Raw genomic sequence first — 236,996 nt, 5'->3', positions numbered from 1 at the left:
TATGAGTCTCAAGGGTGTGCAAGAGCTCCCATGGGCATGAGAGAGTGTAAGGGGTGTGATCAGGGGAGAGCCCAAGGGCAAATCAGGATGTGTGTGCACGTGTGCAAATACTAATGAGTGGTAGTGCTTGAATGCTATGTTTGTGAGTAAAATGCCCACATGTGAGAGTATGAAACACACTAGCATGTGAGTGCAGTGATGTGAGGGTGTGATAATGTTTGAGTGCACGGTCATGTTCTAGGTGGGAGAACACCGGAGTGTGTGGTTGTGTCCAAGCATGTGAGTGGAATTCTGTTTGAGGGTATGTGAGACCACTGAGTGTGTAAGCAGGATGGCATCTGAGCATGTCAGAATGTGTGAGCTGGGCAGTGTCTGAAAGTGTGCATGCAACACTGATTGGGCACACATGAGAGAGAGAATGTGTGTGCACGCGCACATGTGCTAAGCGAGTCACAGTGTGTGTGAGTCTGGGTGTGAACATGAGCCCCTAAGTGTGCTGTGTGAGTGCCCACCTTCCCCATGACACAAGCACACAGATCGTGCACACCTGGTCTCCTCCATGCCCCCTGCCACACCCGCTCCCCATCAGGTCCATGCCAGAGACAAACCAGTTGGGTGACCCCCATACAGAAAGGCCCATTGTTGCAGACGCTTATCAGCTGTGCCTGCCAGGTCCCCTCCACCAGCAGTCCCCTGCTTTCCCATCCCCCTCAAAGCTCCAGGAGGTCTGCAGCTCCAAGGCCACCAGGGGCTCCTGTGGCTGGGCCATCTTGGGGCTGGAGAACCATCTATCCTTTCAGCCCCCTGTTTTACACTAGTGCTGTACAGGGACCTTGTTCCAATCTAACAGGGAAACTGAGGCACGCCACTCCAAGACGGGTGTGACGACCAGAGGTCTTGCACCTGGAGGGGTTTCCCTGTCTCCCCCTGCCATGGTGGGTGAGGCCACCAGAGTTTTCATCTTAGCTCTGTGACCCTGGCAGGTCACTTTGCCACTCGGGGCCTCAGTTTTTCCATCTGTAAAATGGGAATAAGGACTCTTATGAAGTTAAAATGACTTAATAACATGCATTAAGTTTGTACAATGGGATCTGGCATCAAGTAGGGGCTCATTAAGAGTAAAGGCAGTGGGTTTGGGCACTTGACAAATGCCAAGACTGACCTGTTTGCTGCACAACCTTGAGAATGAAGTCTTCTCCTCCCAACCCACAGGGCTGCATGACCTGCACAACCTGTCCTCGTCACCTCCCTGCCTTCACCTCCTATTGCTCACTTTGCTCCAGCGACATGGGGTTGCCTTGATGATTCCTTCCATCCAAGCATGGCCCTGCCCTAGGGCCTTTGCACATGCTGCGTCCTCAGCACTCCAGGCTGGCCCAGGGTTTGTTTACATGGCCGCAGGTTGGGGCCCTCATTATCCATCACCCCACTGACAGTAATAATATCACCACAGTAATAATAACAGCAGTATCAAATACCACCACGGACTTCCCTAGAGTCCAGTGGTTAAGAGTCTGAGCTTCCAATGCAGGGGGCACCTGTTCCATCACCTGGCTGGAGAAGATCCTGCATGCCTCATGGCCAAAAAAAAAAAAAAATCCAATACCACCAACAGTGGCAAGTCCTCAGAATGACTCCAGAGCATTTGCTCCGCCCACGTGGTGTGCATTGTGTCAAAGAATCAGGGTGTGTCTCTAGATCCTTTCCTAGCTGTGCCCTTGACTCAGTTTCTCCAGTTATAAAATGGAGGTTACAATGCCTCCTTCCTGGGCTCAGCACCGGTTCTGGTACACAACAAGGGGTTAATAAGCGTTCTCCGTTACTTACTGTCTGGTGTAGGTCCTGTGTGGGTGCACCGTTGGGGCGAGGGGAGAGGTGGTTCCAAACTTTCTGCTCTTAATCACGCCAGGCCCCCCTCCACCGACACAGGCACATCACACGCAAACGAAATGCAAATAGCACGCAATTAACTGCTCTGGGCAGCGCGCAGGTCAGCCTGTGCGGCCCAAGGCGCGCGCGCGCGCGCGGGGACGCCCAGCACCCCGCGGCCGAGCTGGGACGCTGACTGTCGTCCAGCCCTGCTTTCATCGCTCCGTGTAAATGTTTACACCGGGCCGGCCGCCAGGCCCCGCGCCGGGCGGCCGGCGGAGTAATGTAAACGCGGGCTGGAGGCCGCTCAGTGGCGGTGAGCTTCTCAGACAGGGTGGGGGTGTGGGGGTACGCAGGAGTTATTAAACAGCTACTGTGAGCATGACGCGACTAGGCAACCACAACACTGAGTAATCAGCGCCCCAGCAGGAGAAGCTTAGACATTATGGGGACCCACAGAGTGTCCTTGCACGGGCCTGGGGCTGGGGAGGAGGCGCAATCAGGGAAAGCTTCCTGGTGGAGGCACCGTCTAAGCTAAGACTTAAAGTGGAATGGGAGTGGGCGGCAGTGGAGGAGAGAATGTTCTGGATAGAAGGACTCACTTGTACAAAGGCCTGGAGGTGGGTTGAGGGCAGCTTTGGTCCATTGCTGCCCACTTCTGGGCATCTATTTGTCTGGGGGGGCAGGGAACCTAGGCCCAGAGCAGGGCGCAAAGTCACTTCCAGGGACATTAATATGGCTCAACCCCAGGGCTTCAGCCTCCCAGACTGTATCTATTCTAAGCACCACCTCTCCTCACCACCCTTGTCCCACAGTGCCCCCTGCTGGGGATGTCCTCACCTTCCACTCTTCCCCAGACTCCCTGGATTCCAGCCACTGCAGCCTCCTGGCTGGATTGGCCACCACGGGTCACGCCTCAGGACCTTTGCACCAGCTGTTGCCCCTGCCTGAGATGCCATTCTCTTCTGCCTGGCTAGCTCCTACCTTTGTTCAAGTCTCAACTTTCTTCAATCCTCAGGAAAGCACTCTGGGACGCCCAGATGGGGGTGGTTCCCAGGTTACCCCTGGCACAGTGCCCACCTACTCCTTGGCAGCATTTTCCACAACCTTGTTTAGTGGTTCCTAGATGAATCACTTCTATATTATTATTGGTCATTATGCAGGAGTGGTTCAAATTCAGGGGCCCCACTGTATCCCCACTAGCTGGTCCAGCACCCTGTGCCCATTCGTTTGTTGCCTGACAGACGACGGAGGCCGTGTGGCTGACCATCCCGTGGACGCAGGCTGAGGATGCAGCGCTGGAAGGCGGCGGCCCTGGCCTCGGTGCTCTGCAGCTCTGTGCTCTCCATCTGGATGTGTCGGGAGGGCCTGCTCCTCGGCCACCGCCTCGGACCTGCGCTGGCCCCGTTGCGCCGGCCGCCTCGCACCCTGGACGCCCGCATTGCCCGTCTGGCCCAGTGTAAGCCCTCCCCCGCCCCGTCTTGAGTCAGATACCCCCAACATCGCAGTGACCATAATGATGGAATGTCGTACGCAGTGGAGTGGGGCCACAGAGGCTTATTTTAGATGGGGTGGAGGGAGGGTGCAAATCCCCTCAACGGTCTGGCAGGGGTGTCAGAGGGGATGGATGCTGGGAACTGGGGTCCCTCAGCTCAGCTGTCACAAGGAATTAGGCTCTAGCCCTGAGGGGCCCGGGGGCCAGATGGAGATTAGACCTGGGCATTCAGCCCGGGCGGCCCCTGCAGCACAGCGGGGGGTGGAGGAAGAGGGAGGCTGGACCCGAGGCCCTAGTGACCTGCCGGGAGGGGGGTGATGGGGGAGGCAAAGAGAGACCTAGAAATTGGACGAGTCCTAGAAATGGGAGAAAGACAGACATAGAGGAGCAGAAGATGGGCAAGAACGATGTGGGAAAAGGCCAGGAGGTAGAAAAAGGGAAATGTCAGCCCTGGGGGGTGTGGCTGCATGGTCCAGCTCCCCACTCACCCCTGATGCCTGCCCCCTGCAGGTTCTGTGGGGCTGGAGCGGTGCGTGGGCCCTGACTTTGTGGGTGCGTGTGTCCACACGTGCATCTGCACGGGTGAATGGGGATGAGGTGTAGGCGGGGGAGCGTGCGTGGGCCCCCGTGGGTAGGGGGTGCGTGCACCCCTGTGTGCAAGTCTGCACGCGCCCTGCCGGCCTACACAATCCTTCTTTCTTGTCTTCACAATGGACAAGGGTGGCCTCCGGCGCAAGCTCCACTTCCGCCCCCGCCGCTCCCCCCTTCAGGCTGCTAAGTCCTTCCCAGGACACTGGGTCCCAGAGACCCGGGCTCCCCAAAGCTAGTGCTCCAGGCCCTGGGGGCAAAGGCCCAGTGGTGAATTTCAGGCACCAGGGAGGATCTCAGCCCACTGTCGGGTCCTGCCTGCCCCGCATCCTGTCCCCAGATCCAGCCCTACTGGAGGAAGGACATGGATTTCCATACCCCAGAGTCCGTGTTCTAGATTCTGGGATTAATGCACTGACGGAGGAATCTCAGGCTTGGGCCAGGGAGGTGTGGGCATCATCTCCTTGTATTCCATGTGTATTCCTGTGCACGTGGCCAGGCCAGCTGGAAGGACAGATATACTAGAAGATTATTGTTTATCTGAAATTCACACTGAACCAGGGATCTGTATCTTAACCTGGCAATCCCATGAATTAACTCTAGACACACATCTTTGGGGTGGGCACACTGGTGGAATTGTAGGCATCGTTAGTGAGGTAGGCTCACCCTGATTCTAGAGCAAGCAGTGCTTGCCACCCTACTCCCACCCATCTCCCAGAAGATGCTGTTGGGTGGCCCCCGATTTCTACCCTCCCAGCCGCAGCCAAAGTAGGGACTCCGCAAGTCTCACTGAGCAAACAATGAAAGTAGGGTACAGCAGGGTACAACGGGTGCAACCAAAGTAGGGCTGTCATCTGCCTGAAACCACAAGGCTCAGAGTGGGCAGAGCAAGGCTCAGAACCGGGGCTTGTCTGCTCTTGAGACCCCCTATGGGAACAGACAGCTCCCAGGGTGAGACAGCCCTTCCCCCTTGGGCCTCCCAAGAAGCTATTTCTTTTGACAGCCAGGTGCGCCAGCCTTGGGGGCAGGTGAGAGGTTAAACTCGGGATTTCCTCTCTCATCCACAAGAGTGACTGCCACCTGCTCAGGGGCTGGAAGCCCCCTGTCTGCAGATCCAGTGTCAGTTCAGCGCTGTCTGCCATCCCGCTGTCTACACTTCTCTCCTGGGGCTGAGGAGCACCGGGGCAGGACCAGCCGCTTGGGAAATAAATTTAGGCCGTGGAGCCCTGGGAATCTATGGCTCAGGGCACCTCCAGGCAGTTGTGGGAGAAGAGGGTTGGACTTGCACCAAACTTGGGCACGGGATGGAAGTGGGAAGGCTGTCTGGTTTTCTCTCTCTCTGCCACCTGCCAGTGGTGAGGTCTTGGGCACCTCTTTTCCACTCTAGATGCCCGGTTTCCTCACCTGTAACATGGGGGGAGCCGCTGACAGTAGCTGTCACCCCATGTGGCGGGGCCAACACACAGGTCTCAGTGTCAGCTGCTCGTCTGTGCATTTTGAGAAGCTCACACATCCTGCTTTGGTGCTGTGAAAGGGGAAACTGAGTACTGCTACACGGTGGAACAGGAGGGATAGGGGGAGGGGGAGGCGTTGGTAACAGGCCAGAGGTTCCGAGAAGATGCAGAGGTTTGGGTGGGGATCCCAGAGACCGAGTGAGAGACCCATGACAGCTCAACCAGAGTGGAGGGTTGGGGTGTGGGAAGCAGGCCCCCAACACTGCTCAGAGAGGATGTGCCAGTTTCCTGGAGCAACCAGCATGGGGTGGGGACAGCTGGGGCCCAGGAGGGACAGGGATTTGGTTCACTACACCGCTTGCTGAGCGCCACCCCCCCCCCGTTTTTTTTTTCTCCAGTGAGGTGAGAGCAGCTCAGTGAAAAAGGGAAGAATTTCCAGTGCTGCCCTGCATAGGGATGGGGTCCACAGAGAGTGGTGGAGGGGTGTGCCCACAGGGAGACAGACACCGGGTCGGCTCAGCTCAAGTTGGGGCAGACTGGTATGTGGTACAGGAAATGGTTCTGGGCAGTCCATCTTAGGTGTAGGCTCCAGAGTAGAGTGCTGGTAGCCTTGGGGACCCAGCCTGGGGGCCTGGATATGCAACCCTCCCCTTACACACACGCCGCCCAGAAAGGGTGCATGAGCCGGAATCAGGGAGCAAGATAAGATGTGGTCGGGAGAGGGTGCACTAGCCCTTGAGTCACCACAGGATCCCTTTTCGCAGAGGAACAGCGTAGATGTGGCGCTCCTTCCCATGCATCCACCCACTGACCCCCCCCGGCCCTTCTCCATCCCCTCGCAGACCGTGCGCTGCTGCAGGGCGCCCCGGACGCGGTGGAGCTTCGAGAACTGACGCCCTGGGCCGGCCGGTCCCCTGGTCCGCGCCGTCGGGCGGGGCCCCGGCGGCGGCGCGCGCGTGCGCGGTCGGGGACACGGCCTTGCGGGCTGCGCGAGCTCGAGGTGCGCGTGAGCGAGCTGGGCCTGGGCTACGCATCGGAAGAGACGGTGCTGTTCCGCTACTGCGCAGGCGCGTGCGAGGCGGCCGCGCGCGTCTACGACCTGGGGCTGCGACGCCTGCGTCAGCGGCGGCGAGTGCGGCGAGAGCGGGTCCGCGCTCACCCCTGCTGCCGCCCGACGGCCTACGAGGACGAGGTGTCCTTTCTGGACACGCACAGTCGCTACCACACGGTCCACGAGCTGTCGGCGCGCGAGTGCGCCTGCGTGTGACCCTACCTCAGCCAGCCTGGAGAGACGGCGGCCACGGCCCCCGCCCCGACGGCACCCACGGTCCCGCCTGGCAAGCCCCGCGACAGACTGCCCACGAGCAGAAGATGCCGTCCAGGGCTCAGGACTCTCGCGTTAACAGTACCAAAATAAAGTGTGGAAAATCCAGCCGGGGTTGTGATTCTGCGCTGAAGGCCTACGGGGAGGAGACGCCATCTCCATTGGGAAGAGGGGGACGGGTACCACTTGCACTATGCTGGGAGGATCCCATTTGCTTTGGGCTCGGGGGAAAGAAAGACGGTTTTGTTCAGGCGTGCAGAAAGGAAAGAGGGGCTGAAAGGGGGCATGTCAACAGGGACCTTCCTTCGCATCTCTCTACAGGCTCTCTTGCCCCTTCCAGGTGTGTCCTAGCCTACTCCCCGGCAAGGTGTCTTTCTGGGTAGGAAAGATTGAGCCACAGTGCAGATGGAAAAACTGAGGTCCAAGTGGTCCAAATCTCCCTCACCCAATAGACCTCTTCGGGCCTGGTCAGCTCCCACCAGGGTGAACTCGGAGCCACTATCTCCTTTCACTAGCTAAAAATATCGGCGCTGCCCATCTCCCTGCGGGGATAGGTCTGGGGCAGGCGCCAACCCCATCTAGCCCAAAACCGGCGCCTGCTGGGGCACAGCTGGGTCCCCAGGGACCTACGTCCTGGGCCGTAAAGGCTTTGGCCAGAGCTCGAGGGAGAATTTTCCAGGAGCCCCATGGAGGATGGAAAAAGCGTGATGTGGTGTTTAGATTTGCCCACTGTGTCACCTTGATGCTTGGCACGCCCAGAACGGGCACAGGGTGTTGGGTTCCTAGCAGGCAGAGAGTGGTCTGCTGGTCAGTGGTCTGAGGAGGGTGGGCAAGAGAGTGGCTGCTGCAAGCCCAGGACTGGCTCACGGGAGACCAGATGGAGTGGACTCCTACCCTTCTTCCCCTCAGACTGGGTAGCACGGGAATGTCTCCAAGGCACAACTGCCCCTTGGCCCAGTTTGTCTAAGGGCACAGTCCCTTCTCTTCCATCCTCCCACACTAGACTGGGATTCTCAAAAGAACAGCCCCACCCTCTCCTTTACTGTTGTGTCTCCTAGACTGGCCTCCTCTCTGCTGCGCTAAGGACCACCTTCTAGAACCTACCAAACATGGTGTCCTGCGCAGACCCAATCCCCATCCTGATGCTGGGAGACTCAGGTCAGATGCTCCCCCCAGGGAGGCTCACCTGGCTGGGCAGGAACACTCCCAGCTCCCTGCTTTCCAGTCTTCTATTTTGCTGTTGCGGCAGCTGGACCCCCTGGAGTCAGCTAATAGGCAGGACTTCCAGGGAGGCCCAAGAGCAGCACTTGGAGGCCAGGCCCCAGACCGTGGGTGGTCAGCTTGGAAGGCAGTTTCAGAGCATGCTGGCTGGCTGGGGTCCCCACACACCCCCGCAGTCTTTTGACTCTGAGGTTTGGGATGGTGGATTCTTACAACATTCGGGCTGACTCAGCCTGGCAGCCGTGGCAGAGAGGCCAGAGTTTCCAGAAGCCGAGGAAGCTGAGCCTCAGTTTCCCCATCCTAGAAGGCCCTGAGCCTCAGAGAGGGAAGTTGCTCAGCCCAGGACACACAGCAGGAAAATCAACTTTGGTGCTTGGGCCTGTTGTCCCTGAAGTGCCTTGGGGGTGTGTGCGTGTATGTGTGGCCTCCTGGGACCACAGCCTCCCTGTCTCCCACCTGGATCCAACCACAAGGCGCTGGCCCAGCCCACCAGAGAATTGGAACATAAACAAGTTCTGCCTTCGCAGAACCCAGGGCTGGGGGTTCTCAGCAGTGCACATCACACACACACACACTCACAGGACACAGAGACTGCCACTCACATGGGGCTTAGAACCGTGCACAAACCTCCTTTAGGGGCATGCCCTGCCCCTCCTGTATCCTTGCAGTGGGTATAGACGATTCACTTGTCTCAACCTCGCCCTATGTGACCTCCCAGATAGCCCCACCCCCACTATCACCTGCTCCCGGCCTCGGTCTTCCCACCTTGCTTGAGGGTTTTTCCTACCTCTGAACACTTGGGGCCGGTCCATTCTCACAAGTTCAGGGCCACTCTGGGCGCCGTAGACTTTTGGGCAGGATGTCTGGCTCCCCATCTACTGGATGCTATCAGCCCACCCCATTTGTGACAAGCACAGATGCCGCCAGACCCTGTGAGTGACCCCTGGGAGCAGAGTTGCCCTGAGAGGACAATGCTGGTGTGGAATAAGGGAGGACACGCCAGTTTTCCTCAGAGCATTCCCAAATGGAAAATGGCGTCAGTATTGCCAACCTTGATACCTCAGAGGCAGTTCATCAACAGCAGCAGTAATCACAAACCAGTCCACCAGAGCCATCACCAGAGGGCAGGATGCCAAGGCCAGTTCCCCAGGGGCAGCCATAGCCCCTGGCAACTCACCCCTGCCCCCACCAGGTAAAGTTCCTAGCAAGCGAGCTCCCAGGGAGGAAAGACCCCTGGTGAAGCCCCAGGTAAGGGAGAGCTCCAGCCACCAAGGTCCCCAGATAGTCAGCAGTGCAGGTGCCAGGCTGGCCTGCTCACTGGAACCAAGACGCAATACTGGGCACCGTCTGGTACCTGGGCTCCTGCTGCAGCTTCCAGCAGGCCTTACAGAACATAAGGGCCCAGGAGAAGGACCGAGGCCGCAGTGTCTCCCGCCAGCGGAAGTAGTTCAGGTAGCTGGCGTAGTCCTTGTCCAGTGCTAGCAAGTACTGCGCCAGGTCTCTGGGGCTCTGGAAGTCGTCGACGTGGATGAAGGCTTTGGGTGGCAGGAACTGTTCATAGTTGGCCCGGCTGGGGCCCAGGACCACTGGCACGGCCCATGCCTGCAGGGCATTCTTCCACAGCTTCTCTGTGATGTAGTCGGGGTGCAGGGAGTTCTCAAAAGCCAGGTAGAACTTGTACTGGGACAGCTGCTTGGCCATGAGCGCGTACGGCAGTGGGGTGTGGAAGCGTCCGTACACGTCCACTTGGAGGTGTGGCTTCAGCAGCTTGTAGTAGTGCACCCTGATAGAGTCTTTCTTCCAGTTGGACACCACCCAGGCCACCAGCTTGGTCTTGGCCGAGATGTTGAGCAGCGTCTCCACAGGCTGGCCAGGCCACGGCTCGAGCCAGCCATAGGGCATGAAGATATCTGAGTCACGGCGGTAGGACATGGTGAGGTTGAAGTAGCCATCTAGGTCCTTCAGTTTCAAGCAGTTGCTGGGTGACTCCATGCTGAACCAAACCCAGCGCTGGCCAGGGGGCCGCGGGGAAGGCGGGAGCTGCGTCTGGGGCCGGTTGCTGACCTCCCGGTGGTGCACGAGGACTGCATCTGCCTGAGGGTACTCGCTTCGGTTGATGGTCAGCTGGCAGTCAGCTGCGCCAGGCCACAACTCCGAGCAGCGGGACAGAGCCACTGGCTGGTTGAATGGCCACGTCCACAGCAGGACACGCAGGGGCAGGTGGGCGGAGGACCCCTCAGTGGCCTGGGAAGGGGCCCCCAGTTCAGAGACCCACATGGGCTTGGGCTTGTCTTGAGACACACGCAGATAAGAGAAGAAGCACAGAGCCAGAAGCAGCTGCAGCAACAGCCCCGGAAGACAGTGGTGCCAGGAACACTTCACCTTGGTGCAACCGGGTGGATACATGGTTTGGAGCAGCTGGGAGGAGGGGAGAGCGAACATGGCATCTTTGACAAGAAGGATAATAACACATGCGTAGGGACTTCCACCTCATGCGAAGAGCTGACTCGTTGGAAAAGACCCTGATGCTGGGAGGGATTGGGGGCAGGAGGAGAAGGGGTCGACAGAGGATGAGATGGCTGGATGGCATCACCGACTCGATGGACATGAGTTTGGGTGAACTCTGGGAGTTGGTGATGAACAGGGAGGCCTGGCGTGCTGCGATTCACGGGGCCGCAAAGAGTCGCACATGACTGAGCGACTGAACTGACTGACTAAGGGACTTCCCTGGTGGTCCGGTGGCTAAGATGCTGAGCTCCCAATGCAGGGGTCTGGGGTTTGATCCCTGATCAGGGAAGTAGATCCCACGTACCACAACTAAAGATCCTGGCATGCTGCAATAAAGACTGACAATGCCTTGTGTCACAACTAAGACCTGGTACAGCCAAATAAATAAATAAATATTGAAAAAAAACCAATAACACCCATGCCTAATGGGCACATGTGGGTTATTTCTATTTTACAGATGAGAAAACTGAGGCTAAGGGACTCAGTGAGAAAACAGCAGAGCTGGCCCCAGAGTCCACACTCTCCTACCCACCAGGTCACACAACCTCTTGACCTAGGATAGGTTCCAATGGTTCTCAGGTCCCACCTTGACCGTGACTTTGCCCTTGCCCTTGCCCTTTCTTAGCTTCCCCAGAGTCTTCCCCAGCCTAGGGAGAAGACAGAGCTGGTCACTGGGTGTTCCCCAGGGCCCTGGAGTTGAGGCTTGGAGCCAAGACTCCATCTGGGAGGAGTACAACAGAATTATGGTAGAGGGCTCACCAGGCAGCATACGAATTGGGGGAAAGGACACTCCTGGTGGACAGAACAGCCAATGCCAAGGCCCGAAGGTGCCAGGGAACCTGAACAGTTTGCGGGGAGAGGACAAGAAGAGCTCAGGGAATAAGCACTCAAGACGCCTCCCATCCCTGGTAGTGCTCTAGGGGATCCTGGGGGTCTCTTGGTCCACTCCCTGGTCCTTTCTGTTCCTGCAAGCGGTCACAAAGCCCTCCCAGACTCCAGACCCCAGCCCCGGGAGCGGAAATCTAGGACCTTAGCCCTGTGCCCCTCCACTTCCTGCAGCCATGGAGCCACCCTTTCTACAGATGAGAAAACAGAGGTTCTGAGTATGTCCCTTGCCCCAAAACACAAAGCTGGAGCAGTTGTGATCCAGAATCCGAACTCTCCTCTTTTAATGTAACTGCAAACTCCTCTCCCGAGTTCAGATTGGCTAGTTGTCCGTGACTGTAGTTTCAGTCTGTCTGCCCCCTGATCCCCTCTCTCAGTGCCTATCATCTTACCTGGGTTTCTCTTACTTTGGACGCGGGGTTTCTCTTCACGGCTGCTCCAGCAAAGTGCAGCCACCACTCCTTACCTTGGGCGCGGGGTAGCTCCTGCACCGTCGCAGCTGCGCTCAAATTCTGAAAGAGATGGGAATACCAGATCACCTGACCTGCCTCTTGAGAAACCTGTATGCAGGTCAGGAAACAACAGTTAGAACTGGACACGGAACAACAGACTGGTTCCAAATAGGAAAGAGTACGTCAAGGCTGTATATTGTCACCCTGCTTATTTAACTTCTATGCAAAGTACATCATGAGAAACACTGGGCTGGAAGAAGCCCAAGCTGGAATCAAGACTGCCGGGAGAAATATCAATAACCTCAGATATGCAGATGACACCACCCTTATGGCAGAAAGTGAAGAGGAACTAAAAAGCTTCTTGATGAAAGTGAAAGAGGAGAGTGAAAGAGTTGGCTTAAAGCTCAATATTCAGAAAACAAAGATCATGGCATCCGGTCCTATCACTTCATGGGAAATAGATGGGGAAACAGTGGAAACAGTGTCAGACTTTATTTTTCTGGGCTTCAAAATCACTGCAGATGGTGATTGCAGCCATGAAATTAAAAGACGCTTACTCCTTGGAAGAAAAGTTATGACCAACCTAGAGAGCATATTAAAAAGCAGAGACATTACTTTGCCAACAAAGGTCTGTCTAGCCAAGGCTATGGTTTTTCCAGTGGTCATGTATGGATGTGAAAGTTGGACTATAAAGAAAGCTGAGTGCCGAAGAACTGATGCTTTTGAACTGTGGTGTTGGAGAAGACTCCTGAGAGTCCCTTGGACTGCAAGGAGATCCAACCAGTCCATCCTAAAGGAGATCAGTCCTGGGTGTTCATTGGAAGGACTGATGTTGAAGCTGAAACTCCAATACTTTGCCCACCTGATGCGAAGAGCTGACTCATTGGAAAAGACCCTGATGCTGGGAAAGATTGAGGGCAGGAGGAGAAGGGGACGACAGAGGATGAGATGGTTGGATGGCATCATCAACTCGATGGACATGGGTTTGGGTGCACTCCGGGAGTTGGTGATGGACAGGGAGGCCTGGCGCACTGCGGTTCATGGGTTTGCGAAAGAGTCGGACACGACTGATCGACTGAACTGAGCTGAACTCCCGTGTTGCACATGGAGCTCCAGTCTACAGCCTGGTGCTGTCTACAAGAACGTTCTGCTATCGTGGAAATGTTATTTGTCTGCCCCATAGGGTGCACCCGCTGGCTCTCAAGCCCTTGAAATATAGCAGTTGTGTTGGACAAACTGTTAGCATCAAGCTAAATTAAATTAAGAAAAGCTTCTCTATTCTGTACATTGAAGACAATTTCAAGATAAAAAGTAAAAACACTGGCAGCTCCAGTAGTTTAGACTCTGCGCTTCCACTGCAGGGGGCATGGGTTCAAACCCTGGTCAGGGAACTAGATCCCACATGCCCAAGATGAGGCCAAGAAAACCAAACCCAAACGTCCACCCCCCACCCCCGCAGCAAAACCCCACCAAAACCAGTGTCTGATAGCCAATTCAACAGCTGAAAATCCTGACAGGATGTTTGTGACATCGTGGAGGGGCAAATCTGCTCCCACAGGACATTTTTACAAAGTCTAATTAAAGACCAAGGATCTAGAGTGAAAACTGAGTGTCCGGATTAGGTGTGCTATCGATGTAAGATACACCCCAGTTTCTAAGACTTGGGCTTCCCCAGTGGCTCAGTGGTAAAAATCTGCCTACAGTGCAGGAGACACAGGAGACACAGGTTCGATCCCTGGGTCAGGGAGATCCCCTGGAGGAGGAAATGGCAATGCACTCCAGTATTCTTGCCAGAAAAATCCCACAGCCTGGTGGGCTACAGTCCTTAGAGTTGCAAAAAGTTGGACACAACTGAGTGACTGAGCACACATTCCAAGACTTGGGAAGCAAATGAGACAAAATTATCTCAACCCTTCTGCTGATTTCACATTGGAATAATACTAGTTTGGAACTTCCCTGGTGGTCCAGTGGTTAGTACTCTGCATGCTCACTGCTGAGGGCGAGGGTTCGATCCCTGGTTCAGGGAACTAAGATACCATATGCTGTGCAGTGCAGCCAAAAAAATTAAAGAAGACTCTGATGGCCGGTGGGCTACTTCTCTTGGGCATAGCTGGCATAACCCTCCAAGTGCGGGATGGAGGAGCTGGCAGGTGGCCTCGGGTGATGAAAAGGGAGTGGGATTCAGAATTGTATGTTCATGCCAGAGTTCCTGGAAAGAGACCCAAAAGGCAAAACCTTTGAGGAGGTTCAGGAGGCTGAACTCTGACCACAACCTACTTTGTGCAGCTGGGGTTTGGGGCCACGCACAGAAGGTTAGTGTGTGGAAATGCACTTAAAATGACTATAGTTTTTTTTGTCCTGGGTTTATAGCAGCTCCTCCTAGGAGGCACTGAGGCCCTTGGCAGGGAGGAGGAGCCTGGATCAGGGGATGGGGGTTGGGGAGGTCAGGGCCGAGATTCCACCCAAGTGGAACCTGAGATATTTTTTCCCAGAAAGGAATTGAAGAATGCCATGATGCCGGGACGCCATAAAGATCAGATAAACAGAACAAAATCCACCCCCTTCTCCCTGCAACTCAGGTCCTCTCCCCACGGAATGGGGTGGGAAAGAGGAAGGGCTCTGGGGTGCTCATGGGGGCCAAGAAGCAGTGTGGGTTCTAAGCCAGAGCTTTGCCAGAGAGAGACAGATTGACAGAAACAGAGAGAAACGCAGCACCTCCCAGTTTGGCAAATCAATCAGAACTGCCCACACCTGCTCCACCTCTGGTGCACCTGGCACCCAGAAAGACCCCCGGGAGGGACTTCCCTGGTGGTCCAGTGCCAAGGATAGGAATCTCCCTGCCAGTGCAAGGGGCACAGGTTCAATCAAGATCCCACATGAGGCAACTAAGCCTGGGGTACCACAACTACAGAGCCCGAGCTCTAGAGCCCTCGCGCGGCGACTGCTGAAGCCGTGTGCCTAGAGCCCACGTTCTACAGCAAAACACCACAATGAGAAGCCCGCACACCACATCTGGCGAGGAGACCCTGCTCGCCGCAACTAGAGAAAGTCCATGCACAGCACCGAAGACCCAGCACAGCCAAAACACCAAAAATGTCTGGGAGTCCAGCCTGCAAGCCCTTCCCAGGGCGCATCAGCGCCTCCAGGGAGAGGGGACGTGGTTCCCCAGGAGGCCTTACCTGGAGGGGCAGTGTGCAGGGCAGACAGCAGCCGACCAGGAGGCTTAGGGCCGAGGAACAGTTGGTCACGCTGGGAGGGGATGAGGCGACTCCAGGGAGGAGAAGGAAGTGGACCTACCGGAGCAGCACGAATCAGTCCAGTTCCACCACACCTGAGTCAGATGACACAGGGTATTCTGTCCCATGAGCCAGGCCATAGTTTAATAGCAAAGGTGGGACGTGGCTAATCTCTCCCATATGGCCTGATGAGGAAGGGGTGGGGAACTGGGGACTAGTCACTGCCCTGGTCTCCCGTGTGGCCTCCAGGCTTTCCTGGTTTGGGGCATAGAGTTGACCTATCCATAAAGGGAAAGGGCTGACCTAGACCACTGGCTCTCAAAGTGGTTTCCGTGGTGGGTGGCGGGGCGCCAGGGGTTCCTTGGAGTTGGAGAGGGGCAGGTGAGGAAGATTTCAAGCCTCCTACCCTCCCTTCCCACACATCCCACCTCTTCATTCCGTCTCAGTCAGCAAATGTTTCTTGAGCACCTGCTGTGTCAGGCCCCAGGAATATGGCAGGAAGCAAGTGGGTGAAAGAGATAACCTGTAAGAAAACTTGTAAAAAAAAAATTACAGATTGCAAGGACTTTCTTGGTGGTTCAGTACTTAAGAATCTATGTTGCAATGTAGGGACACAGGTTCAAGCCCTGGTTGGGGAACTAAGATCCCACATGCTGTGGAGCAAATAAACCCTTGTGCCAGACTGCTGAGCCCGTGAGCCACAACTAGAGAGTCTAGGAATCACAACAAAAGGTCCTGCATAATGCAACAAAGCCCCTGTGTGCCCCAACTAAGACCCAACACGGCCAAATAAATAAATACTCTTTAAAAATGTCTATTGGATCAATACTAAAAATAAATAAATTGCAAAAAGGAGGCTGCAGCCTGGTCTGGACTTCTCCCGGATGTGTGAGCTGGGGGTTAAAGCCCCATTAGAATTCTCTAACTAGGGCTTCTGTGGCGGCTCGGTGGTAAAGAATCTGCCTACCAATGCAGGAAACGTGAGTTCCATTCCTGGTCCAGGAAGATCCCACATGCAATGGAGCAAGTAAGTCTGTGCGTCACAACTACTGAGCCTGCGCTCTAGAGCCCGGGAGCCGCAACTACTGAAGCCTATGCACCCTACCGCCCGTGCTCCGCAACAGAAGCCGCTGTGATGAGAAGCCAGCGCGCCGCACCTAGAGAGCAGCCACCGCTTGCCACAGCTAGAGGAAAGCTTGCGCAGCAAGGAAGGCCCGGCACAGTCAAAAACAAACAAAAAAACTTTAAAAAGAATTTTCTAACTAAAAAGCAGTATGAGAGAGCTTCCAGGCAGAGGGACAGCCTGCGCAAAGGCCCTGAGACAGCAAGGAATGGCAGCGTTGGAGGGGATCAATGGAAGCCTTGGCATTCGGGAGCAGGAAGTGAGGTTGGCCACATTGAGCTGCATCTGGCTGTGGTCAGAAATGGATGTTTAACACGGGGTGACAGTGGGGCCTTGAGGAGCTTCCAGTGGTGCTGTCGCCACCGCAGAGACTCCTGTTTCAGATGCTCTTTCAGGCTGTCGTGTTGGGGACAGACTATTGGGAGGGGAGGGAAGCAGGGCAGAGGCAGGGAGGCTGGGAGGGGGAGGCTGTGGCGGGTGGGTGAAAGCACGAGGGACAGCTGCCATGTACTGCCACTCCTCCGTTCACAGATGAGAAATCGTTTCCATGAGGCTGCTTCATGCTGCCTGGACATCCACCATCCAAGTGTCCACTTAGTTCCAGGCTGATGGAGGCTCCAGGAGGCTAGGTATCCACCGGGGCAGGGCATTTGTAATACGGAAGAATAAGTCTTTTTTTTTTTTTTTTTTTTTTGCTGTACCATGTGGTATGTGGGATCTTGGTTCCTACACTAGAGATCAAACCCACATCCCCTGCAGTGGAAATGTGGAGTCTTAACCGCTGGACCATAAAGGAAGCCCTGGGAAGAACAAATCTGACTCTGTATTAAGACATAACCCTCCTAGACTTCAGACAATACTACAAAGCTACAGTAATCAAAATAGCATGGCACTGGCACAGAAATAGACATATGGATCAACGGAACAGAATAGTGAGCCCAGAAATAGGCCCACACACCTATGATCAATCAATCTTCAACAAAAAAGGCAAAAATATACAATGGGAAAAGACAGTCTCTTCAGTAAGTGGTGCTGGGAAAGTTGGACAGTTCAGCAGTTCAGTCGTGTCCGATTCTTTGCAACCCCATGAATCACAGCACGCCAGGCCTCCCTGTCTATCACCAACTCCTAGGTTCACCCAGACTCACAGATCATTGAGTCCGTGATGCCATCCAGCCATCTCATCCTCAGTTGTCCCCTTCTTCTCCTGCCCGCAATCCCTCCCAGCATCAGAGTCTTTTCCAATGAGTCAGCTCTTCTCATGAGGTGGCCAAAGTATTGGAGCTTCAGCTTTAGCATCATTCCTTCCAAAGAAACCCCAGGGTTGATCTCCTTCAGAATGGACTGGTTGGATCTCCTTGCAGTCCAAGGGACCTTCAAGAGTCTTCTCCAACACCACAGTTCAAAAGCATCAATTCTTCAGCGCTCAGCCTTCTTCACAGTCCAACTCTCACATCCATACATGACCACAGGAAAAACCATAGCCTTGACTAGACGGACCTTAGTCGGCAAAGTAGCCGCACGTAAATCAATGAAGTTAGAACATTCCCTAACACCATATACAAAAATAAACTAAAAATGGCTTAAAGACCTAAATATAAGACATGACATCATAAAACTCCTAGAAGAGAGCATAGACAAAACATTCTCTGACATAAGTTGTACCAGTGTTTTCTTAGGTCAGGCTTCCAAGGCAGTAGAAATGAAAAACAAAAATAAACAAATGGGACCTAATGAAACGTACAAGCTTTTGCACAGCAAAGGAAACCATAAACAAAATGAAAAGACAACTTTCAGAACGGGAGAAAATATTTGCGAATGATGCAACTGACATGGACCTAATCTCCAAAATATACAAACAGCTCATACAGCTCAACAACAAAAATACAACCCAATCAAAAAATGGGCAGAAGACCTAAGTAAACATTTCTCCAAAGAAGAAACAGAGATGGTCAATAGGCACATGAAAAGATGCTCAACATCGCTAATCATTAAAGAAATGCAAATCAAAACTACCATGAGGTGCCACCTCACACTGGTCAGAATGTTACCAAAAATGGAAGTCTGTGTGCCCGACGCGCAGTGAGACCCATCACTACTATAACACTGGAGTCTGGAACAGAGAAAGGCTTGTTATAGGGCCATGGAAGGGGATGGCCAGGCCCTAAGAACCCCTAAAGTTACTGAAAGCTTTCGGCAAAGCCCCTTCAAAGCGAAATATGAGGGAGGGGTGTGGTGAGTTGTTGCAAACTTCTTGGGGTCAGATCCTTTGTTCTTGAAGTCAGATCACGGTCAGGTAACGATGTTCCTATAAATCTCTATCAAACGAATGTCATTCTCCGTCCTAACAAAAAGGGGCCAGGTCCCAAGACAACTGACACCTTCCAAAGTCCCCGTCCAGGCTAAGAGGAGGCAGAGCTCAGCTGGTGGCTCCCTCAGGGCTAAGTCCCCAGACCCTGCCCAGCTGTCATCGCTGAGGGAGCCAGGTGCCCAACCCAACTGGCCCTCAGGCTCCTCAGGCCGCCAGACGGGGAGGACAGGTCCCACAGTCTGTGACCCAGGCAGACGGTCACTGCTATTAGCTTGAAGGGACAGGGGATGGAGGAGAGGTTCACTGCTGCCTCAAGGCCTGGGGATGGGCCTTGCTGAGGGCTCCAGATCCCTGCAGGACACAGGCCCCAGCCTGATCCCTGGGACCCCCCAGCTCACCTGCTGGCCCAAGGCTGGGTGAGCTGGAGGGCCTCGGGGAGAAGGCTGGGATCTGGCTCTTACCTCATTCTCCTCCTCAGAACCACCAGCCCACGGCTGTCTGAATCCGCTCACTGTCAATTCTTGATGGTTGGTTGATGGTGGGCAGGGTCCATGAGGCATCAACCAGTGGCTGAGCAGGATCCGTTCTCTGGTACAGGGTACAGAGTAATCACGTAGAGAAATGGCTGTTTTGCATCCAGTAATGGATGTGCTCAGTGGGCTTTGTTACAATTTCCCCCCTTTCCCTTGATACTCCTCAGTCTTGAAGATAACACGGGAGTATGTTTAAACTCGGCAGAGGAACTTGGTTTAAGAGGGACTTAGTTTCAACCTCCAATTCCATTTCATCCTTCCCCATGTCTTTCAGGGAATGGGGTGATGAGCACTCTAGCTACCTCCTTCCAAAATGGGGCACAGTCCTACCCTGGTTTGGGGAATGGCTACCAAGTTGAAAATACCCCTGAGTTCCAAGTCCTGGATCTGACTCTTATGTACAAAGATTTTGTATAAATTCAGGAGAATAAGCCTGAAAACCAGTCTGAACCTGGCAGTCTGGGGGAGGCTTGTTGTGAAGTAGCCCAAGTCATAGAAGTATAGTTTGCCAAATTGCTCGAAGTCATGAGTAACTTGAGAGGAATGGCTTCCTTATATCTGGAGATATACGGAAGAGATAAAACAGAGATAAAAATCAGTACTATTCCAGACAGAATCTATAAACATTATAACCATATATATCAGTTTAATCAGTAACCAATCCTTTTGTTACCCTTATCAAAACGATAAGGTTCCAGCACACTGGCAAGAACAACACGTCAGAAAGGCCCTATAAAAGATGGTATTTGGTAATGGAGGGCTGTCCCTTTTTGCTCTAAGAGTCATAGCTTGCCCCTGAGTTACTTACTCTTTTTCCCTTGATCTTCCTGCTGCCAAGGGATTGTCTCAGTAGAGCTGTGTTATTTCAGGGGGCAAAGAAAGCAATACTGAATTCAGCCTTTCATTATGCTTTTATGAAAACCAAATTTTTCCAAAGCCAGTACTTCATGTCTACAGTAGTAACATTTACCCATACAGTAAATCCTCAAAGGCTTATCACTCCTTTGACAATACTTCCCATGTAATTCAACATACCAAATAAAACTCATTAAGTACTCCTCCTTGAGATGCCTTATGGGCCCCCTAATGAACCTCAAAGTTAGCTAGAGGTCAAAAGAAATTTAATTAAAATTTGATATTTTGGAAGTTTGTCAAGAAGTTTCAAAACATTTGGTCAAATAAGATAATTGATCACTGTAAGACAATACAAAGAGTACATAAATTATGACACAAAGTCTGGTACTCAGTAAATACTTAATAAATGGATGCATGCATGCTAAGTCACTTTAGTCATGTCCGAGTCTTTGTGACCCTATGGGCTGTAGCCTGCCAGCTTCCTCTGTCCGTGGGATTCTCCAGGCAAGAATAACATAATCTCAGTTGACCATGCATAAAACTCCTTTTTAACTCAAAACATATATCCTACTTTCCTACTTAATACTGAAATTTTTTCCTTTAATTAATTTTAGTAACTTCAATCACATATTTATATTAGAATCCTCAACTCTTAAACACCTTAATTTTTAGTGAGAACCAACAGGTAATTATAAACTGTTATACCAGCATTTTCTGACTAGAAACTTATGCTATAGTTTTCCTCTCCTAAGAAGGCAAAGGTTGGTAAACTTAGATTTGCCCAGCAACCAATGACCCAGATAGTCAATGAATTCTTGCCATTTAAACTTGGTTCAGTTTCAAGTTGCCAAAATCTGGAGAGGCTATTTTAGACAGACTTATCATTTCATCATATCAAGTTGTTGATATTTTCTTTGCTGACTAATTTGTAACAGATATAAAGTCTTATATGATCTCTAACAAACCTAGGTACAACGAAGTGTTATACTTAACAAACCAACAAGCTTAAGCTAACTTCAGTGAAGTGAAGTGAAGTCGCTCAGTCGTGTCCGACTCTTTGCTAACTTCAGTAGCAGGTATCAATTCAGTACTGAATATTTCTCAGATCACGAGTGCTTGAAATACATTTTGGCCAATTTTCTAAATATTATTAAGTATTTAAGCGCGGGCGGCTGCGACAGGCGCACGAAGCGCGGGCGAGAGGAGCTACCCCACGTCCGAGGTCAGGGGCAGCGGCCTAGAGTGCCAGGCTGGGACGGCGCAGGAACAGCCGAGAGGAGCTACCCTGCGTCCGAGGCCGGGGCAGCGGCCCAGAGAAACTACCCCGCGTCTGAGGCCAGGGGCAGTGGCTGAGAGGAGCTACCCCACGTCCGAAGTCAGGGGCAGCGGCCGAGAGTGCCAGGCTGCGATGGCGCAGAAACGGCCGAGAGGAGCCACCCCGCGTCCGAGGTCAGGGGCGGCTGGGAGGAACAACCCCACGTCCAGTGAAGGGCGGCAGTGAGGAGATACCCTTCGTCCAAGGTAGGTTGCAGCGGCTGCACTTTGCTGGAGCAGCTGTGAAGAGATACCCCACGTCCAAGGTAAGAGAAACCCAAGTAAGATGCTAGGTGTTGCAAGAGGGCATCAGAGGGCAGACACACTGAAACCATACTCACAGAAAACTAGTCTATCTAATCACACTAGGACTACAGTTCAGTTCAGTTGCTGAGTCATGTCTGACTCTTTGCGACCCCATGAATCGCAGCACGCCAGGCCTCCCTGTCCATCACCAACTCCCGGAGTTCACCCAGACTCACGTCCATCGAGTCAGTGATGCCATCCAGCCATCTCATCCTCGGTCGTCCCCTTCTTCTCCTGCCCCCAATCCCTCCCAGCATCAGAGTCTTTTCCAATAAGTCAGCTCTTCACATGAGGTGGCCAAAGTACTGGAGCTTCAGCTTTAGCATCATTCCTTCCAAAGAAATCCCAGGGCTGATCTCCTCAGACAGCCATTTTGCTTTTTTGCATTTCTTTTCCATGCGGATGGTCTTGATCCCTGTCTCCTGTACAATGTCACGAACTTCTCCATCTATTAGTACTTGGATGCAGTCTCAAAAACGACAGAATGATCTCTGTTCGTTTCCAAGGCAAACCATTCAATATCACAGTAATCCAAGTCTATGCCCCAGCCAGTAACGCTGAAGAAGCTGAAGTTGAACAGTTCTATGAAGACATACAAGACCTTTTAGAACTAACACCAAAAAAAGATGTCCTTTTCATTATAGGGGACTGGAATGCAAAAGTAGGAAGTCAAGAAACACCTGGAGTAACAGGCAAATTTGTCCTTGGAATGCGGAATGAAGCAGGGCAAAGACTAATAGAGTTTTGCCAAGAAAATGCACTGGTCATAGCAAACACCCTCTTCCAACAACACAAGAGAAGACTCTACACATGGACATCACCAGATGATCAACACCGAAATCAGATTGATTATATTCTTTGCAGCCAGAGATGGAGAAACTCTATACAGTCAACAAAAACAAGACCAGGAGCTGACTGTGGCTCAGATCATGAACTCCTTATTGCCAAATTCAGACTTAAATTGAAGAAAGTAGGGAAAACCGCTAGACCATTCAGGTATGACCTAAATCAAATCCCTTATGATTATACACTGGAAGTGAGAAATAGATTTAAGGGCCTAGATCTGATAGATAGAGTGCCTGATGAACTATGGAATGAGGTTCGTGACACTGTACAGGAGACAGGGATCTCCAGGCAAGAATACTGGAGTGGGTTGCCATTTCCTTCTCCAGGGGATCTTCCCGACCCAGGGATCGAACCCAGGTCTCCCACATTGCAGGCAGACGCTTTAACCTCTGCGCCACCAGGGAAGCCCAGATCTGATAGATAGAGTGCCTGATGAACTATGGATGGAGGTTCATGACATTGTACAGGAGACAGGGATCAAGACCATCCCCATGGAAAAGAAATGCAAAAAAGCAAAATGGCTGTCTGGGGAGGCCTTACAAATAGCTGTGAAAAGAAGAGAGGTGAAAAGCAAAGGAGAAAAGGAAAGATATAAGCATTTGAATGCAGAGTTCCAAAGAATAGCAAGAAGAGATAAGAAAGCCTTCTTCAGCGATCAATGTAAAGAAATAGAGGAAAAGAACAGAATGGGAAAGACTAGGGATCTCTTCAAGAAAATTAGAGATACCAAGGGAACATTTCATGCAAGGATGGGCTCGATAAACGACAGAAATGGTATGGACCTAACAGAAGCAGAAGATATTAAGAAGAGGTGGCAAGAATACACAGAAGAACTGTACAAAAAAGATCTTCACGACTCAGATAATCACGATGGTGTGATCACTCATCTAGAGCCAGACATCCTGGAATGTGAAGTCAAGTGGGCCTTAGAAAGCATCACTACGAACAAAGCTAGTGGAGGTGATGGAATTCCAGTGGAGCTATTTCAAATCCTGAAAGATGATGCTGTGAAAGTGCTGCACTCAATATAGAAGCAAATTTGGAAAACTCAGCAGTGGCCACAGGACTGGAAAAGGTCAGTTTTCATTCCAATCCCAAAGAAAGGCAATGCCAAAGAATGCTCAAACTACTGCACCATTGCACTCATCTCACATGCTAGTAAAGTAATGCTCAAAATTCTCCAAGCCAGGCTTCAGCAATATGTGAACCGTGAACTTCCTGATGTTCAAGCTGGTTTTAGAAAAGTCAGAGGAACCAGAGATCAAATTGCCAACATCCGCTGGATCATGGAAAAAGCAAGAGAGTTCCAGAAAAACATCTATGTCTGCTTTATTGACTATGCCAAAGCCTTTGACTGTGTGGATCACAATAAACTGTGGAAAATTCTGAGAGGGATGGGAATACCAGACCACCTGACCTGCCTCTTGAGAAATCTGTATGCAGGTCAGGAAGCAACAGTTAGAACTGGACATGGAACAACAGACTGGTTCCGAATAGGAAAAGGAGTACGTCAAGGCTGTATATTGTCACCCTGCTTATTTAACTTCTATGCAGAGTACATCATGAGAAACGCTGGACTGGAAGAAACACAAGCTGGAATCAAGATTGCCAGGAGAAATATCAATAACCTCAGATATGCAGATGACACCACCCTTATGGCAGAAAGTGAAGAGGAACTAAAAAGCCTCTTGATGAAAGTGAAAGAGGAGAGTGAAAAAGTTGGCTTAAAGCTCACATTCAGAAAACGAAGATCATGGCATCCGGTCCCATCACTTCATGGCACATAGATGGGGAAACAGTGGAAACAGTGTCAGACTTTATTTTTTTGGGCTCCAAAATCACTGCAGATGGTGATTGCAGCCATGAAATTAAAAGACGCTTACTCCTTGGAAGAAAAGTTATGACCAACCTAGAGAGCATATTAAAAAGCAGAGACATTACTTTGCCGACTAAGGTCTGTCTAGTCAAGGCTATGGTTTTTCCTGTGGTCATGTATGGATGCGAGAGTTGGACTGTGAGGAAGACTGAGTGCTGAAGAATTGATGCTTTTGAACTGTGGTGTTGGAGGAGACTCCTGAGGGTCCCTTGGACTGCAAGGAGATCCAACCAGTCCATTCTGAAGGAGATCAGCCCTGGGATTTCTTTGGAAGGAATGATGCTAAAGCTGAAGCTCCAGTACTTTGGCCACCTCATGTGAAGAGTTGACTCATTGGAAAAGACTCTGATGCTGGGAGGGATTGGGGGCAGGAGAAGAAGGGGACACCAGAGGATGAGATGGCTGGATGGCATCACGGACTCGATGGACGTGAGTCTGAGTGAACTCCAGGAGTTGTGATGAACAGGGAGGCCTGGCGTGCTGCGATTCATGGGGTTGCAAAGAGTCGGACTTGACTGAACTGAACTGAACAGGTCCATCACCAGGTGAGTGGATGAAGAAGCTGTATACGGTGGAATACTACTCAGCCATAAAGAGTGTGACGAGGCAGCAACATGCATGCAGCCAGCGATGACCAGACTGTGCGGTATCACTCACAGGTGAAATCTAAAACATGGCACAAGTGAACCTGTCTATGAACTAGAAATAGAATCAAAGACAGAACAGACTGGTGGTTGCTCAGGGGAAGGCGGAGGGAGGAATGGAGTGAGAGGTTGGGGTAGCAGATGTAAGCTTTTATATATAGAATGGAAAAATAATAAGGTCCTACCATATAGCACAGGGAACTACTTTCAGTATTCTATGATAAGCCCAACGGAAAAGAAGTATGTCTCCTTGCCTGGCCCTGCAATAAACCTTTCTCTGCTCCAGTCTCCATTTCGGTATTATTTGGCCTCACTGTGCGTCGAGTGCATGGACTTGCGTTGTAAGAGGAGGCTTATTCCAAGCTGCTCATGGCTCACTCCTGACAGGCAGAATTATCTGGTGACTTATTAAAATATAACTCAAGGAGGTCACTGTGTCCTCGGCCCAAGGCCAAACCTCGATGGGCAAGTCTTCAGCCTTCCCACAGCCACCCTGCCAATATGGACACTGAGACCTAGACAGGGTCACTCAGAATCTCAAGGGCACAGAGGGGTTTCCAGCTACAAAAGCTGATCTGCAAGGAACACTCTTTGCCCCTCACTGCCCTGTTAATCCCTAGTCATCCCATAGAGCTCAGTGCAGACACCTCCTCCAGGGAGCCTCCCCAGATACCTCCCCATCCCCTCAGCTGGATCAGATCCCTTCTCTGGCCCCCACAGCTGTCTGCTTGTCCCACTCAGTTGTGGCCACTCGGTGTCATTTCCTCTGCTGGGCTGACAGCCCCATGAGGACAGAAAAGCTGGGGAGAGTGTGAGAGTGAGAAAGAGAGAGGAAGAAATTGGGCTTTAAATTTCTTAAGGATTTAAAGCTCCAAAGCAGAAACTTCCCTGGTGGTCCAATGACTAAGAATCCACGCTCCCAATGCAGGGGGCCTGGGTTTGATCCCTGGTCAGGGAACTAGATCCCACACGCCACAACTAAGAGTTCGCATACTGCAACTAAGACCCGGCACAGCCAAATTAATAAATAAATAAAAATAAAGATGAAAAAAAGAAGAAGAAAACCCCCACAATCCTCAAAGCAGGGCTCTTATGGAGGGCTGAGGAGAGGTCAAAGTCATTTCCACAATTTGTCATCAAGTTCCGCGGGCTCTGTCTACAAGTGTGTGGATGGGGACCCTGGTCCTGCCTGTTACCCCTGAGGGGCCTGAGGAGCGGGACTGCCTCTCTGGGAGCCTCTGCTTCCCCCCTCTATAACATAGGGCCTGTGCTAGCACTGAGAATGCTCTCTTACTGTCTCTAAAAGGAATGAGCTCCCCGTCAAGGGGTGGATCCAAGCAGGAAGGTTCTGCTGTGGAAAGAGTTGCTGTTCACCATTGCTTTGAGATCCCCCCAGAAGAGCTGATGCGTGCTTTTATCTCCCCCTGGGCCAGGCTGGGAAGGTTCCAGGAGGCCTGTCTGTGACAGGGCCTGATGGGCTGGGCCTGCAACCGGAGGGAGGCCTGGGTGCTCCTCTCCCACCTGCTTCTGGGCTCTGTGCTTCACACCCACTTGTCACTGTGCAGCAAATACGTGGGTGGTGGTGCTGCTCTCTGCAGTGGGTCCCCACACACATCTGGACTCAGGACTCTGAGACCCCCCACATCCCCTGGGAGTTCTAGCCATCTGTCACCAGGCCATGGGTGCGGTGGGGACTGGGGCAGATGAAGCCAGGCTGGAGGCACAGGTGGCAATTTTTCTGTACCCAGCCTGCCTGAGCCTCCTAGAGGCCTGTCGCAGCCTGAACTCGGTCCCACAGGGCAGCAGGAAGCTGGAAGACAGGGCAGGCTTCTGGGGATGGTGCTTCTGGGGTAAGTAACAACAGTCTTCCCAGGTGGCTCAGTGGTAAAGAATCCACCTGCCAAACAGGAGATGCAGGTTCGATCCCTGGTTGGGGAAGATCCCCTGGGTAGGAAATGGCAACCCACTCCAGTGGAGCCTGGTGGGCTGCAGTCCATGGGGTTGCAAAGAATCAGGCACAGCTGAGCACACAGGCACGCAAACTGGCCAGGCAGAGCCCCGACCCTGGCAGAGCCCCAGTCCCCACGGAGCCCTGATCCTGAGCTTCAGAGAAGGGAATGTTGGAGACTGGGGTTCGTGGGAGGCATGCAGGGTTCCTAATCACCGACGCTCTGCCCACCTGCACCCTCCAGCAAGTCTCGTCACTTTGCAGGGCCTGGAGATGAAACCTGTGTGTGTAACTGGAACACAGGTTACCTCTTGCGCATCCAATCCCCCACTGGACCCGCCTAGCAAGTTCCTGCACCGCCCAGATGTCACCCCCTTCCCAGTTTGGCCAAGGGACACACCTGACCCCATCCTCACCCGTTGATCCCCTCCGCTCCCCACCCCGACATCCTCCTTCTCAGAGGCCTCCTTTCATGGTCTCTCCTATCATTTAGTTTTATAGCCTTAAATCCGCCTATTCTGCCTACAGTTTCAGATTTTATAGCCATTTTTGCCTGCTTGGCACAGCTGGGAAGTGGAGCATGGGGTGGGGTGGAGGGGGTTGCAACAGATTTGAACTGAGGTCTCCTTGCCTCTGGATGTGTAGCTGGACTAACCACCAGGCCCTGGGATTCAGACTTTAGGGGGCAGAGAGGAACCTCCTGCCCAAAGCCAGAGAGAACCAATGAAGTATTTCCTGACCCTCTCTGGGGGTGGCTTCCCTGGCTGATGCCAGCCAGGTAGGGCCTCTATGGAAAGGGGTTGGTCCCAGGCCAAGTGTGGGGGACCTTCAGGCTTGGAATGAGCTGGGGCCAGCCAGCGTAGGGGGTCTGCACCCCAGCCCTGCTCTTTGCCTGCATCAGACCCGCAGCGCCTTGGGTGAGTGACAGAGCTGGTAGATCACTGGAAAGTGCAGGTCCCTGAGGCGTTGGGCTGTGAGCCAAAGGGCGGCTGCCAGCTCAGGAAAAGGGCACACCCCCCACGTCTGGGATGGGTGAGAAATGAGCCACATGTGTGATGTGAGGGGCACAGGAAGGTGACGGTGCAAGGATGGTGCTTGGGTGGGAGGAGTGCTGGTGTCTCCTGATGGTGACCCACATGGCCGGCGCTCAAGGCAGGTTCCCATCCTCCTCTGAGCCTCAGAGAAACTTCCAGAAAGAGGGAGAGAGAAGGAGAAACAATGAGGTGTTCAGCTGTCAGTTTAGTTGGAGGCGGTGACCACTCTATACTCCCCAGCCCTGGGAGGCCAGTCCTGCCCCAGCCTGCAAAGAAACCCTGGCCTGGCCCTCCAAGAGCCCCGTCTGCTTCCCAAGACCCTGGCCTACAGCCAGCCCATGGGGAGGGCCGCAGGTGTGTGGTGTGGGTGGCAGGTGAGCGATGGGCCTGGCAAGGCTGGCTCAAGCCTGCGGTCACTGGCGGGCTTGGCAGAGGCCCTCGAGGCCTCTCTCCTGCCATCCACCAGTGGCCCTCTCTCCCATCCTGGGTTCTGGCTCAAGTCAAAGGCATCACAAAGATCCCTGCTGTGCAGACAGGTACACCACCGAGGCTCAGAGAGTGCCTGGAATTCTTCCCTGCTCCCAACTCCATCTCCCTTGGCATTGTCCAGACAGTAGCATTTTCCCCCAGCACCAAGAAATTCTGGAATGTTCAGGAAGTCCTCGTTTAATGTCAGAATCCATCTGTGGCCCCTAAGTGGTGCATCTGGCTGGTACCTGTCTATCTGACTCAGAGTTCTTAAACCTAAGAGCTTTGGAGCTTATCTGGCCAGCAGCTGTGTGGCCTCGGGTGAGTGGCATAGCCTCTCTGGGCTTCAGTTGTGCCATCTGCAAAACGGAGCCCATGCTGAGACCCCCTTCAGGTGGTTGTCCTCTCACACCTTCTCTGCAGGGTGGGATTGTGTGCAGGGGCTGGAAGTCCGCAGGCCTCAGTTTCCCCTCCGATGGTATGTTAACCTGTGAGGCCTCTCCTTGCCTAGCGTTATGGTGTTGGGGCTGCCACCTGGAGAAGGAGTGGGGGAACTCACGGTGACAGAAACCTGTCATCCCTGTGCTGCCTACTCCTGGCCTCTCTTCACCCAGGGGCCCCTGGCACGTTCGGGTCTGCCTGCTCCTGGCACCCCAGCCCTGCCGGGTTCATGGGGCTTAAATTTCAGCCCACAGTGGGTGAGGAAGGGGATTGCCAGACACGCTTCATTTTCCAATTTCTGGAAATAAAAGCTGTGGGGCCACCTATTGTTGAGTGGAAAAAAGCTGGTTGCAAAACCGGGTAAGAAAAAAAAACAATAGTGCCTAGGTGCGTTGCTGCTGCGAGAGACAGAACATTCCAGGGACTCTGCGGGGCCCCAGGGAACAAAGGGCCCTTTCTCTCCCCTTGGAAAGGTCTGGTGGAGCATGTGTGGCAGTTTCAGGGTCGGAAAAGCCAGGGAAGGTATTTTGCAAGAAAGAAAATGGTTCGGAGAAGATCTGTCAGGACAAGGAGACAGAAGAGCGTAGATTTTGTTGTTTTGTTTTCAGAGGATGTTGTCCAATTTTCTAAGACACCTGTCCCTCCACTGGCAAAACTCGGAGCCAAGAATGCTGGCAAGCTGGGCTCCAGGCCCAGCCCTGCAGGGAGCGTATGGAGATGCCACGTGGGGAAGAAGTGCTCAGAATCCGCCCCCCCCCACCCCCTGCCAGCTCCACCCCCATCATCACTGGCAATCTCCAGGGAGCAGCAATTCCCCCCCCCCCCGCCCCCCCGCCACGCAGGCTCTCCAAATGTTCCGGAAGTCCTCATTTAGGGTTAGAATCCACCTGCAGCCACTTGGGTCTCCAGCCCAGCTGCAGCCGCTGGCCCAGTCCCTTGGCCTGAAGGGTGACAATTCTGGAGATGTACCTCAGAACGAGGGGAGAGCCAGGCAGGAGGGTTTCAGGCCACCTCGGGCTCATCCTCCGCTCAAGATCCTCCTGTGGCCCCTGCAATCCCAAAGGCAGAGCGCACAGGTTCTGTGGCGTGGCCCCAGAGGTTGAGCCCCAGGACCTTTGCACGTGCTGTTCCTGCTGCCTGGAACTCCCTCCGTCCTGACACCCTCTGGTTCCCTCAGATATCTCCCTCTCAAATCACTTCCTGCTTTATTCTCTGTACAAAAGACTACCATTTCACAGACCATGTATTAGACTTTCTGGCATGATTAACTGTCTCATGCCTCTCTACCATCAAAATGTCATCTCTGTGAGGGATCTTGGCCTGCTTTGTGCCCTGCTGTGCTCCGAGCAGCCTGAACAGTGCCTGACACATGGGACGGCCTTGATAAACACACCTCGAATGAATGAATGAATGAATGAACAGTATTAAGCGCAGCTGAAAACTCTCCTGTTTCCCGGCTTGTCATCAGTTTTCCCCAAGACTGGGAGCTCCGTGGGGCAGGGTCTGGGGCTCCAGCAGGACTTGGCACTCAGTAAACAGGTGCCGAATAAATTAAGGCGTCTGAGAGTCCACACAGACAGAAGCTTGGAGCGCTACTCGGGGAACTGTAAGCGGAGACTCCGGGCGACGCCAGAGCCTGGGGCAGGAGTGACTATCACCCACCCTTTTCCCTGCCCCCACCTCCGACTGTCCCGGGCCACGGGCTGTCTCCAAGAGGCCTACAGGTGAGGCGGTCCTGACCCAGGGTGGGTGACACCCACTCGGATGGAGCTGGATGGCAGGCACAGGCAGGCAGGCAGGCGAGGAATGCTCTGGCCGACAGGAATGAATAAACAGGCTCCTTGGATGTCAGAGGTTGGGGGGTGGGGGCCGCCTTGAACCTCATGCTTGGCCGAGGATGTTTGGACAAGGCAGGCAGCCAGGAGGTGTCATCAGGGCTAAAATTAGCCTCTGATTCCCGCTCAACCCCTCCCTCCTGGGCCAGGAGGCTGGGACAGGCCATCGCTTCGGTGAGCACTAACTTTGTCCCAGGCCAAGCTCCTCCAAGCCATGAATGCATTTAATCCTTGCAATGACCCGACCCTCAGTACTATTATTAGCCGTGTTATCATTCATCCCCATTTTACAGGTGAGGAAACTGAGGCACTGACAGAACCCTGGGTGATCTTACCACTCATGAGGGATGGGGCTAGGATTTGAACCTGGCTTTCGGGTTAACACAGTCACCATCGGGGCCTTGCTGAAGGCTGTGGGAGACAACAGGGCCCCTATGCAGTGAAGACTTGGGGGCAGTGGGCTGACCACCCGTCCTTTCCTCTCCCCCAGGGATAATTTCAGCATCGAAATTCAAATACATCCACTGCAGTTGGCAGCTAGATGAGGCCTCAGGTGCCCCCATCCAAACCTGGGCCCCGATCCCAGGCCCCAGGTCCAGTGCCTGAGAGGGAGACCCACCTTACAGGGAGGCCCCCAGGGTCCCGTGGGGCTGCGTCCCTCTGATTGGTCAGTGTGGATCTGCATCCAAATATCTGCTCCAAATGCAGGGAGGCCCACTGTGGCCCATTGTCCACCCAGGCAAGATTAGGGGTAGGCCGCTGGAGAGTCGGGCTGAGTCGGGACTTCAGGTGAAAACCATAACTATGTCCCGTGTAGGACATGGCTCATTGCTTAAAGGAAGCTCAAACTTCACTGGCCATCTGCATTTTTATTTGCTTAATCTGACAATTTGAGGCGTACCCCCCCCACCCAGTGCAGGCAGCGAGGAAGACGGTAAGTAAGCCACAGGAGGCGCTGGATGGTCGAGGCAACTCTGGTTCAGTTCCCCCCGGGCTTGAGTTAGGGGGAGGACTGGTCCGGGAGGAGGTGGGGGGCTGGGGCCTCTCTTCCCCACCCCCCTCCCCTCCAGGTCACACCTGCTGGGCCCATTATTCATTATTCATTTTTAATGCAGAGTGGGCAGGGAACGCCAGGGCCTGACGGTCCTGCAGCACTAGGGGGGAGTGGGGGCTGGCCTGGGGCAGGAAGTGTCCAATTGGGGCAGGGGCGGGAAGCCGACTCCCACTGCAAGGGGCCGTTTCCTTTGAGCTGAGACTGGAGACCAGAAGCTGCAATTCTGGATGATTTTATGTTATTCCACCAACCGCCGGGCAGATCCTCCTGCACCCCCAAGTCCCAGATCCAGGAGCTGGGGGTGGCGGGGCGGGGGCCTGCCCTTGCCCTCCCGGTTTCCTCCTGCCCTCTGGCTCCCGAGTGCCTGCTGCGCCCAGCGTGGTGCCTGCAGAGGTCACTGAATCCTCACAGCCAAAGTGAGGCCACTGAGCCATCACTGAGGCCCAAAGAAAGGGCTGATTGGCTACCAGTGGGCAGAGCGGGGACTGGAACCAGGATCTTGTTCCTGCCACAGCCACGCCACTTTCCCTCGTGCCTCTGAGCCATCTTCCTTGCTGTTCATCTGGGCTGGTTCGCTCTCTCCCCTTCTGGAAAGCTCCTACACATGCTTCAGCACCCTATTATCCCTGGACAACCCAGGCCCGGTCAGGTGCCTGCCCCCTGACCCTGTGCACGGGGCAGCCACATTACAGACCTGGTTAGCCCAGGCTGTAACTGCTCACGTGTTTGTCTCCCTCATTGGACTGTGAGCCCTGGGAGGGTAAACTGGGTCTGTCTTGTTCATCACTGCATCACTTAGTGCCCAACACAGGGCCTGGGACACGGCAGGTGGAAATGCTTTGGGGTCTATCACAAGGCCTTGGCTCTACCCCATCTGCTGTGTGACTTTGGGCAAAACAGCTATCCTTCTCTGAGCCTTGGTATCCCCATTTGCAAAATGGGGTACTAGCACCTCCGTCCTAGCCTGAATCATACAAGAGACGTAAGGAACCATGCTTGGCTCCCAACAGGAGACTCAACAAATCTTTATCTCATATTTAAGCTAACTGAAACCACAACAAGTTGCAACTACACACCCACTGAAATGCCCCGGATCCAGAACACAGGCAACATCAAAGGCTAGTGAGGATGTGGAGCAACAAAACTCAGGTTCATTGCTGCTGGGGATGCAAAACGGGCCAGCCGCTCTGGGAGGCGGCTCATTCTCGCAAAACGAAACCTACTCTGACCAGGGCCCAGCATTCACACTCCGTGGAATTCGCCTCAAGGAGTTGGAAACCGATATCCACAGGGAAACTGATGCCCACACAGAAAGCTGCACGTGGATGCTTATGGAAGCTTTGTTCATAATTGCCAGAACTTGGAAGCAACTCAGACATCCTTCAGCAGGCAAAGAGAAACAAAAGTGTGCAACATTCAAGCAATGGGATGCGATTCCATGCTAAAAAGAAATGCGCTACCCGGCCATGATGAGACATGGAGGGGGCTTCAGTGCACGTGACTAAGTGAAAGTAGCTGATCTGAAAAAGGCGACGGACTGTGATCCCAGCTACAGGACACTCTGGAGAAGGCCAAGGTGGAAATGGCAGGCCCTCCCAGATGGCGCTAGTAATAAAGAGCCCACCTGCCAATGCTGGAGACATGAGAGATACAGGGTCGATCCCTGGGTCGGGACGATCCCCTGGAGGAGGGCATGGCAACCCACTCCAGTATTCTTGCCTAGAGACTCTCAAGGACAGAGGAGCCCAGTGGGCCACGGTCTATAGGGTCGCGAAGAGTCAGACACGACTGAAGTGAGCCCGGGGTGGAGCCCCAGTGGAAGGCTGAATGGCCGGAGCGCAGAGGATTTTCAGGGCTGTGAAACCTCTCTGCATGATACTATTGGGTTGGCCAAAAAGTTTGCTCAGGTTTTTCTGTAAGATCTGATAGAAAAACCCAGACAAACTTTTTGGCCAACCCAAAACAACCGTGAATGCTTATCATTTGACATTTGTCCAAACCCATAGAATGGACAACACCAACAGCAAACCCTTGTCCAGTGCGCACCGTTGTGCTGTTTACAATAGTGCACTTCTGTGCTATTTACAATCGCCAAAACACAGAAGCAACCTCAATGTTTGTTGAAAGAGGATGGATAAAGAAGACATAGGATATACATACGCAGTGGAATACTACTCAGCCACAAAAAGGAATGAAGTCATGCCATCCGCAGCAACATGGATGGGGACCCAGAGACTCTCATACTAAGTGAAATAAGTCAGGCAGAGAAAGACAAGCATCATGATACCGCTTGTACATGGGTTCTAAAAGATGATATAAATATACTTCTTTACAAAAGAGAAGTGGATTCACAGACAAGAAAACAAACTTATGATTACCGAAGGGGAATGGGGGAGGGATAAATTAGCAGTTTGGGATTAACAGATACACACTGCTGTATATAAAGAGACGAACAAAGGGTTCTACTGGATAGCACAGGGAACTATACTCTGCTGCTGCTGCTGCTAAGCCGCTTCAGTCGTGTCCGATTCTGTGTGACCCCAGAGACGGCAGCCCACCAGGCTCCATCATCTCTGGGATTCTCCAGGCAAGAACACTGGGGTGGGTTGCCATTTCCTTCTCCAATGCAGGAAAGTGAAAAGTGAAAGTGAAGTCGCTCAGTCGTGTCCGACTCTTAGCGACCCCATGGACTGCAGCCCATCCATGGTATTCTCCAGGCAAGAGTGGGCTGCCATTGCCTTCTCCGGAACTATACTCAGTATCTTGTAATAACGTATAAAGGAAAAGGATATGAAAAATACATACGTGTATGTATAACTAGCGATGAAGAATTGATGCTTTCGAACTGTGGTGTTGAAGAAGACTGTTGGACTCTAGGACTCCCTTGGACTTCAAGGAGATCAAACCAGTCAATCCTAAAGGAAATCAACCCTGAATATTCATTGGAAGGACTGCTGAAGCTGAAGCTCCAATACTTTGGCAAAGAACTGACTCACTTGAAGAGACCCTGATGCTGGGAAAGATTGAAAGCAGGAGAAGGGGTTGACAGAGGATGAGATAGTTGGAGGGCTTCACCTACTCGATGGATATGAGTGTGAGCAAGCTCTGTGAGTTGGTGATGGACAGGGAAGCCTGGCGTGCTACATTCCTTGGGCCCGAAAAGAGTCGGACATGACTGAGCAACTGAACTGAACTGTCACTTTGCTGTACATGTGAAGTTAACACAACAGTGTAAATCAACTGTACTTCAATGAAAAAAGAAAAAAAAATCCTCTCTTTAGAACAGCGGGTGGGGGGTGGGGCGGGGGCGAAGAAGAGGGAACCCTGATGCTGGTTATGGACTTCAGTTTACAATAATGTATCAGTGTTAGTTCATCAGATGTAAGAAATAAAATGCACCAATACAAGATGTTGATAATAGGGGAGGGACTTCCCTGGTCCAGTGGCTCAGACGCTGCCCTCTCAATGCAGGGGCTCATGTTCTATCCCTGATCAGGGAACTAAGATCCCATATTCTGTGTGGCTCAGCCAAGAGACTTTTTTAAAAAAGCAGGTGGCTGGGGGAGGAATTGTGTGTGTGCACTAGGGGAGTAAGGTACTGTGTGAGAACTCTGCGCTTTCTGCTCAATTTTCCTATAAATCTAAAACGGCTCTAAAAATATCAAGTTTATTTATTTATTTTAAAATATTTATTTATTTTATTTGGCTGCACCGGGTCTCAGTCTCGGCCTGTGGGATCGTCAGTTGCAGCGTGTGAGCTCTCAGTTGCACCACGTGAGATCCAGTTCCCTGACCAGGGATGGGGTCTGGACTCCGTACTCTGGGAGCGCAGTCTGAGGACCACTGGACCACCAGGCAAGCCCCGAATATCAAGTTTATCACTGAAAAACAACTTCAGGGACTTACCTGGCAGTCCAGTGGTTAAGACTCTGAGGTTCCACTTCAAGGCATGCAGATTTGATCCTTGGTTGGGGAAGTTCTGCACACCATGGGGTGTGGCCAAAAAAGAAAAAAATTTTTAGGAAGGGTGCCAGTATGTTGACCCACAAGAACAGTGACATTGTTACAGCTTGTTTCCCTTTAATTTACCCTGACTTCTTTTTTTAAATACAATTTTATTTGTTTATTGTTTGTTTTTGGCTGTGCTGGGTCTTTGTTTCCGTGAGGGCTTTTCCCTAGCCGCAGCGCCTGGGGGCTACTCCTTAGGTGTGGCCCCCGAGGCCCTCCTGTTGTGGAGCACGGGCTCCAGATCACGTGGGCTTCAGAAGCTACAGCTCCCGGGTTCTAGAGCACAAGCTCAATTGTCGTCCCTGGGCCGTGTTGCTCTGGGGCATGTGGGATCTTCACAGACCAGGGGGTCAAACTGGTGTCTCCTGCATTGGCAGAGGATTCTTTACCACTGACCACCAGGGAAGCCCCGCTACAGGGTTTATGGATTCACCGTTTAAACCCGCAAAATGCTGGGACCCAGGGCATATGCTTTCATGGGGACGGCCATCCAGCCCCAAGAGGAAATATTATACAGCCGTTAAAAGGCCAGAGAAGGTTCTTTATGGGAAGAAATCTGGGACATATTGTTATGAGGGAATCAGAAGGGCTGCAAAACAGCAGGGATGGATGGTATGCTGCTGTTTCTATGAGGGGAAGGGAAAAGTACACGGATGCGCTTGTTTGGGAGAAGAGCTCTGCTGGAAGGGGAAACGAAACACTGGCTGGCGGCCTCTGGGGATCCTGGGGGGCTGGTGTCTCTCCTGAACACCCCTGGTATAGTTTACATGTGTGGTCTGTTTTGCCTATGAAAAAGAAATAAACTAAAAAATATTTTTAAAAGACTGCTGTGAAAAAAAAGGAGGGGCAAAATAAAAGCGTTTGGATGGGTGTTGTGGGGGGAAATTTTAGGCCACATCACAGGTTTGTTGCAGACCCTACTTTCGGGCTGAAAGCCTCTGGTGCCCCCCAGTGCCTGGCCCCTGTGGGAACTCACACCTTTCCTGTTCGGGGTCAAGGAGTGTTCAGAGTCCTGGGGCCCCCAGGGGTGAGACGTGGGCTGGCCTGGGGCCGGGACTGACAGAGGCCCTCGAGGCTCCGGGAAGACCCTTGGAGGCTTGGCTGGCTTCAAGTGGGGACCCGTGAGTGCCTATGTGGGGCCGGCGGTCCAGCAGGACCTCTCTAGGTGCCAAACCCAAGGAGGGCCAGAGCAGAGGAAGGAAGGGTGACTGGACGCGGGGTGGAGACCCCTGGTCGGGGGGGTTGGTGTGTACCTTTTTCCCATGGCAGTCACTCTCCAGCCGGGGGTGCTAGAATTGGCCAGTGTCTCAGGCACTGAGGACTGCCCTGGGTTCTGAGCCCTGGATGTCGAGCCAGACAAAGTGATGGGTGTTCCAAACTCTGCCCTCCACTTTCAGGCCCCTGAAGTGACAACTAACCCAGCTTCAGGGTCAGGGGCTGGGATTGGCAGGGTTAGGGGTGGGTGATGATGGTGGGCCGGGGCCCCGAGTCCCCCAGCCCCCCAGCATGCGTACTAAGTCACTTCAGTTGTGTCCAACTCTTTGTGACACTATGGACTGTATGTAGCCCACTAGGCTCCTCTGTCCATGGGATTCTCCAGGCAAGAACAGCGGAGTGGATTGCCATGTCCTCCTCCAGGGGAACTTCCTGACCCAGGGATCGAAGCCAGGTCTCCTGAACTGTAGGCAGATTCTTTACTGACTTAGCCACGCCCCCAACAGAACCCAGACAGGGATCCTTGGGTCCCCCTTTCCCAAGATCCCCCACCCTTCAGTCTCCTCCTTGCTCGCTCTACCCTCCCCTTGGTGTGGTGACCCTTAGGGCATGGTGGTAGGTGCCCTTTTCGGGGGGGCTCAGAGGAGACGGGGCCAGAAGTGCCTGCTATGGTGGGTGCAGGATGGGTTCCAAGGTGTCTGCTTTGACAGGCTGGGTCCACCCGGGGCCATGCCTGACTCTGCTCACAGTCCACCCTGACCTGCCACGTGGCTTCCCGGCTGGCATGGGAGGTTGCTTCCCACTTCTTCCAAGCCCACAGCCTTTGCACCCTCTGTTTCCTCTGGCTGGAATGTCCTTCCTTCAGTCACCCCAGGCTGGTCTTTCCCTCCCTGACTGCCCCCACCATGCCCACTGGCTCATGGCCCTGTTTTTTACCGTGTCGCTTAAGTTCTCTCTCTCCAGCATAGTTCTGTGTAAATCACTCTTGTTCATTTACATGTTTGCTCGTTGTATTGTTTTTCTATGCATATATATATATATACATTTTTTTTTTTTTTTACCATTTTACTATTTCTTCCTCCAGATCAGATTTTTAGTTCTAGGAAGGTGGGAGCCTCGTGGGTCTTGTCACCTGATGGGACTCCAAGCCCAAGACTCTGCCCGACACATGTGGGTATTCGGTAAATATGTGTAAGTCTTGCTTTTTTAAAGAATTCTTTTTTTTTAATTTTTGAGGTGGACCATTTTAAATGTCTTTACTGAATTTTTTACAGTATTGCTTCTGTTGTTTTGTGTTCCGGGTTATTGGCCATAAGGCACGTGGGACCTTACTTCCCTGACCAGGGATCGAACCCGCACCTCCTGCATTGGAAGGGGGAGTCCAAACCACTGCACCACCAGGGAAGTCCAACGCTTCCAAGTCTTGACTTTGAGACCCTCATTCACGGATGGTTCCTGGCTGACCCTGCCTCCTCCCCACACCCTGCCGCCACCGTCAACTATGGGGGTGAACTGAGTGGGTCCCCACTCAGAGCAGGGCTGGGCCATGTATTTACAGAGCACTGCTGTGTTCCTAGGCTGGGTGCTGACCTGAGGGTGTAACAACTGGGATATGCCCCACGTTCCACTAAACAATGCGCGCAGTGATGTCAGGGGATTTAGGAGCTGGTAAATGCGACGGACAAAAATAGAAGAGGGCAAAGGGCATGTGGGGTGCTGGGCAGGACGCAGGTTCAGAGGCGTGTCAGGAAGGCTTCAACGAGGAGGTGACGTTTGAATTTGGAACTGGAGGTGGTAACTGGGGAGCTGTAGGGGAGGGGACAGGTCAGGGGAGAGAGGTCTGGGCAGAGGGCATAGGCTGTGCAAAGGCCCTGGGGCAGGACTGTGTGGCTGGGGCAGAGTGAGTGACGGGGAGAGAGGGAGGAACAGAAGGCAAGGGAGGGACCTGGGAGTTTTACCCCCAGGGAGATGGAAGCCCTGGAGGGCTGTGGGCAGAGTGGGGTGGGACCTGACTCAGAGCAGGGTGGAGCCTGACTTGAGTGCAAACAGGGCTGCTGCTGCGGGGAAGACAGACTTGGGGTGCGAGCACAGAGCCGGGGACCAGGATGGGGGTGAATACCCGGGTCCAGGTGGTGCTGATGGGGGCAGCCCTGGGTTGGGGGGAGTGAGGTGTGGGTAGGTCCTGGATGGATTCTGGAGCCGGAAGGGTGTGAAAACGGGTGAGAAGACAGCAGATCAGCCTCCAGGTCCAGTGCAGGGCAGATGGCTGGCCCGTGGGGCCTCCTCAAAAGCCTTATGTGTCCCCCTAGCTCATGTCCAACGCAACTTTTTACAAGAGTTTTGGGGTTATAATTTTGCTTTTAAGATCTCTTGGCCGGGAGCACACATCCCTCCTCCCCCTGGGTTGCTTTTGTTGTCACCATGGCGACCACACGGGAAGTCTTTCAGAGGCACTCTATAATGCTCTTTGCCAATGACAGCTAATAATAATAAAAGAACTAACACTGGGGACTTCCCTGGTGGTCCGGTGGTTAGGATTCCATGCTTCCAATACAGGGGGTGCAGGTTTGATCCCTGGTTGGGGAACTAAGATCCTCCCATGCTGCTCAGTGTGGCCCCCCCGAAAAAGAGAACTAAGTGCCCACTGTGAGCTGGGCCCTGTGACATCACCTCTAGGGGCCTCAGTTTCCTCATCTGTAAACAAGATTATAGTGAAGAGCTCACTCTGGAGCGGGGAGGGGCATGGGTTTCGAGGACTCAACAAACTGACAAAATGAGCTGACAGTAACAATGCCATCCACAACTGTGTCCTGCCGGTGGTGGGAAGTGCTGAAGATTTTCCTCCTTTTGTTTTGGATTGCTCACATTTTCTTGGCCTGCAAACAGCTCAGAGACTTGGCCTGGGCTGGAGGGCTGGGTCAGTCCTTGCAGCCTTGTCCCCAGGGGTCTTCAGTCCTTGGATCTTCCTTGGTCCTCTGCCTGGGACACCCTTCCCCTCGGCGCACATCTGGAAAGCCCCTCATCTCCAGGTCCTCCCTTTGCCTCCTCCAGGAAGCCCTCCTAGTCCCCTCCAATGAGGCCCCTGCTCCTCCTCTGAGTTCCCCCTCTGCTCCAGTCCAGACCACTGGGGGCTGGGGATGGCTTGGTCTAGGTGATTCCAGAAAGGCCCTCCAGTGCCCCACACGGGGGTGCTGCTGGGGCAGTGTGTGGGGATCCAGGTAGAACAGTGGGAGCACAGGGTGCTCTGGTTGGGGGCCATCCCCACGGGGTACCTCCCAGCCTGGTAAATGTTTATGGGAGAAGGGGCCTGTGCCTGGGGCTCCCTGGGGTCCAGTGAGCAGCTGCTCCCTCCTGCCCCATCCTGGGGGCCCTGGAAGGCCTGCTCCAACCCTCATCCCTGCCCGCACAGGGGAAACCGAGGCTAGGAGGCAGGCTGGGGCTGGCTGGCTCTGAATGAATTTTTCCTCCCTTCTGTGGGCCCTTGGACCTGGCACTCGGTTTGGGCTTCAGGAGAGCCAGACTGAGGAAGGCTGTGTGGGGGTGAGGTGGGGCGCCTAGGAGGATCTAGTTCTGGAAGCTACTGTGGTGTGGGGGCCAGGAAGTGACCAGCTGTGGGGCCTTGAGCCGGGGCTTTTGGCAGCCCCGACACCATCACAGACACTACTGATTCTGAGAATCTGTCTACCCTGCTCCCCGATGCTATAAGCAGGACAGATGGGAAGGTGTGGGAGGACGGGCAGGGAGGCAGGGCTGCAGGGCCAGGGACCTGGGGGCACCAGACTGAGCAGGGCAGGCCCTGCCCCCTGCCGGCCACCACAAGGACAGGACAGGCTGGTGCTGGAGTCAGGGACCTGACCCCTACTCAGCGGGCATGGAAGGGGCGTTCCCGTGGGTGGAGCCACTTCCCCTCTTCAGGGAAGAGCTGAAGGAGGCTTGCACTCCTGTCCACTTGCCAGGTGGGGAAACTGAGGACAGAGCAGGAAAGAACCAAGTGCTGGGTCTCGAATGCAGGTCTGGGAGCCCTGAGGCCGGCTGGTCCCACGGCAGGGGTGAGGGGGTATCTCCATTCTCTCTGAGACCCCCAAGTCTGGATCTGGGTACCTAGGCCTGGATGTGACTCCAAGTTGGCGCCTGGTTCCAGGCTGCATGTGGACACTGGTGCCCACTCTTGGGTGGTGTGCTGGGAAGGGGCCATGTCCAAGCAGAGGGGCTCAGCGAGGCAGGTGGGGAGGCCGAGGGGGCAGGGCTGGGAGGGACCTGAGTGGCTGTAAGGGGTGCGGGGGCTGGGGTGTCAGCAAACAGTGGCAGCAAGGGCGGCCCAGCTGACAGCCACGGGGCTCCGTGCTCTGCTTCACACTCGGGTGAATTATTACCTGGGCTGGACACAGCATAAATGCAAGGCTCCAAGTTCGGCTTTCAACCGTATCAGGCTCCGGGAGAGAAGGAAAGGGAAGGAGAGTTGGGGCAGACACTGGGGAGGGCCACTCCTGCCATCCCTGGACCCCTCGGGGTGCTCCTGCAGCGCCCAGACCCCCACCAGGACGCGATCCCGCCCCGCAGGGTGGGCCCTGGAGAGCACTAATTTATGGCCCACTGAGGCGTGCTGGGACACGCAGGGCCTTCCTCTCTGGCTGCCAGGAAGAACTGAGCTGGTTGTGCAGAAAGCCCAGGACTGCGCCAGCATTCTGGGGCCGCCTGCATCACTGGGCCTGACAGGCGGCTGTGTGTGCAAGGCCCTGAGTCCTCACACTGCCGACGAGGGCCCCTGCCCTGCAGGCTCCCGGTGGCCTGTCACCCACCTGTCCCACCTGATGGGGACGGGGCTTGGGGGCCAGGCCGTCTGGGGCTCTCCGCTCCAGTGCCCAAGAATTTGGAAATGGGCCGTGCGTGGGGCCTGGGCGTGTTTTCCACATGCTGTTGGCTTTGGGGGAAGGCCCAGAGAGGGGCTGGCCTCTGAGCTGCAGGGGGGCCACAGGAAGGGCTGTGGGCTGCGGGGCCCAGTCCCCCCCAACCTCCCCAATGTCAGTCCCCAAGGCCATTCATAGAGAACTGGCTGAGGCCCGGCGACCTCTGCCTGACACCTGCTCCCACACTGGGGCCCAGCTGGCGCCATGCCTACCCCTTCGGGCACAGACCCAGACGCCTTATCTCCTGCCGGTTCCTCACTCCCTCCCACGTCCGCCCTGAGCCGCCCTGGCCTGTCCCCCAGCCTCTGTCACCTGGACAGGGCTTCACCCTGGAGAACGACAGAGGAGGAGAGACGCACACAAATATACACAGGATTTATTATTTTACACGAGTTTCAAACCGCCCGAGGTCCTGGGAGGCGGCAACAGGGCTCACACCTTGGGTTCTGCAAACACCTTCCAGCCCTCCAGCTGGCCCATCTTGACCAGTGCAGCCGTCAAGCCCATGTACGCACAGGCAGCAGCTCCGATCCCATAGCTGTGGGCTGCAGGGGTGGAAAGACTGGCATCAGACAGCATGCGGGGAGTGAGGCTCGCCTACGCCCACCCTGAGCACCGCCCGAGGACGGTCCTCCCTCCAAGCTCAGGTGGCCAGGGCTGGACCACATGCTCCTTAGGGACGGAGCCCCGGGGCCTCTGCCTTTGAAGGTGGGTGGCGGGAGTCCAGGCTTCCAGGCGTGGGGGCGTGGGGGACTGAAGGCCGCTGGCAGGTCTCAGTCCTGGCTGAGTCTGCCCTGTGGTCTGTGGAGTGGAGAACACAAGATGCCTGTGGCCTGAGAGGTGCCCTGGGAAGGGGGTTCTGCCTGCTGAGCGCCAGACTCACATACCCGGCTGCAGGCTCAGGGGTGCAGGTCAAAGCCGGACCTCAGCCAAGGTCTCCCAGCAAAGGCCAGGAGGGCGTGGCACCCTCCCTCTCTTCCCGGCTGGAACCTTCCACAGACACTCCAGCCAACGGGCTGGGGTGTTTATCTGCGTGTGGCCTCCATTTCTCCCCTGGCCGACCGCCCCCACCCGCCAGGCTATGGGAGGCGGGAAGAGCGGTGTCTGCTTCCTATTCCAGGCGGCTCTGCTGTACCAGGCTGGCCTGGGGCCCGGCCTCCCACAGAGGAGACATCCTCTTCTTCATGTGGGTGACCTCAGGCCATCTCATCTCCTTGGGGCCTCAGTGGCCCCGTCTGGAAGGTGGGGATGGTGACAGCCGCTTCCCTGTGGGGCCCTGGGTGCCAGCAGCTCCAAGCCAGCCCCGACTGCTCCCCCGACGGGCAGTGACCCTGTGCTCTCTGACAAGACGCGGCAGAGGGAGAGACACACAAGCAAGGCAGGCGGGGGCCCAGATGTACATAGCGGGCTGGGGCAGTGACTTCTGGGGGGAAGGGTGTTCTGGCAGAGGGCACAGCCATGGCAAGGCCTCGAGGTGCTGGAGGAACAGCGAGGAGGCCGTGGAGCTGCAGCAGAGAGAGCAAGGCAGCGAGGGCAGGATAGGGGCAGAGCAAGTCCATGCAGGCCACGCCGAGCCATGGGGGCAGGAGGGTGTAGCGAGGTGGACGTGCAGTAGGCGCCTGAGCAGAGCTAAACCAGCTGGTGGCTGAGACTCAGAGGCACGGGGCCTCTTGCGGGCGCTGCCCCCTCCCCTGCCAGATGTACGTTCTGCACACCCACCCCTGATGGGCAGAGGGAGGAGGGTTGGCAGAGGTCAGGGGCGCGGGGCTCACTCACTGCGCGCTCCCAGGGTCAAGCCTCCGGCACAGCCTCCGATGAGGTAGTTGAGAGGGTCATCGGGCTTCTCGCGGACCTGGGCGCTAATGCAGGAGGTGAGGCCAAATATGGCTCCGATGGCGGCTGTGGGGGCAGGTGGGGCAGGAAGGGCCCCAGTCTGAGTCAGGGGTCCAGACCAGTGCTGGAAGGGCCCCTGAGGAGAAGCCCAGACGTCATGCGGGCTTGCTCACCTGCGGTGAATGTGTACCGTCCCGTCCTCGCCACTCCCTCCAAGAAGGAGGTCGGGGTTTTGAGAGCAACGCTGTAGGCAGAGACAACGAGGCCTGCAGACAGAGAGGGACAGAAAGGCGGCCAGGCAAGTCAGCCCTGGGCCCTGGAGGGGGCAGGCCCCTCCCCAGTCCACAGCGCCGGCTCCTTGCATTTCCATGGCAACCACCAAGGTGGCTTGGGCCAGGGTGGGCCAGGAAGCGGCTGTTACAGGGCTCACCTGGGGTCCCACAGTCGATGAGCTGGGATCTAACCTGGCTCTCCTGCTCCAAGGCCTGGGCTCACACCCCTCCTCATCCAGCCCACCCCACAGGGCACCAGCCCAGAACACGGCCCCCACTGAGGATGAGCCAGGGCCTTCGTGGCCAGACCAGCACCCCAGCCCTACTCCCCACTTCCAGCAAAGCTCTGTCCCTGCTGCAGGGCCCAGGGCTCCTGACGCCTCTTCTCGCCACTCTCAGACCTGACCCTCACCCCGGCTGGCTCAGCCTCACCACTCTGGTAAGCTCTTCCATCTCCACCGTTACCCCAGATGACCTGCCCCTGATGTTGGTTTTTACGTGTGAGGGGCCCTGGTGGGCAGCCAGGCCCAAGGTCCTACCCTGGGGCATGCTGAGCCAATGCTGACCCGCTCCATGTGTCAGCCTCCTCAGCCAGACCCTCTTTGGTGGATGCACAGACCTGGCTGGCTCCCTGTCACCAGAACAGCACAGTACAAGGCTCCCCATCCTCCAGCTGACCCTGCACCACTCCTCTCCAGACAGACTCACAGTGAGGCCCAGCTGCCAGCACAGACCTCCCGGGGCCAAACCGTCCCAGACAAGACAGGGCACCCACTGCCCTCTCCCTCCTCAGGGCCTGATGGGCTGAGTCCCCTCTTGTTGCTTTGTCGGGGGGTTGGGGGGCGGCCCTCAGACAGGCAGAGAGACTCCCTTGATGCCACCCACCTGGCAGAGCAGCCTGGAAGACCAGCCTGGAAGACCAGAGGATCTGAAGGCCAACCACCTTCACCGATGCCCCAGGGACGTGGGCCCCGCCCAGTCTCCAAGTCCCCAGCTTCTGCAGACCCAGCAGCTGGCGTGCTGCGCTCCCCCACCATGACCTTCCCAGCTGAGCAGCAGCCCTCCAGCCCTGCTGAGGTTCAGCTCACAAGAGCTGTGGGGGATCTGTCACAGCGGACAGGGCCAGTAACCTTGGGAGCAACTCCGAGGAGGGCCAAGATGGCCAACTCACTTCCCAGATGGGGAAGCTGAGGCCCAGGGATGAGGGGAGAGGAGCCGCATATACAGAGGGCACCCGTATGCCACGTGCCCACTTGGGGGCTGCCCAGGTCCAGTCCTTCCGCATCCCATGCTGAACCCTAGTGTCCCCGCACTCCTCAGAGGCTGAAGGCTGGGAAGGAGGGAGTGGGCCGGAGTCTGGGGCTCCCCCTGCCTGCACTGCCCCAGCAAGCCCCTTTCCTCAGTTATTCTCTCATACGAGGGCCCAACCTGCACCCCAGCTTGTAAAGAGTCGGTCAGAGCAGCTCCCTACCCTGTCTGGGACCTGGGGATGCATGATCTCTAGATGATTCTCCGAAGAGGAACCAAAGACAAGGTTCAGTGATAGTCCCCAAACCACAGTGAGTCCTGGGGGAGAACCTTATTGATCCTACCTCCACATGCCTGCTTTCCTTATAGCTCAGGTAGTAAAGAATCTGCCTGCAATGCAGGAGATCTGGGTTCAGTCCTTGGGTCAGGAAGATCCCCTGGAGGAGGAAATGGCAATCCACTCCAGTATTCTTGCCTGGAGAATCCCATGGACAGAGGAGCCTGGTGGGCTATGGTCCATGGGGTCACAAAGAGTCAGACACGACTAAATGACTAACACATACATACCACATGCCTGCGACCCTGACCGAGGGACACCCAGTTGCCAGGCCATGCCGGGCATAGAACGCACCCCAGCATCTTATAAGCCCTCAGAAGTCCTTTAACTGGGAAGGGATGACCTGGAAGCCACTGGATTATCCCAGAGTCAACGACTGTCCGTGCCCCGCCCCCAACAATCATTTAGTAGATGACATGCCAGCCAGCTCCCCCAGCCCACTTAACTCCTCAGATGCTACAGCCACCACCACCCACCCCCTCAGCACTCGAGGGTCTCCACTGACTTGGCCCCTTCCACAGGTTCCTGTCACCCCCTCAAAAGACCCCTCCTCAGCCCCTCTGCCAGCTCCTGGCTCCCCATCAGTCTTCTGAAGTGACTTCCAGACACTTCACATGAATGAATGAATGCACAGTCATTCACTCATTCTCACATTCATTCACTCACTGTTACTGTGTACCTTCATTCATTCTTTCATAAAGTCATTCATTCATTCCTAGTTACTACCTTGCCTTCCTTCCCTCGCTCATTCCATCATTCAGTTACTGTGTGCTCTGTGCTGGGTTAGAGCCTGGCCCCCTGCCCTCAAAGGGGCTCACCATCCCACAGAACTCAAGTGTGAATTCTCGCTGTAGAGTGCTGAGGGGAGGCAGGGATGGAAGAAGGGAGGAGGTGTGGGAGGACAGAGGGGCATGCGTAGTTAGGTCCTGAGTGTTGAGTGGAGTTGGCTGGTGAGGCAATTCGGGTGGCAAAATGAGTGTCACAAGCACACAGCAACGCCCTTGAAGACCCACAAGCCCCCTTGCAGCTCCTGGAAATCAGTGACAGGCCCCCAAATCCGAGTCTCTCCATGACCACAAGACATAATGCCTCTGTCAAAAGTTTCCACCTGAAACCTCTCAAACACCCTCCAACAAGCTCCTCCAGACTCCATTCAAGCAGACGCCACAAACACCCAGCACCCAGGAATTTTGACTACCCCAGTGATCAGCTTGTCACAGATACCACAACCTCCCAGGGCCCAGGAACCCTGCTAGCTCCCCCGCCTCTCCCCGCAACGTCTACCTCACACCAGAGGTCCCCATGGCAGGCTCAGACACTCCAACGAAGACCACGTACCCACTCCGCGAGATTCTCAGCCGTCATGGGACCCTCTCGGACCCTATGATCTCTCTGCGCCCTCTGCGTTAGTCCGACAACCCCACAAAGTCTATCTAGTACGAGAGCCCCCGGCGTCCCAAGGCCACCCCACATACCCCGACGACGACTACTGCCACCCCTCGAGGTCCGCAGCCCCTCCAGGACGCCCTCGGGCAGTCCCCGAGGGGATCTGACGGCCTCCCTGCGCCCTATACCCTGGGGACCCGGCCGGTGCTCACCAGCGGCACCACCGATACTGGTGGCGGCATAGGTCTTGCGGTGGCACTCGGTGCCTTCGGGGATGTCCCAGTACTGGTGAAGAAGCGTCTTAGCCATGACAGCACAGCCCTAGTCCTGCACTTTACCACCCAGCGGCTCCTGCGGCCAAGGACGGACGCCGCTGACTCTCGCGAGACTTCCTGGGCGGCGCGCGCAGCCTCTCGCGGGGGCGGGACAGCAACAAGTGAGCAACTTTATTGAGGGCCTCCTACGTGAACACGGGTTGCGCTCAAGTCCTGGAGTTGGGATGGGAGTAAAGGAAGAGCACGTGCACCACTGGCCGATTTCTGAAGGGGGAAACTGACCAGGATCAGTGAAGGCAGTTGTCGTTATTTTAGGTCAGAAGATCCTGGGTCAAGAATAGTGTGACCCCGAGAGGTAGGACCTAACTAGGGGCGGTACTATCAAAGGTACTAAGCCTATCCACATGCAGAGAGGAGACCGCGGAACCAGACTGTACTGGAGCGAGACGTCATTATGGGGCGGGAACACGTAGGGATGTGGCCACTCCCAGTGCCAGTATCTGTGGGGAGGGTGGTCACGCCCGATGGCCAGTTTTAAACCTAGTTAACGGCGTGCTACTATTGGGGGGCGTGGTCAGGCACAGAATTACTGTTCAGTAGCTAACTTGTGTCCGACTTTTTGCCACCCCATGGACTGTAGCAAGCCAGGCTACCCTGTCCTCCACTATCTCCCGGAGTTTGTTCAGATTCATGTCCTCTGTCGCCCCCTTCTTCTCCTGCCCTCTATCTTTCCCAGCATCAGGGTCTTTTCCAATGAGTCGGTTCTTCGCATCAGGTAGCCAAATATTGGAGCTTCAGCTTCGGCGTCAGTCCTTCCAATGACTCAGGCTCAGGGGCTTAACGAGAAAGTGTCCACTCCCAGTGCTTGGATTCTTATCAGGACGGGGTCTGTGCCTGGTTTGTAGTCCAACCCCTGGGCGGGATGAAGAATGACCATCCACTGGGTGTGGGTCCAGAATCCCAAACATAACCTGAAGGGGACTGGACCAATCAAGAGCTGTACAATTGCCTAAGGGGCGTGAACGGCCAATGAGAGAAGCGTAACGGGTTCCAGGGGCGTGGTCAGACTTGTGGGGCCCGACCAACTTGACGCGTTAGATTCTGAGGAGGGCGGGGCCTGCCTCGAGAGAATGACCAATCCTGTTGCCAGAGCCTGAGCTGGCCACCGGAGGACAAGGCCAACCTGGTTTGTTAAGACCTTGGCCAATCTTGGAGTTAGTCGGGGCTCAGGGGAGGAGTTTCCAGTTGCCGGAACCAGTGAGGGCGTTCGGGTTTGAGTACTAGACCCAGCCCTGGAGGGCGGAGCCTAGCGGTGAACCCGGCCAATCACGCCGAAGTCTTGAACGGACCCTCGGAGGTGTGGCCCTCAGGGGGCGTGTCCAGGGCCGGTTCCGGGCCGCCCGTGGGCGTGGCCAGGCCTGGTACTCTGCAGGGGCCATGTCAGCGCCGCCGCCCCTGCAAATCCGCGAGGCTAACGCACACCTGGCTGCCGTTCACCGGCGCGCGGCGGAACTGGAGGCGCGGCTGGAGGCAGCCGAGTGCACGGTGCGCGCCCAGGCCGAGCGCCTGGCGCGCCACGACCAGCAACTGAGTGCTGCTTTAGACGAGCTGGGACGCGCCAAAGACCGGTGAATCTTGGGACCCGGCAGGTGGACTTCTCGGAGGAGTTGGGCAGAGGCAGATCCGAGATAGGAAGGGAATACTGGTAGGGGAGACGTGGGCATTCACGTGGAGCTGGACTACTGGTGGGACTGGAAAAACAAACACAAAAATACTTGAATCGTCACTAGATAAAAGTTGAGAGATGTCACTTGGGTGTGGCTATCTAACTTAACAGGGTCCATTTTACCACTAGGCAAAACTGGCTGGTCCTGAGTGGTACAGGGACCACCAGCAGCCTGATGTAGGTATTGGAGCCATGGCAGGTTCTTGGGAGGATTGGGATTATATCGGCAGTTTTGAAGAGTCTTTCTAGCTGAGGATTCAGAGGGATGAGACAAGCGCCCAGGGAAGTAAGTGTTTCTGAGAACCCGGTGGGAAAAAATTCAGAGCTGGTTGGACTTGTTACTCTATCTTTACTGAGCAACCTACCATGCGCCAGGCCCTGTGCTGGTCATTAGGGCACATCAGTAAGACCTGTACAGCCCTGCCCTCAAGCACACTGTTGGGCAGTTACAACACAGGGTGACTGGGATGTGTGTGTATGATGGCTGGGGAGGGAAGTGGCAACCCACTCCAGTATTCAACCTGCTCACAGTATTCTTGTGTATGATGGAGGGCAACACGGCTCTAGGAGGGCCCGGAGGGAAGGCTTCTTGGAGGAGGGGGCATCTAAGCTGAACAGCAAATAGGAAGAGATGGAGGGGACAAGGGAACTGATAGGGGGTGAATGAGGGAGTGTGTTAGTCTGCTGAGGTTGCCATTATAGAATACCACAGACTGGTGTCTTAATATCAAATGAGTCCTCACAGTTCTGGAGGCTGGGAAGTTCAAAATCAAGGCAATGATTCAGTTCTGGTGAGTGTCCTCTTCCGGGCTTGCCAACAGTCATCTTCTCACTTTGTCCTCACAAAGCACACACACACACACACACACACACAGAGCAAGCTCTGGTATCTCTTCTTAAAAGGAAACCCTTCATTACATCATGTAAACTTTCCTTACCTCTCAAGGCCCCCTTCTCCAAATACTATCACTGCGTAGGGATTCAATCTATGAATCTGGGCATGGAGGTTGGGAGCAGGGGGAAGAGAACCTCTGGTGGCCGGGTACCATAATGGTTCCGTCTTGCCTTCCTGCCAGTGAGATTGCCGCCCTCCAGGAGCAGCTGCTGACCTCCGAGGCTGCTGTTCAGAGTCTGCAGGCTGCCGTGCGCCAGAGGGACAAGCTCATCGGGCAGTTGCAGCCCCGGGCTGAGCTGCTGCAGGATCTCTGCCGCCGCCGGCCGCCCCTGGCTGGGCTGCTGGCCACCCTGGCGGAGGCCGAGCGCCTGGGGCCCCTGCCGGCCAGTGACTCACTCCCTGGTAGGCCCAGCTCACCCCTTGCCAACAGTACTGGGGAGGACGAGGACAGCGACCAGCTCGAGCCTGCAGTGTTTGGGACCACTGTGTGAGTCCCAGAGAGCAGGTTCCGGAATGGAGAAAGAGGACTCCAGTGGGGACTTCTACTGCCTGGGTATCCTCAGGGTTAACATATTCCAGAGAGGACCCCTTGGAAGAGCCATAATCCTCAGCGTCAGAACCTGTTAAAAAGGCATAGGTTTCATATGGGTGGCCTGCAGGCCAAATGCAGATGAAATCAGCCAGGTTTTCTTTCTTTTTTTCTTTTAAAAAGCAAAACTTTGAATCAATCACCCTTGTTGGAGTACTGGTTGTGCTAACACACGAATCTGGATTTCTGGCTTCGGGCTGGGCTGTACCTGCCTGGATCTGAGTCCAGGACACCCTCTTTAGCAAGGGCAAGTTTCCATTCACCACCTTATCTCTCAAGGCCAGATGTCTGGCCCTTGAAACATCTGAGTTAGAGACCTCTCTTTTTCTGGTGGAGGTGGATGGCATCAAGTGCCATGTGATTTGAGTCTCTCCCTCTTTTCTCCCTCTTTTCCTGCTCCGGTTTTTGTTCCTCCAGAAGTACTCTTCATCCTAAAGCCTTATTCTTCATCTCAGTCCAGAATTGTGAACCTCAAGCCTCAGGCCATTTTGCGTTGGTTATACTTAGATATTTTTTCCCCTAATTCTAGCCTCCTCTCAACCCAGGAAGGAGTGTGCAGGTGGGATGTGCCGAGATGCTGGCAACCAGGCTTCACAGCCCAGGCAAACTCAGGCATCCCGTAACCTTCTCTTCATAGCATCCTGCCTTGGGGTCTTTACACTGGCTGTTTCCTCTGCCTAGAATGCTCTTCCCCCAGATGCCACATGCCTGGCTCCTGCTCACTCAGGTCTTTGCTCAAACGTCACCTCTTCTGAGAGGGCTTCCATGACTGTCTTATCAGAAGTCATTGTTCCCCATTCCACCCCCGCTCATTGCCCCATTTTACTTCCTTTATGTAACTTTTTACCATTGGAGGGAAGCTCCATGAGGGCAGGTTTTTGTTTTCTGTCTCCCGTGCCTGGCACACCCTGGGACCCAGCACATCTGATGAGGCCCCCAGCAGCTTTCCTTTCGTAGCACCAGCTGGCTCCTTTTTCTAATCCTCTGAGAATCTATTTTTTCACTCCTTATTTGTATGCTGCCGTTGTTGGCCAGAGACATTTGAGGCACTTTGCTTTTTTTATCAGAACAGGAAGCAATGTCCCTTTCTCTGCCCAGCCCAAGTGCCTGGCCTGGGACTATGGCAGCCGTTTCCTGCCTCCTGACTCAGGGAATCCCCACCCCAGGAACCACTGCGGGGCACAGCCCCTTTCAGCCCAGAAAGCTCAGCATCTGTCCTCCGCCCTGCAGAGGGTGCCACCTGGCATCACACAGTGACCCCCTCAGTGTGTAACAATGGCCCAGTTTTCTCCTCTGGACGAATAAGGGGGGTGCTGTTTGTACAAGGGGAAGGCAGGCTAGGGCCTGTCTACGCTCAAGAATAAACCAAATGACTTCATGGCACCACTGGTCCCTCCTCCTTTCTTCCTACTTCCTCCCCTTCCTGCTGGAGAGGTGGCTGTTGTGCTGCTCCTGGGTCCAGGGTGGGGCCCCACTGGGTGGGAGCTTGTGCCAAGCACTCCACATATACAGCTCTGTCTCTTAAGCCACCTATGCACACAGGCATTGCCCCATTTTATAGCTATGCAAAGTGAGGCTCAGAGAAGTAAAGTGAAAGGGCCTCTGGGTTTGGAGGGCCCTTGCCACTTCCAATTTTTTTTAAGTAAAGTTAATTAAAATAAAACACAACCATGTATTTGGCTGTGTCAGCTTAGTTGTGGCACATGGGTTCTTTGTGGTGACACAGAAGCTTAGTTGCCCCATAGCATGTGGGATCTTAGTTCCCCAACTAGGGACTGAACCTGTGTCCCCTGCACTGGAAGGCAGACTCTTAACCACTGGACCAACCAGGGAAGTCCCCCCAATTTTTTATTGTTGAGATTCTGATTCTCTCAGAGATGCAGAGATGCCCAAACAGAGCTACAATAATTGTGATTACGTTTTACATTTCTTTATAGAAAACCCCCTGACGTTTATAATCCTCACAAAAGCACACGATGGAGCTGTTTCTTTGTGCCTACACAGAGAATGTTGGACTGCATGCAGCAAGTCACGAGAACTTCTGCAGCAGAATGTCACCGCAGTTTCTCCTAACAGTTGATGGTGTTGCATCCGCTGTGGCATGAATCACAGTGACAGGTTGCTTGTGATCCACAGCTTGGCTTCAATTGGGAGCAGCAACTTCGGACAATACCATTGTGCTGGGTGCAACTCCCAAGCTTTGAAAAGCCTCTGATGATCTCTGGGTCTCTGTGGGTGGGCAGGGGTTCCCCAAACAGGGGCCTGTATTTTAAGTCCTGTAAAATCCATTATCATCTTCGATCTTAGCCTGCTGATATGAGGCTCAGTCGGCCAGATGTCCAGTCTGATGGCAGGCCTTCTCTGCCGGTGGTCTTGGTTCCTCTTGGATTATGGAAGTCAGGGGGCCAGGGGTCCTTCTCTGGCCAGATAAACGGCTTGTCATGAGCAAGCCCACCAAGCGATGTCTGAGAACCGGAAACCAACCCCCAAAAGACCCATGTTGACAAAAGTACCACAACTGGCCATAATTAACTACTGAGAATTGCTTCGTCCAACTCAACATTAATGTTTACACGACTGGCTGCGTCTCAGCTCAGCCAGCGCTCGTCTGAGCAGCTCCTGTTGGATGTGGGCCTAGGCCATCTCGAGTCTTTAAACTTGAATTCCTCAGCAGCTTCAGCTGCAGCCCTGTGGAAAGGGGCTGGGGGCTGGTGAAGCCCAGAGAGGGGAGGGGTCGCACAGGAATTGGGCCTGGCCTCCCCTCATCTGGGACACTGGTCCCTGGCAGGGCTGGGACTGCAGCACCCCTCCCGCACTCCCCCCACCCTCCTCCTAGCCTGGGTCTGGCTCTCTCCCAGAGCTGGGAGAGAGCAGGCGGACGGTGGTCGGGCAGTGCTGACAGCAACAGCACCGGCCTGCCCTCCTTGGCCTTCTCCACGCCCCGCAGGGCTGTGCTTGTGGCCACAGGGCCCTGGCATAGGGAGAGTTACAGTGGGGCCCCTCCTGGTCTCCAGGGCCCTGTCCCCTAGCAACAGCCCTGCCTGGCAGGACGCACTGCCAGCGCTGGGCACAACGGGCAGGAGGCAGGCAGAGCGGCCACCCGGACTCCAGGACAGATCAAGGCGGCCAGTCCGTAGCCTGGTGGCTGAGCAGGAGCCCCTCCTCCCAGATCTCTAGCCCGTCCAGCCACCCAGAGAGCCCGGATCCAGCATGGATGCTGTGGAGACCACCATGGAGAAGCTCCGAGCCCAGTGCCTGTCCCGAGGGGCCTTGGGCATCCAGGGTGTGGCCAGGTGAGCTTTCCTCTCACATCTTCCCTACCCCCAGTCTCACGGATCTTTTCGAACCCCATACCCCTGCCCCCCAGATTTTTTCGCCGCCTGGACCGGGATGGGAGCCGCTCCCTGGATGTGGGGGAGCTCCAGCGGGGCTTGGCTGAGCTGGGGCTGGTGCTGGACGCAGCTGAGATGGAGGGCGTGTGCAGGCGCTGGGACCGTGATGGCAGCGGGACATTGGACCTGGAGGAGTTCCTGCGAGCACTGCGGGTGAGCTGGGGGGTGCAGCAGTGTCCCTTCCTCCCATTGGGGTGCTGTGGAGGCCAAGGGGAGCCTCTGTGCTTCCTACCCCCCGGTCACCACCACACCCTCCCCAGCCCCCCATGTCCCAGGCCCGGGAGGCAGTAGTTGCAGCTGCGTTCGCCAAGCTGGACCGCAGTGGTGATGGCGTGGTGACTGTGGATGATCTCCGGGGGGTATACAGCGGCCGCACTCACCCAAAGGTGCGAAGCGGGGAGTGGACTGAAGAGCAGGTGCTCCGCCACTTCCTGGACAACTTCGACTCCTCCGAGAAGGACGGGCAGGTGGGTGCCTGCATACCCTGGTCCCTTGTCCACACCTCCGGAACCCCCCCAACCGCCTGTCTGCCCCCAGGTCACGCTGGCTGAATTCCAGGACTACTACAGTGGTGTGAGCGCCTCCATGGATACGGATGAGGAGTTTGTGGCCATGATGACCAGCGCCTGGCGGCTGTGAGCCACGCACCCTCATGCAGCTGGCACGCTGGAGCCAGGACCCCTCTCATCTGGGCTTGGAGCTGAGCAGCCCTGGGGTGGGGGTGGGGAGGAGTGTGGCAGGTCCGAGGCCACAGAACCGGCTGGACCAGGTCTCCGGGTGTACTGCTTGGCCACCAGTTCCCCTAATGGGTCACTGGCTCAGGACCCCAGGAAGAAAGGCCCCTTGCCCACATCGTGCTAACCCCAAACCTCCTCCCATCCCTGCTCAGTGAACCCTTCCTGCCAGCACCCCTACCCCTCCCTGTGGGTCCCTGGGAAGCCAGGCCGCACCTGGTGGGGAAGCGGACGGCTCTTGTGTGAAGCCAGCCGCTGCAAGTCTCGGAAGGCAGCCATTCTGGGTCACCCGCCCAGGTCTGCAGTGTGGGGCAGAGGCCACCACCCTGCGGGCAGGCCAGGCTGCTTCCTGGTCAGGTTGTCCAGCTTCCTGAGGCCCCTGGGGCATGCAGGAGGCCAGCGTTTTAGTTAAAAGTTTTAATGTAGTTCCCAAATACATTTCATATGACAATCTTACATAAATGTTCCAAAACACGTGGGCATTATCTGGTTTTTACTTGTCACTAGTTGACTAAGGCTTAAAGCAGAGAAGTGTGACCGGATCTGCTGGGGGGGCCTTTGGTGATGTCCCATGGCTCAGGCACGGCTGCAGGGCCACCCCGGGGTGCGGGTGGCGTGGCTCAGACGGCCCCCTCCTCACCGTCAGGGTGGGCGGGAGGTTTCCTGTGAACCCCTGGAGCCTCCTCTGCGAGCCCCGATGTGGGGGAGGCAGCGCCCAGTTGCTCTTGGCCACACTCCGGAGTGGGCAAGCAGAGGGCGCGCTCCTGTGTGTGCTGAGAGCACGGGTTCTGCCTGCTGTCTGAAACCGCTCTGCTTGCTGGCCCCTCCTCGAAGGCCCCACCAGGGTCGCCCTCTCAGAGGCCCCCAGCCCTCGACAGTCCTGGGGGGCAGAGACGTCCAGGGCCTGGTGAGGGAAGAGTGGCCAAGAGCAGGAAGCAGGCTGGCACCTGGGTGCCCAAGGCTGGGTGACCCATGTCACGGGCACAGACAGGAGGATGGAGCCCCCCGACCCCACATCCAGTGACCCTTTTCTAGACAAGCTCTCCAGGCCCAGGGCCCAATCTGTCCACACCCCACGACTTGGCCTGGAGGAATCCCAGGTGGGGAACCCATGGGGCTGGCTCTCGAGCAGTCCTGAGTGCCCCCACCATGGGGGCTGGGGTCACAGGGGGAACCAGGGTGCAGCCCACAACGCAGCCACGCCTGCTCCACACACAGAAGTGCCTCGCTCAACCTAGGAAACCAACACAAAGCCTTGGGGGGGAGAAAAGATCTAAAAATAAAACCCCCAAGTCAGAACGTGGGGGCGGGAGGTAAAGATGGTGGTAACAGACGGTCCAGCAGGCCCAGTGTTACACTGTGAGACGGCCTGGCGGCCTGGGCAGGCGGCAGGGGAAGCCGGCGACACAGGGAGGTCGGGGTGAAGAAACGAGGTGTCCCAGTCCCAGTGAGAAGCCGTGACAAGTCTTAATGTGCCATTTCAATTCAAGGTGGGGAGGGAAGAAATGTTCTTTTTCGTTTCGCTCATCAATATGATGAGGTTCGTGTCCCAAACCACATTCAGGCAGTTCCCGAGTCTGCTTCTGAACGGGACGTGCGGATCCAGACTGTGGCCAACCCAGCGGGGAGTGTGGTTCCCGAGCCCCGTGCCTCGATGCTGCCGGGGGAGGGGCGGGTGGGCAGACAGACGGACAAAGCAGCAGGCTCGCGGCGGCTGGCTCCTGGCGCTATGTGCTCCCAGCCGTCTGCCCATCGCCTTCATCGCCGGCGCCTGTGGGAAGCAGTGGCCTTGCTGTCAAGTCCCTGCCTGGGACACAGCCCCAGCCCGGGCCGCCCTGGGACATCCGACTCACCGCCTGTGGGGGCCCCCGACGGGGTCAGCACATCGTCGTCATCACTGTCATCCTCGTTGGATGGGGCGGTCCCAGGCTCAGGGGCTGGTGCCTTGGCCTCCTGCTCCTGCTCCACGCGGCTACGCAGGGCCAGGATGCGGTGGTGCAGGGCCGCATACAGCTGGCCTGTGTCCTTGGAGCTGGCCTGGGGGCAGAGGGGAGGGCCAGGTGACTAGGCCTTTCGGGGAGACCCCTCCTCAGTCAATGAAGCCCCCAGGCCAGGACTCAGAGTGGGGTGCCTGACCTCCCTCCTCAACAAACCCTGGGGCAGCAAACAGAAGCTCCTGCGGGTGCAGGTCTTGCCCTCCCGACCCTGGAGGCCTCCCGCTCTCCCTGGCCAGGCCCCCGTGCAGGGCGCCCAGTGCTGGACGTGGAGCTGCCCGCTTGTGCCTGGCAGCCGCCTGGCCTCTACCAGGGCTGCTCACCGAGATCAGGAAGACCTTCACGCCCTGGTCCTCAGTGTCCATGGCCGTGATGCGGATGCTCTTCTCGCTAGCCTTGTCCATCTGCATTTGGGCCCACAGCTTGGTGTTGAGGATCAGTCGCAGGCTGCCCTGGGTCCGCATCACTGCAACCAGTGAGGATGTCAGTCCTGCCCGCCCCTGCCCCCTACCCCAGGAAAACAGACACACCTGCAGGAAAGTCAACATCCCAGGGAGAAATCCCACGACAGCCTCCCACCCGCCCGTCTGCCGAGCAGCAGCCCTGGCACCCCTGCCACTGAGGTGAGTGCAGTGGGTGGAAGTGGTGCCTGGACGGGCTTCCTAGGAAAGGGGCTAGTTAGGGGGCAGTAGGGGGCATGCTGCATGAGGGTGGGCTGCACACTGGGGACATGCCACATGAAGCTGACACCCCCTGACCGTCGTCACCCACAAGCCAAGGTCCAGCTCCCGCCCCATGAGGAGGAGCTGAACACTAGGAGGAAATGCTGGGGCTGACTGCTGCTCAGCGCATCCCTCAGGAGACGGCTGAGGGCAGCACGCGGTGAAGAGAACCTGGGACAGACCCTTCCCTCGGAAATGCAGGTGAGACCTGAGTTCCACCCACAGCCAGCCCGAGGCCAATGTCATCCTGCTTGACCTGTCCCGGCCTACCCTCCTGTCTATGCCCCAACCTTGAAAACCTGGAGCAGGTTAGATGTGGTCACCCCAACCCAGGTGCCCCCACCCCACCCCCCAAGGTGGGTTCTGAAGGAAGGTCTGTCTGTGCCAAGGGTCAAAGGCTGTGTGGGGTGAAAGGACGGCATGGCCAGAAAGGACCTCAATGAGGAGGGGAGGGCATGGCTACAAGGAAGCTGACCACAGCCTGATGACCAGGGGATAAGCCATGACCTGGGGTCTTGAAATCCTGTGGCCTCTCTGCCCCCTGCTTGCACGTTTCCATTAGAAAAATTGGAAAAGAAACAAAGGGATGTCTACGGGCAGGGGTGCAAAGACCTGTGCCCGAACAGGAGGGCCATTTCCATCTCTGTTCCAGTTCTGAGCCCAAGCACATAAAACACCATTGAAAGGACACACTGTGAGCTACACCTGGGCCAGGGATCAACATTTCTGTAAAAGTCGGATGACAACTTTTAATTTGGGAGGATAACTTACAAAAAAAAAAAAAGATGAGTACACATGTCTCACACATATGCAAACACACTCACATACATACTTTGTGTAACAATCATACTTTCAGGAATAAAATTCATGTAAAAAATAGTACCGGAAACATTATTTATGAGTCAAGAAAAATTAGGAACCCAAACGTCCATCAAAAGGGAAATGGCTAAAATACATTCAGTCGGTGGAATATTAATGTGGAAGTTTTTCAAGAACTTTTTAAGTCATGTTTTAAGGCAAATGGAACAACAGAGGAACATGCTCACTAAAGAGAGTGAGGGTAGGAGGGTGAGACAGAATCGCCCCACTTCCTTAAAAAAGGGCCACAGAGCAGGAATGATCTACCCAAACGTTCTCAGCAGGGATTTCCCTTTTTCATAAAGAGATTTTAGCTGATGTTTGATTTCTTTGTTTTCCCACCATAAAACAACTGGCACTTTTATTATCGAAAAATAAGTTCAAAAACTGCTGAATCCTTTTATCTATTTTCAGAGTCAGAAAGAGAGTCAGAGAAGGACTGGCAGTGGGAGCCTCTGGGCTGGGTGGGATGGGTCCCTCAGGTTGAGGGCTGGCCATGGACACACGTCGGGGGCCCGAATCCCCCAGGCCCCTCACGGGAACCCAGCCACAGCTCACCTAGTCGGGACTGCAACGTCCCGTCGTCAGTTGACGCCATGTCGTTGAGTCTGAGCAGCCCCCGGCCTCTCTCCACCCACGACTGCGAGGTCTTGTCAAAGACAAACAGCTTACATTGGATCTGCAACACAAGATGAACGTGCATGAACCACCAGGTTCAACAAACTATGGCCCAGGGGACACATCTGGCCCTTTGCCACTTTTCTGTCCTGCTTTCAAGCTAAAATGGATTTTACATTTTCAGAAGAGTATTAAAAAAAATCACTATGGAAATGCAAATCAAAACCACAATGTGGGGGACCTCTCTGGTGGTCCTATGGTTAAGAATCTGTCTTCCAGTACAGGGGACACAAGTTCACCCCTGCTCGGGGAACTAAGATCCTACATGTTATAGGGCAGCTAAGACCTGACAATAACCAAGTAAATAAAAAGATAAAAAATCCACAATGTGATACCACTTCACACTCACTAGGATGGCTGTAACCAAAGGACAGATGGAAACAGGTGCTGGAGGATGTGGGGAAAGCAGAACCCTCACACCTCGCCGATGGAAATGGAAACTGGTGCAGCCGCTGTGGAAAACTGTCCTTTAAAGCGTTAAACACGGACTTATTACACAGCCCAGAAATCCCACTTGTAAGTATCTACCCAAGAAGAGTGAAGCAGGTGTGCACTGAGAAACCTGTACACGAGTGTTCATGCTGCTGCTGCTGCTAAGTCACTTCAGTTGTGTCCGACTCTGCGACCCCATAGATGGCAGGCCATCAGGCTCCCCCATCCCTGGGATTCTCGAGGCAAGAACACTGGAGTGGGTTGCCATTTCCTTCTCCAATGCATAAAAGTGAAAGTGAAGTCGCTCAGTCGTGTCCGACTCTTAGCGACCCATGGACTACAGCCTACCAGGCTCCTCCACCCATGGGATTTTCCAGGCAGGAGTACTGGAGTGGGGTGCCATTGCCTTCTCCGCGAATGTTCATGGGGTATCATTAATTCCCCCAAAGTGGAAACAAAGCAGGTGTCCACCAACAGGAGATGGGATGAGCAAATGTGGTCCATCTGTACAGTGGACAGTCACTCAGTCATGAGGAACGAGGCTCTGACACATGCTCCAACAGGGGCGAACCCTGAGAACATGCTGCTCAGTGAGAGAGACCAGACCCCAGAGACAACACAGCATGAGTCTGCTGACATGAAATGCCCAGAACAGGCACATCCAGAGAGAGAGAGGATTCGTGGTCGCCAGGGGCTGGCGGAGAGGGGGATGGAAAAGTCACTGCTGAAGGGCATAAGGCTTCTTTTTGGGGGCAAAAATGTTCTAAAGCAGTGATGACATTTGTACAACTTTCTGAATGTGCTAAAAATCACTGAACTGTACACTTTAAGAAAGGTGAATTTCATAGCATGTGCACTGTATCTCAACAAAGCTGTTTTATGTTTAAAAAAGTGCAACAGAGACCATAAGTGACCCTTTACAGAAAGAAGTCCGTAGATCTTTGTAAGTCAACATCTCTTGATAGTAAAATGAATCTGTGAGTAGGGATAAGCAGTACCACGGAAAACTCCCCAAAGCCACATGTACATGGTTTACAGACACACATTCGGGTACGTGTGGAAGGATGAAAGGCAGATGGAGCCCTACCGCCCTGACCTGCCTCCCCAGAAAGGGAGGACCGTGGGGACGTGGCAGGAGGGCCGTGAAGTCTGGGCTAAGAGGAGGACACAGCACACTGGGACAAGACAGTCACAGCTGCTAAGCGGGCGGCAGGAAGAAGTGTCTGTTTCAGGTCTGTAATTTGTCTTGAGACAGACCGTGCGGCACAAGCAAGTGGGCACTCACCTGCAGCACGTTGCTCTCGGCCTCCTCCCCGGTGATGACCTCCACCTTCTCTAGCAGGCACTTCCGCGCCGTCGCCTTGGTGTAGGCGGCTGCTGACTCAGCCAGGGACTCTGCAAAGTGATTAGCTCAATGCCACTGACTATTGACTTGGCTGGGGGGACGGTGTACCGCATGGGACACCCCAAGGGGGCCAGTGCCTCTGGGAGCCACACCTTGGCCCACAGGGGACCCTGCTAACGCACCCTGTGACTCTGCCAGGAGCGGCCAGCACAGCTCCGGTTCCCACTCTCCTGGCTCCGGGGAGAACAGAAGATAGCGAGACCTCTGAGGGTGCTGAAGAGTATCCCCTCAGCCACCTCGGTCGGGGACAGACACTTCACCCCATTCTGGGTCACCAGGCAGTGCCTGGGCCTGGCTGTCCTGAGCTGGCCAAGCCCCCTTCTGCTAACTGGATGCCTGCACTCATGGCTGCAGTTCACAGTGTCCCTGGCCACTCTCCTGGGACAGGACCAAGGCCTACCTTTCTCAGGGGTGGCCTCCTGGGACGAGGACTCGGATCCGGACTCTGCTGCTGTGTTTTCTCTGTTGGCATCTGAGCTGAGTTCATTTAACTTGGGTGGGCTCTGTGGGGAGTGAAGGTATACAGAAGAAGGTGGGTATGTGGGGAGGTGGTCCCAGTGGGCTGACCGCTGCGGACAGGAGGCCCCTCCGCTGGGAGGTGGCTCTTGGCACGTTCTCTTCTGGGCAGAGGGTTTCTCTCAGCCAGCTTCCCTCTTGGGAGCCTGGGGAACTGCCCAGCCCCAGCCCCTCTCCACTCAGCGCTCGCTGAGCATCCTCGGACGACACCCTAGACATAGGCCTGCCCTGGATGTTGTATGTGAACTGCCTCTGGAACCTCTCTGGCATCACCAGGAGGCAGGGGCCACTAACTGACCACAGGCCACCTGGTCACCTTGGTCTGTGAGGCAATTCTTTGACTACTTCATTGTAATCGAAAAAGAACACTACTGATACTCAAGAAAAGCAGCAGGGAGTTCCTCAGCATAATCAACACAGAGACCAAGGTGCCCGGAGTCAGGTGAGCCCCCACCAGCACCTGAGCCACCCTCACAAATGGATACAACAAGGGTGGGAATGTGTGGTTGGGGGAATAAAAGGAAAAAATAAGGAAGCAGGTAACAATTCTAGAAGCCCATCCTGGGCCAGAAGACGACCCGAGGTATGTGTTATGGGTGCAGGGGACACTGTGGGGGCCTGTCAGAGGGTGCCACCCCCACCACCCACTCTGTGCTGTGGCCTCACAGTCGGGGTGGGGCCACCCTCCCCTGGCGTCAGAGGTGGCTCGTGGTGGTCCCAGCAGCACAGAGCTGAGGGCTCTGGCCGCCAGGTGCCCCACTTGCCCTGAGATGAGCAATGACAGGAAGTGCAACCCAGGCTCCTGCAGAGCCTCCCTGGGCCGCCAGGTCTGTCCCTCCTGGCCCTGCATGCTGTTTAGGCTGAGTCTGAGTTGGGTCTTCTTTCTCTTACTCGGCAAAAGAAAGCACTCTAATGTCACAGCAGGCACACCCCATGTGCCCCTGTGACCTGCAGGTGGCTCTGAAAGTCTCTGGGCCCCAAGGATCATCTCCACGGGGTCACTCACCAGCACGCGCTCACTCATGTTCTGGCCAAACACGAATTTGCTGCTGGCGGCATCGGCACTGTTGGTTGCATTCTCTAAGCTGCAGAGGAGATGCACTCTGAGTGAGTGTGGGGCGTCAGGGACACAAGGCCAGTGGTGTGCACGCCCGCACACACAATACGCACGGCTGGAGCAGAAAGCAGCTGAGGCTCTGCAAGGCCAAGTGGGTCGGTCTGCCTCGCCAGGGACAGGACCCCACAGGCTCTGGGTTGGGCCCCACTGGGAGGCAAACAGGAACCCTTGGATCCAGTTGCCTGGCACCAACTGCTTAGTCACTGTGAGATACACCGGACGCCCATCTCCCCAGCCCCTGGAGGAGGGCACCATCACAGAGAGGCTGAGTGCAGGGGCCATCTGCCCACTCCCCGAAAACATGCCCCTGAGACGTGGTGCAGCTCTCTGGGCCCCTCCCCCGGCCCCACACCAAGGAGGTGACACCTCCTACCAGGCTGCGGGTGGGTGACAAAGGACGGCCCTCAGGGAGCGCTCAGCAAATGGCCACTGCCACGGCCGTCAAACTTCATCCAGGTTAAGACATCATAGGCTGCACGCGCCTCCCAATGTGGGAAACACTGAGGTGGATAAAACATGTCTTAAAACAACTGATGTGCTCCACTAACTGGGGGTCAAGCTGCCAAACAGCAGGTCACTGATCCCGCCAGGCCTCTTGGAGGCTGGCGTCTGCATGGTGCCTGCCCTGCTGGCCCAACTCCCAGGCAGGGTGTGCCTTCCTCCCCAGACACCCCAGCAGCCAGGCTGTGGGTGAATGCCCCTGCCAGCAGCGCCAACAGGGAGCCCGGATCCAGCACCTGGTGACAGAGGCCACTTCCAGGATGGGCTGGACAACCCCACGGGACTGCAGTCCTGCCTCAGCTGTCCATTGCAGTGCCCCCCACCCCCCGACCAAGTAGGGAAGGAGGGCTGGAAGTGACTGGAGTTTGGCTGCCTGGGCCCCCCACCCCCCACCCTGCCTGGGCTGGTCCAGGGACAGTGGGTGACTGTGGGTCCCCCTGAGGCAGAGGCTTCCCCGAGCAAGGCTAGGCCCCAGCCCGAGGCGCACACCTGGAGCTGATATACTGAAGGAAGTAGTTGGTCGCAGCTGGCGTCTCTGAACTGGGGTGTCCGGCGTTCTCCATGTCTGCCACTTCAGTGTTCTCATTGATCAACTGGGAAATGAGGGAAAACACTGTTCAGGGGAAGGCATGTTCAGGGCCTCAGCAGCTCAGCCCATCTGCACAGGCCCTGTGCTGACACACAGCTCCATCTACATGCATGCGTTCTGGGGGTTACAGTTAAGATGTAAAAACAGTCCATGCTAGGAAGCCTTTTCTCCTCCGTTTAAAAAAACACTCGGGCTGGCAACCTGTTAGCATTTTCCACCAATGCTTCTGCACCAAGAGATTACAGATCATGTACAAATTTCATATTTTAAAGGGTTCATCATAAACAGAAGCGTCATTTCTCGAGGCTTCTTTTATGCCAACTGTCGTGCTGCCCTGGTTAAACACATTCTCCAATGCAATTCTCCTGGGAACACTGTGAGGTGGGTGTTAGCGACTGTGTTCTGAGAGGAAGCAGAGGCTCAGAGGGGTTAAAAAACCACACCTTCAAGTCATTCTCCATGCAGAAGCCAGGATGTGGCCCTGAGACCCAGCGGCCTCCATGAGACGCTGCCCCACCCCAATCTCAAGGCAGCATGGAAGACTCGACCTGAAGGCCCAGGTCTCTCTTTTCCTCCTTCCTGCTCCGGAAAGGGAGCGGCTGCCAAGGGACTCGTTATTTTGCCGAAAGCTGTGCAACATCAACATCTACTTCTGTGTCTCTGGGGGCATCCGTGCTTCTGTTGGACAGCAGGCACCAAAGAAGGAAGCAGCTAGTGCAGCTGGACACCTTCCCTGCACCCCAGACTCTCGCCTCCTCACTTCAGGGCTCCCCACTCTCCACATCACTGATCCCGCACCTAGTTGGGTCCCTGAGTGGGGAGGGGGCATCCTGGGCACTGCAGTGTGTTGGTTAGTGGCTCTGGCCTCCACCTACTCAGCATCAGTGCACCTACCCTCCAGTTGTGACAATGACTGCTGTCCCCAGACCCAGCCTCCAGAAGCTCCTGCCTGATGAGCTGATGCACACGGTGCAGAGGACCTTCTGCATCCAGGGCTGGGACAGGTCTCCCAGAGGGCCAGAGAGCGGGGTCCCCAAATGAGAGCCCCTGCCATGGCCACAAGCTCCCTACCCCCGACTCAAAGCTCCCAGAGCAGACCAACACAGCTGGGGGCAGCCAGGAAGGGCAGAGCCTGCTGCCTTCTGGGGAGAGAACAAAGCATCTCCCAGCTGTCCTACCTGAAAACAAATGGCAGCAGCTTTCACTGGGGGTGAAGCCCCCAGGGTCAGCACTCGCGGGAATGCTTCCTGTGGTCACCACTGGCAGGGAAAGGCATCCAGAGGGCGGGGCTGGGGAACACCCTCAGTGCCCAGGACACGCCTCCCGGAAGTAAGAAGGATCCAGTCTAAACACTGCCAGTGCTGAGAACTCTTCAGTAAGGATAAGAGTCTCTGGAGACGCTGAAAGCATCAGACACTAACATCTGCTCGTTCCTTTGCCGTAAAAACATTAGCTGTCAGGGCTCAGTCACCTCCCTGACCTTGTTCCTGGAGCATGAGGGGGCTGGCCGCTGGGAGCCCTGCCGAGCTCCACAATTTGGGGTGGGGGTGATGCGCGGCCAGCAGCGCAGCAGGGTACCATCCTGGACACGGCCCCGCTCCCCATCTCTGGGAAAGTGAAGCTGAGGGAGGCATAGGCAGGTTGCTTCACTAGTCCCCAGCTCACCGGGCTCTCCAACCACCTACCTTCACTCTGTCCCTCAAGTTCTGCCCAAACACGAATGCCTGCTGGGTCCCCTGCTCTTTCTTCTCACAGTTCTCCTCCTCGGAAGCATTGCTAGACTCGTTTCTCTGGGACTTCTCCTGGTTAAAACAAGCAAACAGGATAGCTGAGAAGCAGGAACACCCCACCCCTAGGAAGCGAGACGAGCTGTCTCACGTCCCTACATCTACTCAGCATGAATCCTGTGGTGCAGGCCCTTGGGTGGGGGGTGCTGGGGAGACCACCTAGGATGGGGCAAGCTCTGGGCAGTGCCCTTGTCACTGGGGATGCTGGTGAAGGATGGTGGGGAGTAGGATGGGTGGGCTGGGGTCACTTCTGGGTCTTCCTCAAGCTCACCGCCCTGGAGACCCCGGCCACCAGTTTCTGAGAAGCTGTAGGCTGTGGGGCTCAGGGACGTATGAAGACTGAATTGCACATGTTCATTTTCCCCATTTGAGCCTCAACATCCGGTGGGGGTGGGGAGCGTGGGCGGGGAGGTGGAGAAGCCCAGGCAGCATTGTATCTGCCCAAATGGATGGAGTGGAAATAAACACACGGGTGCAAGCGGTCTCTGCACATGGACCCTCGGGTTATGTGTGACTGCAGCTCGGGTTTCAGGTCTGACTTGCCAACCACAAATGCAGGCTCTTCGTTAAATGTCCCGTATTTTCCAGCTGCTGTGAAATGCTATAGGAAAACACATCTGGCCTACAGAATCCCACAGCTCGTCTTCTCTTCTAAAGAACGATTTCTGAGCCAACTCCCAGGCACACTTCTGCCACCAGAAGTAGAGGGCGTGTACAAATCCCTAGGAGCTGCTTGTCTGTGCGAGAGGGTGAGGAGACAGCTCTCCGTGGAGAGACGCAGGCCCCCTCAGTGGCACAGCCCTGCTCGTGGCCCATTTCTCTCAGAACCAAGCATGGGGTCCTGGCAGCCTGGTGACTTGGCCAGTCAGCTGTGGTTACCCAAGGATCCCTCCGGGAAAATCAGGCAGCCTGAGAACAGGCCAGCTCAGACACAGCCCAAAGTGGCCCACAGCCCACGAGCTCAGCTGTATCCCGAGAGGCCTCGCATGTGGTGCGCTCCCTGCCCCACTGAGGACAGACCTCAAGTGCTGGCGCCTCATCAGATGGACTTCTCCGGGCTGGGTTGTCAGGCAAGGTTGATGTTGCTGCCCCTGTGCAGTCTGCTGGGATGCTGACCCCGTTGGTGCCACTGCTCGGGACTGTGGGAAAAAAAGACGGAGGGCGTCTCAGAGGTTGGACCACCTCTACTGCCCCTTCCTACCACTGGGGCCCAACAGTGGACTCTTTTTTTTTAAAGGAGAGGATCTGGGCCTTCCTTGGGGGTCCAGTGGTCAGGACCCTGTTCTTCCATTGTCAGGGGCCTGGGTTTGATTCCCAGTTGGGGAACTCAGATCCCACATGCTATGGAATACAGCAAGAAAATTGAAAAGATAACCATGCTTAAAGAAAAATGATATGGAGTCAATACTGAAAATCACAAAATCTTAGGTTAGAAAAACCCAAATACCAAATGAAAACTTCACAAAACTGACTCTATTATTGTTAATTCTACAAAGAACCCTATGAATTTCCAGTTTATTTAGACATACTACTAATAAGGAGGAAAAAAGAGAACGTATTTGGGGAATAGTTATAAATTTTATAAAACTAGTTTTACTAATAAAAGTGTTTTTTCTATGCACGGCTCTCCCTGGTGGCTCAGACGTTAAAGAATCTACCTGCAATGCAGGACATGTGGGTTTGATCCCTGGGTCGGGAAGACCCCCTGGAAGAGGGCATGGCAACCCACTCTAGTATTCTTGGTTAGAGAAATCTCACAGACAAAGGAGCCTGGCGGGCTATAGTCCATGGGGTCGTAAGAGTCAGACACAACTGAGTGACTAACATTTCACTTTTCCCTTTTAAGTAGTTGCAATTATGTGACTTGTACAACTTTAAATCTGGCTTTGTTCAGTGTTAGATCAAACAATTTTCCATGTAATTAAAACTCTTCATAAATACCAACTGCTTCTCCCAGGTGGGCTGTAGCACTGTTCCCGATGAGGAGTTCTTAAATTGCAGGGAAAGATTAAGAAGAAAAGCCCATCGTGATTAAAAAATTACAGATCAACTGCAAACCACACTTGGTATGCGGATATAACAGAAACATGGTTTAGGAGTTACATCTCGAGGTTGGGGAGTGAGGTGAGACTACCTCTAATCAGGTCACTCCTCCAGGCTTAGAGATGCACAGGGCTGAGCTGCGCACCCGGGGTGGGCCCTGGCTCTTGGGAGCCTTGGCACCGCAGCAGGGACAGTGATTGTACCCTCCTGTGCAAGCCTGGCTCGGGGCCGTGACTCACCTGTCTGTGAGAGCGCCTTTGGCTGCGGGGCCTGTAACACTGCCGGGCGAAGCACGCTGCGCTGCTGCTCCTTGGGCTTTTGGCTCGGCAGACCTGGCGACACAGGCTGGCTTGCCCTGGTCCCTCCGACCCCACGGGCAGGAGTGTCCCCACCCCCACGCTGAGGCACTTGTAGAAGTACCCCCAGTGCCCCACGTGATGTCCCTCCTAGGCTGGGCTTTACAGGAAGTACAGTAAAGAAAGAAAATTCAAGCTATTTTCTTTACAGTTAGACACACACATTCCAGCTATTGTTCTTTTTATACGTGGCTCAATAAAACACTCCGTGAAACAGATCTTGCCTATAGATTAATCCAGGGAGTATGGCAATACTACAGGGGAGCCAAAGGACAGCTGGTCTTGCGGGTCAAGGGCAGACGGTGAGGGGAAAGCAGTGAAGGCATGGTTGACCTCTCAGAGTTTAGGACTCCACAAGGGGTCACGTAAAGGTACCCCTTACGTGTGCTTCTCAAAATGCCACGTTGAGAAGATCCCTCTGCCAAACACGGGGCAAGGACCACGAGAACGTCCCCGGCCCTGCACGGGCTCCCCACTGGATGTGGATGGCACCAGCCTGGGCCCCGCTCACTCATGGCCACTCTGCTACTCTGGGTTAACACTGTGGCCAGAATGCTCTGGGAAGATAGTCCGATGCCTGAGGACTGCCGTGCACAGAGCCTGAACGCCCCACCCCAAGCCGAGCCTACCCTTCCCCGCCTCCTCCTCCTCCGGGCAGCGGGCTCATTGGACGGAGCACCTCCTGATCTGAGGGCACTCTCGGTGCTCAAGTGTCAGGAGAGGGAGCCCAGCACGCACCGGCACTTGGGAGGCTGCTGCCCTGCACGCCTCCTCGATGGCAGATACCCACCTGCACTAGGGGCCTGGCCATGGATCAGCGTCGGTGGCTTCAACCGGAACCCACTGCTCTTTTCCTCTACAAGCACAAAACAGAGGATGGAAAGCGGGCCTGCTGGGGCAGAGCAACAAAGCCAGAGCGACCTGGGGCGGCCAAGGCCTGCAGTCTGGGCTTCAGTGGCCGTGAGCCTGGAGAACCAGGGCAAATATTTCCAAGTTCAAACAGAGAAGCAGAGGGTGGTCCAGTCCCATCTATGGGGCAGCCCAGGGAGGAGGCCGGAGGGCCGCAGGCAGTGCTGGCTCTAGGAGAACTGCTGGCAGCAGAGACTGCAGGGTGAGTGCAGGACTGGTCAGGCCTCCGCCTGTCTACCCAGCTGCCTGCAGGGGCTGAGGGCCCCAAGGACAATCAGGGAGCCCCAGAAGACTGGCCCTCCCTGGGACCCAGCTCCCTATCCTGGAGGACACACTGCTATCAGGAAAAGCTCTGCATTACAGCAGATGTCCAGGAAATGAGATACGGTTTTCTGTGGTGAAAGATCAAAGGACGCCGATGGCAGGCTTGCTCTCTCCAGATGTGCCAGGAAGGCCCGGGAGAAGGAGGGGGCCTTCTGAGGATGGGGTCTGGGACTGACAGCCAAGGCTCAGAGCCCGGTTCAGCTCAGCCACCGGGGCACCCAGACCCCTTCACTCTGCATCCTCGTGACTGGCCTACCTTAGGGAGCGGGGGAGACAGGCTAACACCACTCCTGACCAGAAGGGTCAGTAGAAAGCCTTGTGGTTCCGACAGGATAGTCTGTCCCCAGAAAACTCAAGGGACGGCCTCACTTTTGTGCTAAGGTCCAACCCATGGGAAAAAAAACCTTTTCGGGTCGCTACAAGCTCAATACACAGAAATCATGTGTGTGTTATTAGGCACGACCGGTGAATAATCCAAAAATGAAGTTGAGGAAAAAAAACTCCACTTATAACAGCACAGAATATAGTACCTGGGAATAAATGTAACCAACAAGAACTATAACACATTGCTGGAAGAAAATAAAGACTTAAAGAAACGGAAAGATGTCCCCAAAGGCCACACAGTTGTGCAATTCCATTCACATGAAATGTCCAGGGCAGGCAAATCCATGGAGACAGAAAGTGGATTTGTGGTGGCCAGAGGCTGGAGAGACCAAGTGGGGAGTGATTGCCCAAGGGCATAGGGTCTCTTTTTGGAGTGACAGTCATCCTAAAATTAATTATGGTGGTGGGTATACAACCCTTCAGCTACCCTAGAAACCCTTCAGTTGTACACAGAAACACCACCATATTCACAAGTTGTCAGGCCACACAATTAATTAACTACGAAAATCAAATTGGAACTCCCCATCAGGCAGAACGGCCCTGTGCTCTCCTCAGGCAAACAGGTTCACAAGAGTGATGCCCCCTGCTGGTCAGCACGTGGGAGCCCATGCTGCTGGAGCTGGGGTCCCTCCTGAGAGAGGCCTCAACAGCCAGACAGCCCAGGATGCGGGGGAAAACACGCTGCCAGGTGGGCCTCTCCGGCAGGGAGATGCTGAATTACATTCCCAGAGCTCAGGGTTACCAACGACGACTGGCAATTTAGAAACACTGGAAAAGACTGAGGTAAAATTCACAACCGAGGTAATTTTAGAAAGTCCTTGGAGCTGGCTTTGCAATGCTCTTACTGCGACTACTATTCACCACTCCGCTCTGACAGGCTCATCCTCGGGGTCGATCCTGAGCAGGTGCAACAAGCCTGGAGAGTCACAGACACTGACCACCACCTCCCGGCCTGGTGCTGGCCCGCCCATGGATGTATAGGACATCCACCCTGAATGCTGCGGGGAACTGACGTACCACATGCCTCACATGACTAGGAACATTGGACAGAAAGATGGCGGGACCCAGAGCAGCAGGGGGACACTTATGGGGCAGGGCCCCCATCTGCACTAGAATAAATGTGCTCTCTGCTTGTGGCCTCTGGAAGCTCTCTCTGCAGCAAGGTCAGTGTGTAATGGAGCAGCAGTCAGAGCCCTAGCATGCATGCCCAGGTCATAGGAGTGCACAGGCCGTCATGCCCGTGTTCTCTCAAGGGCACACATGTGGCCCAACATGAGCCTGCTGTGGGAGAACAGGACTCCTAATGGGGCAGCGTCTGCCCTCCTCTGAAATCACACCCAAGCAAGCAGGTTTCTCTGCCTTGCCTCAGAGAGACCCCAAGTGATGTCTGAGAGGGCAACGCTGGCTCCCAAGGGAATTCCAGGAACTCTTGGATTAAATCAAGGAAGACAGATCAGAATTTAGCCTGGTGCAGACCAGAAGCTAGAGAGAATCTGAGAGGAGGCTCCCTGGTGGGGGCTCAAGCAACAAGTAAACACACTGAGGAGAAAGGGAGCAGGTTTCTCACTGTCAGGAAAGGGGCAGAAACATGAAGGAGGGTTTCAATGAACCTTGTTGGCACTGGACGGGAAGTATCCACATGAACTGGGGGGACCTATACACGCAGACAGAGGAGCAGAGACACAGAACGCATGCAGACGTGAGTGCCCGTGTGTGAAGAGGTCCATGTGTATGTATGTATGTGCTCTCAGCCACGCATGTTCCCAGCTGTGCATACAGAGAGGGCCTGGGAGCAGCAACAGCCCCCAACAGCGCGGTGGGCCGAGCACTCAGATCTTGGTTCCAAGAGACCACTTCCACTAAGCAGAGCCAGGACCCCACTGAGGACAGGGAGAGATGATGATGAGCCTAGAACTGCTTCTGACAAGAAGAAAAGGGCATGCTCAAGAGAAGGATGGGGCCGTGGCGGAGAGCAGAGAAACCTGCTGGGCGGGGCTCTGCCAGCCAGATCGGCGGCCATTAGAATGAACTGACGTTGGAAGTAAGAGCTGAATGTTAAGATAAATACTAGTGACAATGGACTATAGCTCACTGACATAACCAGGTGAAGCTGAGGGACTGTTTGAGATGTGCGACGCAGGAGCCAGAACGGGATGCCTTTGCTTATCACTAGGGCGCCTGGGGGAAGATCGAACAGGGTGTCTAGGTGGTGGGATGGAGAAGTACCTTATTCTTAAGGGTCACATTTTTTTCTTTTTTTCAAAATAAAAGCTAAAAACAATAAAAAGGCAGGCGGGCAAGGAGCTGAGCAGTTCACTCTGCAGAGTGGATAGGTCAGCCTGTCCCCACTGCACACTGCAGAGGGGACCAGGGGCCAGGCTGACCTTTTATGACCCGGCCCCTACAGTCCTGAACGGGACTCACGAGGCCGGTGCCCAGGCTTTCCCCAAGGAACCCTGAGAACCAAGCTCCTCAGGACTTCCCGGTGGTCCAATGGTTAAGAATCCACCTTTCAACGCAGGGCACTCGGGTTCAAGCCCTGGTTGGGGAACTAAGATCCCCCATGCCACAGCATGGCCAAATGAAAAACAAAAAGCGACCTAGCTCCCTTTCAGGCCCCATGAAGGGGTCAGCTCAGAACAGTTCACCTCTGGAGTCAGAACAAATTCAACCGCTTGAAACAGTGCCATCAAATCAACCCTCAAAGTTAACAGCTCGCCTCTCCCCCCACGGTGCCCTTGTGCCAGAGGCTGACTGAGTTTGCCTTGCTTTTGAAGTCAGCAGTGAATTTATACAAGGCGGGTTGGGTTACAGAATTCGGATGGTTATGTTCGCTCATTAAATCTTTTACGAGGAATTCCAGCCACGCGGGAGAAACTTTCAGGAAATCTTGGAGCTGGTTCTCTAGTGAAGGACCGAAAAAGGAAAAGGCTGCACATTCTTCAGAAAGGATCAAGCTATTCGCCGTAAAGTTTTAAAGCTGTGATTAAATATATTTATCCAAACAGATCTAAGTAATATTAGTCAGTGTGAGAATTTAATACACAGAGAAGGGGGTCTGGAAAATTACATAAACTTCAGAGTGGTGACCATGGGGACGGCAGTGTGGCGGGAAATGAACAGGAGGACTCTTTCACTCTATGTATTTCCGAGTTTTTAATGACACAGAGATAGTCTTTGTGTAAAAATTTGAAAAACGAGTCCTGTATTTCACTATGGATTTTTGTGTGTGTTTGTTTTTGTCTTTTAAAGGGACCTGAAGCTCCCTGTAACTAGGCTCTGCTCACAGAAACCGATATTAAGGGCCACAGAAGTCTGCCTCACACTGGATTCTACATCTGCCTGCAGAAGGTTGGGAAACACGAACCAAAAAGAGTGCTGATTTCCAACTGCTCTCCCTCGTTTAAGACAGTGTTTTATGAGCGCAAGTGCTTTTCATCCCAGGACACCCCCAGTGACCAGCTGGTGAAGGGCAAAGGCACGCGAAGGCTCACCTGGTTCTGAGTCAGAATTGCCTGCAGATGGCTCGCAGAAGGTGGATGGCATAAAAACATTGTTTTTGGATACTGTCGACAAGGAGGTGCAGGCAGGGGAGGAACAAGAGGAAAACAGCGTGAGTAGGCAGGACAGACATGCCTGGGAGCATTTCTCCCACCTGAGGGGGCATCTCCAGGCCCCACTGTGGTGCTACGGGGGGTGGGGGGGGGTCAGCATCGCGAACCTGGCCTTCAGCCACTCTAGCAAAAGTGAAACCCCGGGACTCCTCCTACAGCCCTGAAACATGGGTGTCCAGTGGAACAGCCTGAATCTGCCTGACACCTAGCTGTCGACTCTGGTCTGCTGTGGCCTCCTGCCTTGCCCGTGCGTCCCCAAGAGCACGGCCGGGAGGGATGCAGACGCTCCCCGGGGTCGAGCCCCAGACCCTGCTCCCTGTCACCAGTTGGCGCTCGGTTGGCTGCAGCCTTCCCCCACACCCCCTTTTAGAATCTTACAAAAGCAACTGGTTCCCTTGTTGTGGGCCAGGCAACACCACAGTGAGGCTGAAGACCAAACTGTGCAGACTGCAGGCAGCTAAGTGGAATCAGAGTGCAGCACAAAGCCAAGGCCTCTGAACGCAGACCACTTGTCTTTACAGGCCTGACGGCTAAGCTGAACCCTGGGGGGAATGCGCCAGAGGAGAGGGCTAATGTTTCATGTCCACTGGTCCTTGGCTTCTCCAGCCTACAGCCAGAGCACAGACTACCACCTCTCTTCTCCGCTGTAATTTCTTGATGGAAAAAGTGAGGCTTAGCAGTGGGCGGGGAGGAATGTGATCTATGGCCAGGAAGTGGATGCTGCCCTCCTCTATCAAGGCCCATGCAACAAGCGTGCAGAAAGCCTTAAAAAAAGAATGGACCCCCAGCCTGGACTGCAAGCTGTCCGGAGGACTCCTCAGTGCAAACCACAGCACCTCTGTTTGGAGTGGGGAGTGAGGGGAGTGTCTCCTGCAGTTATGAAAAAGGGTTCAGCTGTGCCCAAGGCAAGCAAGTGTTCAGGGAACAGGCATGAACTCAGGTGTGTCACAGGGGTGAGGGTAAGAGGACGCTCACGAACTCTTTAAGCTTCCAAGAGTCTTCTCTTCTAAAGTGACATCCTTAGGGCTCACAGCTGTAAATGCTTTAACTGAATTCCCAAGACTGAACTTCAAGCTACGGGGCTGGAGGGCATGTGAAAGCCAGTGCTGCAGAGAGCACTGGGCAATGCTCGGGCTGGGTGGGGAGTTGGGGGCCCTGCTGCAGCTTTGACCCTGCAAGGAACAGCAGCAACCCCAGGCTTGCAGAGGCCCCCCACTCAGTAGCCCCAGCGCCTTCTACCCCAGGAACCCGCCTGTGTCCACCAGATGGTCTCCTGGCCTCCATGTATGGACAGAGCTGGTTCTGGCCTGGAGGCTCCAACCCCTTGGGCCCAGCCTGGCCAAGCCCTCTGGGCTCCCCCGAGCTCCGCTCCGCTCCTTGGGGAGCTCATGCCATCCCACCACCACAGTGTCTGCCAGGGCTGCTGGACTCCCCACGTACTGTCTGTGTGTCTGGGCTTCTCAAGTGGCCCCCCTACGCACTAGGCTCATTGCTGAAGGGCGAGGGGGACCCTCCACTTCCCACACCTTCAGTCCACACATAGCCAGCAGCCCATACAATGTGGACATGCACTTAATGGTCAGAGCCCCAAACATGGCCCTGACATCCCACCTCTCCGTAAGTGTCACTGACTCTCGAGGGCGTCTGTGCTGTGCTCAGCCAAGCTCCAACCTTACTCCCGCCTCCCCAAAAAAACTGAGCCTCAGGCTGAGCATAACTGGAGACACAAGGGGTGGGAGGCACCACAGGAGGCAGCAGGCTTGCAAACACGGCCACTTCACCACCCAGTAAAGGGCTGCCGTTACCTGACTGTGATGGCGGGAACTGCGTTAAAGAGGAGGTTCTTTCTCGCTTGACGGGAGGGCAGTAATTTCCATCTTCTCGGTCAGAATCTACACAAAATGAGGAGGAGGAGAAGAAAAATCAGGCTGCTTCCACTTTTACGCCCGAAGCTGGTGAAACATTTGAGAGATATCCTCACCTTCTCCACCTTCGGGGCTGGAGCCGCCGGCTGACCTCTGAAATGAGAACACACGTCAGGGCAATCAGAGAGAGCCACACGGCTTGGTGGCTCTTGACTTCTGCCACCAATGGATCCTGAAATGTGGCACCAAGGGTGTGGGGCTTGGGTTCAGTTGCCCGGGTCACAGACTTTCAACCTAATGCCTGAAAATCTCCCATGAACCTTCTGGCCTCACCTCGCCAGGCCTCGCGCCAAGGACTAACAGCTGGGAATGTTCCCGGCACAGGATCAGTATCCAAGTTTCTCCACTGGGTACAGCTCACTGGCATGTCCCCCGCACCCCTCACCCCAGTCAGAGAGAAAAAATGGCCCTGGCCAAAGTCCATTCTGCCGAAGTGACCTCTCCACCCTGAAGGGCAGCAGGGCCGTGGACACTGGGTCGGGGGGCCCCATCCCTGGCACCTCCCCTGGTGTGGAACCCAATTTCCACGGAGGCTGCTGTTTCCAGAGTAGCTGAGTGCTTCGGTGCCATGGGTCCAAGTGTGCAGTACCTCAGACTACAGACCGGCTGAACAATCACGAGCTGAGAGAGAAAGGTGGATGAAGAACTTCCTCGCCAACAACCTCTGGTTTTAGAATGCGAACGACTAGCAATTAAGAAGCGTAAAATGAGCCCCTGGCCCCATCTGGGGTGACACATCCTCTCTCAGGGACTTGTGATTCTTCAGAGCTAACCAGCCTAGAGCGAACTCCGAGGGGTCAACATCCCCACCCCCCAGCCCCGAGCACCAGAGTTGGAAGGGGAAGCAGGGGAGCCAATTTTCTTATTTTCAGAAAAGCCCCTTAGGGGTTAAGTTTGGCCAAACGAGGACCACCTGCCTTGAGCCTGTGAGGGATTAAATGAGATGATGCATGTGAAAGTGCTTTGCAAGCGGCAGGGCCGCAGGGTCGGGTAAAAGCTGTAAAATAAGGAAGCTGCAGATGAGGAGGCCGGGACCCTCGAGAACTGGGGCGGCGCTTTCCAGTAAAGGGCCAGCTCCACAGGCCCCATTCAGGCCACATGTATATTCTGTTTTTACAATCCTTTAAAAACCTGAACACCATCTGAGCTTGTAGGCTGGACAAAAAGAGGCGGTAGGCAGAGTCCGCAGACAAGTCCTAAAGGACAGTAAGAAAAGGACCCCAGACTGCACCCCCACCCCATCAGAGACCATCTATCAAAATGCTCGGGAAATGCGAACGCCTCCTAACAGGACGGGCTGTGGTCCTTGGGGCAACTGTGAACATACAATGGGGCTCAAAACGAAATAAAATACCCCCGGAGGATTCAGCAGGCAGGCACTAGCTGAGCACAAGACAGTGGTCAGGGCTTGGAATGTGAAGGCGCTCAACTCTCTCTCAAAGGCTTGAGAGCTAGTCGGCCGTGTCTTGAATGTGGAACCTGAGGCAAACGACTTCACTGGCCCAGGTTTCCACCTTCTAGCTTGGAAGACAGTGCGGCCAGTGCTTCCTCTGCAGGGGTGAAGGTGCAGGGGTCGATGGGTGGCCTCACACCTGGACCGCCCACACGCTCCCGGCAAGCTCACCTCCTGGAGTGTCACACCCAGGGCAGCAGGGCTTCAGAGCTCAGGGGATGGTGTGGACAGGAGGGACCAGGGTTGGGCACCCTCTCACCGTGGGGGGCCGATGAGAGAGGCACCGTTGCAGCGCTGTCATTCAACAGGCCTGGGCTGGCAGCTGACGGCCAAGAGCCGTGCCCGCGTCACCAGGACATCAGGGGCTCCTCTCGGATGCCCCCTGCCCTGGGTGACACTGTGAAGGCACAGGCTCCAGGGGCTCCTCCTGCTGCTCCTCTAGGGCAGGCCTTGTCAGCCCCAGACTACCCCTGCTACCCTGCCCCCAAGTCCTGGCCTCAACTTCTTTCCTTCTTTTCATTCAACAAGCATTTCGACTCTACCAAATCTCCCCACGGCAGGCAGCCTCCGAGGCCCGTGGCACCTGTGGCTTCCTGAAGGATGCCTGGGACCTGGAACAGCGGCCCCTGTAGACACTCCTCTCTCCCCAACACCCTCCCTTCCCTCGCCACCCACGTGCGAATCTCTCAGGCTGTGGCCTCACCCCTCCCTGCTCTTCTCCATGGCTCTCGCTCCGGGTCCCCCGCTAGCCTCTAAGTTCCGGGAGAGTCTGGCCCCAGTGCTCAGTGGGGCTCGCTCACCACGTGTTCAGGGGAAGGACCTGGATCCCAGGTGCTTGCTGGCCACAGAGAAGCAGCCAAGTCACATACCACCCCGACTGTATGCAGAGTGGGGGCCCTGACAGCTGCAAGGCCAGGATGGTCCTCCTGGTTCTCAGCTCCTGGGGAGGACGGCCCTCCGCCACCTCCATCTCAAGGGGCCCCCGTCTGGCTGCCTCTTCCGCTGGGTAATTTCCATGGGTGTGAATGCCCCAGGGCTCCTTCTGCTAGGAATTTCTAATTTCATTCCATAATGAATGAAATTAGGCTGGAGAAGACTGTGATTTCTGGACTCCCTTTCTTCTGTCAGTTTTTTTTTAAAGTACTTTGGGGCTCTTTTAACAACACGTAACTTGCTTATCCTTGCCAGCTACACCCCAAGCCTCTCAGGGATCCGGGTGTCCCTGAGAATTTGATGGGAGCCAGAAGCCTCTCCCCTGAAGTGTGCCTAGGCCTCTGAGCTGCAGCCCTGCCTCTTGGGGCCTAGGACTGCTGGCTCCAAGTGGCCGCCTGCTACACTAGGCCCCTCCGTCTATCACACTCTGGCTCTGCTGTCTCCCTCCCGTTTTCTGACACGGTGACACAATTTCTGCCTCAGTGTTCCTTCTCCGCGTGCGCGCTGCTCCCACGGCTGTCCTGACCACCTCCAGGGTGAACCAAGCTCACGTGCCATCCCATGACCCAGCGAGAGGAAGCAACTCCTCTGCCCCCACCCTCCAGCCTCACTTGGGCCTCAACTCTGTTTTGGGCTTCACAGTGACAGGTGATCTGCTGTGCCCATCTGTTGTGTGCCTCCTGCTACCACGAGGCCCCACCCTGCCTGTTCGGCTTACAACTCACACACCCAACACCTAGGATACTTGCTCAGCAGGCATCTACTACACAGACGGAGCCCCGGCTTCTGCCACAGCCCCCTTGGTGACCTGGAGAAGAAAGGGCACCTGGCGAGACAAGACACTCCCAGACCTCTGCCCTCAGGAGACCCTCAAGTCCACGCTCTGAGTCTCAGAACCATCCCACAGCCGTGTGGCCAGCCTGCTGGTCCTGGACAGGCTGGGAGGCGAAGGCCTGTGAAGGACAACACATAAGACTCCTCTACTGAAAGAGCCTTTCAGAAGCTGCTGGAACTTCCTGTAGGTTCTGAAACAGCTGACTCGGAAGCAGTGAAGACAGTGACGTCAGTAACTCTACTCAACAGGAGCCAGCACGAGGACGCAGGCGGCCAGAAGTCAAGTCACTTCGGCTTGCCTTGGGAGATGCTCTTCATGTTGGAAAGCCCCCTCTGCTGCTTGTGTGAGCTGCAGCCTGGCCTCTCCCCACCCCGTGGCCCCCATCAGAGAAGGCCTGAGCTTGCCGTCTAGGCCTGGTGCCTCGTGCTATCTTCCACTCCCTGGGGCACAAGTGGGGTTGGGCCCAGTGACCTGTAGCCCAAAGCTTGGGAGCTGCTGCTCCAGGGATGACTGTGAGGAGGGTCTTAAGAGCAGGCTCTCAGGATCTGTGATTTGGGGGAGCAGTCAGGATGGAAGTGGGGTGTGGAAGCCCCATGTCCTTCTCTGCTTCTTTCCATAGCAGAAGCCGACTCTTGATGATGTGGGCTTCGGGCTGACACCTTGGGGATGCTCAGATCAGGGCACCCTAACTGTGCACTTCACAGCGGCCGTAGGTCCCACATCAGTGGGTGGGGTGGGCAGGGTAGCCCACCTTCTCAGAACACACTGGAACCCTGGGGAGAAGAAGCTTGTCCTGTGAAGGGCATACGAACCTGTCACCAAGCACCAGACTGGAGGGAACACCTGGCTCAGGACAGGGCCAAGGGGCTGAGAAGCACCCGTCCTTTGTGTAAAGGCTGAATCGACGGCAATTACTAGTATTCCGTTTACTGAGACTTGCACCCTCCCCAGACAGGGCTTTTGTGAGGCTGCCTGGCGTGGGTGGCCTTGAGGGGACAAGGGCGCCAGGCCAGTCCAGGAGGTGGAGAAGGAGCAGGAGGCTGTGTCATAGAAGCTGAGACAAAGACAAACGGACAGTGAGCAGGAGTGAGCGGCGCTACCTTCTTGGCCTCCCAGAAAGATGAGAAACCAAGACCATGTCAGGGACATTCCTTCCAGAAAATACTAGTTGGCCTGCCAGGGACTCAGTGATCCGCACCTGGATGGACCCCCATCTGGACAGTCCAGCCAGAAAGTCTGCTGCTGTGACTGCAGGAAAATGGACACCTGGATGAAGACCCACTTGAGGGAGGCGCCTGCCAAGGCAGCCTCACCTTCACGTGGACCGCAGGCCCACTCACCACTGTTTATCCTTTGACTCAGGGAACCAGCTCAGAGCTTTTTACCCAAAAGGCAGACACTGAAAAAAAAGAGAAAATGAGGTAGCCTCCACAGATGCGCCTGCTGAGCAGGGGCGGATGAGTGGCGAAGCCCGTGCACATCCAGAGGACGGGCAGGCGAGCAGTCCGGCCAGGGGACTTGGTCCAGACTCTCAGTTTCCCAGTGGGGCTCGTAACACGTTTCAGGCTCGGGACTTCAGCCGGCAGACTTCAGCCAGGCCCGCGGTGAGCACTGGGAACACTTTCTCCAGGTCAGATGAAGAACTTAATCTGGATGTGGTTTGCTGTCCCTCAAGCTGCCTTGTGAGAGCCAGGTCTGCTATAAGGAGGCTGTTTCCTGGTCCTGGGGCTTCAACGGCCAGGGCTCTGATGAGACTGGAAGATGATAAGGGCCCTTTATAGGCAACAATTCAGTGTGCGATATATCGCAGCTTTACAATCCCCCGTAGGATCGTGGAATGAAGAACATGGAATGAAGAACAAGCTGAACGTGAGGGATGAGCCCTGTCAGGTTACATGTGGGTGTTTCCTGAACTCCAGAGTGAGACAGAGTGAGTGCCAAATCTGCTCTGAAGCAAGAGCAACTAGTCCGAGTTCACCACAGAAATATCTCAGCCCAGGAAGTAGCTGGGATCGGGGTTTATCCACACCCTAATTGACCTAAAAAACAAACTCTGCTGTGTCTTAGTGCCCCAAAAGCAGAAAAAGCCGCGGATGGCTGAGAGCTGTCACAAATGGTGTGACGGCAGTACTGCTGGGACTTCTGATGGAACCAGGGATGCCCAGTTACCATGTTAAAACCACACAGGGTATGCACGGGTGCGTGTGTCACAGGCATGGCCCTGTCCACGAAGCTGGCACGTTCAGAAACAAGCCCCCCTCCGCCCCAGGCCCTCTCCCACAGCAACATAACAACCATCTTCACGTTCCCTGCTATCGCCCTCGACCTGGCATCTTTCAGTCTGGGCACTGCTTGCGTTTCTCAGAATCAGAGCTTCTGACCTACAGTCCACAAGAATTGAGAAGCTGAGTTCTGCTGGCCAGGCCTCAGAAATCGGCATCTGGACTGGCCACAGAGAGAAGGCGAGGCCCTGTCTCACAGGCATTAGCAGAAAGGGGTCTGAAAGAGCCTGGCTTCTGGAAGGGCCGCTGCCATGATGCCACCTCTACCATTTGCCACCCTCCACAGAAAACCCTCGACCTCTGCAGCTGAAGGTTCTCCGTAAATTGCGTTCTTCAACCCAGACAGCAGTGGAGGGGCCCCGTGTCCTGGGCAGATCCTCACAAAGACCACCTGTTCTCAGGGAACTGGGAACATGTGCCTGCTGTCACCTGACTCAGGAGAAGGTTCCAGCGATGCTCTTGCCCAACCCAGAAAATGACTGCCTCTGAATTCCTGCTCTTGGCCCTCAAGTGGGGACCTCAGATTGGAATCTTCCCTGGGCTTCCTTCCCTCAAGCCCCCTTCCAGGCCACGAAGGACAGCCCCCAACAGGGACAGACTGGTTCTTCTTTTTCCACCACACACTGATTCCTCCAAATGTTAAGATTTGGCTCCAGCCTCACTTGGCTGAACATCACTTCTTTCTGTGAATCCCAGGGTCTGGTAGCTCTAGCTGAATTTCAATGGTTTCCTCAAGGACATGGGAGACTGGTGCTGTGACACAAGCAATCACTAAAGGTCTGGGAGAGGGCTGGGGCTGTGATGACCTGGGTGCCATGTGGTGGGGTGGGATCCTGTTCTCTTGAGTCACTTTTCCCTGATGTGGGAACGGGGGGCTCTGCCACTAGGTACCGAGAGGATGAAGCTTTCGATCCTGAATGGAGGATAATGTTTACCTTTCCCGATTTATCAAACTCCAAAAACTCCAGACATTTCTTGTTCTGGAGAATTCACAGTCTTCTCCACCTATAATCTTCCAAAGCCTTCTGAATACAAAGAAAAAGGGCTCAGGGGGCTCCCTCCGATTCAAAGGAAGCAGCTCTTCTTCCTGCTTTGATTGAAGACAAGCAGTTCACAGCCCAGCCACAGTCCAGACACAAGCGGTCTTGCAAAGCAACAGGCGTTAGACACCTTTTCCTACAGATCAAGGAAGCTGGAGCCTTTCGTGTTTCTAAGATACTGAATTTGAAAGCCTGAATTCAGGGAGAGACGGAAAAACGGAAGGAGGGAGAAGGGGCTGAATTGGAGGTGGAGAGTTCTACCCTGCTCCTCAATTCCTCTTCTGACCCTTTGCTTCTTTCACTAACAGGATTAGGTGCAGGCTGTGGATGAATGTTATCCTGACTAGAAAGGTCTCAGCATAGAAGGAGACGTGCTCCTTGCTGACTTTTTGGCAGCGGGAATTAAAGGGCGCCGAAGAGAGCCTTGTCATCTTTTCAGTTGTCGCCAGCTGCTGGTGACCTGGGGTCTGGATGTAAGGGCCGAGGGGGAGGGGCTGGTCTGGGTTGGGAGCCCTGGGCTGGGGGATACCAGGGGGAGGAGGACTTACCCCTGCCAGTTCTCGTGGAAAAGGAAGAAGCTGGGCTTCGGGAGCGCGGGCCAAAGCGCTAGCGGGGACAGGAAGCTCTAGGGCATGCTCACCAGCTGACTCGGGGTGACCCGTGCCATGGTGGGGGGCCTCAGCCTCCCCCCGAGGCTCCTCTCCCGAATCCGACAAGTCTTTTTGCTCTGCAGAGGACTGGGAGCAAAAAAGACAATTTTCCTTCAATGTAAACAAAGCCTGCAATGTGGGGCAGGGGAGGGGGTGGGATTCAAAGGTTGAGCATCTCCTGATGCTCCTGCCCGGGAGGGACGTCGGGCCAAGAGAGCTGGCCCTCCACGCTGTCAGAGGGCGGTGACATGGGCCAAGTGTCAGACCTGGCACTTTCTAAGGTGTCCAAGAAGTTGGACCCAGGTTTTGAAAACTGGCAGGCGGCCTCTGCGGCATGAAGCTCCTCTGCTGGTGGCAGCCATGAGGAAACGGTCTCAGTGACCAAACTGCCCCTGGGGTTAGTAAGCCATCCACTCAGACAACTCGGGAAGGGGGGTGAGGGCCAGCACCGTGTCTGGCCGCTGGGACTGGGGCTTCAGCAGGAGCTGCAGCCCCGGCAGCACCTCCCATCTGTGCCCGTAAACCCGAGAGGAAGGAAACGCATCCCTGCTCAGTGAGTGCAGGTGTCCAAGTGTCGGGGACCCAGCAAGCTGGGTGGAGGTCTGGCTGAAGGATGGAGCCCCTCAGCCTAGGAGTCTCCCGGGCCAGGCCTTATCTAGAAAACAGCCAGAGTAAGGGGAAGCCGGAATACTTTGAGGCAGTTCTTAGGGTTCAGGAGGGGCTTCTATGGAAGTGGCTTGTTGCAAAGCTGGTGGCCTGGATCCAACAGGTGGGCTCCGGTCCCCAAACCTCATCCACCACAAGCTTCTCTCACTTTGTGAATTGAATGACAACGGGGCCACCCTGTCTCCCTGTAGATGCAGTCACATTCCTCCTGCCTGTGAAGTGACTGAACCCTCTTTAGACAAGACTCGGGACTATTTTTAAATGTGTGAGCCTGCTGGATGAAAGCAACTACATAAAAGATTTAAGAGAACGTTCAAACACTCTTGGAAAAGCAAAAGCCACGTGACGTTAACACATCCACATGTCTGAAAAGTCGCCCAAGTGGACTCTTCTTATGCAGGGAGATCACAGACGTAAAGCCCTTCCTCCTCAGGCTGCTCTTCCAACTTGTGCCGGGCGCCGAGGCGGGGCCCCACACCTGCCTGCTGCTGCTTTACGGCCAGCACTGGATGCCCAGCCAGAGGGGACGAACCCAGAGCTCCATGGGAGACTGTCCATCTGTATACAGAACATCTAGGGTTTTTAAAACAATCCCCACTTTTCGAACAGAAAAGTTCAAATGCCCTTGCGTATGGCAGAGATGAAGTCTATACCAGAGAAACAAAAGAAATACAAATGCCACCCCAGCATTTTCTCCTAGGGTCTTGAGTATTTCTTCTGGACAAGGAAAGTAAGCTCTAAAGAGCCTGTAGGTTTTCAACATGTTTGTTAAAGTCAGACATTGGGATTTTGGCAGCCTTTAACATCATCCTAAGATACAGATGGCTGACAAAAAGCCACACACACAGAACACGCTTGTTACACACACAGTAAGCTCCCAGCATTGTCAGCGACACCCTGCTTTCTGCCCAACAGCAGACTGCTGTTGTAACTGCTTTCTGTCTTTTTACTGAACTGCTTTTTGTCTTTATTCTGCCACGGCAACCCCAAAGTCTTCTGCCTTCAGATTAACAAATATTTGGAAGATAAAGTAAATGAAAGGAACCTTCAGTTATCACAGTGTAACAACCCACAGAAGGAGATTCAAATTCTCTTCCTGTTTAAAAGAAAAAAACTGTCTTCATTCAAGGCAGTTAAGAAGGTTTCATTTTTGCCCCTAAAACACAAACGCGTGGAAACCCAAGCATCTTGTGAAGAGCGCCATCTTGAGGAAGTTCGGGCATAGGGAAGCGACAGCAAAGGCTCTTGCACTTGGTCTGGGTTTTGGCATCAAGACTGCAGTTCCAGCTGCCCGAGGCTCTGACACAGAACGATGGGAGGATCTGAGGACTCTTCCCAAGACCCAGGGATGCCGCCGGCAGGCCACCGATCTGTGGTTTGCTGTGAAGGCAGCTCAAACCTTGTCTATGGGACGGATAGAAAATCCTAGGTGGTTTCATCCCCAAACCAGCACCAAAAATGCCTGGGCTGGCAGCCTAACTTTTTTCTTCTCAGTTTCCAATTTTTTATCTTGATCATGATTTGGTAATAACAGCTGGCCCTCTGAAGGGGACTGGGGGCTCCTGGAGTACATCCCGTGGGTGCACTAGCGGTTTACGGATTACCCACCAAAAGAAGGGAATGGGCCCACAGGTGACAATGGGACTCCTTGATCTCTGTGGATCCAAAAGTGGCTCAGAAAATAGCTGTGTGGGTGACACTTAGGACAATTTCCATCTGGACTAAATATATTACAGGATGTTTCTGAACTAATGATCACTCTCTCAGGCGTGACCATGGCACTGGGGCTGTGGGGAGGAATTCCGAAGAGACAACTGTCTTTAAGGGAGAGCCGTCGGGGGCACAACTTACAGTTGAGTGTTTCTAGAGCCTGGTGGGCTGCAGTCCATGGGGTCGCTAAGGGTCGGACACTATTGAGCATCTTCACTTTCACTTTTCACTTTCATGCACTGGAGAAGGAAATGGCAACCCACTCCAGTGTTCTTGCCTGGAGAATCCCAGGGACGGGGGAGCCTGGTGGGCTGCCGTCTATGGGGTTGCACAGAGTCGGACACGACTGAAGTGACTTAGCAATAGCAGCAGCAGCATTTATGATAACGATGTTAACAGTGAAGCCTACCCAAGGTGGCTTCCCAAGGGTCCAGTCCATGGTACCATTCTTTTAATTTCTCTGAGGACTTGACAAAAATTTCAAAACAGAAAGTTGAAAACGGGCACAAAAGCTCACTTGGAAAAAAACAACAGCAGCCTGTTGTTTCCCAACCCTGTGGTGTGAGCAGGGAGGGCTGAGATGGCAGCAGGACGGGAAAGCAGCGGGGGCCCCAGGAAGGCGTGGTGGCTGCTCCTTGCAGACCCACCTTGCCCTGGCCCCGGGGGCCACACAGACACCAAGCCAGCTGTCTGGGCCTTTCCATGTCCTTCCCGCCTGATGCCCAAGTGGTCACAAGCAGCAGAGAAGGAGGAGGCCCCATGTCTACTGGGCAGCCGCCCACTCGGCAGCTCAGACATGGGCCTTGATGAACACACAGACTCCCCTGGCCTCTGCTGCAGAGGTTTTCCACGCCCTTCCAGTGATCTTGTCACACAAGTATGACAGTAGCGGACAGCCGGAATCTGAAGAGCTGATGGTCAGCTCTTTTTAGAAGCCCATTTAGAGCTGGCACCGAGTCAATATTCGGAGGTGCATGTTTTCATGAGGATGAGCATCCTGTTGGCAACTCTTCAGGTTGGAACTTACCCTGTTCGCATAACTAGAATCAACCTTCTGAAGGTAATGAGTGTAACTCGGCCTTTGAATAGACAAAGCAACAGAGCCATCTCAACCATGAAAACAGTACTGAAATAAGAATTAGTAATTTTAAAAGCATTTTAAATTCAGCTGAATAAACGTTACACTTTAGTTTTTCATCCTGCTGATTGTTGGAAAGTCTTCAGAATTATCTATTTCAATTACTTGTTTCAAATCTGGGTTGCCAACCGTTTTTTTTGTAAAGAGCCAGGTGCTGAATATGTTTGAATCTGCAGGCTGCCTGGTCTCAGTCCAAACTCCTTCATGCTGCAACTGACAGGGAGAGAGCAGCGACAAGTCCCAGTACACACTGGGCGGGGCTGTGTGCCAATAAAGTTTTATTAACAAAAACAGTTAGGACAGCCCTTAGTTTGTTGATCATCTAAAAGTGGTTCAAAAGAGAATCACAGTAAAATTCAAAATTCTAGAAAGTCCCGATTTTATGGAAAGCCTGAGTAAAATAAGTGACTTTCATATCTGAAGCAGAAACCAAACACGTTTACTTCTAAAAGCCAGAAGAAACACATCCGCCCCTTCACAGAGGCTGAACTTCCAAAGGACAAATGATAAAAGCACGTGAAACTAAACTGTATGTATCGGTCAGGGCCCAATGGGGAGGAGGCAGCTGAGGCTGACGGACCTAGAAAGCATGACCCAGGAAACAGAAGCAAAAAGGGAAGAACCTTTTCTTGTGTTTTCTGATTCCTCAGCAGAAGAACTGACAATGGGAAAGATTCATGCGAGAACAGCAGATAACACAGAAAACACCCTGCTAGGGGGTGGGGGGGTCTCAGGGCAGCTGCCGCTCCTCCCCGCCCCTGCCCCCACACTAGCACCGTTCCCCACAGCCCTCGAACGCTGCACTGCACACAGGGAGAAGACTGGCCTCTTCTCAGACCACGGGGCAGGGTCTACAGGCAGCGGCTCGGCTGCCAGCAGCCCCCAGCCTCAGGGCCAGTCACCTTCAGGAGGACCCACCTGGTCTGTGGGTCATGAGTCCAGAGCCGAGGGGCCCCTCAGAGGCTGTCCTCACTAACGAGACGCACACAGATTTCAGAATACTGGTGTCAACACAGTGCAGAGGTCACTCTGAGACCTTGCCGTGGCCACGACATCACACCTGCTGTCCCCGGGCACGAGGACAGGCACTGTCCACGTTTTTTTGACAAATAGGGGGAGTCCCCATATACCCCTGGGTCATCACAGAACATCAACTAACTCGAGACACAACCCCAACCTTCCATGCTGCCCCATCAGGGAGGGACACGGTCTGATGACTTCAAGGTGAATGACCACACGTGACAAGGACCACACATGGGAAGGCACTGCCTAGCCCTCCAGGCGCGCGAGCTCTTTACCATGAATTTGGTGAAGTATCTCCAACAACAGAGCCAAGCAGAAACGTAAAGCAACCTTTAAGGACAGGCAGTGAACACATGATGCAAGCCGGCTGCCAATTATTCTAAATGCACTTACGCCAAGTTGGCTGAGGCCAAAAACTCCCCTAAACGTAGTAAAGGTCCTGTTTTTCCTTACTCAGCACTGCTCCCACTCCTCCCCTCTCCTCCCACCTTCCTTCCCTCCTACCAGGTTCCCTGACGCACAGCAGTACTTCAACAGTGAATTAGAAGGAAGCGCTCTCTCTCTGTTTCTTAACAGGGTCTATGAGCCTTGTCCACGCACCCTCTGTTAACCCTGGGCCATGGTAAACCTAAGGCCACCAGGCCTTCTTCCCTGAGCCCCATGGCGGCGCTGCGACCTTCGGGGGGAGGTGGTGGGGGAAGAGGGGATGGGAGAACATACCGGCCCCTTACCTTTTGTCCTTTCTCCTTCTGAAACACAAAGACGGGCGGAGCAATGGCAGGCTTTTCTGCAAAAAAAAAAATTGGTGTTTTTCCCCCCAACACTGTATTCATACAGTAAACACAGCTACATTTGTTTGTGATAAGTTAAAAACAAAACACAAATCCAATATAAAACTAGTAACTCGAATGATCATCGGATCACCTAGAAAACAGTTTCTCGATATAAATGTGCAGTGTTCAGTGTGTAAAGCTATGTGCATCTTTCTGTGTGCATGTACACACCAATAAACGGTTTCAAGACTGGCTTAGAACGGCCATGTCACTGGAAGTCCGCAGGTTTAAAATGTTTGTTTTCAAATCTGCAGGCCAGCTGGGGCCGGGGGCAACCCATCCACAACCTCTGCCCACGAGGCACACGCTCTTTGGAGGATTACTGTGCTCAAGTCAGCTCTGCGTCCCCACCGGGGCGTCTCAGTGAGCGCCCGTTAGGGAAGAGTGTGGAGCTGTGAGGAGTTAGGGAAGAGTGTGGCGCTGTGAGGACTGAGAAGCCCAGCCTGCACAGCCACTGCTGGAGGGAGAAGCCCAGGGACACTGTCACTGGGCCAGGAGACAGCTGCCGCCGGTCGTCCTCAGTCAGCACCACTGGTCTTCCGTCCGAGGGGCCACGCCCCTGGCCCTCTGCCACCCGCCGGAGCGGGCACCGCCTTTCTGTCTGGGGCCTGAGTGCAGGGCTCTGGGTGTGCTCTTGAGCCCTGTGGGGGGCGGCATGGATGGGAAGCGGGGGCAGGGGGGTGTTGTTACGAACTTGGGCAGCATCTGCACAGCCCTTCCCCTGCCTGAGTCCTGGGCTGAGCCAGGAGCCCGCACTAGCACAGCCTTTACCCGGCAGGATGGGTGTGCGGTTCGCAGGCCACGAGGGCACTCGCGGGCACCTGGTCGGAGGGTAGGGTCTGGGGCATCTTGGGAGAGGAGGCTGAGCTGAAGCCTCAGCAGAGGAGCCCGGAATGGAGGGACAGGTGTGAAGGCGGCTCCTGAGGTGACGGGCAGCCTGAGAGGCAGATGGTGGCGATGTAAGGAGGTGGGGCAGTTGTGAAGGGGGTGGGGGGAGGAAAGTACAGAGAGACCAGTGTGTGGGGAAGGGGCGATGGCGACCACCCATATTGAAGAGGAGGGTGTGGGGACGAGGTGCGGGGAGATGGCCTCAGGACACTGTGCCCGCCCCACCCCCAAAACTCCCACGCCACGGAGGAGCAGGACAGACGCCCAGCTGCACTTTGGGATCATGGCCCACTGATGGTGACCGTTTCCTCCACTGCCTCACTCACTCTGGCACCCGAGTCAGATTCACCACGACAGTCCTCACCAGGTGCAGCCCACGTCGCCACCACTGGCGTGAGTGACAGCTTAGAGTCTGCAGTGCCACAGGGCAGGAGAGTGGGGGGCGTGGAAGGGTCTCCCAGCACAGATGTGCAGCTCCACAAACCCAGGTGAACGAAGAAGAACGAACGTGCTTATTGCTGGGCAGTAAGTGACAGCGAAGGTGAGCTGCAGGGACTCTGGGGACAGCAGCAGCTTTTCCACACACACGTCTACCACGGGGATGGCCAGACACCTGCCACTGCCCTTTGCCCAACAAGCCCAGCATCGAGGGCTGCGGGCCCGGGTCCCAGCCTTACTTCCGCATTCCACTCCAGGCCAGCTGCAAGGCTGGGGGCACGCAGGAAGGAGCTGGCATCAGCCCAAGGCCCACTTCCTACAGCCCTGGCTCCAGGCCAGAGGGGAGATGCTGTTTGCCCTGGCCCTAGGGGGCACCAGGCACGGCAGCGAGGCCAGACTGCTGGCAGTGACGGCACTCAGGCCCGGGACTTTCGCCAGAGCTGCCGGGGAAGGGGCCCCCTTGCTCTGCTGGGGCTGCTAAGCTGGTGGGAGAGGATCCCAGGGCTGCCAGCGGCCGAGTGTCGCCACAAGGGGAGCTGGAGCCGAGCCAACGCAGCTGGGAGCAACGCTGGGGGCAGAGAAGGAAGCGGAGCCCTGGAGGCTGGGCTGGAGGCCCCCAGTCAGCAGGCCCAAAGCTGACCCCACCTCCCACCCTGACTCTTCAGTTAAGCCAGCAAATGTTGACTTTTGCTTAAGCCAGCCTGAGCTTGATTTCTGTCCCTGAAAGGGGAGGCCTAGCCACTGCAGACCTCACTAAACACACAGTCACCTGGAGAAGAAACCCGGGACGGGCCTCCCAGGGAAGACAGGATAGGATGCCTGCTTGCTCTCATAGCAGCACTACCACCTGTCACACTGTGTGTGCGTGCGTGTGCGTGTGTGTGTGTGTGCGCGCGCGTGCAGGGTTAGGGCCTCTCGGCCCGAGTAAGACACCAACTCCATGAGATGGGAGGCCTTGCCTTGCCTTGCTCCCCTCCTGTCCCAAAGCTCGAGAACAGTCCTGGGCACCCTGAAGGGACTCAACAAGTAACTGAGGGAGGGACGAGTAAGGGGAGGGGCACTGAGAAAATGAGCGCCATGCTGGGCTGCAAGGAGGCCTGAGATGGAGAAGCAGCATGCAGACAGCAGAGGAAGAGCTCCCTGGTGCTGTGACTAGAGGCCCCGGGAGGGGCTGCCCGGGGCCCCCAGGGCGGGGTGGGAGTTGAACTGGTTTCGGCAGGGGGCTGGCTGTGGCTCATGGGGCCTGCCCAGTGCCTTCTGGAGCAGCGGGGGGCAGAGGGCAGCGAGGGGCACACAGGGCTCTGGGCTCTGTGAGTGGATCCGCCCTCCTTACCTCCACGGTCACGGCTGAGACCTCCCGTCTTTCCCCGCCTCTACCCTCACCCCTTGGGGTGGCCGCCGAAACCACTGGTGCGAAACTCACGCTTACAACCTGGCAACATCCTCCCCAACTTGAGGCACAGGCCAGCCCCGCCGACCACGACTGGGACACTGACGAGCCCTGGTTCCCGTGTGCCCCATGCTTCTGTCACTTTGGGACTTTCGTCCGCTTTAGTCCCTCTGCCGGGAAGACAGTCTCGCCTTCTCTTCCCCAGGTGCTGACACTGCTTCCCCTGGGAAGCTCCCAGTTTGAACTGGGCTCCTGAAGCCTGCTCTGGCTTATATCTGCATGGGTGACACCAAGGCTGCCTGTCAGGGAGTCTGAGGGACCACAGACAGCCCCCAGAATAGATTTGTGCCCCTATGACCCGGTGCGTGGAGGGTGAGAACTGTCCGTCATGTCTGCACTGAACCGCCCCCCCCGCCCTTCTTCCTGTGGGAGTGCCAGCTGCCATGTAATCACATAGGCAGATGAAGCCCTTACTTGGTGCAAGGCACCATGGGAAAAATGAGGACGAGGAAACTGGGGGCAGAAAACTTCAGGGTAAAACATCTTGTGAAAGCGGAGGGGGGTGTGTGTACATGCGGCCTGGCACCACGGAGCCTGGGGGCTCCAGGTGGCGGTGGGACAGGGCGGGGTGGGTTATTTGCTCGCCGGCTGCGTCTACCCCTGGACCATAAGCTTCCTGAGAGCCTCTGCCTGTTCACAGCCAAATGCAGTCTCATACCTGACACGTGATCGACACACAGTCACAAAGCGAGCGCAATGCTGCCACTGGGGCCAGGGAGACCCCTTGGATGGGAGGTTTGGCAGTCATGAACTTCAGTCAGTTCTCTACCAAAGACACAGAGTACCAGAGCCACGCGAGTTCCATTTCTGCTCATCCACTTCAGGGCCCCAAGCCTGTAACCCGTAGGTCAGTCCTGACTTCACGACAACACACACGCGCCCTCCTCCAGGCAGGCTGGTCTTCAACTGGCCCGTGTCACCACCTGTGTGGTCACCAGATGAGCACCATCACACAGGAGACTGAGATCCCAGCGTGGGGAAGGAGTGGGGACAACGGCAACGAGGCTCCTAAGGTATGCCCGAGACCCCAGCCCAGCTCTGCTTTCTCAAGTGAACTTCCAGATGTGTAAGCTGGATTTAGAAAAGGCAGAGGAACCAGAACAAGCTGCCGACATTCGCTGGATCACAGAGAAAGCTAGGGAATTCCAGAAAACATCTACTTCTGCTTCACTGACTATGCTAAAGCTTTTGTGCAGATCACAATAAACCGTGGAAAATTCTTAAAGAGATAGGAATACCAGACCACTCTACCTGTCTCCTGACAAAACCTATACGCAGGTCAAGAAGCAGCAGTTAGAACCAAACATGGAACAACGGACTAGTTCACAATTGGGAAAAGAGTACATCAAGTCTGTATATTGTCACTCTGCTTATTTAACTTATATGCAGAATACATCGTACGAAATGCCAGGCTGAATGAATCACAAGCTGGAATAAAGACCTGGAGAAATATCAACAATGTCACATATGCAGATGATACCAATCTAATGGCAGAAAGTGAAGAGGAACTAAAGAGACTCTTGATGAGGGTGAAGAGGAGAGTGAAAAAGCTGGCTTAAAACTCAACATTTAAAACACTAATATCATGGCATCCAGTCCCATCACTTCATGGCAAAGAGAAGGGGAAAAAGGGGAGGCAGTGACAGGTTTTATTTTTCCTGGGCTCCAAAATTACTTTGGACAGTGACTGCAGCCACGAAATTTTAAAAGACATTTGCTCCTTGGAAGGAAAGCTATGACAAATCTAGAGAGCATAACAAAAAGCAGAGACATCACTGTGCTGACAAAGATCCGTCTAGTCAAAGCTATGGTTTTTTCAGTAGTCATGTATAGATGTGAGAGTTGGACCATAAAGAAGGCTGAGCACCAAAGAACTGATGCTTTTGAACTGTGACGCTGGAGAAGACTCTCGAGAGTCCCTTGGGCTGCAAGGAGGTCAAACCAGTCATTCCTAAAGGAAATCAGTCTGGAATATTCATTGGAGGAACTGAAGCTGAAGCAACAATACTTTGGCCACCTGATGAGAAGAGCCAACTCATTGGAAAAGACCCTGATGCTGGGAAAGACGGAAGGCAAAAGAAGAGGAGGGCAGCAGAGGATGAGATGGTTAGATAGCATCACTGACTCAGTGGACATGAGTTTGAATAAACGCCAGGAGATAGTGAAGAACAGGGAAGCCTGGGGTGCCGCAGTCCAGACACAACATAGCAACTGAACAACAAGGGGGACGGGGCAACGAGGCTTCCAGGGAGTGCCTGGAATCCCAGCCCAGCTCTCCTTTCATGCGTGAAGAGAAAACCACCTCCACAGATTTGTAGAGACTAAGGCCACCACAAAGACCTAAGACAGTAAAAGGTTAATCAAATGCATGCTATTTAGTGCAGAGTCTGTCCACCAGGTGTTTTAAATGTTGCCCAAAACTATCTAACCAGGGAACCCTTTGCAAGAACACCTGTGATGAGGCCTGAGAACAGTGGGTAACTGCAGTCAGCACTGCTGTGTGAAGTGGGGCGGGATTCAGAACCCCAAGTCACCCGGAAGAATGGCCCTCCTCTGGACAGAGTGGGCACTACTGTCAGGGATGCACTGGGGGTGCCCGCCTCACCTCAGCTTTCCAAGGTGCCGATGCCAAGTCCAAGGTGGCTGCTCTTGGTCTGAAACCCTCCTCCACTGTCCCCCACACAGCCCTCCTCAGCTCCAGGGCCCCAGGGGGCTACCCCAGCCCAACTGTGATCCCAGCTCCCAGCCAGGGAAAGCCCTTACCCCTGCCTCAGGAGGGTTTCTAGGGTGTGGTAGTGACACAGAGAGACACGTCCCCTGCCTGCCAGGAGCCGACTTCAGACTTAGCTGAACATTACAACAGAGAGGAAGCACAGAGTGCAGGGCTGGGGCACCCAAGCCGGTGAGGCTGCAGAGGAGCAGCCCATCAGGGAAGGCTTCTGGAGGAAGCGCCTCTAAGCAGAAGGCGGAGCAGCACTTGGCCAAGCAGCCAGGAGCAGGGAGGCATGAGGACGCACTGGAGGAACTCGAGGAAGGTCAGGGTGGGACACGCCCCAGCCCGGGGTGAGAGGAGCGGGGGGCAACCCCCCGTGACTGCACGGCCCAGGGGAGACGCTCCTGGAAGGTAAGCACCAATAACACTTAGGCGGGTAGTTTCTTTCTTGAGTAAAGGAACTAAGATGGCTGTGAAGAAGTCAGGGGGTCCCTGAGGTGCAGGCTGCCTCTGGACCCAAGGGTCCATAAACCATCCTCTCGGTTGGGAGTGGAGGTCTCTGGGTAAGAAAGGGATCACCGAGGAGCCAGGTCCTTCTCCTAAAGCACAAACTACTGACCCAGGGCCCAGGTTGGGGGAAAGTCCTCAGATGGCTGGGTGCCTGTGTGGGAAGCTGTAAAAGCCCCACCCTGAAGGCACCTCTGTTATCTGTGTGACACCTCTGTCAGGAAGAGGGCCCCTTAAACTGTCTCCTGAAAGAGGAGGTGAGGAGGGTCAGAAAGAAGAGGAGAGTTTTACAAAGCGTCATGCTTGACAGATTTAAAACCGTGGGCTTTCTGACACCACCGCTACAGGCAGGGCAGGGGACAGGGAGGGTTCACTGGTGTCTTTTCTGCCCAGAGATTGACTGGTGGTAAAACCCTTAAAACAAAATGACTTGTGTGTCTATTTCGGATGCAGCAGGAAAGGGGGATGGAGCGGGTACAGACCTGAAGCCAGTCTACGGTGGAGGAGTCCCGAGGGAAAGGGTGGGTGGCGGCAGCTGCCCAGATGCAAGGAGCTGGCCTGGACCGCAGCGGCAGCCCCGTGGTAGGAGGGTGTGTGTCCCAACCCTCCAGGGTGACACAGGTCTTGGGAGACCCATCTTTAAACGCCTCCCAGCCTCTGCCATGCAGTCACAGCAAGAACACTCCAGATGGGGTGTCCAGACCCTCAGATGGTCTCACCCATCAGTGGTCACTGATTGTGGGGTACTGATGGACCAGGCAGGTGCTCAGTGCTTTGCTGGCAACACTGTCCTGCCTGAATCTTCACAATCACCTGAAAGGGCAGGTCCTTAGTTTACAGAACAGGAAACGGAGACGCAGGCCAAGTGACTTGTCCAAGGTGGGGCTGGGCCTCCAACCCAGGCAGGTCTGACTCTGGCCCCTGACCTCCACTGCTCTCCCCCCACCGCAGGGGCAAAAGGGAGAAAGTCACTACCCTAGCCTGCTTCCTCCCATCTCTCCCGCTTAGGAGGGCCTCGAAGCTGAGACACTGAGACTTTTCTGTTGAGAAGGAACATCAGGAATAAAGCAGCTACAGTGAACATTCTAGACAGACATCTCTGGAAGAGTCCCAAAGAAACTAGCCGGTGAGCGGTGGGCTTTCACCAAGTCACGAGACCATCTGCTTCGGATGAGCAAGCATGCAGTTAAGCCAAGGGCAGATCCTGATGGTCCTCAGAGAAAAAATGAAGACCCACTCCGAGGTGCATGCTCCACGGAGAGGCAAGCCACGCCGTCTTCATCTGTCAAACGTGTAACCGTGGGATGTTCCGTGTAACACTTCCACTGTCTAAGCTGGAAACACACACACACACACACACACACACACACTCACCCCCGCACGCAGGCTTTCCTTTTCCACTGTGCTGTGCAGGGAGGTATGTACACAGAAACCACGGGCGGCTGCTCCATGACAAGCTCTGGCACCCCCCCGTGGCGGCTTGACTGCCTGTGCCTGAGGACGTCTGTTAAACTAAACAGAAGAAACTGTAGACCCCAGAGAGCACACTGGACCACCTTGGCCTGTTCTGTTTATCCCCCTACTAAAATGATGTCTCCAACACCTGCCAGGAAACAGCTCCCATCTGGAAAGCCACTTACAATTCTTGACCAAAATGTCAGTAAGGTACTTGTGCGAAATGAGCTTTAATCCTGGGCTGATGTGGCTTAATCTTCTTATCTGTGCAAAAAATATGGAAAGCATCTTGCCAGCCAAACAACGGTCTGTTAATACGTGGCAACCGCTTTAATCCCCCAATACTTACTATCTCAACCCTTCGAGCCGTTTCTTTTCTCAGGAATTATTATAAACAGTTCAGTGCAGCAACATAAAGGTGAATTTGTCACCAATGTGTCAACACTGTCCACCAGCTAATTCTCCAGTGAAGAATGGAACTGATCTCCATCGTGCTGTTGCTAGGCGACGCCTCTGATCTCATGCACCGCAGACTCCGAGGCCCCACGGCCCAGCCACTGTGGGGTGTGGGCCCCTTCGTTCCTTTTTTGGTGTTCGAATGTGTTTTGCCTCAGGCAGCTCTCAACTGGTCTCACAGAGACCACAGGAGCACATGGCTGAGAGATGATGATCTTATCCCTTCTTTCTGGAATGCTCTTCCTCACACCGTTACCTTCACATACTGAAATCAAGCCACTGCTCAGGGCTCCAACCTTACCCTGACAACTGCAGGGATGACAAATGGCTCATATTTGTTCAGTGGCCCTTCCCAGACCCTGGCACTTCACACACTCCATCTCATTCAGTGTCATCACAGCCCCATGGCAGAGAAATCATTTATCATCTCTGATTTGCAAATCACGGAGCCAGACTGGGAGGCCTTGGAGAGATGGGTGCCCTAAGTCATGATGGGTCCCCATAGCGGGGGTGGGACCAGAACCCTAAGCCTGACTTCCAAGTTGGCCGCCTCACATCCCTCACAACCTCTCAGGCCAAGCTACATCAGCCTTCTTCTCTTCTAGAACTATTGGCCCAGCAGACCCCTACGACCTTCCCATCCTTGCCCCATCAACTCAGACTACAACATCCTGGGGCACACCCTGCACTGCGCATACCCCTGGGCCTTAAATCCCAGAAAAACCCCATTCGCCTATTACTAAATCAAAGTCAGCAACCGCACCTACAGCAACCAAGAAACCAGGGAGCCAGCTTCGACAGTAGTTCTCTGTTCTACCACTAGATGGCGTGACAAGAGCACAGCTGAGCTGAGATTGGGCATGAAGGGGGGGAGCTCCCAAACGCAATCTCAGGACTACAAGACCTCTGCGGAGGCTGCAGACCAACCAAGGAAACCTGGAAACGCGGGCACTGGGTTCTGTGTGCGTTCAGGTGGGCCTCCACCACCCGGAGTTGGGATCCCCTGCAGGTGAACTCTTTCCACACATGCCTGTGTCTGTCAGCGCAGATGGGACCCCCACTCTGTCGGTTCAGAAGGACTGGACCCAAAGACGCACATCCAGAGCTCGGGAAGCGGCTGGCTTTATTATCTTACTCTAATTACACACAGGACACTGCAGATACACGGACGCCATCTCAAAGCGTGGGTCTTGGACTCAACTCCAGTTGCCAGTCCCTCTCCAAGGGCTGCCTGACCACACACTCTCCATTTCTCAGAATCCCTGGAACCCTTCTGAGGCCGAGAGAATCACCGAGATGATTGGCCAGTCCACCGGCCAAGCCCTGCTCACAGCAGTACGACCTCCTGAGCACCCACAAGGGCCCAGGGGCCAGAGACAGGACGAAAGGTGGATGAGGCGACAGCCCTCTTCTAGTGGGAAGAGGGAAGGAAAAACACGAAGCAGAGGCGTGCAGGGGTCACAAGGGGGCATTGGGTGGGTGAGGGAGTGAGCCAGGCGAAGGCAGAGTACCCGGCGGGGGGGGGGGGGGGGCCCTCAGCGTGAATGAACAAAGGGCAGGAAGAACCCTGAGGCCTACGTGACCCAAGAGCTCCTGGGGGGACGGGGGGAGTGGGAGTGGGGAGGGAGGGGGTGTGTGGTGAGGAGTGAGTGGAGGTGCGGCATTCACATCCCACCCCACCCTGGCAGGGGTCCTCGGGCAATCTTTCCCATCTTGGTGTGCTGGGATGTTTTTAATAAGGTCACCGGGGGTGGTGAGGAGAAGAGATCTCCGGTGGATGGGAGTCTGACTGTTCTGGGGACAGAGCCTCCAGTGTCTGAGCTGGGGGAGGGCTGAGACGACCGTGCGAGGCTGTGGAAGCATGGTCCACTCGCTCAGCGGCTGACAGGACCCTCACTCTGACAACAAGACTCCATGAACAGGGGTCCCATCCATGTGGCACTGATGATGCGTGACCCAGGCCCTGGGTGCTCAGATTCCCTATGGCCACTCAATGCTGCAAAAGGTTCTTTCTCCTCTGAGCACAGGGGGCCTTCTTTTCTAACTCCTGCCATGGTAGAGGCCACATTCTCTGGAACTATTTTGCCCAAGCTTGCTGTGCTGTGACAGATACAACACAGGCGTTCATTCTGGGCTGACGAATTCCTGAAATCCAGTGTGGCCAGCCTGGAGGATGTTTAATTTAGCAAAGGCATTTAAAATACGATGCAAAAGTGAGGCTTGCCTCCTGAACAGGGCGTGGAGAAACCACTATCATCTCTGTCAGGAGAACAGGTGCCCAGGGAGTCAGAATGACCCACTGGGAAGCATGAGCTAGGCTCTGAGACTCAGTGGCTGGAGGTGGGCACACTGGGACAGGCCGACTCTTCCAACAGACCCGGCCCTGAGCTTCAACCCCTGTGCAAGGGGATTGCTCAAACACAGAGCATCTTGGAATGCCCTCATCTTGAACTTGGAACAGTGCTGAAGGTCATGGAAAACAGTTCCCCTTAACTGGGACATGAAGTCCATCACACCATGATGCCAACGGCTGCCAAGAGGCCATATGGGAAAAAAAAGGTCGGCAGGGTGAGCCCTAAGCTCTACCTGGCAAACAATTTACTTCTGGACAGTTTTATTTGCCCCCCTCCCTCCCACTGGGTGATGTCTGAACATTTTTGGTTCCCATGAGGGCAGGAGCTGCTAACGGCATTTGGCATTTGGTAAACAGAGATCACAATGCTGACCAGCATCTCACTGTACACAGGATGACTCCCCCATGCCCAGAGAATGAGCCACCCACACATCAACTGTGCAGTTGAGAAACCACACGTTAATTATGTACAAGGAGGCCGGGTCAGATTCCCTAGCTCATGCTGTACACCGAAGTAAATTCTCAGTGGGTCAGAATGCACAAATCAGGGTGGCACCCCAGCTTCTGTGAATAACCTCCTCTCCCTCCCCACTCAGTCTGTATATTTAAATGTGTGCAGCATCTCAGGACTTCAGTAGAGATGACTATGCCACACAGTCGTGTGTGTGTGGGGGGGGGCAGGTAGGGGGAGGTCAACAGAATCCCCTAACCCAGGGGTACTCAAACGGTGGTGACTTTGCCCCCAAGGGGACATCTGACAATATCCGGAGACATCTGGGTAGAGACCAGGGACACTGCCAAACATCCCATGAGACACAGTGCGGCTGGAGGACAGCTCCCACCAGCACCAATGAAACTTGGCTATGGCCCGAAAGGAGCTCTCCCCCTAGGATCCATCAGCGGACTAACAGCAGGAACCGATGCGGCTCCCCACATGCTAGTGGGCCCATCAGCCACCACGTGTTCCCTCCACAACAATCCGCAGACTAGAGAGCACCGCTCCTATTTTACAGATGCAGGACCGGAGGTCAAACAATTTGCCCAAGATCCTGGGCAAGTAAGTGACAGAGATGAGACACAAACCCAGAGCACTTCCAACTATGCCACAAGCTATCAGCTGGAGGCTGCCTGTTAGCTCCAGTCTAAGATTCCTGTGAGGCCCGAGACAGGGGAGAAAGTCCCACAGACCCTGTACAGGCCCCACTCAGGCCCTTCACACTGGGCTCCACTGGCCCAAGCCAGTGTTTCTCAAACTTTTTGACCTTGGGAACTGGAGAAGGAAACAGCAACCTATGCCAGTATTCTTGCCTGGACAGAGGAGCCTGGTGGGCTACAGTCCATGGGGTCACAAAGAGTTGGACACACTGAGTGACTAAACGATAATAACATGTTAGAAACTGAACTAAGAGACATCAGAAATTAGTTAATTTACTTAAGATAATAATAGTGAAGTTTTATCTAGATAACACACTTTTATGAATAATAACTATTATTTTTGAAACAAAAACACTAGGGAGAAGAGGGACATTATTTTATATTTGGACCCATGTTTTAACATCTGGCTTAACAGGAGACAACCAGGCTTTCTTATCTGCTTCTGCAGCCCATCTGTAACACTATACAACCTCTGGGAAAAAAACAGCACCATCCATTCACAAGGAGTGTGAAAAGGGCAAATGATGCCTTTGCATTGTTATGAAAATAGTTTTGAACTCGCAGTCCCCTTGAAAAGGTTGAAAAGTCCCCTTGAAAAACTCCCAGTGCCCCTGGACTATCTTGGAGAAACGCTGCTCTGAGCACTAGCATTTCGAGTGCACAGAATCCTGAATTAATGATGGACCGCCAAACCCGTCTGCTGAGGGTCTCTGCCACGGAGCACCCAGTGCTCTGAACACATCTGAGAGGTGCTAGAGCCACTGGACTGAAGCCCACAGGCCAGCTGAGGTCAGGCAGGCCCGGGGAGGGGGGAGCAGGCAGGTTCCCAGCTGGCCGGGGCAGCAGGGGGCTGGGGCGGGGGGCTGCCTGTGGTGACTGGGAAGCACAGCCTGTCTCAAGGGGGCGCTGTGCCTCAGTCCTGGCACATCACTGCCGGGCAGGAACACCAGCTGAGGCTGGTGCTGTTTTCCAAGAGAGATCAGAAATCTGGATTGTTCTTTTCCCTGAGGCCTTAGAATCCTTACTCTGCTCCTAACTAACAGCAAACAAAGACAAACCCAACGGACCAAATTACATACTGTTTGTCCCGGAAGTGAGGTCACAACTCCTGCCTGGGGTTTTTGACTCTGGCTCTGTGCTGCAGAAAACCGGTGGGGTCCTAGACACCGCAGACCTCCTGGCCTCCTCCAGCCATCTCCGACGGTGCAGCCAAGTGTGGGTTCTAGTTTTCCTCCACAACCTCCTTAAAGTAAGCGTGAAGTGCAGTCGGGGTTAGGACTCGCAGTGAGGGCTACACAGCTGCAGCAGGTGGAGACAACCAAGGGTGAGGCAGAGTGTGGACACTTGGGGGCCTCACCTGCTCTGCGGCCCTGAGCGGCCTAGCTTCCCACCAAGGAGCGCACAGCCACGCTGGACAGGGCTCCACGGGATCACAGGAAGGCGGCAAAACAAACGTCGAAACAAAACAGAGAACCCCTGCTGCTTGCTGCTGGCGCCGCCACCACCACCAGATCTTGCCTCCTGCTCGCTTCAAAGTACCATGGAGAGCTACCTGCCAGAGGCTCGGCGAGGCGGCAGCAGCTACCTCTGCCCGTTGCCTTCGTCAGGCAGCTCCCATCACATGAGAAACAGGCCCTGTCCAAGTCCCCCAGACATCCCCCAGACGCATCCTACTGCTCCCCAAACGGCCCCCATCTCCCACTTTACTCCAGACCATTCTCTGTCTCTGAACTCAGGTGGGAATTCGACTGGTACCTAAAACACCCTCTTCGCCAGGCCCAAACACCGCCCCCCTCCCAATACCATTCAAAGCTCTGCCCTTACTTCTGTCACCTCTCTCTCTCCAGATGCTTCAGCGTGTAAGCACACAGCAGAGCCTGACCTGTCCTATACCCAACGATGCCCGCAGGAAATGGTGGCACAGTGTGAAAGAATCCACCTGTCAGGAGATTTGGCTTTGATCCCTGGGTTAGGAAGATCCCCCAGAGGAGGAAAAGGCAATCCACTCCAGTATTCTTGCCTGGGAAATCCCATGGACAGAGGAGCCTGGTGGCTACAGTCGATGGGGATGCAAAGAGTTGGACACAACTTAGTGACTAAACAACCACAGTGGGACTGCTGGGTGAGTCCGTTTTCCAGTTAACTGAGAGGCAGGCTGAAGACACGGTGGAAGAGTTTTAAACTTGCAGAACTACAACCATGTTTCGTCTGTACACAGGATCTTGGGCAAAACTTAACATTTTCTTCCAAGTATACAAAGGCATGGCACCCTCAGCCCTAATCTGCCTCAGGTGAGACACACGGGGGAGTTCAATGTACACTCTGCAGGGCAAACCTCAGGGTTAATGTTTATTGTTTAAGTTCATGAAACTTTGAAAAATTGTTTCTCACTTATCCTAACTATTAAGTTGAGGGCAGGGCAAGTGGGTGGTAAGAATCAAGTGAACGGAGAACTTCAACCATTGGAATTCTAGCGCATCAATAAACAGTCAGCTGCATCTCATCCTCTCAGGGGTTAGGTTTGAAATTAACAAGGTGAGGGACTTCCCTGGTAGTCCAGTGGTTAAGACTGAGCTTCCACTGCAGGGGAGATGGGTTCGATCCCTGGTCAGGGATCCCACATGCTGCACAGCATGGCCAAAAGCCAAACAAACAAAAGGCAAAAAACAAGTCAGGTGAGTAAAGAAAGACAAACCACCCTTGAAAATCTCCGGACTGCTATCTGGTCAGGCCAGATCGGGGGTTCTCAATGGGGGGCAACTATGGGAGTCCCCCACCCCGCCACTAGGGGACACTGAGCAACATCTGGACATTTCTGGTTGTCATGACAGCGGGAGGGTGCTACCAGCATCCAGCAGGTGGAGACCAGGGAAACAGATCAACATCCCAGGACACCCAGCACAGCACAGAGAATGCTCTGGCCCCAAATGCCTGGAGTGCCCAGGCTGGGAGCGCGTGGCTAGACGGTCATGTGATCAAAGTCAGGACAGAACCAAAGAGGACAGACAGCCCAGCTCTGGCTGCATCCCATCCTGGGCGCGCCCCAAGGCCACCTCATTCAGACTCGCTTCTTGCTCTCTCTGACTTTGCCTTGGGCACTTCAGCTAAACGTGTCTATAACATAAGTCCTCCACAATAAAAATAGCTGCCATTTCCTCCTGACTGTTTATTACTGGGCTGAGATAGGCGCTAAATCATTTATATGTATTAATTCAGCCAGGGCTCAGAGCAACCGTGTGATAGGTACAATCACCATTATCCTCATTTTACAGGTGAGGAAACTGAAGCTCAAAGCGGTTAAGGAGTTGCCCAAAGTCACTCAGAGAGGACAAGGCAGAGTCAAAGCACAAGCCCAGTTCCAGGGCAGAGACTGGGGTCCACCATCACGCCACACCACAGGCCTCAGCTGAGGGGGACATACTGTGTCTGAAGACGGTCACGGCCCCTAGGGTAGGGGCGCCAGGCAGGGAGAGTGCTGCCAGCGTCGCGTGGAGGCAAAGATGCTGTGGGGACGCTCAGCATCCTGCACAGCAGAGGACAGCCCCTCAACAGAGACTCATCTGGTCCAACGTGTCAAGAGGATGAGGCTGAGAAGCCTGCGCCGTACGTCTCTCAGGTTTCTGCCATGTGGCTCTGCAGGCCAGCAAGGCGTCCTGTGTGTATGGTGTCAAGTGTTAAGGCGGGGATCTAGAACCCAAGGTCTCCTGAAGCTCCAATAGGCTCTGCTCACCGTCTTCACCTTCACCAGAAACCAAACACCGCCTTCACATCCTGATGCCAGTCTACCAGGCAGAATAACTCCAGAGACAAGATGGTTAACGACTTTGGGATGTGTCAACAGTGAAGTGCCGGGTAGAGGATTCCAGGACACAAGTGTACCTCCCCCGCCCCACCCCGCCCCCCCACTCTCTCTCTCTCCTAGGAAACATTCCAATGGGACTTTAAAAGTCACAGACTACAGGACTACCAGCAAGGGTTGTGGGAGTGGCTGTCACCATCCCTGAAGAGATCACCATGGCAACGAGAGCCAACAAGACACTGAGCTCGATGCACATCTGGAAATGCTTCTTTCTACACAAGTACGGCCCTCCTAACCAGCACCGCACCACTCAAGCCGGCGGCTCTCAACCCTTGCTGCACAGCAGGATCACGTGCGCCGCCTTCTGTCTCTACAGACGCCCAGGAGTAAGGATGGGTCTGCTTAGGATCCCAGTCCAGAAAGACAGAAGCCAAGAGGGCATGTGAGCTTCAACGACAAGTGGGAAAGCACACGTATGGGGCAGTCCCCTAGGCTGCACAATGCATAGAAAGGAAGTCCTAGTTCACACAGAGGATAAGAAACTAAACATGCTGGCGGGCTGCAGAAGCCAAAACCAGAAATAGAGTTGAGAAACACATGACAACCAACTAAAGGACGGTAGAGATAAGGGAGGCATAAAAGGCCACTAGGATTTGACTTTTTTGAGGCCAGCTAGGCCAGAACTAGTGTCAGAGGCAAAATACTAGGTGAGTGTGGCATTTACTAGGCAAAAAACTTTAAGTACAGAACATTCCACTGTCTCTATTTTATACACTGGTCAGTTCAGCTACGCAACTGACAGCTCATGTGCCAGCACCTATGTTAGACATGGTGTCCCTGGATAACCAGAATCCGTATTTCCCTTTGTGCTCACAGGTACACCTCAGTCGTTCATTCAACAAACATTCCCTGGATCCCTATACCCTGCGCCAGGCACTACTCTGCATCGGGGTGGGGTGGGGGATCCATTAATGATAGACAGAAACCCTGCTCCTCATGGAACGTACATTCTTGAAGAGGGGTAGTCAGACAAGCAAGTCAACCCAGCTTGCTGGTAGGTGATAAGCACTGTGGAGTAACACGAAACAGAGTAAAGGGGATAGGGAATGAGGATAAAATTTAAAATAGGTGGTTAAAATAGAAGTTCTCAACAAAGCAACATGCGAGGAGGAACTTGGAGGAGGTACAGGAGCGAGCCACAGGGACAACTGGAGAAGACTGACTCAAGCGGAGGAACCAGCAGGTCCAGCGGCATAACAGAGGGGGGATACGGAGTGCGAGACGGGCGCTGAGAAAGCTGGAGTAGTTAAAGCAGGGCAAGTCGGGAGAGAGCGGTGGGAGGGGAGGACAGGGAGGTCTTGGGACGCAGGGGTCGTCTGCCTTCTGGGTTGAGAATCTGCCAGATGGGTGAAGGTGACAGGGAGGACCAAGCAGTGGCAGCAGCAGTGGTGAGAAGCGGTCATTCTCTGGAAAGATTTTGAAGGTTGAACAGACAAAGATGTACTGCAGCATGTGAGAGAAAGTCATCAGGGGCAACTTCAAGGTGTCTGGCCTGAGCAATTTTAAACAATGGACCTGCTATTTACCACTAGGGGAGAAAGTTGGCAGGGTGGGCGGCTTTGGGGGAGAAAGATAGGGGTTTCATCTGATATGACATCCAAATGGAGGTGCTGAATATGAGCCCTGAGTTCAAGAATGTGAACGGGCCAAACTCGCAAATATATAAGGTGTGTCCTATTGACTCTCTTTTATCCAGTGCCCGTTCTGCCTTTAAATGGATCCTGTGAATGGAATGCCTCAACCCTCCACCAGCTCCTTTAACTTATCAAAGATATGTGGTACAGATGAGAGGTGAAGTGGGGGCTCTGAAGTTAGACCACGTTGATGCCCATCCCTGCTCCTTACTAGCTGTGTGACCTGCCCTGGAGGAGTAACTTAACCATTCTAACTCAGTTTCCTCACCGACAACCAGGGCTGATGGTACCTTCCTCTGGGAACTTCTGTGCGGAACTTCTATTCTCCAGATAGCTGCCTGCCCAAGTCTTTGAACAGTACCTGGTACTGCCCCAAATGCTCCACCAGGGTGAGCACTTAGGACCGTCATTTGTGCGGGGGGGGGGGGGGGGGGGGGCGGGGGGAAACCACAGGCCAGCAGGGAGCAGAGTATGAGGGGGAACCAGGGCCAGGTGACCGCTTGCCCGCAGCTGTGCACCTAAGAACGAAGGAAGCTAAACACAAGCCTCAGAAAGTCCTGAAGCTACGAGCGATCTGAACATCACAGTTGATTTCATCAGACGGCGGCGGCTGATGGCGCGCTTTCTCTCAGCCGTTCGGAACTGTAACCTTGTCAAAATCGTTCAGCTGGGATGTCAGCGCTTCGCAGAGGAGGGGATCACACAAGCTTGTCTCTCTCTGGAAGTGCAACCAAAAAAAGGGCCGAAAACCAGCTGGGCTTTCAGCGGCCCACACCCTGCGGCTGGGGCCTCAAGGAGCTAAGACGAGGCGCGACTCTCGGTCGCCACTAAGGATCCGGGGTAACTGGCGGGAATTGGGGGGCCGAGTTGAGGGTGGGGATGAAAACAAACCCGACGTTCTCAATCCTCGGCTTGGGGCACCGCCACAGGATTAGGGGGTGGGCCGGCTTGGCAGCCAGGCCAGGGAGGAGGGAAGCCCGGGTCCCCGAGAACGAGGGGGCGGGGAGAGAGCGTGGCGCGCTGGGCCCACGACCAGGCCCCGAGATCTATTTACATCCGAGGTCGAGGCGCTGCGGCCGTGCCTCCCGCCCCCTTCGGCCCCCAGCCTGGCCTGAGAGGCGGAAGGGCCTCAGGATCGCGGTCCCCGCCGTCTCCCGGGCCGTCTGGCCGGACGGTGGTAGGGCCGGGGCTGCCGGGACTGATGGGTCGGGCGGGTGAGCCCGGCCTGAGGGGACGCAATGGGGGGCGGCTGCAAGGCCCGCTGGGCCGTTCTTCCGGAGCAGACAGATGCCCCGCACCCGGAGTGCTCACCCCTCGGGCCTGTGGCCCCCGGACCTCCCGCCGCCCGCTCCCTGGCCGCCAGCTGGCCCCAGACGGCGCCTCCCCTACCTTCGTTCGCCAGGTCCGCCATTTTACTTCCTTAAGCCCTCCCACAAGGCCCCGCGCCGGCCCGGGCTCGTCTGCTTTCTGCCAGAAACTCCCGCGCGTGCGCACTCTCCAAATCGACTCCGAGCGAGGTGGGCAGCTAGCGCCTGCGCGCGGAGCCCGGCACTGAGACGCGCTCCGGATAGCAGTCAGGTTCAGGCCAAGCTCGTAGCACGCGCCTGCGCATTAACCGCCCCCGCCTCCTTTTCCCGCCGACCCAGGGGGCGTGGGCAGGGCCGGGCAGGGCGCACGCGCAGTGAGTCTCGAGCGCGCGGCGGGCAACAGGATCCGAAGTTCTTTACAGCTGCCCGGCCGGAGTGGGTTTTCATGCCCCTGCTTTCCGATTGTTTTCCGGCTCTGCCCCCCGAGGCTGGAGCGTGGACAGTGGAGGGCTCCGCAACAAAGGCCTTTTTCTAGGTAAATCCCTGGTTTGGGGCGGGGGGAGGCTTTTCACGTGCGCAGGCCCGGGGCTTGAAGGGGACCCTGGAGGGGGTCTTGGGGCTCCCTATGTCACCTCAGGCCTCAGTTTTCCCTTCTAAGGAACCGTACGTCAGGCAAATTTTCTGAGGCCACGTGGAGAGGTGGGGGGATGGTTGGGGGAAGTAGAGGTCAGAGGTTGAAGATCACTGGCCAAAGGGAAGGCCCATGGGGGTGGGACGGGGCTCAGATGTTGGTCGGGGGACTCAGCGCAGGGGACCTGCCTCATTGAACCATCAGAATGGGCGTTCCGGGACCAATGGCCCACGAGGCCCTGGACCTTGCGGCGACTGTTTTCATAGATCACGTGGGCTGGCTATCGCCCAACGTCTGGAAGACAGTGAAACCTACACAGGCAAGAAAAGCGGGCACCGGGGCAACCAGGCAAAAATTGAACTATAAGTACTGCCTTGGTGGTTGGGCATTTTCGGAGGTCGAGTGTGTGTGACTGAGATGTAAGCGAGTATGGAGTCCCAATCCTCGGTTTCCTTCTTCCCGAGGAAAACGGCGGTGAACGCTAAGTCATGTCAGACTCTTCGCGACCCCATGGACTGTAGCCCACCAGGCTCCTCTGTCCTTGGGATTCTCCAGGCAAAGGTACTGGAGTGGGTTGCCATGCCCTCCTCCAGGGGATCTTCCCCACCTAAGGATCAAACCAGCATCTCTTAAGTCTCCTGCTTTGGCGGAGAGATTCTTGACTACTAGCGCCACCTGAGAAACGGCCTGAGATGGTCAAACCTATTCTCAAGAGTGTGCAAGAAGCCTCCAGTGTAGGGGGCTTGAGTGCACAGGGAAACTCAGGCATAGGGACCAGCTGAAAATGGGGAATAAATATTCTAGGCCTAGGGAACCAAAGAAAGGGGGAAATAAAGATTCTTCCTCTGACATCCCCCCACCCCCACCCCATAGTCCACTGGGGAGGATGTTGAGATTTGGGGCAGGATAATCCTCCTGCCAGGACTAGCCACTGAGTAAGGCTCTGATGAAAGACAGCACTATTGCCTGCTTGTAGGAGACAGAGCGGTCTATGCTGAGCAGTTGAGTTGGAGGCTGATGTGATGCTTTTCCTCTGTTTGCTTAACTAGAATTTGTCCGGATAAAAATGAAGATTTTTACATGAGAGCTTTGCTCCAAAGAAATGGGACATTACTCTTTCCGGCCGCTCATGATTCTCAGGTGACTGAGACATTTCCGGGAATGTTGAAGGCCAAGTCCTCATACCGTGCAGTGGTTCCCTAGGGAAACCCACTCATTAATTAAAACACTTGCCTATCCAGGGGTCTTAAATAAGAATTGGCTATTGAGACACGTAAGAAGGCTGGAACGACTCTGGGGTGACTCCTGGAGGAGTTAAGCTCACATGCAGCACACTGGCCCACCACACAATTTCACTAGTAAATTTTACCCATGACAAATTCAGCTTAAAATGGGAAATAAAATCCCTCAAACACAGAAACACAGGGCATCAGAAAACAGCCTCTAACACCAACCTGGTTTATGCATGTACAAAACTTATTCTTGCAGGTTTCTACTTGGAATTAAAGGAAAATTTTTGTCCTAAAAATAGCCAAAATGGACTCTTTTACTGCATAGGCAGTTGTTAAAGAAAGCTAGCTAGAGATAATCTAGTAAATTTTAATCTGAGCTCTCTCTGTTTGTCTATAGGTATGTAATATGCTTTACCTGTGGATGATGTTATCAAAATTATTTTGTAAATAAGCACTACTTAATTGGCTTGAGAAAATTAAGAGCCTATATAAATTCTCAAAATACAAAAGATAACTGGCCAGAATTTTAGATTCATGAAAACTAAAAAAAATTCAATATTAAGTTAATATCTGATGTTAAAGTGTTAATATAGCCATGTCTTTAGACTTCCCTTACAGTAAAGCGTCTGCCTACAATGAGGTCGAACCCCGGGTTCAATCCCTGGGTTGGGAGGAGTTCCTGGAGAAGGAAATGGCACCCCACTCCAGTATTCTTGCCTGGAAAATCCCATGGACAGAGGACCTTGGTAGACTACAGTCCATGGGGTCGCAAAGAGTCGGACACAACGGAGCAACTTCATTTTCATTTTCACCTTAGAGCCATCAGCGTTAGGTACAATACTCTTATTGATTAAACAAATGCCAGAAAGTCTGCTTCCAGACAAGGTAACTATAGCTTATGTAAATGGTCACCAGGAAGGGAATTCTATGGAAGCCTCAGGGGACAGCCTCACAGATGAAGCCACTAAGCGAGCCTCTCTAGGGGAGAAAGTGAGTCTATTGAACCTGATCTCGAACACCCAAACTGAAGACCGAAGATGGGTGTTACCTGATGGAAAGAAAATGATAAGCAAGCCCATGATGAGGGAATTAATGACCACTGGGGCCCCTGGGCTATGTATGATGCAATACTTAGAAACTGGTTGTCTGAGAATTTACAGCATTGCAAAACAGGTTTACAGAAGCTGCGCAGCCTGCCAGGAAATTAACAAGAGAGTGATTAGGAAAACACACTTCAGGAGGCAGACCTCCTGGGCGAAGACCAATTTCTAAGAAACTATATACTGACCATTTCCTCTGCCTTATCATCCCCCAGATTAAAAGGACATCTTGCCCAGACTCTGCCTGTAGAATTCATCACTTCCAGCTGGGTGACTTGGAGTTAATTAAAACCTGGAAAGAAGACAAACTCCAACCAAGCTGGAAAGGCCCTTATCAAATGCTCCTGACCACTGAGACAGCTGTGTGCACTGCTGAAAGGTTGTACTCATTATACACGAGTCAAGGGGCCAATAAAAGAGACCTCAAAAGGAAGGGAAAGGACCAATGAGCAGCCTTTAAAAGTAACTTTAAGAAAACCTTGTTAAATTCCTCCCTCTGAATCCTCCCCTCCACAATAACCATTAACCATGTGGCCACACCTTTGGAAACTGGTATTGAAACCAACAGGTAAAAAGTCAGAGTCGAAATTGACAAGGAATCCCTGATTATCCAACCAGGTTGGTTGTCAATATAACCAAAACCTTGTCACCTCAGATGATTAAGTTTTGATGCCTGCCAAATTTTACCTTGTGGAAACTTAGAAAACCAGAGACAGTTGTCGCAGGCGGATGAGTATCTTTGCCCTGAACCAGATTTGGTTTATACTAGAGCAAGGCCCTGCCCCAGTTGGGATGATGTACAGTGGACCACCAGGTTTCAGGACTGGATGGTAAACATAGGGTAGGTGAGGCCTTTGAAAGACAAAATATACCTAAAGGGCATTCCACCAGAAGCCTGTCAAAATCTACAATGCAACCCTATCCTCTTGACTGTTAACAACCCAGCTACCCTAGATTAAGAGCCAAAAGTAGCATCTCAGGTATATGGGTTAGGGACAGATGTCACTGGGAGAGACCCCCCCTAGGGTGATTTGTTCTTAACTTTATTGAAAATAAAAACCTCCTGTGTGTCGGAGACTGTCCCAACCCTGAGCTCCTAAAACCATGTTAGTTCTATTAATGATCCCAAAAGAATAGAAATAATTGAGGTACCAAGATCTAAGACAGACTTTAGAAACTGACACAGGGTATGGAGATATGAATGCCTGGGTTGAATGGGTCAAATTTACAGTGCAAGCCCATCATAAGAGTGATGTAATGCGCGTGTGGCCGGACCCCCACAGGCACAGGTGGGGAACCAGTTCACCCTCAGATGGGGCACTGACCTGGGAGGAACGCACCACATGTTGGCCCTTTACCGGGACAAAAATGCGTGGGGAAAAGACCTGCAAGAATCTGTCGTGACTCTTCCCAAACTGCAAAGGTCAGACCCAAAAGCCATCCCCTCTTTCTCCATAGGCAATACGAAACAGTGCAGGAGATGCAAGAGACTTGGGTTCGATCCCTGGGTGGGGAAGATCCTCTGGAGAAGGAAATGGCAACCCACTCCAGTGTTCTTCCCAGGAAAGTCCCATGCACAGAGGAGCCTGGTGGGCTACGGTCCACGGGGTCGCAGAGTTGGACATGACTGAGCACAGCGAGTGCTCTTGCCTCTAGGCAGGGGGCAGAGTTCAGTAGACCCCTGGGAGAACTTGCCACCTGTGCGAGCATCGTGAACATTACCGGTGAGCCAGACAACAGCACCTACTCAGCCTTCCGTAGACCCCGGGCTGATGGCTGGTGGTGGTTTTGTGGGAAAAGGAACCTCCTAGACTGACTGCCGTCAAGTTGGACAGGAACTTGTGCCTTCATTCAATTGGCCATTCCCTTCACCCTGGCATTCCACAAGGTACCTGAAAAGCCACCCAGCCAGTGAAGTCGGAGAACAGCGGTGGACTCCTTTGACATATATGTATATGTGTATATACATATATATATAGATTCAATAGGAGTCCCTAAGGGAGTTCTTAATGAATTCAAGGCCTGAAACCAAATAGCCTACAGGGTTTGAGTCAGTACTTTTTAGGTGGTCCACAGTTAATAAAAAGGAAAAAAAAAAGTAGATTGGATTAATTACATATATTATAACCAACAGATTTATCAGATATATCAGAGATGCCCTCCAAGGAGTAGCTAGCCAATTGGATGCCACCAGTCGATGGCTTGGGAAGTAAGATCGCACTGGACATGATAACTAGCAGAGAAAGGGGGCGTTCATGTTATGCTGGGTGGGAAATGCTGTACTTTTTTTTCCCAAAAATACAGCTCCTGATGGAGCCATCACAAAGGCCTTAGAAGGACTAATGACCTCAACCAGTGAGCTGGCAGAAAATGCTGGAATTGATGATCCATTCACAGATTGGTTAAAAGGATGGTTTGGAAAATGGAAAGATTTGGTTGCCTCAGTTCTCATCCCTCTCGTAACAGTTCAGTCGCTCAGTTGTGTCTGACTCTTTGCAACCCCATGAACCGCAGCAAGCCAGGCCTCCCTGTCCATCACCAACTCCCAGAGAACACCCAAACCCATGTCCATTGAGTCGATGATGTCATCCAACCATCTCATCCTCTGTCGTCCCCTTCTCCTCCTGCCCTCAATCTTTCCCAGCATCAGGGTCTTTTCCAGTGAGTCAGCTCTTTGCATCAGGAGGGCAAAGTACTGGAGTTTCAGCTTCAACATCAGTCTTTCCAATGAACACCCAGGACTGATCTCCTTTAGGATGGACTGGTTGGATCTCCTTGCAGTCCAAGGGACTCAGGAGTCTTCTTCAGCACCACAGTTCAAAAGGATCAATTCTTTAGCGCTCAGCTTTCTTCACAGTCCAACTCTCACATCCATACATGACCATTGGAAAAACCATAGCCTTGACTAGACGGACCTTTGTTGGCAAAGTAATATCTCTGCTTTTTAACATGCTATCTGCTGCTCCTGCTAAGTTGCTTCAGTCGTGTCTGACTCTGTGCAACCCCATAGACTAGCCCCACTAGGCTCCCCCGTCCCTGGGATTCTCAAGGCAAGAACACTGGAGTGGGTTGCCATTTCCTTCTCCAATGCATGAAAGTGAAGAGTGAAAGTGAAGTTGCTCAGTTGTGTCCAACTCTCAGCGACCCCAAGGACTGCAGCCTACCAGGCTCCTGCATCCATGGGATTTTCCAGGCAAGAGTACTGGAGTGGGGTGCCATTGCTTTCTCCGAATATGCTATCTAGGTTGGTCATAACTTTCCTTTCAAGGAGTAAGTGTCTTTTAATTTCATGGCTGCAATCACCATCTGCAGTGATTTTGGAGCCCAGAAAAATAAAGTCAGCCACTGTTTCCACTGTTTCCCTATCTATTTCCCATGAAGTAATGGGACCGGATGCCATGATCTTCGTTTTCTGAATGTTGAGCTTTAAGCCAATTTTTTCACTCTCCTCTTTCACTTTCATCAAGAGGCAGTTCTTCACTTTCTGCCGTAAGGATGGTGTCACCTGCATATCTCAGGTTATTGATATTTCTCCTGGCAATCTTGATTCCAGCTTGTGCTTCCTCCAGCCCAGCGTTTCTCATGTTGTGCTCTGCATAGAAGTTAAATAAGCAGGGTGACAATATACAGCCTTGACGTACTCCTTTTTCTATTTGGAACCAGTCTGTTGTTCCATGTCCAGTTCTAACTGTTGCTTTCTCACCTGCATACAGATTTCTCAAGAGGCAGGTCAGGTGGTCTGGTATTCCCATCCCTCTCAGAATTTTCCACAGTTTATTGTGATCCACACAGTCAAAGGCTTTGGCATAGTCAATAAAGCAGACATAGATGTTTTTCTGGAACTCTCTTGCTTTTTCCATGATCCAGCGGATGTTGGCAATTTGATCTCTGGTTCCTCTGCCTTTTCTAAAACCAGCTTGAACATCAGGAAGTTCATGGTTCACGTATTGCTGAAGCCTGGCTTGGAGAAATTTGAGCATTACTTTACTAGCATGTGAGATGAGTGCAATTGTGCGGTAGTTTGAGCATTCTTTGGCGTTGTCTTTCTTTGGGATTGGAATGAAAACTGACCTTTTCCAGTCCTGTGGCCTCTGCTGAGTTTTCCAAATTTGCTGGTATATTGAGTGCAGCACTTTCACAGCATCATCTTTCAGGATTTGAAACAGCTCAACTGGAATTCCATCACCTCCACTAGCTTTGTTCGTAGTGATGCTTCTTTAAGGCCCACTTGACTTCACATTCCAGGATGTCTGGCTCTAGGTTTGTGATTACACCATTGTGATTATCTGGGTCGTGAAGATCTTTCTGTAAAATTCTGTGTATTCTTGCCACCTCTTCTTAATATCTTCTGCTTCTGGTAGGTCCCTACCATTTCTGTCCTTTATTGAGCCCATCTTTGCATGAAATGTTCCCTTGGTATCTCTAATTTTCTTGAAGAGATCTCTAGTCTTTCCTATTCTATTATTTTCCTCTATTTCTTTGCGTTGATTGCTGAGGAAGCCTTTCTTATCTGTCCTTGCTAGTCTTTGGAACTCTGCGTTCAAATGGGTATATCTTTCCTTTTCTCCTTTGCTTTTTGCTTCCCTTCTTTTGACAGCTATTTGTAAAGCCTCCTCAGACAGCTATTTTGCTTTTTTGCATTTCTTTTTCTTGGGGATGGTCTTGATTCCTGTCTCCTGTACAATGTGACGAACCTCCGTCCATAATTCATCAGGCACTCTGTCTATCAGATCTAGTCCCTTAAATCTATTTCTCACTTCCACTGTATAGTCTTAAGGGATTTGATTTAGGTCATACCTGAATGGTCGAGTGGTTTTCTCCACTTTCTTCAATTTTAGTCTGTATTTGGCAATAAGGAGTTCATGATCCGAGCCACAGTCAGCTCCCGGTCTTGTTTTTGCTGACTGTATAGAGCTTCTCCATAAGGAATTTGTAAGAAATAAAAAAGTGGTCCATTTTCAAAGGTAGCTACCTCTGAGTGGAAAACTACTAGCAGCCAAGCTTGCCTAACAGTTTGCTGACGTAACCACCACAAAGTTCACACACCTGGAAAGTCCCTAAGCAAGCGGGATGTTGTGAGAGAGAGAAACTAAAATCTTGGTTGAGAAATAACAGAATTAGGTCGGGAAGGGAGAAGGAAGGATACTCTATAACCAAACCTCCAGGATGATCATACACCCCATAGTACCCAGCCGATGAGGAACCGAGGGAGGGACCTGCGTGCTAGCGAATAAAGTGCTTGCTGTAACTGTCCTGGCTGTGCCTGCCCACCAGACACTCGGTCTCGCAAGACCATCATTAAAAGTCTCACTTTCACCGTGCTTCGTGTCTCCATTCCTTGGTTTTGGACATGTGAGCATATTTCTCACACTTCGGAGCTCCCCAAACTCTCTGAGCCACTGGCTGATCCCTACGCTTGGAACTTTGTGCTCCAGGTCTTCGGTTTGGGTCCCAGTCCCACTCCTGCTCCAGTACGATCGTGACGAGGAGGTCCTGTAGCCTTTGGGCCACATCTGTCTTCAAGCTAAGGGTGGCTGTTACATTTTTAATTGTAGGAACAAAACCAAAAGAAGAATCATCTCTCATGGCGTATGAAAATCATGTGAAATTTAAATCTTAGTGCCCATAGATTTACTTGAAAACAGCCATAGTCATTGACACAATGTCTGGCCACTTTCAAGCTGCAGCCACAGAGCTGAGTTCTTTTAACAGACTGGCCCAAAACTCTTAAACTGTTTACTTGTTGGGTCTCGATAGTAGTTTTGTTGTTCAGTGGCCAAGTCTTGTCTGACTGGCTCTGCTCACCCGTGGACTCTGGCAGGCCAGGCTTCCCTGTCCTCTGCTATCTCCCAAGGTTTGCTCAAACTTGTGTCCACTGAGTCGGTGATGCCGTCCAACCATCTCATCCTCTGCCACCCTCTTCTCCTGCCCTCAGGGTCTTTTCCATGAGCTGGCTCTTCACATCAGATGGCCAAAGTATTGGAGCTTCAGCTTCAGTCCTTCCAATGAGTACTCAGGGCTGATTCCCTTTAAGATTGACTGGTTTGCGGTATTTATATGGTTGTCCTATACACTTCTGTACAACCAATGGGGTGTGGTGAATGTTCAACAGCTCCTGCTGCTTTGGGAGAAGCAGAGAAGCGTGTGTTTCTGTCTATAATTACACATGTGCCTGTGTATATATAGTTTCTTGTAAATTTTACCATTTCCCCATACTTAAGTTTTGAAGACAATAGAACAATAAAACGGACCCTGCCTTGTAATCTGATTTCCTTGATATAAATACTTCATGTGGCCAGTCTCAGGCTACCAGTGTGAATATCACTAATCAGAGTTGAGCAGAGGTGTGCAGTAGCATACTAGATTTTTCTCTCTAGAGCCTGCTACTTTCTTGCTGTGGCCTCCAAACCAGCAGCATTAGCATCACCAGGAAATTTGTTGAAAATACAGACTCCCAGGTTCCAACCTAGACCTGAATCAGAATCTGCATTTTAGTAAGATACTCACTTGCTACCTTGGATTTTGCCTCCAGGCTGCAGGCACAGGCCATAGAGATTGGCTAGAAATTCTTCAGGGAACAGCTAGAATGGCAGTGCTGGAAAGGCACTGAAATGAAGCCGCTCAGTCATGTCTGACTCTTTGCGACCCCATGGACTCTAGCCTACCCAGGGATCGAACCCAGGTGTCTAGCCTGCAGTACAGACACTTAGTTTTCTTAGGTCTTACCGGTATCACTATGTTTGGGCTTCCCTAGTGACTCAGTGGTAAAGAATCTGCCTGATCATGCAGGCGATGCAGGTTTAATCCCTGTGTCGGGAAGAACCCCTGGAGGAGGAAGTGGCACCCCACTCCAGTATCCTTGCCTGGGAAATCCCGTGGACAGAGGAGCCTGGCGAGCTACACTCCATGGGGTTGCAAGAGTGAGGCACGACTTAGCAACTAAAGAACAACAATCACTGTATTCATTACATTTTGTTATCTGTAACTTCTCTTGGGTAAGTGTTCTTGGCTGTTGCCATGTCTCTGAACCCTCTGACCCGTAATGAACTTAATACTTTATGTGCCTTTTATTAGTTGAAGTTGACATTAAATAGATACCGTATATTGCCACTTCAGATAGAAAACCACTGAGCCATAGCTGTAAAAAGAAACACAAAAACTGTAAAAACAGTGTTCTGTAATTCTGGGTGGATATTGTTGCCTGCCAAGGTGTTAAGCCCCAAGCCTTTTTTTTTTTTTTTAAATGTAAAGAGATTAGCAAAGTATTAGAGGGCTATTAAAGGCATATTGTCACTCAACTGAAACTTCTTGACACAGCGAGAAGGAATGGAAGAACTGAACTGAGGTAACTCTAATCCATGAGGTTCTGTGTCAGTAATGCTGTGTCTGCATGCCTCCAAAAGTCAGTTGCATGGACCACGTCCATCCCACACTTTGGGAGACTCCCAGCAACATGTCATCACTGGCTAAATATAATCCAGTTGTGGTTTCTCAAGGGACGCTAAACCCATCACCCTGATGTTCATGCACGCTCAGTTGTCTGACTCTTTGCGACCCCATAGACTGCAGCCCGCCAGGCTCCTCAGTCCACGGAATTCACCAGACAAGAATACTGGAGTGGGTTTCCATGCCTTCCTCCAGGGGATCTCCCTGACCCAGGGATTGAACCCGTGTCTCCTTCATTGGCAGGTAGCTTCTTTACTGAGCTACCAGGGAAGCCCCATCAGCCTGATGAGCCAACTAAATTTCCCCTGGTTTCATGGTTTTCATCCGGGTGGCCATGGGTGCCTGTGTCGTGTCCCTTAGACCTTTGCTTCCTTTATCTGGTCTCCTCTTACACATTCACTTAGTCAACATTTATTTATGCAAGAAATATTTGTTGATTGCCTACTCTGATGGTTTTAAAACATGGCCCCAAATTCTCTGACCTTCTTCCCATCAAAAGGTCAGGTCTCAAATGCCACCTGATACCACTTAACATGTGGACTCTAAAATACAACACAGAGGAACTTATCTCACGAAACAGACACAGAACAGGCTTGTGGTTGCCAAGGGGGATGGAGGTGGGGGAGGGAGGACTGGGAATTTGGAGTTCACAGATGCAAACTGTTACATACAGAACGGATAAACACCAAGGTCCTATTGTACAACACAGCTATATTCAGTGTCGCAAAAAATGGAACATAATGGAAACCATGATGGAAAAGAATATGTACAACTGAGTCACTGTTGTGTAGCAGAAATTAACAACATTGTAAATCAACTCTTCTCCAATTAAAAAAAAAGGTGAGGGCTCCATTTTCCCTGAATGGGGGCAGGCTGGTTACACGTCCATTTATGGAAGTGGAAGTGATACCGTGTGACTCACAAGACAGGATACAACTTCCGCCTGCTTCGCTGGAGCCATTGCTGTCCTGTAAGCAGTCCCCCTGCCCTGAGGCTGCCATGCTGTAAAGGCGCTGAAATGAGACCAAAAGGCAGGGCCTTCCTGGTCCTCCAGGGGCCAAGACTGCTCCCAGTGCAGGGGCCTGGGTTCAATCCCTGGTCAGGGAACCAGATCCCACAGGCTGCAGCTAAGACCTGCCGTAGCCAAACACATTAAAAAGAGACCAAAAGGCAAAGCCCTGAGAGACTGGCCAGCCTGGCCCTTTCCATTCCTCACCTCCATGAAAGATAAATGATGCTTCCTGTTATAAACCAAACCACAGAATACTCGTTACACGGCAGCATATATTCACCACACCTACTACGTCTCAGATATTGTTCTACGCTTGGGGGCCCAGGAACAAGACAGCCTGCCGTCACCGAGCTTTGCATTCTTCTGTGGGGGGACTGACAATAGACACGGAAGTGAAATGATTTGAGATAGTGACCCAGTCAGTGTTACAGAAAAAATAGTAAAGCATCAAGTGACAGAGAGGGTACTTTAGGTTGGCTGTTCAGGGACTTCCCTGGTGGCCCCATGGTTAAGAATCCACCTTCCAATGCAGGGGTCGTGGGTTTGATCCCTGGTTGGGGAACTAAGATCCCATGTGTTGCAGGGCAACAGATCTGACACTGCCAAAAATAAAAAAAAAAATAAAAAAAGATTGTTCCCAGGAGTCCCCTCTGGGGATCTGGGGAGGTGGCATTCTAGTGGAAGCCCTGCAGGAGAAGCACTCTAGACAGTAGTGAGTGCAAAGGTCCTGAGGCAGAAACCAGTTTGGTGACGAGTGAGGAGCTCAGTTTGGCTGGGGCTGAGTGAGCAAGGAGCCCCACAGGGCCTGGGAGGCCATAGAGCTCTTGGAGGAGTTTGTGATTTTTCTCCAAGACAAGGGTCAGGAGTGGGAGATGGAGGGACCCCAGTGGTTTCCCTTAAGCTGCTGGCCAGCCTCTCTGCTGCCTTCTTCCTCCCCTGACCCCGGGTCTGGGCTGAAGCCCTGAGGAGCAAGAACTTCCTTCTCCACAGCCAAGCTGGAAAATGGCTTCTGTAGTTAGACCCCAGGAAAAGGGCCTTCACAGCTGTAATTTAGTTATCATCTACCCATTGTGGGCAGGGAGCTGGCGTGGGAAGTAGCTGCTCTGTGCCCAGCCCCACGTGCAGGGTGAGGACCCAGAGGTTAGTCAGCAGGAGTTCCTGGCCGCCTCTGTTCAGTACCTCTTCTCCCACTGTCGCCCACTGGGTCAAGTTCTTGCCAGCAAGGTGTGGCCGACGCAGAAGCTGAGAGGGGGACCCCTGATCCAATCTAGGTGCATCAGCTTCCCTCCCATGTTTTGCCGCAGCTAAATGTGCATCTAGGAGGAAATACTGATCGTGAAGCTTCCCAAGTGGCTCAGTGTCAAACAGTCTGCCTGCCATTGCAGGAGTCGCAGGAGACCCAAGTTCGATCCCTGGGGAGGCTGGAAACGGCAGCCCACTCCAGTGTTCCTGCCTGGATAATCCCATGGACAGAGGAGCCTGGCGGGTTACAGCGCATGAGGTTGCAACGAGTCAGATGTGACTGAGCACGCGTGCACTGACCTTACTCTTTGTAGTTTAAAAGATCTTTTTTTTTTTAAAGGTCACTGTGCAGCATGCAAGATCTTAGTTCCCTGACCAGGGATTGAACCTGTGTCCCCTGCATTGAGCGTGTGGAGTCCTAATCACTAGACCACCAGGGAAGCCCCTGTAATGAAAAGGATTTAACCTTCAATTAAAAATAAATTCGGCCTCCCCTAACTTTAAAAAAAAAAGAAAGAAAAAAAGATTCAAACTTACAAAGAAGTTGAAAAAACTGCCAAGAAATTCCATGTGGCCTTCATCCAGCTTCCCCAAATATTGCTTAAACAGCACAATGCTCAAAACCAGGATATTCGCACTGATCAATATGTGATCAGTACACTAGTGATTACAAACCTATTCAGGTCTCATCTGCTGACTGCCAGTGTTTTGTTCCTATCCCAGGATCCAGTCCAGGATTCCTCGTTTAATTTTTATTTTCTATCTTTTGGCTTTGCACGGCATGTGAGATCTTAGTTCCCAAGACCAGGGGATGGACCCTGTGCCCCCTGCAATGGAAATGCAGTGTCTTAACCGCTGGACTGTTAGGGAAGACCCCCTTGTTGCATTTAGATGTCATTTCTCCTCGAGTTTCCTTTAGTCTGGATTAATTCCTGTGTCTTATTTTTCCTTCACCATGACCCTAGTGAGGAATTATTGTTTAGTTGTTCAGTCATGTTCGAGTCTTTTGGGACCCCATGGACTGTAGCCCACCAGGCTTCTGTCGACGGGATCTCCCAGGCAAGAATACTGAAGTGGGTTGACATTTCCATATCCGGGGATCTCCCCAGACCAGGGATCGAACCTGCGCTGCGTGCATTGCAGGCAGATTCTTTACCACTGAGCCACCGGGGAAGCCTCTCGTCAGGAATACTCCCAGCTCTTTTGTAGAATACGCCTTCATTTTGGGGCTGTTGGATGTTTCCTCCTGATTTAATTAAGGTGATGATTTCTGGGTGGGAATAACACAGAATAACCTATCTGGAAGGCACCTGATGGCAATTTGTATCATTACTGACAACTCAGATCACTTGGTGTTGGTGAGGTTACTGTTTTTCTCATTGTATTAACAGTTACTGAATATCTTGTAGGGAGATAAATAAACAGGAAATATTGAGAAAGAGGAGGAGAGATGGGATGTGGAAGAGAGACAGCTAGCTCTGGTCTTTCTAGGCGTGATTGCAATTTCAGTGTAAACACAACAGCCTCGCCTCTAGGCAAAATCGGAGTTGGCTGTTTTCCCCAGTGTAAAGGAAGAGGCAGTGTCACAAACTGACCACAGGGGGGCGGCAGAGGATTGGGATGAAATAAAAACGGCTGCTGCTGCAGTCGTGTCCGACTCTGCGACTCCATGACAGCAGCCCACCAGGCTCCCCTGTCCCTGGGATTCTCCAGGCAAGCACACCGGTGTGGGTTGCCATTTCCTTCTCCAGTGCATAAAAGTGAAAAGTGGGCTCCAGGTAAAAAGCAGTTGAGCTCCTTCAAAGTGAATAAATCTGTGGAAACCCAAAGGCTCTGTACTAGTTGAGGTTGGGCATCTTCTTGGAACCAGATGAAGTAGGCGCCGGCTGCTCAGACTGCACTCGCAGCATTAGGGGTGGGCCATGTCTAAAACAGGGGCTCGGGGTTGTGGTGAGTTTGGAGACTGGGATTGACACTATACTCTACTGATACTGTGTATAAAGTAGATAACTAATGAGAATCTACTATACAGCACAGGGAACTCTAGTTAATGCTCTGTGGGGACCTAAATGGGAAGGAAATCAAAAAAGAAAGGATGTATGTAAGCTGGTTCACTTTACTGTACAGTAAATGCAACATTGTGAAGCAACTATCAGTCAGTTCAGTTGCTCAGTCATGTCCAACTCTGACCCCATGGACTGCAGCACACCAGGCTTCCCTGTCCATCACCAGCTCCCAGAGCTTGCTCAAACTCATGTCCATCGAGTCAGTGACAGTCCAATAAAAATTAAAACGGGGGCTCTTGGGCAGTGGGGTGGGGATTTGGGCAGGAGGTCTGGATTTTCAGATGCTGAGCGAGTCAGCAGCATGTGGACGAGGTCACAGAGGGTGTGGAAGGAGCAGGACCCAGGTGTAGTGAGTGGGGACAGAGGGACAGCCAGAGAAGCGGGAGGAAAACTGGTGCAGGGGGTGCCACTCCCAGCCGGGAGAGCCACTCCCAGCCGGGAGAATCTCTCTTAGCACTCTTGCAGCTTCATGCTCGTGTGTGTGCGTGTCATATGCAGGTGCACCCCATACTCTGCTTCAGAGTTCTTGCTACCAGAGAGTTCTTAGAAGCAGGAACATCAGTGGGTCCCCCTGCAACCCTCCTAAATGATGGTTTACTGAACTCTGACTGGAGGGTTCACTGGGGCCCTGGGAACCCAAGCGCCTCTGTCTCATTGCTTTGCCACCCTTATTGTATGATGTCCACCTCAGGGTCCAATATGGCTGCTGGGGCTCCAGCCATCCTGCTTGCTTTCCAGCCAGTAACTTTCGATTTTCCCATGGGTATGACAGTGGATGGGGGTGGTTAATACCTACCTGGGAAGATCGTCAAAAAGAATGGACCAGAGCATCTACAGAGAAGCCACTGTGATTGGTCAGGACCTCCTGAGGCTCTTGGTAGGACTGGGTCCCTCTTATGCACTACCCAGTGGGCCATCAAGGGACTTAATGACCCAGGAGCCTTCAGTGGGCTCCCCTCCTTCTCTCTCTTCTCTGGCTCCTGGGGCAGCAATCATGTGGGCATCACCTCTGCTCATGAGCCTCACCAGCTACCCAGGCCCTAAGGTGCCCTCCCCTACCAGGGACCCTATTGCCTGGCCCTGGCTGGGATCTCTGAGGGGGAAGGTTAGGGGTGCGGCTCCTGCCCTGTGCAAGGGTTGATGCTGCTCAGGGGCCATGGGCTGAAATCCTGAACCGTGAGAGGGTGGGGACACCTCTGGGCTCTGCTGGGTTTTCAGAGCCTGGCAGGGCATTGCACAGAGTTGGGGCCTGGCCACTGGCTGAGGGAGAGGCTGCATGCTTGGGTCCTGGGAGCTCCTCCCCAGGACTGGCCACAGTATTTGTGAGGCCCAGTGTGAAATGAAAGCACTGGCCCTTTGGTGGAAAATTTGTAGGAATTTCAAGATGGGGACCGCAAAGGCATTAAGCCAAGCGCAGGCCCTGGGGTTCCCAGCTTGGGATAATTTTCATGTAGCCTGGAGTCACTTGGGCTGCCACTCGGGACAAAGAGGCCTGGGCTGGGGCCGAGGCTGAGCAACTTCGGCGGCGTACGGGGCACCTGCCTCGCCCCCTAGAAGCAGCTTTTACGGGCAACTGAGAACTGCGTCCAGGTTTCTAGAACATCCTCCTGCCCCTGGGCCCTTCCTGGTTCCTGAGTGCATTGCTCTTCTCTGCAGGATTTCTCCAAAGTCCCACAATCCCATGTTGGGTCACCCCATGCCCACCCCCCACCCCCTGCAGAGAGGGTGGTGGCAACGGTTATGGATGCCCAGCCCCGACCTTAATGCCACAAGCCGGGCTCCCTGGGGCTAGGGCCTGGTGATTCTGCAAGAGGTTCAGGCACTGATCCTTAGGGGGTTCTGACGTCCAGCCCATGCCCCCCCCGCCCCCGCTTTACCAGATACGCCTGGTAAACAATGGGCTGCATCAGCGGCTGGAGCTGGGTTTATGCTGCACCTCTGGATTACTCTAGCCTGGACACACTGTGTTGCCCATCCTGGGCTGAGCTGCTTTGTTGTCCTCTCGGCCTGGGGAAACTGCCCCTTCTGGAACATTCCCCAGGGAGCCGGAGGAAAGCGCCATTTCCTTCCTGCCCCTTCCCAGGCTCGCGGAGCCCAGTCTGGGCCGCCCTGCTGTCCCAGGACTAGGGGCCTGCGGGAGGGGGTGCTGAATCTTCCAGGACCACAGGGGGCGGGGCAGGGGTGGGAGTGTGGACCGTGACCCTCAGTGGGTACATTCAGTGTGTTTATTGCAACGAAAAACAAGAATGGGCTCGAAAGTCTGGTGTCTTTATGTCGTTTATATTCCTCCTCATGGAATCCGGCAAAGGACTAGACAGGGCGTAAGGCAGAAACGTGGAGGAAGAGGCAGGTGTGACCGTCCAGGAACCATGAACTTGACTCCCAGGAAAGCAGATGTATCTTTAAAGATATTCTTTTTGTCTGAGTTCATCTGAGTCTGCAGTCTTGAGAGGAGATGCACTCGGTGATCGCACAACAGGCCGCTGGTTCCTTAGAATGAGATTTCTCATCTTTCCCCTCAGCTCCCTGCCCAGTGCACTCGAGGACACGGATGCACAGCGCTGCTTGTCAAGAAACAGGGTTTGCAAGGCCATGTGAGTTTCCATTAGTACCTTCTTCATGCACGAGGAAACCACTGGGGACCGGATATACTGCCATATACACATTCATAAGGAACGTTCTAATAACAATTAGATCACGAAACTATCGGTATGAACATATTTTCAAAAAGAGAAGCGAAGCCAGGCCCTCTTAGACCAGAGGCTTGCCGTCTTCTCTGCAGCTGCTGTGGGGCAGCCCTCTGTCCCAGGCCCATTGTGCATCGGGTTAAATTATGAGGGATGCAGACACGGAGCGTGTAGAGCTCAGGGCCAGGCCGGGCCTTGGGGTTCGTCCCCAGAGAAGAGTTTGGACTCTGAGCAGTTCAAGATGGGACCTGCTGGAGTCACAGTGCTCAGGGATCGCTACTTCAAAGGGAGGCAGTCTGGAAGGTTCTGTGAAGTGAGGCTTAGACACAGCTGTTCATGCACAGTCTTGGCTGGATGGGCTGCCCTCTGAAGGCGCCGAGGGGACACTGATCTCCTGAACTCCCTGGAACAAACTCATTCCAGACCTCACTGTTGAGCTTGATGTTGGCTGTGAACTTGGGCAGAATCCCAATCCTTCCGGTTGCAGATCAAGCTTCTGGGTTTGATGGAAAGGTCCCACTGGGTCTTGGCACCAGGGAGCCTGTTTTGGTGACTGGTTCTTGAGCCACGTGGGGCTGTGGGCTGAGCCCCGTCCAGGGATCATTTGGCAGCTGCTTCTGAACCCTTTGGCATCTAGAGACCAGACTCTTGGGGACCAGCTGGGCAGGAGGCCATGAGGCAAGGATCAAGATGGCCCCTGCCCTCTGCAGGACACGAGGAGGGCTTCGGGACACCCCCTTCCTCCCAGGGGCCACTGGAGTTCCCAGCTGGGAGGGGAGGCAGCAACTGGCCAACACCGCCTGGCCCCTTCCAGCTCTGAGCCAGGGTGTGTGCCGAAGGGGGAGGAGATTCCGGAGGAGGAGAAGGTGGGCTGGGTGCCCCAGTGTGCAGCTCAGGCCCTGGGCACCTGGTGCACAGTTCCTCCAGGGTCACAGCGGTTTTTGTCTTGAGGAAGAGGAGGGTGTCTTTTATGGGCACCCTGGCCCAGGGCGCCTGGACTCGGAGTAAAGGTCACTTGTCTAAGAGGCACTATTGTGGCGGAGCTCGGGCCTGGAGCTGGGGGCCCAGCTAGACGCCCTGCAGGGGGTGGTTGGGGTCGCTGCGCTCCCGCTTCACCAGGGGCTCGCCCCGTCCTCGGGTCTCCGAGTGGGCCTCACTGATGTCATCTGTGGGGTCGGGTGGGGTAGGGGACACGAACAGGCCAGGTGAGGGCCCTGCCTTGGCTCGGGTGTGGGCTGACTGGGGGTTTCCTGCCCGCGACCACCCCTCAACCAGTGCCCATGTGCCTGGGTCATGCACCTGGTAGGGTCCCCCTTGGGCACTGGGCCTCCCATCCCCATGGGGCAGGGAATGGGCCCCAGGGGTGCTCACTGCCCCACCTGCCCCACTCCCTCTCCAGACGTGGAGGGAGGAGGCACTTAGCCGTCTCAGTCCCGTCCATGGCCCTGCTCCTCCGGGCCTGGTGTGGATGGCCGGGGGAGCAGGACAGTCATCTAGGAGGAGTGCGGGGGCTTCTGCTCTGAGCCCCGGTGGACATGCGGGCTGCTGCCCAGGGCCCCGCCTTAGGGGCCGCCCCCACCTCCACTATGCCCAGGATGGGAGGGAACGCCCAGACACACCCACCTTTGTCCAGCAGTGTCAGCGACAGGGAGGCCAGATCGTTGAACTGAAAGAGAGAGGCTCAGAGTGAGGGGCTCTGCAGGGTGGTCCCGGGGAAGGTGAGCCGTGTCTACAGTGGAAACTGGTTTGGCTTTGTAAGTGAGGGGGCTTATGCCCTGAGAAATGGCCCTGAAGCTGCAGGGGCCTGGGCTGTCCCCTCTGACACTCTCTAGGCCCTGCCTGGGAGTGGCTGGAGGGCACAGGGGGTGCCGACTGCCCAGGCTAGCAAGGGCACAGAGGCTTTGACCTCTGAGTGCTCAGGGAAGGAATGGCCGCTTTTTCTCTCTGCTTATCATGCACTAAAATCTCTGTGCACTAAAATCACCTTGTTTACTCCTCAAAACAAACTCATCATGACCCAGAAATACACTCCCAGGTATGTACCCCAAAGAATTCAAGCAGATGTTCAAACAAAACGTGTGCAGGAATGCTCACAGCAGCATGATCCACACCAGCCAGAAGTTGAAAACAGCCCCTCTATCAGCAGGTGATGGGTCAGCCAAGTGGCAAATAGCCAGGCAATCGGAGAGTACTCTGCCATGAGAAGGAGGGAAGCCCTGACGCTCCACATGGATGGACCCTGAGAAACGATGCTCGGGAAGAGTAGCAGACACAGAAGGACACACAGGCTGTGACTCCAGGGCTGGGAAATGTCCTGAACAGGCAGGTCCACGGAGACAGAGACGGGGTGAGTGGTTGCCAGGGGCTGGAGGAAGGGGTACATGGGGGGCCTGCCAGTGGGAATGGGGTTTTCTCTTGGGGTGGTGGAATGTTCTGGAACAAGATAGGTGGGGGTTTCACAACGCCATGAATGTACTGAATGCCACTTGACTGTTTACTGTGAGATGACTGAAAAGGTAAATGACACGCTGTGTGTGCGCTGCCACCAGGAGGCAGGACATCCTGCCTGGGGTCTCACAGGGAGGTGACGGGAGCCAGGGTCTGCCCGTGTCAGTCCGACTGGGGCAGGCAAGCTCTCTCCCAGCCGCTGACCCCCCTCGATGTGTCCTCTTGGACCCCGGGGCCTGCCCTCTTGTCCCAGAGTGGGGGTGGGGAGCGCTCACCTCTCCCATCACAGCAATGGGTGTCTCCCCAGTGGCCTCGGCGACCCGGTGCTCCACCAGGTAGAACATGTACTCGTCATAGAGCAGCCGGATGAGGTGGAAGGAGCCGAAGCTGGCGGCGCTGCGCAGGGTCAGGTCTCGGATCACCATGGAGCTGGAGCGGCAGACACAGGCTGGCACCTCCGGGACGCCAGGCTCCCCTCCAGCCCCAAGCTGGCCCACAGGGCGCCAGCCAGCCGCCTGGACCACCCCACCTCCCCTGCCCTGCCATGTCCCCAGTCAGTGGCTTTAGGCGTCTAAAACAAAGGCTCAAGTTCAGGGTGCCTTCGCTGCTTTCATCCAAAAGCAGGGGCTGGTGAACTGTGGCTGACCCAGACTGGATCCAGCCCGTCACCTGGTCTGGGATGGCCTGCATGCCAAGAACAGTTTTCTCAGTTTTGAATGGTTGGGGGGAAAAGTGTCAAAAAAAAGTTCTAATTGGTACAGTAATGCAAATTAACTATACTTCAAAATCAGTACATAAATAAAATAATTCTATTTCACAACACGTAAGAAACCTGAATTCACATTTCAGTGTCCATAAGTAAAGTTTTATTAGTCATGTCTGCTGCTGATGTGCTGTGTGCCATCTGCCTGGAAAACTGTTGCTCAAAGAGCTCTCCTATCTCATTCTTTACAGAGAAATCTAAAGGGATAATGTGGTGCCCAACCACACAGTCTGGACTGTACACCCAGATGCGCCATCTCAGAACCCACCTACCCTCGGTGATGTCTAACTGCTGTGACAGCGAGAAAAGCAGCAGAAAGGGACGAGACAGGAGGGGACCCACAATGTGAATACCACCCGTGACAGTAATGGAACTCAGGGGGCATCACCCCGGCGTCCAAGCATCCACAACCCGATCAGATCAGTCAGCGCGTGCCAGCCGCAGCCATCAAATCATCTCCTGTGTGAACACCTCTCCCCTTGCTCCCGGCTGCGGAGGCTCCTCACCATCTTGGCTTTGGCGCTGCTCGGTTCAAAGCAATGTTTGCTCAGAGAATCTTTTGAAAAGTTAACAAGCCTCAGTTTATCTTTTAACAGGTTGAAACTGTTGTTACTTGCGAGTCAGTAAAGACAACTGACAACAAATCAGTTTACTTAATTCTTTTTGCATCTTCTGGGGCCAGCGTGTAGACAGACACACTCTGAAGGCAGGTGGGCTCAGCAGTGGAGATAGAGAGCTGGCTCCAGCTGGCTGTGGCTCCAAGATGCCCTAGGAGGCACCAGGTGGTGAGTGCTTGCGTCCAGAGGAGCACATTATTTTTTAAAAATTTATTATTATTTTTGGCCATGCTAGGTCTTTGTTGCTACTCATGGGCTTTCTCTAGTTGGCAGCAAGCAGGGATTACTCTCTGCTTGTGGTGTGCAGGCTTCTCACTGTGGTGGCTTCTCATGTTGCAGACCATGGGCTCTAAGCACGTGGCCTTCAGCAGTTGTGGCGCACAGGCTTAGCTGCTCCGAGGCATGTGGAATCTTCCCAGACCAGGGATCAAACTAGTGTCCCCTGCATTGGCAGGCAGATTGTTACCCACTGGACCACCAGAGAGGTCCCAAATGAACACTGTAGGAAGCAAAGGTCACTGAAGAACTTTCACGAACGCAAAGGCTGTGTAACTGAGCCACACTCCCAATCAGGCTCACGGTCCCTTTCCTGTTCATTCATTTGTTCATTCAACATTCAGATGCTGAGGATGCAGAAGTGAACAAGAATAACACCCTGGCTCTTGAGGGGACACTCCCGATGTCGGGGAGACAGGCAAGCAGACAGTCACACAAAGGACAGGTGACAGGCAATGGAAGAAGATCGGGTGCGGGGGATGGAGGGTGAGAAGGGGTGTGCCACTTCAAAGGAGAGGCCTGCAGGCTTCCCTGAGGACAATCTGGCCACAGGGCTCCTTGGGGAAAGCACGTTCTGGGCAGGGGAGGGCCGTGCAAAGGATCTGAGGATGGCAGCATGTGAGGACGGAGTTGGGGACTGGGAGTGACTGGGCCAGCATAGCCATCTGAGGGGTCCGAATACGCTGGTAAGAGTCGGAGAGTAAATAGCCTTCTGACCCCTCTGCTCAGCTCTGCTAAGAGTTTGCAAATGAGCTGGCCTGGTAGACTGCCAGGTGGACAGGGATCTGAACCCTCAGCTATAGTGGGCTGTTGGGCTGTCCAGCGCCTAGAACAGCTGGTGGTCTTCCTGGGCTCACCTGTGACAAAACGACTCATTTCCCTGTGTTTGCCACTGCCTGGGACTAGAATGCCCCACAGGGCCCCTCTGGGCTGGTCCTCCTCAGCCTGAGTTTCCCGCTTCTGTCTGCCCAGGTGAGAACTGCACGGGAGGAATAGGTTTCCCTGGGTCTCCTGGCGACACTGTCCCCCGGCACCCTGGCCTGAATGCTGCTCTGGCTCCTGGGCTACATACGATCTGCTGTCTTTTCTCTGAAAACCTTCCTGATGGGCTCTTCTCGGTGTCGGTGTCTGAATGTCACAGGGAGGCTCGGGCTCCTTCACTGGGCGGGGAACCCGGCAGCTCTTGGAAACTTGGGCCCTTAGTTCTGAGATGTCTTCTTTACTTTCTTTAAATTTTGGCTGCACTGGGTCTTCATTGTGGCTCATGGGCTCAGTACTTATGGCATAGCCTTAGTTGCTCTGAGGCATGTGGGATCTCAGTTCCTCAACCAGGGATTGAACCTGCATCCCCTGCCTTGCAAGTGTTTTAACCACTGGATCACCAGGGAAGTCCCTGAGATGTTTTCTTGATTATGTTCTATTATTCTCTTTCGCTCCGATTTCTCTCTTTAAAAAAATTTCCCATCAACAGGAGAGTAAACTGCATGAGGTGATCCCTTCGGGTCTTTTTCTCTCTCTTTTTTCTTTCATGGGTCCTCTTTCTCACATTCTTCTTTCTTCCTCCCTCTGGTTTTCTCTCCCATGTTTCCTTTCTGTGCCGGTTAGTTTTCCGTGTCAGTGATGGGCAGTGATTCATTTCAGTGCGAGCCTGGGAGTCGCCGTGGTTGCTGTCCACCATCTCTCGACTAGAGGTTAGAGAAGCTTAGTCTCCACACCAGGGCTGGGCCTCACCTGGTCAGCTGAGGGGCCTTGGGAGCAAAAGTGAAGTTTCCCTGAGGAGGAAAGAGTCCCACCTGTGGACAGCGGCATCTGCTCCCACCTGAGTGTCCGGCCCGCCAGCCCACTGTACAGACTTCACATACAGCCTTCACGCCAGCCCATTCCCAGAACCTCCTTACATTTACGCACACACGTCTAATTAATTCTAATACAGTTTTGTTGCTCAGTCATGCCCAACTCTTTTGCAACCCCATAGACTATAGCCTGCCAGGCTCCTCTCTCCATAGGATTTTCCAGGCAAGAATACTGGAGTGGGTTGCCATGCCCCACTCCAGGGGATCTTCCCAACCTAGGGATCAACCCCTCATCTCCTGCATTGCAGGTGGATTCTCTACCACCAAGCCATCTGGGAAGCCTGTAGTACAGTTACATACCTCATTTTAAAATAGGTCTACCTAGGGACTTCCCTGGTGGTCCTGTGGTTAAGACTCTGCCTTTCCACTGCAGGGGGCTGGGTCTGATCCTTGGTCAGGGAACTAAGATCCTACAAGCGGTGGCACGGCCATAAATGAATAAATAATCAATGGTCCACCTACCCCTCACCCAGGACCACTCTGTGGGGAGCCGACACCTGTCTCTGCCTCCTGCCTGCACCTGGCAGTGAGGGGAGAGAGACTCATGTCACATCCTATTTTGCTGGTCACCGTCCTCACTGGAGCCTCTCACTGTGATTCTCTAACTGGTTCTCACTTGCCACCATCTGCGCCTCCCGTTCTCTCTAGACCTTTCCTTTACCTCACTCTGTGGGGACACTCTAGGGGCAGAAATAAAGGCTTGTGCTGTGTTCTTCCCAGCAGGGAGGCCAGAAACAGAGGTTTTTGTCTGCAGAAGCCTTTGTAACCTGGGACCTCCCTGGTGGTCCAGTGGCTACGACTTGGCGCTCCCAATGCAGGGGGCCTGGGTTCAATCCCTGGTCAAGGAATTAGAACCCACACACCACAACTAAGACCCAGCACAGACAAATAAATAAATGTGAGTTAATTAAAACAATAATGGTGAATTAAAAGGACAAAATTAATTTTTAAAACAGAAACCTCTGTAACCCAGTTTGAGGTCCCAGGAGGGGCTGTCCCTGGGAGCCCCCAGGAATGAGTCCTGAAGGCTGGCCTGCGTCTGTGGACCTCAGCCCCCTCCACCCTCCCAGCTCTCTGGGAGATGACACGCACACTCACCTGTAAAAGGACCACTTCAGCAGGAACTGCCGGGCGGCCTTGGGGAAGCTGGGGCTGCCCGCATGCTGCTTCAGGACCTGGGTGACCACACTGTCTAGCCAGCTGGCCCACTGGTCCAGGGAGCTCTGCTGCTGCAGGGTCAGCTTGAAGTCCTGCTCCAGCCGCTGTACCACACCCTCCTCGCACTGGCACACCCACGAGGCCTGCTCCTGTGGGCGAGGGTGTTCTGCGTCAGCGACACGTCCTGAGTGTGGCCCCCGGCTGGATGCACATGAGCATAGATGCCCACTGCCCTCGGCCTTTTCCAGCACGATACCCATTTCATGAGGTAGAGACAGAAGGATTTTAGGAGGGGACCTGGCAGGCTCCTAGGGCCTACATCCAGGCTTCTTACATCTGAAGCTCAGACTGTACCTCATCTTCGTCTTGTGGTTTTTTGGCGGGGGTGCTGCCTGGAGCAGCATGTGGAATCTTAGCTTCCAGACCAGGGATGGAACCTGTGCCTCTTGCACTGGAAGCTCAGAGTCCTAACCACAGCACCACCAGGGAAGCTCCCGTTGGGTTGTTTCTAAGTGGCCGCTCCTCTGCGTGTGTGTGTTTGCTTCACGGATCAGCTCAGGGCCTGAACTAGACATAGATATGGCAGCAGGACCCATCTGACGGCAGCACATATTTTTCTAAGCCCAGAAGACAGCCGTAAACATGGCACGGGGAAGGCACACTTTTAAAGAAAACAGATCAAGGTCTTGGTCCCAGCGCCTGGAGGCCAGGGGGATAATCACAGAGTAGAACCTAGGGGTCCCAGACTGGCTGCGGAGGGCTTCAACCCCAACCGTTCCCATGCAACAGAAATGTGGGCCCTGGTGAGGTGCCCGGCTTGCTGTGGGCTAAGTTTGGTGGGTCTCTGCATTTTTCTAGCGGGTGGGAGCTCAGCCAGTGGGTTCCCACGCCTGCCTCTGGTGGGGGAGGTGCCTGGGAGAAGTCACCTGCACATTGGCAAAGTCCACGCGGTTGAGGTCGCTGAGCATCTGGTTGATCTGGGAGGTGTTCTGCAGCACTGCCCTGGCCGCCTGAGCCAGATGGTTGAGGGACGTGTACCTCCGCAGGGTCTGCGCAAAGGCACTCACCACACCGACCTGGGGAGGAGGCCCGGGGTGAGCCTGTGTCTGCTCAGGGAGAGTGCAGGAGGAGGGGTGGGGAAGGGTGGTTCCGGCAGGGACCCACCCTCTGGACAGGCTCAAAGACCCCCAAACTGAAGATCAATGAGGGACATGCATCGAGTGGCATCTATCGTGGATGCCGAGCATGAGTGAGGCAGAATTCAGGACAGCAGCTCTCTGGGGTGGATGGTAAAAATACTAATTCCAGGCTGCCACTGGACCAGCCACTCTGGGGGTGTGGAAATCTTCCATTTTATTTTCAAAACATTTTAATTATTATTTTTTTGCCACACCACGTGGCTTGTGGGATCTTAGTTCCCCTACCAGGGACTGAAACTGGGTCCTCAGCAATGAGACTGCAAAGTCCTAACCACTGGACTCCAGGGAATTACTGAGTTATTATTTTCAACAGCTTCCCAGGCAATTCCTGTACATCCTGAAGTTTGAGACTCACTGGCCTCAGGGATCAATTCCAGGTTGAGGGTGGTACAGGCAGGCCAAATGCCCAGATCTAGCCCCACCTGTGTGAGGCTGTAGGCATGCTGGAGATAGGAATGTGATCACCTCTTCTCTACAAAGAGGCCTCGTCTCCACATTTTATAGTCTCATCTGTGGTCAAGGCTATAGCAAAAAGGGTGACCACAAAGAGATTGAATCCCCCTCCTACAGTGAGCAGAGAAATATTCAATTTATTCCAATTCAGTCCAAAAGTCTCCCAGCAAAGACACCTTCGGTCAGGCCAGCAGCTGCCAGCACCCGCCCTCCATCAGAGGCATCCCTGGCCCTTCAGGAAGGACCCCTTATCTTTAGGACACTCGGGAGCAGCCTGCTTTCTCTGGAGCCCAGGGGCCCTCAGGTTCCCCCGGGACAGAGAGGAGTCCCCTCCCTTCACAGCACAAGGTGCTCCCGGGGTGACCAGTGTGGTCTGGAGGCCCAGACCCTGACCATTACCTTGGTCTGGATGACCTGCTGTGGGAAGTCGCTCATGGCGTTGGTCAACCAGCCTTCCAAGCTCTTGGCAAAGTTGCGGATGGCTTGTGTCAGGGTACCTGGGGACACAAGCCGTGGTATTAATCGTGAGGAAGGCAGCCTCCCCCGTCAGAATCAGCTCAAGTGCAAGAGATGCACATGCCGTGGAAATCACCCCCACCGAGAACAAGCAACACAGCCGAGAAGAGACTGAGAATTTGGGGCTCTTACGAGGGGGCCTCTGAGTAGGAACACTGAGTGGACCCTGACACTGGTGCCAGCCCTGCATCGCTCATCTCTGCTCATCCGTGTCTACACTGGCGGTTCTCACCCCAGCGACCCTGCCCCACATGACGTAAGACCATGTCTGGGTACATCTGTGGCTACCATGACCAGGGGGCTTCTGGCAGCCAGTGGGTAGGGGATGCTGCTCCACACACCCCCAGTGCTGAGGGGGAGAGCCCCGGATACACACAAATGTGTGTAAATGTATTCTACCGACTTCCAAATTTGAGACAGCTTGCAATAAATGAAACACATTTTTTTTTGAAAAACCAAAAAAAAAAAAATCCCAGTGTTATAAAAAGAAAGATACCCCAATTTCAAACCTTAGCACAGAGACTCTAAAAGAACACTGCACTGAACAGTTTCCAGGAAGGCAAGGCCAAAGGACAAGGGCAATGGTTTTGCTATTTTCCTTTCACTGGCATAAAAAGCACAGGCCAGCTTATCAAAAAGACGGAGGTTCCCCAGCGCTAACAGTCACGAGTGTTTACATAGAGGCCTTGGGGAAATGAGGCTCAGAGCCTGGCCCCCTCACTCTCACGGGGTGGGGACCCCACCCTCAGGGGCCTGGGAGCCCCTGGGAGAGCTCCTAAGTAGCGGGCCAGCAGGCGGGCGCCTCCTAGTGGTGGGCGTGTCACCGCCTCCGGAAGCCACGGGGCGAGTGGGGACAGGCCGCTGGGACGGTCCCCAGAGTATCAGTCGTATCAATCGGACCAGATGAGTCGGGGCGCGGTGGGGGCGGGTCAAGAAGGGGCGGGGCGGGCGCTCACTGGGCGCTAGCGGGGGCGGGGCCAGGAGGGGGTGGAGCGTTCACTGGGTGCGCTAGTCGGGGCAGGGTGCTCACTAGGCACGGGCCGCAGCACGTCCGGAATGAGGATCTCCACCAGCGCCTGGTACAGGATGTGGTCGCAGGTCCTCATCCACCGGAGGACGGGGTCGCACTTGCACAGAGACACCAGTTTGTCCTTGGGGAGGACGGCGCCTTCTGGCTCCTCATCACTGCAGGGGACAGGGGACACCAGGGCAAACGGGTCAGCCTTCGGCTCAGGGGCAGCTCTCCTGGGATAGATGAGCCGGGTAAGGCTGCTCCCCGGTGCAGGCCAGCTCCCCGTCCCGTGGTCACCTTGAGACCACAAGTGCACGAGGGTGTCTGAGCGCCAGTTCTTGGAAAGCTAGAGCATGTGTCTGGGGGTGGTCTGCAGGGTAAACCCAGGCCAGTGAAGAAAGCCACGTCTGGGGGCCGAGGGGCAGGCAGTACCTGGCGGGTAGAGAGGTGGGACCATCGCTAGAGGATTTAGAATTCCAGAAGGAGAGCCACAGCTTCTCAATGTAGTGGAACTGGAGGTTCATGACGACGTCTAAAGTGGCCTAGGAGTAAACGCACTGGTTAAACACATCCATGTGCGCAGGTGTCTGTCGTCAGAACATAACTGGCAAGCAGCCGGGCTGCAGTGGGGTCTTTCCAAACCCAGAGAGAACATGAGAAGGGATGGGGTGAACAAAGGGAGAGTCCATCTACTCCTCGGCCACAGCGAGGGAGGCTGGTGCTGTCTGCTCCCTGTCACCCACCAGGGACACCCAGGGATACTCTGGCGCTGGCCCCATGCAGCTGAGGGAGGCGCCCACCGGAGGCCCGGGGCCGGGCTTGGGGCAGTCACCTCACAGTGCCGCCGGTAGGCCAGCTGGAGGGCCCTGACGTCATGCAGCGTGACGCTCTCCTGCAGCAGGACACTGCCCAGGTCGGGCGCCGGGAACTCGGGGAAGACGTGGGACACATCTGGGGGAGGAAGGTGGGGGTCAGCAGGGCTGAGGACGGTGTGCAGGAGCTGCTGCCAGGCCGGCGGGCTGGGGACGCTGGTGGGATGTGCTAATGGCCCCACCGTAGCCCCAAGGATGGAGTCCTGGCTCCCCTCTCTGCCACACCACCTTTAAGCTTTGGTTTTCTCAGATTCAGGGTGGGGACAACTTTGTCAGCTCCTGGTGATGTTAAGTACACATGCACACCACACACACACACACACACACACACACACACACACACACACTCACACAAAGGAGGGGAGGAGGCCTAGCACACAGCAGGCTCTCCATTCCCACCAGCAAGGGGGCAGCTGGTGGGCTGGGGTGAGAGCCTCTCCAGGAGGCCCTAACTCAGGAGGGTTCTGTTGGGGCTCAAGCATGCACTGAAGTGCACAGAGCACCCCGTGTCTTCAGGTGCGTGTGCACCTCCCGCGGCTGCCCTGGGAAGTGGGCTGAGTCAAGACGCTTTCTTGTTGCTCCGGAGCAGTGACTGTTTGGGCTGGGGAGGGACCCTCCCAGGGAAGAGGAGGGGAGAGGCCAGGCTGCCCTGTGTCGGGGCCCCCAGGAGGGGCCAGGCTGAGGGGTCAGACTCAAAGTACATCTAGTCTTCTTTCCGACGGGCATTTCATTTTATTTACTTATTTTTTTCTGATGGTCACTTTACTCCATTTTGGGGGGATTAATATCCATTAATATGGGAGGCACATGCTGATAATTCAAAAACCTCAGCAATTCCACAAAGGAGGTCTACTCGAACTTGAAAAGGTGGCAGGAAAGCTGTCTGAAGTAGCCCTTTAGATGCTGCTGGTGCCGAAACCCACCCCAGAGGTGCTGAGTGGCTCCGGAGCCTTCCCAACAGGCCCTGTGCCGGGGTGGGTGTAGGGGCGGAGGCAGGGGTGGGGGTGGGGGTGGCTCACCGATGTACTGCTGGTGGTGCTGGCTCTGGGCAGCCATAGCCTGCTCGGGCGTGCTGTGCAGGCTGCTATGCGAGCCGCTCTCCCCAAGGCTGTCCGTCTTCTGGGCTGGCCGGTACCTGGCAGGGAACACATGAGCCACCATGAGGCCCCAACGGCACTCCCCAGAAGGGGCTGGAGGACTGGACAGGATTTGGTTTGGGGAGGGTGTGTAATTTTTAAAAACTTGTGGTCAAATAGAACACACAAAATTTACCATTGGGACCACTTTCAAATGCACAGCTCAGCAGCATTAAGTCCATTCACACCGCTGGGCAACCATCCCCACTATCCATCTCCAGAACTTTCGCGTGTCCTCAGACTGACACGCTGTCTCCTTTAAACACTCACTCCCCATCCCCTCCCCCAGCCTCTGGCCCCGCCTACTGCCTGTCTCCGTGGATCTGACTCTAGGGACCTCCTGCGCGTGGAAAAGACAGTGTGTCCTCCTGTGTCTGGCTTCTCTTCTCGAGCGTCACGTCCTCAGGGTTCATCAGTGCTGCATCAGGGCTCAGAATCCCCTCCCTTTTTAGGGCTGCGTACTGCTCCACCATGTGACTGGACCACATTTGTTCGTCCATCATCTGTTGACGGACCCCTGGGTTGCATTTATATGTATATATTCTAATAATTCTCTCTTAGAAGACAAGTGAACTTCTTTACATAGGGTCCCAAACGTTTATATGGTCTCGAAGCAAATTCTGAGACTTTGTTTTGCCCTCAGCCAGAAAGCAGTGGACAACCTGTCTAGGCAGCAAACTGAGAAACTAACAGAGACAGGCTTCCCAGGGTAACTGTCTGGAGCCCAGATGGACAAGGGGGATCCAGCTTGAGGTAGGAGTTCCTTTCCTTGTGGGACATGGGGCCAGGCTTGCTGAGAGGCAGGAGGATGTGGCTCAGATGTGCGTGGCCCTCCTGACCGGGGGATGGGCTCCCCATGCCAACGGCACAAGCCTGTCGCCGTGAAACATGCATCTAAATTCTCCAGGTGCTCTCAGGGGCCTGAACCCCACAAAGGAAGCTGGACCCTTTTTCTGGGGAAAACCAGGAACAGGAAGGACTGCTGGTTCCGGAGAACATTCTGGACTCCCTTCCATGACCTCCATGTAGTTGGGAGTCACCGGGACCTCTTAAGCAGCTAAAATGGGGTGTCAGCCATGCAGCTCAACGAAGGCACGAAGGTGCCAAGTGGAGGTGAGTGGGGTGCGCCCCTGCCCTGGAGCTGAGTAGACTCTGGAAAGGGGCTTGGGACACAGCGGGGCAGAGGGGTGACTGGAAGGGGCCAGGGAGGTGACATTCCAGTGGGGCCCTGAACCAGGTATTTCCAACTTGGGTGGTGAGAGGGCCATTTCTATCACCTATTTTGAAATATAGTTTGATCCCCACCTGGCCACACCTGTTCCTTCATGCCTGGTGTGTAATGACTTTCATGCACACAGACAGAGCTGAAGACACCCCATAGACAGTGTCTGCCTGCAAAGCCGGGGGTATGCGCTCTCTGTCCCTTTACAGAAAAACTGCTGATTCCTGCTTTAAAAGGCGAGTAGGTGTGTGATGCACAGAGTACATTCCCAAAAATGACCAGGCCTTTCCAGCCATCAGACCCAAAGTTCAGGAAGAAGCAGCGACTTCAGTGTACAAGCCTCTTTTTCCTGCTTCTGGGGCTGTGTTCAATGTCCTTTCTTTGTAGACAGGGAGGAAAAATGCAAGACTGTGATTCTAACTCTAGGGCACTATGAAAAGGCAAAAACAAAGGAGCAAGTAAAACACAGAGCAGTGGTTGCTGGAGGCTGACAGGGAGGAACGCAACAGGAGGAGTGGCGCGAGCCTTCGGGGCAGTGAAACTATTCTGTGTGGTCCTATGATGGTGGATGCATCTCATTACAACTCTGTCCAGACTCACAGAATGTACACACACGGAGTGAACCCTAACGTCAGCTGTGGACCCGGTGTGACAAAGATAGATCTGTGCGGGTTCACCGACCATAACAAAGGCCCGGCATCGGAGGCGTCCTGCTGGCCTCACTCCATGCCAAGTGGAAGCGAAAGGCTGATCTTCATCCACCTCCAGGATGTGGTCACTGGCCCAGAAGCCCCCTCCGTCCACTGCCCCCAGTGGAACTCGCAGGCGGGCCAGCCGGTCCCCAGGCTGGCCTGAGGCAGCTCACCCACCTGGGCTTCTGATGCACTGGCTGCTGCCGCATGGCCATGTACTGCGTGTCCTCCTGCAGCCGGTTCAGGGGCGAGTCTGGCTTCAGGCGGATCCCGTAGTAATGGTACTTGGAGTTGCCCCTGGGAACCGAACATCTGGGTCAGCTCTCTCCGCAGGGGTCCTGAACCACGAGACCGGGGCTCTGTCCCGGCCTCCTCCCTGGGCTCTTGGGGCCCATGTTCCCTGGACCGTGTGGGGAGTCTTCACAGACCGGTCCGTGGTCAGAGAAGTTCAGGAAATTCTGTAGACTTTGCTCTCCAGGAGATTCTACCTTAGTTTATTATGGGGGAAATGATGATCAAAGGGTTTTGAACAATTTCTTTAAGGAGACAGGTCAGAAGGGACTCCTAGGAGGGAACAGACACGCGGCCTGCAGACACCCTGCTTCCCGAGCTGCCATGTCTCCCGAGCTGGAAATGTGGGCAAGTAGGTGGAGTCTGCGCCCCTCCCACATGAAGTGTGAGTGGAACCAGTGCTGAGAGGCGCATAGCGGGGACTGAGCCCCCGTCTTGAGGCAGCACTCAGGACCCTGGGAAGGTGGAGGCCCCGGAAGCCTTCTGGAAAGGCCCAGGGTAGTGGTGGTCATGTCCCTGAAACCAGGGCCCAGCTGCCCCTCCTCCCCCCATCCATTCATGGTTTGTAAGACTCTCCTGTGTCAAGGATCCCAAGGTGGCAGAGAGCTCTCCAGGATGCCAGTTTCACAAAGGCTGCAGGTGAACCCTTCACCTACCCTGGCAGGCCGCAGGCCACAGGCCAAGGCCACGCAGGGTGGCCTCACACATGGCCCAGCCCCTGCTCTGAGCATAGCAAGGCTGTCTTTTTCTAGCAGGAGGACCTGATTGCTCTTGTGGGGTAAGTTTCCTGCTCATGATAGCCCCTGGCTGCTGTCACCCAAGGGCAGCCCTCAGTGGGCCAGTCCAGGCTCAGCAAAAAGCATCAAGACACGGTGAATCCCACTCTGCTAGACAACCTGGAGGCTGCTGTTTAAAAAGTTGGTTACTATGAACATTTTCAAATGGAGAAAGAGAGCTGAGGGGAAGCCTGTGTCCTGTCCCCAGGAGATGGGTGACCACTCCCCCTCCCCACGGGGGGTGGCCTGGCTGCTACCCATTCAGACCAAGTCCAGGTACACCTGGAGCTGTGGACATCAGGTGTATGGAGAGGAGGGTGCCTCACCTTCTCTGAAAGCTGGGTGTCTGGATAAGGGAAGGGGGTGGGCAGGCAGGTCAGGGGCTGCCAGCCTCCCCCAGGGACCCACCTGGTGCCCAGCCGCCGCGTCCGCAGGCCCATGAACACGGAGCGGATTAGCTTCCCAAAGGAGGCGGCGTTCACCGGGTCCAGCTTGTGCTCCTGACAGTGCCGCAGGTAGTGGTTGTAGAGTGAACTTCTGGGGAGACTCACGCCCTCTGCGGTCTCGTAATTATCCAGGAGCCACTGCAGCTGGACGGAGAAAGCACACCCGATGCTGACATGGACCCACTGGGGCCATCGCACGTCACATGCTGGCCCACCTCGAACATGACCGGGAGACTCACGGCTACTGTCGCCAATTCGGGGTCAAGAGACCTGGGCACACCCATTAATCAGTAGCTTCTGTTTACTCATTTATTCCCTCTATTTCTAGCCAGACTTTCAGGTTCCCTGACTTAATTTATAAAAACCTGAACGTGATGGAGACCTTAGGATATGTCTTCATCATCACTGAAAGCCCCCCAGGTCCCGCACAGCAAACGTTTCCTAAACCCATGGGGACAGAGATCATCTGATGCCAAGAGAAAGACGGATGAAGGCGAGCTCGACGGTGCATCAGCACGGTGCCCAGGGTAAGGGAACATCACCGATGTCCCTGTACTCACAACCCAGAAAGAGAAAGAGAGAGAGAGGAAGACAAATGGCCAAGTCTTGTGCTCAGGTTGGGGGACGGTCTACAGGCTCCATGAAGGCAGAGCCTCACCTGCCGCCTGAGCAAGCACCGTGGGGTCTATGCAGGCGCACTGCCGGATGCCGCAACCTGGCGTCATCCCCACCCACTGAGCATCACTCATCAGTGACGCTACACGACCAGGAGGCCCAGTTTCCTCCCTACACAGCTCTGCCTCACCCACGGCAAACCCACTGCTGGGGTCCCAGCACCCTCATGCAAGCACAGTGAGAGGGTGACAGGATCACCTTTTGGTTCTGGGTGATTCTGCGCCATTTTCTCTAACAATATTTGCATGATTTCTAAGTCAGTAGCAAATAAAATAAAGAGAATCTTTTCCAGGAAAAAGTACGTTTTTAGCCACATTTGTGATCTGTCCAGATTGCACTCTTCTTGATGATACGGTCAAATCCCCTTTTTAATGAGGAAAGCCACAGAACTCAACACCCGCGCTGGCTCTGGGCTCCCTGGTGGCACAGGACCCCCGAACACATGTGCTCCTAACCTACAAATAGGGGGCAGGGGCTGGATGACCAGACTTGCCCACCCACCCAGCGCCTCTGTCCTTCAGGATTTTTCCACTCTTGGGAGCAAACGCTCCTGACTGTGGCTCCTGAGCGTGTGGCTCCTCACTCTGTTCATATAATTCAGCTTTGCATCTACCCATCTATCCACCCGGGCTTCCCAGGTGGCACTAGTGGTAGAAAATCTGCCTGTCAATGCAGAAGACGCAAGATTCGCCAGTTAGATCCCTGGATTGGGAAGATCCTCAGGAATAGGAAATGGCAACCCAGTTCAGTGTACTTGCCTGGAAAATTCCATGGACAGAGGAGCCTGGCGGGCTACAGTTCATGGGGTCACAAAGAGTCAGACACAACTGAAGTGACTGAGCCCACACATTTATCCACCCACCTGCCCTGGGTGGTGGGGATACAACTGTGATCAAAATAGACAAAAGCCCCCTGCCCTGCGGAAGCGCCCATTCTCGTTGGAGGATCGACCCACAAAAAATAAGTAAAATGCTCAAAATGAGAGCTGGTGCTGTTATGAGGAAAATCCAGCAGAGGGAGCTGGGAGCTGGAGGGATGGGGCGGGGGGAGGAGCTGAGGGAGTTGAGGGAAGGTGTCCCAGGCGGAGGGTACAGCGTATGCAAAGGCCCTGGGGCAGGACTGTGCCTGGTGTGTTGGAGGAACAGTTGGGGGAGGTCCAGGTGGCTGAAGCAGAATGAGTAAGGGGGAGAGAGGGAGAAAGGGAGGACAGGGAGGGGATGGGGCAAGTCGTGCAGGGCCTTCTGGGCCACGGGGAGGCCTCGGGTTTTTCACTCCAAGGAGGCGGGAGCCCTGGAAGTCTGTGTGCATAGGAAGGGTGGGGCCTGACCCAGGTTTTTAGCAGGACCACTCTGGCAGCTGCCATGAGAAGGGCCTGGAAGCTGAGCAATGCCTGGCTAGCAGGCCTCTGCTACAATGTCCGGGAGATTTGGGGGTTGGGGGTGTGGTGAGAGGGTGTGGCCATGGTGGGAGGGGTGGGAGGAGTCGTCCGATTCCGGGTGGTTCTGAAGGGGCACTCCTGGAGCACTGGGTGTGGCTGCAGGAGGAGGGAAGGCAAGGTAGAGCCCCCAGCAGGACCTTGCTGTCCTAGGTGAGCTAGTAAGATGGCAGGAGGCGAGGCGGGTGTGGGCTTCGGGTGGGGGTTGGGTTCCAGCCCTGAACACCTGTGTGGTACTGCTCCTCCAGGCAGGCAGGCACCTTGGCCACTTGAGGATGCAGCTGAGGGGAGCGGCGAGGGGGTTTCAGAGACTCCAGAACACAGCAGTCCAACCTCAACCACCGCTGGAGGCATTTGCCACGTGACCTGGAGCAGCTTCTGGGCAGAGGACCAGCCCCCAGAGTTGCCAGTTCCAGCCCAGCCCCACCCCAGACTGCAGGGCATGGCCCTGTCACGGTGCCACTACTGAAGGTTAAATCATTTTTTACGATATGTGTTTCTTGATTAAAAAAACAAAGTCATCTAATCTGAATGATTCACCTAAAAGCGGGTCCTTCTCCCAGGGGAGGAATAGCAGATTATGCAGTAGGCCAAGGTCATTTCTGCAGGGACCCACGACTGGGGCCTTCTCCAGACAGACTGGGGGACAGCAGAGGGGCAGCCCTGGCGCGTGGTGTGTGCCTGGCCAGTGTGGCTACAGCCAGAGGCCGCAGACACCCTGGCGGGCTATGGTGTCTCCATCCCCAGAGCCTCCTTCCTCCAAAACAGCTGTTCTTCGTTTCCTGCCACCAAATTACTGCTCCTCCTCGTTTCAGAGATGCCTTGGGGCCCACTCTCTCTCCCGGGGGTTCCCACACCAAGCCAGAAGGTCCCTTCAACCCACACACCCCCTTGTCCAAGCCCCCAGGGCAGTCTGGGGAGCTCAGGTAACCCTGACGTCGGAATGGGTCTGGAAGCACAGGCCAGCGTTCTCGGGGCCCGGGCATCTCGCTGCCCCGCACCAGGCTCGTCTGCCCGGGCATGGGGACTGCGGTCGGTGGTGCCCATGTCAACTGTCTCCAGTGAGCATGGCCGGGGAGGACCACGAAAGGCTCTCCGTGCAGGACACACAGCCGCCGGTCTCCAGGCCACACCTCAGCTCTCTCCTGGTTCTCCCGGCCCAGACAAGCTCCTGGCGGTTTTCCACCAGTGAGCGCGCGGGGTCACTCTTTCCAGAGACCTCATTCCTCTTCTCTTTGAGTCGCCATGCCCCAGATCCTACTTCTCAAGCTCCCGATGGAAGAAAAGACTCAAGCCAGCAAGCAGAAAACGGACACAGAGAGGTTCTTCCTGCTCGCAGTTGAAACTCAGGAATGGATGCTAGTCTGGGGGAAGGAGCCAAGGCAAGCCCACCTTCCAGAGAGAAGTGTCAGAAAGTCAGAGACAGCCCTGCGGCCAGAGACAGGGAGTCTGCGTTTCGCAGAGACATTGTAAATTTCCCGGGGCCACGCCCACCCCGCCTTCCTCACGCCTCTCCGAGCGCTGGGCGGTGCCGCTGCTGCGCTGTCCGCTCCAGAGCTGAAGAGCCCTGGTCCCAGAGCAGAGAATGTGTCCTGACGACTTTCTACTCTCTCTGCTTGGAGTCTAAGGCTGCTTTTCCTCTGGCGTTCAGTTTGGGGGCTGCAGCTTCTGGCCACGCCTGTGCCCTGCCCCTCCACAAACCCAGAAGTTTCTGGATCTTTCCCTAGTGGGTGGGGCTTCTGCCTCTCCCCACCGCCCCCCCCTCCCCCCACCCCCCCCCCCCGCCCCCCCCTCCCCCCACCCCCCCCCCCGCCCCCGGCCCGGCCCGAACAGTTCCCTTTGAACTTAAGCCAGTACAAAAGTCGGGCTGGGGTCACATTTGGGGGTCAGATTTGACTAACGGGGATTTCTTCTCTTTGATGTTTTAATTCTCCATGGAACGTCCAATCCCAAGCCAAGTGCCTGAGAAAAGATGCCAAAAGCGCGTTCTGACTGCTGCCACCTGTCCCTCCTTCAGAATGCTGAACCAATCTCCAATTAAGTTAAAGCTGAATTCAGAGAGTTTAGGTAAAGGGAACAGGGAGGAGTTTGGGGGAGACTGGCGCTTTCCCTCCTCAACTGTCCCTGGCAGCTGCGCCTCTGGGCTGTCACCCGCTCCTGCCCCCATCCTGCCCAGAAAAGCCAATGGGAGGCAAGACCGTTTTCGCCATCCTGGCCTGGAACCTGTGATCACAGTGTCCCCAGCAGAGAAGGGTCTTATGCCGCTAAAATCAGTAGGATTTAGTTGATTTACCCTTTCTCAAATTACCTTTTTTTTTTGGCCACACTGTGTTAGATCTATTTCCCTGACCAGGGATCGAACCCATGATGCACTGGGAGTCTGCAGTCTTAGCCACTGGACAGCCAGGGAAGTCCTTCCAATTACCAGTTGTTTTTTTTTTTTTTTTCCCAAAGAGCTAATCACAGAATTAGCCAAGAACCTTTATGGCAGCCCCCATAAAATCCGGTATCATTCTTTGGTGGTGGCTTGTTTGAGTATGAATTTATTACAATGCTATCCTCTGCCAGGCCTGGTGGGCAGGATGTTAGGTACACTAAGCAGTTTAATCCCTGTCCCACCAGGAGAGGGATTCTCCTCTCACAAAGGGAGAGTCTATCTTGATTTCCTTTCCCTGTAGAAGGATATTCTTGCTGAACTCTAGGTTGGCTTCCCCCTTCCCCTTTTTGGCACTTTAAAGGTGTCAACTCATTGTTTTCTTTTTTTTTTTTTGGCCTCACGGCACAGCTTGCCAGATCTCAGTTCTGGGATCAGGGATTGAACCTGTGGTCATGGCCACCAGGGAACGCCCTGTTTGATTTTAAAAATGCCTATGTAGGTAACAGGCAGAGCAGGGCACACTTACATGGCTGTTGAGTAAACCGCTTTTGTGAGAGGTGATCCCTTCGCTTTTTTGGAGGTTTTCAATCGCCATTTCAAGCTAAAGAAAATGTGCGCAGAAACAAAACAAAACGGAAAAAAAAAAAAAAAGGAAATCAGATAGTTAGCATCAGCCAAGATTTGTTTGTATTAATATCCAAACAAAGATCCGCGTGCTTATGGAATAGAAACCAGGCTGGACACAGGCAGGGGATGGGTTAGGTGAGAAATGGATTGTGAGGGGGTAGTCAAGCCTTGGCCCGGAGTGTTACTTCATCACATGCAAAGGTGCCCAGAGCCCATCAGACAACAGCAGCAGGTGGGGTCCTCCTGTCTACACGGGCCGGTCTACATGGGTAGCCAAGTTTTAACGAGTCTGCATGTGAGCACGCACAACAGGAAGACTTAGTGGCTGTGTAAGTTCAAGTTTAAGCGAAGTCAGCATAATAACCGCCTGCTGCTCCCCACACTCGTCAAGTGCACTGGGAGACTCAGAGGATCACTGACGGTGGGGACAGTTTGTGGCACTGGTTTACAGGTCAGCCTGTCATGCAGCAATCCCCAGGGTCTCCTGGCTTGCAGGCTTTGGGAGAACACCAAGAGGCCATGACCCCACCCCTGCCATCGGGGGGCACAGGTTCCTGGGGTCACAGAGATGGGACCGACTGGCGGGGAGTCATGTGCAGCTTACAAGGGGGGGCCTTCCTGGGAGAGGGCTTCTGAAATAGAATCTCAGGCCTCTCAGAGGTGTGGGCTGAGGGGCCACGGCAGCTCTGTGCAAAGGAAGAGACACCTGGTCATGTGTGGCAACCACCACATCTGAGCCCAACCCTTTTTTAAATTTATTTTTTATTTTAATTTTGGTTGCACTGGGTCTTTGTCGCTGTGAGCAGGCTTTCTCTAGTTACGGAGAGCAGGGGCTACTCTCTAATTGTGGTATACAGGCTTAGTTGCCGCGAGGCATACGGGATCTTCCCGGACCAGGGAATGAACCAGTGTCCCCTGCCTTGCAAGGTAGACTTTTAATCATCGGACCACCAGGGAAGCCCCTGAGCCCAACTCTTTCATGGAAAACAAACATGAGCTCTGCTGGAAGAAATGACCCTTCAAGACCCAGGGGAGGCAAAGACCACAGAGATGCTTCTGTAAAAAGCAGGCCCAGTGCATTCAGAAAGTCCACGTGGACCACTTCCTGGAGCCGTGTTCAGGAATCGGGGGCTTCCGCTTCACCCACCACCTCTTCTGACCATGGCTGAGAATGTCCATTCTCACCACTGCTATTTGACATTGTACTGGCAGTTCTAGCCAGGGCCATAGGAGTAAAAGGAAATAGGAAATAAAAGGCATCCGCATGGAAGAGGAGGAAGCAAAACCACCTCTGTTTTCAGACAGCATGGTCTTAAATATGGAAAATTCTGAAGGAGCCACAGAAAAAACTATCAGCACCAGAGTTGCAAGATACAAGATGCATATACAAAAATCAATTATTTTAAGCAATGAACGATATGAAAATGAAATGAGGAAAACAGTCCTATTTGAAACAGTATCAAAGAGAATAAAATACCTAGGAATATGTTTCACCAAGGAGGTGAAATAATTGTACACTGAAAAAGCTATGAAATGTTTCAAGAACTTAAAGACGATCAGAACAAATAAAGACATCCTATGTTCATGGACTGGAAGACTTACTATTAAGAGGGTAATCCTCTCCTAACTGATCTATGGGCGCAATGCAATCTCTATCAAAATTCTCTACACAGCTTCCAGGTGCCTTCTCAAACAGATAAGTTGATCTTAAAATTCATATGGCATTGCAGGGGACCCCAAGTGTCAAAACAATCTTGAAAAAGAAGTACCAAGTTGAAAGACTCACAAGTCCTCATTTCAAAATTGATTACAAAGTCAGTAACCAAAGTAGTGCAGTACCAGAACAGGACAGACACAGAGAACAATGGGATGGAACTGAGAGTCCAGAAATAAACCCATGCATCCAGGGTCAATTGATTTTCAACAAGGGTGTTCAGACCAGTCAATGGAGAAGGAAGACACTTTTCAGCAAATGGTGGTGGGATAAATAGATAGCCTCGTGCAAAAGAATGAAGAGGGACCCTCGCGTCACAGCATATACGAAAATCAGTTCAAAATGGATCAAAGGACTACATGTAAGAGCTAAAACAACAAAACCCTTAGAGGAAAACCTGAAGTAATCATGTAAAATAAGGTTATTTCCATGACTTTGGATTTGGGAATTGATTCTTAGATATGACACCAAAAGTAAAATTTAAAAAAAGGTAAAAACTTTTAAAAAGATAAATTGGATTTCATCAAAATTAAAAACTTTTGTACATCAAAGAACACTATCAAGACAGTGAAAAGACAACCCACGGAATGGAGGAACGTATTTGCAAATCATCTGTCTAATCAGGGCCTATATCCAGAATATTATAAAGAACTCTCACAACTCAAAAACAAAATGACAAGATGACCTGATTAGAAAACGGGCAAAAGTCTAGAATAGATATGTCTCCAACGAGCACATTAAAAAGACGCTCGACACCAGCAGTCATTAGGGAAATACAAGCCAAACCACAAAGAGGTACTGCTTTATACCCACGAGGATGGTTAGTGAAAGAAATAAGAACAGTATTAATGTCGAGTGTTGGCAAGGATGGGGAGGAATCGGGAACCCTTGTCCATTGCTGGTGGGAATGCACAATGGTTCAGCCACTGTGGTAGACATTCGGTTAAGCCACATGACCCAGCAATGCCATTCAGTTCAGTTCCGTTCAGTCGCTCAGTCGTGTCCGACCCTTTGCGACCCCGTGAATCGCAGCAATGCCATTAGACCCAACATAATTGAAAACAAGTGTTCTAATAAAAACTTGTCCATAGTAGTGTTATTCATAATGACAAGAAAGCGGAAAAATGCAAATGTCAGGCACCGATGAATGGATAAACAAGATATGGTCCACACATGCAACAGAATATGATTCATGCCCCCAGAGGAGTGAGGCGCTGACACGTTACAACGCAGATGAGCCTTGAAAACATGATGCTCAGTGCAAGAAGCCAGACACAGAAGGCCACATGGGAGGGCTTCACATGTGAGGGCTTCACGTGTGAGGGCTTCCGTTTGTCCAGAACAGGTGAATCCATGGGGACAGAAGGCAGATCAGTTTAGTTGCCAGGGGCTGGAGGAGGAAGGAATGGGGTGGGCGGGGGGGTGACTCCTAACTGGTACAGGTTGCTGAGAATGTTCTGGAACTCGATAGGGTAATGGTTACACAACATTGTAAAAATGTACCAAATGCCACTGGTTTGTACCCTTTTACATAATTAAAATGGGGCATTTTTATGTTCTGTGAAATTTACCTCAATAAAAACTATATAATTAAAAAAAACTTTAGTCTCACTTGCAATTTGAATGAATCTTTTTACTCACATGCCTTTGTTAACACTGTGCACCGGTCACTTGGAAAATATTGGTTCACCAAATTTGCAGATCTTCCAAATACTGACACATTTCATCATACAATATCAAAAACATCCAGTCATTTCAGCAAGATACCAGTTTTCCAAAATTCAATTTTTTCTGTAGAACATATTGGCAATAAAATCTGTCAGTTGTTTCCCTGGATGTGTCAGGCTCACAGACGTTCATTTTTGAGAAAATGCGGGCCAGATCTCCAAGTCTAAATAATCATAATTTGTCTGTCATCCTTTCAAGGAAAAATAGCATTTCATGTGTTCACAGACTGCAGCCTGCCAGGCTCCACTGTCCATGGGGATTCTCCAGGCAAGAATGCTGCAGTGGGTTGCCATGTGCTACCCCTGGAGATCTTCCCAATCTGGGGATTGAACCCAGGTCTCCCGCACTGAAGGCAGATTCTTTACCGAATGGGCCACCAGAGCTCCTCTCTAGTTGTGGTTCGAGGGCTTCTCATTTCAGTGGCTTTTCCTACTGCACAGCACAGGCTCTAAGGTGCACGGGCTTCAGCAGTTTCGACTTGTGGGTTCTAGAGTGCAGGCTCAGTAAGTAGTTGTGGCACACAGGCATGTGGCATCTTCCAAGACCAGGGATTGAATCTGTGTCCCCTGCATTGGCAGGTGGATTCTTAACCACTGGACCATCTGGGAAGCCCATGAAAACAATTTAGATCGCATGGAGCACCTGAGAGGGTGCCAGACATACGTAAGACTGACTGCTAAAAGGCGTGGAGTTCTGAGTATTGTGGAAAAGAATACAAATGAACATTTGCTGCGTAAGGCCATCCTCAAACCCCTCTAGCTAGTAAACAGGGTCTGAACAAGCCCACTGATATTAGACACTAAATTAACTTGATTCACAGTGGAACCTCCCAAGGTGTTCACTGCATTTTAAAATTAAGACATCGGGGACACTTCTGAAGGTCGTGAAGTTCAAGAAAACATCCCTCGTTCCCCAAGTTCCGATGGAGAGGTTGGTGCCCTGGAGTTCGGACGGAAGGCACAGCGCAGTGCATCCAGCAGAGGGCGCTGCGGTGCCACCTCCCAGCCCCGAGCAGCACCCAACCAGCCAGCATCCTTGGAAAAGGAGCCTCTCACACTGGAACTTGAAGTCGGGGCAGGGAGTCGGGGTGCAGGGGTTAGTGGGGGAGGGTAGGGGGGTGAGTGAGAGGGGAGGCTTGCTTGCAAACCTGGCCCAGGGATTCTCACTGCACAAGTACAAGAGGCTTGCTCAGTCCTCTCAGGGGCTGGAAAAGTTAGTGTTTAAAGTGGAAATTAATTTTATACTCCACTGGAGTTTAATTCTTATTGTTAATTTTTTTTTAAATCAAAGTGGTACCTGCACATGTCCAACATGTAAGGAAGAGCCAAAGATGGACGTAGAGGTGCCCCATTTCCACCCCAGGGCTAGGCTGCTGCTGCTGCTAAGTCACTTCAGTCGTGTCCAATTCTGTGCGACCCCATAGATGGCAGCCCACCAGGCTACCCCATCCCTGGGATTCTCCAGGCAAGAACACTGGAGTGGGTTGCCATTTCCTTCTCCAATGCATGAAAGTGGAAAGTGAAAGTGAAGTCACTCAGTCGTGTCCGACTAGGCAGCTTTCCTTAAAATCATTTCTGTTTTCTGAACTTTTTGAGGATTCCTTTACATTTTGGTATTATCTATAACATGGATGCATGTTATACATATATATGTTATACATATATATTATACATCTATTATGTATGTGTATATATTATGTATATATAATACACATACACCACATATATATACATGTTATACATATGTATATATATACACAAATACACATTTCTTGACTTACCAGGAGTTTTACCTTTATTTCTTTTAAGATTTTTTTTTTTGATGTGGACCTTTTTGTTTTTTAACGTCTTTATTGAATTTGATACAATATTGCTTCTGTTTTATGTTTTGTCTTTTTAGCTGAAAGGCATGTGGAATCTTAGCTCCCCAGCCAGGGGTTGAACCTGCAGCCCCTGCATTGGAAGGCAAAGTGTAAGCCACTGGACCACCAGGGAAGTCCTCCATCTTTATTTTTGATCAGGCGCAGTGCAGCCCTTATTCCTTTTCCTTGGCAATTTAATTTCACTGGCTTCCACTGCAAGAATTATTAGCAGAATGCCTGCAGAAAAGGGTACACACATATCATGCTTTAGGGGTTCTGGAGAAAGGTGGGGAGACAATGCTTAAGGACTTATGATCAAAGATACAGTGTCTCAAGAACTTAATGTAATAGCAGAGCGCAGATAAGTTTTCAGTTCAGTTCAGTTCAGTTCAGTGCTCAGTTGTGTCTGACTCTTTGTGGCCCCATGAACCACAGCACGCCAGGCCTCCCTGTCCATCATCAACTCCCGGAGTTCACCCAAACCCATGTCCATCGAGTCAGTGATGCCATCCAACCATCTCATCCTCTGTCGTCCCCTTCTCCAAGTATCACCCAGGTGGCTCAGTGGTAAAGAATCCACCTGCCAATGCAGGAGACGCAGGCTTGATCCCCAGGCCAGGAAGATCCCTGGAGAAGGAACTAGCAAGCCACTCCAGTATTCTTGCCTGGAGAATCCCATGGTCAGAGGAGCCTGGACGGCTACAATCCATGGGGTGGCAGAGTCGGACATGACTGAGCACCTGAGCATACACGCACATGTATACTGAAATTTAGTCTAGCATTTTAAATATTCCTTTCCTGTTTAATCCTGGCAAGGTTTTGCCTGACATAAGGACTAGACTCATGTCTTCTAAGGGAGGGTGAAAGTTACTTCTCCTTTGAGTTCAATAGCGTCCGCCCAAATGGTCATTCCATCTATAACAGTAATCTCATTAAAATGACCTGACAGACCAAGATCACCCCTGCAAAGGGCCAGCAATGACCAGTATCTCAAGCCTGGGTCTGGCCATGCCTTGTGGCATGTGGGATCTCAGTTCCCCGACCAGGGATGGAACCCAGACCTCCTGCATTGGGAGTGCAGAGTCTTAGCCACTGGACCCCCAGGGAAGTCTAAGTAGTCATTTTTAAAGGCTAACAAACATGTTTAGCTCTTTTTGTAGTTCCTAGAACTTAAAATATTGTAGTTCTACTTCTTAATTCATCAATTAAACTTAAAACTTTTTTTTTTTTTAGTTTGGAAATAACTCCAGACTTAAAAAAAGTGCAAAAAGAGCACAAAGCTTTCCTATAGGCCCTTCAGCCAGCCTCCCCAAATGGTCATTGACCTCATTGACCCAGTGGCCTCCCCAAGACCTGGAAACCAGCCCCCACTCAACACTATTAACCAATCAGAAGCCCCATCTGTGGACCAGGAGCCAATCAGGGGTCGTACACTGTGGATATTTGCATACGGAACCATGAAAGAAAACAAGAACACAAGGAAAAGATGAAGGAAATTAGAAAGAGGCTTTTATTGAGTGGTGACCCATGTATCCCTTGACATGATGAATGGGTTTGTGTCACTCTAAACAGGATGATGACTTCTCTGGAAAATAAACTGAGACTTTTTAGAATAAGTGCCAGAGCACTCTTTAATTTTGTCACTTAAAGCAGAACAAAGACAAAAATTCAGGTAGATCTTTCAAAGGCATACTGCTTCCCCCTCTGCAAAGAAATGTGCAAAACCAAATTCAAAAGTGATGACATTGTTAGATGTTTGTCAAAACCCATGGAATGTACAACACAAAGAGGGAGCCCTAATGTCAACCAGGGGCTTTAGTTAATAACAATAAGGTGTCACTATTGGCTCAGTGGCTGTAACGAATGCACCAAACTTAGGTAAGATGTTAATGATAAGGAGAACTCTTGGGTATGGGGTGGGGAATTATGGGAACTCTCTGGTTTAGGTTCAATTTTGAGCATTACTTTGCTAGTGCGTGAGATGAATGCAATTGTGTGGTAGTTTGAGCATTCTTTGGCATTGCCTTTCTTTGGGATTGGAATGAAAACTGACTTTTCCCAGTCCTGTGGCCACTGCTGAGTTTTCCAGATTTGTTGGCATATTGAGTGCAGCACTTTCACAGCATCATCTTTTAGGATTTGAAATAGCTCAACTGGAATTCCATCACCTCCACCAGCTTTGTTCATAGTGCTGCTTCCAAAGGCCCACTTGATTCTCATTCCAGGATGTCTGGCTCTAGGTGAGTGATCACACCATCATGGTTATCTGGGTCATGAAGATCTTTTTTGTACAGTTCTTCTGTGTATTCTTGCCACCTCTTAATATCTTCTGTTTCTGTTAGGTCCATACCATTTCTGTCCTTTATTATGCTCATCTTTGCATGAAATGTTCCCTTGGTATCTCTGATTTTCTTGAAGCGATCTCTAGTCTTTCCCATTCTGTTGTTTTCCTCTATTTCTTTGCATTGATCGCTGGGGAAGGCTTTCTTATCTCTCCTTGCTATTCTTTGGAACTCGGCACTCAAATGGGGATATCTTTCCTTTTCTCCTTTGCCTTTAGCTTCTCTTCTTTTCACAGCTATTTGTAAGGCTTCCTCAGACAACCATTTTGCTAGCAAAGTAATGCTCAAAATTCTCCCAGCCAGGCTTCAACAGTACATGAACCATGAACTTCAAGATGTTCAAGTTGGATTTAGAAAAGGTAGAGGAACCAGAGATCAAATTGCCAACATCTGCTGGACCATCGAAAAAGCAAGAGAGTTCCAGAAAAACATCTACTTTTGCTTTATTGATTACACCAAAGCCTTTGACTGTATGAATCACAACAAACCATGGAAAATTCTTAAAGAGATGGGAATACCAGACCATCTGACCTGCCTCCTAAGAAATCTGTATGCAGGTCAAGAAGCAACAGTGAACTGGATGTGGAACAACAGACTGGTTCCAAATTGGGAAAGGAGTAGGTCAAGGCTGTATATTGTCACCCTGCTTATTTAACTTACATGCAGAGTACACCATGAGAAATGCTGGGCTAGACTGAAGCACAAGCTGGAGTTAAGACTGCCGGGAGAAATATCAATAACCTTAGACACACAGATGACACAACCCTTATGGCAGAAAGTGAAGAAGAACTAAAGAGCCTCCTGATGAAAGTGAAAGAATAGAATGAAAAAATTGGCTTAAAACTCAACATTAAGAAAACTAAGATCATGACCTCTGGTCCCATCACTTCAGAGCAAATAGATACAGAAACAACGGAAATAGTGAGAGACTTTATTTGGGGGGGCTCTAAAATCACTGCAGATGGTGACTGCAGCCATGAAATTAAGACGCTTGCTCCTTGGAAGAAAAGCTATGACCAACCTAGACAGCATATTAAAAAGCACAAACATTACTTTGCCAACAAAGGTCCATCTAGTCAAAGCTATAGTTTTTCCAGTAGTTATGTATGGACGTGAGAGTTGGACCATAAAGAAAGCTGAGTGCCAAAGAATTGATGCTTTTGAACCGTGGTATTGGAGAAGACTCTTTTGAACCATGGTGTTGGAGAAAACTCTTGAGAGTCCCTTGGACGGCAAAGAGATCCAACATATTCATTAGAAGGATTGATGCTGAAGCTGAAACTCCAACACTTTGGCCACCTGATGCTAAGAACCGACTCATTGGAAAAGACCCTGATACTTGGAAAAATTGAAGGCAGGAGGAGAATGGGACAACAGAGGATGAGATGGTTGGATGGTATCACTGATGCAATGGACATGAGTTTGAGTAGGGTCTGGGAGTTGGTGATGGACAGGGAAGCCTGGGGTGCTGCATTCCATGGGGTCACAAAGAGTTGGATATGACTGAGCGACTGAACTGAACTAGGTTTTTCTATAAACCTAAAATTTCTCTTAAAAAGTCTTGTAAACAGATAAAAAGTGATGATGAATTATTTATTTATTTATTCATTCATTTATTGTTTTGGTTGATTGCACGATCTTAGTTCCTTGACCAGGGATCAAACCCACTTCACTTGCAGTGGAAGCACTGAGTCTTAACTGCTGGACAGCCAGGGAAGTCTGATGATGAATATTTTAGAGAAAAAAATGGATGTGCTTTTGCTGGCAAAATGTTTCTTGTGGTATTTTGACAAAGGTCTGACCAGGGGGAAAGGTAGCCTCTAGCAAAAGCCCAGTAAGCATGTGAGCTTGCCCTCAAGATATCCCGATCTTCCCTGAAAACACAGGCTACAGAGAAGAGCTGTTTTGCAGCTGATGGGCCACTGTGAGCTGTGAGGCCACGTGGATGGTGCACCAGCCCCGTGGGCCACCAGGAAGGGTGCCATGAGAATGGAAGGGCCCGCGTGGGAAGCCAGGCCAGACACAAGGAGGCGTGGACGGGCTCTCATCAGTCTTACTGAGCGCAGACGGAAGCCAGTCCCTTACAGACACAGCTACTTGCAGTGACTGTGTGACGGTCTTCTCGCAGAGCTGGACGGAGGGTGTGAGATCTGGCTCCTCTATGCCCACGAATGCAGGTGGTCAGAGCCAGGATGTTTGCTGGGGTCCTGAAAGCAAGAGCTGAGTCTCTGATGACTCAGACAAGAAACTCCTAGGATTTCTAGTGGCACATCTCAGAGACATCTGCTGTAGGCTGCACACTGCAGAAATTGAATCTGTCATCCCAAGGCCCCAGATACTGCAACTAAAATATATATATTCTTTTTCATATTGCTTTCCATTCGGGTTTATCAAAGGATACTGAATATAGTTCCCTGTGCTGCACAGTAGGACAGTGTTGTTTATCTATTTTATGTAGAGTGGTTTATATCTGCTAATCCCAGACTCCTAATTTATCCCTCCCCCACCCACTTTCCCCTTTGGTAACCATAACTTTGTTTTCTGTGTCTGGGAATCTGTTTTGTAAATAAATTCATTTGTAACATATTTTAGATTCTACATATTGTTGTTGTTCATTTGCTAAGTTGTGCCCAACTCTTTGTGACCCCATGGACTGCAGCACGCCAGGCTTCTGTGTCCTTCACTGTCTGTCTGAGTTTGCTCGAACACATGTGCATTGAGTTGATGATGTCATCCAACCATTTCATCCTCTGTTGCCCCTTTCTCCTCCTGCCCTCAGGGAAAAATCTTTCTCCTGCTCTCAATCAGGGTCTTTTCCAATGAGTTGGCTCTTTGAATCGCGTGGCCAAAGGACTGGAGCTTCAGCTTCAGCATCAGTCCTTCCAATGAATATTCAGAGTTGCTTTCCTTTAGGACTGCCTGGTTTGATCTCCTTGTAGCAAGGGACTCTCGAGAGTCTTCTCTGGCACCACAATTCAAAAGCATTAATTCTTCAGTGTTCAGCTTTCTTTATGGTCCAACTATCACATCTATACATAACTACTGGGAAAACCAAAGCTTTGACTAGACTGACCTTTGTTGGCAAAGTAATGCTTTTTAATACACTGTCTCAGTTTGTCACAGTTTTCCTTCCAAGGAGCAAGAATCTTTTAATTTCATGGTTACAGTCACTGTTCACAGTGATTTTGGAGCTCAAGAAAATAAAATCAGTCCTGGAAGAGCAGGGTAGAGTGTCAAAATATAGACTGTCCATGGATTTCCAATCAATTAAAAAACTTGAAACCCAGATATCAGACCACAGTGACTGGCAGCCAGGGTCTGAGCTGCCTTTGTTTGTGGTAGGGTTGTGTGGACCACAGAGAACATCACGACCTATGATTGCAGTTGGTCTGTGACCTGTGACCCTAGTTTATTCACTAGTATGAGTCGGTGCAGTTTGCTGATGTGGAGGCATCATGTCTGTGAGGAACATTCCCTACTGACAGCAACTCCACGCTCACGTCTGCCAGTCAGTCCTCTGAGAGTGTGCTGAGGGCCTTGCAGGGGGCAGGCGGGGAGGCACAGGCTGCTGGTGCCCTGGATGGCGGGGTGGGCGGCACCCACTGCCCGGCTCTAGGGAGCAGGCGGGGAGGCACAGGCTGCTGGTGCCCCGGATGGTGGGGTGGGTGGCACCCACTGCCTGGCTCTAGAGGGCAGGTGGGGAGGCACAGGCTGTCGGTGCCCCGGGACGGCGGGGCGGGCAGTGCCCACACTCTGGACATAGAAAGGAGAGGCCAGCAAGACTTGGGGGGCCTCTGATATCACGGTGACCCTGAAACACATCAGGATTGAGAGAATAGGGATGAGGTTAGAGCATCCCCTTCTATTGAAAATTAGGCCTCCACAGAAACAGGAAGGTATTTTTTAATTGACCCATTATATCAATAGTCTAAAGAAGAAAAAGCACATGATCGTATCGATGAAAAGAAAGCATTTGACAAAACTCAACATCCAATTATGATAAAGACTCTCAGCAAACTGGGAATAGCAGGAAACTTCCTCAACCTGAAAAAGGGCATTGTGAAAACCCTACAGGTAACATCACTTGAGGATGAAAGACTGAAGCTTTTCCCTGAGGGATATCCACCCTCACTACTCATATGCAACATTGTACAGGACGTCCTGGGCTTCCCAGGTGGCGCTAGTGGTAAAGAACCCACCTGCCAATGCAGGAGACATAAGAGACATGGGTTCGATACCTGGGTCGGGGAGATCCCCTGGAGGATGGCACAGCAACCCACTCCACTATTCTTGCCTGGAGAAGCCCATAGACAGGGGAGCCTGGTGGGCTACAGCCCATAGCATCGGAAAGAGGGGGACATGACTGAAGTGAATTAGCACGCACAGGATGTTCTAGCCAGTGCAGCAAGGCAAGAAAAAGAAATAAAAGTCATCCAGATTGGAAAGGGGGAAATAAAACTGTTCCTATTTGCAGACCACAGAAAACTCTTAGAACTAAAAAGTGAGTTTGCTAAAGTCTCAGGAGGCAAAGTCAAGAGCCAGAATCAACTATATTTTCATACATTAGCAATGAAGAGTTGGAAATTAAAAATCAATACCACTTACAATAGCTCCAAACCCAAAAGATACTTAAAGATGTCAATTCTCTCCAAGCTGATATAGAGCTTTAAGGCTATTTAATCACTTAATAGCTTAAGGCTATTTAATCTCACTAGGAATTTTTTTGTAAATATAGATAAGCTGATCTAAAATTTATATAGAACTTGTAAGAGAATAAAAAACACTTTATAGACTGGGAAAGAATATTTGCAAATCACAAATCTGGCAGGGGACTTGAATCCAGAATATACAAACAATTCTCAAAATTAACAGTAAGAAAACAGACAACACAGTTAAAATAATAATAAACTTTAACTGACACATCCCCAGAGAATATATATATATATATGAGAGGCAAAGCCCATGAATGGGTTCTCACCATCACTAGTGATTATGAAATGCGAATTACAACCACCGTGAGATACCACCACACACTGATGAAAATGGCTAAAACAGAAGATGCTGACGACACCTGAAAACGAAAGATGCTGGCGACAAGGTGGATGAGAGGAGCTCACACCTGGCTGGGGGAGGAACTCAGACTGCGCAGGAAAACATGGGTGGTTTTGGATAAAGTTAAACATGTACTTACCATAGGAGCAAGCAATCCCACTTGTAGGCATTGATTAACCCCAGAGAAAGCAAAACATGTGTCTACACATGTGAGTACTTCTAGCTGCTTTATTCAAAATCATGGAAAACTGGAAAACCCAGGCGGCCCTCGGCTGGTGAAAGGATGAATGAACTTTCGGGTAAAGGAAGACGACTGAGGAACAGGAAGGAGCCGGTGATTCACACGATAACTGGACAGGATCTCCAGGATCCACACTGGGGGAAAGGAGCTGGCCACAATGGGGATCTTGGGGGTGATCCCCCCCAACCAAAACAAAACTGCGGTGACGGAGGGCAGACCGACGGGTGACAGGGCTCATGGGTGAGAGGAGGGTGTCACTACCAAGAAATACTCAGGGAATTCCGGGGGCAACGCCACCATGCTGTATTCTGAGGTAGAGACAGGCACCCGAGTCTGTGTGCGTCAGAAGTTGTCTCTCTGTGCACCCAAGCGGGTCACTCTATTCTGTGCTAATTTTAAAAATTAGAGTAAATATGGGACATAGGGTTTTCAAAGCAGATACATTTCCAAAGCAAATGAGCCATGGTTGGGGCAGGGGCAAGGGGTGCCCATATAGCTCTGCTTTGGTTCAGCCCAGTTCCGCAGGGAAGGGCCGATCTCCACCTCCTAGAGGCTGACGATGATGACCGTGGTCATGGCGGAACACCAGCACCAGTAGCGTCCGCCAGCTCGCAACATCGCTCCCAGCAGCTGCCTGGCTATCCACTCTGTCTTTACCAAGGGAGGACCCCAGGTTCACAGAGGGGGCACCTGTCTGAGCCTGGGGGGGCCCAACGCCCGTGGTCCCAGCTGCCTTCTGCTCACCATCCTGCTGCTTTTGGGGGTTTAACCTGCCCCCTCCAGAGCCCGGGATGTACATACCGTAGCTGGCGACGAGCGGGACGTGTGGGCCAGGGTGTGCCTGGTGCCGTCCATCCCCCCGTGGATAAGGTAGGCTCCCGCGCTGGAGACGATGGGACTGCCCCCGACATCCATGGTGATGCCCACCATGCTGTGGGAAGGGACTGCGGACGGGGAGGAGCCTGCCACGGTCACCTGGGCGCCGCCTGGGGCCTCAAAGTAGGACGCGGCGCTGCTGGGGGCGTACATCTGAGGCTCGGGGTTGTAGGCGTAGGCCGTCCGCCTGGTGGAGAGGGAAAAGGCGTCGTGTCAATGCCGGGGCCCAGGGCACCGAGCGCATGGCTAAGTCAGCCACGGACTGTCAACACAGCCAAGTTCACAGCCAGGGTCTCAGAAAGCACGTGGAATCCCAGCTGACACAACTGGTCATTTACAAACCGCAGGTGCGAACTGCCCGCGGGGTCCCCCTGGGGGCATGGGGCGGGACTGCACCCGACCCTGGTTATGGGAGGGCTACCCTGGGATAAGATGATGTAAAGTCACCCACCGACCCACCCACACCCACACCCACACACACACCCACACACACACACAGAGGCTCATGGGCACAAGTGCGTGTAAGGGGTGTGAAGCTGAATACACCCGATATCAGTGTCCTGCAGTCACAGATGCTGTCACCACTGGCGGCTGGGAGCGGGATGGGGAGCCTGGGTGAATGGTACAAGGGACTGTGGGCTCATTTTGCAGCTTCCTGAGAATCTAGTTCTTTCAACCCAGAAGGCCAGTTGTTTTTTTAAATGTAATTGCTTAATAAAAAGAATATCTAAAGGATTCCAAGAATTCATCTGATGTTCCTTTAACATCTGGATCAAATCATTAACCATGTGCATTGATGTCCAGCCTGCTGCAGTGAAAGGAGGTCAGTAGGGGTTTTTCCTCAGGGGTGACTGAGGAAAGGCCCCTATGGGGGGTAGGGAGGTCCCCCCAATCTCCGGGGGACATCATCTCTGACCATAGTGCAGTCAAACCAGGACACTACCACCAGAGTGCCCCCCAGAGCCTGCTGGGGCCCCAGGGTTCACTCATCCTCCTCTGGGTCAGCGCTGAGCTGTGGACACTCAGGATCCCAGCAGTCACATCTCTAACCACAGCCAGGCCCCCACGCCCTCCCAGGACCCCAACGGGGAGTCGTGAAACCAGAGTCAGAAGCAGGCAAAAGGATGCATGCCGAGCAGTGAGCTTCTGGGAACTGCATCACTCTGCCCCCAAAATCACAGAGATCAAAAGCAGAGAGCCCTGGACGTCCTTGACAAGTAGAAGATCAAGTTCTCAAAACATCAAGATAATCCAGAGGCTAACAGAGGCCACAATGAAAAAGCAGAGATGGAAATGGTTTCTGGGTTTCGAAGGTGGGCTCTCCAGACTTCAAGGGTGGACTGGAGTTTCTGCTTTTTAAAACTGCCTTTCCTTGAAATAAAACCACAAAGGCCTATGATTTCTGATATCTCCACTGGGCTGAGATGTCCTGATGGGGGTGTAATAGCTGGGTCACCCCACCAGGAGGTGAAGGGAGAAGATTGTGGGCAAACCCATTGCCAGGGGAGCTTAGTAGGCATGGTGGCCAGGTTGGTTCTCTGTAAACCCCTTCCTGGGGAGGGGAGAAGACACCCACGTACAAGGCTCCGTTGGTGAAGACGGCGTCCCCGCCCTCCACGTACTGCACCTGGGGGGGGTACACGTGCTGCACCGGTTGGACCTGAAACAACAGCAGACACTTGGTGTTACACGGTTTCTAGAATATTCAGGTGGAAATATCTCCTATTGCCTTTTGTGAACACTTAGTGCCACGTTACACTTGTTCTACCCCTGGCTGGCATGTCTGAAAACTAGGAGAGATGGTCACGTCGAGGCCACGTGTTCTGGATTAGCCCAGACAGGGATGACTGCAGCAGGTTGGGGCCCCTATTCCATGCGGAGAGGAGCCCCACTGGCACCTGGGAGCCGAGATACAGAACAGGGCGGGAGGTGGTGGTGGTGATGGTGCCTGGGGTCTACTGGCCACTGGGCAGAGGGGCAGGTCCTGCTTGATGGTGGACACCAGAGATGTGGACAGAACTGGGACCTTGGAGCGTCTGATCCCACTCCCCATTATTCCCACCCGCCGGCAGGGAAGGGGTTCAAGTGGCTCACTTGCTCTATCACCCCCGCACCACCCTCTTTGGTGCCCTAGTGGCAGTCCCCAGCAGCTGGGTTGGGGGAGGGGCCTTGGGAACCCCTCTGGGGAGAGACTGTGAAGGTCTGAGCAGAATCAGTAGGAGTGCTGGGCCTGGAGTAGGGGTTGGGGGCTGCGGGTAGAGGGCAGGGCCCCTCCTTCCTCTGTCAGTCCAGAGCCTCAGCTGATGACCCCTGGGGGATGCAGGTGCTCTGATGGAGCCCAGAGCTCTGTGTGGGGACTCTGCTGTGGAGGGAGGCTTAGTGCATGCTTGATTCAAGCTCACTGGGGATGAGGAAATCAGGGGCAGGTCTCGTCATGGCCTCTCTGTAGACCTTCATGCAGCGGCAGGACTGGATCGACTCCCACCTCTGAGGACACAACCCAGGGACATGCGCACACACATAACCCCTCTCGTCCCTAGGGGGTGGGTGTGATGCAGAGGTCGGTGTGATGCAGAGGTCAGCGGAGAGAGGAATGGTGGACACATGCCCAGCCCCACGGGACAGGGGAAGCTTCTGGAATCACGGAGCCATGGTCGCGCCCCTCCCTTGAGGAGCTGAGGCAAAGATGCAGGGTCCCTGCTGGGCACCCCCAGAGCCTTCGCTCCTCCTGCAGGAAACCCCAAATCACACAGCATCAGGCAAACCTCTCTAAGGAGTGAAGTCACTCAGTCATGTCCGACTCTTTGCGATCCCATGGACTGTAGTCTACCAGGCTTCTCTGTCCATGGGATTTTCCAGGCAAGAGTACTGGAGTGCGTTGCCATTTCCTTCTCCAGGGGATCTTCCTAACCCAGGGATCGAACCCAGGTCTCCTGCATTGCAGGCAGATGCTTTACCCTCTGAGCCACCAGGGAAAGGCCAAACCTCTCTAAATACCTTGCTAATCTGAGCAGAGCCCCTTGAAGGGAGAAACGTGTTGTCTGGGACCTCGCCATCTCCACACTATGCTCATAGGTCCTGTTGCATGGGAGCCTGAACGAATTTGAACTCAGCATCTCACATAGAGCAGGAGTTGGCAAACTTGAGTCCTTAGGTCAAATCTGGCCCGCCTGATCTTACAAATAGTTTTATTGGCACACAGCCACACCATCCCTTCCACGAGAGTTGCATGGTTGTACCTGAGACTGTCTGGCCTGCAAAACCAACCAACCAAACAAAAAGCACTGTGAGGCCTTTTCCAAAAAAGGTTTCTCAACCGCTGCTAAGATCATGCTGCCTGTCTGAGCTGATGATCTGGGCTGTAATCTGGCGGCTGAGCCTACACTTTCAAGCTCTGTTCTCTAATCATTTAACTGAACAAGAGGCGCCTGTCTGAGGGTCCAGCACTTGGCTGCGGGTGGGTCTGCCTCTCCTGGAGACTCCATGTTCCTCCTATTCAGAAACCTCTGCTATCTGCCTGTGTGTCTACAGTTGCACCCCAGGCTCTACCTAGCAGCTCACTTGTGCCCGAAAGGCTGAAGATCTGAATGAATAAAGATCATCAGCTTTCTTGGCTTGTAGCAAACTATCTGCAGCAACGGATTTTTTTTTAACGCTTCCGAAGAGAACTTCCTGGTAAGGAACCAAACATGTCACACAAAAGGAAACGACGAAACAGGAAAGGAAGCACTGTCATTCGGATGGGGGCTCCCAGGCATCCCATGCCAACCGTGTCCCACATCCCCTGTGCTGCGGTTACCTGCTGTGGCACCTGCTGGACTCTGGGGAGGGAGAGTGGCTGCATCTGGGCCCCTTTGGGAGCCGAGCCCGCTGCCTGGACCAACACCCTCTACAAGGGAAGGAGAGAGGACATTTAGGCTCATCATACGTGAGTCCTGAAAACAAATACAGGTCACAGCCGGCCTGACGATGCCTGCTGCCGCTTAATGGAAACGTATGTAGGGGAGCAGTTAAGAAGAAGGAGGGCACACACATGCCCCCAGCAGCTTTGTCTCCTTGGGGTCTGTAGTCATCAGGGTGATGTGGGCTGAGAACTGGGTGCCAGCCACACTGCCTCCCCGGACAGGCTGGGTCACACCCCACTGTGTCTCTCACCCTCGACCTGCCCTCATTTAAGAAGAAAGGAAGCCCAGAGTGGTCACTGCTAGGCTGCAGTCCCAGCATCTCAGTACTGGAAGTTCCTTAACCCAGACTCAGGCCAGCCCCCTCCTGGCCTCCATGGCTGCTCTCTGGGCCCCTGGGCCATCTCCCCAGAACGGCTTTGTCACTTTGCTGGAGAACTGGTTGAACAGACAAAGCTATGAAAGCGGAAAGGATCAAATGCACTCCCGAGGGGAGGGAGGAATAGGAGGGATTTGGTCGACTATGATTCTGTGATTGGCCTCGTGGACCCTATGCATAACCAAGTGCAGTAATTCTGCAGGGCTTGGCCTCATGAACACCACTCCACTAAGAATTCCACACACTTAGCCCTCCGTGAACTCGCCCCCAAAGACACAGAGAACACAGATGGCACACAGAGATCAACAGGATGGATGGACAAACCCCAGGTGTCCATCCACACAGGAGAACATCACTCAGCCAGGAAAAGGAGAGAAGCCCAACTCTCAACACAATGTGAATGGACCCTGAGAACGTGACGCTCAGTGAGAGAAGCAGGCACAGAAGCACACACAGTGCATGATTCTATCTACGTGAAACATCCAGAACAGACTGATCCACAGGGACAGAGTGGATCCCTGGTTGCCAGGGGCTGGGGGTGAGGGATGGAAGGTCATTGCTAATGGGGAGGGGCTTTCTATTTGGGAGGATGAAGATGTCCTTGAACTAGCCAGAAGTGGAGGTTGCAAGACACTGTGAATGTCTCAAACACTGCTAAACTGTTCACCTTAAAATGGCAAATCTGTGTTGTGTGAATGTCACCTCAAATACACAAGAATTCTGAGGACCTGCAGGCACACACTCCAAAGCTGAGGCATCCAATATGGAAGGTAATAGCTGTGCATCTCTGTGGCCACTGACATTCACTTCGATTGAAATGAACTGCAAATTTCAGTTGCTCTGCAGCCCTGGCTACACTGCTGGTGCTTGGAGCCTGGTGGCGCTGGCGGCAGGACACTCCCACTGTGCTGGGAAGTTCTGCTGGACAGCGCGGGGCTGAGAGGAGAAGTAGGAAGTGTGCATCATGGCATGGAGGGAGCAAGAAAGCCCCTTACTGGGGAGGCACTGGGTGCTCACTCTTCAGGAAGCCTGCAGGCGAGGCAGGTGCCCAAGGGGTGGGGGATGCAGCCACTGATCTGGGCTGGGGGGCTGGACCCATCTCCGGCAGGGACGGAAGCCCTGGAGCCTGGGATGGACATGGAGCTCATGGCAGAATGCTGGGACCAGTCTGCCTGCAGTCGCCAGAGTGAAGGCGGCTGCCATCCAGACCTGGGGCACTTGAGACTTGGGCTGGTGAGAGGGACCCCAGGGAACAGGGGGTGGAGGGCCCATGCATCAGATGCGGTGGGCAAGGAAACAGTGAGGCCACAGCCGCAGGTGATCACGCCCTCTAGGTACCCAGGCTGGGGTGGCCACACTTCCAAGAAATAAATGCCACACATGCCCGACTACGTGTTCCAAACTGAATAAGTGGTCTCGGTGTCTATCTACTTGCTTTTGCTGAATTATGGGTTTTATGTTTCTTTTTTGCCTGTACCAATTCTTTCTGTCCCGCTCCTAATTTTCAGACTTGTAAATCATGGATAGTGGGCCTCTGCATATGTCTACGATTTCTGGTCTGTTCCATTATCTTCAGTTTCATGTGGAATTATGTTTATGTCTATTTTCTGGTGTATTCCAAACTACTGTGGAAATCTACGAGTTGGGAGAACCTTGATGTGAAAATTCTCCGCAAATTTGAAAGAATATGCCACTTCTAATGCTAGATTCAATTATGAACTAACCCTAAGACTTCTCACTTCTGCGTAGAAGGCTCACTTCCAAGGTACCAGAAAACTGCCGCTAGCAGATGAGAATGAAGTCAATCAGAGTCCGAGAAGGGCTTTGGTTCTGAGTTTGGATCATTTCACCAATTCCTTGATGGGGCCTTTTAAAACAAATGGTGGAAAAGCCAGATAACATGGGAAGAGGGAGGAACATGAGGGTGCATTTCAACAGCAGCAGCCGTGGAGCTGGGAAGTCAATTCAGAAGAATAGAGATGTCAGGCTCTGCAGATTCAAATGCTTTTTGAAACCTTGGTGGATGTGTCCACCCTGGCTGCACTGGTTTTCCCGGGGCTGCCTAAGCAACAGGCAGCCTGATCTGTTACCTGCGGAGAGGCTGTCACTGGCTGGGCCACGGGTGCCTGGGCAGCCGCCGACGAGCACAATGCCACGGAAGCCGGGGAATCCGATCCACTCTCTGAGTTCTGCATGCTCAGGTCTAAAGAGAGGCGGAGAGAGAGGGAGGGGAGGGCGGAGAGAGAGGGAGGGCAGGGCTGCCATCACAAAGCCTGGAGAGGCGATGTACAAGCTAGTGAGCGAGGGGCAAGGACCAAGTTCAAGTGCGAGGATCCTGGCCAGACTAGGTAAGTAAGGGGCAGGGGGAGAGAGGCTTCGCAATCATTTCATAAGAAGAGAGAAGGGAGGCGCAAGAGGTACTTTTCCCAACAGAAACCTGAAAAATAGCCCAGCAGGAATTCCTTAAGGACAGGTGTGGGACAATGGTGTTTCCCTTTCCAATCACATCAAGCTCGACTATTTTCAAGGGTTCATGCAATTTTTGAACCATTTATGGAGAAAATGAAAAGCGCTTGTTGGATGTTTGCCATCTGGGGAGCTACCACACCCCACTATAAGCGCATCTCTTAGGGCAGGATGTCCTCTTGGCACCGTGGCCAGCGACCAGGTATCAGCGAGCAGGCTGGTGAGCAGGAGGTCTGTGGGACCTCCTGGGCCAGGTGAGGGGTGGAACAGCACCCCTGTGCCCCCAGTCATGACAACCACAGATGTCCCCAGATCCCAGTGTCCCTTCGGGGGCAGATTCAACACCAGCGAGAAAAAAAGTGATGGCAGAGGAAAGAATAGGCAACTTCCTTTGGGCTGGAGAAAAATCCTCAGGCATTTCAGCAATAAGAAAAGGTGCATTTTGTTCCTCTGCCTCTGAGAAAGTGTAAAACTATTGATATATTTCTCTGCAGCCAGGTGCAGACATCTCTCAAATGGGTCATTTAAAAATTCTCTACCAAAAAATTCATGTAACCGCAGCACAAAGTGGCAGATGAGACTGACTCCAGGAAAATGCTGAAAGGCAAACTCTCTATATTAAAAAAAAATTTTTTTTGGCCACGCAGCAGGGCATGAGGGATCTTGACTCCCCAGCCAGTGACTGAACCCATGCACCCCGCAGTGGAAGCATGGAGTCTCAATCATTGGACTGCCAGGGAAATTCCTCTCTACTTTTTAACAAACACTAGCTACCTTCAAGCTTCAAGAAACAGATCAGCAACTGCAGACAGAGGAGATGGCTCTGGGGCCGCGCACAGCTGTCTCATCTCTGTCTTGTCCCCTCCCGGCCACGGCTCTGAGCATGTCCTCCCACGAATGGCGGGTCTGGGCTCCCAGCTCCCGGGGAGACCTGGAAAGCATGGCACACACCGCGGTGCCCAGGACATGCTGCCAGAAACTCTGTGTGTCTCTGTAGCCCCAAGAGCCCCACCTCTAATAATAAGTAGATAATTTTTTTTAAAGGCGTTTATGAAATTCAAGGAAAAATTGATAATAGATTTAAATAATTTGCCTAGGGGAAGCAGAAAGGTGTGCATGTGTGTTTGTTTGGATCTGAGAGTGCTGGCTAAATTCCATCTTTATCGACTATCCCAGGTCCCTCCCACCCGCCCCCACCCCCACCCCCAGTGCCTTTGGTACCACAGGAACCATCTGATGGACGGTGGCCATGCCTGTGGCACTTTTCTATTTCCTGTGACCTTGATTCAGTTCTCACCACCAGAGGTCCCCAGATCCATACAATGACTGCTGCTTCTTACGCTCTTTGCCTCTTTTGGAGGAGGAAGAGAAGGGAGGGAGAGGAGAAGGAGACTGAATTCCCCATCTGTATTTGCTGGGTCTCCAACTAGCTCTCCTTCCTGATGAAACTCACTTTCGGAATTATTCTATTGGAATTTGCCTAACTTGCGGTCTTATGTTCACGGTTTTCTCTGACCATTTAAGCCAGTCAGTTCCCCACTCAGCACCATTCTGTCCCCATCTGAAGCCAGGAAGTGGGTAACTTCAGTGGCACTAGGGCGAAAGTGATTCAAACTCTCTATGAAATGAATCCACGAGTGAGAAAGTGAGGAGGCTGACTTCACTGAGACCAGTTCCTTAGTCCATAGTTGAAGTCTAATGGAGACAAGGAGAGGCTGTGAGTGAGTGGGATAGATGGCGGGCCCATGCTCTCCTTACTGTGGCCAGAATGCACCTTCCGGAATGTGAGTTAGTCTAACACTTTCTTGACCAGGATGCACTATCTGTCTCACAGTGTATGGCGTTTAGTGAAAAAGTTGGCTTAAAACTCAACATTCAGAAAACTAAGATCATGGCACCTGGTCCCATCACTTCATGGCAAATAGATGGGGAAACAATGGAAACAGGGACAGACTTTATTTTCTTGGGCTCCAAAATCACTGCAGGTGATGACTGTAGCTATGGAATTAAAAGACACTTACTTCTTGGGAGAAAAGCTATGATAAACTTAGTGTATGAAAAAGCAGAGACATCACTTTGGTGACAAAGGTCTGAATAGTCAAAGCTATGGTTTTTCCAGTAGTCATGTATGGATTTGAGAGTTTGACCATAAAGAAGGCTTAGAGCCAAAGAACTGATGACTTTGAACTGCGGTGTTGAAGACTCTTGAGAGTCCATTGGACAGCAAAGAGATCAAACCAGTCAATCCTAAAGAAAATCAATCCTGAATATTCATTGGAAGGACGGATGCTGAGGATGGAGCTCCAATACTTGGCCACCTGATGTGAAGAGCCGACTCATGGGAAAAGACCCTGATGCTGGGAAAGATTGAAGGCAGGAGGAGAAGAGGATGACAGATGATGAGATGGTTGGATGGCATCACTGACTCAATGGATATGAGTTTGAACAAGCTCCGAGAGATGGTGAAGAACAGAGAAGCCTGGCATGCTGCAGTCCTGGGGTTGCCAGTTTGCCATGACTGATTAAGTGAACAACAGCAACAAATGCCACTCAGACCAGAGTCAGCAGACTTAAGTCCCGAGCGGGACTTATGGGCCCACCTGATTTCTGTTACAACTACTAGACTTTGCCATCATGGCATAGGAGCAACCATGGCTGACACAGGAATGAATGGCCTTGGCAGGGTTCTGACAAAACTATTTATAAAAACAGGCGATGGGCCATGGTTGTTGGTCATTGATCCACATAATTTGGGTTTGATAAAGTGGTGTGGTTTTGGAAGACATAGAAAAATTACACTGCCTCGATTTGAAGCCTGAGGCCCACAGGCCTTCCATCCAGCACCTTGTTCCTGAGGCAACATCTCACCAACATGACAGGACTTGGGGGGACCCCAGAGGGTGACTCAAATTGGGAGAAGAGTGAAGTTGCTGACATTTAAAGACAAACGGAAATATCAGACATTGGTTAAATGCCAACTGTGGTCTTCCTGAAGCTTGCTGCTGCTGCTGCATGCTCAGTCGTGCCCGACTCTTTACGACTCCATGAGCTATAGCCCGCCAGGCTTCTCTGTCCATGGCATTTCCCAGGCAAGAATACTGGAGTGGGTTGGCATTTCCTTCTCCAGGGGATCTTCCTGACCCAGGGATCAAACCCGCATCTCCTGCACTGGCAGGTGGATTCTTTACCACTGTGCCAGCTATTCTGAAGTTTATGACTCCACAAAGAAGGCTGATTCATTGAATGCCAGAACCCTAAAAGCCAGGGGTAGCCCTTAAAACTCAGGATGGGCAATTGGGCACAGCTCACTTTGGGGGGCTGTGGTGGGTTGAAGGGTATCCCCCAAAATTCATGTCCCCCTGGAGTCTCAGGATGTGACCTTATGTGGAAACAGCGTCCCTGCAGATGTACAGAAGAGAAGGATGGAAAGGAGATCACAGGGGATGAGGGTGGGCCCAAAATCCAGTGATAGAGTTCTTAGAAAAGGACACACAGGGAAGAAGGCCATGTGACGGTGGAGGCAGAGACTGGGGTGATGCAGCTACAAACCGAGGATGCCGAGGCCCTCAGAGTTGGAGGAGGCAGGAAGGCGCCTCCCCTAGAGCGATCATGGCCCTGTTGACACTCTCCGGTCTCCCGAACTGCAAGAGGATTTTTTTTTTTTTTTTGGTTGTCTCAAGCCACCCAGGGTACTTTGAATGGCATCCCTGGGAAACCCACACAGGGGTCTCCCTATGGTCCACCCCATGAGGTGCTGGGGTCCTGCTTTGGTCCCAGGCACATTGTATCAGGCAGATGATACACATTTAGCAAATGAATGAACACCAGTAATGCCTCAGTATTACATCTGACATTGAGTGATAAAAACTTACAGATAGCATTTCAGACAGTGAGAGTCTATGATGGCACTTTATGAAACAGATAATGATACATGGAATTATTATTTCAAGTGACGGTACAGTTGGGAAATACAAAGAGGTTCATAGAGGTTTCAGAAAAAGTACAAACCACCTGGTTATTTCAGGGGTACCTAGGACTCTCCTGGGAAGGATAATGACTCTTTGAGACCAAATTCTCTGCTCCCTCAATTCATCCTTTGACACTGGGATCAGAAACAGAATGACAGATGCCTGGTGGGTCAGTCTGGCTGCTCCTGCACATGAAGATACAGCGTGCCCATCTGCAGACAGTGTGATACCCTTCCTTTCCCACCTAAGATCACCAAGGTTGTAGGTTGCACATAAGCTGATCCAGTTTCCTGCAAAAATGTTTTATTTGGGTCCATTAATCAAGGGCTCTTAGCACATCAAACTTTAGGTTTTTTAAAACATGGTTTTTCGAAGGCATGAGAAAGAAACACTGGCTTTCAGTAACGGAGCAGCAAATTGGGTGGATTAAACCTCCTGCAGAAAACAACTGCAAAATCTGGGCAAATTATTATTATTTTTAAAGCAACTATTTAAGACACTGGAGGGTGACCAAAGCAGGAGGACACTGCCAGGGGTCCCGCCCTTGGAAGACCACTGTCACAGATTAGACTGCCTGGGGACTTTGGCTTTCGCTTGGGGGTAAATCCCCTGTGCAGGAATGCTTGGGTGGCAGAAAGCAGCAGGCTGGGCATCTTGAAGTGTCAAAGGAGATCGTTCACAATGTTGGGGGGAATCTTGGAAGACAGAGAGCCACAGAGAGGGTGAACTCCCAAATCTGACTATGGAGTACACCAAAACCCCAATTGGCTAAAAACCACACACGTGGAGGAGACATGGGGGTCTTGGAGAAAACCCGGCAGTTCACAGATGAAAATGCTAGGAGATTTCAGCTGCTACTCACTGCAGGAGGGCAGTTTGAGTCCAGCCAAGTTAATGGCCATCAGGGGGACATGGCAGAATCCAGAGATTCTGTAACATATCACTCATGGTGTCCAGGACCCAGTAAAGACCGTGAGCTATGAGAAAAAAATAGGAAATTGTGATTCATGCCCAAGAGAAACAAAAAAAGAGAAATAATTACAACCAAACTAAGATAATCCTGCTGTTGCTGATAAAGCATACATACTGTATGACTCCAGTGATATGACATTGTGGAAAAGGAAAAACTATGGAGACAGCAAAAGATTGCCAGGAGTTGGTGGAAGGAGGAATGGATAGGAGGAGAGAGGGTTTTTAGGGCAGTGAAAATACTCTGTGGCTTCTTTGGTGGCTCAGCAGTAAAGAATCTGCCTGCCAGTGCAGCAGACACAGGTTCGATCCCTGGGTCAGAGAGATCCCCTAGAGAAGGGAATGGCAACCCACTCCAGTATTCTTGCCTGGGAAATCCCATGGACAGAGGAGTCTGGTGGGCTGCAGTTCATGGGGTCGCAAAAGAATCAGGCATGACTGAGTGACTAAACAACACCACCAGAAATACTTTGTAGGCTACTATACATTTGTCCACACCACTGAAAGTACACCACCAAGAGGGAACCCTAGTGTAAAGTCTGGACTTGGGTTAATAATGATATGTTAGTGTCGGTTGCTCAGTCGTGTCTGACTCTGGACTGTAGCCTGCCAGGCTCCTCTGTCCATGGGATTCTCCAGGCAAGAATACTGGAGTGAGTTGCCATTCTCTTCTCCAGGGGATCATCTCTAACTAGGGATCAAACCTGGGTCTCTGGCATTGCAGGCAGATTCATCACCATCTGAGCCCCAGTGATGTGTTAGTATACGTGTACTATCAGCTGCAACAGATGGACCATCTGGTGAGGGACGTTGATAATGGGGGAGGCTATGCAGGTGTGAAAGCAGAGTATACACAAAATTTCTGTACCTTCCTTTCAATTTTGCTGTGAACCTAAAACTGCTCTTTAAAAAATCTAGGAATAAAAAGACTGACAACCTTCTATTTAAAGACTGACATGACAAGAATGAAAGAGAAAAGAAAAGGAAAAAAACACAGATTGCCAATGCCAGGAATGGGATGAGCTATAGCAGTACAAATCTCACAGAAATTAAAATGATAAAACGGAACTATTATGAACAACTGTAGCCAATAAATTTAACAATTTAGATCAAACTAACACTGTTTTGAAAAACACAACAAACCCAAACTGACCAAGATGAAGCAGAAAATGTGCAGTCAGGGCTTCCCCGGTGGTCCCGTGGTTAAGAATCTGCCCTGCAATGAGGGGAGAGCCAGTTCGATCCCCCGCCGGGAAGATCCCACATGCTGTGGGGCAACTGAGCCTGTGCATCGCAACAACTGAAGCCCACGCTCCACAACCACCGACGCCCGTGAACTGTAGAGCCTGCGCGCCACAGCGAGAGAAGCCACAGCAATGAGCAGCTCATGCACTCCAACTAGAGAAAGCCCCCACACAGCAATGAAGACCCAGCCCAGAGAAAAATAAAAATTAATTAAAAATGAATAAAAAATAAGTTCTTAAAAAAAAGAAAATATATGGTCACACAAAGAAATTGAATACATTATTGAAAACCTCCTTACAAAGAAAAGTCCAGGCACAAACAGTGTCACTTGTGAATGCTATCCAACACCATAAAGGGAATTAACACACAAATTCCACCAGAAAATAGAGAAAGTAATACTTAACAACTCATTTCATGGGTCAGCAAAGTCCAGAGGCCAAAATTTGATTTAAAAAAATTATAAGAAAAGTATTTAGACCATTATCTCTCATGAGCACACTTACAAAAATCATAATAAAAATAACAAATCAAATCTAGAAATATATAACCAATATAACCCATACTTACATTGTCGATTGACTTTTCTAATGGTGCCCAGCTCTCTTCCTTCTCAGTTGATTTTTGACAAAGGTGTCAAGGTAATTCAACAGAGAAAGGAAGTCTCTTAAACAACTGATATACCCACATGGGAAGAAGAAAACAAATGAACTTCGACCTCTGCCTCACACCATACACAAAAATGATTTTGAGTTAGATCACAGACTTATACATAAAAGTTAAAACATGATACATTAGATTTCACAAAAATTTTAAACTTCTGCTCATTAAAGATTTCATCAAAAGGCCAAATTGTTAAGTCCCAGTCTAGGAGAAAATATTTGCAAAAATTGTATCTGACAAAGGGCTTTTATCCACAATATATAAAAAACTCCCTACAACTCAATAATAAGAAGACAATCTAATGGGCAAAAGACTTGGATAGGCACTTCATAAAGGTATACAGATGCCCCATAAGTATATGAAATAGTATTTAACATTGATAGTCACTAGGGAAATGCAAATCAAAACCACAATGAGATGCCACGAAACACTCAACGACTAGAACGGCTAAAATAAAAATTTGACAACCAGTGTTGTGAGCACATGCAGAAACTGTAACTCTCATGCATTTGTGGGGATGTCAAATGATATCACCACATTGGGGAAAAGGTTTGGTAGTTTTCTAGTAAGTTCAACCTACCATTTAAGGCAGAATTCTTCTCCTGGATGTTTATCCAAGAGAAAGGGAAACATATGTCTTCAAAAGACTAGCACATTCATAGCAGTTTTCTAGCCAAAAGGGAGAAAAAACCCAAATGTCCATCAGAAGAAGAATGAATCAGAAACTGCAGATTGTGGTAAGTTGAAGATGCAGAGCATAATCCCTCAAGCAACCACTGAACACGGACACACACACAGACCCAGCCAAAAAGCTGATGGGGAAAGCAACTTACTGATAGAGAAGCACGAACTGCTGATGGCACGCGGGTGAATCTCAAAGTCAGTACACTGAGCGCAAGAAGATGGATCCGAAAGAGCATGTTCATAAGACAGACTGGCTAATTAATGCAAGGTTAAAGCAGAGTCAGAGGAGTGCGGGCGCCGGCCTGAGAAGGAACAGGGGAACTTTGGGAGGGGTGGACGGGCACGTTCTCTATGTGTCAGGACGCGTATTACACGGGAAATCCACCTGCCCAAACTGGACAGCTAAAGATTTCCACATTTATGGTCTGTCTTTTTTTTTTTTTTCTGTGGACCGTTTTTAAAGTTTTTATTTAATTTGTTACAACATTGCTTCGGTTTTATGTTTTGGTCTTTTTGGCCACGAAGCATGTGGGATGTGGGATCGTAGCTCCCTGACCAGGGACTGAACCCACTTCCCTGAACTGGAAGGTGAAGTCTTAATTACTGGACCACCAGGGAAGTCCCTATTGTCTGTAAATCTTAACCTATAAAAACCTTTACTAGCGAGTGGAGGATGGGGAGGGGGTGTCTGTACAGTGGGCACAAAATGAAGAGTGCTGAGGACTGTAGAAGCTGGTGGCGGCTACTAGGCGTTCACCTGCATGTTTCTCCATCTATTTGCCCTGAAGTGATGAGACCCGATGCCATGATCTTAGTTTTCTGAATGTTGAGTTTTAAACCAATTTTTCACTCTTCTTTTTCATTTTCATCAAGAAACCCTTTAGTTTTTCTTTGCTTTCTGCCATAAGGGTGGTGTCATCTGTGTATGGAGATCCAACCTGTCAATCCTAAAGGAAATCAGTTTCCTGAATATTCATTGGAAGGACTGATGCTGAAGCTGAAACTCCAATACTTTGGCCCCCTGATGCAAAGAACTGAATCATTGGAAAAGACCTTGATGCTGGGAAAGATTGAAGGCAGGAGGAGGAGGGGATGACACAGGATGAGATGGTTGGATGGCATCACTCATGCAATGGACATGAGTTTGAGTAGGCTCTGGGAGTTGGTGATGGACAGGGAAGCCTGGGGTGCTGCAGTCCATCCATGTGGTCACAAAGAGTTGGACACAACTGAGTGACTGAACCGAACTGATCCTGCATGTGGATTTTGTTGATGCTTGAAAATTCCATAACAGAAAGTTAAACCAGAAAAACTCATCCTGCTATTAGTTTTTAGCCACAAAGAATGAGTGCTGGGTCCTGCCTTTCTCCACAGCACTGGTGCTGAGGTAGTAGCCCGTGAAGAGGGGACCAGCAGTTTCAGAGGTCCTTCTGGAAGGTGTGAGGCGGGATCAGGGTGATTGACCCCCCAGGGGCTGTGGGAAGGTAGCCAGCCTCGAGGACAAGGGCAGCAGACACCGCACACAATGTGAAGTTCCTCGGCATTTCCATTCTCCTGCTCACCTGGGTCAGGCTCATGGGTGACTGCACTCAACTTGAGTGGCTGAGCATCTGGTCTGAACTTGAACTTGTGATCAGCACTTAGAGTCATTCCATTGCGTCTTCCTGCTTGTTCTACCACACTCACTCGTCCTCTCTCCTGTTCTTCTTCCCCAGGCCAGGACTCAAGCCTTCTTTCTCTGACGGCTTTTCGTCTTTGGCCGCTTCCTGGAACAGAACCCATGGCCCAGCCTGGCCAGGTTGGCCCAGAACTCTGTGTGGCTCAGAGACACGCCCAGTGTGTTGTTTGTAAGCCGAGCATGGTTCCTTTGTCGTGTGCTCCAAGATAAGGGCAGGCTTGAGAAAGTGGGAACACGCAGGGCCACGGGAGCAGCTTTCCCCTCCTGGGCCGGCCTGGCATTTAGAATGCACGTCTGACCTGCTGGAGACGCTGCCCAGGAACACCCACCAGTGCGAACAGGGGCGAGGGTTCCTGAGTATCTGTGAGGGGACCCAGTAGAGACCCACTGTCGGCAGCCCTGGATCAGGGCCTCGATGAATGAATCTGCCTGGGCACAAAGGGAAGAGGCTTCTGTTGACAGGAAAATACTCTGGTTACCCAGCAACCAGTAATGACAGGAAAGGAAATGTAGAAAAAGCTGAGGGCAATTTCTGGGCCCGGTTCCTAGCCTGGTGCTGACTCACCACGACCTGAAGCAATGGCCTTTCTATTCCTGCTCCTCCCTGAGCCAAGTGGAGGGATCACCTGCCTTGCATGGGTCTCTCGACATTTAGGAAGCTGCTTGTCATCTCTGGGTAATTAGGGGAGAGCAGCCTGCTGGGTTTTGGTTCCCTTTGTTCTGAATGGCCAATTAACTTCCACTCTGGGGCTTCCCTTGTGGCTCAGCTGGTAAAGGATCTGCCTGCAATGTGGGAGACCTGGGTTTGATCCCTGGGTTGGGAAGATCCCCTGGAGAAGGGAAAAGCTACCCACTCCAGTATTCTGGCCTGGAGAATTCCATGGACTGTATAGTCCATGGGGTTGCAAAGAGTCAGACATGACTGAGCAACTTTCACTTCACTGGGGAGTCGCAGACCTTTTACTCTTACTTTGGGGAGAGACACGTGGCCTCTGCTGGTATTTGGTGGCATTCGATGGCACCTGGGTCCATAAACAACTCATGTCTTCTCTATGGACGAGAAGCCACAAGTCCAGAATGTTCTCAAGAGCACGGGTTGTCTTGCACCCCGGGGTCTGGCTTGACACCTGTGTTGACATTCGCAGAGTTGTTACGGGGACCAGAAGCATCAGGTCACTTTGCTGCTCATGGGTCCCCGCCAGTCTGAGGCCGGGCCTGGGGAGCAAGCCATGTGAGGTCTACTTTCTCAATTGGCCCTGCTGGGGTGTGGCCCCTGCTGTGGGCTGGTTACCCAGCGGAGACCCGTATGCTTGCAGAACGAAACGCCCCTCTCCTCTTGGCTGAAAAGTGGATCCTACAGCACTCCATCAAGGAGATCAAACCAGTCAACCCTAAGGGAAATCAGCTCTGAATATTGGAAGGACTGATGCTGACGCTGAAGCTCCAATACTTTGGCCACCGGATGAGAAGAGCCGACTCACTGGAAAAGACCCTGATTCTGGGAAAGATTGAGAGCAAAAGGAGAAGGAAGTGACAGAGGATGAGATGGTTGGATGGCATCACTGACTCAATGGACATGAGTTTGAGCAAACTCCGGGAAGATAGTGAAGGACAGGGAAACCTGGCGTGCTACAGTTTGTGGGGTCGCAAAGAATCAGACAATATTCAGTGACTGAACAACAACATAATCATCCACGAAGGTGGAAATCACATCCTTTCTATCTTTGGCCCTCCCAGCCCCCTCCCCTTACTAGGCACTGATGCAGGGTCCCCACTGTGGATAATCGGCAGGTCATTCTCTGTGAGGGGCTGGCCCAGGCACTGTGGGTGCTGATGGCACCTCTGGCCCCCACCCACCAGATGCCAAGAGTACCTCCCCCACCCTGAGTCTCCAGAGACTACCGACTGTCCCTGGGGCGGGGAACAGGGTTGCCTCACTGGAGCAGCAGCGTCTTCAGGGACTGTGCAGCCTCTGGGACATGAGACAGACAAATGGTGCTTGAGAACGAGACTCAAAGACAGGTTGAGAACAGGGACAATGATAGGGCGGGCCCTGCGGTGACCCGGGCCCCAAATAGTTGAAATTCTGCTAGATGAGGGGCACAGAATGAGGGGGGAAACAAATGGACCCTTTAGAATCTACCACTCTTTCTAAGCATCATAATTTCAACTCACATCAAGGCTGACCCAACACTGGCCTAAACCTTTCGGATGCCCTGGCATTCCTCTGTCAATTCTCAGGTTTTTTTTTTTGTTTTTCCTTTGGCAGCCATAGACTCTGAGGGATCAGAATTGGCTCTGAGTCGCCCTGGAATGAAGTATCTTCAGAATTCAAATTCCTTTTTCTTTTGGTCAGAACTGGGCTTCTGTTGCTGTTTTCGTGACGGGAGCCAAGCCATCCCTCCTTCTCCAGCAGAGACAGGATCAGGCCCCAGCCCTTGAAACTGGCCGTCGGAGGCCTCTAAGCATGATGTCAGGGTGGGAGGCAGGCAGGTGCTCAGCTGGTCACAGGGGTCGGAGTTGCGTGGGACATGCCCCTCCGAACTCCAAGGACCACGACCTTCCCCCACATTGTAATGGGGCAACGCTGTCTCACTTTCCTCCTGAAGAGACATGATTTGACTATGAATGTAAAAATCGTCCAGACTTAGGTATGGTTACCTCACCTGGGATGTGGTCTGATTTTAGTTCCCACTGACAACATCACAGATTCAGGGGAAAACGTGAATCAAAAAACCGTCAGCCTGGGACTTCCCTGGTGGTTCAAGGTCTAAGACTCCGTGCTCCCAATGCAGGGGGCCTGGGTTCGATTCCTGGTCAGGGAACTAGATCCCGCATGCTCCAGCTAAGACCCCCTCATGCCATAACTAAGATCTAGCACAGCCAAGAACAAACAAACAAAAAACCACACCAGCCTGCCCTGACATTCTCATCCAGCAAATGTACTTCTGGAAAGCACTCTAATTCCATCCCCTCATAGTAATCACTTAAGCTGCACGAGACTTGGGTTCCAGGCAATTCCCCCCTGGTTGGGCAGGGGGAGGCCCCCCGAAATTCAGCACATCAGCCACTTATCTGTCCCAGGAGGAGGGTTGCTGAGAAGTGTCATCTGCTCACCCAGGTACACATGTACCCACAACACACACACACACACGCACACACACACACACGTATACCCATACACAGGAACCAACGCACATTGACATACCTGTGTATACACACATGCAAACACAGAAACATATAGGGCACACAGACACACACATACACATACATGTGTACACACACATATACCCCCCACAGGCTAACCTGAGAAAACTGGACGCAAACACTCGTAAGACACTGTTGCCATTTTCTTACTGTGGATGTCTCTACTAAACTGAAGGCTGACTAGATCCCCGGGCCCAGGAGGGAGAACAAACGATTCTCATAGTAAGAGGAGGGGCTGCTGTGTGCACATGTTTGCTCACTTGCATTTAGTTCTCTCTGCAGAGAAGCTCCTCATCCTGGGGTTCTGCTCTGAGCTGTACCTCTGCCACCCTGCTTGGTGAAACAACCTCTCCATCCCAGACCTACCGCCTCCACCACATCAGCTACCTGCCCCCCACATCCTCCTCCATCCAGCCCGGATCCCAACCTGCTGTTTCTACCCCTCTCTTGCTGGTCAGCTCCAAGGTGTTTACTCTGGCCCACAGGGCTGGGTCACTCTTGGAAATGGGGCTGTCCCGGGCCCTGTGGGTACTGAGCAGCATCCTCAGGCCCCATTCCCCTTCGAGGCCAGGAACACCTCTCCAGTCACAACAACCATAAATGTGGAGACATCCCCCAGGGTCCCCTGGAGGGGTCAGGGGGTGAAGCCAGCTGGGATGAGAGGAGCTGCCCGTGTTTCCTGGAACTGTTCGTAAATCACAACCTCGTTTTCCACACAATCCCAGGAGCCTCGTCTGCGCATTAGAAGTTTGAGAAGAGCTGCTTGCGACAGTGTCTCGGCCTCAGCACTAGTGACTTTGGGGGCCCAACATCCTCCATGGGGGGCAGTCCTGGGTGCTGTGGAGCAGCCTCCCGGGTCCCCACCCATTCGATGCCAGGAACACCCCCAGTCGAGATGACCACAGATGTCCTCAGACATCGCCCAGTGTCCCCTCGAGGCAGGGTCATCCCCCAGGAGACTCCCTGGTCTGAGGCCACAACCTCGCTAAGCATGGCGTTTCCACACCCACCACACACCCTTCTGGGTGCCAGGGGCCTCGCATCTGCCTCCTATCATGCAGCTGTGCATGTTAGAAAACAAAGTCTGGGTCTTAGTCATCCTTGAGGACCCCTCCCAGCCCCTAGCACGTTGCCCACGATGGATGACCCCCCGGATGTGGTTTGGAGTGAGCGGGTGCAAGGGGACCCCTCACAGCTGCTGGGGGCTGCCTGCCTGCCCTGTCTGCCTCCGCTGAGCCAGCCACCGGCTCTGCCTCCCACTGGCCAGGGTCCTGGCCCTGGGGTCTGGGGCGCAGTGCTATCAGTGTTTTCCTTTTTTATTTGGGCAGGTGTGAAAGGCATTGAGTTAACTTGTCCCCTTCTTGAGTGGCCCCTACAAAACAGAGGAGCGAGCAGGAGGGGGAGGGGGTAGGATGATGAGGACCAGGCCAGGCACTGCTTCCTCGACCAGCATCTTCTGGGTCTGAGCCGGTGACAACCCAGCCCAGGATAGGGCTGCCTGGCACCAGGCCACTTCCTGTCCCCCTCAGCATCCCAGAGATAGCCAGCGACCATGGGTGATGAGCAGCACCTCTGTGACAGATTTGGGCCCAAAGGAGAGGCTGGCTGGCTTTACCCGCGTGACAGCACACCCAGGACCTTCCAAGTCACCCTCAACTCCCTGCCGGTCATCACCCCACTCCGGGATTTTAAAAGCAGAGAAACAGACTACCTAAAAATGGAGAATGTCTCCTTGATGTGAGAGCAGGGGAGGAGCCCTTAAAAACTCCAAGCATGATAACTCTATCCCCCAAGGGAGGAAGGGCTACTTCACCCAAAGACGTGAGGTGCCCAAGCTGCCAAGCCTGCTATTTAGGGGTGGGGTGGGGTGGGGTGGGGTGGGGTGGGGAGATGTCCATGGGAATTTTATTAAATGATCAATTTAAAAGAAAAGTTTAAAATTAGGGACTTCCCTGCCAGTCCAATCCTGGAGAAGGGAGTGGCTACCCACTCCAGTATTCTTGCCTGGAGAATTTCACAGAGGAGCGTGGAGTGCTACAGTCCACGGGGTTGCAAATAGTCGGACATGACTGAGCAACTAACACAGTGCTTAAAAGAAAAGTTTAAAATTAGAGACTTCCATGGTGGTCCAATGATAAGACTTGGCCTTCCAATGCAAGAGGAGCGGGGTCGATCCCTGGTGGGGAAGCTAAGATCCCACATGCTTCTGGGCCAAACACCAGAATGTAAACAACAGAGGTAATATTGTAACAAATTCAATAAAGACTTTAAATAAATGATCGACATAAAAAAAATCTTAAAAAATAAATAAAATCAGGCTGTGCTGTGCTCGGTCGTATCCGACTCTTTGTAACCTCATGGACTGTAGCCCGCCAGGTTACCCTCTCCAGAGAATTTCCCAGGCAAGAATATTGGAGTGGGTTGCCATTCTCTTCTCCAGGGGATCTTCCCAACCCAGGGATCTAACCTGGGTCTCTTGCACTGCAGATGGATTCTTTACGACTAGTGCCACCTGGGAAGCCCCCAGATCAGCCTACAACTCCTGAAAGATGACTTTCCTAAACTGGGACCACATCCAAAACAATTTTCCGGAATGCAGAGCAGCATTTTTTTTTGGAAGAATTTATATTCCTCAGTATGTAACGATCTACAGTTCTCCAGCTGCAGGAACAATCGTGTGTTCTAATTAACCTTTGGGGTAATCTTCACGTAAGTCAGAACTTACTCATCTTGATTCCAGCAACGTTTGACCTAATTGGATATGTATGTATCTTTTTAAATTTATTTGGCTATTTCGAGTCTTAGTTGCGGCATGTGGGATCTAGTTCCCTGACTAGGGATCGAACTTGGGCCCCCTGCATTAAGAGAGGACTCTTAGCTACTGAACCACGAGGGAAGTCTCATAATTAGATCTTGATTACATCTAATAGGGATGACATCTAACAAGATTTTTTTTAACAGCTTGCTTTATTTGTTTTAGAACACAAATGACATCCTGTGATAAGTTTTGGCTGCAAAACAACATTGGGAAATGTGTTCAGATCTGTTACATTGTCCTAAGACCTGAGCTGAAATGCTGATATGAAGGTGCAGAGAGCATGTTCTGGGGGCTTCAGCCAGAATTGCCCGCCAAAGAGAAACACAACAACAACAACACAAGGAAACACAAATCTGCGCGACTCGGCAAGTCTCCCTGCGAGGGCTGCTCTACTGACCGCGGGCTGCTGCGTTCTCACACGGGTGGCAGTCGTGGGGTGGCAGCGGCCTCCGTCAGACGACCCACACTCAGATGAACAAGGCAGGATCAAGTCCCCACCAAAAACCTGCCCTGGCTAACATTTCTCAATTTATAGCCCTGGTTGGTGGGCGGGCGGTGGTGCAGGGAGGAGGGAAAGAAATGTGTCACCGGCTTTGAATGAAGTTCATGGGCAGTGTTTACCTCAGCAACCGAGTCCAGTAAACAAGCGTTCTCTCTGCTGGGGAGTGACACTGTTTTGATCAAAAGCCACCCTGTGCAAAGTGGCTGCAAAGTGCCCCTCAACAGGGTGAGGATCTGGTGGGAACATCCTGCTTCTTTTTTTCTGAAAAAATCTTTTTTGGAGTATAGTTGATTTACAACGTTGTGTTAGTTTCTGCTGTACCGCAAAGTGAGTCAGTTGTACGTACACATGTATCCACTCCTTTTTAGATTCTTTTCCCAAACAGGTCATTGCAGAGCACTGAGTAGAGTTCCCTGTGCTATACAGTAGGTCTTTATTAGTTATCTGTTTTATATATGGTAGTGTGTATATGTTAATCTCAATCTCCTAATTTCCCTCCCCCTCTTCCTCCCTGGTAACCGTAAGTGTGTTTTCCACATCTGTGACTATTTGTTTTGTAAATGAGTTCACTTGTACCATTTTTTTTTTTAGGTTCCACATATAAGCAATGTCATAAGCATAATGTACACACTCCCCTGAGGATCACCTGCATTCCCAAATTCTTAAGAGGAATACTGAAGAACCAGAAGGTTCAGGGTTCAGTTTCCATCACCAGCCACCCTGACATGTGACTGTCTTTACGAGTGAGCTGTTGAAGCCTAGCTTTTCTGATATTTTGGAGCAACAGGAATAAAAACTTTATGCTGAAAAATGACAAAGGAGTTGAAGTTTATCAAGGACCTAAGATAAGCAGGCTAGATGGGTAAAGATTTTTATAAACACAAGAAATTAGATCAAAAAAGATATTCGACTGGAGACTGAAATAAGTCTCCAACTGAGAAAAGTCTAGGACATATTCAAGGGACTGAAAGTTCCTTTGTTGTTGTTGTTTTTTTTTCTCCCAACAGCTCCTCCTGGTTTACATGGATGAGATACCAGTGTGACAATACAGTTTCTTCTAAATCGACCCTCAGTGGACCCACGTCTACCTGTGGTGGCAGATCAAACTCAAACAGTTTCACCAGGGAAAAATATATGCAGATGTTCAATTAAAACCTGGAGTCCGCAGTTCTGGCACTGTTTGCCGGCCCTCATTGTTTGCTGAGTAACAACGGTTGCCAGGGGCGACGCAGTCCACTCCCGTCTCCAAGAGCCTGTTGCTGGGCAACTGCGAGAATACTTCCCAAACCAAACAATGTCATCCCAGAGCAATCCCCTCTATCTCACATTAACCAGATCTAAAAAAAAACCCTCCCAAATATGTAATCTATTATTTTCAGAAGCCCAAAGAGAAAGGCAAATAATCTCCTCTCTATAGTAACCGAGGGGAAAACAGTTTACCATATTTGTTCTGAAATAACAAAACCTAAGAAGGACCAACTTTCTCCGTGGAAAGCATCAGAGAAGGGACTTCTTTAAGCCTTCCCAGTGCTGGGAGGAGAAAGTGCCTTTTTCTCCAAGAGGAAAGAATTTATTTATCACCAAGCCAACAAGGTGGGGTAGCTCGTAACTGCACCCAGGTTTTCTGGGCAGTGATTACACAAACTGAAACAGCCCGGAGATTCAGCTATTTGAAAAACACATAAGAACAGAGAGGTAGATACCTAATTTAAAAGACTTTTGAGAACGTCAAGTGCGTAAGAAGTAAGTGCAAAGGAAACCATGGACTTGGCATTAGAAGCATCCTGCGACAGTATCCTGCGACAGTACGGGAAGAAACCAACAGCACCTGGCAACCTGGTGTCTGCTCTCCCCCCACCCTCCCAATCCCCCCCCCCCCCCGAGAGGGGAAGTCTCCCGGAAGAGGAAGCGAGGCCACACTGGGGCCCCCAGATGGCAGGAAGCACAGGGACACACAGGGAGAGGCCACAGGGAGGTCCCTAGTGTTGGCCAGTCTTGACCCACAGGAAAAAGAAAGCCAGCTGAACTCAAAGACAGAGAGCTCCAGCTTGGCAGAGCAGTACAGGCTGTGCCTGGGTCCGAGGGGTCTCTGGACCAGGAAAAGGGAGAAGGGGCAGCCCCCCATCTTACAAAGGGATTGTGAGGTTCTAAGCTATGGTCTGATTTTAGGGGGAGCGCAGCCAAGGATCTTCGAACACATTGACTGAATGGAGAGCACGTGACTCCAGCCACAAGGGTCAACATTTCAGATGATCAAAGCAAATGACACTAAGAGACTGGTGCATAACTAAAGCTCTTGCTTGGGACCTGGCCCGTGGTACACAGAACCTTTGTCTTAAAACAGCGTCCAGGAGTCGCTCCTAGGATAGACAGATGCATGTCCTTGAGAAGGGAAGGTTGAGTCCCATGTTGTTAAGACTCTGAACCTGGGCTTCAGGGAGACCAGGAATTCCAGGTCAAACTCTTGGGCTGTTTACCCAGGGCTAAGCGGTGATGTGGAATGGTCATCATGACCATCTCTAGTTCTGGGGTTGCCAAGGGACAGGGCTCAGTCTGCCTGGACTCCCCATCTGGAGGGAAGCTCTGCCATGCAGCTGTGAGGACCCCAAACCCCCTGTCCAGAAAGAGGATAGACACGGGCATCCTAGTTGCATTATTCATTGATTCGAACCAAAATCCATTTACTGACTGCTCAGCCTGGGCAGGCATCGCCCAGGAATCAAAGCAGACCAAATTCCCTTCCCTTATGGAGTTTATGTTCTAGTAGGCAATGGGGGGACAGGGGAGAGAGACTGTAAACAAAATGAGCAGATAAATATATACTGCGTCAGGTGGTGACAGATCCCAAGGGCAGACGGAGCAGAGCTGGGGCTGTGGGGTGGGGGGAGAAGGGGCTGCAGCTTTTAAAGGCTGTCACATGCCTTCCTGAAAAGACTCATTACAGAGATGAGGAGCGTGAGGGGCAGAGCCATTCAGGTATTTTTGGGAAGAGCATTCCTTTGAAGGGAACAGCCAGTGCAAAGGTCCTGAGGTGGGATCATACTTGCCCAGTGACTAGTGCTGAGGGAACCAGGAGATGAGCAGCAAAGAGCCACACAGACCATCACGTGGGCTCTGGTTTTCACTTTGGGTGAAATCCAAGCGACCAAAGAGTTTCAGCCCAGGAATGGCCTGATTTGACTTGTGTTTTAACCAGGTTCCTCTGGTTACAGGGTTGAGAGTGGGTGAAGAAGAAAGAGGGTAGAGGCAGAGACTGCAGGTAAGAGGTGAATGTGGTCACACAGGTGCGAGATGATGACGTGGCCCAGGCTGGGTGACAGCGGCAGAGGGGTGCCAGCCAGACTCTGGATGAACACAGGGGGTGGAGTCAGCAGGATCTGCTTACGGGCGGATGCAGAGTGTGGGAGAGAGAAGTCAAGAGAGTCTTAAAGACATTTTTACAATTAAAAGGATGAGAATAGGAAAACTGAAACAGAAGCAGGCCTGGGGTGCAGCCAGGAGTTGATTTTTAAAGGTGTGAGGGGTGAGAGGCTCAGACATCGGAGTTGGAATACTGAGAGATTCAGGTGGATACACAAGTAAAGGTTTGAGAGGCAAGAGTAAGCTGGAGTCATCGTGTATAGAGGAGGTGGGCTGGAGCCAGCAGTATACAGATGACATAGGCTGGACCCATGAGTGTATATATGACATAGGCTGGAGCCAGCAGTGTATAGATGATCTATTTTAAGCCAGGAGACTGGCTGAGCTCATAAAGGGAGAACAGAGAAGAGACCCAGAGCCAGGCTCTCCATCATTTAGAGATCCTGAAAGAGAAGGACTCCAGCAAAAGAGCCTGAAAAGAGGAGGACATAGAAGTACGAGCAAGTGGTATCCTGAGCACCAAGGAGGGGGAAATGACCACTGGACTCAGTGAGGCAAAGGTCACTGTGACTCTGACAGAGCAGTTTCAGGGGAGTGGTGTGGCGAAAAGGCACAGGGACTGGGCCAGGTTCAGGAGAGACCAACAGTTATGGAACCAGAGAACCAGGAACAGACAAGATTTGTCAGGAATCTCTACTGGAAAGAGGAAGAGAGGGACGGTGTGGCAGCTGACACAGGGTTTCTGTAAATGGAAGAAGCAACAGCAGGTGTGTGTCATGACGGGCAGGATCAAACAAGAGAGACTGACTTGGGAGGGGGGTGAGGACTGCTGGCGGCTTGTCCATGTACAGATGGGACAGGAACAGAAGTCCTGCAGGAAAGAGGAGGGGCTGGCTAGAGATAGGTACATGGATTTCTGTCCACCAGCCCAGGATGGAAGGCAGAGCCTTGGCCCAGATGCAGGTGTCACCAACTCATAGATGGGTTACCCCACACCCGAAAGTCCCTCCTGGGAGCTCCCAGTCTCCAATCCCATTCCTCAGCCACAGGATCCACTTGTTATGATTCCAGGGCCCTCGGGAGTCTACTTGGGGTTGGGGGGAGCTGGGCATCACACAACCACTCATCAGGTCTCCAGACTCAACAGCAGAGCCTCCAGCAGCCCCCAGGCTTGGGGGCTGACTGTAGCTGGGAAGGAGCCCTCAGGCTGCCTCTCTGACCCCACCGCTCCATGTGACTTTGGAAGGAGGCAGGGCCTGGGGGAGGTGCTTAGGTCATGAGGGTGGAGCCCTCATGAATGGGATTAGTGCCCTTATAAAGGAGACCCCAGTGATCCAGCTCACCCCTTCTATGCCATGTAAGGACACAGTGAGAAGGTTGTGACTCAGAGAGGGCCCTCATTGATCACACTGGTGCCCCGAACTCAGACTTCCAGCTTCCAGAACTGTGAGCAATGAATTTCTGTTGTTTATAAGCCTCCCAGTCTGTGGTATTCTCTGAAACAGCAGCTTGAATGGGCCAAGTTAGGCCAAGAGCTGTCCCCTAACCCCATGGCTCCCCATCAACAGTCTAATAGAAGCCCTGTCCTCCATGTTGACACATGATCTGCCCTTTTTATTGGTCTTTATGGTGACTAGAAACCTCTTTGGAAATCCATCAACATGTCTGATCTTTCCATGTCCAAGTAGTACCAGAAATTCATTTCTAGACATAGATTTTTCTTGCCAGGTCAACACTCAAACCCGCAACCCTAAATAGGAAGCTCTAGGGTCGCACAGAAAAATAAAAGCGTATATCTTGCTAAGTCATGCTTGAACTATGTGAGATTACTGAGAAATTTAATGCAAGATAAGCGAGCGAGGCCAAGAATCTTGCTGTGAGGATTTCAAGAGCAGAGCTCTGTGGCTCTGGGTAATGTGTGGACGCGGGCCAGCTCCCAGAGTCCCGCCTGTTTTAGGGAGGGGAGGACCCTCCATGGCTTGGAAGTAGTCTCAGGTCTCTGGGCTACAGCTTTATCTCGACTGGCCTACGACCAAAAATCTGGTCTGAGATCCCTTCCACAGCACCCAGGGAGGTCTCAAGAAATGAAAATAAAGCGACAAAGGCAAAATCAGGAATATCGATCTCATCCATCAGCTCCTCTCTCCCTATCACAAACCCCCATCCAAACTTACATGGACAAAAGGACCTTCTATTCACGGCCCCATGCAAGTTTCAGCCCCAGAGCCAAACCTCAGGGTGCTCTGACAAAATGGAGCAAAACAAGGTTCTGTGGTCATTGTTGTTAAATCCATTATTCTAATTAAACCCAAGGAGAGAAATCATGGAAGTATTTTACATTTTTAGCCTTAGTAAGACTAATTAAGGGCTTCCCTGGTGGCTCAACGATAAAGAATCAGCCTACAATGCAGGAGATGCGGGCTCAATCTCTGGGTTGGAAAGATCCCCTTGAGAAGAAAATGGCAACCTACTCCAGTATTCTTGCCTGGGAAATCCCATGGGCAGAGGACTGTGGGGGGCTACAGTCCGTGGGGTTGCAGAGAGTGGACACGACTGAGCAACTAAACAACAAAAAGCCTAATTAATGCTAAGAAGATACACTCAAACTGATTCCATTTTAGAAAGGTATTTTCATCCAAAGTTTGGGGGAGGGGAATGTTAGTTTCAAAATTGAAAAAAGTACCAGAAGACCCTGAAAGTGTTTTCAAGGACATTCCTGTTATTATACATCAAGATTTGAGATGAGTGTTCGTTTTTCTCAGCAAACAGTTTCTACAGGTGCAGGGTAGGGAAGGACCAGGATCGGGAAACCAGCAATAGCCCTCAGGGGCCCTGACAAATGCCCAGCTCTGTCTGTTTCTGTTTCTGGTGTCTCCATTCCCAGCCCCATGTTAAGTCAGCTTCTGAAGCAGAGTGAAAGATAATTGGGGGAAGAAATGAAATAAAATGTTCTAGCTCTGCTTGAAAGGTGAAAAGAGAAGCAGATGAGGAAACTTAGCTCAGGTACGGGCAGACCAGCCTCCCCATCTTCCTTCCCTCTTTTCTCTCACTCAAAACGCTTCCTTGGGAAAAAAGCTGCCTCTCGAACCCTCCCACGTCCCAACACTGGTCCCAGCTCCTCTTGCTTCTAGAAGTCCCTGTGGCTTGACCACTGTGACATTTGAAAAACATTTACCACTACTTTGGCATATATATTTTTTAAGATAAATATTTGAAAGATTTCTGCCCAAGTAGAATTGGAAATGATTTGAATAAAGAAAAAAGTAAGGTTGAACTGAAAGGAACAAAAAAAGCCCTCTAATGCTTACTGTGGGCTGGAAACATGAAGACACAACTGCATCTTTGTGTAAGTGAAATCCTTTTTTTCAGAACACAAATGTGGTGCTGAAGGTTAGATTAACTGTGGATGGCTGAGCTCAGTAATTTGGACTGAACGCTCCTCTTTGGGGACCTCAGCATCTCCCTGGCCTGCTGCTCAGTCCTGCTGATTCAGAGAGCATCCCTGAGGATGTGGGACACCGAGAGAAACCCACCCGCTTTCTGATTCCCTAGTAAACAGCAAGTGTGCTTCACCCCTACACGTGAATGACCACGGACAAGCACACAAGGACCACCTAACGACCTCTAGGCAGGCCTTCCCCGGGGGGCAGGGGCTCTGTGCAGTGCCCTGGTCAAGGCCAACTCTCAGGAAGATAGAAGACGGGTGAGGGGTGGCCCCGTGCGAAGTGACCAAGGGCACAGATGTGGAATGGGCGGGGTCTTTAGCAGGGATAACACAGAAATTGCCATCATTCATACAGCCGAGAGAGTTCTAAAGCATTAACAGTTTTTTTACAAGGCTTACACCTTATAAAAGTTACAAAGTATATCTATTTTAAATTAAGCAGCCAATCCAACTATAATGCAAAAAGTTGCTTGGTAAGTTTGGTACAATTCCTGCTAATTGAAAAATAGAGCATCTGTCCATTATGGTCAGAGGTGGAGCCGGTGGAATCCTGATTGTACCCACAGTGGACGAGGGAGAAATTGTCCTGGACATGTGAACCGCCCCCTCCACCCGACACACAGCACCAGCAAAGTATCCCGCCCCCAGGATACAATGCGATGGCTGAGAGCAGGTACTCAGATCTGAATCCTGGACTCTCCGTTTACTGGCTGGGCAACGACTTTCAGCCAGTGACTTAAACGCTTCTGAGTTTCCATTTCTTTCTCTGTAAACAGAGAAAACAAATTCTGTCTGCTTTGGCTGGTTGTTTCATTCAATAAAATGAAGCCTACAAAGATGGCCCAGCTCACAGTAGATGTTCAGTGGCTGTTAATTAGTGTCAAGTCACTCCATTCGAAGGCAACCAAGATCAGTGGCTAATGTTCACCTATTTAAATACCTGCAACCCCCAAAGCAGTTATGCACTTTGCTGTTTGGAATTTCAAAGCAGATGCGCCAGATTAGCCCTTCAGGGAGCGCCTCGTGCTCTGTGCTGTAACGCATTCCAGGGCATACTTGTGGGGTTCGTCATTTTGGCCCAAGACTTTGTATTTGTTTCTCTCCCAGCATCATGCCAAACGTGGCAGCTTTCCTTCCAAGTGAACCCTGCCGCACTGCTGTTATGAAGATGACACGGGATCACGGTCCCTTTCCTTTCTCAGAACCATGTCCTTGCCTGAGACTCAAAGCAGTACATCATCCTTTTGGGGGAGTTTAATACCCCATAAGGAGATCCTTTGTGCATTGCCTTCTTTGCCACAAGTTCCTAGGGTTTGCAATGAAACAAAGTGAAAGAGAAGTCGCTCAGTCATGTCCGACTCTTTGCGACCCATGGACTGTAGCCCACCAAGCTCCTTCGTCCATGGGATTCTCCAGGCAAGAATACTGGAGTGGGTTGCCATTTCCTTCTCCAGGGGATCTTCCCGACCCAGGGATCGAACCCAGGTCTCCCACATTGCAGGCAGATGCTTTAACCTCTGCACCACCAGGGAAGCAATGAAACAAGGTTAGGGCTAATTCAAAGACAGGTAGTATCCCCCTGAGCGTGTGCCAGGAGCGAAGCAGAATCGGGCAGCCTGGGTGGTGGAGAGGAGGGGTGGTTCTCACCCGGAAGCAGGGTTTGCCTCTGCAGAAAGTGACCTCCGAGCATCTCTCGAGACCAAGGATATGTGTGAGCCTGAACCACCAGAGAATGAAGAGCTAGCCAGAGTGGTGTCTCTTCCCCACCTCTCAGAAATTATCTTACAGAAGCACACGTGTTCTGAAAGGTACACAGACACTGTTTACCAATGTGCACAACAGCATGGCTCCTCATAGCCTCAGTTGTCTGTCAGCTGATTCAACAAAACGGGTTCCATCCATGGCTGGAATATTATTCAGCCATGAAGAGGTGACAGGCATGGACACTCACTGCAACACAGATGGGCCTCAAAAGCATGATGCTCACCAAGAGAGGACAGATGTGAAAGGCTGGATAGTGTGTGATTATGCTGATGAGAAATGTCTAGAACAGGCAATCCACAGAAACAGAGAGTGGTTGAGTGGTTGTCAGGGGCTAGAGAGCAGGAGGGTTGGGGAGTGACTGTTAACAGGCATGGGGTTTCTTTTTGGCATGATGGAACGTTCTGGAGTTAGTGGTGATGGCTCCATTCCCTGGATATACAAAAATCCACTGAACTGCACACTCTAAATGGGCCAAAGTGATGGTACGTGAAATTTATCTCATTAAAGTTGTTTAAAAAAAAAAAAAAGGACATATGGGCAACATTCTGGGTGGCATTATTTGAAGTCACAAAACACTGCAACTAACTCAAATGTCCATCATTTAGGGAAATCATCCAATAAATTATGGTATATCCTTGCTGTAATACCAGGATGTCATTGAAAAGAATGAGGTACTTTCTCCAAGAAAGATCTCCAAGATCTATGGTGCCTTGGCAGAAGATTTTCAAATATTTAAGAAAGAATCTATGTTAAAAAAATTTACTATCAGGACTTTCCTGGTGGTCCAGGGGCTAAGACTCCGAGCTCCCAATGCAGGGGGCCCGGGTTCCATCCCTGGTCAGGGAACAAGATTCCACATACTGCAACTACTAAAGAGCCCACAAGCCTCAGCATAAGACCTGGTGCAGCCACACATATATATAAAATGCAGATATATATGCTATAAGGGTTTCCCAGGTGGTGCAGTGGTAAAGAATCTACCTGCCAATGCAGGAGATAAAAGAGACTCGGGTTTGATCCCTGGATGGGGACGATCCCCTGGAGGAGGAAACAGCAATCCACTCTGGTGTTCTTGTCTGGAAAATTTCCCGGAGAGAGGAGCCTGGCAGGCTACAGTCTTTGGGGCTGCGAAAAGGTTGGACCTGACTGAGCACACATACGAGATATATGCTATAAAACAGGTAAATCTATTTAGGAGGTCGGGGAGGACACACATACTATTAACAATGCTTATGTCACAGGAGGCGAGCGAGTCAGGAGGACGAGAGAGAAACTTACATTTATTAACGACTTCTACAGATGACAGCCCTTTATAGGTTTTAAAAATATTGTATGTAGGGTTGTTTGTATTACTTGGAAGTGAAAGTCACTCAGTCTTGTCCAACTCTTGCGACCTTTGGAATCCTCCAGGCCAGAATACTGGAGTGGGTAACCTTCCCCTTCTCCAGGAGATCTTCCCAACCCAGGGATCGAACCCAGGTCTCCTGCATTGCAGGAGGATTCTTTACTAGCTGAGCTATCAGGGAATCCCCGTTTGCATTACTTATGTTTCATTTAAAAAATGGTGATACATTTGTAAGCACTTGAAGGCAAGTCAGTTCTTGCAAATGTGCAGGCTGTACTTAAAGCATGCTGTTTCAGCAGGGAATACCCGTACTGTTCAACCTACTTGGTCTACAGTACGCTGCCACTCTCATGACCGGAGTCTTTAATATTGATATAAATTTGACACTGAACATTAAAAGAAACTGTACTGTATAAAGCGACTGTGGTGCATTCACACGATGGAATACGACTCTGGTAAAAAGAACAAACTCCTGCAACACCCATCAGCCTGCTGAGTCTCAGATGCATCAAGTGAGTGAGGGAAGCCAGTCTCAAAAGCTGCATGCTGGGCTTCCCTGGTGAGTCAGTGGTGAATAGTCTGCCTGCCAATGCAGGGGACACCAGTTCCATCCCTGATCTGGGAAGATCCCACGTGCCTCGGAGCAGCTAAGCCCATGCATCACAACCATTGAGCTTGTGCTCTAAAGCCCAGGAGCCGCAACTACTGAGCCCGAGTACCCTAGAGCCTGTGTTCTGCAACCAGAGAAGCCCCCGTAATGAGAAGCCTGTGCCCTCCAACTAGAGAGTAGCCCCCTTTCACCACAACTAGAGAAAAGCCTGCACAGCAGTGAAGACCTGGTACAGCCAAAAATAAATAAAATTATTTTTTTTAAGTGGTTAAAATGGCAATTTTTGAAAGAAAAGGTAAAGGTACATGCTGTGCACCTCCGCTTAAATGAGGTTGTGGAGGTGAAACCGCAGGCTGGGGACAGAGCAGGGTGGCCAGGGGATGGGGGTGGGGGGGAGGGCGGTTGAGCGTCTGACTGTAGATGGGCAGCTCAAGAGAACGTAGTGGGGTGTGGGAACTGCTCTCTGCCCTCTGGGTGGGTGGTGGTTGCAAGAATCTGGGAGTGTGTGTATGTAACTGTCCACTACTAATGAACCAAAGGAACAGCGTGAATTTGCTAAGTGCAGGCACTGCTCTAGGCTCTGAGGATTCACAGGTGATGACAGCCCAGCTTGGGGCACCAACATCCTTGGGCAGGGAAGTCAGACAAGAAACCAGTCACCAGCAACACAAGGTGACTCCAGAGATCTGATGGGGGACAGTCGGGGGTCCTGGGGGAGAAGGGGGCCTTGACAGGCCAGTTAGGGGTACCATGGAGGGTGGCACTGACCTGAGAGTAGGCCAGACCCGCAGGGAGGTAGGAGTGAGCACGCCCAGCACCGGGAGTCATGGGTGCAAAGGCCTTTCAGTAGAGGAGGGCAGGGGGGTTAGAGACGCCAGCAGAGACTCCATGGGCACAGCCAAAAGTCAGCATATTATTCTAGCTTGTGAGGGAAGCCCCGGGGGCGGAGGGGTGTGGTACACTATCATTTCACTTATATTCTTAGAGGATTCCCTTGTAGCTCAGCTGGTAAAGAATCCTGCAATGCAGGAGACCTGGGTTCAATCCCTGGGTTCGGAAGATCCCCTGGAAAAGGGAAAGGCTACCCGCTCCAGTATTCTGGCCTGGAGAATTCAGTCAGACATGACTGAAGACTTTTACTTTCAACTTTTCATGTTCTTAGAAGAGCCCTCTTTTCAGACCATTGGGATAAAGAGTGAAAGCAGGAGAATCAGGGAGGAGGAAGCTTGTGTGGCACTTTACTGATCATTAATGTTTCATAAGTTCCTAATCGAGCTTCTGAAGACCTAGATATGGAAGATGGACAGGACTTTGCAAAGAAGCCAAGGCACCGTCACCCCAGTGAATGAAGGGTTAACTCATTCAGTATTTAGTCAACATGAAAGTAAATGATGGGGACTTCCCTGGTGATCCGGTGGCTAAGACTCCTTGATCCCAATGCAGGGGCTGGGGTTCAATCTCTGGTCAGGGAACAAGAGTGCATGCTGCAGCTAAGACCCAGCATGGCCAAATAAATAAATATTGAAACAAAAAATAAAGTAGTGGCCTCTATTATTTTCATGCAAGTAGATTATCACAGCCCACAAGCGTTGACTTACTGATGAGCTCAGTATTAACTGTCCTTATTGACTTATAAATACCATTATCCAAAAATGAAATATGAGTGTACATTCATTTTTTTAAAAAAAGAGCACCCAAGACGGAGGCAATGGACAAAGTGTTGAATTTGTATTTTGGTTATATTAATAGTTATTTGCTGTTTGGGATCAACAGAATAAATTGATTTCAATCAAGTATTGGCAAACTTTCTATAAAGGGCCAGAGCATAAGTGGTTTTGCTTTCATGGGCCCCAAATTCTCTGTTGAGGCTACTCTACTCAGTGACTATCTCTAGAAAACTGCCCAGGATCTTCCACAAGGAATGAACCTGGGGTAGATGAGAAAAACTGGAGACACTAATCCTGTCTTTAAGATTTTGATATAGTGCTCATCATGGATTTTTCTGGCATTGATTTTGATTTTTTTAAATATGCATTTATATGTATTTATTTGGTTGCATTGGGTCTCAGTTACGGCCAAAGGATCTTCATTGTGGTGCAAGGCCTCCAGAAGTCGGCAGTGTGCAGACTTAGCTGCTCTGTGGCTTGTGGGATCTTAGTTCTCCAACCAGGGATTGAACCAGTGTCCCCAGCATTGCAAGGCAGGTTCTTAACCACTGGACTACCAGGGAAGCCCCTGATTTTGCTTTTTTTCCAATACTGCATCAAGATAAAATTTGTATGAGATGTATTGAAAGAGTAACATGGAAACTTGCATTACCATATGTAAAATAGATAACCAAGGGGAATTTGCTGTATGGCTCAGGAAATTCAAACAGGGGCTCTGTATTAACTACTCTAGAGAGGTGGGATGGGGAGGGAGACGCAAGGGAGGTTCAAAAGGGAAGGGATATATGTATACCTAGGGCTGATTCATGTTGAGGTTAACAGAAAACAGCAAAATTCTGTAAAGCAAGTATCCTTCAATTAAAAAATAAATATTTAAAAAGGATACAATTTGTGTTGATGGCTGGGTTTTCTTTGGCCTTTCCTTACATTTTGTGTCCAAGATGACTGTCTTGTTGGCCTCGCCCTACTCCTGACTCTCTTCTAATAAAACTTAATTTATGAACATTGAAATTTGCTTTTCATCTGATTTTCACGTGTCACAAAATATTATTCTTTTGATTTCCGTTTTTGAACCACTGGAACACAAAGAAACTATTCTCAGCTTGTGGGACCTGTTGAAAAACAGGTGGCATGCCAGATTGGGCCCCTGCATGCGGCATGCTGCGCTGTTTCCGAGGGTCATCTAAGATTCATGTCTTAAACAATGTAACAAAATTTTAAATACTTAATTAAAAATTTTTTTCATTTTTACTCATCTTCATATTCACATAAAATGATTTTGTGTTAGTCGCTCAGTTGTGTCCAACTCTTTTGTGACCTCACAGGCTGTAGCCCACCAGGCTCCTCTATCCATGGGATTTCCCAGGAAAGAATACTGGAATGGGTTGCCATTTCCTTCTCCCTGGGATCTCCCAGACTCAGGGATCAAACTCGAATCTCCTGTTTGGCAAGCAGATTCTTTATGCCTGAGCTCCCAGGGAAGTCCTGGCATAAAAATACCTGCTATCATACGGGCATTCAAATGACTCTGAACACATCGATTCTACTTTTCTTCCTTTGTGATGTACCTTCTTGCGCCCAGGTTCCCAAGTACAGGGCGCCTGCCCAGAATAGCCCAGGAGGCCTGGTGGTTGGTGCAGGAACACCTGTGAGTGGCCAGACTGGCCCTCAGTCTCCCCTCCTCCCCTGCTTTCTCATCTAGGAAGGCCCGTCAACCCAAGACTATAAGCTTCCCAAGTGAGGGTGTGGAAGCGAAATGAGCTAATGACGCGTCACTCAACTAGCCAATGACCGCTTACAGGCTCTCAGGGCCCTGACTGAAGCTGTGATTCTAAGGTTTGGCAGGAGAGGTGGGACTTAACAAGGGCTGAACTACGAAAGAATATGCCTCCTCTAGCACAACACTGCAAAATGCAAGTGGAGTGAAAGATGCACTATTATTTTCTAAATTGTGGTGAATATATATAACACAGTCTACCAGCTTGACCACACTTGAAGTGCACAGCTCTGCGGCATTAAGCACGTTCATACTGTTGTGAAACATCCCCAACATCCATCTCCAGAACTTTCTCAACTTCCCAAACTGAAACTCTGTCCCCATGAAACACTCATTCCCCTCCCCTTTCCCAGCCCCTGGCCCCACCATCTCCTTCCTGTCTCTGTGGATCTGACTCCTCCAGGAACCTCCTGTGAGTGGAATCAGACAGTGTGTGTCCTTCTGTGTCTGGCTTCTCTCCCTGAGCATCAAGTCCTCAAGGGTCATCCAGGTTGTAGCAGGTGTCAGAATCTCCTTCTGTTTTAGGTCTGAATAATAGTCCATTGTACAGATGGACTATATTTTATTTATCCATTCATCTTTCAATGGCCTCTTGGGTTACTTCCATCTTTGGGCTACTGTGACTAGTGTTGCTGTGAACACAGGTGTACAAGTATTTGTCCAAGTCTCTAGGTATTTATCCAAAGAGGAACCGCAGGACCATAAGGTAATTTTCATGTTTAATTTGTTTAGGACCCGCCATACTGTTTTCCACAGCAGCGGCACCATTTTTCATTCTGCTGGTTATGCACAAGGTTTCCAACTCCTCTATCCTGTTGCTAATACTTTTTATTTTCTGGGTTTTTTTTTCAGTACTAGTCATCCTAATGGTGTGAAGCGGTATCTCATTGTGGTTTTGATTCATATATTTCTAAATGATGAGTAATATTAAGCATCTTTCCATGTGCTTATTAGCCCTTTAAATATCAGCTTTAGAAAAATGTTTATTCAGATATTTGTCTATTTCTTGTCTTTCTTTCCTTTTTCTGGCCACCCCAAATGGCAGACAGGATCTTAGATCTCTGGCCAGGTGGCAAACACCACCTTCTGCATTGGAAGATGAAGTCTCAACCAATGGACCTCCAGGGAAGTCCCCACATTTTGACTTCTTAAGCATCTGTTCCAACATGAACACAATGGTTCTAGATGCTGGATTTCCCACATGAGCAGTGATTCATTTCAGAAATCACTCTTGGGCGCCACGATTCGGGCACCAAATTCCAGAGCAGGTGTGACCCTCTGAGAGGGACCTGTCCACGGGGGACTGCTACCAGGGCTGAGTGTTGGTGAGCAGGAGATCTGAAGGAAGAAGAACTGGAGCCTCCTGACGGCAGAGGACCTGCCCACTCCACGTGTTGGTCTAAACTCAGCCCGGCTCACTGGGCCTGAAAGATGAGGAGGCTTCTCAGAGAGAAGGGCCAGGGTGCTGGGAACAGGGGAAGGCCCAGCCTCACGGACATAGGAAGAAAGGGGACTCGGCCTACAGGATGGGTGTGGCCAGACCAAGACTCTTTAATTACAGCAACCGGGAGAAGATAATACAGTAAATATTATCCCCTTTGTCTTAAAAGAAGTGAAAAATAACGTTAAACAGTGCCGGCACGTCCAAGTGTTCACACACCTCCAAGCCAGTATCATGTTCATACACGCTCGATGCTGTACCCAGTGCAGGTCAAATATAACCAGAAGAACTGGGCGATCAGCCCTTGGCCAACTTTTCCTGTAAAAGGCCCCACAGTGAATGTTTTAGGGTTAGATGCTCATTTCGGAGACTACTCAGCCCCTCCAATGTAGGGCGGAAGCTGCCACAGTTGATACGTACATGGATGAGTCTGGCCGTGTACCGATAAAACTTCACTTATGGCCCCTGGAATGTCAATTTCATGGAATTTCATGTGTTTCTAAACTATTGTTAATTTTGTTTTTTCCTACTGCTTTAAAATGTAAAATAATAATAGTAATCATTCTTATCTCTAAGGGAGAGCCTAAAACAATTGAGGGTAGATAAATGGACAGGTGTCCAACAGGCCATGTCATGTCTAATTGCGTGTTGGTGTGGAAATGTGAGCATTCAGAGACCAAGGACATTTGGAGGGTGACCGCCCACATCCCTGCCCAGTTTCCCTCCTCAAGCAAGAGGATGCAGGCTGTCAGGAAGTCTCTGAAAAGGACGTGCCCACAAGCCAGAGCAGGAGTTGGGTCACAAGGAAGCGAGAGGACAGCCCTCTTGCCCTGTGGCTTCTGACCCTCACTCCCCTCCACCACCCCCTCCACATAGCTCTGATGCGCATCTCCCCCATCTTTATGATTCAGGGTCTTTGTGCATTTCACAAAGGAAAAGAATTTGTGGATGCAAGAAAATTGTAGAAGCTCACACTTTTGAGGTGACATTTCTCCAAAGGAGGTCTACAAATGGGCAAGGAAAAGATTGTGCTCAAACATCACCAGTCATTTGGAAAACGAAATTGAAAACCACAAGATACTGCGTCACACCTACTAGGTTGGCTATAATAAAAACAAGGGAAAAGAAGACCGTGTCGGCGAGGACGAGGAGAAATTGGAGCCCTCCTACGCTGCTGGCGGGGACGGAAAATGGCGTGGCTGCTGTGGAAAACATTTGGCACCTCCTTTAGAAGTTGGTCACCATATGACCCAGCAACTCCACTCCTAGGTAGCCACCCAGGAGAGATGGAAATCGATGTTTACGCAAAAACTTGTCCACAAACATTCACGGCAGCATCACTTGGAATAACCCCAAGGTAGAAATAATCCAAATGTCCGTCACCGGATGAACAGATAAACAAATTGTGGTCCATGCATACAATGGAATAAAATTCAGCCATAAAAGGGAAGGAAGCACTGACACTTGCTGCAATGTCCATGAACTTCGGCACACGATGCTCAGTGGAAGAAGTCAGTCGCAAACGGCCTCTGATTATAGGGTGCCACTATAGGAAACATCCAGAACAGGCCAATCCACGGAGACAGGAGCTAGGTTAGCAATTACCAGGGGTTGGGGGAGGGGGAATTGCGGAGGGGCTCATAACAGGCACAGGGTTTGTTTTGGGGGCGATGAAACAGTTCCAGAATTAGATAGGGATGGATACAGAACATTATAAATATCCTAAAAATCACTGCATTGTACCTTAACATGGTAAATTTTATTTTATGTGAATTTTATCTCAATTAAAAGAAAATGACCCAGCAGGTACGGGCAGATGCCAGACAAGCAGCAAAAAAGACGTTCTATAAACGAATTTGTTCCCATATTTTTTTATTTTTAGTTTTTTGGCTGCTCCAGAGCATGCAGGATCTTAGTTCACTGACCAGGGATTGAACCTGGGCCCTGGGCATTGGGAGTGTGGAGTCTTAATCACTGGACTCCCAGGGAAGTCCCTGTCCCTTTGCTCTTTACCTGGAAAGAAGTGAAATATAGCACTGCTCCCAACCATGAGGAAGTTAGGCCTGAAAGCTGACTCAGTTGGAATTCTTTGTACCATTTTCAGAAGTAAACTTGGTTAAGGGACAAAAATCCTTCTCACACACTATTCCTAAGAGACCTTCTGTTTGAAAACCTCAGTGACGTGGAGGAAGGTGTAAGAAAGCCTGCTTTTAAAATGCCACAATGTTTGGTCAGATGTGTCCCGTAAACATAACCAATTTCGGGAAGGAGGGAGGAGGGGATAGCTAGGGGCGGGCTTCCCACCATCAGGACTTTGAAAGGAGAATATGTCCTAGTTTGAGAGTTGAGAGAAATGAAGACTTCCAGCTCTGTACCCCTCCTTCCAAGTGAACCTCACCACTGGAGGATAAAGAAGCAAGCAGTTTCTAGAAGATTTCATATTCATGAAACACTAATAAAGGAAAATCAAATTAGGTGTCTCAGAAGTCTTCAAGGATGTTAAAAAGAAACATATGATCTGTTACATTTAAAGTGGGGGGACAGCTTTGATTAGGGGTGGATAACTTTATTCCACTTGGTCTGGATCCTGGTTTTGTGTCATTTGTGTAGAGTCACAGTGTAAACTCTATGAGAAGTCAGATGACATGGAGAGACAGGTTGGAGAGCAGCATCTAGAGGCTGCACGAGAATCGGGGTCCCCACTTGGGAGGAGACACCCCAGCAGGAGCGGGCCCCCACTTGGCACTGGAGGACGATGACCCCGAGGGACCAGTCATCTGGTTTCACCACAGCTGAGCAAATGCTTTGATGGGGATTCGAGGCAACAGCTGGAAACCACGTACCAACAGGGAACTGGAAGGGATGGGAGTGGGGAAGCGCTGCTGCCACGCAAGCCTCGGCTCAGAGTCAAGGCAACAAGCGTGAACTTGTGTCGGCACAAACCTGCCGAATGGCTGGGCCTCCCCCAGCGGCACAGGCGGCGCAGCTGGCGGTAATGGATGGGGCTGAGTCAGCTGCACGTGGGCTGCGAAATGGGCTGGTCCAGGGAGAGGGGGTGAGGAGCCCCAGAATCTTTGAAATCCCGGGCAGATCCAAGGGGGGCGATCACTGTGCATTTTCCTGGTGGTCAGGCAGGGACACACAAGTTCACCCGATTGTCCAAAGTTCTGTGACCTGCTACGCTATGAATGAGACCGGAAGTTAAGGGTACAGGACAAGCAGATTGTGAAGGAGTGTGATGGTGCTGGGGCCGGCGTGGGAGAAGAGGGCGTAAGTCTCAGGCAAGGACATGGTTGGAAGTGACCACTGCTGCAAGACTGGAGTAAGAACATGAGAACAAGCTAATGCAGAAGAAAGGAAGTTCCCGCCCACCCAGCGATTCCCCTTCTGGGAATCTGTAAACATCTCACCAAATGCATAAGTATATTTGGATGAGGACATTCACTGCAACATTGCTGATGAAAGTGAAAAAGTACCAATGAAATGCCCCTAATAAGGAGCTAAGTAAGTGCCTCAGGACACATCTGTACAGAGGAAGCTCAGACAGTCAGCATAGAGCGATGCAGCAGACACACAGCGTGACAAGGAAAGACACAGACTGAGTATCAGATGAGAAGAGCACGCGCAGAAAAGTGAGCATCCCATGCCTACGAGAAAGGAAGGGACACTGACACACGCCGCAGCACGGAAGAACCTGGAAAACATGGCGGTGAGAGAAGGCAGCACAGCAGGCCAGACCGGGAACACGCGGCACAGGCAAGTCCACTGAGTCAGAGTGGAGTAATGGCTGCCAGAGGCTGCGGGAGGGTCAGGGGGTTTCTTTTGGGGGTGATGGAATGTTCTAGAAATAGCAGTGATGACTGTATAATCTCGTGAGGATACTAAAAGCCGTGAAATTGTACACTTTACATAGGGGTGAATTTTTATCAGTTACATTTCGATGAAAGAATGAGAAAGCATCAGTGAGGATGTTTTATCTGCGTACAAAATTGGAAAGCAACCGCACTGAACTTTACCATTGGTGGGAAGGGCAGGAGGAGAGAAGAGGGGGAAGCCAGAGGCTCTCTTTCTCCTCTTTATTTTTTAAAACGAGTTGGATTTTTTTCTACAGTGAAAAGATATGACTTCGGCTCCTTAATGGAAGAGGGGAAGTAAACAGACTTCCAGGAACTGCCCACAAGGATCCCAAAGTCCCCAGATGGTCCCTCGGGAATTCTGGGATCCAACTGCCCAGCCGCCAGGCGTGGACACCTGTTCACAAAGTTCAACCATGATCACTTTAGAAAATGGCAAACATCTGAGGTGGGGGGACCTGTGCTCCTCAGATCTTGTGAGTGACCTCAAACTGAGAGACTACAAAGGACTGAAGACAGTCAAGAGCTCAAAGACTGGTCACCTTTTATCATTATTATTATCGTTTTAAGTGGTTGTCTTTTAAAAAGAGTTGGGATGGGGACTTCCCTGGTGATCCAGTGGTGAAGATTCTGCCTTCCAATGCAGAGGACGTGTATTAAATCCCTGGTCACAGAACTAAGATCCCACCTGCTGTAGGGCAACCAAGCCCTCGCACCAAAATTAGAGAACCTCGCTCAGCCAATCAATCAATAAAAGACTCAGGATGATCTAAAGGTTGTGCCTGACCTCATTTGACACTTTGACCCACACTGTCTAATATGTCCATGGTGCCCACATATTACTACTGAGTTCTTGAAATGTGGCCCACCTGACCTGAGACGCGTGCTGGGTGTAAATCACACACTGGATTTCAGAGGCTTAGCCCCCCAAGAAGGATGTGGACTACCTCAATAAAAATGGTTTCATATAGAGGCTGTGGTTAAAAAAAAATATTTTGTAGATACTGGGTTAAATAAAAAATATTATTCAAATTAATTTCACCTGTTTTTACTTTTGAGACCATGGCTACTAGAAAATTTTAAGTTACGCACAACTCACGTTATATCTCCATTGGAAAATCGTGATCCAGGGGACTCCTAGGGTAAGTCACCCAACTGTGAAATCACAAATCTCTCATGAGGCCCTATGTTACTAGAAAGTAATAAGCGAAATGATTTCAGAGAATGGTCAGATTTTGATCTAGTAAGAGCTAGAGTCAATTCAGGAGAAGGCAATGGCAACCCACGCCAGTACTCTTGCCTGGTAAATCCCATGGGCAGAGGAGCCTGGTGGGCTGCAGTCCATGGGGTCGCTAGGAGTCGGACACGACTGAGCGCCTTCACTTTCACTTTTCACTTTCATGCACTGGAGAAGGAAATGGCAACCCACTCCAGTGTTCTTGCCTGGAGAATCCCAGGGACAGGGGAGCCTGATGGGCCGCTGTCTATGGGGTCGCACAGAGTTGGACACGACTGAAGCGACTTAGCAGCAGCAGCAGAGTCAATTCAACGAATTATTTGGTGCTCCACAAAGACAGACCTGATCTCTGCCCTCAGGGGTCTTATACTGTGTGTGAGAGAAAAGTGTTAGTAGCTCAGTCGTGTCCAACTCTTTGGGACCTCATAGACTGTAGCCCACTAGGCTCCTCTGTTCATGGGACTCTCTGGGCAAGGATACTGGAGTGGGTTGCCATTCCCTCCTCCAGGGGATCTTCCCGACCCAGGGATTGAACCCGTGTCTCCTGCATTGCAGGCAGATTCTTTACCATCTGAGCCACCAGGGAAGAGAGAAAAGGAAACACACAAATAACGCCATCGGAGCCAAAGGTGACAGGTGCTGACTCCAGGTAGAACTTGGGAAGATAAACCCTGGGGCAGGGAACCTGAGACTGTCTCATAATGGACACTGCGGGACAAGCAGGACCTTCCCATGAGGGTGGAGGGGTGAGGGTGGGGTAGATGGGGAGGGTGGGGCAGTTCAAGAGCAAGAACCTTGTGCAGGGAAGTGTGTGTGTCCTGGGGGTGGGGACCAGGAGAAGGGCAGAGAGACTGGGCTGGTGGGGGCTTTCGGGGAAAACAGGCTGTGAATGCACTGGACTCCATCCTTCATCACAAGGCAGAGGCCAGAAAACCATGGCCCATGCCCAAGGCCAACTCCAGGCCAGTTGGCTGCCTGGTTTTGTACAGTCCACAAACCAAGAATGATTTTTACTTAAAAAAATTTTTTTTAATTTATTGTTTACTCTTTGGCTGCATCGAGAGATGTGGGATCTTAGTTCTCCAACCAAGGATCGAACCTGTGTCACCTCTGCAATGGGAGCCCAGAATCTTAACCACTGGACCGTCAGTAAAGTCCCTTTACATTTTTTAATGGTCAGAAAAAAAAAAAAAAAAAAAAAGGTCAGAGTCAAACTATTTTGTGGCACATGGAAATGATAAGAAATTTACATTTCGGCGCCCGTAAGTGAAGTTTTATTGGCACTTGGCATCCTTTGCAAATGACCAGAACCACCATAAATAAAATCTGGTTCCAAACAGTGATGAGTGTGGCCCTATCCCACTGCAGAAAGAAGAGTTCTTTCACAAATATTGAGTGCCATGTCTTGTGGAGGAAATAAATCTAACTGACGTAAGTATGCTTGTTTCAAATCGACTTTTTAATGGAGTGAAATCTTTGAAAAGCTCCAAAGCAAACGAATATGAATCAAGCCATTGCAATTGGCTTGATGTAAAATTAGGCATTTAAACATCCTCCACGGTGTATGGCATGGGCTTCCGTGGTGGCTCAGCAATGAAGAATCCGCCTGCAACGCAGGAGACACGGGTTCATTCCCTGGGTTGGGAAGATCCCCTGGGGGAGGAAATGGCACCTCACTCCAGTATTCTTGGCTGGAGAATCCCATGGACAGAGGAGCCTGGTGGGCTATAGTCCACAGGGTCGCAAAAGAGTCAGACACAACTTAGCAGTCGCTAAGAACAGCAACAACTGTGTACGTGGCTCCTGGCTTTAGGACCCAGCAGCAATTGGGTGGTAAGACTTCCTGTCTCCAGGAAGAGCCCTGCTTTCTGGAGAAGAACCTTCAATTTCAGCTGGGCCAAAAGGAGAGTCAATTAGCAGCAGGGGTCTTTGATTAAAATTTCTCTGGGGATTTGGTACAAAACAACAACAAAAAAACAAACTACATATTGAAGGGGCTGGAATGTTAATCTAAGCTGAATCTAAAACACAGGTTGTTGTTGTTTTTTTAAATATCAAGTTTACTGATTCTCAAATGTATATAACCATCACTATTATTTAATTCCTGAATATCTTTATCATCCCCAAAGAAACTTTTATATATTACAAATCACTCCCCATTGCACATCCCCACCCTCAAAACCTCCAGCAACCAAGTGACTTTTTGTCTCTGTGGATTTGCTATTCTGGATGGTTCCTATGAATGGAATCATATAATATGTGACCTTTTTTTTGGCCTGGCCTCTTTCCTTTGGCATAGTGTTTTCAAGAGTCATACAACTCCATGTTGTAGTATTATCAGCGTTTCATTTGCTTCAGTTGGCAAATAGTAGTCAAGTATGTGGGTGCATGACATTTGTGTATCCATTCTTCTACAAATAGATGTTTGGGTCATCTTCACATTTGGCTGTTATGAGTAATGTTGTTATGAACACTGTGTACACGTTTTGGTGTAGACATGGTGGGTTTTGGATTGTTTGGGGTACACACTTGGAATGGAAATGCTGGGCCATATGGTAAGTCTATGAGGAACTGCCAAACTGAAAAACACAGAGTTTTGAGGGTTACCAAATCGCAGGCAAGGATTTCGGGATTTTTACTTGCTACTCAACGTAGGCCTGAAGAGCTCTCTGGCTCAAGGGTTTGAGTCACTCACGTGTGAAGTACAAAGACGTGCGGGAAGTGTGGCAGGGACAGCTGTCCCCTGAGGGCTCACACCTGAGGACAGGAAGTGAGACACATAAAGCCACGATGGCACATTCATGCAGCGTGGGATGCGAAACCTACATGCCCTGGTACTTCTGACTGATCGGTCCAGGGGCACCTAACTAGGGGCTGGTTCTGCCCCTCAGGGGGCATTTGCCACGTGCTGGGGACAGAGTTGTCATCAGGATTGGGGGGCTGGAGTGGGTGCTCTGGTCAGCTGGAGGCCAGGGATGCTCTTCAACCTACTCCGAGGCCCAGAACGGCCTCCCCACCATCCCACCAAGAACAATCGGGCCCCAAAGTCAATGGTGATGCGTTGGAGAAACCTGGCCTACTCTTCTGCTTTCCCACTTAATTCACCAATGACCATCTCAAGGGTCCCTGGAGAGAGCGCATCAGAGAAGAGGTAAGTTTTCATCAGCAGAAATGACATTTCAAAGAAAGGGGAGACCCAAGTATTAGACCTCTTTTAAGGCATCGCAAGCCCATCCAGAGAAGTCGTGAAAGATGGGTAATGAAGAGAAGCAGGATTGGATGGAGACAAGCCTTGAACACTGAGCTAAGTGCCACGTGGTTATAACGACGGGGAGGGGCCAGTCCATCTGTTTGGCTACAGAAAGCAGAGAGAATGTGCCCAACCCCTCCTCCTGCCAGAGCCCAGGAGAGTCATGGCGGGGTGGACTGCGAGGGGATGAAGAGGTAGGTAAGACTTGGGAGCCCAAGGCACGAAGTCTACGTGCAGGATCTGGGAGTGACTCCAAGTGTGCTCACTGCTGCAGAGCTGAGACTACAGAAACCCTCCTTCCAGAACAGGAGGGGAGAGGAAGGTGGGCTCCTGTGGTCATGAGAGCTACAAGACCCGGAGAAGCGAGGCCTTTCAGACCCCACATACTCGAGGGAGGGAGAAGCTTCCCAATCAGAATCTAGGCGGGGCCGCCACGTCTTACTCCGCCATCCTGCAGTTCGTTCAGCTAGAAAATCGCTCATTGGTGAGTCTCTTCCGGTCCCTGCCGAGTTTCCCCAACGAGCACAGTCCAGTTCCAGTGATAAAGGCTCGGTCAGGCATGGACTAAGGCCAGCGATGAATTTGTTTTTTACAGGGCTTCCAGAAATACCTTCTTCTTGAAAAAAAAAAAAAAATCTCTATTTGGCTGCTCCAGGTCTTAGCTGCAGAACATAGGTGGGATCTTACTGTGTGCCCCGTGGGATCTAGTTCCCTGACCAGGAATGGAACCTGGGACCCCTTCATTGGGAGCTCAGAGTCTTAGCCCCTGGACCACCAGGGAAGTCTCCAGAAATAACTCCTATTCATGCCTGCCTGTCATTTTAAGAGTTGCCCGTATCACCATGCCTTGATTTACACAATTGAGGAGCTCTGGAATTATACCCACTTCACGTTTTAACTTCCAGTCCAAATGTCAGTGGCAAATGGCTGCTAGCAATTTAAAATTTCTCTATCACCTTCTCCCCTTGTGACTCCCTACATGATGATATATGAATACACTTAAGTGTTTGGCTAACTGTAAGTGACTCAGATGTTTCATATTTGGGGTCCATAGCACTGGTTGAACAGGTGGAGACCCTAGGAGCACTAAACACAGAGAAGTCCCCAGGAAGGTGAACTCTTCTAGAAGATGAAGAATTCTTTTAAAAATCCAACACATGCTTCAAGCTCTTTTCGGTGGGTCTGGAATTCCAAATTTATTTTTTCTCCAGCAGGCTCCATCTGTGCGTATTCTGAGAAGGACAGGCGAGGTGGGGAACCTCTGCGTGGTGTTTTCTTTGGGTGCTTCCTAGACGGGTGGAGCTGGAACACATTTTTGTGGGCTGTTGATTTTTGGGGGAAATTGCTTCCCAGGCCTTACCCTGCAGGTCACCCTTTGGAGAGAAACGTATCCTGGAAACATGGCGCTGTCTCCAAAAGATAAACAGTTCACATTTTAAAAATACAAGCATAATTAAGTGTTGCTGCGACTTCAGGAATGGGCTGCTTCTATATCATTAGTGTGATTTCAACAGTTTGCTGAGGAGACAGGCACTTGTGAGCCAAACCTCTTGTCCTTCTCTGGAGACATATCCTTCCCCCTTTATGCTGGGGAACTGTCCCTGTTGGCTCATCTCTCTGGTTTCTGCCAAATCTCACCCTCTGGTGCTCAGACCTTGAGTTGCTTCCTCCTCTGGCTTCAGAGCTCTTTGCCTGGTTCCCCCTGTGCCTGCCAAACCTCCTCTGTCTAGCATGATTCAAGGAGCCAAATGTGGAAGCAGCCCAAGTGTCTATCGACAGATGAATGGATACACAAATTGTGGTCCATCCACACAGTGGAATATTATTCAGCCCCAAAGATGAAGGAGACACTGACACCTGCTACACCTTGGATGAACCACGAGGACATAAAGCTCCGTAAGAGAAACCAACACAAAAGGACAAATGCTGTCTGATTCCACCCATAGGAGGTCTCTCACGGAGTTAGAGCCATAGAGACAGGAAGTAGATGCTGGGGCCAGGGGCTGCGGGAGGGGGTGGGGAGTCAGTGTTTCATGGGGACCGAGTTTCAGTTTGGGAGATGAGAAAGTTCTGGGGATGGGTGGTGGGGATGGTTGCCCAACAATGTGAATGTGCCTGGTGCCACGGAGCTGTGTGCGTAACATGGGTTAAAATGATAAATTTTATGTCAGTGTGTTTTGCTATCATTTTTTAAACATGCTTTCCTCTGACTCTTGGTTTCCTGCTCTTGGAATTTGGATGGTTCTGCCTCTGGCCTTTTCTTCTCACTGTCTGGCTTCTCCCTGAGTGAGCGTATCCATTTTCACGCCTGAAATGACCAATGACGTGCTGACAGCACCCAGATCCTGACCTCCAGCCTGGACTGCCTCCCTCCCCATCTCCGGACCCCAAAATCCAGTAGCCTGGCGGAAAACTGCCTGCTCTCCAGTGGCCCCATGAGTCTCAAGCCAGCCAAGCCCATGCCCATGCCTCAACTCCTTACCCTTCTCCCCACTAGCATTTCCTGGGACCCCTGACTCACTGAAGTGGCCTGTTCTGCCTGATCCCCAAAGTCAGACTGGACTCCTCCCAGTCCTTTGTCCCACAAGAAGTCACTGGGCCCTCGGAGCCCCCAGAACCCTGCACCTCTGTCTCCCCAAGCATCCCCGGCTGGTGTAGTCGGCCTGGCCCCTGTCACCCCAGGCTTGGACCACACCAGCCATAATTCTCCATCACCAGCCTCCAGAGGCCATGCCTTCCACTCCACCTACCAAAATCCCATCGGATCGCAAAGATCTTCCCCAACAAACCTCTTGTCCTGGCACCAGACAAGTCCCACTCATCCAGTCAGAGGTAGGCAAATTGTCCCTATAAAAGCCCAGGCAGTAAATACGTTAGGCTTTGAGTTTCACATTCTGTGCCCATTGCAAATAGTCTATCCCGCCGTGGCCTCTAAAAGGCAGCCAGAGATTACGTGGGTGGATGAGTGTGGCTGTGCCGCAGCGAGCCTTCACTTACAGAAACAGACCATGGAGGCTGACACCTGCTCTCCTCTCTGGCCTGGTCTCCTCCATTCCCTGTGTTCAGCTTCCAGAAAACACAGTCGTGCCACAGCTCTCCCCACCTGTCTGCCTGCACTTCAAAGCTCCACTCCAGCCTACCTCCTCCTGGACACCTTTCATGGCCCCTCCAGGTGAGCGCCTGCCTCCTCTGTGTACCTGCTGGACCCTAGAGAGGCCTCCAGCCCATCCTTGTTCTGAAGCCGTCGCCCTCTCCTAGTTGGTCTTAGTCTCTGTAACTTCACAGGATAGTGTTTGACTCAGAGAGTTATGAACAAAGGAATGAATGAATGAATGAGAGATGAAGAAATGGCAGAGGTCTAGAAAGTACGTTTTCCAGTGAACGACTGGACACCAAGGCTCTGACAGCTACGGGAGGAGGTTAAATCTCCCGAGACCTAATTTATACTTAGAATAGCAGCCAGACTGCTCCCTATGGCCCCTGGGGCCCTCTGTGTCTCCTCCTTTTGCTCACCAGTTATTAGCCACACAGCCACGTTTCTCTGCCCTCACCAGGGCCAGGTGATTCCACCTGCCACAGGACCTTTACACCTGCTGCCCCCTCAGAAGGCTCTCCCTGTGAACTGCACAGGGCTGCTCCCTCTTATCAGTTCAGTCTCAGCTCAACTATCACCTCCTGAAGAGCTTTCCTGGACACCATAGCCCAGTTCTTACACTTAAACACACACACACACACACACACACACACACACACACACACTCACTCAAAGTAACTGCAGAGATCTTAGTAGAAACAGGCTCACATTATATAGCATATCTGGGCTTCATTACATAGTAAATGACAAATCATCACTATATTGGGCCATAACAAGTAAGTTCTAGGCTTTTAATGGCTTTATAAGGTGTTTTTTCTTTTTTTCCATTTTTCAACACAGCATGCATGTGGCAGGTATAATCTAATTCACAGGGTCTGAAATCCAGTTGCTGTATGTATCATCAATAGGCTTTGGAAGCCAACTATATTTCTTGGAAAGTCATAGAATTGACCAGAATTAAAAATGAGGTTGCCAGGGCTCAAAACCCTGCTTTGAAACATACAAAACCTAAGTATCATAAAATAGGAATGCATTTCAAGAAAAAAAGAAGCAAGGTGTAACAAGGAGTAAGGCCAGGCAGTCTGCTCCTGAGGGCCCAACTCAAGTCCTGGCACAAACACCAGGCCAGTTCTCACCTCTGAGCCACTGATTTCCAGATTTTGACCTGATTGGCACCTAAGTGACAGCGATAACAGAGAGGGGAAACCAGTTTTTAAACATTCTCATCTGGAGGTTCTGCTGGCTGAGCTGGCTGCTTGGCGAAACCCATCCAAAAGTGTGATGTTTGGGGAGTAATTTCAGATGAACCGATACCCCAACCAAGATGTGAGCTACTTTTCTGGTGACATTTGGTTTTGCCTAGAGCTTCACGCTTGCAGATACCATATCAGAGGATTTCTATGCAATTGAAGGGTATTTCCCAACTTAAAACAGACCATGTAAGGCTCACCCACTCAATAGAGCAAGAAGTATTTACTGAATGTCTCCTCAGCACTTGGTGGTCAGGAAACCAAACTGAAAAATCCATCCCAGGCAGGCCACACTGCTTCTTTGTTCTGTTCTAATAATAAAAATAACAACAGCAATAATAATAGCTACTCTGTCATACACCTATTCTGTACCAGGCCTTGGGCTACACAGTTATAATATTATTTCTAATATCAAGACCATAAAGTGGGGACTTCCCTGGTGGTCCAGTGGTTGAGATTTTGCCTTGCAATACAGGGGGTGTGGGTTCGATTCCTGGTTGGGGAGCTAAGATCCCACATGCTGCACAGGGCCAAAAGACCAAAACATAAAACAGAAGCAATTTTGTAACAAATTCAACAAAGACTTTAAAAACAGTCTACATTTTAAAAAACACAGTATTAAAAAAAAAATATGTAAGTGATTACCTCCTTCACCTATGCCAAACCTTACCTGAAGTCATTGAGCTAATAAACATTAACCCCCTTCTGCGCCAGGCCCAGAAGCCCACATGGGCAGCATCCAGGGCTGGGACTCATACTTTTCCTTCCCTCTTCCCACTGACTTCATTCATCCAATCTGAGCTGTACTGAGTCATACAGAAGGCGAGATATGGTAAATAAAGAGCAGCTCTTCATTTTCACAGCAGCTTTCCCATTAGGTGCATGGGAGATCATTTACTTATTCACTTAACAAATATTTATCAAGTGCCCACTCAGTGCCAGAATGATTCTCAGCCTGGGGGATACGGAAGTTCATAAAACACCCAGAGCGTCTTGGCAGCGAGCTGACATTCTAATGAGAGAACAGCAATCATAAAATCAATCTATGTAATATATGGGGTGTTAGTGATAAATGTGAAAGAGAGAGAAAGCCCAGGGTGGTGGGGGGAGGGGACAAAGGTACCATCACTTGCAAGTCAATGGCCTGGGAAGATGAGTTTGAGAAAAGGCTTGAAGGCTGTGAGGGAGGAAGCCCCCAGATGCCTGGACCAAGAACTTTCCAGGCAGAGGGTTTGAGGTACTCTGGGAAGGCCAGTGACGTTGAAGGCAGGCACATGGGATTGGAGATTAGGCTAAAGAGGGACTGGGCTGGGGGCCCCAGTTGGGGGATGGACTTCTGTTCTGTTTTTGCTCCAAGTGAGATGGGAGCCGCGGGTGGGTTCTGAGCTGAGGAATACACAACAGGACATGATACAACCCTCAGTGAACGGCTGGAAGCATCTGGGCATGAGGAGCTAGAGGCCTAGACCAGGGGCTGATGGTGGAGGTGGTGAGGCGCGGTTAGATTTTAGGTTTTTTTGCTGATGGCTTGAGAGAGAGAGAGACTGAGGGAAAGACAGAGACATGCACACATACACACACACAGGGCTAGAGGATGACTCCGAAGTATTAGCCTGAGCAGCTGGGAGAAGCCGGCTGATACTCACTAAGGGACCTGGGAGTCTTCAGAGGAACAGATTGGGGGACTGTAAGCCCTTGCCCTTAAGCTGCCTCTCAGGGTCGCCAATTTCACCAGCCCTAGCAGCCAACCCACTTGGTGGGCTCTCCCCAGCCCTTCCCCTTATCCTCTGCCCCTACTCCTTCTCCCCTTAATTCTGGGTCTTCCTCTCAAGCTCTCCCTCTTTGTTTGCCTTTTCTGATAAGAATTCCTTGGCTCATCTTGGGTTCAGTGAGGGTCTGATGAGGGAGAGTTTCTCTGAGAACCTCCCATGCTTTGAAAAAACGTTTACATTTTACAAATATGTAGGTGTGTAGCGGGGAGCACGTCATTTAAATAAGTGGTTGGGATTAAATAAGTGTTGACACTTCCCTGGCAGTCCGGTGGCTAAGACTTCACACTCCCAATACAGGGCACCTGGGTTTGATCCCTGGTCAGGAAACTAAGATCTCACATGCCACAACTGAGACCTGACACAGCCAGAAAAATAAATAAATATTTTTTAAATAAATAAATAAGTGGATAACCTGCATTAACTAAAAAGAGCCAAATGTACCATAAGATATGGTTCCTCCTGGCCCTGGAATTTTATGAGCAAAACCACCACATGTGACTACCAAAACTGTACATTTAAAATGTTGACTCAATTCTATGATTAATGAAAGTTCAATTCATCAAATATAAATTCATATTAATTAATTTTAATTCAAATCTGAATTTACAAATTAGATCTAAAGAATGAGAGCCAGATAAGTTCCTGGCGTGTGTATTTCTGGTGACTAGCTCCATCCTGGCAGTGCTTCAGTGATCAACATGGTTAAAAGAAAAATATTAAGGTGATATGTACCCAGCACCCAGAAAGCACGTATCAGCTGAATTTCAAAGGAATTGTTCTCTTACTGGGTGTCACCAGTAACTCTGTCCCTCTCCTCCTGGACTCCCCTTCTCAGCATCTCAGGGGTTTATCTGGGATGAGAGGAACACACCTTCAGGGTTAAATAAGTCATATGGCTTGGATCACAGGGCCAAAGTGTTTCTGAACTCATTTCCTGACCCAAATCAGTTGCAATATCACAGGCTCTGGGAACCAGTTATCTTTTCCATCATATATTATGAAAAATCTTTTTTTAAAAAAAAGACTACCCAGTCCCCTCCCATACTCTACCTAGCCTGTTGGCAAAATTAGCAGCAGTAATTAAGGAAATCAAATTCCTTGGGCAGGGGGGATCCCATATGCATTTTTTCTCTGGCCAGAGTAGATGAGTAGCCATTTCTAAGATTATTTTAGAGTCAGTCCAAGCTTTTAAACTGGAGTGGGAGAGAGAACAGGTAATCAGCCCCTGGTACTCCCCAGCACAGAGGGTAAGGGTCTTCATATAAGCAAACAAATGTTTCAGAGTATGAAGCAACAAGACAAAAATGTGTTGCCAATACCTGCAGGCAACAGAGAAAATTGTTATTGTTAATGTTTTCTGTTGTTGTTATTACTATTATTACTATTTTGTTGGGTAAGTCTTCCTTAACATGAAGAGCCTTGCATAAGGTTTGATATTTTGGATCTGCAGAGATAAAGCTGATTGGGAGGGGGGGAAACTCATGACAGCCTGCACTGACAGTTAAATGCACAGAGGCACAGAGCAAGAAAATAGCTGTATGGGGGGACTGCGGGGTGGGGTGGGGGTGGGGAGGCGGGGGGCGGCGCATAATTTAAACACCCAGAAGCCGAGGAATGAGCTCTCCGCGGAAAGGCAGCCCTGGACTTGCGTGCGGCACCCTGCCCTTCTCCCTCATTCCTGCGGGGCAACCAGGAGGTTAAAATTAGGACGATGAACCACCCCCGCCGCCGCCGCCAGAATGGCAGGGGCTGTTGGGCCCCGGGGGCCCTGTAAATAGCCACTAGGATCGGAAACCCAACTTTTCCGAGCACGGCAGCGAGAAAAACCAACGGGGACGAAGCTGGAGGGAGCGCCGCTGGCATGTCCCAGAGGGGAGAAAAAAAGGAATAGAGTATTTGGGGGCGGGGGTTGGGAGGTCGGGATGGGGGGAGAGACTGGGGGGAGGGGGGTCGGGGTCGGGGATGGATTATCACAGACACACACACAACCAAGCACTCGAACAACTCCCGGAGAAAATGCCACCGAGCAGTTTGGGCCACAAACCCTTTACAAAATAATTATTAAAAAAAAAAATCCTTTCGGTGAAACTTTTCTTGCTTCGCGATCAGTCCTAAGATGGGAGCTGCGGGTGTGCACAGGGGCTTCCTGAGGGGCGCCGAGGGACTGGCGGATCCAGGATCCCCCAAACTGTGGAATGCGCGGTTACCAGGAGAGACAGCCGAGAAGTGTTCGAAGAGCCCTAAACCCGAGAAACTTTTTTGGTGAAAAGGTGAGAAACGGGTCTCCGGGCAAGCCCGATTCTCGGGAGTTTGTGGTCAAAAAGCGAGGAGGGGAGCGGTTCTTCCTCTAGACCAGCGTACCGACTTCGGATTTTAAAAGTGAGGAGGGGGCTACAGAAAACTCTCAAATTCAGAATTTGGGGGCGAGGTCAAAAGGAGGTGAGAACGAACGCTTTAAACCTTCTCAATTCAGTGACTTGAGTTTAGGAGTGAGAGAAGTGACTCTGGGCGCCCCAATTTCAGAGATTTGGGGAATTAACAGGAAGAGCCCCCAGGCGCCTTCAATTCAAGAAGTTTAAATGTCAGAGTTCAACAGGCGTTGCCGAGGCGCCCCCCAATTCGGGGTTTGAGGGAAAGAGTGAGACAGGGGTCTTCGGGCGTCCCCAGCTTAAAAATTTGGGGAGTCAGAGTGAGAAGGAGTTCCCCACGAGTCCCATATTCAGGGGGTTTGAAGGTAAAAGTTTGAAAGGGGTTCTCGGGGCGCCCCCAACTCGGGGAGTTGGAGGGTGACAGTGAAAGACGGCACCCCGGGAGCCCCCAACTCAGAAAGTTCTGAAAAAAGTGAGGCGATGGGTCCCCACCTCTCCCTGACTTTGGTTAAAAGGAAAAGGGGGACCCCCTCGGGCACCCCAAACTCAGCTGCGACTTCGGGACTCAGGGTGAGGAGGGAGGTCCCGCGGGCGCGCCATCTCGGACGTTTGGGGTGAACGGCAGGGACTGCGCTGCCCGCCTCTCGACCCCCGATCGGGATCCCCGCCGCCCCCCGCACTCTCTCGCCGGGCAGAGCCCGGGGCGGTCGCATCGGTCACCTGGAGTTCGGGCCGGGAGTTCGGGCAACGGCTCCCGCGGCGGCGGTGGCGGCTGCTGCGTGTTGGTCCCCGTTGGTAAGTAACAGTCTCCACGGCTACAGTCTCTATGGCGGCGGCGGTGGCGGCGGCGGCCGCTCCTCCTCCGGCTCCCTGCGCCCGCCCGCCCGCCTGCCTGCCTCGCGCCGCCTGCCCTCCTGCCGCGACGGGGCGGGGCGTTGTTATCGGCAACGGTTACCAGGCTCCGCGCCCCACCCCCTCAACGGCCCGCCCACGGCCACCTCCCACGGGCGCGATGGGGGCGGGGCGCAAGACTTTGCGGCTCCCCACTGGCTGTGTGCAGTGCCTGTCAGCGGGCGTGAAGAGGGCGCGGCTCGACCAACCGCCGCGAAGAGGGGCGGGGCTTGGCGGGAGGCGCGCTCTGCGAAGGAGGGTTGGAAGGCCGGAGGCGCGCGCGGGCTCGGTGCTGGTGGTGCAGCTCCCGGAAGGCCGGGTTTTGGGGACCCAGACGCCTTACTACCGGTGTTCTGGTACAGTCTGGACCCGCGGTCAGCAGAATCCGATCCGCAAGCCAGATGACTTATATTCATGGCCCACGAGCTGGGAATTTTAATATATATTTTAAGCGGTAAAAAAATTAAAAGGATCTTTGGTAGCACGTGGAAACTATATGAAAGTCTATTTTATTTTACTGAATCCAGTATTTTCAACTCCTTTAAGGGTTAACAGACCAAGACCTGTGGGGCAAATTCCACCAGCCCCGTGCCTATAAAGTTTTATCAGAACATAGCTTCCCTATTTGCTTAAGTGAGGGGTCCCCAACCTCAGGGATCTAACCCCCTGATGATCTGAGGTGGAGCTGGCTTAATAATAATAGAAATAAAGTGCACCATGAATGTAGTGTGCTTGAATCATCCGGAAACCATCTCTCCCCTCCCAGTCCGAGGAAAAAATTGTCTTCCGTGAAACCTGTCTTCAGGACAGGGAAAGTTGTCCCACAGAGTTGGGTACCAGACACTTGAGTATTTGCACAAAGATGGGATGACACAAGCAAAGTCTAAAATATTTACTACTTGATACTTCACAGAAAATGTTTGCCAACCTTTCCCCCTCCTTCCTACCCCCAGGTAGTAGGTTCAGTTTTTTTTTTTTTTTTTGGCATAAGAGATACTAGATCAGCGACCAGAAGTTGAACCCAGCCCCCCACCCTCCTTGGGAGTGCGAAAACTTAACTACTGGACTGCTAGGGAAGTCCCAGGGGGTTCAACTTTTGAATGGGACAAACAAGACACCCTGGTAGAGTTTGGGTGTTTTGGGGAGCAGGGGGTGATTGACACTAAAAAAAGTAAACATAAATAGTCATTTGGGAGAAGGGGCTGGAATTCTAGGAGAAAAAGCTTGTTCTGAGAAAAGGCAGGCAGGGCAATTTAAGGGAAGGTTAGATTTCATTCATCCATTCGACAAATCATCATATTAGTCAACACTGACTAAACTGTCCTTATATGCCAGAAAGTACTCTAAGCATTTTTCATACACTAACTCAGTTAAGACAGTGTATTAAAAAGCAGAGACATCATTTTGCCAACAAAGTTCTGTACAGTCAAACCTATGGTCTTTCCAGTAGTCATGTATGGATGTGACAGTGCAACCACAAAGAAAAATTGATGCTTTCAAGTTGTATTGCTGGAGAAGAATCTTGAGAGTCCCTTGGACTGCAAGGGGATCAAACCAGTGAACCTTAAAGGAAATCAACCCTAAATATGCATTGGAAGGACTGATGCTGAAGCTGAAGCTCCACTACTTTGGCCATCTGACGTGAAGAGCCGACTCGTTGGAAAAGACCATAATGCTAGAAAAGACTGAAGACAAAAGAAGAGGGTGGCAGAGGATGAGATGGTTGGGTGGCATCACCAACTCAATGGACATGAATTTGAACAAACTCTGGGAGACAGTGAAAGACAGGGAGGCCTAGGGTGCTGTAGTCCATGGGGTCGAAAAGAGTCAGACACGACTTATCAACAAAACAATCATCAGTTAAAACTCACAGTCTCATCCTGAGAGAGACTGGGCACTGTCTTCATTTTACAGATCAGAGAACAGAGGCCAGGGGAAAAAACGAATAAATTTGCATGAAGCAGCTTGTAAGGGCTTCCAACGCCAGCAGTCTGATGCCCAGTCCCACACTCTTGACCCCTAGATGCGTAGTTTTCAAACATTTTTGACCACAAAGCATAGCAGGAAATATATTTTACTCAGAGGCCCAGTCCACACCAACACATATATCATGAAAACAACATTTTCATGACATGATGCTTTAGGTAATGCTGATTTTTTTAGACTTTGTTTTAATGAAAATGATAAGATGATTTCGCCATGTTCTAATGGGTTCCTTCTTGCAGTGTTTCGTATGATGGACTTTTTTTTTTGGCTGTGCTGCATCTTCATTGCTGCATGCAGGCTTTCTAGTTGCAGTGCAGAGGCATCTCATTGTGGCGGCTTCTCTTGTTGGGAAGCATGGGCTCTAGGTCCACAGGCTTCAGTACCTGCAGCATGTGAGCTCACCAGTTGTGGCTCATGGGCTCCAGAGCACAAGCTCGGTAGTTGTGCACAGGCTTAGTTGCTCCGAGGCAGGTGGGACTGTCCTGGACCAGAGATCAAACTGGTGTCCCTTTCACTGCAAAGCAGATTCTTAACCACTGGACCACCAGGGAAGCCCATGTGATGGAATTTTAAACCTAAGACTGTAAGAATCAATTTCTATCCTCGGTGATTAATCAAAAATATCTCTCAAGTGCTTACTATTTGCCAAGCATGGCTCCAGGTTCTAAGGACCCAAGTCCCACACTTATAGAAAAAACAATAGGGTAGTAGCTTGTGGGGTGAGTAGGTGGGGCTTGTTTTGGATGGAACAGCCAGGGATGGCCTCTCAAGTGTGGCCAAACCAGGATAGTTTGATTATGGGGTTTCCCACGACATGGGGCTTTCAGTGCTAAATTTGGGGAACTCCCAGACAAAGCAGGAAGAGTTGGCCACTCTCAGCCTCTCTGAGGGGGTGACATTTGGGCCCAGGTCAGAATAATGAGGAAGAGTAACGGAACATTTCAGGAATTCAAAATCCCTGGGATGGAAACTTGGGTGGAAGAAACAAAAAGCAGGTTCCTGGGTGTGGCTGGAGCAGGGTGAATGGGGAGGGTGCGAGTGGGCGGGGAGTGGTGAGTCAGGGGATGTACGGGGTCATTTCACTTAAGGTTTCATTTTGTTGTTGTTCAGTTGCTAAGTCATGTCCTACTCTTTGCCACCCCATGGACTGCAGCACACCAGGCTTCCCTGTGCTTCGCTATCTCCCAGAGTTTGCTCAAACTCATGTGCATTGAGTCAGTGATGCCATCCAACCACCTCATCCTCTGCCAGTCCCTTATTCTCCTGCCTTCATCTTTCCCAGCATCAGGGTCTTTTCCAATGAGTCAGCTCTTTGCATCAGGTGGCCAAAGTACTGGAGCTTCAGCTTCAGCATCAGTCCTTCCACTGAATTTCAGGGTTGATTTCCTTCAAGGGACTCTCAAGAGTCTTCTCCAGCACCACAATTTGAAAACATCAATTCTTCAGTGCTCAGCCTTCCTTATGGTTCAACTCTCACATCAGTACCTGATTGAAAAATCATAACTTTGACTATATGGACCTTTGAATATGGAAAATGGCCCTCGTGAGACTTGGAAGCCGTCAGAGGATTTTAAGTAGGGTGGGGCAGATGTACAGTAAGTTCTCTACATACAAACATTCAAATTGGGAACTTTCAGAGATGCAAACTTGCATCTGGTTCCAACAAGGAACCCAAACCTGTGTCATCAGCATCAGGCAAGCCTGCAATTGCAGCTTGCCCTCCATCTCCTGTTGCTGATGATCCTTCAGCTCTCCCATCTCCCACCTCCTCCAGTCAGTAACTCTTCTTGCCTGTTCACTCGATGCCTGTTGAACTGTATGACTGTACTTTTCAAGGTACTGTACCGTAAGATTTAAAATATTTTCTCTACTTTTTGTGTTTGTTTTTATGTATTTGTGTGAAATGTGTTATAAATCTATGACAGTACAGTACTATATAGCCAATTGTGTTAGCTGGGTGCCTAGGCTAACTTTGTCGGATGTAGGAACCAACTGGACTCACAAATGCGCTCTTGGAAGGGACCACGTTTGTGTGCAGGGCACTTAACTCTACTCCAGCTTGTGGTTTGTGATTTTAAAACCTCATGGCGTGGGGAATAGACTGTAGGAGACAAGACAGACACAGAACCTGGGAGTCTGTTACCATTCCCCTGGACTTAAAATCATGGTGGCTTGGATTAGGAGCCTGGTAGCAGAGGTGGAGGTGGGTCGGTGGATTCAGTGCACATTTTGGAGAACATGCTGATGGACGTGAGGAGGTGAGGGGGAAGGTTTTAGAGTGGGACAGCATTGCTCTGGAGACACATTGTACAGTTCATTCTGCTATAACTCTTGTCTTGAGAATGCGAACTTGTCCCAACATGATGTCACATTTACAGCACTGTTTATGTATTTCTTCCCCCTCTTAATAGGTGTAAAACTCCGCTATCTCAAAGAAGAAATCATAAGGGAACTTCGAAAATACTTTGAGATAGCTGAAAATGAAACACAACATACAAAAATTTATGAGATCCAGTTAAAGTAGAGGAAAATTAATAGCTGTAATCATCTATGCTAAAGGGAAAAAAAAGAGAGAGAGAAGGACCTCAGTCAATAATCTAGCTATCCACCCTAAGAAACTGGAAAATAAGAGTAAATTGAAACTAAAGCTAGCCAAAGGAATGAAATAATAAAGATTAGAGTGGGAGTAAATGAAGTTGAGAATAGAAAATCAAGACAGAATTATTAAAACCACAAGCAGCTTCTTGGAAAAGATCAAATAGGTTGATGAAACTTTTAACTAGACTGATCAAAATAAAAAGAAGATTCAAATTACTAAAATCAGGAATGAAAAAGGGGACATTACAAGCAGCATTATAGAAATACAAAAATGAAAAAATAATACTATAAACAATTGCTTGTCAACAAATTAGATACCCTGGATGAAATGGGGGAAATTCTTAGAAAGATGCAAATTACCTAAACTGATTCAAGAAGAAATAGAAAACTGAATGAATCTTTAACAAGTAAAGAAATTGAATTAGTAATAAAAAAAACAAAAACAAAGAAAAACCCAGGCCCAATGGCTCCACTGATGAGTTCTACAAAATGTCTAAAGATTTAAACATTTAGCCTTCACAGACTTTTCTTAAAACTATGAGAGGAGAGAAAACTCCATGAGGCCATTCTAACATTCTCTGAGACCAGTATTATCCTGATACCAAAACCAGACAAAGACACCACAAGAAAAGAAAACTCATGACTAAGATTTCTTATGAACACAGATGCAAAAATCCCCAACAAACTACTGGCAAACCAAATCTGGCAACATATTAAAAGATTTATACACCATGATCAAGTGGAATCTGTCCCAAAAATGCAAGCTTGGTTGGCCTAATATTTTTTAAAAACCCACTCATTTTAGTTGATTTTAGTAGGACGAAAATGATGTGATCATCCCAACAGCTTCAGAAAAAGCATTTCACAAAATCCCACACTTTTTCATGACAAACTAGGAACAGAAGAGACCCTCAAGCTGATTTAAAAAAACATGCAAAAAATGCCACAGATAATAATACTTAATGGTGAAAAGTCAAATGCTTTCCCCATAACATCAGGAACAAGACAAGGATATCTGCTCTCAACATTTCTATTCCACATTGTGCTGGATGAGATAGCCAGGGTAATTAGGCAATAAAAAATATATATTAAAGGTACCCAGGTTGGAAACAAAGCAAGAAAACTATCTGTTTTTGCAGATGACACAATCTTGTATGTAGAAATCCCCAGGAACCCATTGTGTGTGCGTGCTCAGTCGCTTCAGTTTGTCCGACTCTTGGTGATCCTATAGACTGTAGCCTGCCAGGCCCCTCTGTCCATAGGATTTCCCAGCAAGAATACTGGAGTGGGTTGCTGTGCCCTCCTCCAGGGGATCTTTCTGACCCAGGGATCGAACTTGCGTCTCCTGCACAAGAATTTGATTTATAATAACACCAAAAAGAACAAAAGACTTAGGAATGAATTTAACTAAAGCAGCCAAGACTTGTACAATGATAACTAAAAAACAAAACAAAAACCAAAATCCAAAAAACACAACAGCATTGAAAGAAATTAAAGAAGAACCAAATAAATCAAAGGATATCCCATATGCATGGATCAGAAGATTTCATGTTGTTAAGATGGTAATATTCTCCAAACTGACCTACACACTGAATGTAATCTCTCTCAAAATCCAGCTGGGTTTTGTTGTTGTAGAAATTTAGAAGCTCATTCTAAACTTCATAAAGCAATGCAAGGAACCCAGAATAACCCGAACAGTCTTGAAAAAGAAGAACAAAGTTGGAAGACTTACACTTCCAAATTTTAAAACTTACTACAAAGCTACAGTTGTGGTATTGGCATAAACCTAAGCACGTAGATAAGTGGAACTGTACTGACAGTCCAGGAGTAAACTTGCACGCTTATGATCAATTGATCTTTTGACAAGCATGCCAAGATTATTAATAGTGAAAGAATATGTCTCTCCAACAAATGGTGCTGGTTGGCTTATTAGCTCCTGGGAGAAGTCTGAAGTGTCTGGAGATAAAATAGCTGAGCTCCACCTGCCCCTGTCAGCCTGTAGCAGGCTGCTTGTTCGAAAGTTACTATGAACTTCAAGATGGCAACAGCACAGCAATAAATCAGGTACGAGAGACCTCGTCAAGTTCCCCAGGATACAAGCCACTGACCCTGCCCCATCTTGCTGGGTGGCCTACCACCTATCTTTCCCTTTACCCCACCAAACTCGTGACACTGACCTCCCCTTCCTCTTTCCCTGGTCCCTAGGAATTCAGGCCCCATGGCCTGCTGAACCTCCGTGGAGGGAAGCCAGGAGAGGCTCCAGGACAAGATCTAAAGTGCCCCCATGCCAGCTCTCTGAGCCCATTTAGTTCCTGAGAAACGCACACCTCTTCCCAAACAAACCCGCTGTTTGTGAGCCCATCCTGATTTAGCAGCAAGTTGCCTTGGCTCAGCTGCCAAAACAACCAGCCCACCTCTTGCCCTGCAGCTTCTGCCAGGAAGCGGACACCGATCCAGCACGCCTCCCTGGAAGAACAGCATCACCCACGCCCTGCTCCCAGGGGTTCTCCCTGGAGCCAAGGCACGCTCTTCAAGCACGCCCACTGACCCCCATTCTCCATACCAGAGGGAGAGGCAACCAGACCCCTCTGTGCACCCAGCCCTCAGCATCTGGATATTTTTTGCCCAAGACATCCTTTTAAAAAGTTAAGTAATGCCATTTGCAGCAACATCGATGGACTTGGAAAGGATCAAACTAAGGGAATCAAGTCAAATATTGCATGATATCCCTTATATGTGGAATCTAAAAATAATGATAAAAATGAATTTATTTACAAAACAGAAGGAGACTCAGACTTAGAGAATGAACTTATGCTTACCAAGGGTGAAGGGGGAGAGGGACAGATTGGGAGTTTCAGATGACAAGTTCACACTACCAACAAGAACTTACTATTGTGGCTGTTGTTCAGTTGCTAGGCCTTGTCCGACTCTTTGCAACCCCATGGACTGCTTCACTGCCCTCCACCATCTCCCAGAGTTTGCTCAGATTCATGTCCATTGAATCGGTGATGCTGTCTAACCATCTTATCCTCTGCCACCTACTATACAGCACAGCAAACTCTGCTCAACACCCTGTAATAATTTGAAAAAGAATAGATGTACATATATGCACCACTGAATCACTTTGCTGTACACCTGAAAGGGTCACAAAATTGTTAATCACCTATGTGTATGTGTGTGCTCAGTCCCCCAGCTGTGTCTGATTCTTTGCGACCCTATGGACTGTGGCCCGCCAGGCTCCTCTGTCTATGGAATTTTTCAGGCAAGAATACTGGAGTGGGTTGCCATTTCCTCCTCCAGGGGATCTCCAATATAAAATAGAAATTAAAAATAAATAGAAAGTTCTCTTCCAGTGTCTGCTCTTGCCCTTCTGTACCCTCTGGGTTGGTGAACAGCCTGTAGAGTTGGGATCCTCTTTCTCAGTTATTTCCTCTGAAAACATTTCCGTTGGGCTAGTGCCTCTCTGGAGAATTCCAGAACCTTTGCGTCTTGAGGCTGCAGCTGAAACTGCAATTTCCAGCCCTGATTGATTAGCTTTTCCATGTGTTGCCTCTCCCTCGTCCTCTAGTCTAAGTAAATTCTATTAGAGCAGGGACCTCTTCTGTGTACTCTCAATCCTGTCATCTAAATCTGAGATTTAGCAGGGGCGGCGGGAGGGAGCTCTTTTCTGGCGGTCCAGTGGCTATGACTACGAGCTCCCAATGCAGGGGGCCCAGGTTCCATCCCTGGTCTATGAACTAAGATCCCACATGCCCCGGAGTAACCGATCGGGGGCGCCACAACCTGAAGCCCGCACACCTGGAGCCGCTGGTCGGCAACAAGAGAAGCCTGCACACCACAGCTAGAGTAGCGCCCGCTCGCTCCAACTAGAGAAAGCTCGTGCACAGCCACGAAGATCCGGCACAGCCAAAAAAATATAAAAGATCCTGCGTGCTTCAAATAAGACCCGATAAGTAAATAAATAAATATTTATTTATTTTAAAGCATAGACTTTTTTTTTTTTTAAGCAACAGTGACTGCCCCATAGGGGACTTTTGGCAATGTCTGGAAAAGGTCACTTTTCATTCCAATCCCAAAGAAAGGCAATGCCAAAGAATGCTCAAACTACCGCACGACTGCACTCATCTCACACGCTACTAAAGTAATGCTCAAAATTCTCCAAGCCAGGCTTCAGAAATACGTGAACCATGAACTTCCAGATGTTCAAGCTCGTTTTAGAAAAGCCAGAGGAAATTGCGGGATCATCGAAAAAGCAAGAGAGTTCGAGAAAAACATCTATTTCTGCTTTATTGACTATGCCAAAGCCTTTGACTGTGTGGATCACAATAAACTGTGGAAAATTCTGAAAGAGATGGGAATACCAGACCACCAGACCTGCCTCTTAAGAAACCTATATGCAGGTCAGGAAACAACAGTTAGAACTGGACATGGAACAACAGACTGGTTCCAAATAGGAAAAGGAGTACATCAAGGCTGTATATTGTCACCCTGCTTATTTAACTTCTATGCAGAGTACATCATGAGAAACACTGGGCTGGAAGAAGCACAAGCTGGAATCAAGATTGCCAGGAGAAATATCAATAACCTCAGATATGCAGATGACACCACCCTTATGGCAGAAAGTGAAGAGGAACTAAAAAGCTTCTTGATGAAAGTGAAGGAGGAGAGTGAAAAAGTTGGCTTAAAGCTCAACATTCAGAAAAGTAAAATCATGGCATCTGGTCCCATCACTTCATGGGAAATAGATGGGGAAACAGTGGAAACAGTGTCAGACTTTATTTTTTGGGGCTCCAAAATCACTGCAGATCGTGATTGCAGCCATGAAATTAAAAGACGCTTACTCCTTGGAAGAAAAGTTATAACCAACCTAGATAGCATATTCAAAAGCAGAGACATTACTTTGCCAACAAAGGTCCATCTAGTCAAGGCTATGGTTTTTCCAGTAGTCGTGTATGGATGTGAGAGTTGGACTGTGAAGAAAGCTGAGCTCCGAAGAATTGATGCTTTTGAACTGTGGTGTTGGAGAAGACTCTTGAGAGTCCCTTGGACTGCAAGGAGATCCAACCAGTCCATTCTAAAGGAGATCAGCCCTGGGCATTTTTTGGAAGGAACGATGCTAAAGCTGAAACTCCAGTACTTTGGCCACCTCATGCGAAGAGTGGACTCATTGGAGAAGACTCTGATGCTGGGAGGGATTGGGGGCAGGAGGAGAAGGGGATGACACAGGATGAGATGGCTGGATGGCATCACGGACTCGATGGACGTGAGTCTGAGTGAACACCGGGAGTTGGTGATGGACAGGGAGGCCTGGCGTGCTGCAATTCATGGGGTCGCAGAGTCTGACACGACTGAGCGACTGAACTGAACTGAACTGAACTGGGGACATTTTGGCAGTCACCGCTAGGGGCCGCCATTGGCATCGAGTATATAGATAAGAGACTAGGAATGCGGCTCAACAACCCCAACAGTGCGCAGAAAGGCCCCCACCACAGAGAATTTATCTGGCCTCAGATGCCAACAATGGCCCGACTAAGAAATCTGCCATTAAGTATGAGGGGAAAGGATTGAGTCTGATCCTGGTCTGCACCGTGCACCAGAATGAACTCTCAATGGGTTAAACCCTGTACACCTGGGTGCCACCCCCCACCCACTCCCAGCAACTGTGAATTACCTCCTCTCTCCCTCTCCACTCAGTTTGTGCACTGAAATGTGTGCAGCATCCTAGGACATCCACAGGTCCGATGGTCACAGAACACAGATTATCTTGTGGGGGAAGGTCCATGGAACTCCCTAAGCCAGGGGTCCTCATCTGAGATGATTCTGCCCCTCCATGGGACACTGGGCGACGGAGACATTTACGATGTCGCAACGGGGGGAGGGAGCGCTACCGGCATTTGGCTGGTAGAAGCAGGGCGCACCGCCCCTACAATGCACAGGGTGGCACCACCACAGAGAATGATCTAGTCCCAAAGGCAGCAGCGCCGAGGCTGAGAAACCTTGGTCTAGAATTGGGGTTGGAACACAGCTGTTCCTCACTAAATCACTGTTGAATAAATGGATGGTGGAATACCAGACCTGCAGGTGATAATTTCTTGCCCAGTCTATCTCAAATTTTTCTTTTTTTAATTTGAGGTAAAATATACATAAACCACTTGTAAGAATCAAGTTCAGTGGCACTAAGTACATTCATCTTTTTATGCAATTCTCCACCACCCCTCTCCCTAACTTTAAGAAAACTTATTATTATTTTGGCCACCATGCATGGCCACTTCCTGCATCTACTTCCTGTCTCTGTGGATCTGACTCCCTCAGGGACCTCGCATAAGTGGAATCAGACAGTATATCTCCTTTGGTAACTGACTTCTTTCACTGAGCATCATATCCTTGAGGTTTATCCCTGCTGCAGTGTGTGTCAGAATCTCCTTCCTTTTAAAGGCTGAATAATGTTCCATTGTGTGGATGGATCACATTTTATCCTTTCATCCATCAACAAACACTTGGGTGGCTTCCACCTATGACTCAGGCTGCTCATGAGCAAGGGTGTGCAAATATCTCATCAAGACCCTGCTTTCAATTTCTTTGTTGCCTGAAATCTCTTAAGGCAAGATGGGCAGAAACCTCACAGAATGCTTCCATTAGGAAAATACAGGTGAAAAAAAGAATGCAATTCTGTGCAAATATGAAGGCATTTAAGCCTCTGATTCTAATCCAGGAAAGATATGGAAGGGAGATTAATCAACTTTGAACATTCACTGGAAGGACTGATGCTGAAGCTGAAGCTCCAATTCTTTGGTCACCTGATGCGAAGAGCCGACTCATTGGAGAAGACCCGGATGCTGGGAAAGCTTGAGGGCAAGAGGAGAAGGGGACCACAGAGGATTAAATGGTTGGATGGCATCACTGACTCAATGGACTTGAGTTTGAACAAACGTCAGGAGATAGTGAAGGACAGGGGAGCATTGCATGCTGCAGTCTATGCAGTCTCAAAGACTCAGACACGACTGAGCAACTGAACAACGAACCTGGAAGGATTTCTGTAAGATTCATGCTTAGCCTTTAAAATAAATTAAGTTTAATTTTTTACGTTACTGGAGTATAATTGCTTTACAATGTTGTGAGTTTCTGCTAAACACTGTGCATCTACTATGTGTATACATATATCCTCTCCCTCTTGAGACAACCCCCGCCCCCACAACCAATCCAGCCTTCTAGATCAACACAGAGTACCGAGCTGAGCTCCCTGTGCTCCACAGCAGCTCCCCACCAGCTATCTATTTTCAGCAATAGAGTGTCTGTATGTCAACGCTACTTTCCCAACTGGTCCTACCCTCCCCTTCCCCCCTGTACCCACATGTCAGTTCTCTACATACTAATTCCACGATTTCCCACTCAGACGGTGGTTCTATATTATGTTAGGGCAGGAGGAAAGAGGTGTGAATTTCCAGATTTCAGCTCAGTACTTGGGCTCTGTTCTGTCACTCTTGAAAGTGAAAGTTGCTCAGTCATTTCCGACTCTTTGCACCCTCATGGACTGTACAGTCCATGGAATTCTCCAGGCCAGAATACTGGAGTGGGTAGCCTTTCCCTTCTCCGGGGGATCTTCCCAACCCAGGGATTGAACCCTGGTCTCCCGCATTGCAGGTGGATTCTTTACCAGCTGAGCCACCAGGGAAGCTCCCTATCACTCTTAGCTCCCCTTGGAATCCTATTCTGGCCCAAAGTCATCTCTGATCAAAAAGTACCAGGTCCCTGCTGACACAGAACACCCAGGGCTTCCCAAGTAGATGGAGAAAACGCTGACATTTCCCCCTAGGGGACTCTGCTTTTAGTCCCGTCCATTGAGAAGGCATTTATTGCTTAAAAAAGCGACTCAAACCACAGGACAGTCTTTGGAAGACAATGGAGGGCACGGTCTGGAGGAGAAATGGCAGAGTCTGTGGTACAGGATGCCACAGAACCAGAAAAGTTGGGTGGCAGTGGAGGGAACCCATGGAAAGCAGTATCTTGACTGGGTTGTCCTCTTATCTAAGGTTCCAGGGCAAGTGACGTCAAGGAGGACTCATTTATAGGGTGTGATCAACTCGTTCTAGTTTCCCCAGAACTTTCCTGCTATTAAAACCGAAACTCTAGGTGAAGTCCCTGGGATCCAGTGGTTAAGACTCCGTGCTTTCACTGCTGAGGGTCTGGGTTCAATCCCTTGTAGGGGAAGGAAGATCTCGAAAGCCATGTTTTGTGACAAAAAAAATGAAAAAAATGGAAATTCCATTTCCTCAAGAAGTTAAACAAAATTACTACATAAGCTGGTAATCCTACTAGGTATGTATCCAAAGAGACTGGAACCATTAGTCCATCTGAAAATTGATCTACACATATTCATAGCAGCATTACTCATATATAATAGCCAAAAGTAGAGACTTCATGGCTGTCCATTGGCTAAGACTCTATGCTCCCAATGTAAGAGGGTCAGGTTGGATGTCTGGTCGGGAACTAGATCCCACATGCTTCAACTAAGAGTTCACATGCCCCAGCTAAAGACCCCATGTGCTGCAACTAAGGCCCACACAACCAAATGAATACATGTATTTTTTCAAATAGCCAAAAAGTGGAAAGAACACAGATGTCCATCAACAGATTAATGGATGAATGAAACATGGTATATTTACACAATGAAATGCTGTGTATGTACTCAGTTGCTCAGTTGTGTCCAACTCTTTGGGGCCCCATGGATTGTAGCCTGCCAGGCGCCTCTGTCCATGGGACTTCCTGGGCAGAACTACTAGAGTGAGTCACCATTTCCTCCCTCAGGGGATCTTCCTAACCCAGGGATCAAACTCGAGTCTCTTGTATCTCCTGCAGTGGCAGGAAGATTCCTTACTGCTAGTGCCACCTGGGATCCCAGTGGAATACTATTCAGCCATAAAAAGGAAGGAGGCATTGACACCCGGTACAACGCAGATGAACGCTGAACACACGATGCCACATGCAGTGAAACGGTCACAAAAGAGCAGACACTGTATGACTCTATTTCCGTGAGATGTCCAGAACAGGCAAATCTATAGAAGCAGGAAGTGGGTTACTGGTTTTCAGGGGCTGGGAGGGAGAAATTGAGGGGCTTCTGGAGGGGTATGCGGGTGCAGGTTTCATGATGGCTGGCAGAAACATTCTTGAATTAAACAATGGGGATGGTTGCGCCACATTTTGAATATGCTGGAAATCACTGAGTTGTCCATTTTACTATGATCAGCTTCATGACGTGTGAATTGTATCTGAATAATAATTAAAAAACAACTTTTTAAAGCTGAAAGTTCTACATGGCAAAGACCACCTCAACCCTGAACAAACTGGACGGTTGTTCACTCTAGCTGTTGTAGGTGCAGGCTGGGGGGCAGATGGGCTGATGTTGAGTCCCTGCTACCCTGTCCTGAAGGAGTCTTGCTATAGACAGATCTGCTGTGAAGAACGGGCTCTGTGGTCAAAAGAGCCCAGCGGCTAGTGGCTTATTCAAGGCCCTGAGAAGTCCTGCAACAGCATCCAAGTTATGATCCCAATCTTTGGAACCATTCAAAGTCCTGGACATTAGCTGCATGCTCGGGGGCAAAATCACATAGCCCTGTAAACATTAGTCTCCCCTTTTGTAGAGAAAGATTTCCGATGAAAACCTACGTCATGAGGGCGTCATGAGGATTCAGTGGGATGAGCTCTGGAAGGTGCTAGGGATCCTGAAGGTGCACAAGAGCTATCATTATTATAGAAAAAAAAGAAACCAAACCAAACCAACAGAAGCATTAGTAAAAAGGTTAATTCTATCTAACTGGCATTTTCCAAACCTGTTAAATCAAGTGACCTATTTTCCCCTCATAATATCGACTAACACTCCTCACCTTGGGAAATGCAATTTACTATTAGGAACTGTCCTGGTGAGGGGATAGATAAATTAAGAGGTTGCTGTTAACATATACACACTGTGTGCATGCATGCTCAGACTCTTTGCAACCCTGTGGACTGTGGCCCACCAGGCTCTTCTGTCCATGCAGATTCTCCAGGCAAGAATGCTGGAGTGGGTTACCATGACCTCCTCCAGGGGACCTTCCTAACCCAGAGATCGAACCTGCATCTCCTGTGTCTTCTGTATTGCAGGTGGATTCTTTACCATTAAGCCACCAAGGAAACCCATCATATACACATTACTATACTTTAAATGGATGACCAACAAGGACCTACTGTATAGCACAGAGACCTACACTCAATATTTTGTAATAACCTACTATAAGGGAAAAGAATCTGGAAAATATACAAATGTATAATTGAATCTTCGCTGTTGACCTGAACTGAACACACTATTGTAAATAAATTATATTAATACTTCAATAAAAAAAATCAAAAAGAAAGGAAAAAAAAAGAGCTGTTCTGGTATTATTTCCAAGGAGGGCTTCCCAGGTTGTGGAGTGGTAAAGAATTTGCCTACTAATGCAGGAGATGCAAAAGACATGGGCTCAATCCTTGGGTCGGGAAGATCCCTTGGAGGAGGAAATGGCAACCCACTCCAGTATTCTTGCCTGGAGAATCCCATGGACGGAGGAGCCTGGAGGGCTTTGGTCCATAGGGTTGTAAAGTCAGACATGACTGAGTGACTGAGCACAGCACAGCACTTCCAAGAAGGTGGCTGCAAAATAAACTTCTTTGCCTCAAACAATCCCACGATGAAGCTGCAGATGTGTTCTCACGGAAGACTTGTGAAGCATGGAGAAAACACAGGGTTAGGTGTCTGGGTCTGGGGTTAGACTGGTGAAAGGGGAGCAGTTTGAATTCAAGGCAGGGGGCACCACAGAACACTTGGTCTCCTAGAACCACAGTTTAAAACCTCAGCACCGAATGCTTCCAAAGACAAGTCTTTTCCACCTGGAACAGTCTATGACTAGAAACATCGCATTTTAAGATGTGGCAATGAGACCAAAAGGAACAGTCTAGACAACGACCAGTACAGGACTGATTGAATGAAGCAGCCTTCAGCTAAGCAGCAGGCCATTATACAGCCATGAAGAAGGGTGAGACGAAGCAGTGTGGGCAGGTGTTGGAGAAGGGCTGTGATTTACATATTAAATGACAAAAAAGTAAGCACAGAACATTACACTCTGTTGACAGTGTTTTTAAAAGAGGATATTTGTTTCAAAGGGGGATAAACTTAAACACATATTACCTTTTAAAGTAAATACGTAAACATTTATTGCTTACGATGTGCCAGGTAATTCTCTATCATTTGTCAATATATTCTCAATTCTTCTCCACGATAACTTGTATTATTAGTCCTATATGTTACATATGAGTTATCTCTTGCTGCACAACAAATCATCCCCAGATTTAGCAGCTTAAAATGATAAACATTCATGATCTCAGATAGTTACTGTAGTTCAGGAATCTGGATGCAGCTTCTCTGGGTGCTTCTAGTTCAGTCTCTCAGAAGGTTGTGGACAAGTTGTCAGCTGGTCTTATCTGAAGACTCGAGTGGAGAAAGATTCTTACTTTCTTTTTCCTTTCCTTCCTTCCCTCCCCCTCTTTCTTTCCTTCCTCCCACCCATTTTGTTCTTCCTTCCTTTCTTCTTCCTTTTCTTTCTAAACTTGTGGTAAAAACACTTAACATGAGATATATCCTCCTGACAAAATTTCAAGCTTATGACAGAGAATTGTTAACTGCAGGTGCCACACTGTTCCGCAGACCTCTGGAACTTATTCATTTCGAAACACTGAAACTTTACACCCATCTGACAGCGCCTCCCCATGGGGAAGAACTCACCTCTAAGGTCACTCATGTAGTCATTAGCAGGTCTCAGCTGCTCAACGGCTACTGGCTGGAGACTTCTGTTCTTCACCCCATGGGCTGTTTAACAAGCAGCTTGTGTGTCCTTCTGATGTGACATTAGGGACCAGGAAGTTGGCACCCCCATGCACTTGAGACAGAAGCCACTGTCTTTTGTCACTTAAGCTCAGCAGTGACAACATCTCATCAGTTTTTTTTTTTTTTAGCTTAAAATATTTTTTTATTTATTTGGCTGCTGCAGGTCTTAGTTGCAGCATGGAGTATCTTTGACCTTCGTTGTTGATGTGGGATCTAGTTGCAGCATGTGGAATCTAGTTCCCTGACCGGGGATTGAACCTGGTCCCCCTGCACTGGCAGCATGGAGTCTTGGGCACTGGGCCACCAGGGAAGTCCCTCATCAGTTCTGATATCATTTTAAGAAGGGGGTCAGCAAGTCCAGCCCACACTTGCGGGGAGATGATTACATAAGGAAGTAGATATGATGAAGTGGGGATTGCTGAGGGCTGTCTTCTCGGGGGTGCATTTTAGAAGCTGACAACCACTCCAGGGGTGGGGTACAGAAGTGTTCAGTCAAACTCATAGAGTCAGCTAATAAACTGCAGAGTTGGGATCTGAACCAGGAGGTCTGGTTTTGACACCCATATGCTTGACCTCCAACCTTTCCTGTATCTCGTCCATGCTCTGATGCAGCATGCTTATATACGCAGAGAATATTCCAGAGAATATGCAGAGAAAAGACAATCAATATAAACTAAGAATACACATGAAATGGAATTAAAAGATGCTTGCTCTTTGGAAGAAAATCTATGACAAACCTAGAAAGCATATTAAAAAGCCGAGATATCACTTTGCCAACAAAGGTCCATGTAGTCAAAACTGTCAAAGCTACAGTTTTTCCAGTAGTCATGTACAGATGTGAGAGCTGGACCATAAAGAAGGCTGAGTGCCAAAGAATGTATGCTTTTGAACTGTGGTGTTGGAGAAGACTCTTGAGAGTCCCTTGGACTGCAAGGAGATCCAACCAGTCAATCCTAAAGGAAACCAACCCTGAATATTCACTGGAAGAACTGATGCTGAAGCTGAAGCTCCAATACTTGGGCCACCTGATGTGAAGAGCAGACTCTTTGGAAAAGACTCTAATCCTGGGAAATATTGAGGGCAGGAGGAGAAGGGGGTGACAGAGGGTGAGATGGTTGGATGGCATCATCGATTCAGTGGACATGAGTTTGAGCAAACTCTGGGAGATGGTAAGGGACAGGGAAGCCTGGGAAGCTACAGTCCATGGGGTCTCAAAGAGTTGGACATAACTAAGCAAATGAACAGTAACAAAGAATACACATAACAGGAAAAGGGAAGACTAGATCTTCTCTGCAGATCCTTTCACCCTACTGAGGCTGTCTGCTTTGTATGTGTTTACCAAAAACGCAAGTATTACTTTTCCAATCTATTTTCTTTTTTAGTAAAAAAAAAAACCCCAGAGGCATAATAAAATGAAAGGATATTTTCTGCTCCGATATAAAACAAAAATTGAACCAAAACAAAACAAAACAAAAAGGTCAACCACATGTTTACAAGAAAAGAATTAGCCAGAAAAACCACAAAACCACTAAAAACTAGATGCGTCCAAGAATGGTACGAAAATACATCCTCCTGGGAGCTTTCCACATCTCCTGGAGAGCGTTTAGCCTACGGGGTTGTGAAAACTTTTCTCCTCCCCTCCCAGACGGAATTATTCCTAATTGACTGCTTTTATTTAGCTAATGACTGTTAATTGACCGGCACTGTTAGAACTTTAAAGGCTGTTGAAGCTTTGGTGGATGGTTTTGAGAGCCACTGATTGGGTGCAGACTTGAGTGTGAGCATCTGATCCTTTCAAGGGTAGCGTGGAAGGGCAATTTCCATAATGACGGGGCTTCTGATTGGTGAATTTTGTGTACGCGGCACCTGCGTGTTGCGAAGATCTTCATTTTTCTTCTGGCTTTCTCGCCATCTGTCACATTTCTCCAAGACACCAAGTCATTTCCGGGGCAAACTGCTGTGACCTCGAACAGCCTTGGAAGGGGCAGGCTGAATATGCATGGAACAACAGTTTTTAAAAAAGTAACCCCGTGTTTTCAGCCAACTGCATGAACCACTTCCAGGCAACAGGGAAGCAGGGCAATGGAATGGCTGTACCTATGTTCCATAGTGACTGCCAGTGGATGGAAGAAGGAAAGAAAAGGGGCATGCAAAGAGAAAAAGATGAATTAGAGGAAAATGAAAGGGGAAAGGAATGAGAGCGAAAGAATTTTTAAAAAAATCAGGAAGAGAAACACTTCAGTGACACAAACTGTCAAGCACTCTTACTGTCCACTTTATAAAAATGAACCTAAGAACCAAATATTCTTAGCTTACACTTCCCTTGGTCCAGTGGTTAAGAGTCTACCTGTCAATGCTGGGGACACAAGCTGGATTCCCGGTCCGGAGGGAGAGACCCCACATGCTGCGGGGCAACTAAGTATGTGTGTCACAACTACTGAGCCTGGGAGCTGCAAGTACTGAGTCCACGCCTGCAACTACTGAAGCTCGTGTTTCCTAGACCCGCGCTCAACAACAGGAGAAGCCACCGCGATGGGAAGCCTGTGCATCGTGACTGGAGAGTAACCACCCCTTCCTGCAATAAGAGAAAAGTCCTCGAAGCAACAAAGACCCAGTGCAGCCATAAATAAATAAATAAAAATTCTTAGCTTGATTGCAACTGTACAAGTTTTAACAGTAATGTGGGTTGATGAATCAGAACTCCACTTCTGAACATATATGTGTCTTTCAGGAAATTATATTGATACGAGGTCTGCATAAGATTTTGGAAGGACAGTCTGAGGCAGGTGGGGGCAGGGGACTTGGCAGTTCCTTCACATCTTCATGAAGGACGCCGATCATCCACATTGCTCAGGGAATATCGCCCAATCAATATCAACTCTTCCATTTCATCATTAACTGGAAGAAACCATGAATAGGAAAAAAGAGTATGGAATAGCATAAATTATGCGAATGGGTTTATGGAAGGAGCTATTCGTATGTGTGCATTTGGCTTCCCTCTGTATTTTGGCCCACCTGACCTGCCTCCTGAGAAATCTGTATGCAGGTCAAGAAGCAACAGTTAGAACTAGACTTGGAACAACAGACTGGTTCCAAATCAGGAAAGGAGTACATCAAGGGTGTATATTTTCACCCCGTTTATTTAACTTATATGCAGAGTACATCATGCGAAATACTGGGCTAGATGAAGGACAAGCTGGAATCAAGACTGTCAAGAGAAATATCAATAACCTCAAGTATGCAGATGACACCACACTTATGGCAGAAAGCGAAGAAGAACTAAAGAGCCTCTTGATGAAAGTGAAAGAGGAGAGTGAAAAAGCTGGCTTAAAGCTTAACATTCAAAAAACTAAGATCATGGCATCCAGTCCCATCACTTCATGGCCAATAGACAGGGAAACAATGGAAACAGTGAAAGACTTTATTTGGGGGGCTCCAAAATCACTGCAGATGGTGATTGCAGCCATGAAATTGAAAGACGCTTGCTCCTTGGAAGAAATGCTATGAGCAACCCAGACAGCATATTAAAAAGCAGAGACATTACTCTGCCAACAAAGGTCCGTCTAGTCAAAACTATGGTTTTTCTAGTAGTCATATATGGATGTGAGAGTTGGACTATAAAGAAAGCTGAGTGCCGAAGAATTGATGCTTTTGAACTGTGGTGTTGGAGAAGACTCTTGAGAGTCCCTTGGACTGCAAGGAGATATAACCAATCCATCCTAAAGGAAATCAGCCCTGAATATTCATTGGAAAGACTGATGCTAGAGCGGAAACTCCAATACTTTGGCCACCCGATGCAAAGAACTGACTCACTGGAAAAGACCCAGATCCTGAGAAAGACTGAAGGTGGGAGAAGGGGATGACAGAGGATGAGATGGTTGGATGGTATCACCAACTCGATGGACGTGAATTTGAGCAAGCTCCAGGGGTTGGTGATGAACAGGGAGGCCTGGCGTGCTGCAGTCCATCGGGTTACAAAGAGTCGGACGTGACTGAGCGACTGAGCTGAACTGAAGCATGTTTTGGAGTGGACGCTCCTGTGTTTGTTTGTTTGTTTGTTTCCAGACAATGACTGTTTCAGAATATCCACTTTTCATGCTCAGGGAAGTCCACCCTGAGGTTAAAAACAAAGATGTACTATAATTTCTGAAGTTCTTAAAGTTATGGTGGATTCCGGTTTTCTCCTAGATTTTCAATTTATGAAGCAGTTAGTTCACATCAGGATGTATTTTTTTACACTGTTATAAGGATAGGTAATGAAATATTAATTCACGTAATGATACAGATGAAAATCGTCAGAGAGCAAGGCCATAACAGGAAGTCAGAGGATAAAGTCTAAGAGGGAGGTTAGAAGGATACATACACCGCAGAGTTCACAGCAGCACTGTTTGCAATATCCAGAACGTGAAAGCAACCTAAGTGCCCATGGACAGAGGAATGGATAAAGAAGATATGGTACACATCTATGATGTAATATTATTCAGCTGTAAAAAGGAAAAAAAGAAAGGGTGCCACTCGCAGCAACAGGGATGGACCTAGAGACTGTCATGCTAAGTGAAGTAAGTCAGAGAAAGATAAGTATCAGGTCGCTTATATGCGGAATCTAAAAAAATGACACAAATGAGCTTATTTACAAAACAGAAATAGTCACAGACATAGAGAACAAGCTTCCAGTTCTGACAAGCATACATTTATATATGTACACAACTGAATCACTTGGCTCTACACCTGAAACTAACATACTATTGTAAATCAACTATATTTCAATATTAAATGAAAAACTAAGTTAAAAAACCTGAGGCTAATACCAAAGGAAATAGTTAAAGTGTTGATAACTGTTGGCTCCTGGAGAAGGGATGCCTGTGGAATCTGAGGAGGCAAAGGTGGAATCTGAGGAGGCAGAGGTGGAACAGGGCATTTTTTTTGCTTTGTTACAAACCTTTCTGATACTCAAACAACAGCAAAAGAAGGGGTATGAATCACCTTAGTCGAAAAGTAAAAACTTAGGACTTCCCTGTTGGTCCAGAGGTTGAGACTCTGTGCTCCCAATGCAAGGGGCCCAGGTTCGATCCCTAGTTGGGGAACTAAGATCCCACATGCCACCTGGCCCAGCCAAAAAAGAGTAAAGACTTAAAAACACAGCAGACGAACGTCAGGGCACTCCTTCTGAGCTGCATGCCATAGACACCCCAGAGGCTGTGTTCTATTCATTCTGGCTGGGTAGGAGAGACGCACACTCTCACTAGCGGGAGCTGGGAGGAAAGTTATAGTTTTCCTCTGGAAAAATAGAAATGAGAATCACCCTGGGGCATCTATAGTAGGAATCTCCGAACTACCACCCTTTGTATCCAATCCAGCCTCTGCCTGAATTTATGGAGTTTTTTTTTTGCTTTGCTATTTTTTTTAAACTTTGTTTTTATTGAGGTATAATTGGCATGGTAACCCACTCCAGTATTCTTGCCTGGAGAATTCCATGGACAGAGAAGCCTGGCAAGCTAAGGTTCATAGGGTAGCAAAGAATCAGACACAAATTGAAGTGACTTAGCATGCATGCAATTGACATATGATGTTTCAAATGTGTACAACATAATGATCCCATATCAGAATACACTGCAAAATGGCCACCACAGTGTTTAGTTAATCACTTTACATAGCTACAATTTTTTTTCTTGTGAGAAGGCTTTTTAAGATCAACTTTCTTAGCCGCTTTTAAAAAATATATTCATTTATTTATTGGCTGCACTGGGTCTTTCTCTCCATGCATGGGCTTCTCATTGCAGTGGCTTCTCTTGTCATAAAGCACAGGCTCTAGGGCTGGGGCTTCAGCAGTTGAGGCACATGGGCTTAGCTGCCCTGCAGTGTGTGGAATCTTCCTGGACCAGGGATTGAACTCGTGTCCCCTGCATTGTGAATGTGGATTCTTAACCACTAGAAAACCAGGGAAGTCCAAGCAGCTTTCAAGTCTGTAATAGAATGCTATTAACTGAAGTCACCATGCTGTGTGTTACATCCTTACAGAGTTTATAACTGGAAGTTTGTGCCTTTTGACCACCTCACCCATCTCCCCATCCCCACCTCTGAAAACCAACAATCTGCTCTCTGTACCCGTGAGTTCTGTGTTTTGTTTTGATTCTCTATATAAGTGAGATCATACAGTATTTGTCTTCCTGTCTGACCTTTCAGTAAGCATAATGTCTGTAAGATCCATCTCATATAGTCTCAAATGCCAGAGTTTCCTTCTTTTTAATGATTGAGAAGTATACCATTCTTGATATACACATAAATAGGTATCATTTTGTTGTTGTTGTTCAGTTGCTATGTCGTGTCCAACTCTTTGTGACCCCAAGAACTGTAGCTCGCCAGGCTCCTCTGTCCTCCACTATCTCCTTCAGTTTGCTTACATTCATGTCCATTGAATCGATGATGCTATCTGACCATCTCATCCTCTGCCGCCCCTTCTCCTTTTGCCTCCAATCTTTATTAGCACCAGAGTCTTTTCCAATGACCTGGCTCTTCACATTTAGTGGCCAAAGTATTGGCACTTCAGCTTCAGCACTAGTCCTTCCAGTGAATATTCAGGGTTGATTTCCTTTAGGATTGAATAGTTTGATCTCCTTACAGTCCAAGGGACTCTCAAGAGCCTTCTCCAGCACTACAATTCAAAAGTCTCAATTCTTTAGCACTCAGCCTTCTTTATGGTCCAACTCTCACATTCATACATGACTACTGGAAAAACCACTGCTTTGACTATATGGACCTTTGTTGGCAAAGTGATGTCTCTGTTTTTTAATATGCTAGGTCTGTCATAGCTTTCCTTCCAAGGAGCAAGCGTCTTTTAATTTTAAGTCTGCAGTCACTGACCAGTGATTTTGGAGCCCAAGAAAGTAACATCTGTCACTGTTTCCACTTTTTCCCCGTTTGCCATGAAATGATGAGACCAGATATTATGATCTCAGTTTTTTTTAATGTTGAGTCTCAAGTCAGTTTTTTCATTCTCCTCTTTCATCTTCATCAAGAGGCTCTTTAATTCCTGTTCACTTTCTGTCATTAGCGTGATATCATCTGCATATGTGACACTGCTATTTCTCCCAGCAATCTTGATTCTAGCTTAATACACATCATATGTATACAGACACACCCCATGTCTTCTTTATGCATTCACTTGTCAGTGGACACTTAGGCTGCAGGTCGCCTTGGCTATTATAAAAAGTGCTGCAGTGGACACAGGAGGACAGATCTCTATTCAAGATAGTTTTTATTTCCTTTAGATATATAACCAAAAGTGGATTGCTGGGTCACATAGGAGCTCTATTTGTAGTTTTTTTGAGGCGACTTTCATTTTGCCCTTGGCTCTGGAGGAGGGGGAGTCTTCCAGGGTCAGCGCGGTTGGGGTGGACAGATTTTTGCCAAATCAGGGCTTTTCTTTCTGCAGCTGCTGCCTCCGTGCAATCCTGTTTTCTACTGTCAGACTT

The 236,996-nt window shown here is 51.4% G+C and overlaps 7 protein-coding genes and 1 long non-coding RNA gene across 14 annotated transcripts; 4 read left to right on the top strand and 4 right to left on the bottom strand.

Annotated features, from left to right (window-relative positions):
• Window positions 1-2,859: 2,859 nt before the first annotated feature.
• NRTN (neurturin) lies at window positions 2,860-6,790 on the top strand. The gene is made up of 2 exons (XM_068981332.1): window positions 2,860-3,328; window positions 6,249-6,790. The coding sequence occupies exons 1-2, from the start codon at window positions 3,160-3,162 to the stop codon at window positions 6,671-6,673; spliced, it is 594 nt and encodes a 197-aa protein (XP_068837433.1). The 5' UTR covers window positions 2,860-3,159; the 3' UTR covers window positions 6,674-6,790.
• A 2,475-nt stretch (window positions 6,791-9,265) lies between these two features.
• FUT6 (fucosyltransferase 6) lies at window positions 9,266-10,357 on the bottom strand. The gene has a single exon (XM_068981400.1). The coding sequence runs from the start codon at window positions 10,355-10,357 to the stop codon at window positions 9,266-9,268; it is 1,092 nt and encodes a 363-aa protein (XP_068837501.1).
• Window positions 10,358-42,133: 31,776 nt separating this feature from the next.
• NDUFA11 (NADH:ubiquinone oxidoreductase subunit A11) lies at window positions 42,134-47,186 on the bottom strand. The gene is made up of 4 exons (XM_068981310.1): window positions 47,039-47,186; window positions 43,757-43,849; window positions 43,527-43,649; window positions 42,134-42,295 (listed from the first exon to the last, which is right to left on the bottom strand). The coding sequence occupies exons 1-4, from the start codon at window positions 47,133-47,135 to the stop codon at window positions 42,183-42,185; spliced, it is 426 nt and encodes a 141-aa protein (XP_068837411.1). The 5' UTR covers window positions 47,136-47,186; the 3' UTR covers window positions 42,134-42,182.
• A 1,352-nt stretch (window positions 47,187-48,538) lies between these two features.
• VMAC (vimentin type intermediate filament associated coiled-coil protein) lies at window positions 48,539-50,213 on the top strand. Its single transcript, XM_068979357.1, has 2 exons — window positions 48,539-48,729; window positions 49,904-50,213. The coding sequence occupies exons 1-2, from the start codon at window positions 48,539-48,541 to the stop codon at window positions 50,211-50,213; spliced, it is 501 nt and encodes a 166-aa protein (XP_068835458.1).
• A 3,308-nt stretch (window positions 50,214-53,521) lies between these two features.
• Window positions 53,522-54,484, top strand: CAPS (calcyphosine). 2 transcript variants are annotated; one of them, XM_068981355.1, is made up of 4 exons: window positions 53,522-53,604; window positions 53,679-53,856; window positions 53,964-54,089; window positions 54,241-54,484. In XM_068981355.1, the coding sequence occupies exons 1-4, from the start codon at window positions 53,522-53,524 to the stop codon at window positions 54,340-54,342; spliced, it is 489 nt and encodes a 162-aa protein (XP_068837456.1). In that variant the 3' UTR covers window positions 54,343-54,484. The 2 variants fall into 2 exon arrangements, with proteins under 2 accessions (XP_068837456.1, XP_068837455.1); XM_068981354.1 differs by having other exon boundaries at window positions 53,964-54,170.
• Window positions 54,485-54,880: 396 nt separating this feature from the next.
• Window positions 54,881-105,554, bottom strand: RANBP3 (RAN binding protein 3). 6 transcript variants are annotated; one of them, XM_068980701.1, is made up of 18 exons: window positions 105,452-105,551; window positions 87,053-87,108; window positions 81,683-81,871; window positions 74,648-74,684; window positions 74,472-74,558; window positions 72,547-72,618; window positions 68,226-68,291; window positions 67,319-67,411; window positions 66,057-66,175; window positions 64,935-65,051; window positions 63,150-63,253; window positions 62,049-62,127; window positions 60,927-61,029; window positions 60,407-60,516; window positions 58,570-58,690; window positions 56,755-56,897; window positions 56,291-56,474; window positions 54,881-56,208 (listed from the first exon to the last, which is right to left on the bottom strand). In XM_068980701.1, the coding sequence occupies exons 1-18, from the start codon at window positions 105,471-105,473 to the stop codon at window positions 56,165-56,167; spliced, it is 1,746 nt and encodes a 581-aa protein (XP_068836802.1). In that variant the 5' UTR covers window positions 105,474-105,551; the 3' UTR covers window positions 54,881-56,164. The 6 variants fall into 6 exon arrangements, with proteins under 6 accessions (XP_068836802.1, XP_068836805.1, XP_068836803.1 ...); XM_068980704.1 differs by lacking the exon at window positions 72,547-72,618 and having other exon boundaries at window positions 64,935-65,048; window positions 105,452-105,554; XM_068980702.1 differs by lacking the exon at window positions 72,547-72,618 and having other exon boundaries at window positions 105,452-105,552.
• A 208-nt stretch (window positions 105,555-105,762) lies between these two features.
• Window positions 105,763-126,596, top strand: LOC138085996 (uncharacterized). Its single transcript, XR_011145386.1, has 3 exons — window positions 105,763-105,904; window positions 124,929-125,132; window positions 126,188-126,596. It is a non-coding gene; the product is annotated as an uncharacterized lncRNA (long non-coding RNA).
• On the bottom strand, window positions 123,854-163,919 carry RFX2 (regulatory factor X2). Its single transcript, XM_068980700.1, has 16 exons — window positions 163,815-163,919; window positions 161,243-161,332; window positions 159,024-159,103; window positions 157,369-157,630; window positions 138,478-138,659; window positions 137,180-137,299; window positions 134,972-135,087; window positions 133,913-134,031; window positions 133,513-133,622; window positions 133,099-133,253; window positions 131,952-132,049; window positions 130,827-130,976; window positions 129,841-130,049; window positions 125,509-125,662; window positions 124,409-124,451; window positions 123,854-123,951 (listed from the first exon to the last, which is right to left on the bottom strand). The coding sequence occupies exons 1-16, from the start codon at window positions 163,917-163,919 to the stop codon at window positions 123,854-123,856; spliced, it is 2,091 nt and encodes a 696-aa protein (XP_068836801.1).
• Between the last annotated feature and the right edge of the window lie 73,077 nt (window positions 163,920-236,996).

The sequence above is a fragment of the Capricornis sumatraensis genome, chromosome 9, assembly GCF_032405125.1.
Source record: "Capricornis sumatraensis isolate serow.1 chromosome 9, serow.2, whole genome shotgun sequence".
In the NCBI taxonomy this organism is placed as follows: Eukaryota; Metazoa; Chordata; class Mammalia; order Artiodactyla; family Bovidae; genus Capricornis; species Capricornis sumatraensis.
This window is presented reverse-complemented; position numbering and strand designations above follow the sequence as displayed.

Bases quoted from the DNA above. Each gene is read 5' to 3' on its own strand.
- RFX2 (XM_068980700.1), bottom strand. From the start codon at position 163,919: ATGCAGAACTCAGAGAGTGGATCGGATTCCCCGGCTTCCGTGGCATTG. The intron at 125,663-129,840 runs GTGAGTGTGCGT...CTGCCGCTCCAG, and splicing joins CTGAAGTGGTCCTTTTACAG to CTCCATGGTGATCCGAGACC. The intron at 123,952-124,408 runs GTGGGTGTGTCT...CCGACCCCACAG, and splicing joins GCTGACACTGCTGGACAAAG to ATGACATCAGTGAGGCCCAC.
- NDUFA11 (XM_068981310.1), bottom strand. From the start codon at position 47,135: ATGGCTAAGACGCTTCTTCACCAGTACTGGGACATCCCCGAAGGCACC. The intron at 43,650-43,756 runs GTGAGCAAGCCC...CTGCCCCCACAG, and splicing joins ACGGTACACATTCACCGCAG to CCGCCATCGGAGCCATATTT. The intron at 42,296-43,526 runs GTGAGTGAGCCC...CCACCCCTGCAG, and splicing joins CTTGACCCTGGGAGCGCGCA to CCCACAGCTATGGGATCGGA.
- NRTN (XM_068981332.1), top strand. From the start codon at position 3,160: ATGCAGCGCTGGAAGGCGGCGGCCCTGGCCTCGGTGCTCTGCAGCTCT. The intron at 3,329-6,248 runs GTAAGCCCTCCC...ATCCCCTCGCAG, and splicing joins CATTGCCCGTCTGGCCCAGT to ACCGTGCGCTGCTGCAGGGC.
- FUT6 (XM_068981400.1), bottom strand. From the start codon at position 10,357: ATGTATCCACCCGGTTGCACCAAGGTGAAGTGTTCCTGGCACCACTGT.
- RANBP3 (XM_068980701.1), bottom strand. From the start codon at position 105,473: ATGGCGGACCTGGCGAACGAAG. The intron at 63,254-64,934 runs GTAGGTGGTTGG...CTCATTTCCCAG, and splicing joins ACTTGAGGGACAGAGTGAAG to TTGATCAATGAGAACACTGA. The intron at 58,691-60,406 runs GTGAGTGCCCAC...CTTGTGTTGCAG, and splicing joins CCGAGAGCAACGTGCTGCAG to ATCCAATGTAAGCTGTTTGT.
- CAPS (XM_068981354.1), top strand. From the start codon at position 53,522: ATGGATGCTGTGGAGACCACCATGGAGAAGCTCCGAGCCCAGTGCCTG. The intron at 53,605-53,678 runs GTGAGCTTTCCT...CCTGCCCCCCAG, and splicing joins GGCATCCAGGGTGTGGCCAG to ATTTTTTCGCCGCCTGGACC. The intron at 53,857-53,963 runs GTGAGCTGGGGG...CACCCTCCCCAG, and splicing joins AGTTCCTGCGAGCACTGCGG to CCCCCCATGTCCCAGGCCCG.
- VMAC (XM_068979357.1), top strand. From the start codon at position 48,539: ATGTCAGCGCCGCCGCCCCTGCAAATCCGCGAGGCTAACGCACACCTG. The intron at 48,730-49,903 runs GTGAATCTTGGG...CCTTCCTGCCAG, and splicing joins CTGGGACGCGCCAAAGACCG to TGAGATTGCCGCCCTCCAGG.